General features: G+C 39.1%; 2 protein-coding genes across 3 annotated transcripts; both read left to right on the top strand.

The window, feature by feature from the left end:
• Positions 1 to 29775: 29775 nt before the first annotated feature.
• On the top strand, positions 29776 to 131434 carry PTPRR (protein tyrosine phosphatase receptor type R; the record flags this gene model as incomplete). 2 transcript variants are annotated; one of them, XM_081330352.1, is made up of 14 exons in its annotated part: positions 29776 to 29857; positions 52321 to 52625; positions 79767 to 79880; positions 84597 to 84749; positions 86225 to 86341; positions 89229 to 89491; positions 109702 to 109888; positions 111137 to 111221; positions 112663 to 112742; positions 113061 to 113198; positions 123307 to 123417; positions 124786 to 124943; positions 127535 to 127648; positions 130156 to 131434. In XM_081330352.1, 14 exons carry the CDS (start codon positions 29776 to 29778, stop codon positions 130247 to 130249), a joined length of 2001 nt encoding a protein of 666 aa, XP_081186478.1. In that variant the 3' UTR covers positions 130250 to 131434. The 2 variants fall into 2 exon arrangements, with proteins under 2 accessions (XP_081186478.1, XP_081186479.1); XM_081330353.1 differs by having other exon boundaries at positions 29803 to 29857; positions 86231 to 86341.
• Positions 131435 to 133448: 2014 nt separating this feature from the next.
• Positions 133449 to 217896, top strand: PTPRB (protein tyrosine phosphatase receptor type B; the record flags this gene model as incomplete). The annotated part of the gene is made up of 34 exons (XM_081330186.1): positions 133449 to 133528; positions 134497 to 134891; positions 150667 to 150908; positions 159211 to 159487; positions 162945 to 163220; positions 164495 to 164752; positions 165928 to 166191; positions 167386 to 167655; positions 169918 to 170178; positions 172569 to 172835; positions 175728 to 175991; positions 184370 to 184633; positions 186224 to 186487; positions 187706 to 187969; positions 189663 to 189932; positions 191445 to 191708; positions 192473 to 192736; positions 194554 to 194835; positions 196851 to 197129; positions 201052 to 201201; positions 201419 to 201662; positions 203993 to 204099; positions 205828 to 205927; positions 206257 to 206337; positions 206437 to 206454; positions 206554 to 206635; positions 206800 to 206890; positions 207246 to 207322; positions 209596 to 209730; positions 211810 to 211932; positions 212624 to 212787; positions 213424 to 213559; positions 216467 to 216587; positions 217752 to 217896. The coding sequence occupies 34 exons, from the start codon at positions 133449 to 133451 to the stop codon at positions 217772 to 217774; spliced, it is 6657 nt and encodes a 2218-aa protein (XP_081186312.1). The 3' UTR covers positions 217775 to 217896.
• Positions 217897 to 244473: the final 26577 nt, after the last annotated feature.

Genomic DNA, 244473 nt, shown 5'->3' with positions numbered 1-244473 from the left:
GGGTTCGATTAATGTAGTGTTTGGGCCATGGTGGTGCAGTGGTTAGAACGTAATATTGCAGGCTAACTCTGCTCACTGCCAGTAGTTTGATTCCTTTGATCCTGGCCAGCTCAAGGTTGACTCAGCCTCTGATCCTTTCAAGGTCAGTAAACTGAAGGCCCAGATTGTTGGGGGCAATATGCTGACTCTGTAAACCACTTAGAGAGGGCTATAAAGCACCATGAAGCAATATATAAATCTAAGTGCTATTGCTAATGCTAGTGCTGTTAAGGCATCATACTGGAAACTAGGAGATTGTGAGTTCTAGTACCATTTTGGCATTAAGCCAACTTGGGCCAGTCACTCGCTCTCAGCTCTAGACAAGGAGGCAATGAAAATCCACTTTTGAAATCTTGCCAGAAAGTCTGCAGGTATTTGTCCAAGCAGTCTGCCACGAGTCAACACTGACTTAAAGTTGACAAAAAATATATCTGTTATGTATGCAGGACCCACTACATTACAATATCAAACTCTAGATTATGCTATTGACAGTTTATACATTTTGGGTAAGCAATAGAAACTCTGTTATAAGTTATCTCAGACAATATACCTATTTTGCATCCTCAACATTCTTAATAATATTTAGGAGTTTGTGTTATTATTAAAACAGAGTGCTATCCCATTAGAGATGTTTAACAATCATACTGATGTTTTGATATTACCATAAGAAATTATATAGGAGAAAACATGGGAATACTTTGCTCTATGAAAGATATAAATGGGGGCTTCCGGATGGCAAGGCGACGCCGGAGGCAGCCATTTCTTGGCTGTCAGCCTCGCAGCTCCGTAGAGCCGCCGAAAACAGCGCCGATCAGCTGTTCGGCGGCTTGGAAGCCCCCACCTCGGGAGAAGAGGAGGGGGTGAGCGTCCAGGTAGGGGTAGAGCTCTCCGGGGCCGCCAGAACTTAGAGTTTTGGTGGCGGAAGGATTGAGCCCCCCCCCCGAAGCCTGGGCATGCTCCGGACTGCGAGGCGTCTCTGCTCCGGGTTTTTTGGAGCAGAACAGGGTGTTCGCAACCATCCCTGCTAGCAAGGAAGAGCTTATGAGAACGAGGACGCAGGCAGAGCGATGCAGGAGATTTTGGTGAAGATGATGTTTTGATCTTTAACTCAATGGACTTTGCTGAATCTGCATGTGAAAGTGAGTAGTTAACAATAGAGGGTGAAAATGGTGACTATATCTTCTAAAGTTCCTGCCCTGAGGCAGCAGTCTTCGGTGAAAACTTTATTGTCCTCTGCATCTGAATCTGTATCAGCTTTTACAGTAAAAGATTTGCAGAGTTTGCTCCAAGAAACTATGGAAAAGCAAATGCAACAATTTGTTGAGATAATGGAGAAAAAGTTGGAGGAGAAGTTTACAGAGAAATTAGCAGAAATGAGAGCAGACATCACATCTGCAACGTTAAATATGGCTAAAAGCATTGAGATTTTGGATGAAAAAGTGGAAGATCTTGTTCAAAATGATACTAGAATGGAAGCCAAAATGACAGAAACTGAAAATATGATAGCGAAAATGGATTATGATTTGATTTCGACACAGTATTTTCAGATGGAGCTTGCTTTGAGAATCAGAGGCCTAAAAGAAAATCCTAAGGAAAATTTGATGAAAATGGTTTCTGAGGTTTTGGAAGGGGTGTTGGAGCGACCAGCAGATGAAATAATGGAAGATATAGATAAAATCTTCCGTGTTAATTCGTGGATTGCAAGACAAAGGAAATTACCCAGAGATGTGGTGGTTTATTTCACAAAGAGAAAGATTAGAAATGAAGTTATCCAGGCCTCCTATAATATTGAATTTGTAATGGATGAGCAAAAAGTTTTGATTTTAAAAGAGATTCCTGCAAGAATTTTAAGAAAAAGGAAGGAATTTGCTTTTTTGACACAAGAATTGAGACGACGTGATATTAAGTTTAGATGGCAAATACCAGAGGGTATGGTGGTGACTTATGAAGGTACGAGGCATTGTCTTACTACGGTGGTTCAGGCACGTGACTTTTACAGTAATGTTTTAAAAGCAGTCCCCATATCGTCTTTGGAGTCTACAAAGAAAAAAGGTGACAGAGAGCCTCAACGTTCTAGAGAGAATCCACAAGATGTTGAAGGGTTAACGCAGACAGATGTGAAAGTTACAGGAGTGGGTCAAATTTTATCACCACGGGAGAAGGCCAGAAATTGGAAGAGGTGTGCTGCTTCTGGAAGAATGAAGCAAACCTGAGGATTTAGTTGCATAATTGCAAGAGATAATAATGTAATAAGGATGCTAGAAGGATTAAGTATGTGGGGATTCATTTTTCACCCTTTTAAAATAATTATAATATTTTGTGTTGCTTTAGTTTGAAGATGATTATGAAAATTTAATTGGGAAGATTTGTAGTAGTGTTTATTGATATTCTGTAGGTTATGCTTTGTTATTTGGATGGAAAGTTTTAAGCCTGGAAGGTAGTGTATGGTATTTTAAGTTGTATAATATATTAGGAGAAGGAAAGGTTGTATTAATTTGGTTTTAGTATGTTAAAGTCTAGTTGGATAGAAGAATAGTTTTATAAAACTGATATAAATTGTTTTATGTGTGATTGAAATTAATTTGTAATACTTTTATGGGCAATATTGGAGTAGGTAATAGAATATAAGAATATAAGAATGATGTGAAGGTATTATTTTGTATTTGAATAATCATTGATATGATATATATATATGTATGTTTGGAATTTACCTATATGAGTTAAAGTTTGATAGTTTGAATAGCTTAGGATTGTTTGTGTAAGTTAGATCATGATTGTTTGTTTGTATTTTTATACCCTGTGTTTTGGTATTAGATTGGAAAGTATTATTTTGTATTTGTATAATTATTGATATGATATATATATATATATATATGTTTGGAGTTTTCTTATATGAGTTAAAGTTCGGTAGTTTAAATAGTTTAGGATTGTTTGCGTAAGTTAGATTATGATTGTTTGTACTTTTATACCCTGTATTTTGCTCTGGGAAGCCGGGGGGGGGGGAGGGGAAAGGGAGGGAGGGGTTGGGGAGGGTTGGGGAGGGGGAAGAGGGTGGGGGGGAGGGGGTTGGGAGGTTTTTTTTTCTTTTTTTGGTTTGCTAAAGATAAAATGTATTGTAAAACTTTTTAATAAAAAAAAAGAAAGATATAAATGGGGAACAATCCTGGATGCATTATATATTTATGGATTTACCTAGAATTTGCTGTATGCTTTTTCGTATACATGCAGTGAGGATGGAAATAAGGTTTTTTAAAGGAACAGATGAGCTGAATAAATAACATTTTTAAAATTACTCTTGTATATATGCTAATAATTCAAAGAAATTCACCTAGATAGCAAAGCATTCCTCAAAAATACTAGTTTTGCTGTTTATTTGGATCTCCTTATAGTAAATGTATGTCCGGCACCTGCTTATATTATAACATTAGCATAAAGCAGTCTTTCCAGTTTACTTGACAAACTTTCTCTCCTACATGTTTTGAAACAACACTCAAGTTGCTAAAAAGCTTTATTTTGCTACAAACAAAGCTATTTGCATCTTAATATAAATAAATAAATAAAGTGAAATATGGTTATGAAAGCTAGTAATTTACTAGGATCTAGTATATATAACAATCATTGTATAACAACATATTGTTTCCTTTTTCCCCCTTACCCTACCTGGAAGAAGCAGTGTTGTGTATAAACTCTTTGTGGTTTTAACACATGGAAGATGTTTAAGAAGAAAGTCCATGTTAGCTTAAATTGATCTGAAGCACTGAACTTTCCAGTATTTGTTTTGAGTCTCTTCATTATTCTTTGGAGCTTTCATTTAACAGCACAAGAAGCCTGAATCAGCATTTCAGCTGTGCTTATTCCAAGAATCTGAGAGATAAACAAGGTTGTTGTTATGTACAGGGCTTTTTGAGGGAATACAACGTGGGTTGCTGGAGCAGCTAACGGCTCTCCAGCAACCCAGACTACAAGTCTCCTGTGCTGCAATTGCCTATCTCCAGGTGGCAATGGTTGATTCAAACCTATTGGCTGCCGCCTAGGGGCTACACTATATATTACGGCTGGTTGCAGCCATTTCCCCCAGTACAGTTACATCACAAAATAAACGATGAGTTACCCTGTACTCCATTTCGCGTCTTCATTCCTGCGTCAAAGAACCCACTATTTAACAGTTGTGAACTGACAGGGTTTTTGTTTTTTCAAATGAAATATGTCACAAGGCTGGCTAAGCTTTGGCATATTACAAAACTACCTGCCAATTGTCAGCTTTTTGCAAACTAAAAAGGTTGGCAACTGGCATTTTTAAAATACATATTTGCTATCTCTAAAGTTGCTATTTGCACACCTGCCAGAAAATGTCAGCATGTTTGCCAAGAATAAAAAAGTGACCTTATATATTGTTTTCTAAAAAAAAAACTTTATGGATTTTCCAAATTCATTTACTCCCTAAAGTTGTTCATGCAAATCAGAATTTTGGAGAACATAAGATAGGATTACTTTCTGATCAGATCTAAGGCCTATTTCACCAGCACCTCCCCAAGGAGAAGTTACATATTAGTGAAGTTTAGCTTTGCACTGAGGATTAATTTGTAAAGGACTAGCAGGTATCAGGTGCCTAGTTTAGGAAAAAGTGTAAATATTATCTAATTGGAATAATCAAATTGGAAAAGACTAGCTTGTCTAAGCCAATCTTTGGTTGCTAATTAAATACAGTTCAGTCACAGGATACTTGTCATCTCCTGCCAAACTCTTCCTTCTAGTACAGTACAAGACATGGTTATCAGTCATGTTTCAAAGGAACTATGTGTGTGAAAGGAGGAGGAGGAGGAGAAGGAGGAGGAGGAGGAGGAGAAGGACAAGGACAAGGAGAAGGAGAAGTAGCAGCCAAGGTAAGCAGATGAGACTGCAGAGGAAGCATTGGTAGAACTTGCAGCTCTCTCTCCTCCATATTTTAACCTGGGATAGAATTTCAATATGGGTTGAAATGTGAGGACCATTAAAAATGTATTTATTAAATGCTTTCTAAAAACACTTAAAAGATAAAGCAGTGAACACAGACTATTTATTGATAAAAATATCAGCCACTGAGGAAGGGAAGAACAAAGCATCTACAGAAGGACTAAAACACATAAAACTATAAATATCACTAAAATCAAACAAACTTAGGAATCCTGTCAATTATCAAAGGCCCTCTGGAGTAGCTTAGATTTCAAATAAAAATAAAATAAATTACAGAAGGCAAGAACAGTGTTAGCCAACTTAATTTCTAAAAAGGAAATTATTTCACACTGGAGGAGAAATAGGACTTATGAGCTTCCGATATATACAACTAAGAAGTCACCAGTTGTTTTTCCTGTGGTGTCCAGACAAAGTAGGTTGATTCTGGTTGGAGGAGAGATTCCTGCAAATATCTAAAATAATCTTACATTGTATATTAGGGAAAAGTCATAGCTAAGGATTAAACGTATTGTTGTTTCATGCTTATTTTATATACAAATAGGAAAAACACATAAGAATTGCAAAAGCTTGATGAAATGGGTAGATATCGACAATTAGAACTGCAGCCCAATATATAGTAGTATTTTTGTGTTTTTTAACATTAGATGCATGAAAAATGTACATGACATCCTTCTTAAAAAAATAATATTTTTAAGAAAAAGAAAAGGAAAAAAGACACAGGGAAAATGGAGAAAGTAAAAAAGTACAATATAGCAGGGAGCTTAAAGCATCACAGAATTGGGTTAATTTTTTTCAATACATGATTAGTTTTACATAACTATTATTTTAAAAAGTACAAATCATTGTTAAAATCCAAGTAATATTTGAAAATCAACTATAGTTAGCATAGTACACACTATAAAATGGGATATAAACAATAATTTCTGTCTGAGCAATGAAAGACTTTATGTTAAAAGAAACACGATTTTCAGATGTGATATAAATCTACATATAGAAGTACAAACTAAAAATGAATTCCAAATTGAATTAAATTCCATATCAGATTTATTTTGGAAACATGAAATTATTTTCACATGGTAATCTTATGTTGATAAACTTTTAAATTAGAATTGGATGTTTGGATTTGGCATTGTTTTGCTGTGCTACTTTAATTTATATGCTTCCGGTTTTGATGTTGCGACTAAACAGGCAAATGAAGATGGGGCTCCATCTTTTGCATTTGGTTTCGCCCTGCTGGGAGACTCTGGAAAGGATTGAAAGTCACCCCATAGAGGTGGCAAGCAAGGAGGGGACTCTTGTTGATCATGGAGGGGCGGGTTTGTCAGCCCTCCCATTTGATCCAAGGAAGCCCTCCAAACTGGTGGGGGAAAGACTGGCTGCATTCATGTAGCTCAGGAGTGTCAAACTGCTGGCCTGAGAGTTGGATGTGTCAAGCCAAAACCACACCCACCTCATTGCCAGCAATGGGGGAAAAATCACAATACATCACAACACGTCACGCAACATTGCGGGTTTGACATCCCTGATGTAGCCAGTCCGAGGCTGCTGACAACAGAAATCAACAAGCGCTACTAAGCAGCTTTACAGCAATGTGGATGAAACTGGGTGAGACCTAATCCTTTCTTTATGATTTTAAGATCTCTTCCTGAAAATGTGCCCAAAGCACTCCCCCCAATGAAAGAGGGAAAAGGAATTTCCACCCCATTCCCTCAGAAAAGAAAATCGGCAAATTAATTACTTGGGGGAAATGGCAAAATCCATAAGACCTATTTGGAATTAATATATACATACAGGTTAAAAATTTGGGGACTAAAAATGTTTTTAACACTACAACTTATTTATGCCTAAAAGAAACCTGGCTTGAAGCCCAGGATTAGATAAGACTTAGGCTGGTCTTGGAAGCTTTTAGTACTGAGAATTTCAGCTGAGAAAAATTGAACAGGCTTGGGGGCTGCTTATCTGTGTGGCAGAGATGATAAATATGGTAAATTTGGCCTGTCTGAATTTTGAACATGAATACTGACTTTCAGAATTGTATTGTGCAATTATTTTCTTGTAGAAGAAACATATGGAACACTTTGGATTATAAATCTTGATTGTTGAACAACCTTCAATGGTTCTTTTTTCTTCCTGGACAGAAAGGATATATTTCTTACTGGACAGAAAAGAAATGAATTTTACCTATATCTGCTTAGGGGAGACTCAAGAACAGACATTTGGTTGGATAAATCTATAAAGACTACTAATTTAAAAAAATGGATGTTCCATACTGAGCGCTAAATAGTAAAACATCATCTGTAACATCTGTTTCCTGTAACCTTAACTTGCCACATCACCAAGAAAATACTGATGAAACACAGAAAGAAATTCTCTCCATGATGAAATTAATACAAAAAACAATTACTTTAGCTTGTGAGCAGGTTAATAATAACACAAAGGAGATAAAAGAACAATTTTCTAACCTAAATCTACAAACTCAGAAAACAACTACAAAGAAGGAACCAGCAACCCAGAAAATAGAAGGAAAACTCTAGAATGCTGACACAAACATTGACGATCTAAAGGAAGAAACTAATGACCAGACTCAGATAAATGAAAACTCGGAAGACACAACGATAATATTGGAAACTGAAAAGACATTTTATAAACCAAGGTTTCAGAACATACTGGATGACAAGGAAGGAGAGCTGATGGAATGGAAGATAAAGTCATTAACAGAACTGTGGGGAACTGGAGAAGGAGGGAGGTGATTTAATGAACATCAATGGGCTAATTTAATTTAATAATTTAATTTAATATTTGCATTTGTATACCGCCCTTTCCCTGAGGACTCAGGGCGGTTTACAGGGAATTAAAAATCAAAACATACAAAAGTTAAAACCAATTAAAAAGCATTAAATTCACCCTGTACATTAAAACCCCAGTTAAAATTTTCTCCTCAGCCTGGGCCCGAGAGCTCAAAGAGCCAGGTCTTCAGGCCCCGGCGGAATGATCGGAGGTCGGGAGCAGTCCTCAACTCTACCGGCAGCTGGTTCCAGAGGGCAGGCGCTCCCACTGAGAAGGCCCTATCCCTGGGTGTCACCCGCCGGCAATCTCTCACCGGCGGAACCCTGAGCAGACCCTCCCTGTGAGAGCGCACTGGGCGAAGGGCGTTTGATGCCGGCAGCAGGTGTTCCCTCAAATAACCCGGACCCAGGCCATGTAGGGCTTTATAGGTGATAACCAGCACCTTGAATTTCACCCGGAGGGCAACCGGAAGCCAATGCAGCTCGCGGAGTAGAGGTGTTACATGGGAGTATCGGGAGACCCCCATTACAACTCGCGCGGCCGCATTCTGCACCAGTTGAAGCCTCCGAGTGGTCTTCAAGGGCAGCCCCATGTAGAGAGCGTTACAGTAGTCCAAACGGGAGGTCACAAGCGCATGAGTGACTGTGCGTAGGGCGTCTCGGTCCAGATAGGGACGCAACTGGCGCACCAGGCGAACCTGTGCAAAAGCCCCCCTGGTCACGGCTCCTATGTGATCTTCAAAATTGAGCCGTGAATCCAGGAGGACGCCCAAGTTGCGAGCCCTATCAACGGGGGGTAACACCTCACCCCCCATCGTTAAAGGTGGAATAACTTGGTTAACCCGAGACGCCGATATGCACAGCCACTCAGTCTTGGCGGGATTGAGACGAAGCCTGTTTCTCCCCATCCAGACCTGAACCGCCTCCAGGCACCGGGACATCACGGAGAGGGCATCACTGGGTTGGTTCGGGGTGGAAAGAAAAAGTTGGGTATCATCAGCGTACTGGTGATACCCCACCCCAAAACCACGAATGATCTCGCCCAGCGGCTTCATGTAGATGTTGAACAGGAGGGGCGAGAGAACCGACCCCTGAGGGACTCCACAAATGAGAGACCTCGGGGCGGATCTCTGCCCTCCTGTCAACACCGACTGCGAGCGGCCCTGGAGGTAGGAGGAGAACCACCGTAGGACGGTGCCTCCCACTCCCAACCCCCTGAGACGCCGCAGCAGGACACCATGGTCGATGGTATCGAAGGCCGCTGAGAGATCTAATAGGACCAGGACAGAGGAGCAACCCCTGTCCCTAGCCCTCCAGAGATCATTCACCAGCGCGACCAATGCCGTCTCCGTGCTGTGTCCGGGCCTGAAGCCCGATTGGTACGGGTCCAGATAATCAGTTTCCTCCAGGAACAGAGGGAGCTGATGCGCCACCACACTCTCAACAACCTTCGCCAGGAAGCGAAGGTTGGAGACTGGACGATAGTTGTTTAAAACAGCCGGGTCCAAAGCAGGCTTCTTGAGGAGGGGTCTCACCACCGCCTCCTTCAAGGCGGCAGGGAAGACACCCTCCTTCAAAGAAGCAGTTATTACTGCATGGAACCAGCCTCGTGTTCCCTCCCGAGCCGCATAAGCTAGCCAGGAGGGGCACGGATCCAACAAACAGGTGGTGGAGCTCAGTCTCCCCATGATCCTGTCCACATCATCAGTGGAAACAGGGTCAAACTCAGTCCAGATAACGTGCTCAAGACCGCCTGATTCCTCCACATCAGACTCTGCCCAGTCAGAGTCCAAGCCGGTCCGGATCCGAGCGATTTTGTCCGTCAGATGATGACTAAACTCCTCGGCTCGTCCCTGCAAGGGATCCTCCCTCACCTCCTGGTTAAGGAGGGAGCGAGTCACCCTAAACAGGGCGGCCGGGCGATTATCTGCGGACGCGATAAGGGCGGCAAAGTAGTTAGACTTCGCCGTCCTTATCGCCGCAAGATAAGACCTTATGAAGGTTCTTAACTGCAATCGGTCGGATTCGGATCGGCTGGATCTCCAACCGCTCTCTAGACCTCGTCTCCGACGCTTCATCTCCCGGAGCTCCACAGAGAACCATGGAGCCCAACGGGATCTGCGCCGAGTCAGAGGTCGCATGGGTACAACACAGTCGAGTGCCCTGGTGGCAGCCGTTTCCCAGGCCTCCACCAGAGCATCGACTGGGCTGTGGGTAAGGGTGATAGGTATCGGCCCAAGCGCCCTCTGGAACCGGTCCGGGTCCATTAGGCGCCTGGGGCGGAACCACCTGGTCGGTTCCGCCGCCCAGCGGCGGGGGATGGCATGACGGAAAACCAGCCTCAGGAGGTGATGATCTGACCAAGACAGAGGGGTGATGGACGGAGAACCCCCTCCCAGATCATCCAACCACTGTCCAGACAGGAACACCAGGTCGAGAGTATGATCCCCCTCGTGAGTAGGGCCCTCAATAACCTGGGTCAGGCCCATGGCTGTCATGGAAGCCATGAACTCCCGAGCTAACTCCGACGACCCCCCCAGTGATGGCAGGTTGAAGTCACCCAGGACAATCAGCCTGGGGAACTCCACCGCCAACCCTGAGAGGGTGTCGAGCAGCTCAGGCAGGGCTGTTGCCACACAGCTGGGCACCAGGTATGTGAGCAACAAGCCCAACTGAACCCGAGGACCACATCTCAAGAGGAGGGATTCACTCCCGGCCATCTGGACAATGGTGGCCTCCCGGGGACACAAAGTCTCCCGAATAACCACTGCCACCCCACCACCCCTGCCCTGAGCCCGTGGCTGGTGCAGCACCCGGAAACCTGGCGGGCATAACTCGGTGAGAGGCACCCCTCCCTCCGAACCCAACCAAGTTTCCGTGATGCACGCTAGATCCGCACATTCCTCCTCGATCAGATCACGGATGAGGGGAGCTTTGTTAACTACGGATCTAGCGTTAAAATAGACCAACCTGAGCTCAGGGGCCTGATCACCCTCATCCCCGGGTAGGAGGGTGCTAACCGGAGGGTCGGAGCGCGCCACCGCTCGGAGAAAGCGGGGGCGCGATCCCAGATGTTGATATGGCCCTCCGCGCAAACACCTGCTGCCATACCCTATCGCCGTGGGGATTCGATGCCCCACCCCCACATTCCCAGCGCCAGCAGCCACCTCCCCCGGCCCCGTCCCGTCGGGACCTCTAACAGGTCCAGACTGAGTGCCGGTTACAAATTCCTTCCCCACCCTCCCCTTCCTCCCCCTCCCTAACCTCTTAAAATAACCGGCTAAGAATCTTATCAGGGGCCTCTTAGCGCGTCTTAACTCGAGGCCCCTGTCCAAGCCCAACCACCTCTCGGAGTCCCAAAGCTTGGACCCGTCATTAAGGGGAGTATGGAAACAGGCGACAGGTCGCGCCCATGAGGCAGGAACCGCCCTAAGGGCATACAAGTCCGCTTCGGAATAACGATAGATCATATTGCGCTCGAATAGTCTCTCAGGGCCGATGTTGCAAATATATCCAGAGGATCGCTCGTTGATGGTACATAGATGGAGAAAGAAAAAGTCCAGTGGGCGTATCTCTCAATCTGCAAAGCCAAAGCCATCTCAGCTCTCACCTGAGATGGAAATCCAAAAGACAACCTCAGCCGTCCTCTCACTCCGGCTGAGGCATCTGACTGGAGCAGAGAGAGAAAAAGGGGATCCTGAGCCAGGCCCACCCCAACTGGTCTCTCACACCAGTGAGGTGGACGCTGACCGGTCCAAAACCGTCCTCCCACCACGGTTCGGTCCCGTCCACACTGGACTATCAATAGGGAGATCTTAATTCCCATCAGGTACGGAGCCAGTCATAACGCCTGCCTGGCAACAAAAAAGTAAAGGACAGGGAGGCCAGGCCTCTGTTGATCCTCACACCGCCCATCAGCGCCGTCAGTCAATGCCCGTCCGCCGGGCTAGTTCTTCTAAAAACACTTTAACCAAATTGTTTCTCTTGTTACAAATAATATATACAAAAATAGAGGAAGAATTATTTGATGATCCAAATGCACTGACTTGGAAAGTTACTTGGCAAAGAAAGAAAGCTAGAGTAAGATTGAAGGAAATAGAAGCTTTGACTTATTAGAGGGGATGCCATATTATTAATTAGAGGTTTGAATATGGTTAAGAATAGATTGTTAGAAATAGAAGTATTATTATAACTAGATAGTTAGGAGTTATAATCAGAATATTATATCTTGATATGAAAAGAGAAATAAGAATATGTTAAGAATTTTGAATAAGGGATGCTTTTGGTTGCCCAAATACAACTTGTTTCAAAATTATAAATGATTGGGATACTTTGAACATGGATTGGAAATTAAAATTGTAAAAAGTGAAAATAGGATATGGATTAAATAAGTGGAAATTGAATACAAATGCAATTAAGATATGCTTTGGCTAGAAAAGATATTTTAAACTGATATTATTGATATTATTAGAAAAATGTAACATATTGATATGCAATTGTATGTTTACTAACTAATAAGAATTGTATTTGCTTGATGCGGAAAAATGATTATTGCTAGAAGAAGAGAAGATGTACTGGTGGGTGTAATAGTGGACTTAGTTGGAAGAAGCTTATATGGTACCACAGAATTACTAATGGACTCAGTCATCACATTGTCTATTGATCACTTGCATGGGAAAATAGAAAATTAATAAAACTTTTATTTAAAAAAATGCTTTAATTGTAAAGCATACTTTGAACCTAACTCTATTCATAAATTGTTTTCTATTTTTGCTAATTGATAAGAAAGGGAAATATGCAAATGGCTGAAAACATGCATAAAAGATAAGCTCAGAAAACAAATGATGATGAGACCAGTTTAGGGGCATAAAACTGAAAGTTTCCTGATTTGGGGAAATGTCTTGATTGCCTATAGTGAACACACAAACTGACATATTCCTGAGATGCAGGTTGCAAAATGACCATTCTGGAGAAAAAGTTTCTGTTGGGGTGGGGGAGAGATACATTAAATTGCTAAACAAAAGCCTAAAACAGAAAAGGTTGGATTGGCAGCTTGGATAGTAAACATCTTTTTTAAAACGATCCAAGAGTCTAAAGGGCATTTTATCATCAGTGCACTCTAGATATGCATGTCCTAGCCCTTCTTGCAGTCCAACCTCTTTGTGTCCTTACCGGCATCTGTAACCTCTCTGGTTAGGATCCTACTTGAGACTAAGCTCCTAACTGGGACCTGGATGTTGGTAATTTGCCTTAACTTGGAAAGATGAAATTCTCTTTCTGTTGATTGTTTTATTTATCTAATGCCCATAACGCTAGTTCATTTTATCAGTGTAACTTGCTTCTTTACTATCTAGTAAAAATAGCTTGACTTCATTTTGATCTTCTATCTTTAGCTACTACTCTGCCATAAAAAAGGAGTTTGTAGTTAGGAGACAATCTGGTGTCTGTAGGTACATCTGGTTTTGTTTGCAGGTATGAGAATGGATGCATCTGAAGAACAGTTATTAAATCAGATACCAACAGTTTATTTGAAGTGGTCTTAGTCAAACACATGAGTAATTGAACACTATAAACTAAGATTTTTCCTAATGGTAAATTGTGTTTGCCAAGCCCTCTATAATAAACAAACTTAACAGCTTGTTAGACAATCCAGAGATCAAGAGTGGAGTGTAGGAGCACCACATCAATCTTAACAAGATCTTATACAAATAAATATTTCAGAATGTAAGGCACATTACATAATTTTACTATGTAACTCATTGCTATGAAAAATGTTGGGATCATTTTCTTAAAATTCAGAATAGGGATTGTTACAAAATCTTTGTCCTCTGGTTGTTAAACTGTCATTTTGGGTCATTTTTACTGTAATTCAAATCTGTACTTTCCAAGAATGTATCTTGTGGAAGTGTCTGCTAAATTTGCTTAGACTGACCAGAGAAAAATATTAGAAGCACTTCGGGCTATTTTTCAGTGGCAAAATAAAAAGGTTCATTGGATCTAGTCAAAGGAATGGATGAAATGATGACTGATTTCAGCATTATACCTATAGAATGACTAGAAGCATTTCTTCATATCAAGTGAAAGCACTTCCCACATTTACCGCCTGAAGGAGATGTGAGAGTGAAGTCAGCAGAAAACTAAACCAGCCTAACATTTAGAATGCCTATTGACAATTCCTGTCTTGTAATAGGTAAGATGGGGATGATGTCTTTATTTATGGTACATAGGACACATCAAGGATAGGTATTTGTGGATTTAGTGTGCTCCTCTTTCATCAATTTCAGCAGCTGATAGGAAAACATCCACCAGTTGCTCTCTTTAACTGGGTTGGAACTTGGAAGGATGCAACTTTAGACAAAAAATCCATCCTCAAGTTTTGTGCAAGTATTATCTGCAGATTCTTTAAAGGAAATCCAACTGTTAGTTGATGTGTTCAGCAATATTCCAGAAGAACATTAAACCAATGATCTAAAATAGCTTTACAACAGGAAATCACAGCTCACTAGCAGAATATTGGCAAGATATATACAGCCCCTGGTTGTACTGATTCAATTTTAAAAAATGTTTGGTTACTTATATTATGAAAAATCCCTGACTTAGTCTTTATTAATAGTTGCCCATTGAACAGTATAGAAAATATTGTGCTATGTAGGCAGATAGGTTGGAATTCTGTAGTTCTGTGAAATAATAGTGAAATCATAACAGAGTTGCCACTGTTTCTAACATCATAATTCAAAAATATCTACTGAGTTTTAAATACTAGCGTGGCAAACTTGCCTTCCTGCAGCTGAATAAAGGTAAAGGTAAAGGTTCCCCCGCACATGCATGCTAGTCGTTTCCGACTCTAGGGGCCGGTGCTCATCTCCGTTTCAAAGCCGAAGAGCCAGCGCTTGTCCGAGGACGTCTCCGTGGTCATGTGGCCGGCATGACTAGACGCCAAAGGCGCACAGAACGCTGTTACCTTCCCACCGGAGTGGCAGCTGAATACATGTTGCTAAAAAGTGCAGCTACCCAGAGAGCATCCTTGCAGAGTCTACAAGAGAAATGGATCCATTTTTCTTGGATCCTATTCCGTCCAGTGACACCACCACTATACCTCTGCCAATTTTGTAAAAATAAATAAATAAATAAATAAACACTCTAATTTTAACTCAAAGTTCAAACCTGAAGATGGTGGAAATTTCCTTATTTACAAGAATGCCATACATTCTTGATTTTAGAAAAACTATTAAACACAGTGTCACGAGACTGATTTCTTACTCCCAACTTCTATGTTATTTTTTTTCCCTTTAGTTTTCTTGGGATGTTCTAACAGCCTAGTCATGAATCTTTTACTGCCACCAGCTGGGTGCAGACTTCATTGCAATTGCTTTCAAGGCTGCCCCATGATTGTTATCTTTCAGGAGTCCTGGGAATTTAGGACCAAGATATCTGTATCAAACCAATTTTTATTGCAAGACTTCAGATGCTATTGCTTTTTTATTCCCCTTTTCTAATGGTAGTCAACTGACTATTTTTGCATGCATAAAAGATTGTGAATCCTCAGTTTGCCCCAGTAAATCATATAAGGAAAATGACATAATATGGTGGTTATCTTGTTATTTCCTACTGCATTCCTGTCTTGAGAGCAAAAAGATTCAAAATAATAAAATGACAATACTGTCATGATTTTGGAACACAAATGTAGGGTTCTGTATTGCAGCATGAGATAGAATGCTCAAAAGTAACAAGGTGAATTTACCACATTTTTGAAACATTTAATGTTTCTATGCACATTGCAATTTAGATAGCACCTGAGTAGCATTTATGTAGCCAGGAAGTTCCCCACAGAAACCCTGCTAGGTGTGTGACTCTCAGACAACAGCTTACAAATGTATTGCTTATCCCAAAGATGCTTTTTCACGAGGCAACTGGACTTTCTTGTTTTTCTTTGAAGATGTTTCACTTCTCATCCAAGAAGCTACTTCAGCTCTGATTGGATGGTGGGGAATGGAAGGAGTCATACTAATTGCAGACGGCTGAATGTCTCTTAGTCATCCAGGTCATAGTTGTACCAAAGATGCTTTTTTCACAAGGAAACTGGACTTTCTTGTTTTCCTTTGAAGATGTGTCACTTCTCATCCAAGAAATGTCTTCGGCTCAGAACCTCATGAAAAAGCATCTTTTGGATGCAGACAGCTGTTCATTTGCATTCTTTTAGAGAGTCATTGAGGCTACCTGGAGGCTTATTTGCATTGTTAGAGTCACCTGAGTAGTGCAAATGGGTGTGGAGCCTTCCTGGAACTGTTAAAGGACTGTGTTGTAGACTGGAAATAGATGATGTCATATCCCTCCCCCTCTGTTGAGAGAGGGCTGTTCAATTTTGACATAGATGGCCTCTTTGACCATCTAATAGTGTATTCTTGGGTTTGAAGTGTGCACTGTAGTTCTGTGAAATAATAGTGAAATCATAACAGAGTTGCCACTGTTTCTAACATCATAATTCAAAAATATCTACTGAGTTTTAAATACTAGCGTGGCAAACTTGCCTTCCTGCAGCTGAATACATGTTGCTAAAAAGTGCAGCTACCCAGAGAGCATCCTTGCAGAGTCTACAAGAGAAATGGATCCATTTTTCTTGGATCCTATTCCGTCCAGTGACACCACCACTATACCTCTGCCAATTTTGTAAAAATAAATAAATAAATAAATAAACACTCTAATTTTAACTCAAAGTTCAAACCTGAAGATGGTGGAAATTTCCTTATTTACAAGAATGCCATACATTCTTGATTTTAGAAAAACTATTAAACACAGTGTCACGAGACTGATTTCTTACTCCCAACTTCTATGTTATTTTTTTTTCCCTTTAGTTTTCTTGGGATGTTCTAACAGCCTAGTCATGAATCTTTTACTGCCATCAGCTGGGTGCAGACTTCATTGCAATTGCTTTCAAGGCTGCCCCATGATTGTTATCTTTCAGGAGTCCTGGGAATTTAGGACCAAGATATCTGTATCAAACCAATTTTTATTGCAAGACTTCAGATGCTATTGCTTTTTTATTCCCCTTTTCTAATGGTAGTCAACTGACTATTTTTGCATGCATAAAAGATTGTGAATCCTCAGTTTGCCCCAGTAAATCATATAAGGAAAATGACATAATATGGTGGTTATCTTGTTATTTCCTACTGCATTCCTGTCTTGAGAGCAAAAAGATTCAAAATAATAAAATGACAATACTGTCATGATTTTGGAACACAAATGTAGGGTTCTGTATTGCAGCATGAGATAGAATGCTCAAAAGTAACAAGGTGAATTTACCACATTTTTGAAACATTTAATGTTTCTATGCACATTGCAATTTAGATAGCACCTGAGTAGCATTTATGTAGCCAGGAAGTTCCCCACAGAAACCCTGCTAGGTGTGTGACTCTCAGACAACAGCTTACAAATGTATTGCTTATCCCAAAGATGCTTTTTCACGAGGCAACTGGACTTTCTTGTTTTTCTTTGAAGATGTTTCACTTCTCATCCAAGAAGCTACTTCAGCTCTGATTGGATGGTGGGGAATGGAAGGAGTCATACTAATTGCAGACGGCTGAATGTCTCTTAGTCATCCAGGTCATAGTTGTACCAAAGATGCTTTTTTCACAAGGAAACTGGACTTTCTTGTTTTCCTTTGAAGATGTGTCACTTCTCATCCAAGAAATGTCTTCGGCTCAGAACCTCATGAAAAAGCATCTTTTGGATGCAGACAGCTGTTCATTTGCATTCTTTTAGAGAGTCATTGAGGCTACCTGGAGGCTTATTTGCATTGTTAGAGTCACCTGAGTAGTGCAAATGGGTGTGGAGCCTTCCTGGAACTGTTAAAGGACTGTGTTGTAGACTGGAAATAGATGATGTCATATCCCTCCCCCTCTGTTGAGAGAGGGCTGTTCAATTTTGACATAGATGGCCTCTTTGACCATCTAATAGTGTATTCTTGGGTTTGAAGTGTGCACTTATGTTGTGTTGGCTGAAGATCCTCCTGAGCTTTTCTGATATTCCTGCAATGTATGAAATGACTGCATTGCTTTGTTTATTGCTTTCTTCTTTGTTTGTTGTGCAAGAGCTCCTACTCGGTCTTTTCTGGGATTTGATTAAAGCCCACTTGGGATAGCCACATGTTCTGAAGGATTCCTTGATATGTTTTAGTTCTTTTTCTTACTCATCTTTGCTGGTAGGCAGGCCTTCAGCTTGGTGGTGTAGGGTTCTGATGACTCCCATTTTGTCCTCCAGTGGGTGGTGAGAATCAAAATGTAAATATTGATCTCTGTGTGGGGGTCTTCTATAAACTTCATTGTTAAGACTTCTGCCTTTCTTAATGTATACTGCACAGTCTAGGAAAGCTAGACTGTGGCCATCTATGTCAAAATTGGCCATCTATGTCAAAATTGAATAGCTCTCAACAGAGGAGGAGGGATACGACATGATCTATCTTCAGTCTACAACCCAGTCCTTTCAACAGTTTCAAGAAGGCTCCACACCCATTTGCACTACTCAGGTGACCATGGTCACACAGATAAACTTTCAGGTGGCATCAATGACTCTTTAAAAGAATGCAAATGACCAGCTGTCTGCAAGCAGTATAGGTCCTTCCACTCCCCACCATTCAGTCATAGCTGAACAAGCTTCTTGGATGAGAAGCGAAAGGTCTTCAAAGAAAAGCAAGAAAGTCCATTTGCCTCATGAAAAATCACCTTTGGGATAACTATGATCTGGATGACTGAGAATGTCCACAGACAAATGTATTGCTTCCAATTATCTTTATGTTTCTGTATATCCAACACAATTTCAATACAATACTCAGCTATACTATAACAGGCTTTAAATATTGGAGAGGAATTAGATACATCCATGTGTGTATGTGTAAACTGCAATAAACTGCAACAATCGGTTGTCAAGAAATGTTGATTCCTGAATTTAATCAATATTCTGTAATTGGATGGATTACCTTTCTTTTTCTATCAAGATATACTTTCCTATAGGAATCAGTCAACTGAGATCAGTAGACTGTGATTGTACAGTGGACAGAACTGAAACAAGTTGCAGCAATGACCAAAGCCCAAAAAGAGTGTGAGGTCCATCATTTTTTGTAGTTTAAACTTCATCTTTTTTTTTGCCTTTTTCTGGCATCCTTTTCACTCTCAACACCTCCCCTCTTTCATTAGATAGTAGGCTATCCAAAAAAGAGAGACAACCCTTTTGCCTGATGCCTGAAATTACTGGATGCCAAAATCTTTTGATTTTAGGCTGAAGATTGCATCAAATTAGACCATATGGTCCCAAGTTCCTGATTTAAGATACTTTGTCAAATTGAAGAATAATGTTATCTATGTCATAATTCACACCTAAGTTCAGTGAGGAGAAATTCTGCATGCAGAAAATCCAGGGGCCTTGTTGTGATTCAGGGTCAGCCTGTGGGTTCGGCAGTTGGGTCGGACGACTCAGAGGAGGAGGAGGGGGGTGTTGAAGACCTTGCTGAGGGGGTTGAAGATCTTGCTGATGAGAGCCCTCAGCCAGGCCCCTCCCACTTGGTCACCACGGAGACCCAGCTGTGTGAGCCTGACAGCATGGATGAAGATGACCCACAGCTGGCCCTGTTCAAGGACCAGTGAATTAGGAGTAAACAGAGGAAGGCAATGGGGCTTCTCGGAAGGAGGCAGAGAGAAGCCACGCCCTGAACTCTATATAAGGGGAATGTGTGGGGAGGGCTGGTTTGCTGAAGGCAACCGCTTGGATAGTTCATGTTTCTTTAAGCTCCTGTTTCTTGGTTTGTCTTGTTCCGTTTGTTTTTGTGGCAATAAATTTGGCAGGCATAATTCCAGCCTCTTGCCTTCTTGTAAAAGGGGTTGTCCCTGCCTTTTCTGCAGGGCCGGTAGCAGGCTGGTACAGAACAGGCCTCTTCTTAGCACTATCTTACCTGGGTCTAGGACAACTCAGTGTAGCCAACTTGTCACGGCCACCTTGCTGCGACACAGCTCACCACAGGACAAGAGTTACTGTAATATTGAAGAAATGGTAGAATAGAATAATTAAAGAAAGGAGGCCAAAGGGGGGATAAAATGAAATGTGAATGACAAAAATTAAAATAATTTTTAAATTACTTTAAATACTTAAATTGAATTGGTGAATTGTCCTGCAGCAAGTTGTCCCGTACTGAGTTGGCCACAGAGAGTGTCCCAGTGTGAGTTGGCCGTGATGAATTGGCTGTGGCGAGTTGGCCACACCAAGTTGTCCCATTCTGATCTTACCTAGCCTGTTGCCCTTCAGATCATTTGGATTATTCCATTATATATTGCCAGTGGTCAGAGATAATGGAAATTGAAAGATTGAATAACATTGAAAAATCAGAGGTTGTTAGACCTTGAAGGTTTTGAACTGGATTTGGGTGGCATGTTTATTTATGGTACAACAAAGTAAAGGTTAATCCAAGTTTTAAGAATCATTTTATTAGGCTATTGCTAAGCACATTTAATTTGTGCTTAGATTGTAAGCCGCCCTGAGTCTTCGGAGAAGGGAGGGATATAAATGGGATTTAAAAAAAATAATAAAATAAAATAAATTAGGTGTATCCACTGTGGATATCACTTCATGAAGCACCGAACAGAAAAGAGATACTAATCAAAGCTAAATGGATAACATATTGTGATTTACTGACATTTGAAGAAGAGGAAATTAAGATAAAAACAAAGGTATAAATAGTAAGTGGAGGATTTAAATGTGACCAGTTTAATTATTATAGAATATTTGAAAAATTTAAACTTGATAAAAAACTTTGTTTTTGCAGGAGATAAATCTGAATTGGAATCCAATTTATATTTTTAGGATGACCATTTGATTTCTAAAGTTTATCAAATGCTGCTTACAATGAACTTGGAAGATGAATATGCTAAGGATTCTATGATAAAATGGGCAGAAAAATTGGTTATAACATAATGCTAGATCAATGGGGAAAATATGGGGACTAATGGTTTGAAGTTTATTCTGAGTTACATTCTGAAAAAAAAACTTTTATAAAATGATATAGAAATGGTATTTGACCCCAGACAGATTGGCAAGAATGTTTAACGGAACCTCCAACAAATATTGGAAAAGTAATCAAATTCTAGATACATTTTGTCACATGTGGTGGTCTTGTAAACATGCTAGATCATACTGGATAAATATAATAATTGTTATGCAGAAAATAGTTAAAATGCAAATATTAATGAAACCCTTCTTGGTATTATGGATAAACTGATAAAAAAAACAATTTGGGACTTTATTTTGGTACAGGGTGACTACCACAAGGATTGTATATGCCAAATACTGGAGAGAAAAGGAATACCACAAGAATAGATCCTGAAACTGACACAGCTGGCAAATTAACTATATTGATTAGAGACAATGGTTTGGGCAAGTTTATAAGAGACTGGAGGAGTTTTGGAATGTTAAATACAACAACAGACTATTAACAGAGGATTTTGAAGATTAGTTTAACTTTTTGGGTTACTAATTAACAGCTTTTTTTACAGTGAACAGAGATTGGATCCATCTGATTGATAGACAATAACATTCTACATTTGGGATATTTGTTAAGAGATTGTGATTTAAAATAGTAATTTAGTTTAGTATAGATGAGAAAATTTATAACCATTTGTAAACCCCTCGAGCAAGAGAGGGTATTTATTAGATTTGTTTGAGTTATATTTATCAACATTCAACCAGGGTGTTAATTGTATATCTGTTATATAAATATGTTTGTTTGTTTGTTTTTTTATCCAGTGTTAATTTTTTTTCCTATTTTGTCTATAGTGTTTGTTGTTTTTTGTTGTTTTTATTTTTTATTTGTATTTTATCTTTTGAAATCAACGTTTTAAATAAAATTGTACTCTATAATATCTACAGACTGGGGCAATGTGTTTGGCATGTCCAATTAAGAGCATCAGTTGAAAGACCCTTGAAAGTTTCTATGGATCAGAACAGATAATACTGTGTTAGATGAACCAGGAATATGACGTGGTAATACAAGCAGTCCTCGACTTACAGCCACAACTGAGCCCAAAATTCCTGTTGCTAAGTGAAAGGTTTGTTAAGTGAATTTTGCCCCATTTTATGACATTTCTTGCCACAGATGTTAAATTAATCACTGCAGTTGTTAATAACATGGTTGGTAAGTGAATTTTGATCAGCTGATCATGGGGGTGCCACAATGGTCCTAAGTATGCAAAATGATCATAAGTCACTTTTTTCAGTGCTGTTGTGACTTTGAATTATTATGAAACAAACCGTTGTAAGTTGAGGACTACCTGTAATTTGAGAATTTCCTCTACCAAAAGTGAAGTGATATAATATTAAGTAAACGGGTATGCTGTCTATAGTACAAGCCTTCCTTTCCTTAGGAACTCTATGTGTGCCTCTTTCTCCTGGAGTAACTCAGGCCTATCTTATGAGTGATTGGATAGCAGCATTGCTATATTAATTAGCTAGTTTGGGCTGCAAACTTGTCATATGAATTACAAATCCTTTGTTCAAATTCTAAAGAAACTCTATTCTGCTCCCTTACTTTGCTGAAACTGCATGATTTATTGTGAATGACATGATCAGATTAGTTACTTAACCAAGGGAAATAGGAACCATTTAAGCTGTGTTTTCCCCTTATATTAGACTTGGGTACCCTTTTATGTAATTTATTCTGACTTCTGCTCCATCTTCTTAGCATTGCCTGCATGCTTTAATATATAAGAAGACAGGGATAGATTAATCCGTCCATTTTACTTCCTAAAGGTTTTGATTCTTTATGAATGGAGAGCTGATTCTGGTCTGTGTCAATCTGCAAGTGCATTGTTTAAATATTTGCGAGAAAATCTGCACGCATTTCACCTAATATATGCATTTTAATGGATTGTTTCTGATCATTCTTTTCAAACAAATGTTCTCAATATATCGGGTTTTGTACTGATTTTTCCCTAAGATATAATTTTAATACAAATGTTCCCAAATGTATAACTTTTTATCTTTCCTTTCCTTAATATACACATTACATTTGTGTTAAAAAGAAGCAGGGAATGCAGAGAAGCACAATCTAGATTGCATATTAGTTCAGAAAGCACAAATTACAATGGGCACATTAAAATGTGAGAGATTGTATATATTTATGTCTGTAATAAAGGGACTAAACCAAATGTTTTGCAATAGGAAGAACAAAAACAACTTATCTGAACAATCAACTGAAACTGTGATCTATCAATTTCTTCCCAAATCCCAACAGGATGAGGGACACATGTAAGAGGTATTTACTATAAATCAGGGGTGATCAACCTGCAACTTTAAGATTTGTGGACTGCAACTCCCAGAATTCCCCTTACAGATATAAATATAAACATAGTTCTGGGAGCTGAAATCTACAAGTCTTAAAGTTGCCAAGATTGGACACCCCTGATTCAAACAATACAAAATGGTGGTCAATATATCTTTCAATCGGTGTTCATTTATTCTTGAATATGAAAGGAAGAGACTGGTTGTATCAAGATCTTCTATTTTCAAAGTCCTTCAAAGTGTATTGGAATTCAACTTTGCATCAATTGTTTATCTCCCTTTAAAATCTTCTTAACCAATAGGGACAAGAGATAGTTAGAAGAGGGACTCTGCAGTTTTATATCCTTTCCTTGGGTAAATGACTTTCTCTGCATGTCATTATATAACATATTTTCTTTTGATTCCACTGGTCCTGTCAGAATGTCATCACTTTGACTTCCTTCTCCTTCTCAGATCTAATTTATGTTTCTATCCCGTTCAGTTCAGCTTAACTCCTGATTCCTCTTCTCTCCAGTAATGAAAACAAAATGGAACAATAATCTTTAAATAGCTTCAGATACACTAAATTATTCAGGTTTTTGTGTATTTCTCAAATAAAGGTAACATTTTAATTTAATTCATCCAAGTTCTACAGGTCCCTTAGCTAGCCATGATGACGAAATAAGATGAGTGATGTCACATTGCAAAGTCACAGGCTTTGCAACACAGTGTCTGGATAAACATTCTATCATTTGCCCCAATTCAATTGTCTATAATGGACAATTTTATAGCAATCTTCTCAGGCTACTTGGGAGGGGGACATCCAAGTCATGTAACTGCATATATACAAGGATATTAAATGCTTTTATTACAAACTATAAAATATATTTTATATATAAAAATAAATAAGATAAATGTAAATATACATATGAATAAATATAAATAAGATGCATATAAAAGACAAATTCCTTATGTGTCCAATTCACTTGCCCAATAAAAATATTTTTATTCTATTCTATTCTATTCTATTCTATTCTATTCTATTCTATTCTATTCTATTCTATTCTATTCTATTCTATTCTATTCTATTCTATTCTATTCTATTCTACTCTACTCTACTCTATTCTACTCTACTCTACTCTACTCTACTCTACTCTATTCTATTCTATTCTGTTCTGTTCTGTTCCATTCTATTCATGAATTTATTGAATATCTTTGGCATGTGATGAAGAAATCCTGGGATGTCATTAATATAATAACTGAACAACATCACAGCCAGGATAAACTCTACCTTGAAAAGTAGATATATTTCATATGAGAGAACCACTGGTATGGACCTTCAGATGGGTATTTGTATAAAAAAACCTTAACTAAATAATGTATTTAACCCAGATAGCTTTTTTTACAATGCATCTCTATTTATAAAGTGGCTCAGTGGGTTAGGATGCTGAGCTTGTCGATCAGAAGGTTGGCAGTTTGGCGGGTCGAATCCCGAGTGCCGTGTAACAGAGTGAGTGCCTGTTACTCGTCCCAGCTTCTGCCAACCTAGCAGTTCGAAAGCACGTAAAAATGTAAGTAGAAAAATAGGGACCACTACGGTGGGAAGGTAACAGCATTCCGTGCGCCTTTGGCGTCCAGTCATGCCGGCCACATGACCATGGAGATGTCCTCAGACAAGCGCTGGCTCTTCGGCTTTGAAACGGAGATGAGCACCGGCCCCTAGAGTCGGAAACGACTAGCATGCATGTGTGGGGGAACCTTTACCTTTTACCTTACATATGCTACACTAAAATACTACCATAAAATGTAAACAGTTGTTTATTTTGGCTATATATTTCACTATGAGATGATATAGTAGGAAGGAATCATGGTGGAGAGTCCAAATCTAAATCTAGTCTGTTCTTCCAAGTTGTCATTCTTGCCAGTGCTCAATTCTAATGAAAAGATGTTTAGTATACATCTTGGCCAGTATTATCTACAAAGCTTGTAAGCCCATGAATTCGAGATTCTCTTATTACCTTTTTTATAAACAGGTCTATGATGAAAAGTTCCCATCCTACTAGCATGCATGGAACTCTGGTTGCAATTTGCAAACAAATAGCTTAAAGACCTTCTCACACAAAGACTGGAATAACGACACCAAAGAATACTTTACATTTCTTCAGTATACCATATGCAAAATTTCAGAATATTGCCAAATTAGACCTTTTCATAGACATTTCAAACCGTATAATTTGCTTTGTTAGCGATTATGAATTTCTTATATTTGGTTCTGAGCTTAAACATATTGACAGATTTCACATAATGTAACATATATCTCTCTCTTCTCTGAATGCTTAGGAAAAATTTACTATATGCATCATTTAAGAATCTCTATGGTTACAGCACAGTTCATATTTAGCCCAAATAAACACTATATATTTTATTATATGTGGAATGAAAAATTAATTTGCTAATATTATAATCCTTACTATTATACAAAAAGTTTGTGTTTTTCCAGAATAGTTATTTATTATTTCAGTTAGTTACTGGTTTGATTGTACTCTCTGTTCAGTACCAGTAGTATATCCATAAGTGATCTGTTACAACCTACAAAACAGTTTAATTTAAGAAGCTAGTAAAGTACACCTATGAAACAACCTGAGTGGGACACGAGTCTGGAATTTAAAAAAGCAATCTAATGTAGGCTATAAATGAGTTAATATCTAAAGTTACATAAAATATGTTCATACCTAAAGTTAGATACAATGGAGCAGGAACCTGAGCTCTCAAGGTTTGGTAGATCTTTTTTTCCTTCCATTCAGTTGTGCACGATTCTCAGAGACTGTCTGAACAAGTCCCTGCAATTTTCTTGGAAAAGTTTTTGAGAAGTGGTTTTGCCATTGTCCCTTTCCAGAGCTGAGACAAAGTGACTGGCCCAAGGTCACCCAGCTGACTTAGAATTAGAATTCATTTCTGGCTTGATGCCTTAACCAGTACACCAAATAGGCTCTCAAAACTTACATTTTGTTGTTGTTGTTGTTAGCTGCAAAGTCGTATCCGACCCATCGCGACCCTATGGACAAGGTTCTTTCAGGCCTTCCTGTCTTCTACCATCTTCTGGAGTCCATTTAAGCTCACACCTACTGCTTCAGTGACTCCATCCAGCCACCTCATTCTCTGTCGTCCCCTTCTTCTCTTGCCCTCAATCTTTCCCAGCATTAGGCTCTTCTCCAGTGAGTCCGTCCTTCCTCATTAGGTGGCCAAAGTATTTGAGTTTTAGCTTCAGGATCTGGCCTTCTAAAGAGCAGTCAGGGTTGATCTCCTCTAGGACTGACTGGTTTGATCGCCTGGCAGTCCAAGGGACTCGCAGGAGTCTTATCCAGCACCATAGTTCAAAGACCTCAATTCTTTTGTGCTCAGCCTTTTTTATGGTCCAACTTTCACTGCCATACATTGCAACTGGGAAGACCATAGCCTTGACTATACGCACTTTTGTTGACAGGGTAATGTCTGCTTTTTAGTGTGCTGTCTAGATTTGCCATGGCTTTCCTCCCCAGGAGCAAGCGTCTTTTAATTTCTTGGCTACAGTCCCCATCTGCAGTGATGTTGGAGCCCAGGAAAATAAAATCTGTCACTACCTCCATTTCTTCCCCATTTTTTGCCAGGAATTGAGAGGGCCGGATGCCATGATCTTGGTTTTCTTAATGTTAAGTTTCAACCCAGGTTTTGCACTCTCCTTCTTCACCTGCAACAAGAGGCTCTTTAGTTCTTCTTCACTTTCTGCCATTAGAGTGGTATCATCTGCATATCTTAGGTTGTTGATATTTCTTCCAGCAATCTTAATTCCAACTTTTGATTCATCTAGCCCTGCCTTTCTCATGATGTGCTCTGCATATAAGTTAAATAGGCAGAGCGACAGTATACAGCCTTGCCGGACTCCTTTCCCAATTTTGAACCAATCAGTGGTTCTGTGTCCAGTTCTCACTGTTGCTTCTTGGCCCACATATAGGTTTCTCAAGAGACAAATAAGATGGTCTGGTACACCCATCTCTTTAAGAACTTGCCACAGTTTGTTATGATCCACACAATCAAAGGCTTTAGCATAGTCAATGAAGCAGAAGTAGATGTTTTTTCTGGAACTCTCTAGCTTTCTCCATGATCCAGCGTGCGTTGGCAATTTTATCTCTAGTTCCTCTGCCTTTTTGAAATCCTGCCTGTACTTCTGGTAGTTCTCAATCCACATACTGCTGGAGTCTAGCTTGTAGGATTTTAAGCATAACTTTACTAGCATGAGAAATAAGTGCAATGGTGCGATAGTTTGAACATTCTTTGGCACTGCCTTTCTTTGGAATTGGAATGTAAACTGATCTTTTCCAATCCTGTGGCCACTGTTGAGTTTTCCAAATTTGCTGGCAAACTGAGTGTAGCACTTTTACTGCATTGTCTTTTAAGATTTTGAATAGCTCAGCTGGAATACTGTCACCTCCACTAGCTTTGTTGTTGCTCAGCTTTTCTAAGGCCCACTTCACTTCACATTCTAGGATGTCTGGCTCGAGGTCAGTGACCACCTCATTGTGATTATCAGGGACGTTAAGCTCATTCTTGTATAGTTCTTCTGTGTAATTTTGCCACCTCTTCTTAATCTCTTCTGCCTCTGTTAGGTCCCTGCCATTTTGGTCCTTTATCATGCCCATCTTTGTATGAAATGTTCCCTTCATATCTCCAATTTTCTTGAAAAGATCTCTGGTCCTCCCTATTCTATTGTTTTCTTCTATTTCTTTGCACTGTTCATTTAAGAAGGCATTCTTATCTCTTCTAGCTATTCTCTGGAATTCTGCATTCAATTGGGCGCATCTTTCTTTTTCTCCCTTGCCTTTCGCTTCCCTCCTTTCCTCAGCTATTTGCAAAGCTTCCTCAGACAGCCATTTTGCTTTCTTGCATTTCTTTTTCTTTGGGATGGTTTTGGTTGCTACCTGTTGTACAAGGTTGCGAACCTCTGTCCATAGTTCTTCAGGCACTCTGTCTATCAGATCTAATTCCTTAAATCTATTTGTCACCTCTACTGTATATTCAACAGGGATATGATTTAATTCATACCTGAGTGGCCTAGTGCTTTTCCCTACTTTCTTCAGTTAAAGCCTAAACTTTGCAACGAGAAGCTCATGGTCTGAGCCACAGTCAGCTCTTGTCATTTTGAGGATTGTATCCCAGAATTGCTTTTCCTACTCTTTTTTTGACTATGAAGGCTACTCCATTTCTTCTGAGGGATTCTTGCCCGCAGTAGTATACCTGATGGTCATCTGAATTAAATTCACCCATTCCTGTCCATTTTAGTTCGCTGATACCTAAGATGTCGATGTTCAGGCTTGTCATCTCTTGTTTGACCACGTCCAGCTTGCCTTGATTCATGGATCTTACATTCCAGGTTCCTATGGAGAAAAAATCTTTACAGCATCGGACTTTCCTTTCACCACCAGACACATCCACAGCTGAGCGTCCTTTCGGCTTTGGCCCAGTCGCTTCATTCTTTCTGGCGCTACTAGTACTAGCCCTCTGCTCTTCCCCAGTAGCATATTGGATGCCTTCCGACCTGAGGGGCTCATCTTCCAGCGTCATATCGTTTTGCCTTTTGGTACTGTCCATGGGGTTTTCATGGCAAAGATACTGGAGTGGGTTGCCATTTCCTTCTCCAGTGGATCACGTTTTATCAGAACTCTCTGCTATGACCTTTCCGTCTTGGGTGGCCCTGCATGGCATAGCTCATAGCTTCATTGAATTACGCAAGCCCCTTCGCCACGACAAGGCAGTAATCCATGAAGGGGCAAAACTTACATACGACTGCACAAAACCTATCAAATTGTGTGATGTCGTAAATGGTCGTTTATTTGTAAAAAAAGCATTTGGATATAGACAAAGTCTAAACTAGCAAGATATCTGCCGGAGATGGAGGATGAATTTGGTTTGAACATCTCCATAAAAGGAGCAAAGAAGAAAAATGTTTTCCATGGTTTCTGTCTCTCCAGAATCATGAGGCAGAGCCTTTTAGCCAATCCTCCTTGTTTTATATTTGACATCCAAAACTGCAGAAGGAAGAACATGACACTGGGTGAAGATAAAAGCTTTCCTGTGACTGGAGCTTTCTAGCTGTGGGAGTCAGCCGGCAGAATTGACTATCTTGTATTTGCTGACGATAGGAAGGCTGGGACTTTCCTTAGGTCTGCTTGACTCTCAGTCTGCTTTATGGAAGTTGTTCCGGCTGATTATAGTCTCTTGAAAACAGAGAGAAAAATCCAGATATGGGGGTTAGATCTAACAGCTTTAATTCAGGTATATCAATAGTCATCCTGGAGAAATAAGGAGGGATTCTTGCCCGCAGTAGTATACCTGATGGTCATCTGAATTAAATTCACCCATTCCTGTCCATTTTAGTTCGCTGATACCTCTCTGCTACTTCCTTTCTTCTACCAATTTCCTTTCAAGATCTCCTGGACTTCTTCCTGACCCCAATTCAGCGGCCCAGCACCCGTTCCTTCGGGATGATCTCTGGCTGCTTTCCCGGAGCCTGCATCGCAAATTCCTGAGCCAGGAGAGGGCAGCAGCCTCGCGGTCCTTACTGCATCTGCGTGGACTTCTCAAGCATGCTCATTCACCAGGAAGGAGGAAAGCCTTGATGAGAAGCCAAGCCTGGCATCGCTGACGGCCAGCGGGAGCTGGGGCGATGCTCTCCCAGCTGCACGAAAGCACCATGTGGAGGACGGCAGCCTCCCTTGTCTTCCTCTGGCTTCATCTCCAGGCGGCAGGTAAGGGTGTGTGTGTGTGTGGGGGGGGGAATCAGCCGGGCTGACGACGGCAGGGAGCAACGGGTGGGGATAGCTCTCTTCAAGCCCTGGCGAGAATGGAAGGAAAGAGGATTGCCCTGCTCGCTTACCAGAGAAGCCAACTTCACACGACCCTGTTCAAGCACTTGTTGTTACTAATGGCCAATATGGGGTGGGGTTCTGCAGGCGGGATGGTCGTCGTGGTGGTAGATGAACATGTTGCGGACAGTTGGGGAGGGAGGTACGCAAATAGGTGCTGATTCCGCTCGAAACGCGCGAGCCCCCCCTTTTATCTGCCCCTTCGCCGCCTTTCAAGGGTGGCTCAGAAGAGGCAAATCTGACTCCTCCGGCGGCGTTGTTGGTGGGCTGCGGGGGGTCACTGCTGCTCTACCGTCTCGATCCCGTCGCGCTTCCTTAATCAAATCGATGCTCCTTTTCTGCAAGGGTGGATTTCTCCCTGGCGAAAGCTCGAATTCCCGCTTTGTTCGGAGTGCGCGGCGGAGTCTCGGTCGTTCCTCCGTCTGTTTCTAAGGTTTCAGCACCAGGGTCAGGAGCAGCCCGAACCCGTGAAAATGCCCAGCAGCTGGCCCGGGCGGCGCGTGGGCGGCGGGGAGAGAGGCTGGCGAAGACTTCCCATTGCCAATCTGTCCGAAAGAGCGCGGTTCCCGTGAAATCAGGCCATTCCTCAAAATGCCACTTGCAAGTTCAGGTCCCGCAGCTTTCCAAAGAGAGAAGATGCGCTGGAGGGCTGGTCCAAGGAATCGCACGGATGAGGCTGTTCCTGTGCTGTTTCCTGTGAAAATAGCAGTTTAGGAAGACCAAGGAATAAGCGGTCAGTGGCCACCTGGTCACCCCACCTGATATGTTGCTCCTCTTGCTGTTAGGTTCAACCAAGCCATAACTTGTTGTACAGGTAGCCTTGGACTTATAACTGGGACCAGAATTTCTATTGCTAAGCAAGGCAGTTGTTAAGTGAATCACCCCCGATTGTATGGCCTTTTTTCCTCCATGAATCCGTTAGTGAATCATGGCTGTTAACTGTATCATGTGGTCAGTGAGCAAATCCAGCTTCCCTCATTGAATTTACTCGTTGGACATCAGCTGCCAAGGTTGCAAATGGCAATTGCACAACCCTTGGATGCTTGCAACCATCATGAACACAGGTCAGTTACCAAGTCAGCCCAAATTTTGATCACATTGTCATGGGATCAATGGTGCAATGGCTGCAAGAATGAGAACTGGTTGTAAATCACTTTTTTTCAGGGCTGTTGCAGCTTCAAACCGTCCCTAAATGAATGGTTGTAAGTCAAGGACTACCCATACGGTACTGCTTCTCCAAACAGAATCCTAGGCCTCTGCTAATTCTTTTAGCAACTCCAGTGAAAGGGCAACAGACAACTTTGCTAAGGCTGTCTTGAATTCTAGCCATTTGAATGGTGCGAATTCTTCCTTGATATTGCCTTTTGAAAACCACACTGTGAAGTTCTTCCTCCACTGCAACCTGACTGTTACCATTTTAAATTTATCTTCTTCGGATATTGAATCTGAAAGGCCATCTGTGGGTTTAGCCAGAAGCAGTGAAAGCCAAAGTTGTAAAATTGAAGGCAGAGAAATCTTAAGGGATCACACGGACATCGGACCCAAGAGTGGAACAATACCATTTGCCAATAATATATATATATATTAAGCTTTTGTTTCAAAAGACTCAGATGTTAAAATGGTCTTTGTTCTGTAATGTTAGTTAAATTCTTTCCAAATAAGAACTGTATTAGTTTAAATATGAGATAGTAGATATTAAGAGAAAAACAAAAGAAGTATTGGATGTTGAAATAAGGGAAATTTTGGTAATTAAATTATAGTATATAGTATAGCTAGTCTTTTAAATACACACACACACACACACACACACACACACACATAGCGAGCAAGAGAGAGAGAGAGTATAAATATACTAAATATGGTTATGTCATTTTACTGCATGCACTAATAGTCCAGTAAAAGCAAAATGCTTGGTTGCTATGGGGAAAATTAATTTTTCATGGGGAGATCTGGCTTGCTTGCCCCCAAGGGCCCAGTGACCTATTAACCCAAATTCAGTGCCATTCCTTTCAGCCCATCTCCCCTTTACATTGCATTCATTCAGGTTATTCTTTAATCCTCACCCTTCAAAGCAACTTACCTCTAATTGTTTTTCTGTCAAAAAGATTTATATTCATCTGCAACTGTGGTTTTGTATTGCTGATAAAGGTAAATACAGTTCTTCCTCAAGTCAAGCTCAATTCCTAGAGATTTCATGTACATTTCCATATAGTTTTTGGCAACAGTATGGTAGGGAGTTGCCATGTTGTTATTTAAGTCAGGCTTTTGGATGACAATCTTCATGTATTTTTTGTCATGTTTTGTTTTGTGGAAGAAAGTTTGTTTCTGGAAACTGAAGGTGATGGTTAATGCATGAATAATTTCTTCCTATGATTTAAACACAGTGTTTTCTGCAATTAATAAAGTATGTAAGTATCAAAAAAGGTCCTAGCCTTGCAATTTCCAAAACTAATTTATTTTCCAAATGAGCAGATTTCTCTTTCTTTCTCTCTGAGTAATATACAGTCATAAGACTCACTGTATGCTACATAACCTACATGAATATTTTTCTTCTCAGTGAGCATTAGAGTTCTAGCTTGTATAAAATATGCACACAGTTTTTTATAGGTCATATAATGTTGCTATTGAGAAAACACTATCAGTATGATTCCTGGATCATGTAGCAGAGGGGAACCAGTCTGTTGGCAAACAGAACTGGGAAATTTATCTAATTATATCCTATGGTTATGAATTATAAATTATGATTTAATGTTATGTATCTATCTATCTATCTATCTATCTATCTATCTATCTATCTATATATATATATCTATATCTATATCTATATCTATATCTATATCTATATCTATATCTATATCTATATCTATATCTATATCTATATCTATATCTATATCTATATCTATATCTATATATCTATATATCTATATATCTATATCTATATCTATATCTATATCTATATCTATATCTATATCTATATCTATATCTATATCTATATCTATATCTATATCTATATCTATATCTATATATATATATATATCATATATATATATATATATATATATATATATATATATATATATATATATATATATATATATATATATATATATATTAGAAATATACTGTACATAATGTTGCTGCAGATCTTCTTGAAATATATCATCTATTAAACCTTGGTTGAAACAACTCAATTTAAAAATGTCTTTCATGCAGAATTCATAGTAGAAAAAACATTTCATTGTGAGATAATTCTATTTCCACTTATGTGAAATCTACAATATTATGTCAGTAGGATGCTAGGTAAAATACATTTGTAGAGGTGATTAATAAACTATGCAATGTCACAGCCACATCCTTGATTTGTCTTAAAGATGAGTTAATAGGCATTCAAAACCTGTGGTAATGTCACTAAGATTTTACACACGTGAATGACACCAGTTCACACATGTGAATAATTCACATTATTTGAATAATGACATGTAATGTATGTAACATCACTAATTCCCTTTTAATCTGGATGCCTATGGATAAGATCAAAGGATCATATTGTTTGGTCTATTACAATAACAGTAATAGGAAGCTCTCCAGAACAAAGTGAATATGTCTTGAATAATGCTTTAGATTAATTTTTAAACCAAAAGTTCTCAAGCTTTGCCATACTATCATTGACTAAAATGATAAATGAATTTGTGTGATACCCCTGTGAATAAAACTAATGATTTTGTTAGAGTTAGGATTGGACATGAAGTGAATATGCTTCTTAATCTTAATAATTAAACTTTAATCTATTTATTAAATAGAATTCCCTGTGACCCCTGGCATATAGAAACAACAGAGCATGTGTTCCTCCAGTACCTATGCCTCATAGACATTTGTACTAATCACCCTCTCACAATACTGTATACTGTACATTACCCATGGCACACAGGATAATTTAATGTCTCCCTTCTCCCTGCAGATACAAATCCTGCTATAACATATAATGTTGCCATCTTCTGTGCAGCAGCAATTAATGTACAGATAATACCACCAGAAATTATTTTAGCCTTTTTAATAAATGTTATTGATGTTAAGCTCACCATGGAAAACATCATATATTGTTATGTATATACTAGGTTAATTATTTAAAGACTGAACAGTGCAAACAGTAAAAATAAAGTCCAAATTAAGAACATTTCATTCTTAAGAACTGTTTAATTTAAAGTGGTTTAGTTGTAATAGATGGTTATAGATTCAAAATAGTTTTCAAGAGTGTACAAAAGATACTATTTTTTTCTAGCATCAGCTAAATTAGACATATTACATTGAGAAAAATGTTTCTCATTTCTTTCCTGTTACCTTTATTGATTTCATTGCAGAGATGTTAACATAGGAAATAGATTATTTTGTTATCTAATTTTACCTTCCAAAAGACAGAAGCAGATGAAAAATGTGAGATTCTTTCCTGTTGACTTTTTTGAATTAGCTGTTTTAGATTCTAAAAGTTTACTTCCTAAAGAAGTAACCTTGTAAATAATTTTAATGTCCTCCTCTAGTGCAGGGTAGGCAACCTTGGCTCTTTTATGACTCAAGGACTTCAACTCCCAGAATTCCTGAGCCAGCATGGCTCAGCTTGGAAACCTCTCTCTTTCCCCTCAGCGTGGCTGGCTCAGGATTTCTGAGAGTTGAAGTCCACGAGGCATAAAAAATAGCCAAGATTGCCTACTCCTAAAGCCAATAGAGGGAGCTTTTTTTGCAAAAAAAAGGTGCCGGAACGCCATTCTGAGTGTTCTATGAGGAAAAAAAACTGGTATTGTGGTAGATTTAGTTAGCCACATACTAATTTTTATGTTTCCCTGTAATTAATGTTTTTTAATTACTGTTACTTTTAAAATTACTATTATACTCTTCTTATGCTGGTCTATGACCATAATACAGATTTGATTGCTATTAAATAGAAATGATAGCACTGTATAAAAACATTAAAATTGCTGAACTTTATCATCCTATGCATTTCTATAAAGTGAGTATGCAACATCATGCCATTCAGGAAAGATATCAGAGGTATGTGAATATTTTTGAGAGAAGGTAAACCCAATTATGGGTAGCTTTGTGAAAGCATCTAATAATAGTTGTCATTTGGTATATTCTGCAGAAATTAGGGTTTGTCTGTTTCAATTGTATATTAAACTCCTATCCATGAAATACCTTAGGCTTTAATCAAACATATTGCCAAAAATTGTATCCCTCTTTTGGATTTAATAATAAATGCGACATAAAATTTTAAACATCCCGTAAAATAAATAGGTAGGCAAGTATTAAAATGTACATTTCAAAATAACATCAATAATAATTTAAACAATACGTTATGGTTGGCTGGTTGGTTATTCATAATGTCTTCAAGTCTCAGTTAAGAAGCAGCACCAAAAAAATCAAATATCATCAGTGATACCATTAGTCTAAATTTAACATACTTGAGGCAACATTTTTAAAATACTTGCAATCTCCCTCCATATTATGGAACTTGGTCAAGTTTATGCTTTTGTAGATAAATTTTACTGAGAATCCTAAAGAGTCAAACTATTCAGTCACATCTGAATATTTATGTATTTATTTACTAAATTTATGTGCAGCCCATCTCACTGTCAAGTGACTCTAGGTGGTGTACCAACATCATAAAAACCAAAGGTACAAAGTATTAAAATATTAACATGAACAGAGATTAAAACCAGAATATTATGGGATGGCATGGCATGGCAAGATGGAATGCCCAAATTGAGACCAAGGCCAATTGGCAGGGCCAGTTTTCTTGTGAACGGCCAAGAGGATGGAGGCTGATCTCATCTCAAGGGCACGATGTTTCAGAGGGCAGCAGCCAGGAAAAAAAGGCCCTTTTCCTGGACCTCTGAATATTGTTACCAATAACTGATTAGCAAGCAAATGTCTGAAAGCTATCCAATGATCTTTAAGTTAAGTTTTAATTGAAAAATAGGAAGTCATAAAGGTAAAGGTAAAGGTTCCCCCACACATGCGTGCTAGTCGTTTCCGACTCTAGGGGCCGGTGCTCATCTCCGTTTCAAAGCCTAGGAGCCAGGGCTTGTCCGAGGATGTCTCTGTGGTCATGTGGCCAGCATGACTAGACACCAAAGGTGCACGGAACGCTGTTACCTTCCCACCGTAGTGGTCCCTATTTTTCTACTTGCATTTTTACGTGCTTTCGAACTGCTAGGTTGGCAGAAGCTGGGACGAGTAACAGGCGCTCACTCTGTTACGCGGCACTCGGGATTCGACCCGCCAAACTGCCGACCTTCTGATCGACAAGCTTAGCGTCCTAACCCACTGAGCCACCAAGTCCCTATTGGAAGTCATAGAAAACACATATATTATTGACAAGCTACCAACACCTCAGAAATTCAGCCTAAAATGAAAAGAAAATAATAACATGTATTGCTTTGAATGAAAGGTTGGTGAAAGGTTGGTGGAAATAGACACCTCAAGATAATCCAGTTGTGTTCACAAACAAGGGAATTTCATATTGCACAAGTGTTTACATGACAAAGAAAATAAATTACGTGGCTATGTAGTATGTGGATCTGCACTGCTTCTAGATAGGATATTTAGAACGAGCAACCCAGATTTGAATTTGAAAAACATAAAATTCTATTTCATTGCATGAAATTGATCAACCAGTTTCAATAGTTGCCCTTTTATTTTGGGGTTACAACAAAAGAATAATGTTGAAATTTTATAGCTTTTAAATAAGTGAGGGGGATGTAGGCTATAATCTTTTATTTTTCTTCATAGAATACAGAAGATGTGGCCCAACATTCAGTTTTGTTTCATAAAAGAAATAACTGGGGGGAAATGGCAGTTCTACTAAAAATACTAAAAATGGCTTTTTAGTATTTAACAAAATTTCTAACATACTCACCCCTATCCTAATAGACTCTTGACTGCAAAGAGAAACATTTATTTATTTATTTATTTATTTAATACTATTTCTATACCGCCCTTCTCCCGAAGGACTCAGGGCGGTTCACAGGGCAAGAATAAAAATACAAATTACAAAAGTTAAAACAAAATTAAATAAATGCCCAAATACTAAAATACATCTTTAAAACCAATAAAATAACAATAACAACCCCCCCCCCAATCCCCTCATCAGGCCAGGCCAGCTTGTTCAAAAAAGTATGTTTTTAGCTCGCGGCGAAAGGAGCGAAGGTCGGGCGCCGTCCGGAGCTCAACCGGTAGCTGGTTCTATAGCTCCGGAGCGCCCACAGAGAAGGATCTCCCCCTGGGGGCCACCAGCCGACATTCTCTGACCGGTGGCACCCTGAGGAGGCCCTCTCTGTGGGAACGCACAGGGCGGAGGGAAGTCGATGCCGGAAGCAGGTGTTCCCTCAGGTACTCCGGACCCCTGCCATGTAGGGCTTTGAATACCATTACTAGTACCTTGAATCTCACCCGGAAGACAACTGGCAACCAATGCAGCTCACGGAGCAGAGGTGTAACGAGGGAGTATCGGGAGACTCCCAACACAACTCTCGCGGCTGCATTCTGTACCAGTTGGAGCTTCCGGGTGGTCCTCAAGGGCAGTCCCATGTAGAGAGCGTTGCAGTAGTCTAGTCGAGAGGTCACGACCGCATGCGTGACCGTGCATAGATCATCCCGGCTTAGATAGGGCCGCAACTGGCGCACCAGGCGAACCTGGGCGAAAGCCCCCCTAGTCACAGCTCCTATATGATCTTCCAGGGTGAGCCGTGAATCTAGGAGGACTCCCAAGTTGCGAGCCCTATCTACGGGGGGTAATAATTCACCCCCCATAGCGAGAGGTGGAATGTCCGAATAAACCCGGGATGAAGGTATGCAAAGCCACTCGGTCTTGTCGGGGTTGAGTTGAAGTCTGTTCCTCCCCATCCAGACCCGAACTGCCTCCAGGCAACGGGACATCACGTTGAGGGCATCACTGGGGTGGTTTGGGGTCGAAAGGAAAAGCTGGGTATCATCAGCATACTGATGATACCCAACTCCAAAACCACGAATGATCTCACCCAGCGGTTTCATATAGATGTTGAACAGGAGAGGCGAGAGGACCGACCCCTGAGGAACTCCACAAATGAGAGACCTCGCGGTCGACCTCTGCCCCCCTGCCAACACCGACTGCGAACGTCCCTGGAGATAGGAGGAGAACCACTGTAAGACCGTGCCTCCCACTCCCAATCCCCTGAGACGCCGCAGCAAGATACCATGGTCGATGGTATCGAAAGCCACTGAGAGGTCTAATTCCCCCTGTCCCGAGCCCTCCAGAGATCATTCACCAGCGCGACCAATGCTGTCTCCGTGCTGTACCTGGGCCTGAAACCTGATTGGTACGGGTCTAGATAATCCGCTTCATCCAGGACCAGAGGGAGCTGATGTGCCACCACACTCTCAACAACCTTCGCAAGAAAGCGAAGGTTGGAGACAGGACGAAAGTTGTTCAATACAGCTGGGTCCAAGGCAGGCTTCTTGAGGAGAGGCCTCACCACCGCCTCTTTCAAGACGGCGGGGAAGCTACCCTCGCTCAGAGAAGCTGATATAACTGCCTGGAACCAGCTGCGTGTCCTCTCCCGGGCTGCATAAACCAGCCAGGAAGGGCACGGGTCCAATAAACATGTGGTGGTGCTCAGCCTCCCCATGATCCTGTCCACTTCCTCCGGACAAACTCCTCCCAGGTGATATCGACAAGACCGCCCGCGTCCTGCTCGACAGACTCTGCCCAGTCAGAGTCCAGACCGGTCCGAATCCGAGCGATTTTGTCCGACAGATGCTGGTTAAACTCCTCGGCACGACCCTGCAAGGGTTCCTCCCTCACCTCCTGATTCAGGAGGGAGCGAGTCACCCTAAACAGGGCGGCCAGGCGATTATCTGCGGACGCGATAAGGGTGGCAAAGTGGTTGGACCTCGCCTCCCTTATCGCAGCGAGATAAGACCTAGTATAGGTTCTTAGTCGCAATCGGTCGGATTCGGATCGGCTGGATCTCCAACTGCTCTCTAGGCCCCGTCTCCAACGCTTCATCTCCCGAAGCTCCGCGGAGAACCATGGAGCTCGATGGGATCTGCACCGGGTCAGGGGCCGCAGGGGTACAACTCGGTCAAGAGCCTCAGTGGCTGCCCTTTCCCAGGCTTCCACTAAGGCGTCTGCCGAGCTGTGAGCAAGGGAGGCAGGTGGGGACCCCAGCGCCGCCTGGAACCTCTGGGGATCCATTAAGCGTCTGGGGCGGTACCATTTAATTGGTTCCACACGCCCACGGCAGGGGGTGGCAAAATGGAAGACCAGCCGCAGGAGATGATGATCGGTCCATGACAGGGGCATAACAATTGGGGAGCCCCCACAAAGATCATCTAACCACCGTCCAGATAAGAAAACTAAGTCAAGAGTGTGGCCTCCCTCATGAGTCGGTCCCGAAATTACTTGCGTCAGGTCCATGGCCGTCATGGAAGCCATGAACTCCCGAGCCAACTCAGATGATCCTCCCAGCAATGGTAGATTGAAGTCCCCCAAAACTATAAGTTTAGGGAACTCAATCACCAACCCAGAGAGGACATCGAGGAGCTCGGGCAGGGCTGCTGCTATGTGACTAGGCGAAAGGTACACCAGCAGCAAGCCCAACTGCGCACCAGGGCCGCATCTCAAAAAGAGAGACTCACACCAGACTATCTGGGGAACGGTGGCCTCCCGTGGACACAAGGTCTCCCTCATAACAACAGCCACACCCCCACCCCTACCCTGAGCCCGAGGCCGGTGCAGCACCCGGAAACCTGGTGGGCAAAGGTCAACCAGAGGAATCCCTCCCTCTGGGCCCAACCAAGTCTCCGTGATGCAAGCCAGGTCCGCCTGCTCACCCTCGACCAAGTCACGGACGAGGGGAGCTTTATTAGCGACAGACCTGGCATTCAAGTACACCAGCCGGAGCTCAGGAGGCTGCACATCCTCACTCCCAGAGCCCCGGGGCGGAGCCAGAGGGTCGGAATGCCCCACCACTTTTAAGCAGCGGAGAGGCCTTCCCTGAGTACGATACGGCCCTCTGCTCCTACACCTGCTGCCATTCCCTAACGTCGTGGGAATAGGTATTCCCACGACCAGCCCTGGAGCCCCGGAGGCAACCGGCCCCCGCTCCTCCCCCCGCGAACCACCTTGGCACTGGCCTGAACAGAGGTTGTTGGACTGCCCCCCTTGTCCAAACAACCAAAAAGAGTACCCTCCCCCCTCCCTAGCCCCCTAAAAAATTTAGAAAGAAAACTAATCAGGGGCCTCCTATTGGGTTTCCGTCGAAGGCCCCTACCCGTGCCCAGCCATTTCTCGGGGTCCCAATAAATGGGCCCTTCCTCGAGATCATAAACGGCTAGAAAGGCGGGTCGCACCCAGGAAGGGGGAGCACCCGTGAGGGCGAGCAAGTCCGTGCAAGAATATTTAAGGAAAGGCATGAGGGGTAGTCCACGTAGAGGGCAGTCCATAGTAAGGAGGATCTAAGAGAGGGTAAATAGGTGTCCCAGACCTCCGCCCAGCTGCTGCCACTCAGCTGGGTAAACCCCCCGAGCAGGCCGACCCCCGTCCTCTCACGACGGCTGCCGAGCCAATTCCTGGGGAGGAGGTGGTGGTCATTGGATAATAAATAAACTTAGTACAATCAGTTTCTAGTATTAACAATGTCATTAAAATATATTTTACAATTCTTGTTAGAAAAGATGCTGATGTAGATCAAAGCTGGTAATAGGTAGATTAGATTCAGGTGGTTTTAGAAATCTGTTGACCTGGTTTCTTTCTTTTTTCAAGAATGATGTATAACTCTGTGTGCCTCATGTACAGACAGTTGAATTGATGGGCACTTTCCCCAGCTATACATTTGTATTATTGCAATCCAGTGGTAGAGAGACTTGGTTCAGTTGTGCAAGAGAACATTCCAAGGCCTCAGGAAAATTATCCACTAAATAGAAAATTGTGATGAAAGCTGAACTTTTGAGAATCTCACCACTTTTGTGGCAAGAGTACTGCGTTCCATATTTTTAAGATGGGCACATGATGATGGAAACAAAGCAGGCTCCCTCAGCTGAGAAATGGAGTTGAGCACTGCTCCCTTGAGTTGGTCACAACTGGACAGGGGAAACCTTTAAACCTTTATAGGTTTAATCTTTTCAAAGGAATAGAATAATTTATAGATTTAATTGATGTACAAGTATCTCTATGATACTGTAGACTATAAATTTGTGTGGACTACGACACATTGTATTTTGTGCATGAAAACATATGCCCATAGATTTCTGTCATTTTAGTACAGTTGGGAAATATTTCTAACATCTTGAAGAATTGGGCAAGATGAATTGAAATATCATCCTCAGATATATTATCCTAAAGCAGCAGCAGTAGCAGCAGCAGCAGCAGCAACAACAACAACAACAATAATAATATAAACTTATTTGCTGCCTATCACATGGTTCAGGGTGTAAACCATACTCCATTATGGATTGGTTGACTGTATGAATCCAGCTAAATTTACAAACCACAGTTAAACTATAAACTATAGTGTGATGTCTGGATGCTGAAGAGAGCTTCTGCCACTGACTGTAATATTTGGACAAGTTTACATTGTGATATGTGATCCCTTTGTTAGTAAGGATCCTAATTATTAGGGATTTAAATTTAAGCCCAGGACTTTAAATCATGGAAAGAGAGGGAGAGGGAGAGGGAGAGGGAGAGGGAGAGGGAGAGAGAGAGAGAGGGAGGGAGGGAGGGAGGGAGGGAGGGAGGGAGGGAGGGAGGGAGAGGGAGAGGGAGAGGGAGAGGGAGAGGGAGAGGGAGAGGGAGAGGGAGAGATCCATAAAAACATAAACATCTGGTAAAAACCATGAAAATGTGAGAATGGGGACAAACCTATGCATCATGTTGTTAGCTTTGTTGTTTCATGCTTATCTTCTAATGTTTTGTATATGTGTGTGTGTTTGTGTATGTGTGTGCACGTGTACATTCCCTCCACCCATCTCTGTAGACCCCTGTGTTTAAGGATAACCTTATGTTGAATGTCTTGCCAGAATAAATCATGTGAGCATGAATTACAGATATTAGGTGGCTGGTTCAGGAATTGTGGCTAGTGCTCTGCCAAACATATTTCTGGCACATTTCTAGATTTGCCATTTTAGCTAATAGCTACATAACAATCACTTAATAAATTTGCTTTTGATTGGAATATATATTTATCTATGGCTGCCTCAGCTACAGGTATTTCCAAAAACAAAATACAGATGATATTTTTAAAATGTGGTATTGAAATAAAGGAAACGAAATAATAGCCTAAAGACTTATCCTTGTACTAACTTTGTCAGATTGTGTTTAGTTTTTTTGAGATCAGCCATTGTTAGCTAGGTATCACCATCTTGTTGATCAGAATGGATATACAGTTTAAAATAATGCCAGTAAAACAATAGTAAAAATATTAACAAAGCCTTCTGAAGAATTAGTTTATACTGTCTAATCTGAAGCGTACTCCTTTGAGATAATTGGAATTTCCTGCCAAATTTAAGAATAATTTCTAAATATAATTTTGTTTTGTGTTGCTTTTAAATAAATATAGAATGCTGAGGGCACATATAGCACAATCTCTCAAGATGAGCACTGAGTGAATGGGAGATTCAAATAGATAAGACAATCAAAGCTTCAAGGCATCTATGAACAACTTCTGGAGGAAGGAATGCAGGACTGAAGATGGCTGTATGAAAACCAGAACCAATGACTGTGGCAGAATGAAGAGCTGACCAGAAAAGGAGAGGCTTGAGATTACAATCCTCAACTACTCTAGACAGTTGCTCCTCATGAGGAGACCACAAGATAGCAATCTCCAGTAGGTTTAGAGCTCTGGGAGATGAGGAAATAGTGCTTTTGCTTAAACCATAGTCAGCACCTTTGAAAAGATACTAAGTTTGAGTACTTCTTTTTCTAATCACTTTCAAAAATTGCATGTTAATTAAATTTTGCAGGACTGGGTGAGTTTCCTTCAATCTTTTATGAAAATTAGTTTTAACTACAAGGTTAAGAAATTAATTTTTTTAAATAAACAACAAAAGGGTTATTAAAAGTTTGATTTTAGAAAGGGTTGAATGGTTCAGTTCAAGCCGGGAATAAACAACATGTTGTTGTTGTTGTTGTTGTTGTTAGTTACGAAGTCGTGTCCGACCCATCGCGACCCTATGGACAATGTTCCTAAACATAAACAACATAGCAACTGCTTTAGAAAGAAGATTGCAGTTTATTGAAGAGGAGAGCCAGACAGAAAGATGGCTCTGGAAGAAAAGAGAGAGAGCACATGTAGGGAGTGGGTTTTTATACCCTCTGGGGCTTTTGAGGTTGTTTCCTGTTCCTGTTTGAGGCTTTGTACTTCCTGTGTGATGTATTTTGACCTGAGTCTCAGTGTGTCCCTTTGGCATCTGTGGGTTAATCCTATTATGTCCTGTTTTAGATTTTGGGTGTGATATGTAGGTTTTAGGTGTCTTTGTCTTCCTAAGCTTCTAGCTGGGGGCCTCCAACCCTCCTGGATTATTTACATCTACATTTCTATAGAGCTGGTTTCTGCTTGGGGGAGGGAGACTTGGGGCTTTAAGAAAACTACCATTGCCTGCATTGCCGCCGCCATTCCTGCCATCGCTGCCTCCACCACTGCCATTGCCAGCATCTCCACTGCCATTACCACCATCACTTCTGCCGCCCCACAAGGCTGGGCAGCCAGTGAGTGAACACTGCCTCATTGGGCCCCGCTAAGGCAGCTCCAGACACCCGGCTGCCCCCTCCTCCACTAGGTGGCTTTGTCACCACTGCCACCATTACCGCTGCTGCCCCATGAGGCTGGGCAGCCGGTGAGTGAATGCTGCCTCTTTGGGCCCTGCTGAGGCCAGCAAGCAGCCAAGGCAGCTCCAGACACCCAGCCACCCCTCGTCCTCTTCCTCTGTGCGTGGCTGGCTGGCCTGATGATGAGGGTGTGCTCCCACAAACAGAATGTCAAGACTTGGGCACAGTTGGGTTTTAACAGTTATGGGACCAGGTGCTCAGCTCAGCCTGGGACCCCTCCACTCCGGAGGCCCCGTGGTTGCCGGGGGGGACATGGGGAGTTGAGGAGGTCTCTGGTCCCCAGCCTGGCCATGTGAAGCAGCTAGAGTCTTTGAACCACCGCCCCGGAGAACAGCTTGGGTACCTGGCCCACATGTTGGGGAGGGAAACTGGTGGCACAGAAAGAGGCCAACCCTCAGGCATGCAACCACGATGATGCTGGCCCTGGCCTCAGCCGGGTGGCATGCTGGCTGCACTCAGGATGCCCAGAGTGAAGAATGGCCACAGTGGTAACCTATCTTTCACCTTCATGGCTGCAGATTTTCCCTCTGATCTGTCTGACACACCTGAAAAGGAGAGGGGTGGGAGCCTCTGGGTGGAGACCGCAAAAGGAGGAGAGGACCCTGGAGTGGGCAGCGTGGGGCCACGCAGTGGGATGATCAGCCGATTCCCCACCCGGCAGGTGGGATCACAGACTGGCCAAGGGCAGGGAAGCTGTTGTCCCTGGCTTTGGCTAGGTGGCATGCCGGCTGCTGGGCAGAGGCCGTGAAAGGAGAGGACCCTGGAGTGGGCAGCGTGGGGCCACACAGCAGGACAATTCACCGAATTTCCACCTGGCAGGTGGGATCACAGACCGGTTGAGGGCAGGAAAGCCATTGTCCCTAGCTTTGGCCAGGCAGCATGCTGGCCACCAAGCAAAGGTTGTGAAAGGAGAGGACCCCGGAGCAGGGAAGCTGTCATCATAGCACCAGGGGTCGTGTGTCTTCACTGAGGAGAATGGAGGAGGAGGGCTGGCCAGGGATGGGCTGGCATCAGGTGCAGTGCTGCTTGCAAGGGGAATCTGACCAGCCCCAGCCTGGAGGGGGAGAGAGGCCAAGGGAGCCTGAAGGGAGGCAGGCACAGTGCTTGGGGGTAACCATTCTCCCCACTTTCCCCGTGCTCCTGCAGAAGGGCTGGCTAGCTTCGGCGTCACCTAGGCAGGCCTATCTGTGCATCTGATGGGCCCGGCCTTCCTTCCTTCCTTCCTTCCTTCCTTCCTTCCTTCCTTCCTTCCTTCCTTCCTTCCTTCCTTCCTTCCTTCCTTCCTTCCTTTCTTCTCCCTCCCCTCCTTCCTTCCTCTCTCTTTCTCTCTGCCTTTCTCCAAAGTGCAAACTTACATTTCCTTCCCCTGCTAGCCTTCTGCAAAGCGCACAAATGGACGCCACATCCAACTTGTCTTCTCCAAACTCACGCCCACCATTGCTTCCAAAGGCCATCTGCTCGCTCACTCGCTCTGTCACTGCACTCCTACCGAAACCTGCTTTTATACTGGTTCCCCTCCTCCCACCCAGCTCTCACAGCTGTTACCACAAGAGCACTGCTGAATTCAGTTTTCCTGCCCTCTCCAGTTCCCACTACTCAGGTGCACATGGAGAGGGGGAGGGGCCATCCCTCTGGCCCGTGTGCCAACAGAAAAGGCCATAGGTTCACCACCACAGTTCTAGTGGCTTCAGTCGCGGGATTCAAATATGTGAACAACCGGTTCTCTGTGTGGATGCCACTTCCAGAAGTCCATTCTGGGCCTGGGCAACAAAAAATTAGCTACCGGTTCTGACGAAGTGGTGTGAACCAACTGAATCCCAACACTGAGTGGCTTGCCCTGTCAGTGTGGGTAGGAGTGGTCTTCTTGGAGGTTTTTTAGTTGGGGTGTTTATTGTTAGCTTGCTTGGCAGTTCTTTGATTGGGATATTGTTTGCTTCTTGATTGTTGGTCTGATGTTATTCTTGTATGTCAATCAATGCTCATCTGCATATTGATTCTGGTAGGGAGGTGTTTTGGGTTTTTTTGGATTATTGATTGTCTCTTTTGCACAGTATGTAGATGTTGTTTATCTCTGTGTCTATTGATGGCCATAATTTCTCTAAGCATTACATCGTAATTACACTTATTTTCCACAGAAATATTACTTTTTGGTTACTGCTGAGGTATGTGCAGCATTACAGTCAAAGGAAGCTGAAATGACCTGCATATGTTTTTCAAGGTTAACAATATTTGTTATGCTTGTGTTTGATCATCATGATATATGTCAGATCTGATTACTTTGATGAAAATACTTGGCCTTTTGCTGCCTCAACTGGAAGTATCACCATATTCTGTAATGGCTAATGCAATATGTAGAATTATCAATCATTGTTGAATTGGTTAGAATTTTATTTTTAAAAAGTTATAGAACTTTTTTAAGGTAATGTATGTCAACAAGTAATGGAAAACCACTATCTGTTTCCCTATGTATAATATTTCCTTATAGACTAGAATACTAATTTGCAACATCTAAGTTCTATGATTTTGAAACTATTTGAACATCTCATAAACATAATGAAATAGTCAAAATGATTTTTTTTCTTCTCTATTGATCCTTTCATTCCATAAATTAATATGTAACCTAATGTTTGGAGACTGTTACTTTTTCAGTCAATCAATTAGTTCTCTTTGTTTTCCCAAGATTGATGCTTTATTCCATAGTTACTCATTTCTGCCTTATTGGGCCTGATCCATTATTTAGCAGCAGGATGTTCCAGAGTTCAGGAGAGTCTAATTTTCGGGAAGAATTATTGTTATGATAGCATCATCTATCTATGGGTCACGTTTTTACTTCAATGAATGGAAATTCATAGTGTGGCTGAATGTTTAATAATATCTAGTTCTGTCTTGTTTATTTCAGAATCTAGATGTAATTCCAAAGCCTAAAATCATGTGTGTTCAAGAGTACAAAAATTTCCATCTGAATTTGTCATTTCTTAATTTTCTCCTGGAATGTCATTTTCAGAATCAGAAGAGGTAGCATTGCTGAGATTTATTTCAAAACACTGTTTTAGAGTATAGAAATGTGTTTAGTACATTCCACTTGTAAGATATATCATATAGTAGTAATATTTAAAATAGGTCATAAACACAAACAAACAAACGCCGTTCAAGCCTCAATCGATCCCCGCTGCCTTACATACGGACTAGAACAACTTCACCCGACGCACATACTTGGAGGGGGAGAGCAAAAACAACTGACTGGCAAAACAACTGACTGTGTAGCCTTGCCTCCCCCCTCCGGAGCTCGGTGGCAACGGCAACAATGGCAGCAATTGACCGGGTCTAATACCTATTACCTAATCAATACCTAATTTTAATTAATATTGAGTCCCTTATTACTTTAACATCTTACTAACATCTTCCCCATTTGTAAATAATGGCTTACACGGACATGTTTATTAGCTACGAAGTCACTCTTTAATCAATGACTCGTCTCAAGTACTCCATCACTGCCTTATTCGCCCTTAGGGGTTCCCCCTCCTCCTGGATGCAACCCGCCTCACTTACCAATCTACCTCTTGATGAAGGGCCCAATTGTTGGGACCCAGAGAGATGGCTGGGCAGGGATAGGGGCCTCGGTTACAAACCTAATAAGAGGCCCCTGGTTAATTTTCTAGCTAAATTTTTTATGGGGTTAGGGAGAGGGGAGGGTTTAGAGTTTCGGTCAGATACCGGGAGGTGTCCACCAACCACTACTCAGGCAAGGCCTGAGATTGATCACGCTGAGAGGGAGCTTAGACTAGCTACACTCGGGGCCCCAAAGCGGAGTTTGGGATTACCTATTCCAACAACGGTAGGGAATGGCAGTAGGTGTCCGAACAGAGGACCGCATCAACATCCGGGAGTGCGTCCCCGCTATCTTCAAGCGGTGATGCACTCCGACCCTCTGGTTTCGCCCCGTGGTACCGGGAGCGAAGATAATCAACCACCTGAGCTCAGGTTTGTATATCTTAATGCCAGATCCATAGTCAATAAAGCTCCTCTCATCCGAGATTTAGTTGAGAGTGAACATGCGGATCTGGCCTGCATTACGGAAACCTGGTTAGGACCTGAGGGTGGTGTCCCTTTGGTAGATCTTTGCCCACTAGGTTTCTGGGTGCTACACAGGTCTCGGGCTCTGGGAAGAGGCGGGGGAGTGGCGGTAGCGGTGAGGGAGAACCTGTATCCGCGAGAGGCCACTGTTGTCCAAATAGCCGGGTGTGAGTCTCTCCACCTTAGATGTGGCCCTAAGGCTCAGTTGGGCTTGCTGCTAGTGTACCTTTCACCTAGTCGCGTAGCAGCAGCCCTGCCCGAGCTTCTTGTCATCCTCTCGGGACTGATGGTTGAGTTCCCCAAAATTATGATCTTGGGTGACTTCAACTTACCATCCCTGGGGAGATCATCTGAGTTGGCTCAGGAGTTCATGGCTTCCATGATGGCCATGGACCTGACGCAGATAATCCAGGGCCCAACTCATGTAGGAGGACACATGCTCGATTTGATTTTCCTATCTGGACAGTGGTTAGATTATCTGGGTGGGGGCTCTCCAATTGTTACGCCCCTGTCATGGACAGATCATCATCTCCTGCGGCTGACCTTCCGCTTTGCCACTCCCCATCGTGGGGTTACTGAACCAATGAAATGGTACCGCCCCAGGCGGCTTATGGACCCTGGGCGGTTCCAAACAGCGCTTGGCCCCCCACCTGCCTCCTTTGCTCATAGCTCGGCCAGTGCCATGGTGGAAGCCTGGGAAAAGGCAGCCACAGAAGCACTCGACCGAGTTGTACCCATGCGGCCCCTGACCCGTTGCAGATCCCAGTGGGCTCCATGGTTTTCTATGGAGCTCCGGGAGATGAAACGGCAGAGACGGGACCTAGAGAGCTGTTGGAGATCCAGCCGATCCGAATCCGACCGATCGCGACTAAGGTCCTTTACGAGGTCTTATCTCACAGCGCTAAGGAGGGCAAGGTCTAATTACTTTGCTGCCCTTATCGCGTCCGCAGATAATCGCCCGACCGCCCTGTTTAGGGTTACCCGCTCCCTCCTTAATCTAGAGGTGAAGGAGGATCCCTTGCAGGGTCGTGCTGAGGAATTTAGCCAACATCTGCTGGACAAAATCGCTCAGATCCGGACCAGTCTGGATTCCAACTGGGCAGAGTCTGACGATGAGAACATGGACAGTCTTGTTGATGTTATCTGGGAAGAGTTCGATCCTGTGACTCTGGACGAGGTAGAAAGGATCATGAGGAAGCTAAGCTCCACTACATCCTTATTGGACCCGTGCCCCTCCTGGCTGGTTTATTCGGCTCTGGATGGGACACGAGGCTGGATCCATGCAGTGGTAACTGCTTCATTGAAGGAGGGCAGTTTCCCCGCAGCCTTGAAAGAAGCAGTGGTGAGACCCCTCCTCAAAAAGCCTTCCCTGGACCCAGCTGTTTTAAACAACTTTCGCCCGGTCTCCAACCTTCGCTTTCTTGCGAAGGTTGTTGAGAGCGTAGTGGCGCATCAGCTTCCTCTGTTCCTAGAAGATACTGATTATCTAGACCCGTACCAATCGGGTTTCAGGCCCGGACACAGCACGGAGATGGCATTGGTCGCTCTGATGAATGATCTCTGGCGGGCTCGGGACAGGGGTCATTCCTCTGTCCTGGTCCTATTAGACCTCTCTGCGGCTTTTGATACCATCGACCATGGTATCTTACTTCGGCATCTCAAGAGATTGGGAGTGGGAGGCACTGTTCTTCAGTGGTTCTCCTCCTACCTTCTGGAACGTTCACAGTGGGTGTTGGCGGGTGACCAGAGATCGACCCCGAGGCCTCTCATTTATGGAGTTCCTCAGGGGTCGGTCCTCTCACCTCTCCTGTTTAACATCTATATGAAGCCGCTAGGTGAGATCATCTGTGGTTTTGGAGTGGGTTATCATCAGTATGCTGATGACACCCAGCTTTTCATCTCGACCCCAAACCACATCAGTGATGCCCTTGACGTGATGTCCCGTTGCCTGGAAGCGGTCCGGGAATGGATGGGGAGGAACAGGCTTCAACTCAACCCGGACAAGACTGAATGGCTGTACATACCGGCATGTCAGGATATTCAGAGTATTCCATCCCTTAATATTGGGGGCGAGTTACTGCCCCCCGTAGATAGAGCTCGCAACCTGGGTGTCCTCCTAGATTCACAGCTCTCCTTAGAAGATCACATAGGAGCTGTGACTAGGGGGGCTTTCACTCAGGTTCGTCTGGTGCGCCAGCTACGACCCTATCTGGACCTGGATGCCTTACGTACAGTCACCCATGCACTTGTGACCTCTCGTCTTGACTACTGCAACGCTCTTTACATGGGGATGCCCTTGAGAATCACTCGGAAGCTTCAGCTGGTACAGAGTGCAGCTGCACGGACGCTTTTGGGGGCTCCCCGATACTCCCATATTACACCTCTGCTTCGTGAGCTGCACTGGCTTCCAGTTGCCTTCCGGGTGAAATTCAAGGTGCTAGTGATGACATACAAAGCCCTACATGGCATGGGTCCGGATTACCTACAGGAGCACCTACTGCCAGCATCAACACCCCTCCGTCCTGTGCGCTCCCACAGAGAGGGCCTCCTCAGGGTGCCACCGGTCAGAGAATGCCGGCTGGTGACCCCCAGGGGGAGAGCATTCTCGGTGGGTGCGCCAATCCTCTGGAACTGCTTACCAGCCGAAATCCAGATGGCCCCCGACCTTCGCACCTTTCGGCGAGATTTAAAAACCTATCTATTCCAGCAAGCCGGCCTGGCCTGATAGATTTGGGGTTTTATTTGTAGATCTGGGGTTTTATTTGTTTTATTGTTGGTTTATTGTATACTTACTTTGCTCTGTACACCGCCCTGAGTCCTCCGGGAGAAGGGCGGTATATAAAACGAATAAATAAATAAATAAATAAATAAAAGAAAATTAGCAGATAGAAAAATTAAAAAATGTAGACATAGGGATGCAGATAGATCAGAGAGGTAGCACATCTATATATCTGCAAAGAGACATATATAAGTAGTTGCTCTCCCAGAACACACACATACTCACACAGACATAATTTACATACACACAACTTCTTCTCTGTCTTATACTCCATATGCACAAAAGTCTTCAGATTTAGTGACGAAAGTGCTGTGTTCTTTGTAGCATTGGTGGTGGCAGCACAGTGGTTTACAACCCCTTGAAGAAAGAATGATTTACTAGGGCTTTTCTTTGCCATCTAAGATGTGATCACACTTCAGCCATAGCCACACCATGGCTTCATTTTTGTTTTTTTTATTTTAATTCCATTTATATCCCGCCCTTCTCCGAAGACTCAGGGTGGCTTACAAGCTTAGCAGTAGCCTTCATTCTACGTATATGCCTGCTTATTAGGGCTTTCACACACACCCCCCAAGCGGCATTATTACAAAGTCAGCTTAATTGCTCCCAACAATCTGGGTCCTCATTTTACCTACCTCGGAAGGATGGAAGGCTGAGTCAACCTTGAGCCTGGTGGGATGCGAACCTGCACTAATTGCAGGCAGCTGGTGTTACTTAAGGAGGCATTAGCCCACTGCTCCACCAAGCAGAAAGAACGAGTCTTGGAGGCTCTTGCTTCTTTTTTCTCCCACCCAAGCACAGCACAATTGAAGGTGGTACCACAAGAATGATGGGAAGATCCCCTTGGTCTTCCTCACTGCCTAGCTTTCTCCACCATGTATTTACAGATAGCAATCAATTACAGTGATTGTTACTGCTGCTGCCCATTTCTCACTTCTTCTATCACGGCTTTGTTGGCCATGCCCACATCCTTCTGCTAAAGTGTGAAGCAAGTCCTGTATCTCTGTGGAGGAAAAGAAATGTGGCTGAACAAAGAGTAAGAAGTCAAATTTATTACAGCATTGGTTTTTCTAGTTTACTTAGGAGAAATTTAGATAATGGTACCTAGTTTGTACCCTTTGCACATTTACACGACCTAGAATGAAATTGTTTATTGAAATACCCACTTGGTAGAATTTTGCAATCTCCTTTGTATGTTTAAAAGAAATGTACGGGAAATCATACATTACGTACAGTTGTGCGTTATCTGCATATAACTAAGGATATGGTGCACAAAACTGCACAAGGCACTTGGCAAAATATGAATATTATAAAATGTGCACATAAAAATGTTTACATAAAATTGGCATTTAAATGCATGAAAATATACTTTTAATAAAAAATATAAAACTGAAAAGTTAAGTATCACTAAATTGACCACCAATTGGTCATATGCATTCATTCCTAATTTTAGGCTACATTATGTCTGAGACCTGACTTATTAAACATTAACCAATGTTGCTTATATCTCATAATGGTAATGTTGTAGTAATTGAATGACCACATATTTTTCTTCCTTTCTATGAAGAATAATTTAATATCATAGCCTGAAGTGTTTTTGCTCAATTTTAAGGGGTTTTCTTCTTTTTTCTTAAATAGGATGTTTTTCAGGAGACAGTGGACATTTTTTGGCAGTTCATCAGAGGAAGAATTGGAAGCCAATGTTCATTTATCATCATGTGCAAAGTATTGAGAAAAGTTTGGACACCAGTGATCAGAAGAATTATGGGAAAAAATTCCACTTGCCTTCCCATGTAAAAATAGGCAAATTGCACCCTGCAATTATAGTTAAATCAGCATTCTCCAGACCAGCATTTGACCCAAGTCTCAATCTCCTAGCTATGACCGGAGAACACCAGGAAGTGGAAAACCTGCCCATCCCAGCAGCTAATGTGATCACTATGGTAAGATCCTTTACTCTTCTAAGGCACTTTAGTTTCTTAATCATAGCTCAGCTTAGGAATGTTTAGTCCCAACTTTCTGAGACAGCTACTCAGCAGATGTACAAGAATAGGTATTCCTGGAATTCTCAAGCAGTGTAGGAAACATTGTCTGAACATGTATGAATAGTAACAAGTTGAGAAAGCCAACTTTACTGTGCTATTGGTTTCCAGAATTCTAATGGAAACTTGCTGTGAGGAATATTTTTGAGGAAAGCTAGTCCTGAATTTTCTGCCCCCCACCCCACATAATTCAGGAACTGGCAACTGATTTATTCTGAAGTCAAAAAAACCTCTCCAAAGTATATAGTGGACATGGTCAAAGATAAAGTGAATGAAATCCAAATTTGGCCCTTTTTATTATTACATATTTTGGTTGTTAAGGAAACTCATTCCCTACTACAAAAAGAAAGAAAGAAAGAAAGAAAGAAAGAAAGAAAGAAAGAAAGAAAGAAAGAAAGAAAGAAAGAAAGAAAGAAAGAAAGAAAGAAAGAAAGAAAGAAAAGGGAGATGGATGCATTAGGTCCCCAATAAGTTTAATGTTTAAAAGAAAAAGTAAATTAATTTGGCTCCATTTTGGTGGTGTATTCGTGGAGGTTCTCAACTGCTGTATTAAATATTTCAATAAAATAATGTAGAACTCTTGTTAGTATAGTCCTTGATGAATTGCTTGAAGAGACCATTTGTGAATGTGAACTAAGGCTTTGCTTGTAGGCTAGAGATGAGATCCTATCTACCCCATCTTATCCTATCCTAAACAATATCCATTTAGCTTAATATATTTGCATTAATTATACCAATCTCTGTGTCTTGAGAGTAGTGTGAAAGTCCCTTGCCATGGTTTTAATGTTTCCCAGGTGAATTATTTTATATAATTACTACCTGAAGCCCAAAGTCAGCATATCTCCATTAAATACTTAGCAGGAAACCTGAATTTCTCTTTTTAATGCTTTTGCAAAAAACAGTGACTGTGATTAAAACAACTCCAACCGAGAATCATATCAGCAATGTGTCTGGGCACAAGACTGTGAATTAGGAACCCAGAGAGGATCATTTATAGTAGTGTACACAGCCTTCTATCAGTATGTATCTGTGGGCCACTGTTCTTTTTGCCTTGCTTCCCTTGGATGGAGATAAAGCTTAATTATAGGGAGGTCAGCTGCGATCTGGCTAAAAGTGCCTCTGGGAAGTCTTAAGATAACTTTTATCAATGGGGTTTCTCCCATATTCAGGAGAAGCTTCCAACCTTCAGGCACTTTTAATAAATTTGGTTTGAGAGCTGAATTTTTTTCTGTGCATCGAAAATAACCTCTGTTTAAAGCTTTTATAGAATCAATACACCATTATTCCTGCAAAAGGAAAGCTCTACTATTCACTTCTTTCTCATTCTGGTTTGGTATTTTTGGGAGAATGGAAATAACTGTTTTTCCTTTCACCGTTTGTTTTACAGGAACTGTTCATGAAAGAGCTCTTTCCTCCAAGATCTTTTGGAGGATTATATTGTTTTCTATCATTGTCAATGTAGGACAAGGCAGGGAGTGTGCAACCTTGTGATGTCTCACACCCATAGTGGGCAAAGCAAGGTCATAGAGCAAGCAGGGCTGCAACATACTTATCAGGGGCTAGAATGTTGTCCCTTCTTCTGTTTGGTGGAGATATACATGAGGCATATTTTTTTTATGTCTTGCTTTTTCAGCCTCTCGGGGGAATGGGAAACTTAAATTCATTATGGTTAGATAAGAGCGTGGGTTGAAAGCTTTTCATTGATCTCTGAGGTTGCCTATTGTTCAACTGTATCCATAGAATTGGTTATCCTGTATTTCATAGAAAGATTTGTTCAAACATACGTATTTGCGTGTGCTTGTATGCATATGTGTAATAGATATTTTGTGTAATATATATATATATATATATATATATATATATATATATATATATATAACGTATGCGTGTGTATAAAGATAGTGAGGTTAGAAGATAGGTAGGTAGGTAGACAGATAGACAGACAGACAGACATTTTTTTAAAAAATTCCCTTCTCATCCTTATGTGTGGTGTGCCTTCCTCAATCCTGAGTCCTCTATCAGAGCCCTGGGAGTTTGAGAGTTCTGCACAGGATCTTAGTTGTTCATAGCACTGAACCCTTCTAGGCAGAGAGGTCGGATGTAATTCCTGAGATCTGTTGGAGCTACTCTCCTGGCTTAGGAGTCACAACCCTGATTGCTCCTACCACCATTGGGACCACTTTGGCCTTTACTTTCTACAACATCTCCAGTTCCTCCTTCAGGCCTGGAACTTCTTCAGTTTCTCATACTCCTTCCTGATATTGCTGTCATTTGGCTCTGCTACATCTATCACCACTGCTGGTTTTGGGGTTTTGTCTACTACATTGATATCTGGTTAATTGGCTAGCACCTGCCTGTCTATCTGGATCTGGAAATCCTATAGGTTCTTAGCCCTCTTATTTTCTATAACTTTTTGTGGGATCACACATTTCCAGATAGTTCACCTTAAGGCTTAAGCAGACTTCTGTGGCACTGCATGTTGGGGAATATATGCATCTATTATCCAGGGATTGAAGCATAGCCATTCCTTTTATATGTCGGCAAATTTTAACACTCTGGCTAGGGACCCCTCAAACAACAAAGTACAAAACAAGAAGCTGGGTCAACCGATCAGCATGCAGAGTGCACACCTCTGCAGTTGGAATTTGGGAGATGTTTGAGTCAGCCTGACTGCATCCCTCTACAACCTCCACTTGCCCATCAACCCCTTCACAGTGTAAGTATGTGGCGATGGCTATGGGCAGTTGTGGGCACCTCTAAATCAGCCTTCCCCTGAAAAGTTTGCTATGAGAATAAAATGAGAGGTTTGGTGGGATGGATAACGTACATATTGTTCTGAACCCATTGAGGAGAAGGATGGGATGATAAAAGAACAACCAGAGCAACCATAATATATTGGGAGCTTGTGCTTTGGGCCCAAAGGATTTTCAGTTGCTTTGCCTACTCAGAACAAAGTGTGGGGATTCCAAGGCTGATTAGAACCACAGGGCATGCTCGTGCTATCAAACTGAAGTGGGCAAGGGACAGGGGGAAGGTCTCAGATGAAGTGAAAGCCTTGGTTTTTGTCTTGAGACTTATTTCAACAAGGTCAGCATCAACCCAAGAAAACAATTAGAAAAGATGATGGTTGCTAAAGAATTACATTTCTTGAATATCTTATGACAGAATAGGGTTGCCTAAAAAATATTGTTCTTCTCTCTCGCATAGCCTTTTTTTAGAGAACATGATCCTGAATTCAGTTTAGGTTTTGATTTTTGAACAGGAGAAGTGGAGATGGAGGGCAATTGCTGTGAGTAAGAGTGAATTTTTTTGTTTTCAAAATAAAGCTTACAGGAGGCAGATCTTCTGTGCACTACACTTTCAAAGGCTAAGAGTTCCGTGGGTGTAATTAAGAAAATGAAATTGATTTGTGACTCTAGGAATAAAGGTTTTCTGCAAATGAACAGTCTCAGGATTTAGCCTGAGGGGTTTGTTTAGAGACAAATCCTCTTTCAAAGATTTTTATGGACCCTTGAAAGGTTTATAATTCAATAACACTTTTATCTACTATGTCTTATTTATTTATTTTCCTACTAAATAGCAACCACTAATGCAATTTCCCCCTTCATGGATTACTGCCTTGTCATGGCAAAGGGGCTTGCATAATTCAATGAAGCTATGAGCTATGCCGTGCAGGGCCACCCAAGACGGACAGGTCATAGCAGAAAGTTCTGACAAAACGTGATCCACTGGAGAAGGAAATGGCAACCCACTCCAGTATCTTTGCCATGAAAACCCTATGGACAGTACCAAAAGGCAAAATGATATGACGCTGGAAGATGAGCCCCTCAGGTCGGAAGGCGTCCAATATGCTACTGGGGAAGAGCAGAGGGCTAGTACTAGTAGCACCAGAAAGAATGAAGCGACTGGGCCAAAGCCAAAAGGACGCTCAGCTGTGGATGTGTCTGGTGGTGAAAGGAAAGTCCGATGCTGTAAAGATTTTTTCTCCATAGGAACCTGGAATGTAAGATCCATGAATCAAGGAAAGCTGGACGTGGTCAAACAAGAGATGACAAGACTAAACATCGACATCTTAGGTATCAGCAAACTAAAATGGACAGGAATGGGTGAATTTAATTCAGATGACCATCAGGTATACTACTGCGGGCAAGAATCCCTCAGAAGAAATGGAGTAGCCTTCATAGTCAATAAAAGAATAGGAAAAGCAATACTGGGATACAATCCTCAAAATGACAGAATGATCTCAGTTCGAATGCAAGGCAAACCATTCAATGATGTCCTTATCATCATGGGGGATTGGAATGCTAAAGTAGGAAGCCAAAAGATAACCGGAATAACAGGCAAGTTTGGCCTTGGAGTACAAAATGAAGCAGGGCACAGGCTGATAGAATTTTGTCAAGAGAATATGATGGTGATAGCAAACACTCTTTTCCAACAACCCAAGAGACGGCTCTACACATGGACATCACCAGACGGTCAACACAGAAATCAGATTGACTATGTGCTCTGTAGCCAAAGATGGAGAAGCTCTATACAGTCAGTAAAAACAAGACCAAAAGCTGACTGTGGCTCAGATCATGAGCTTCTCGTTGCAAAGTTTAGGCTTAAACTGAAGAAAGTAGGGAAAAGCACTAGGCCAGTCAGGTATGAATTAAATCATATCCCTGTTAAATATACAGTAGAGGTGACAAATAGATTTAAGGAATTAGATCTGATAGACAGAGTGCCTGAAGAACTATGGACAGAGGTTCGCAACATTGTACAACAGGTAGCAACCAAAACCATCCCAAAGAAAAAGAAATGCAAGAAAGCAAAATGGCTGTCTGAGGAAGCTTTGCAAATAGCTGAGGAAAGGAGGGAAGCGAAAGGCAAGGGAGAAAAAGGAAGATACGCCCAATTGAATGCAGAATTCCAGAGAATAGCTAGAAGAGATAAGAATGCCTTCTTAAATGAACAGTGCAAAGAAATAGAAGAAAACAATAGAATAGGGAGGACCAGAGATCTCTTCAAGAAAATTGGAGATATGAAGGGAACATTTCATGCAAAGATGGGCATGATAAAGGACCAAAAGGGCAGGGACCTAACAGAGGAAAAAGAGATTAAGATGAGATGGCAGAATTACACAAAGAACTATACAAGAATGAGCTTAATGTCCCTGATAATCACAATGAGGTGATCACTGACCTCGAGCCAGACATCCTAGAATGTGAAGTGAAGTGGGCCTTAGAAAAGCTGAGCAACAACAAAGCTAGTGGAGGTGACAGTATTCCAGCTGAGCTTTTCAAAATCTTAAAAGACGATGCAGTAAAAGTGCTACACTCAATTTGCCAGCAAAGTTGGAAAACTCAACAATGGCCACAGGATTGGAAAAGATCAGTTTACATTCCAATTCCAAAGAAAGGCAGTGGCAAAGAATGTTCAAACTATCACACCATTGCACTCATTTCACATGCTAGTAAAGTTATGCTTAAAATCCTACAAGCTAGACTCCAGCAGTATGTGGATCGAGAACTACCAGAAGTACAGGCAGGATTTCGAAGAGGCAGAGGAACTAGAGATCAAATTGCCAATGTACGCTGGATCATGGAGAAAGCTAGAGAGTTCCAGAAAAACATCTACTTCTGCTTCATTGACTATACTAAAGCCTTTGATTGTGTGGATCATAACAAACTGTGGCAAGTTCTTAAAGAGATGGGAGTACCAGACCATCTTATTTGTCTCTTGAGAAACCTATATGCGGGCCAAGAAGCAACAGTGAGAACTGGACATGGAACCACTGATTGGTTCAAAATTGGGAAAGGAGTCCGGCAAGGCTGTATACTGTCACCTTGCCTATTTAACTTATATGCAGAGCACATCATGAGAAAGGCAGGGCTAGATGAATCAAAAGTTGGAATTAAGATTGCCGGAAGAAATATCAACAACCTAAGATATGCAGATGTTACCACTCTAATGGCAGAAAGTGAAGAAGAACTAAAGACCCTCTTGTTGCAGGTAAAGAAGGAGAGTGCAAAACCTGGGTTGAAACTTAACATTAAGAAAACGCCTCCTTAAGTAACACCAACTGCCTGCAATTAGTGCAGGTTCTCATCCCACCAGGCTCAAGGTTGACTCAGCCTTCCATCCTTCCGAGGTAGGTAAAATGAGGACCCAGATTGTTGGGGGCAATAAGCTGACTTTGTAATAATGCCGCTTGGGGTGTGTGTGAAAGCCCTAACAAGCAGGCATATATATAGAATGAAGGCTACTGCTAAGCTTGTAAGCCGCCCTGAGTCTTCGGAGAAGGGCGGGATATAAATGTAATAAAAATAAAATAAATAAATAAAATAAATAGATGGGGAAGAAATGGAGGTAGTGACAGATTTTATTTTCCTGGGCTCCAAGATCACTGCAGATGGGGACTGTAGCCAAGAAATTAAAAGACGCTTGCTCCTGGGGAGGAAAGCCATGGCAAATCTAGATAGTACACTAAAAAGCAGAGACATCACCCTGTCAACAAAAGTGCGTATAGTCAAGACTATGGTCTTCCCAGTTGCAATGTATGGCAGTGAAAGTTGGACCATAAGAAAGGCTGAGCGCCAAAGAATTGAGGCCTTTGAACTATGGTGCTGGAGAAGACTCCTGCGAGTCCCTTGGACTTCAAGGTGATCAAACCGGTCAGTCCTAGAGGAGATCAACCCTGACTGCTCTTTAGAAGGCCAGATCCTGAAGCTAAAACTCAAATACTTTGGCCACCTAATGAGAAGGAAGGACTCATTGGAGAAGAGCCTAATGCTGGGAAAGATTGAGGGCAAGAGAAGAAGGGGACGACAGAGAATGAGGTGGCTGGATGGAGTCACTGAAGCAGTAGGCGTGAGCTTAAATGGACTCCAGAAGAAGGTAGAGGACAGGAAGGCCTGGAGGAACATTGTCCATAGGGTCACGATGGGTCGGTCACGATGGGTCGGACACGACTTCGCAGCTAACAACAACAATGCAATTTCAAATTCTTGAAGCATAATTTGATAATATTGAAATTACACATATTATGTTAATGTTTATATTGTGATTTTTAGATGTTACATTAATTTTAACATAAAACACAATGTGCTTTTTTCTAATTTCCTGTATGACTCAGTGTTTTCAGAAATGACTAAACCTAAGCATATGTACTATATACATTCTGATCACACTATCCCCTCTTAATGTTATAATTTTATGCAACCACAGAAAATGTATAAGTAGTAAATAAATAAAAAGCAAGAATTAAGTCCATTTTAGCTTCTATCAATGGTCTTTATTCCTTGAAACAGATCACATATAAAGTACTTATCAGTATTTGTAGAGTTTAAACTTCTTTTTTTAAGAATTTCTTTGCGTATATATGAGTAAGCGTATGCTTAAGCCATGTATCAAAACAAACACTCTTCTAAGAATATACGTTAGCATTCTTAGATATGTGAATTCCCGCCGCCGCCCCCCCCCCATTTTTAATAAACATTCTACTAGGTATACAAATTCATCTACTTGCTCTTATTATTTGCTGTTTGAGTAAATGTGTAGAAATTTACTTCATTTTCTTATCAAACAAAATTGAGTTGGGTTTTAATATATAATTTTTGATGCATACTTTTTCATCATATTATCTAACATTGCAAATTATTATTGGAGATTATTTAGGTTGAATGCCAGCAACATAGCACCATCAATGTACAACAGTACACCTAAACTAATATCCATTAGTTTTTGCATTCACTTACTGGCTTTTCTTACTTGCTATGAGAATAAATAGGGGAACAGTAATAGCATTGTTACATTCTTCACACACACATAAAGCAAATTTCATCCACAGCCTTTTTCACTTCACCATTCTAGCAAGCATCCTTTTTTCACATCTTGTATTAGCATAATTCCACAGATTCCATAGGCATTTCATAATATATTACTTTCCTTCTATTCCTATCACCTTCCACATTCTCTTTCTTTATGTTCCCTTTCCTTTCTTTCTGTTGGAAGACTCTTTTTTCTAATGTTTTTATACTCATACTTTCTCTTTTGAAGTCCAACTTTCAATGTCACTGTTTCACTTATTTCATTTTATTCCATGTCCATTTATTTTCGAGATCCATTCCAGACACTACCAAAAATGGTCTGTTCCATATTCAGAACTTCTTATAGTATTATAGTATTTACTATTTTAAAAAATACTATAAGGTTAATTTGTAAAAATATAAAGAAAAACAACATATGGTCTTAGGTGCTTTTAGGATAATCCAGAGTGCTTTTGTGTCTTAATGAAATTAAGAAATCTCTGTTCCTCATAAGTATCTTCTGTTGTTGGACAATTTCCATGATTCCAACATATTAAAATGATAAATAATGGCTAAAGCAGACATGTCAAACACAAGGCCCGGGGGCCAGATCCGGCCCGCGAAGTGCTTTCATGTGGCCCGCGAAGCCATCCTGGAAACAGTGAGGGAACGGCCCCCACTGCCTTGACCCTGGCCCAGAGACCCTCCTTCTGCCAGAGACCCTCAGATCTGTCCCAATCCTGCCCAGGCCCCCACAGGTACCCTTGATGTGAACAATGTAGAGCTGGCCACGCCCACCCAATAGGCCGTATGCACTCTAGCCACACCCACCCAGTAGGCCACACCCACCCTGGCCACACCCACCTGGCCCCTTGAGGGCAACCGCAATGCTGATGCGGCCCTCAATGAAATTGAGTTTGACACCCCTGGGCTAAAGTGTTTTAATATTTAAAAATTATACTATTTGGCTTTTCTACATTCAGAAATGGAGAAATTTAGAAATGAATTCACAAGCTCTTCTTTCAGGTTTGCACATATTTTTTGACTGCCATAACTGAACAGATTTTTTGGCTCATGTAACTTATATGTGAGTCACCAAATCATCAGTTATTTTAAGCAAGAAGCTTCATCATTTTCCTGAGATTAAATCAGTGCCCATTTGATATGAAATATCATGGCATTTTTTTTTGTAATATCTGCTGATATTTCTCCCTGCAGATGCACAAACTGCTATTTCTATGACATTTTTGTTTCTCTTTTTATAATTCCTTTTCACATTTTTCACATTCACAATTGTGCTTTTTTCTTAGATGTATCACATTAATGGGAATAACTGAAAAGGCTCCTAAGGCCATTAGCTTTTGATTCATGCTTTCAATACACATGTGTGGAAGAACTGAAAATCCAAGGCATTTTCAAGGATAAATATCAAATTATATGCACCCCATTTTTACCCATAACATAGAGCTATTCAAATGGTGAAAAATAGATATGAGCATACAGAGAAAAATAAAGAAAAAGAAATTGAGTAAAAGTCTCTTCTACCACTCAAGAATTCTTTTGAAAAGGTGGCAGACCTCAAGGCATTTTACTGGTTTTTTAGCTAATCTATATGCTTTCTTTCATATATGCTAGCTTTCCCCTTTTCATCTTTTGTTCTTTTATTCTGATTAAGAAGTTGACTGCTTAATTTTCTGTTCAGTGACTATTGCAGAAGTTACCTACAGGGTCTATCTAGAAAAGATGGTATGCCTTATGAAAGAAATGATAGATTGACACTTTTAAATTTTGTATGGCTCACTGCTGAAAATTTAAATATGTAGATTTATATGTGTTTTTCTGAAATATGACAAAACCAGTGCTGCTGTACTTGCTACATAAGTATGAACTCTGAGAACCACTGTGGGAATATTTGCTATAAATGTTTAGGGCTCAAAGCTTGCATTTGATAATGGGCATGATTTCTTTCAAAATAAGGGATGTTCATTTCAAGGTTTGGGTTCTGTTCTGATTTATTCATTTCAGTTGAGGGTATTTGTAGCAGATTCATATGCATGTGCCTTTTCAAAGCCAAATCATATTATGGAAGATTTCTTGTTTCCCATACCTTCTCTCCAGCAATAAGTCCAACTGCATCCAAAAATCCAACAATGGAATGATAATAATGGCATTCATATAATTATTTCACAAATACACCATTAATTTGTAATCTTTTGCCACCATGAAATGTCATTTCTTTTCCAATTACTGGGATATTGCTTTTATATAATAAAGGGAGCTGGTTAAAATATGTTTTCATTTAGCCGATTCTTACTTCTTGAATTATTTCTTACTTCACTTAACTATAATAAAGAAAATCACAGTGAGACAGCTAGAGGCAATATCTGCTTGTTTGTTAATGAACAGAGCAATGAATCTTAAGTGTAATTGATGTGGTGCATGTTTCTTACAAAAACCAGAACTACCCATTTAGACTTTTCTAGAATCTAAAGTGATGTCACTTCAAAGAGCTGATTTAAATAAATTATTAACAAATGAATGATTAGCATAATGCAAAGTGACAGGCAGCAGAAACTCCTGCTAAAAGACAATTTCTATAAATCTTACATTGATGTCCCTGATTCTTTATTGTATCTGTCAAAATGACTTTGTAAGAAGGCTTAATTTCTTGCAAAACATATAGATCACTAAATAGGAGTCAGTTCACAATATAGTGAGTGGAGTTGCAAAACAGTATCTAAAGATCCTTGTTCCACTGTAGGAAAGAGGAGAATGACTGGCAAGTAGATTCAGCACCATGGAAAGCTCCACACAGAAAAGATGTAGCAGATGACCAGAGGTTTTTCGTTAGATCCACCTCATCTTGCCTGAAGAAAGTTAATCCAGCTCAACGACCTACTGGATGAACATCTATCCTCTTTTTTGTAGTCTCCCACAACACATTTTGTACTTCATTAGGTATATGTGTTGGAACAAAAGGTACCAACTTCTCAGGAGTAATAATCGCAGGAGTTGTTATTTGGCTCACATTCTTTAAATTCAGGACCATCTGCTTCATATTACATATAGGAATATGCTCCAGTTTTTCAGCCAATTGTATACATCCTCAGTCTTACCCATACTATTCTCTCTGATGATGAGTTTGAAGCATTTAAAAGCTAGACTTTGATTAATGGAGACTCCCAAGGAAAATGACTGTTTGCTTTATTATACAGGATGTAGAATTACCACCATTCCCATTAAATACATCATATCGAACATTAGAATAGTAACATCATGGCAGAGCATATTATTTGATCATCAATATATGACATGATCTTGACAGTAACAATACTAAAATGGGTTCTGTAGTGTCAGTATTTGATTAACAATGTATATCCTATTTTTCTATTTTAAACAATACGTAGCACTTACAGGCCATCTATGAACATAATACCAGTTTCATTTAATTAAAGTAACTTTGAAGTGTCATTTAATACCATAAAACTATACACTGCAAAACTGCACTCATCATAAAACTCTTAGCAATAAGAAACAATCACAATTAGTGTATTTGTTATCTATAAAATAGGTATAAATAGGCAAAGAAAAAATAGCAATAAAAATATCTGAAAATTCAGGGTCAGGCTCTTCTATAACTAGATCAGTTATAATGCCATTGCTTTATTAAAGTTGGCATTAGGAACAAAAAGTGTCACATTGAATTTGTTATCCTTATCCTTTTCTGTATCTGCATCACTGACGATTATGAGCTTCGTAAAGTAGAATATCATCAGAAAATAGTTCATCACATTCTACATGTAATTCTGAAATGAATCACACATCATTATATTATTGATTAAAACATTGTAATATGAAATTAGGGAAAACATTCTTAAGCATCAGATAATGAGGGGGCAGGTCCTTTCTTATATCCAAAAGGTCCTTTTGTCTTTTATCTTTTAAAACTATAATAAGTGCAGTTTACAGTTGGGACTTGGTGCCCCCTTTATGCCATGGTATCAGAAGACAATGGTATAGATTCCTCACCCTGGTTTAAACAAAATATATAGAGAATGGTGAATAGTATGAAATTGGCTTGTGATACTTTCAATATTTTCTGATATAAAGACTATCTTTAAATGTTAAATGTCCATGTATTTAACTAGAAACTGCAGAATGCTGTTGTATTTGAGCACATTCATTCTGTGAGATGGGAGAGGGGCCTTCCACAGACTCCAATAAAGGTGAGGAGCAAGTGGACTTCCAACCTCCAGATTTTGCTAAACTATAAAATCATAGTCATAATGAATGGTGAGAGATCGTACACATTAGTTCCGGACATCCTCAAGTTTCTCACCTCCAAACTGCATCTTCCCCTCACAGGCCATCATTTTTAATAATATAATTTTATGCTGATTCAATTTGCAAAAAAAAAAAATGCCTTCTCTTCTCTTTAGATGGTGAAATGCTAAATTTGGTTATTATACAGTATTAGTTCAGAAAGTACCCTTTCATTGAAGCTGTATTTCATATTCTAATTGCCAATGATTCCATTTTACAATATTTAGTCAGTTTGGTCACAAACATTTGGTAGCTTAGGAGGATAATTACACAGCTGTACATTACCAAATGAATACATTCAATATTTCCAATTACTTTTTTTAAAAAAATTAAAAATAGATGTTTATTTTAAATTACAAAAAAATCACATTACAGTATTTTTTGTTCTATCTATTGCTATAAAAACATATGTTTTCAACAGAATAAGAGTGTTCAAAATTTGAAGTAGTCAAGGAACTTGGGACTTTTCCAGGCTTTGAAATAAATATGCAGATTTATCTGATGACCTCTTCTCCAGCAGATGGCAACAGAATACAATTTAGTTAGGTGGGCAAAAGCTACTTTGCTGAGGTTGGGTTGCATTTCCCAAAACCCTGAGCAGAATATCCAAAGGTCATGCTATGCTGTCTGGTAAGTCTGGGAGGTATGGTCTAAAATGACTGGAAGGTAACAGGTTGGGCAAGATGTCTTTAAATAGCTGACAGATTAGAAAATAAGGATAGGCAGAGTATGTTGTTGCATAATTGTTCAAAAATAAAGAGAACAGAGAAAGATGGTATATTCTAACTACTAAATAGAACCCAAATATATCTATGTATTAGATAGAGATATATATAGAGAGAGAGATTCACCATTGTGAAAATTAAGGCATTTGACTTGTTTGTAAGTTTTTAAGACAAAAACTTTTTCCAGCTGCAGAGAACAGGCATCGCAACATGAGGAAAGATGCAGCTACATTAAGGAATTACAGACAAATACGCTGGGAATACCCATGTACACTCAGATGTATCTTTTGCCTTTAAAGCAATGCAAAACATGTTGAAAACAAATGCTGGAGGAGGAAAAAAACTTCATTGCTATTTCCCAAGTTTGCTTTTCTTGGAAAAAGCTATCAGTTTTTCCACATTCAAGGTGCTTGAGAATGTCTTCCAAATTTATCTTTATTGTATATTTAGGCTTACATTATGGTTGGAGATACTTTGAAGTGTTGTTACTATTCTATTATTGTTCGATTACACATCTTTCAATCACTGATTTCAATTCTTTCGATTCTGAAAAGATATGGAAATATTTAAAGGAAGCATGTGAAATAGGGAGACTATAGTGAGCTGGAGAAGTTGTGGCTCATTGAAGCACAGGACATTCATACACCCACATAACTTTGGCCATCTTGGACTCATTAAGGGTTAGGGTACAAATACCACATCATAGCTGTGATAAATTAAATTATCTTCTTATTTGAGTGAAATTTGGAAAGCAGTGAAAAATGGTGGTAATTTTTTCAAACTCGCCACGTCACTTGATGTGTTGTGACGTATCACAACTTTTTTTGCATTGCCGGAGCTGGGGTGGGCACGGCCTCCACATGATGCAACCGGCCCATGGGCTGGCAGTTTGACACCCCTTCTGTATGGCATAATGCAGATAAAATGCTTTTTTGGGTGTGTCTTTGTATTCCATGAATTTAGATGCTGTTTTATTTGAGTATAAGCATGGTGTTCCTTGCTGATGGAGAATAGTCTCTTTGCCAATTTTCTTTAAACCCAGTTAATATTTACAAGAGGGATTCATTTACTGCATCAATGCCTTCACTCTGTTTCAAAGATGTTTTTCTATGCACAGCAATATGCTTTGCCCTTTGCAAAACTAATCAGTAAGCCTGGAACTCTTTAGTGTTAACATGACTCACAGCAACTGAACTGTCACAGTGCATTTAACTTCTGTTTGATTTCCTTACCTATAAGGTCTTAAATGCTAATTTCCCCTGAATGTTGTTGTCCTCCTGTTGCAAAGAAAGACAGGATTGTTTAGAAGGCTGTGAGCAGAAGACATACAAAAGACTGGTGCACATTGGTTGTTACAGAGAAGCACATCTAAAATAATACTGATCATTCCATTGTGTATTTAGGATGGGAATAAGTGAAATACCATTCAACTTCCATTTGCTAAGAGCAGGGTATATCCCTTCCTCCTCTTTGCTATAGACTGAAGACAACATGGAACACAGAACATATCCCAGTGGATACAGATATAGATATAGGCTAATCCACAAGTAACCTGAAGTATCTGTGCATTGCAGGCCCAATCTAGGTCTCATTTTGGTTAGAGCAGCATCTCTATTTGTAGACTTCTAACTATCTCTGACAATAGTAATAAGAATAGATTTTTTAAAAGATAAAAGTGTCCCTTTGAATGCAGATAATGAAAAGTTCAGAATTGTCTTTTCTATTCCTGACCTAATCAAAAGGAACTCATATAAATGGAGACCATAGGATATAATTAGAATTCCTTTGGAATTAAGAGATGTCAATTTTATTCCTAGGTTTATTTTATTTCCCTAGTAACCAGTTCCTTGATTTATTTATAGTCACACCTTATGTTTTTATTTCAATAATCAAGTAATTTTAAACTGAGGTGGGTCATACACTACTGTTAAATTACAGAAATTCTCCAATGCATGGCAATAATTTGCAAACAGGTAAAATAGCAAATTTTCAGAAAGGTGTTAAAAATGGAGATAGGATGAATGCTATCTCTGATTCACTACAATCTTCTCAATTACTTTCCTTGCAATAGTATCATGGATGAATCTGTCAATGTATTACTTGTTTTCCTAAATTCCTTTTGTTTCAAATTTGCTTCAGTTTTCTTTTTTTTAAAAAAACACATTTGAATGCATTCTTAAAACATTTGTCACAAAGTTTTATTAACAGGTGTGCTTTTTGCAAATAATTTAACAATTATAGTATAATTGTGCTGCTTTTGTATTACTTTCTCTAGTGCCTAAGAAACTTCCTTAATGGGCACAATTTTAAACACGTCTTAGACTGTAAAACTATATAGCAAACTCTGGAAAAATTGTAGAAACTATTATTGTATATATTAATATTAATGATAACAATGCCTTTTATTTATGGCCAAAAGACTGGAATAAAAAAATACAGATATCATCTAAAAGTTTGGCATAGATATAATAGTTTAAGCCAGATAATATCCTGTTGAAAACTCTTGTAAAAGTTAGAATGCCCAAAATATTATTCAGTTTCAAGGTCAATAACATTACAGGCACAACATTTTTGAAAAATGAGAAATTTACCTTATAGAATATTTGATGGCAGCATGTTTAATCTGACTTTCAAAAGTCTATTCTGTATTTATGTATCTCTGAAGAGCCCTGGTGGCATAGTGGTTGTAATGCAGTACTGCAGGCAAACTCTGTCCATAGCCTGGAGTTCGATCCTAAGAAGGCTCGAGGTTGACTCAGCTTTCCATTCTTCCAGGATTGGTAAAATAAGGACCCACATTGTTGGGAGCAATATGCTGACATTATAAACTGCCCAGAGAATTCTGGAAAGCACTATGGGATGGTTTATAAGTTCAGGTCATATTGCTATCGCTATTTACTTAAATTTAAACTGCTAAAGTATATATAGACCTGAAAAATGTATTTAGAATTTATTCCAAAAGTCAATCAGTAGAGAATGGAAAGCAGCCAAACAGCATTTAAATTCCTTGCCCCAAGGCTACAGCACAGTACAACAAATGGATAGATTCCTTTGAAGTATTTTAAGAAAGAACTAGACAACTCATGTCTCATTGGGCCATTCATGTTTCCTTACTTAAACAGAGAAACAGAATGCCCACAAAACAACACATAGACTGTGCAATGTCAAACTTTGTTACAAGAAGTTTATAGATGGCCAAAAAAGCAGTGAGAGCAGAAGTGACTTCTGATTTTTTGCTTCTCCATTGAGTTTCCTTGGGAAGGAAGGAAGCCCATTCCTTCTGGGAAGCTATCAGAGAGCACTGGAAATGATCATGTGACTATGACTGACTGCAGGGAGTGCAGAAATAGCCATACCTTTCCCAAATGTCATTCCCATACCACCTCCCCTGATCCCTGAGGGACCTGGGACAGCCTCTCCAAACATGCCAAGGGAGGCATGCCAACCCTGTCAGACAGTCCTGGTTCCAACTCCTCCTCCTCCGAACTGGGCTCCGATGGGGCCATGTGTCATGCCTCCATCAGAGCCTGAATCTGCAGAGGAAAATGAGCTGGAACAGGACCCTATGGAGGTTGAGGGAGAGGTGTCTGTGGCTTCAGAGGAATATGGGGAAGAGCAGGCCAAGGCAGTGTCTCCATGATTGTTAATATATTATAACTTTTTTCTTATGTATACATTTTTGTTGACTGATATAGACTTAAATAGCTAATCTGTGCCCAGAGTGACTGGATATAAATGGAGCATCATTTTCCTGCTCATGTCTCTCAGCATCTGAACACCAATATCAACCAAAACCATAAATAACCATCACTATCAATATTTACCAGCTTTGTTGTCAATAGCCAGTAATGACTGACAGTTTTGCTGTACATGAACTTGTTTATATCCCATTCACAACCATTCAAGTTGAGGATATCCCCATAATTTATGATAGCAAACTTTATAGTATATTTTTATACTATAAAATAATAATAATAATAATATTTTTATGCTCTGAGAAGTTCTTCCATTCATCTGTTCTGCCAACATTCCAACAGCCAGCTTGATTTTGAAAACTTAAAAAAGCACCTTTGTGACAGACAGCTTGATTGGATTACTTTTGGTTCTACAGCTGTAAAAGTGGGAGGAAAACCTCTCTCTCTCTCTATTCACTTTCTCCAACAATGCAGCCTTTATGGGTCCACCTCTAAAAATGGGATATAATGAAAGATGTACAATGGGAAAGGGCAAGTGTATATTCCTATCTCTCTTCCATTCTGCTTGGTGATATCATCACCTTTTCCTTAGAAAAATATTTGGGAACATATAAGATGTGATAAATATTTTGTTTGACAAAGTTATTCATGATAAATAGGTTCTCCTGACTAAATGAGCAATATGGCTAAAGCAGCAGGAACCATTTTAACAGCTATATAATGTAAGAACTCAGCCTTTCTCTTGAAATTCCTAGTTGCATTGTTCTTAGAATAAATACTTAAAAAATAGAAGCTTAAAATAAATCCATAAGGGAATAGAATCCCATGCCAAACAGAATAAGAAACAGCCAGCAACAAGATTTATTTATTTATTTAGTGTATGGCAATGGTATATTAGCCAGAAGACTACAGTGTTAATACAGGGTAGTTGTTTGGCTGCCTAAGACTGCTAGCCCATTTGGTTCATGCTAATGGGCTATCCATAGTACACCGCAGGGGGGCAAACTAGCTCCACACTCAGAATGGTTAACGGCATTCGGCACTGTCATCTAGGGCTTTTCCCTTCACCAGTGTTGCCTCGTGTTCAAGTGTCCCATTCAGACAGCTCTGGCATTATCATCATTATTTTTCCCACCAAAGTGGTACCGGGTAAGGTTCAAGGTTTTGGTTATGATCTTTAAGTCCCTACATGGCATGGGTCCGCGATACCTCGAGGACCACCTGCTGCCGGCGTCGACTCCCCTCCGCCCTGTGCGTGCCCACAGAGAGGGCCTCCTCAGGGTGCCTCCGGTCAAGGAATGTCGACTGGTGGCCCCCAGGGGGAGGGCCTTCTCTGTGGGTGCTCCGGCATTATGGAACCAACTGCCGGTTGAGCTCCGGATGGCATCAGACCTCCGATCCTTCCGTCGCGGGTTGAAGACCCATTTATTTGAACTAGCGGGTCTGGCCTGATGGGGGTATATGGGTTTTTATAGGCTTGTTTTATCATTTTTGTTTTAACTTGGGCATTGATTTAATTGTTTTTTAATTTTTGTATTGTTATTTATATATGCCCTGTGAACCGCCCTGAGTCCCCTAGGGAGAAGGGCGGTATAGAAATCTCAATAAATTAAATTAAATTAAATTATTCATCTACTTGCATGTAACATGCTTTGAAACTGCTAGGTTGAAAGAAGCTGGGGAAAGTGATAGAGTTCTCTCCATTACATGGTGCTAGGACTCGAACTGCCAGAGTGCAGACCTTTTCCAGCATCTTTAAGCCATTGAGCCACTGAGCCTCATTCAGCAACAATAAAGGGATCTGAACAGCAGTGAGAAGAAGCCCAATGGACTTAGAAACAAATGGGAGCCAGGAAAGGATGGGAGCATAAATTAAGAAGGTAAAACAATGGGCTGCTGGGTTTGAGTAGTGAAAATGATTCCACTTAGGCAGGGTTCAACAAGGCCAAGCAGAGCACCTAAGAGGATCCAAATACAGTGATGAGAGCTCAAAAGCAATGACATTCTACCATCTGACCTTTACTCAATTCTTCTTTTTGAGTAGGCTATCAATACATTTATTGAAAATTCTGTTGTAGCTGAAATCATACTTAGTTACAGGAAACTCTGTGGCATGACATTTGGGAATCCATAATTTAAAATGGAGCATAAACTAATCCCAATAATGTCAGAGTCAGTGCTGATTGCTTAAACTGCCAATATTCCTCTCCCAGTAGCTTTTATGCATATTCCCTATCAGTGGACAGTTTTTATTTTCTTAAGCTTCAGAGCTTTAAGCAGAAGGATGATGACAGATGGTGAGGGGGTGAAGATTAATCTGTAGTTACACAGAGGATAGCAGTAGAGACAAATAATGAATGATATGATGAGAAGGTATCAATAGGACACTGGCTGCCAGGAAAAAAAATGAGTCCTGCCAGAAAAAAAAACAGGTGCAGCTGTGAAGTGCTTCAGTCTAGTTCATGGTTATCAAAGCTTTTGATTGGGATTGTGTATATTTTTCTCTTTGTTCCCCAGTATGCACTTTAGCCATTCCCTTCCCGGTGATCTATTTGATACCTTAAAAGAATGGCACAATCTCAGAAGTATTTCTGCAAAAATATTAAATCTCAAAATGTAGACTATTTTTTAAAATTTGTATGGGGCTTTCAGGCCCCTCCTTAGGTTGTAACAAATTCCCTGATGCCTAGATGAGTCAAGTTGCTAATGCTGGAGATAATTTGTTTCCCACAGCTGATCATGTGCTATGCTTCTACTAATAAACTTCCTCTTTGATGTGTTATTGTGGGACATGTATACGCTGTGTCAGCCAAATATTTGATACATCCTGTCTGCATCCACTCATGTAAGATAGCAATTATAGTTGTAGTTATTGATAATTATGCATATGTGAACTGAGTTTGTTTCTCATGATTGCTGGAAATGATCCCATGATTACAAGATCCAACAATATGCCTAAGAGCTATCTATGCTAATATCCAACAGGGAGGGCGGTAACATGATGCAGCAGCTCTAATGTGTGACTGTTGGATACCTCTTTCCATGTAAATTAAATCTAATTTAAAGGTTACATTCATTATGGGGATTTTTAACTTTCTAGCAGTTTTTCTATCCCTTTGCTGTTTTACTTATCAGGCTATATCGCATAGATTCTGTGCATTAATGTGATAAGTACAGTCCATGTCAGTAGTAATCACCAACAAAACTGAAATTCCATGCATAATTTCTTTACTGAAATTAATTTGAATTTAAACAACACAGATTTCCATTGGACATGTGAGCTTAAGGAAAATTCAGGCCAAGTTTTGATGAATTGCTTGTGTTTTCTTTGCCAAGCATATTCAGTGTGTCAAATGGATTTTGTGCTATTTTTTCTAAGCTACTCATCAGTTGCTTTATGTCAATTGGTAACATACAACTCATTATACCTAATAAAGTCAATATGTATTTACAAAACTTAAAACAGCTGAAGTATGTTTTCTTCTTTCAAACCACCCCAGTGTCTTTGCAGTACAACTAATCTTTATAGGGAATGTGAGTTTAAGGATTTAAGAAATAGATGCCAGTTTTCTGAGGCAGCCGACAAATTATTTGCAAACATCAGAAGATGCAGAACACAAAAAATAACATTAATTGATTGTTATCTTTTGTTGATGAGTCATAATAACAGAAGTTCCTTTAAAGTTGTTTAAGAGAAGAAAAGTATTTATAAAATTGGACCTGCTTAGACAGAAGACAAATAATTAGAAAAGAGTAGATTAAAGCTAAAAATTAAACATGTAACATTTCCTAGCCCAAAGTTAAGATAATTGGACATTTTTACCTAAACAGATTCAGAGCCATAGGCATAATTTAGCATTCACTGAATGGGACAGCTAACTATTTGTACATACAGTAGCTAGTGCCATTATTTAATTAAATTTGGATTCAATGATCCTTAATAAACTTGCTCCAACAATATAAATGTGTCCCCAATCAAACAAGCTTTATTTATCATGGAACAAAATGTTTTTATAGTCTAGTTTTATTACTTTCTGTTGTTAAATGTTTTATGGCTATAGATAAAATTTGATCGATTGAATGTAAATGCATCAATGATTTGGCCTATGCCATAAATTTAGTGTGAAAATTGTTGCTGTTAAGCTATTTTGAATCCATATTAGATCAAATCAAAATATTTTGCTTCAAATGTATTATTACTATGTCATCGTTTCCATATCGTAGCAATGAGCTGAGCTGAGTGGATGATGGAATGATGCTACTAATGGGATAAGTGGATTAAATGGCAAGGCAGCCTGTGAAACAAGTGAAGCTCATGTCACCATCTCACTGCTGATCACCAGCACCTGTTACTTAGACTGCCACAACATTTTATCTCATAATAGGTCTGATCATTTATATCGGATACCTTCAAGGACGGCCATTCAGCCAAGAGCTGTTTTCTCCAAGCCTTCCTTTTCCACTGATAGGTCTTTTTCCAGTTTCTTTACTTTCTGGTTCTCCTAAGCTGCAAGAGCAGCAGGCACCTGAGCTGTATCCCAAAGGAGCCAGTCAGTAGTTCTGGGACCAGTTATGCAGGCAATGACTTTACAGGGACTGAATGGGAATTGCTCTCTCTTTCTCTGTTGGCTTAGAAACCAGTGTATGATTAGAATGACTCACACCCTCTTCAGAAAACGAGATAGTCAATGAGATTCATAGACCCGGGAGCATCAGCCGTATCAGAGAAAACTAGCGAACCCTGGATATTATCTAAGGTATAGTGTTCTTCCTTTCTTTCCAACACAGCAGAACAAAACTCCATTAGGCAGGGCTGGGATTTTTTGATGCATACAAACTTAATACTTTACTTCTTTTATATTTAAAAGTATAACCTCAAGGCAAATAATGTCATTAAAGGTACGGTCATAAAAATATGTTTTTGCCCAATTTCTCTTGATTTTATTCAACTGAGGTTACCTGATCTTGAAAATATCATCTTTTGGCTACCTCAGTCTGATACTCCACAGCATTTCCAGGTGAATTTAGTTCAATTTTTTTTCAATTTTGAATTAGAGCTTGTAGGTAAGTTTGATGCAATGGCAGTTACTACTGTTTTAACAGCCACGGACAATATAAATTAGTTTTAAAATGCCCAGTTTTATTTGTCAGTTTAATAAGGGTTGCATTTTTAGGTTTTATTTCATTCAATTAATACAAATTATTTGGTGTGCTTTCTGTAAGTTTCATGACAGGAGAGGAACATTAAATACTTAACATAAAAGTAAATCTTATTCTATCAGGTCCAATGTGGAAAATTGGTAGCCCCTGAACCATATTTGGCTTCCAAAGTTATTTCATTTAGTTTCTAAGTATTCTCTTGCATACTAATCAAATATTTTAATATGTGTACAGTATTCTTAAATATTAATTTATAGTTTCATTCAGATAGGGAAAAACGTGCTGTAAAAACTAGATTGCTCACACTTTAATATTGCATTTTGCGTGCAATTTGTTTCCAAAATATTTTGCACACAATTTGTAAGTTATATCTAAACATATATACTACATAGGTATAGGAGATCAGTTTAGTATAGTTATTACATTGAAGATGATGGAGAGCCCAGTTTGATATAACTTTAGGCCAATCATCTAGGATAAAAACCAAACTTTTAAGGAATAGTTCTAATCCCTAATACAATGCTTGGAAAACAGATCAATCGTACAACACTCCTTTTTTTTAGGAAAAAGTCTAAAAAAAATATTCCTATTCACATCTAGCACATCTTTGTGCTGGCCACAAAGGCCAAAAGGGAAAAGAGACATCCAATGTCATGAAGGGCCAAAAATAGGTTGACTTGCCAGTAAAGAGAACTGTGTAATTAAGCATTTGTTTCCTTCCTTCTACCTCTTCTTCCTTTAGAAAAAAAAATATTAAATATAAGGATAGGTTCATATAACTAATGAAGTTCTAATATTTATGGGAAGGATAGAAAGAATAACATTTGAGGTCTCATTGTTGTTCTTTGGAACAACTGAACTATACCCATACCATACCCAAAAACTATGGAAGTTCTTTTTCCCCATTGAATTATTGAGTAATCTTCCCCCACCCCCACCCCCAAAACTTCAGAATGATCATTATCATTATTATGCTTTCAGCTCAGGCATAATAATCTATGAATCTGCCAGATGTGCAGTCATGAAACATAGTTCGAGCCTTTCCAAGACTGTAGCTAACGTGCTAAAAACCTACTAGGCAGTCATCACAACTTAATATAAAACACAACACACACAAAATATAATAGTATAAGCAGTAATAGCAGCACTTCTTATCCAATTATGTCATTCCACCAGAACCTTCTGGCATTAGATCCTAATTTTAAAATATAAACTACAATGAAAGTCTGCTATGAAAGTCTACAATAAAAGTCTAGGCAAACAGTGAAGTGTCTGCTTCTACAATAGTTGCAACATGAGGAGGCAAATAACTTAAAATATGCACAGTAATTTATGGAGCTAACTATATAACAGAAACTGCTAGAAGAGCAATCCAAAGATGATAGGAATGAAAAACTTTAGGGCAGCATGCTAACTACACCTAGGCACAGTCATATTTTACCTTTTATGACATACAACTTTTTCCTGTCTAGAAAAAAAAAGATATTCCTGGAAAGAACAGTTATATTGTTTTGTAGATAAATAAAATGATTAAATCTTATGGTTGGCTTAAAAATGTTTTAAAATTAAAATGCTTTCTTGGTAAAACTGTTTTTGTTCCATAATTGCAGGCAATTTTAAATTTAAATTTTAAATAGTGCATAAAGAAAATATTGGAGACTAAATAAAATCTACTTCAACATTTACAAATTTATTGACTGAAATATAGTTTCAGGCCAAAATTAGAACACTTATTTAATCTGGTGCTATGTAGAATTCTGGATTCTATAAAAATCTACAATCTCTAAAATAATATATATTATATCAAAACTGAATCCAAGGAATAGAAAGGACGAAACTAGAAATTAGGTAATTGTTCAGGTTTCCTGAAGATCTTTCTTGGGAACCGATGCTTTTAAAATTGTTTTTAATAAATGAGCTGGATCTAGGAGAAACAGTCAAGTTCATTGTTGATCTCAAATGAATGCTGTGTGCAAGACTAAATAAAAATAACAATCATAATAATTGCAAACAGCTCCGCAAAGTTCTCTTCGAACTAGGTCAATAGATTTCAAAGGCAAATGTAATGCAGTGTAAGTAATGTACTGTATAGTGGAATAAAAATATCAAATAACAGTTTCATATGTTCGTTACTGAGATCTGAGCTGGCAGGGACATCTCTATGAAAATCTCAAGCCAGTGTGCAGTCACTGTGACAACAGTCTTAACACCCTACTCCTATCCCTAACACTCGTCCTTCTTGGCCATGTCATATCTGACCCAAAGAGTGTCAAAGCCTGCTATGTGTCATAATCTTTGAGCTGGCCTGACAATAAACTCTTTTCCCAGAGGATTCAGGATTTATTTTTAATAATCAATATAATTTTTTCTCTATGTTAGATAGTATGCTGTTGGTAAGAGATAAGCTCATGGCTTAAAACAGAAGTCTTCATGGGGAGGACAAAAGAGTCAAATTAATACTACCGGTAGCAGTGTCATGGTGTCACAGTGCAAATCTCTTCTCTTTTTTATTTGTGTTGTAATGTCACATCTATGCCCAGAAGGATCAGAGTTTGCAACATGAAATCATTATACTGTTTTCATTATTCTTTGAAAAGCACAAAAGCCTGTGGACACCAAAGCCCCACAGAATCATCCAGTTCTTGTTGCTGCCATTTGAATTCCATGATGCAGCTTTCTTACAAGAGGTCATGAACAGAAATTTGCAACATTTGCTTGGTAACCTGAAGAAATCAAATTTGAATGTTGTAAGCTCCCTTTCAAATATCTCTCGGATTTTACTTTTAAGCAGTCTTCAGCCTTTTACATTGAAGTTATATTCTAATAGATTATCAATCTCAGAGAAAGTGCACATGTAAGTGCACGTGTTACACCAAGCACTGCTTTCCAACTAATGGTTTAAAAAGTATTTTCTCCCTGTTTATGAAGAGTTTATTCTGTCCCAATGAATTGGTTAGGTGTTTAAATATTACTAGGTGTTAGTCTTTTTATTTTTATTGTACATGTATAAATGAGCCAAATTTTAAGGCATAACCTGATATTATAATTTATCATATCTATAGTCCTGAAACCTGCAAACTATCGCCAACAGTTGCAGTGACTAGATTAATAAATTGCTTTGGGAAACTGTGTTCCCTGGAGTGGTTGTCTTCTTCTCCTTTAGGGTTACTAAGTCACGGCTGCCAGCATGTACAGTATATTCAAACATGAACTCGCCTCAAGGAGCAGGTGCCAAAAATGATAAACAGTACAGATCAACAAGTCATAATATGACTAATTAATGTTGCCTGGCTTCAGAAGGTACAGTGCTTCCTTTGTTGAATTAAAGGTGCCAGCAATGTTTGAGGAATTTCTAACCAATTAATCTCTTTCTATTGTTCCATGGAAGATTATTGCCCAAGATATAAGTGGTATGTAAAAGAGATTGATCTTAAAAGTTTGTGGAATGAATCCTATTCACAGAAGCTTTCTCATCATGTAAATTCCCTTGTGGCACCTAACCACAGTCCAAGATGAACTGTGAGATCAGCCTCATTAGGCAGGGATGCTTTGGTGTTAAAAGTTGGCCAAATCACATGGCCCAAGTGATTTGTAGCTGACCTAAACAGAATTTTCACCTGGCTGAAATATATTTCACAAAGTGAAATAGAAACAACTTCACAATTTCTATCTTAAACAAGCCTTCCAATTGGTGAATTTTCAGTCAGGTGAAAATTCTAGGATGGCACCAATTGGAAGACTTGCTTAAGATAGAAATTATGATATTGTTTCTATTTCTAAATTTGGGTTCATATATGGATTCAAAAAGTCATTCACCGAAGTAAAATCTCTCTCCTCTAATAAAATGTTCTTCATCTGTTGCTTCTACAGAATTAATTAGGCCACAGCTTCTCAAACATTGAGTACATTGACCTGCTAAAATGATAACATAATTTTATTAACTCTCACACACCACCACGAATTCATTGGGGCTAAGGGAATAAATCAACACTACTTACATTTACTAGTTACTTTTTAATTGATATATCCCTAGGACAGGGATAGGCAACCTCGGCTCTATTATGACTCATGGACTTCAACTCCCAGAATTCCTGAGTCAGCTATGCTGACTCAGGAATTCTGGGAGTTGAAGTCCATGAGTCATAAAAGAGCCGAGGTTGCCTACCCCTGCCCTAGGATAACCAAACTTTGTAATAGCTCAGCTGCCTACTGCACCCTTGCAAAGAAAAATCAGGAGCAGTGCCTGCAATAAACACTGATGACACTCCCTTTTTGTCCAGGAACCCTAATCAGGTTAAAAAGGTAGGGGACATTTCCCCACTTGCTCGCTAATCACTGGTAAAACTCCTAATTTCAACTATTGATTGATGGGCTTAATCAATGTCATGTGGGGACAGGTTGGAATACCAGTTTTCAGTTCAGGCGCATGTGATACCCCAAACAAGTTGGAATCTGCAGTTGTCTAATTTCCACACTGCAGGAAGCATTGATTAATGCCAAGCTGAGAAAAATGGCATTTCCCCCTTTGAGTTTCAAAGTGTTTAAGAGAAATGTGTGAAATGTGTATCAAGTTCCAATGGCTTCCCATGTTTCAGTCACGAGGGATATCCTCTCACGGGCTTTTTAGTACCAGTACTCAGGATACTCACAAAGGATACAAAGGCAGAATTTGTTGAAGATATTTCTTTTCCCTAGAAGAACTGTTCCCCAACTTATCTGCCCACAAATTTGGTGGAAATTTTGTTACATCATATTTCCTCATCTCTAGCAACAATAACATAAAAGGTAGAGTCTTCCTTCATCTTGGTGACTACACTTGTTTGCTTTTTGCTTCCCAGTCTAGTTTACAGTTTTGAGATTTCCTGGTGGTTACCTATGCAAGCACTAATCATGTCCGATCATGCTTAGCTTTTTGAAAGCAGCTAAGAGTAGTAGTTGCTCCAATCTATCCACTATATTGTTTTATTTCTATGAAGAATGATAACAATCAGAGGTAATTTTTCTGAGTGATACTCTTTCACCTAGTTCTATTGCAAGACCTTGTGATCTGGCATTTTAGCTCCTATAAAAGCTCCAGGAGTGTAGCCAAAGTAATTTCTTTGACCTCATGGTGAACTTAAGGTTATGAAAAGAGGAAATGTTAACATTCTTTAAACTAACAACCATTAATAGTCTGGAATCCTGCACCCCTGACCTCACTCCCCAACTCTTGTTCTCTGTTTGAAATGCAAATTGACTTCACACATTGCCATCCTGGGAAAAACGATTTGCACAATTCACGGAGGTCACTCATTAGCAGGGAACTGTGTGTGCCTTGCAAGATTAGCACTGTTTGGGTTTGTTTTGCAGACTCTGCAAATGGATGTAAACAAGTTGAATATCACATTGCTTCGGATTTTCCGCCAAGGAGTGGCTGCTGCTTTAGGACTCTTGCCGCAGCAAGTGCATATCAACCGACTGATTGTAAGTGGCTTAGTTTCATGCTTACTATTGCATAGTTTCACCTTCTGCAAATTAAACCAACCAGCCTGAACAAATAAATGGTTCTATATACCTGCTAGCTGTAGAAGTAACAATACTGGACAAGAAGATTCTCTGGGATGTCTCATCCATGTATAGTATTAGCCCAAATCCACTGCAGAATGACAGCCTTTTTGCTGAAGGTTATGATGGTCTATAATCTACCACATTGATTCAGTGCAATTCAATGGATATACAACTTTTCGGTTTAAGGGAGAGAGACTGACTGGCGCAAAGTTGCCCACTTAGCTTCTGTTCTGGTTCTCCCTACTTCTAGCGTAGCTTCATAACCAGTACACCATATTAATGATAGATAGCTAGATAGCTAGATAAATAGACAAACAGACATATATATCCCTATCTCTATTTCTGTAACAATATATTATACATATACATATGCCAACTATCTTAATTTTATTTGCTTTTTTAAAATTATTTTTATTTTATTCAAATACAAATAATACAAACATAATACATATAAGTCTAAATAAAAAACAGTATAAAAAATACAAATACTACAGTGCCCCCACCCCCCTGGAGACCATTTTTATTACCTATATTTCTTCTCATATAACAACTAACAATATACAATATATTTCGATTGTGCCCTTATCCCCTCCAAAACAGCATTGAGCAAGTTTATTCCCTTTGCCTTCCACCAAGACTGGTGGGCACCCGTGCAAAAAATGCTCTGGCGCTGGAGCAGAACCCTACTTGGTGTTGCCCCGGGGCCCCGGTACCTTTCCTGAAAGACTCGTCTGGCTGGCAGTCCCTCTGGCGACCTCGACAGATAGTGACAATGTGGCCTGGTTTTCCACACACCCGGCATGTGGCTGTCCTGAAACGGCAATCCACACATTGATGGTGGCCTCTGCAGCCCAAACACCTTGGGAACAGAACTGTCTTGTCAGCTGGCCTCATTCCTCTTTCGTAGTGCCACTGAATTTTGTCGACTTTGTGGTCGGAGTCAGTGTCTTCCACTCGTTCAGTGTCCTAGTGGTGGACGGTTTCTGTAGATGGTGCACTTTTGGAGGGTCACAATGCCTTCACGCCCCCTCTGGTGGCTTCATCTGCCATAACTTCCTTTAAGGCTTCTTGAAGTGAAAGAGTCTCCTTTGCAAACAGTTTTTGTTGGAGCTCTCTGTTCCTGAGTCCACAGACTAAGCAGTCTCTTAGTCGCTCCTCTAGGTCAGAGAAATTGCAGAGTCCCGAAGCTTGACGAAGCACTGCAATGAATTCTGTCACCGACTTGCTGGATTGTTGTTTGCATTGTTCTAAGGCATGCCTCCACGCTATCACTGAAATCTTTGGTTTGAAATGGTCATGCAGCTTCTTCTTTAGGTCTGCATATGTGACGGTCTCCAACGGTGCTGGGGTGACCAAATTCTCTGCAATATTGAAGGTGGCTGGGCCGCACATGCAGAGGAGGGTCACAGCCTTCAGCCCATCTTCGCTGACTTGATTTGCACACAGGTAGTTTTCTATGCGGGAAATGTAGGATGACCACCTCTCCAGGTGCGTCACATCGAATTCTTCGAGCTTTCCGACCTTCGCCATGGTGAGAAGTCTTTGTGGCTCGTGGCTCATGTTGCCTCATGCTGCTGGCTTCTTCGTAGTCCCTGGGACTGATCCTCAGGGCAGGGTGGTCTCCAGCGTGGCTTGCTAGGCAGACCGAGTGGGGGGAACGCTGTTCCCTACCAGGCTCTGTGCTGGTCTCACCGTCAAAACCTCCATCAATAATGCAAATAGAACTGGGGATAAGGGGCAACCCTGTCTCGTTCCCCGGCTTAAGGTTATTGTCGCTGTAACACCATCATTTATAACTATTCTCACCTTATTCTCTGAGTATAGTTGATTTATCACCTTTCTAAAAAATTTTCCAAAGCCTAACTTCTCTATTAATATCTTCAGTGTAGGCCATTCCACACAATCAAAGGCCTTAAATACATCTAATGCTAATAAACCAGCCTTTAATTTTTGATTCTTTATGTAATAACCTATATTTAATACCCTTCTTACTACATCTGACATTTGTCTTATAAATCCATGCTGATCATTTTTAATATAATGCTCTATAAATGTATTCAATCTATTTGTCAATATTGCTGTAAAAATCTTAGCATCCTGATTAATAAGGGATATTGGTCTATATGATCCTGGGTTTGTAAGTTGTTTATTAGGTTTCACTATCAACACTATCAGAGATTGCTTCCAGGAACTTGGAATAATTTCCCCTTCCATTATTTTATTAAACATTGACCTCATCTTCGGCACCAATAATCTTTAAATTTTTTATAATATTCTGTGCCTAGTCCACCGGTTGGCAACCCGTGGCTCTGGAGCCGCATGTGGCTCTTTCAGCCTTCTACTGCAACTCCCAGTTCTCCTCCGCCATTTGCAAAGAGAGAGACATAGACAGAGAGAGGCACTTGCGCTTCCCTTCTCTGTCTATTTCTGTCTGTCTCTGTCTCTCTCTCTGATCTTCTGCCTCACACTGTTCTCCGACAAGCCGACAAGCTTATTGAGCAGGGCTCCTGCCTTTGCTGCGTCTCCACAGGAAGGAGGTAGCAGCAGAAAGCAACATCTCTCTCTCTCTCTCTCTCTCTCTCTCTCTCTCTCTCACACACACACACACACACACACACACACACACACACACAGACACACACACACACACACACACACACACACACACTTTTACTTACTTAGTGGGGGAAGAGGATTGGCAGACCAAGGGCAGGAGAGAGCCAGCCCAATAAGAAATGTGTATCAGCTTGTCACAGAACAGCATGAAGCCAGCTTGCCAGGTGAGCAGAAGATCAGACAGGGAGAGAGGGGAGAGAGAGAGAGGGAGAGAGAGAGAGAAAGAGAGGGAGAGAGAGAGAGAGAGAGAACTCATGCAGAGCAGCCTCTATTTCTTTTTAATTAAACTCTTCAATCAAGCTCCCCCTCTCCTGTGCACGCGCCTGCGAGTTTTGCAGCTCCCAGTGTTTTCTTTTCTCTGGGAAACGGGTCCAAGTGGCTCTTTGAGTGTTTAAGGTTGCTGACCCCTGGCCTAGTCCATCTAACCCTAGTGCTTTACCTATTTTCAATTTATTAATAACTTCCAGTATCTCCCCCTCTTCTATTTGTGATTCCATTATTTCTTTTTCATATTCTCGAATGTTACAGTTTAAATTCTTTTCTGTATATGCCTGACTTTCATTCACATTTATTTTCCCTTTCCCTTATATAACTTTTCAAAAAACTTCTGAAATATCAACAATTTTTCTCTCATCGTGTTACATCTTTCTCCCTTATCGTTCTTTATTACTCCAATCAGGTTTTTTGCCTTTTTTAACTTGTGTGGCTCTAGCCAACGTTCTAAAATTTTTATTACTATTTTCATAAAATTCCCTATTTAAATAAATTAGATTTCTTTGAACCTGTTCTAACTCAATATTTTTCAACTCTTTTCTTTTAGCTGATAACTCTAACATAATCCTATTCTCTCTACTTTCTATATTTTTACTCTCTAGTTCTTTAATTTCCTTCTCCACCCTTTTTATATGTTTCTCTTTTTGTTTTTTATATTATAAGAATATTTTATCCCTAAACCTCTTATCACTGCTTTCATTGCACCCCATATTACACCTATATCACTACCTCCTTCTTCATTTATAGTCCATACAGTATGTCTGTAAAATCTTCCACCGTAAGAAAATCTCAAAAAAACTGGATATCCCCAGCTGTAATTATTATTTTTCTTCAATATTTGACAAACTTGATGCATCTCTCTCCTCCATTGTAAAGTCTCATTACATAAATCTGGGAAAACTTGTATCTGATGCCCCCCAAACATTATAGATGATATGTTTCTTCAATTTATTTATATGTGCTTGCCATTGCTTATGGCAACAAGTTTCATTCATGCTCTGAATGCTACGAATCACAGCAGGCCTTCTAGGATAAGCTTTATTGTGACTGCTGTTGGCTACCTATAATCTGAATAGAAAAAGCAGCCACCCAGCATTATATGAAGCTAGGTGATTGATCTACTGAATTTAATAAGAGCTAATGTGATGGTCAGTCATTCCTATGGGCATGCTTTCTTCCTTGCCTGGCGAGGCCATGAATTGAGTCCAATACCAGAAGTGGACTTTTTTTTTCTTTCTTTCTTTTCCTATGGTACAAATCTGCTGGGAAATAACAACTGAAGTAAAAATAACTGATAATAATGTCAAAAACAGATGAATTTTCTCTGCTGGTACATCACTTTTTAAAATTTTCTAGCAACCCCTTTCTTTCTCTTTCTCTTTCTGATATCCCCTTCTCTTCCTCACCTGTCTGCCAAAAAAATGAGCCAGATCACTCTTACTTGCCAGTTAAGGGGTATTGCAATTAGGCTGAGACAATAGGTTGCCTGCCCAAGTTCATCCCTTCCCAAAGGCTTTCTGCAATAGTGATATTGTCACTAATTAACCAACCTTGAAATATAGCATAAGTAGAAAGGAAATCCATATATTTGAAATGCAGTTTGGGATATTAAAAATATCAATTTGAACTTCTAGATAGCTAATTCTAATTAATCTCAAGAATATAGACTTCATTAATTCATATGTTTATTCCTACAAAGTTTTTTTTGAGCTATTCCTCTCTTATTTTATGTATTATTGCTAGGGCAAGCGGAACTGTGTTGAACTCTTTATATCTCCAGTCAGTAGTAAAGGAGTTTCTGATACTATCCCATCCAAAGAAGTGCTACGATCCCTTAATATCAACGTCCTACGCCAAGGATTAACCCAGTTTGGAATTACAGAGATAACCCCAGAGGTAAGCTATCATTACTATAAAGTGCTAATATTTTATCCATAGGTACTCCCTTTAAGACCTGTTATTATTTTGCAAACTCAGATAATAAACAGTAAATAAATATATTTCTAGTATTTTCTAGATTATAAATTCCTAAATTCATTGTGTATCTAATGTGCCTGAGGGAACCAAGGTGCTCACTAAAACAGTACATTAAAGGTTGTAACCCTTTAAATATGACTAATGCACAGCATATTGGAGCTTTGTTTTCATTCCATGGTTAGAAATCAACCAAGTGAGGGTCCTCTGGTATCAGGGCAGTATCCTGAGGGCTGATTAATAGAGTTCCTTTCCTCAAAAAGTTCAAAAAAGCACATATGGGATTTTTCTTTATTTCGTATAGTAAGGTACAGTGAAGTTAAATTGAGGAAGAGTGACTGAAAGTAAAGCAGTCCACTACCGCTTTATAATGTTGCTCTAGTTTAGTTTGATATTACATAGTATGTGTTTGTGTGTGTGCAAAAAAGAAGTGTAGTTTTAAAGTGACAACAAACATTTACAGTCCCAGTGGCAAGAGTCATGGAATTCAACAGGGTTTAATTTCATATATATAGGATTGCAGTTTGATTCAGGAAAGCATAAACTATGTTCATTCATATGAGAACCTAGTATCAATTTATGTAGACTCTGATGGTTTTTTTTTTTTAAAGGAGCCTGGTTGGTTCTTTCAGGTAAACTAAATCTATCCTGTTTTAAATTATATGCAGGTTAAGAGTTATTGATTTTAATAAATTGCAAATGCAATGAATTCTTTGTTTCATGGATAAAACAGATAAACATACAAAATAATCTATTATTTATTTATTTATTTATTTGTCCTATTAATTCATCTCTTTGCCTCATCTCAAGTCATTTTCAACTCCTAGTGACCACATAGATCTTCCAATGTTGCCACAGTCATTAAGTCCATTCAACAGTAATTGAGTCAATCCATTTGCAGTCCATCCTCTTATTTTACCTTCCACCTTTCCCAGCATTACAGCCTTATCCAGAGAGCTGGATCTTTGCATAACGTATCCAAAGCAGACTAATTTTATCCTAGTCGTTTGTGCCTCAAATTAGAACTTTGGATTTATTTGTTCAATAATCCATTTGTTCATTTTCTTAGCTGTCCACGATAGTTTTAGGACATTTTTTCCCACACCAAAGTTCAAAAGCTGTTGAACTTCCTATTTTCCTTCTTCAAAATCCCATTTTCACTTCTATACAGTGTCACAGGGAAATAGATACGTAATAAAATGTAACACAACTATAGCATATCTATCTGGTAGGGTTATCTTATAATCACTGACGCAAAAAATAAATAATAGAAATGTATTGAATCATTGAAGCATTTTATATTATTGAAGGAAGATAAAGCTTTATATTATACTGATAATGATTCCCAAATGTATATAAACCATATAATTACTTTTTTTCTTTTATGTTTTTATAAGTCAAAGAAAAATGTTTTCCAAGGCAAGCATGAGTCGGATAAACTCTGGAGTAAAGAAGGATTTTATGCTGTCATAATCTTTCTCAGCATCTTTGTTGTTATTGTAACATGTCTGATGGTAAGTCTGTTTGTTTCCATTGTCACTGTTTTTGCCTTTCTGAAAAGCAAAACAAGCTTTACTGGTGCTGAAATTGTTTGCTAAAAACAGTCCAGTCTTTTAATCACAAACAAAATTAATGCAAATTGAGGAATAAGGCGAATCTTAATCATTCATAGACCAAGTAATGTTTTCATTCAGATGACTTCAAAGGGGCGCTTCCCACATTTTTTGAAAGGGTGAGTTCATTTATTGGCCCTCAGACAAACACATGCTTATAATTGGCATTGTAAATATATGGTGCCTTTTTAAAAAAAAATAGTGATTGGAGGAGAGGCAGAGTAAAGCATGGACTGAATCCAGATTTTCCATTCTCCTATTGAACAACAAATTGATTTTTGGTAAACCACAGCAGCTGGATTGGAAGAGGGGGGGGGAAATCATATGCAGAATCCATTTTCACACCCAATTATGGACGTAGCTCAGCATCTCCTGATAAGCTTATTTGGTCCTTAACTGGTTAATTTTTAAAAACACAAAGTGCTACAACATTTGTTTAGGCACCTGCTGCTAATTGCAATATGAAAAAAGACAAGACACCAACCTTGCTCTTTGGCACTTGCTTTCCTATGTCACATACAAGCACATAAGTCATGGCTTTTGCATCAGAATGTAATGATGCATTTTTTTATCAACTGTCCCATCTCCCATGCTGTCCTCCTTGGGGTATCTATGCATACTTTCAGGAAAAAGAATAGTGTGAAAGTCATTGTAAATATGTATAGAATAATGATGATTATGACTAGTGCAAATTTCTGTTGTTTATATGCTGACTAACAGTTATGCTCTGACTGGTAAATCCTAATATATCGAACCAAATAATTGTTTCCCTGTTAGTTGTTCATTTACACAATTTTTATTAGATTCCACATGGTTTTGTTTTTGTCAGCTGTAGTATTCCAGGCTTGTCATCTTATGTTTTCATCTGTTTTTCTGGGCTTAAGTAGTGATGAATCTCCTTTTTAAATTTTCAAACACTACTGCAGTGCCGACCTGTGAATGTCACTTTTTCTCATTGGAATTAGCAGCTTCTTTCTCTTCTATTTCTTTAATGGTTAATATATTGCTTTCTGTTCATTCATGCTTAGCTGTGGCATGTTGGCTTACCTTTATATAATAATTTTCTGTCCAATAGATGGGATGTAGATTATTACTGCTGGTTGCTATTTTGTGCCTCTTCAATTGTTATTATGTTACTATTTATTGTTATTAACATAGTTTTATAATCCAGACAATTAGAAATAAACAGTTGCTCTGTTTATAAAGAGCAACCCAAAAAGTGCATTAGGTTGTACCTGTCACTTTACTTGGACTTCAGTAAAGCATTTGATAAAGTAGATCACAACCTACTACTTGATAAGATAGAAAAAAGTGGGTTAGATAGCATCACCACCAGATGGATTCGTAGCTGGCTGACAGGCCGTACTCAGCGTGTGGTCCTCAATGGAACTGCATCTACATGGAAGGAAGTGTGTAGTGGGGTGCCCCAGGGCTCTGTTCTGGGCCCAGTGCTCTTCAACATCTTCATCAATGATTTGGACAAGGGGATAGATGGGAAACTCATCAAATTTGCAGACGACACCAAGTTGGCAGGAATAGCCAATACTCCAGAAGATAGGCTTAAAATACAGGAGGATCTGGACAGACTTGAACACTGGGCGCTATCTAACAAAATGAAATTCAATGGTGAAAAAAGTAAGGTTCTACATTTAGGCAAGAAAAACCAATTGTACAGGTATAGTATAGGGGGTACCTTGCTTAAAAGTACTAACTGTGAAAGGGACCTTGGAGTCCTAGTGGACAATCACTTAAATACAAGCCAGCAGTGTGCTGCAGCTGCCAAAAAAGCCAACACAGTGCTGGGCTGCATTAACAGAGGGATAGAATCAAGATCACGTGAAATATTAATACTACTTTACAATGCCTTGGTAAGGCCACACCTGGAATACTGCATCCAGTTTTGGTCACCACAATGTAAAAAAGATGTTGAGATTCTAGAAAGAGTACAGAGAAGAGCAACAAAGATGATTAGGGGACTGGAGGCTAAAACATATAAGGAATGGTTGCTGGAATTGGGTATGTCTAGTTTAACAAAGAGAAGGATGAGGGGGGACATGATAGCAGTGTTCCAATATCTCAGGGGTTGCCACAAAGAGGAGGGAGCCAAGCTATTTTCCAAAGCACCTGAAGGCAAGACAAGAAGCAATGGATGGAAACTAATCAAGGAGACAAGCAACCTAGAACTAAGGAGAAACTTCCTGACAGTTAGAACAATTAACCAGTGGAACAACCTGCCTCCAGAAGTGGTGAATGCTCCAACACTGGAAGTTTTTAAGAAGAGACTGGACAGCCATTTCTCCGAAATGGTATAGGGTTCCCTGCCTGAGCAGGGGGTTGGACTAGATGATGATATTATTATTATTATTATTATTATTATTATTATTATTATTATTATTATTATTATTATTATTATTATTATTATTATTATTATTATTATTATTATTATTATCTCTAACCCTAACATTAGTCTATTTGCAATAGTTGCTTATTCAATTATTTCCCAGTACAATTTTGTTATCCTCCTGACAAAAGCAACCCAATAAATTCTATTGTGAAATATTATGCTAGAAACCCAAGATGCAGATAATACATACCAAACTATCTAATGAACAATTTAAGGATTCCATTCGATAAATGTTTTTTTTATTATTGCTGATGCTCTCCTTGCCTATTGGTTAGTTATTATTGCATTAGTATCTAATCCTCTATCCAGTTCATTACTAACCCAATATGTGCTTTTTTTTTCAAAATTTAAGATAAAAACAGCTATTTTCTCTGTTATGAACAGATTTTATACCGAGTGAAAGAGAAAATACAATTTTCTGTGAGACAGGATAAGAACAAAAAACAGGAAATACACCTTTCTTCTGTCCCTCTGCAAAGAACTCCATCTGAATATAAGACAGCAAACAGAATGGTCCAACCTGAACAGACCCATAAAGTACTAAATGTTGTAGTAGATCCCCATGGACAATGTACGACTGAGATCAAGCCTCCATTTTCTGCCAATCCATCACCTTTCAAAATGAAACCAGTGGGGCTACAAGAAAGGTAGGATGAAAGCCTGTTAGACAGGGTTTATTATTCTCTCTTTGTAAGGCAGGGAAAGCAACTTGCCATACTGTACCTATGGGTCTGCAAATACCATCCATCTTCCTGGTAAATCTCTGTGTCCCCTGTAACTTTTATTATTTTTAGGATTACTTTTAGTAAAGAACATGGATTTGGCATGTTGCTGAATCAAAGTGTTAACCTTAAGTGTCATTTTTTCCCCTCTAAGAATGCCTCCAATTTCTGTAGGTGGTTTTAGAAAATAAAAAAGGTACTGGCTATATCCTGGTTTTTTATTTTATTTCCAAGTCTGCCTTTCAATACAGAGAAAGCCAAAGCAAGTTACAGATGGTAAGGATAGTCTCAGAAAGCTAGTCACACCAACCACATGCTTCTGGTAAAGAGAGGTTTGCTGACAAAGGTGGTGTATATGCTTCCTAGGTGACAAAAGCCAAAGAAAGTTGCCTGTGTTATGGATACTGATTCCATGAGTATTTCTTAAAGAATGGCTGAGATTGTTTTATTGCCTTGAAATATTATAGCACCTTAAATGAGTATGAGTATACAAGTAGTGTAAATAGTATGTACACGGTATAAGGGTTTGTGTGTTGTAGGAATTGTTTCCATTGTTTCACTAAAAGGCCCTGGTCTGGATATGTAATGTCAAGGACAGAAAACATTCATATCTAAATCAGTGAATATTGTAAGGCCTAGTGTCCAGTAATGCTTAGCTTTCAAATACATCCGCTTAAAATTTATGCTGTAGCAATGCAAAGTAAGGCAGTGTTATTAAACCATATCTGAGAGAAACTGATGCTGAGATTATCATTGCTTCCCCTGAACTAGCTTGTACCAGAAATATTTTGCTTCCTATGACTCACATTGAATGTTATTTCTTGATGAGCAGTGACATCTAGAGGAGAGAAATTATTGTCATCACATTTCCTCTTTCATTTATGATCTATAAGAATGGAAGATGCAGTTAACTTTCCCTTAAGTTCTCAGACAGAAACGTACGGATGTTGCATTATGTCATTCCCTCACATACAAGGTTTTAGATGATTTCTTCAGAATGGGAATGGGTCTTCGTTCTTTTTTACCACGTATGTCCTCTATGGCCTTTTCAGGTATATTGACCATCAGGAAACAAGAAGTGAGTCTCTCTGAGCTCTGGTGCAGATTTATAAAGAAGAGTTTAAAGTGATAATATGCATCCTGGTGTCAATTTAGCATTCTATTTAGGACAAATCATTCTTTGTGTTCACCTGGGAAAATATGTTTCTACAGTTTTAATTGGTATGCATTCATTTCTTCCTACAGTAGATCAAAATCAGCTTTTCCAGCCTGGTGCTGTCTAGAGCTCTGGAGTGACGGTCTCCAGAATTCCCGATTAACATCTCAACATATTTGGAGAGCACTAGGAGGTCTACAAATGTTCCCTGAATAGTAGCCTATCTATTTATCTTTTAATATTGCAGCGCATGTAAAAGTACTAGCACAGTATTTTCACAAACCAACTTATGGACAAGACCAGTTAGGAAGGTCACTTTCCACTATATTTTTGCAATAAGAGAAATTGACTGTCTCATTATGAAAACCATAGTTAAGTGTTCTCCATTTTCCAAAGAACAAGAATGGACAAGAATGAAAGATGGAAAGTGGAAAGTATAGTTGTGTTTGTCACCTATTATATTTATTGGGAGCCTGTAGTGATCCAGATTAAAAAGACAAAAAGATGGCTAGGAGTGTATACAACTGGATCCATTTCACCTGCCAACACTTGAAATCAAATGGTCTTTTTGGGGGTCTATACAAAAAGGCCCCTCATTGTCTTTCAATCCTCCAAGAGGCAAAAGATATCCACTGATTCCCATGATAGAAACATTTATTATGTGTTGAATTTAGTATGTTTTCTTCACCTTCGTCTGCTTGTAGTTACAAAATTTGCTCATGATTTTCTTATACTCCAACAAAAGGCTGGCTTCCACTCCACTTCCTCAGGGTCTTGCAGAAGAACAGGGTAGAACAACGGCTAATGACCTTCTTTTACCGGTCTCCTTAGAGAGCGTCCTCTCGCATTGTATTGTGGTTTGGTATGCTGGCCCGACAACCGCGGATAGGAAAGTATTACAGAGGGTGGTGAGCATAGCACAAGACATTGTGGGCTGTCCCCTGACACCACTGGATGACATTGACAGGGCTCGCTGCCTTGTTTATCTTATTTCAATTCTCTCTAATTCCTTTGGCTCCATCCCTGTTAGGATTTTTCAGCCACAAACTGACCTGGAAACAAACAGCTAAGATCCATAGGTGGGCCCTGAATATTTAAATTTATCAAGAAAAGTTTCAAGTGACAGTACAACAATTCAGACCAGAGCTTTCCACCTGAGCGATGTTTACAGCATGCTGGTGACAATCTTCCCATTCAATCTGACACTTCATTCTCACAAACCTTCCTGTAAAGGTGTCAAGTTTCAGAAGGTGAAGACCTGTTTAGTCTAAAGTTACAGTATCTATAGAAAAGAGTTTGCTATGCCTGGAAAAGATGTTACTATCTAAAAGAAAAAAAAATCCAGGGAAATTTAACTGCAGCCAGCTTAACAGTCCTTAGGCCTTAGGGGCAGAGAGGCTCATTCCAATTGCTCATCTAATTAAATTTAGATTTAATTTAAATTTAGATCTTTTTATGTGTGTAGTGTTACCCCCTCAGAGGCTGCCAAAGACCAGGCCCTCCCAGCCCCGCTCCCCTCCATAGTGCTCTGCAGCTCCCCTCTCAAGGTGTTAATAAAGTGTCTTTTCCAGCGGGAACTCACGCGAAGTGAGGAGGTGGCAGATTCTTGTCGTCAAGGAGTGGGGGGATTTTAGGAACAAAGATGACCAACCCCTAGCCCCATAGTCAATGCATGGCATTGTTTAACAGCCCCAGGAAGTTGTAGCGGCAATAGTCAATGACTTTACAGCGACCATTTGGAAACAAGGGGGTGGGGAAAACCCTGGCTCCAGGAAGCAATGGAAACACAAATGAAGGTAATCAGTTGGATCTAATCCCGCCCCCCTCTCCACAACCTGATATAATAATCTATTCAGGCACCTTATATATTCAGACAGCTTCTCACCCCTCTTCTGATACATGTTCCAAACGAAACAGTAAGCTAGAGACCATCTTGGCCGATCCAAATTCATCATGCAACAAAGAGAGATAGTCACGCAGAGTAAAATGTCTTCGGCTCAATGTTAGGCTTCTAATAGCTTCTGCAGAAGGGCCCTTTAAACTCTCTCTAACTCGTTGCTTATTCTTCAACTGCTTGTATTGCCTGTTCCATCCAAGCTTCATACTCCTCTTCCCCTTCTGGCACCGGTTGCATCCCCAAAAAAGTACGTAATTTGGTCAAAGGTGTGCCCCATACAGTCAGAAAAATCACCGCTACTCTGACATCTTCTGTCAGTTGCAAACTTTCAACCTGAAAGCACTCCAGAATACTCTTCTTCCATTCTAGCAGTACATAAAAATGGGGGAAATCCTGATCCACCTATCACATACACCCTCTGATCTGGGACAAGAACCCTCAATATCTGTAAAATTCGCTCCTCTGACAAAACATTGCCAGGAATATCAATAACAATGCTTATCCTTCACTATTCTGCTCCTCGCTCCACCTGATAGCTGCATTAGAGTCCCTTTTGTTCACCTGGCTTATATCCCTTGCTAAAGGGGGTGGGGCAGGCAGGGAATCCCGGGACAAGCTCCCACATGTAGCGTTGCCACCTCAGAGGCCGCCAAAGCCCAGGCCCTCCCAGCCCCGCTCCCCTCCATCACACTCTGCAGCTTCCCTACCCTGCAAAGCCTTTCAGCCAGCCCCACTACATGTGCTTGCCATTTATGAGATCACAGTATATAGTCTTTATATCAATCATATTAACTTTTTCTAGCACAGATAGAAGAAATTCAGTCTGGAAAAGTATATATTGCAAGGTTGTGTAAATATACTGTACACTGGACTGCCTACATGTAAATCATTTGTAACAAGCTTCTACAAGGATTAAAATGATCATCATTCAGCTATGGCATTTAAAAAATATATATTTCTAGCAGAAAAAGCAGGGCATTGACTCTTGATATCTACTGCCTTTAGAGTCTTTCCAGAATTCCTTTTTTTAATCAAGTGCAGCAGGATTTCTGGTGTAGGTATTGCCGCTTGTGCTATATATACTATAATAATTATTAAACATTTCCTGTGTTTTAAGTCCAGTATTCTGTTAAAAGCAACTGCTTGACATTAAGCATTGTGTTGCTCTTTGAAAACTAAATAATGAAACTGAGCCAGTGTTTGTGGATGATAGCATAGGCCTGAGACCCTAATACATGTACAGGAAAGGTTTTGGAATTTCCTGACTGAAATATACAGCTTTGCGTGGATTTGGAGGATAAATTTACTCTATTGTGTTGAGATGAATATGCTTTCTTGTGCTTAATATAACTCTTAGCTATTGCTTTCAGGGAAATGCCAATAACAACCCTGTTTTAAGCATAGGGTTGCGATGATCCCTAAAAAGTTTTTCTTGTGTGTTTTTTTGAGAACAGTATTTCAAAGTGTTTGTAGTGATTGTGTTTGCAGCTCCTCTTTTCCCTAACTACCAGACATAATTATTTAACCTAAATTACAGTTAGGTTTATCTGTACCCAGAATAGCCAGCATTTTAGTTTATTCATGGATAAAGATGTTAGGTTGCATGTTGCATAAACCCAAAATGATGGTTGCAAGGGTTCACACAAAACAGAAAGCTTGTAACTGAGGTTAGCGTATTTATTTATTTATTTATTTATTTATTTATTTATTTTTATAAACCGCCCTTCTCCCGGGGGACTCGGGGCGGTGTACAGAGTAAGGTAGGTGTACAGATTGAACAATAGTGAAAAACAATAGTAAAAACAAACTGGGACCCCAATTAAAGCTATCAGGCCAGGCCGGACTGCTGGAACAGGTAGGTTTTTAAGTCGCGCCGGAAGGTGCGGAGGTCGGGGGCCATCCGGATTTCGGTTGGCAAGCAGTTCCAGAGGGCTGGCGCACCCACTGAGAATGCCCTCCCCCTGGGGGCCACCAGCCGACATTCCTTGAGCGGTGGCACCCTGAGGAGGCCCTCTCTGTGGGAGCGCACAGGACGGTGGGGTGCTGACATTGGCAGAAGGTGCTCCCGTAGGTAGTCCGGACCCATGCCATGTAGGGCTTTGTATGTCATTGTTAGCACCTTGAACTTCACACGGAAGGCAACCGGAAGCCAGTGCAGCGCACGGAGGAGAGGTGTGATATGGGAGTATCGGGAGGCTCCCAAGAGTGTCCGTGCCGCTGCACTTTGCACCAGTTGAAGCTTCCGAGTGGATCTCAAGGGCAGCCCCATGTAGAGAGCGTTACAGTAGTCTAGGCGAGAGGTCACAAGGGCATGGGTGACTGTACGTAAGGCATCCAGGTCCAGATAAGGCCGTAGTTGGCGAACTAGTCGAACCCGGGAGAAGGCCCCCTTGGTCACAGCTCCTATGTGATCTTCCAGGGAGAGCTGCGAGTCTAGGAGGACACCCAGGTTGCGGGCCCTATCAACAGGGGGTAGTAACTTGTCCCCGATGTTAAGGGATGGAATGTTCTGAGTATCCTGGCTTGCCGGTACGTACAGCCATTCAGTCTTGTCCGGGTTCAGTTGAAGCCTGTTCCTCCCCATCCATTCCCGGACCGCTTTCAGGCAGCGGGACATCACGTCGAGGGCATCACTGATGTTGTTTGGAGTTGAGATGAAAAGCTGGGTGTCATCAGCATACTGATGGTACCCTACTCCAAAGCTGCGAATGATCTCACCCAGCGGTTTCATGTAGATGTTGAACAGGAGAGGCGAGAGGACCGACCCCTGAGGGACTCCGCAAGCGAGAGGCCTCGGGGTCGACCTCTGTCCCCCTGCCAGCACCGACTGCGAGCGACCCTGGAGAAAGGAGGAGAACCAACGCAGAACCGTGCCTCCCACTCCCAGTCCCCTGAGGCGTCGCAGCAAGATACCATGGTCGATGGTATCGAAAGCCGCCGAGGGGTCTAATAAGACTAGGACAGAGGAATGGCCCCTGTCCCGGGCTCTCCAGAGATCATTCATCAGAGCGACCAATGCCGTCTCCGTGCTGTAGCCCGGCCTGAAACCCGATTGGTACGGGTCTAGATAAACCGCTTCATCCAGGATCTGAGGAAGTTGGTGCGCCACCACGCTCTCAACAACCTTCGCAAGGAAGCGAAGATTGGAGACAGGACGAAAGTTATTCAAAGAGGATGGGTCCAAGGTGGGCTTCTTGAGGAGAGGTCTCACCACCGCCTCCTTCAAGGCGGTGGGGAAGTGACCCTCACTCAGAGAAGCAGAGATGATCGCCAGGAACCAGCCTCGTGTCCCCTCTCGAGCTGCATAGGCCAGCCAGGAAGGGCACGGGTCCAGCAAGCATGTGGAGGCGCTCAACCTCCTCATAATCCTGTCCACTTCCTTAGGAGTTACAGGATCAAATTCCTCCCAGATGACGTCGACAAGACTGTCCATGTCTTGTTCTTCCAGCTCAGCCCAGTTGGAGTCCAGGCCAGTTCGAATCCGAGCAATTTTATCCAGCAGATATTGACCGAATTCCTCGGCTCGACCCTGCAAGGGTTCCTCCCTCACCTCTTGGTTCAGTAGGGAGCGAGTCACCCTGAACAAGGCAGCCGGGCGATTATCTGCGGACGCGATGAGGGTGGAAAAGTAGTTGGATTTTGCCACCCTTATCGCAGCGAGATAAGACCTGGTGAGGATTCTTAATCGCAATCGGTCGGATTCGGATCGACTGGATCTCCAACGGCTCTCTAGGCCCCGTCTCCGATGCTTCATCTCCCGGAGCTCCGCGGTGAACCATGGGGCTCGCTGGGATCTGCGCCGGGTCAGAGGCCGCAAGGGTACAACTCGGTCCAGAGCCTCCGTGGCTGCCTTTTCCCAGGCTTCCACTAAGGCATCCGCCGAGCTGTGAGCAGGGAGTGCATGTGTGTCCCCAAGCGCTGCCTGGAACTTATCAGGGTCCATTAGGCGCCTAGGGCGGTACCATCTGGCTGGCACCGTGCACCCACGGTGGGGGGTGGCAAAGGGGAAGTCTAGCCGCAGGAGGTGGTGATCGGTCCATGACAGGGGCGTAACAGTCATGGCACCCCCACCGATATCATCACGCCACCGTCCAGACAAGAACACCAAGTCTGGGGTGTGGCCTCTCTCATGAGTCGGTCCAGAAATTATTTGCGACAGGTCCATGGCCGCCATGGAAGCCATGAACTCCCGAGCCAGTTCGGACGATCCAGGGACGGTAGGTTAAAGTCGCCCAAGACCATGAGTTTTGGGAATTCAACCACCAACCCTGAGAGGACATTGAGTAGCTCGGGCAGGGCCGCCGCTGCACGATTAGGTGGTAGGTACGCCAGCAGCAGGCCCAACTGCGCCCCTGGGCCGTATCTCAGTAGGAGAGACTCACACCCGACCATCTGAGGGACGGTGGTCTCTCGCGGGCTAAGGGATTCCCTGATGATAACTGCCACTCCCCCGCCCCTCCCATGGGTCCGAGGCTGGTGCAGCACCTGGAAACCTGGCGGGCAGAGGTCAACCAGAGGGACACCACCCTCTGGGCCCAGCCAGGTTTCTGTTATGCAAGCCAGGTCCGCATGCTCGCTCTCCACTAGGTCACGAACGAGGTGAGCTTTGTTAGCTACGGACCTGGCATTCAGGTAGACCAGCCTTAGCATAGGAGGCTGCACACCTTCGCTCCCAGGTCCTCCGGGGAAGTACAGAGGGTCGGAGCGTCTCACCGCTTGTACAGAGCGGAGATGACACTCCCGGTGACGATACGGCCCTCTGTCTGTGCACCTTCTGCCGTTCCCCACCATCCTGGGAATGGGCTGTTTGTCAGTACGCCACTGGGTATTATCGGCGACTGGTCCTCGTTTTACACCGTCGCGAATGGTCGTAGGCCTGGCCTGCGTTATGGTGGCTGGAAGGCGTGCCTTTCCCGAGCAACCATAGTCTTCTCCCACCCCCCTCCCTAACTCCACAAAAAACTTAACTAAGAACTTAATCAGGGGCCTCTTGTTGGGCTTATGCTGGAGGCCCCTGACCCTGCCCGGCCATCTCTCAGAGGCCCAGAGGTCGGGCCCGTCATCGAGATTGGATGTAGTGCAGGCGGGTCGCACCCAGGAGAGGGGGGAACCCCTGAGGGCGTGCAGTACTGTGCTGGAGTATTGAAGGAGCATAGTCACAAGGGGTTCCGGGAAGGCAGTCCCCTGGATGGTGAATTTGCAGGAGGGTCGAGTCGGGTAGGTGGGTTTCTGGATCGTCACCCTGCCACTGCCACTTGGCCGGGCGAACCCCAGAAGCAGGCCACTCCTCATCCTCTCACGATGGGTTGTGTCTCTGCTTCTGGAGGTGGTCCAGAACATACTCTGGGTGAAGCATACCCCATAGAGCTCCCACCTCTATGGGGTTGCAGGTGTAAGGCCAAGCCACTCTGCCACCGTGGCTTGCACCCAGGCCCGTCATGTCCTGTGGGGAGAGAGTGGGCAAGGATGGTTGAGAGTGGGCAGAAGGCAAGGTGGAGGGATTCATTAACTGGCGTCAGCTTTGGTGGTTCAGCCGCCCAAACAGTTTCCTCCCTGATCCTCTGGGCGTTGTTCCCGGTCGCAGCTCCATAGGCCCCTATTGGTTGGGGACCGTCCGGAGCGTGGCCTCCCAGAGGTATGGGAGTCCCTGGTGTCATGTCGCTGCTGTTGCCGTCTCCGTTCAAGGTGCCTCGAAGAGGTGGCTCAGGGTGTGGGCCGTAGATGCCTCACCGCCGCCGCTACCGCCGCTGTCAAAGGCCCCTGGGCAAAAACGGTCGACCGGGGCCCGTAGAGGCTGTCACCGCCGCCCTCGCCTTCGTTGCCGCCGCTTCCGCCGTACAGGGCATAGAGGAGTCGTCGGCACCCATTCGGGGCGGCTGCAAACGGCTCAGGGTGCAGGCCGGAGACGCTACGCCGTGTCCATTTTTTGCCGGCGTCGAAGGTTCCTGGTGAAAGTGGTCAGCCGGGGCCTGGAGAAGCTTTCGCTGCTGCTGTGGCCCACGCCGCCGTCGCCTCCATTGCCCAGCGTCTCCTTTGGTGTGGATCTTTTGGAGGCACCGCCGCCTAGGAGCAGCCCAAGGTGGTCGAGGAGGAACAAGGCACCGGCCCCACTCAAGATGACTGCAGCGGTTCAGGGGGTGGGCTGGAGACGCCACACCGCTGCTGCAAGCGCCTCTGTCAAGGCCCCTCGGAGGACGGTCGACCGGGGCCCAGAGAAGCTGTCTCACCGCCCGCGTCTTCGTTGCTGCCGCTTCCGTCGTACAGCTGGTCTGCGGCGTCTCCTTGATCCCTCGCTATCCGGGAGCAGATTAGGCGGCCGAGGCAGAACAGCAACTCCGGTCCCGCTCAGGGTGGTTGCAACGGCAGCAGCGGCTCAGGGGGCGGGCCGGAGATGCCACGCCGCCAGCGCTACCGCCGCTGTCAAGGCCCCTGGGAGGCGATCGACTGGGCCTGGAGAAGCAGTCCCGGCCGCCGTCGTCTCCGCTGCCGCCACTTCCGCCGCCCAGCTGATCCGCGGCGCCTCCTCTGATCCTCGGAGACGACGACGCTGCCTGGGAGCGGGCCAGGGAACCGAGGTAGAGCGGAGGCGTCGGCCTCACTTCAGCTGGCTGTACAGCCGCAGCGGCTCAGGGGGCGGGCCGGAGATGTCACCGCCACCGCTGTTTCAAGCCCCCTGGGGAAGATGATCGGCCCTGGGCTTGGAGCGCTCTCACCGCCGCTGTCGTCCTCGCTTTCGCCGCCTCCGCCTCACAGATGATCCGCGGCGCCTCCTCTGATCCTCGGAGACGCCGCCGCTGCCCGGGAGCGGGCCAGGGAGCCGAGGCAGAGCGGAGGCGTCGGCCTCACTTCAGCTGGCTGTACAGCCGCAGTGGCCCAGGGGGCGGGCCGAAGATGTCACCGCCACCGCCACCGCTGCTTCAAGCCCCCTGGGGAAGATGATCGGCTTTGGGCTTGGAGCGCTCTCACCGCCGCTGTTGTCCTCGCTTTCGCCGCCTCCGCCTCACAGATGATCTGCGGCGTCTCCTTTGATCCTTCGGAGACGACGACGCCACCCGGAGTAGATCAGGCGGCTGAGGCAGAGCGAAGATGTTGGCCCCATTTAAAACGGCAGCCAACGGCCCAGGCGGTGGGGCGGAGATGTCCCGGCACCCCTACAGCTGATTCGGGGCGGCAGCGGGCGGCACATTGCCCAACTCAGCTGCCCAACTTCTGACCCCACCCCAGGGGTCTGTTGACATCCCTGGGGGGCTCCTGGGGGGACGCCTTACCACTGGGGGTTACAGAGCTCTCCCCAGCACGTCCGCCATCTTTGGAGCCGGCAAAAAAAAAAAAAATATGCTCACGAACCAGACTGCTTAAGCTAACATATATTGCAAAGACAAGCACTGCAAGTGTTTCATTAAACCCAGGCATGCAGAGACAATGTCATCGTGTTGTCCCTTTTAACTACCCACTTTACTCCAAGGCAATGAAATGTTTAATGCCCACAGCCTGCAGATGTAGGATTTTTCAAACAAGGGATAAGGATCCTTTATTATAGTTGCAACCTGTATTTCTGTTAGAAAGGATTACCAGTGATACAGTACCATTAAGAGTTTTCTATCTTTCCAATACATTATCACTTCTTCTTATTATGCTCTATGGCAGTTTTTGCAAATATTTCTATCTTAACAAAAAGTAGCATTAAAAGCAGATGTGTAATTAAATTAATTTTAAAGGAGTCGCCGACTTAAGTAACACCTAGCATAGAATGAGACACAATGTTTCTGCCGGCCGTGCTCATGGTCCCCATTAGTTTTCCTGCCCTCCCTGTCTCTTTTTTAAATATTATTTTAAAATTATTTCAACTATCAAAAATGAAAGTTGGCGTGCTGCGAAGAAAAGCACCAGTCTCTACCATCATCTTTATCTCCAAGAATGTTCCTGGTTTGCAGTTGTTGTGACTGGTTTTAGATTATATACAGGAAACGTACCAATCAATTTCATTTCCAAGATGACAGGAAATCTTTGCTCATTTGTTGATTGTGCATTTGTTGCTGCACCACCCACTGCACTTCCCCCCCCCCTCTTGGCTAAACTTAAAACAAATTAATCAGTGGTCAGCATCTGGCAGACAATTTTGCTAACTTTAAGTAATGTCACAGTGATCTGTTAAAAGGTTTGTTATATTGTAAACAGACTGAAGAAAGGATAACTGTCTGAACATTACACTTTTCTACGTTTTTTCAGCTTTTCATTCCTATACAATTAGTTTGAACTATGTAACTATAATGGCAGAGGCTTGTGTGGTGAAAGTCGACAGTTCCTAAGCTAGAGATGGCCATTGATATAATTTTTTTTCACCTGCACAAGGCCACAAAGCAAACCTGTCATTTATTACTTCAAAAGAAAAAAAATCTGGATTCTAAAGTCCTGAAAGTATATAAAAGTCTTTGAAATCTGACTTACAATGTGTACACAAACAGCACAATGGGTGTGTAAGTGCTGTCAGTTTGAGACAATACCAGGCTGAGCATAGGACCAATAACCAATTATGTTATTTTACTCTTTTATTCTGAGGTATAATGTCCGGTTATTTTTAGATACCGGTAAATAAAAATATCTAAATAAAATATCTCCCCCCCCACCCCATTTAAAATACAGGGATATTTTTTTTATCTTCCTCAACACCAAGTTTCTTTTACAGGTAGTCCTTGACTTACGACACAATGGAGCCGAACATTTCTGCTCTTAAGTGAGAAATGTTGCCCCATTTTACAACTGTTTTGGCACGGTTGTTAAGTGAATCACTGCAGTTAGTAAGTTAGTAATCAAATTGTTAAGTAAATCTGGCTTCCCCATTGACTTTGCTTGTCAGAAGGTTGCAAAAGGGGATCACATGACCCCAGGTTACTACAACCATTATAAATATGAACCAGTTGCCAAGCATCTGAATGTTGATCACATGATCATGGGGACGCTGCAAAAGCCGTGTGAAGAATGGTCATAATTCACATTTTCAGTGCCATTGTAACTTTGAACCAATATATTAGTGTTTTTCAAGACAAGAATCAATGGATGGAAACTATTAAAGGAAAGAAGTATCCTAGAACTAAAGAGAAATTTCCTAATGGTGAGAACAATCAACCAGTGGAATGGCTTGCCTTCAGAAGTTGTAGGTGTCCCATCACTGGAGGCTTTCAAGAAGAGACTGGACAGTCATTTGTCTAAAACTGTATAGGCTCTCCTGATTGAGCAGGTGGTTGGACTAGATAACTTCCAAGATCCCTTCCAACTCTATTTATTATTATTATTATTATTATTATTATTATTATTATTATTATTATCATCATCATCATCATCATCATCATCATCATCACAGTCAGCCAGCTGTTCAGACTGGATTTGGCATTTTTGTCTACCTATTGAGTCCTTACCAGGACCTGGGATAGGCAGATGTGGATGTTTGATGGTATTACAGATATCGTCGCAGTTCCTAGTAAGGCTGCCTTTTGCAATTGACTAATGGTGAATTTGTCAATGCCAATGGTGTTCAAGTGGTGGTATTATTATTGTTGTTGTTGTTGTCGTCGTCATCATTATTATCATTATTACTCCCATTTACATTTCTGTGCTGGCTTCTTATATAATTGTACAAGCTCTGTGATTGCTATCACTTTTCCTTCGTTGTTTCTTTCATCATGACTTTGTTTTAATAATTATAAGATTGTTCAAAGTATTTAGAGCTCAAGATTTTTCCAGTCTATATTAAACCTAGAAAAAAATTATTTGACAATAAAAGGAAATAATCATTAGCTTCCATTGATGAAACATAAATCATATTAGATGATTAACTGACAACCTACTATACAAAGAGGTAGTTGTTGTTTTTTTAAATCCCATTTATATCCCGCCCTTCTCCGAAGACTCAGGGCGGCTTACAATCTAAAGCACAATGTGCTTAGCAATAGCCTTCATTCTATGTATATACCTGCTTATTAGGGCTTTCGGGGGCCCCCAAGCGGCATTATTACAAAGTCAGCTTAATTGCCCCCAACAATCTGGGTCCTCATTTTACCTACCTCGGAAGGATGGAAGGCTGAGTCAACCTTGAGCCTGGTGGGATGCGAACCTGCACTAATTGCAGGCAGCTGGTGTTACTTAAGGAGGCATTAGCCCACTGCTCCACCAAGGCTCTTAGTTGGCCAGGAGCCACAACACTATTTAAGTATTTTTCATTCAGTGACTCAATTAAGCATTTAGTAACAGATAATAACCTCAATAATCATTTTAATACATATTTGGATTAATCTTTTAATAATATTCAAAAGGTTTATACAGTTGAAACACCTGGAAAGTGAAAATGTGTCCTTTTGGAGTCTTTGCAAGACTATTGCAAAACTAATTTTGTTTTGCTGATCTGAGGATCAATTCATGTATTTTTTATTTTTGCTCCAAAATTAATGGGGGGGGAGGGTTGCAGTCTTTGGAGAAAGACTACATGTCATTTTTTTCTACTGATGTTTCCAGCACTTGAGAATCAAATCAGCTTCAATGTTCATAGCCTGTTCTGATTTCTGTTTCATGATCATACCAGACCGTAACTGAGCATTCTTCACCTAGGTTCCTTGTGAATGCTTCTATCCCTTCATCTGAAAATCTGGTTTACATGATAATCTCCATTTGATGGTGGAGTTAATTGAGAGGTATAAACAGGTGTTTATCTTTCAATCAATAGTCTGTTCCTAATTTTTTGGATAAATAGGAGAATTGACAGAATTTTAGAAAGGCTGATTAAGAGAGGGAAAACTGAAATGTTTTTCTTTCAGCACTTTCCTGCACAGGATGTGGAATGATTCCTGTCCCAACCAGATACCAATTGCTTAAAATTTAGTCTAGATGTACTTTTGAAAATCATTTCCTTCATTCCTTTGTGGCATAATGTAATCTGACTAATGCTTGGAAGTGATTTTGAATATGAATCTAAATACTGAAAATGCTGCTCAGTTGATAGTTATTTTTGAAATTATCTCCTAGTGCCTTTAGGTTTCCAGCAATCCAGCAATTACTCTATTTTGTTTGCAGGAGTTTGTATCCATCCAGGGAAGAAGTACTTTAGCTGATTTTATTTAACAAATAAAGCAAGACAATTATACCTACTCAGCCAGATTGCTAAAGAAGAAAATTATGCTTCTCCAAATATCAGACTATAATATCAAATAAAAATCTGATGGGGCACATTTTTATTAAGGAAGAAAGGATTCTCCAAAATAAGGAACAGATTCTGCAATAAGGAACAATGATACCCAACTCTAATTCATTCATTTATGCACTTTTATTTTCACACTTTGGATAGCTCTCTCAAACTGAAAATAAGACAAAGTGGTTGAAATAAGTGCCTCTTGGTTGCACAGGGAGTCAGGTTCTGAATATCTTTGCTATAAGCTTTGATATTTTATAAGAAGTCTTCTTCTTACTGATTACATATCTAAAAGGATGCTAGGTTCTCTTATTAACGATTGCCTGAATAGTCCGAGCACATTATTTGAATACATTGTTCTCCTGTTGCATGTATGTTAATTTTCTCAACATTTTGGGATAATTCTTTATGTATTTTCCTCCAACTAGATATGGTAACATTGACAAAGGATCCCACATTGCCAAAAAGTTTGCATCTTTGGATCTGCTGCTTTAGTGTCTTTTCAGATAGATTTGTACCATAGTTGTTGGCCAAGCAATTTTTTAAACTGTGTATATAGAATATTTAATGTAGCTAAACTACAGTATGTGCATGTACATCCATATTTTGTTCAAAAGATATCTGAGAAGCCTGCACACCATTGCTACATGCAACTTAAAATGCAGACCATTTTTTTCCGTCTGATGTAAAGACAAGTAGTTCTGCTGGTTAATTAATGTCTTCCTCCCATCTCTCTCCTGTTGACACTATACAACAAAGAACTCCAGTCATTGAATCACATTTCAGAAATGCATATAGAGGAATGCAGAAGCCTCTATATCTGCAGTTATAAAGGAAAAAAGGCAGAAATGATGAATGAGGGGAGGGAGAAACTCAATCAGCTATGCATAATTCTTTGCCCTGTCCAGAAAATGAATGAATGAATGCAATCAGGTTGGGTACTGCAATGCTAAACATGACATTCAGAGCCTGGTGTTAAAGATTGCAGAAACTATTGGTTAAAATAATCACAAAAAGTGAAGAGAGAAGTCATTTTAAGGGAAAGGCAGGAAATGACCACTTCAGTGATTTATGGGCTTCATCAGATTGGTTGACATAAAGTGAATAGGTGGAGCTTCCTGAAGAGATTTTTCAGTTAAATTCCATGACACTCTTCATCCTCTAAAAATTGACATCCTCTGAAAATGCCTAAACCTATAGCATGGATTAGGCTGTTTGGAACACAACACCATAAAACCTATTGTTGAAATATGTAAAATTAAGTAAGAGTAACTTAATATTGATTCAAATTACTTCATAAACATGGAATATGACATATAGAAAGAATATATGGCTCTTATGATTCACATTAAAACTTTTCTCAGTGAAATGGGTATTGAAGGTTGATGGTCGTAGTCAAGCCTGTGAATGTGTTGAACCTGGAAAACTATTTGAGCGATTATTAGTCAAGTATTCTTTATGATTATAACAGAAAGGAAATTTATTTACAGGAAATACATTATAAACCTAGAAATAGCTAGCTACCTCTTATCAGACAGAGAGTCCCAAAGCAAACATTCTCTGTGCATTTGAGTCTGTGTCTGCATGCTTTGAAGAAAGGCAGAAAGGACGGCTTCAGAGAAAAGCAATCTCTTACATAAAAAGCAGGCAGAGATATAGACAAAGAGAGTAAATCCATAGTTCTGTATCATCACTCTACTGTCTTCTTGTGTTCAGGAGATACTAATGAATCAGTGCCATGGGATTAGATTGTGCAATCTTCTTTCCTTCACTCTTTTCCTATGTCTAAAATGAACAATTATAATTTAATTATATTACATGAATTTATTTTTCCACTAAAATCTCTCTTTAATTCTATTCCCACTTATTTTAGAATATGAATTCCTGAATTCATGTAGAAGGTTGCCTTTCAGCCATGACATACTATGCAAATTAACCCATAATTAAGGTCAGGTATTTGGGTTTATGGGACAGGAAGGGGGGCTTTGAATAAAAATAGGCATCAGGACTTTGAATAGAGAGGATAACCATAATTATGCAATCTAGTTAACAATCTAATAGTTATATTCTAATCTAAGTATAATTTCCAGATTTTTTGTATAGGAACCTCCATATACACTGAAAACCTGGGCCTGCTGTTGTCCAAGAAACAGTGATAAATGTCAATTATCCATTAGATTCAGTAAATAAATGAATGTATTTATTGGCTACACCTGAACAACTACTTGCTACAATTTGCAGGACCAGATTATCCTCCAAGACTTTCCCTTTCCTTGAAGGATGGAGGCCTTAAAGATCTGGCTCCTTTTAGTCATCTTGTCTAATATTGTCTACTGCAGGGGTGTCAAACTCAATTTCATTGAGGGCCGGATCAGCATTTCGATTGCCCTCAAGGGGCCAGGTGGGTGTGGCCAGGGTGGGCATGGCCTACTGGGTGGGCGTGGCTAGAGTGCGTATGGCCTACGCATCAAGGGTACCTATGGGGGGCCTGGGCAGGAGTGGGACAGATCTGAGGGTCTCTGGCGGAAGGAGGGTCTCTGGGCCAGGGCCAAGGCAGTGGGGGCCGTTCCCTCACTGTTTCCAGGATGGCTTCGCAGGCCACATGAAACCACTTCGCGGGCCGGATCTGCCCCCCGGGCCTTGTGTTTGACATGTCTGGTCTACTGACAGGGTATCACAGTGTGGGGGTGTCTTGATTTCTTTTTCTAGGTCAGTGAGATTCAGTCTCAATCCACCTTATAAAACATTATTGGGAGCTTTAATGCATTAATGTAATCCTTACTTCTTACATGAAATAGCCTTTGGAAGCATTATTTGCTATAATTCTATTTTTATAATTAACCTGTGCAAATAACAGATAATTTTCTGTTTCTTTCCATACTTCTTTCTTTCTTTATATTATTTTAATGTACTGTTATCTTTGGATCAGCTGAGAGGAATCAATTTGCTTCTCAACACCAATTTTCTTTATTAATCACTTGAACTGGAAAAGCCATAAATTCAAAGATATAATTAGTTCTTGCCACATTTTTTGTTGCAGAGGAAATAACCCTTTTGCCATGATTGACTGATAAAACAATGTCAAAGCCAAAGAAAATATCAACATTTCAATTGTGCTTTGTTATAAAACAATATGTATTTATGCTTTTTTATTAGGAAATCCAAAGACACTTTTAGAGAGGTAAGATTGTGTACAGAGTAACGAAGAATTGGTTGGTTTTACTTCATGTTCTCTCCCTCCTTTCTCCCACATAGTTGCTCCATTGTAAACATTTTGAACTGTTTTTAAATAACTGCCAAGAAATTGATGCAGGAATTGGTCTGGGGGTGTAAATGTTCCAAAAATATAGCATTCTATTTTGACTCAACACTAAAATACAATATATTTTGCATTAGCATTTAGTTATAAACTCTGATGTCATACCTACAAAGTAGGAAAAATAAAAAAAAAAATACCTCACTTTAAATTGGCATCACCACAGCTGGTTTGTTATGTTTTAAACTAGTTTCAGTAATGCCCATTTAACAAGAAACAATATCTCCCTTGTGGATAAGTGGATGTAGGGGAGCTTTTAGATCTGTGTCCATTGACTGAGATCAGCCGATCCTTAAAGATCTAGAATCTCCTTTTTAAGAGAGAAATAAAAACTAGCAAGGCCTTCACTATCAGCATTACCATTGAACTCAGGGAAGAAAAAATAATTGAGTCCACAAAGGGTGGAGGCAGAATTGCTCCCTCTCTTCAAATATATTGGAGCATATACAAGTTCAGTCTGATGGAATGATTGTTAGTTCAATAATATACCAAGTGCCTAATGCTCAGTCTTCTGTTTGAAGGTGTCCTGCTGAAGTTTACTTTAAAACTATAGAGTCATAAGAAGGAAAGAGACATGGTCTTGAGGTTGGTCATCAACAATTAACATGTAGGTAGCAGACACATAGGGAACGTGGGTTAGGATGCTGAGCTTGTCGATCAGAAGGTCAGCAGTTTGGCGGGTCGAATCCCGAGTGCCGCGTAACAGAGTGAGTGCCTGTTACTCGTCCCAGCTTCTGCCAACCTAGCAATTTGAAAGCATGTAAAAATGCAAGTAGAAAAATAGGGACCACTACGGTGGGAAGGTAACAGCATTCCATGTGCCTTTGGCGTCTAGTCATGCTGGCCACATGACCATGGAGATGTCCTCGGACAAGTGCTGGCTCTTAGGCTTTGAAACGGAGATGAGCACCGGCCCCTAGAGTCAGAAGCGACTAGCACGCATGTGCGGGGGAACCTTTACCTTTACCTAGCAGACACATAGGTTATCTAACCAATCTCTTTTATTTTGCTATTTTAAATTTAGTCATTTAGTCATTTCTTAATTGGCATATTCCTTCTCCCTTATCACTTTAATAATACTTAAATAGCCATATTTAGAAATCACAGTGTTTCCATGTTGTTCTCCAGCTTTTAGGTGTAAACCTAACACCTTGGCAGCCTCTTCCAATTTGCTACCTTCCACTTGTATTTTAATATTTCAGTGGTTGGCATAATGTTATGCCAGGTGACTTCCTGGCATTTTAAATACAGTTTATTACTTCATGCTTTCACCATGTGATTAATGTGAAGGGGAAATTCATCCAGAAAAGGAACCATCAGATCCCCATCAGATCCTGAATGGGACATGATAAATAGATTGCCTTATATCTGGTGGTGTTAATAAATATTTGTAGCAAGTATCCTTTTACAATAAGTAAAAGTAACAGCCAAATACATGGAGTAATTTCAAATCGGGAAAACTGGCTAGGGAGACCTGTTCAATAAAGCAAATTTTTAGTGAGAAAAGATACTAGACTTTACCTTCCCATTTTTCAAGTGGGGAAGTCCATAAAATAGAAATGTAACTCCTATATATTATCAAGTCTGATTCTGCAAGCAGTCAATGGATGTGAAAAATCTGTGATCCAACTATGGTGGCAATTTATAAGATAACCTGTTTAAGGTCACTGACAAGAATAAATGATTGCATTTTTCTTCTGTACTGTCAGCTTATTCAATATTGCTTTAAATAAAGCCAAAGGTCAATCTGGCTCAAAAACCAGAGTAAGATTTAGCTTCATCAGGACAGGAATGCTTTTGAACTGGAAATGTCTTTATGAATCCTGCCATCATGAAAACGGATATTTATGCTACAAGCAGAGCAAAACATCTTTAGTGATACATTCTGTGTTAATAAAATTTCAGTCCATACTTAGTACTGATAAGACAAAATATTTCAGACCAGTTTTTCTGCCTAATACATACCAAGATTCGAAAAATAAAGCAACCAAATTTCTGAAATAAGAAGAGGAAGATGATGCCCCTTACTATATTTTCATCCGGATTAATAATAACTTTCCAAAACTAAGTAATCCTATTTTGACTTTACATGACTTTTTCCAGCTAGTACAAGTCAAATTGTATTTTGTTAATGGCTATTTAGTTGGGTCTTTCATCTACCTTTTACTAACAATGGTTCTGCAAATTTGGAACAATATTTGGAAGAGGTCTTGAGAAATATATAGATTTTAAGTTTATTATTTTTAAAACACACTAATTTTTCATTCTTCGCAAAGTGCTTTCCCCCAAGTCACATGAGTGCACAAACTTTTAACTTAGATGCGTTGTACAATTTTTTTGAGAAGTGTTTTTATATACTTTTTTCTATACCAATTTTCTTTTCCTTATTTGTGGTGCAAACACCAACATAAAGAAATTCCAAAGACACCCTTTATATAGTAATACGTTTCTCTGTATTCAGTGGCATTTATTTTCCAATAAATATGCTTAATTTCTTATGCAAGTATTACCTATCAAATTTTAATTTATCAGGTAGGTTCACATAAAGAGTTAATTACAAATATATATTATATTTGTTATCACACAGACGGGGATCCAATGTTTCGCTCACATTAGATATGAGCAGCTTAGGATGTGCTGAACCTTTAATAGCTGTACCAACCCCAAGGGAAAAAGTAGCAATGGAGTATCTACAGTCTGCTAGCAGAATGTTGACCAAAGAGCAATTAAAAGATGTAGCTGAAAGTTCTCATTTACTTCAGACAGAATTCATGGTAAGTCTGTAACACTGCTTTGTTGTTTTAAAACTAAAAACTTCTTGTAACTTTCTGTGGTCTTCAGAATGATATACCTCTGGCATTTGTACTGTACAGTGCTTGAGCAAGGGCAATGGCAGAATTGTAAACTGGAGATGCCCAACCAATCTTCTAAAGCTGCACTGCTGTCAACTCTACAAATGAGCATGGCTGCAGCCATTTTCCCTACTCATTTTTGGTTGCCACATAGAACGGAGGGAGGGGGGTTGCCCAGGTGCTTTGCTAGTCTAAATAATCTTTTGTCCCATGGGAACCAAGGTCATTGGCTGCTCCCGAGACTGTATTGGGGAATGTAGTTGCTTGCATAGTTTTATGGGTGGGTTTTTTAAACTTTGTATTGGGGTATTGTTATGAATGTCTCCAGACTTGGTTTCACTTTTGACGTGCCAATACTTTGTAACTAATAAACATGTTACTTGAGGAATTTGCATGCCTTGGAGTTCTGCTTTATTTGTTTCTGTCTGTCGAAAGCATGACATTTTTTAGTATGCATATAAAAAAGTAAGATTTAAGGATATGGAACAAAGATGTCCTGGCATTATTTCATGATTTCACCAAAAACACAATAGAGTAAATAGCTGCTGAATTCTATTCCTTGTTATAAAACAGGATTTTCCATGTAGACCTTCAATTCTCTAGAGGTTTTCATAGCATTGCTAGGTCTCCTGATACAAGCAAAGATAAGGGAATTCTAGAATGTCTTAAGCTCAAATAGTTTTGGATAAGACTGAACACACACTCACTGGTTTATCTGATTTGAGATCATACCAAAACAAAACAAATGTAGTAATTAAACATAAGTCAAACTATGAATCAAGCTTTTCAATGGAAATTGACCAGGATGATACTTTTATTCTGAGATTTTTGGAGAGGTAGTTTTGAAGCTGAACTGTGACCAATAAAAGTGACCACCATATGTATGTATGTGGTTTTATATGTATTATTTATTCTGTTTAACTTTGCAGGCTCCCTAGAGTCTTTTGATGATTATAAATCTAAATTTGTAAATTAATAAATTAGCCATCCCAGACTCTTATTGCTTTTTAATTTAAAATCCCTAAACAGATTATTTCTAAAAAAAACACCCAGAAAAACAATGCTGCGGCTTTGTGATAAACCTTCCTATGAGCTGCAATAAGTAACTTATTAACATTGATACTAAGAATTGCTCATAATGAAAATTGTGTTTTATTTCTTTCTCTTTAGGAAATCCCCATGAATTTTGTCAATCCTAAAGAAATAGACATCCCTAGTCATGGAACCAAAAATCGTTATAAAACCATTCTTCCAAGTAAGTTAGTTTAAAGTGATACTTTTGTCAGTTAATTCTCCTTTTTCCTATTATCAGCTTTTTAATTCTTAATTTATAGGTGCCCTTGAATTAAAGCAACCTGGCTTAATTGCAAAGTAGTTTGCAATAATTTTTTTTAATATGCATTGTTGTTATTGTTGCTATCACAACTCCAGTTGATGAACTGCATTTGACTTCTTAAGCCCAACTTGTAGAGATGTGCTGACTTACATAGGAAACAAAATAAGCATTTATCCTACCATAAACTTTATTAATGTACTTTACTGTTGGAAACTTCTGTTAATGTAATTGGTTCATATCAATAAAGCTTAAGTATTTTCAATTTCTCTACTTCTGTCCTCTGTCAAAGTATGTTTCTGCAGCAATATGATTTTGCTAAAACATATACTAAAGAGCCATAAGATTAATTTTGATTAAGTAGCAATGGGGAGAAGCAAAAAATAGAATAAACCAGAAAGCCAAATACAGTTCACTCCAGTAAAGAGCCATAGTTGTTCTAAGCAGTCATGATTAAAAATGTTTTCCCCATCAAAGTGGTTTGCAGTCTTGCCCACTGCTAGGAAAGTTAGTATAGTAATTAATCTAGCAGGAGAAGGGCCCAGCTTTCACTTCTCTTTAGTTGATGTATTTTAAGCAACAGCAGTAAAGCTGAAACTCAGGTTTCTACATCCCAGAGAGATTTAAAAAATAATATTCTATGTGTCAGAAAAATAGGATTAATTGAATATTTTTAATACAATGAAGTGTATTCCTATTCAGAATGAATTACCACTGAATATGCTCATATAAGTACATGGCTACTCTTTAAATTGGATGGGATCTGTTCGCTCTCAGCTTTGATAGTTAGTTCTGGTGCAGGTAGAAATTCAACAGCAGTGCCTCCCAAAGCAAGTGGTGGCCTTTCTGAAGGAATGGAGGGAGGCAAAATTTATCGCTCCCACTGTCACAATAAGAGAGGTACGCACAAACCTCTGACACCCTTATCTGACATAATAGGAGACTGGGAATTACATTTCTGTGATAAAACTAGGCTTTAATTTCTGGATAGCTATTTCAGATTTTCTCAGAAGGATATAATGTACTTTCTCCCTTCATACTTCTGAGTCTTCAAAAATATTGAAAAAAATTGGGTTATCTATCCTTGCGCATAGATGACATGCATATCGGAAATAGGTTCTCCTCCCCTTTGCACAAAACTCAAAAGCAGACAGAAGACAGTATGAATCCTTCATGTACTGTATCTGTTTCACAGCTTTTCTGGAATGTTTGGAAGGATTTGTAACACTCCCTCATACCTATAGCTGTCAATATCATTGCATAAATCATCAAGCTTCTTTTAAAAAAATCCTTATGCTTTTATGACATTTCCCTTTACTACTTTAGGTTTTCATTTCCATTTCCACCTGTGTTGTCTTTACAGATCCTGTAAGCAGGGTATATTTGAAACCAAGGAACCCAGGGGATGTTTTGAACACCTACATAAATGCTAACTACATCAGAGTAAGTACACTGATGTGCAGTGTGCTGACTTGCCAACATATATTTCATCTTCATGCTTCCTATTCAGTTATTCTCTTATCAGAACACCTAACTTAGTACTCTGCCACCAACTTCCACTGCCTTTTACTATTGACAGTAGACAGTAGACTGTGTATGTACTGTATAGAAATGAGCAATCATTCCATAAAATATTGTACCAAAACGTATTGGCCTTTTAACTGAAGCATTGTACAAGGTATGCTAATTCTCTTCTTGTTTCTTCTCAGCCCTTTATAATCACAAATTTTAATATGACTATTCCATCTCTGTCTAAATTAGGGTTATGCTGGCAAGGAGAAGGCTTTCATTGCAACTCAGGGTCCTATGATTAATACCGTGAATGATTTCTGGCTGATGGTATGGCAAGAAGACAGTCCTGTTATTGTTATGATCACAAAGCTGAAGGAGAAAAATGAGGTAAGACTTCTTAGCTTAATCAATCACGGACACTTTGTCTAGTTCAAAAAAACAAAACCACACACCACCCAATACAACCAACACTACTATCAAATATTCAAGACCCTATTATTTTTTCATAGCACTTTATTAAAACACCTTAACTAATTTAGTGTGGATAACATTATCAAAGTTGCCTATACAATATGAGCAAAACATTCGTTTTTTAAAAAAAATACAAATTACTTTTCAGATTTGAAATGGCAACATAAGAAATAATTTTGTCCTGAGTCAATTTCAATTCAGAATAGAGCTGGAAGGGACTTTGGATGTCTTCTATGGAACCCCTTGCTCAAACTAAAACTAATAGGGCTATCAGTGTATGTAACATAAATGTGTGTGTGGATAAGAATATCGACCTTGCTGTCAAGCAAAATGAAGCTTTTAATAGTGAGTGCCATATCAAATGAACTAATCAAACAGATGATAAGGAAATAGGGGAACTCAGGCACCACACAGGTTCGGGGGAAAGTAAACACATGGTCAGTCATAAAGGACTCAAATGATTATACACCAACGCACAGAGTATGAGCAATAAACAGGGTGAATTAGAAATTGAGGTAAATGAGGGCAGACATGATATTGTTGAGGGCAGACATGATATTGCTGCCATTATGGAAGTTGGGTAGGATGAAACTCACAAATGGAAGACACAGCTAGAGGGATTTAAATTATTTAAAAGAAAAAAAATAAAATAAAAGAGGAGGTGGAGTTGCCCTCTATATAAGAAATAATTACATCTCTACAGAAATAGAGCACAACAATGATGAAAACTGTCTTGAATGCATTTGGGTCAATATAAAAGACATTGCCATAGGTGTATACTATAGGCCACCCAACCAAACAGAGGAAATAGATGGACTTTTTGCTAGTCAGGTAGGTATGTAGGAAGCATATCACAACAGTAATGGGGGACTTTAATTACCCTGACATCAATTGGAATACAAAATCTGCACCATGTGGAAGAACAGATTTCTGACAAACCTAGCAGACAACTATGTCTCCCAAAAAGTAGAGAAAGGAACTAAGGGATCAGCCATATTGGACTGACTAACAGACTGGATTTGGCATTTGGCACCTATCGAGTCCTTACCAAGGACCTGGGATAGGCAGATGTGGATGTTTGATGGTATTACAGATATCATCGCAGGATGGAAGCAGTTCCTAGTAAGGCCTCCTTTTGCAACTGACTAATGGCGAATTTGTCAATGCCAATGGTGTTTAGGTAATGCTCCAGTTGTTTTGGGATTGCACCCAAAGCGCCTATTACTATTGGTACTACCCTTGCTTGCCTTTGCCACAGTCTTTCTATTTCTATTTGTAGGTCTTTGTATTTTGTTATCTTCTCCAGTTCTTTCTCATCTGTTCTGCTGTTTCCAGGCACTGCCACATCCACTATCCAGACTTTTTTGTCTTTCTTATCGACAATTGTTAAGTCTGGGGTGTTATTGCAGGTGCTTGTCTACTTAATTCTGAAGTCCCAGAGCAGTTTAACTTTATCATTTTCTATGACTTTCTCTATTTTATGATCCCACCAGTTCTTGCTTACAGGCAAATGATATTTCTTGCAGATCTTCCAATGCACCATTGTTGCTACTTTGTCATGCCGCTGCTTGTAGTCAGTCTGTGTGATCTTCTTGCAGCAACTTACCAGGTGGTCCACTGTTTCTTCAGCTTCTTTGCATAGGTGGCACTTACTGTCTGTTGCTGTCTTCTCAATTTTGAATTTGTATGCATTTGTCCTTAAGGCTTGGTCTTGTGCATCCAGAATTAGTCCCTCAGTCTCTTTCTTCAACTTTCCTGCTCTTAGCCATTGCCAGGTCTTGCCTTCCCAGCTATTTTTTTAATGCCCTGGCAGCATTCAGATGATGTTTTTCCATACAGCTTCAGATCATCCATGTAAAGGAGGTGGGACAGTCTGGCAGATGTTTTTGATGTTTGATAGCCATGTCCTGAGTTGTTCAGTATTGTTGACAGAGGAAACAGTGCAATAACAAATAGTAATGGTGATAATGAATCTCCTTGGAATATTCCTCTCTTGATATTAACCTCTCCCAGTCTGTCACCATTGACCTGCAACTGTGTCTTGCATTGTGCCATCGATCTTTGCACAAATTTTCTGATGTTTCTACTGACTCCTGTTATTTCTAGGCACTTGATTATCCAGTCATGTGGCAGAGAGTCAAATACCTTTTTGTAGTCAATCCATGCCACATTCAGGTTGCTCTTCCTTTTCTTGCAGTTTTCCAAGATCATTTTATCTATTAAGAGTTGATCTTTTGTTCCTCTGCTATTGCGGCAGTTTCCTTTCTGTTCGGGTAGAAAGACATTGTTTTAAACTAGATGCTGTTGTACTGTATCAGCTACCATACCAGTTAGCAATTTGAAAGTTGGTAAGCAGGTAATTGGCCTGTAGTTGCCTGGTGTTGCCCCTTTTGCTGGATTTTTCATTATTAGGTAGGTTTTCCCAGTTGTTAGCCACTTTTCAATTTCTCCTCCTTGTAGTATATTGTTGAACTACTTGGCAATGAGTGGGTATATAACAGTTAGATGTTTCAACCAAAACCCATGCAGTTCATCTTCACCTGGTACTGACCAATTTTTTATCTTCCTTGCTCTTTTTTCTACCATTTTTTAAAATCCCATTTATATCCCGTTGTTATTACTAGTTCTTTCATTTCAACTTCTGTTTTATTTGCATCCACCTCTTTTAACTAAGCCGCATCCTTGTTGTGTTTCTTTGGGTTATCCCATATCAGCTTCCAGACCTGCACTGTTTCTTCCTTGTCAGGTACTGACTGATTCATTGCAGTTTCTCCATTGATGGATTGGTAGACACATTTCTGATTGGATTGAAATTGGAGGTTCTGCTTATAATTTGCAATTCAAGCTTCGTATCTACTGATTTTTCCTGGCTATAGCTGTTAATGGCTGCTTTATTATTTCCAGTGCTTCCTTGTTCTTCCTTGTTTCTAAGTGCTATTTCTTGATTAGGTATTTTTTGGTCTTCTTGTTCTTCAGCTTCTTTTCTTTCATCTGTTCTAGCTAGCTTGCATGTGATCTTAACTTGCTGATCTTTGTGGTGCACTGTTCGTTTGTTTTTCTTCTTTGTTGATGTTGCATCCCAGGTATTCAGTTATAACTGCAGCTGTGCTGTACATTAGTTGGTTTGTTTCTTGCATTAAATTGGTGCTTTTACTTGATATTGCAGTATTTGCATATTTTAATGCTTGTGCTAGCTGTTTCTTTGGAACAAGCTTCAATGCAGGCAGCCTTATTCCGTTGTTTTTGTGCTGTTCTAGATGCTCAGTTATTCTTTGCTTCAATTCTTTTATTTCTTTAGTTAGAAAGCTTTGTTCTTCCTGAGGAAGAGGTGCCTGGTTTTCAAATGAGAACAGTTGTATATCTCTGCTTGATTCTTTCACTGCCAACTCCCCCTGGCTTGCCTCTACATTCTGAATTACTTCTGGCAAGGCTTTGATTTCTTTGCCATGGGTAAACCTTTGCAGTTCATCCTATTCTGTTTCTGTGAATACTTTATTTCATATTATAAATAGGCGTTGATCTGCTAGTCTCTGTTCTGTTATTTCTGATTCTGGATGTTGTTCTTTCCAGAACTGGTGCATTCATTTTAGATATCCTCTTCTTGTTGGACTTGATCTGTAATAACAGATAATTATTTCTTTGTTTCAATCACTGTGTATTTGTGACAGGTAAACACCTTTTCTTCCAATAGTTCTGCAGCTGCTGGCCCTGGTTTCTCAGCCAACAGTCCTGAGTCCTGTAACCCATTTTTCACCAGATATCCAGGAACTCCAACATCTAGCGTGGACCTTGTTAACCCCAGTGACATCCAAGCCATTATGGTATTCTGAAATTTATGTCTCACCATATTTTTTATGGGAGAGACACTCTTTGTCCAGTAGGGTTGAACCTCTGGCATAGCTCTCATCTTCCTGAGAGTACACAAGCCCCACAACCATGTCAAGGTAGTGCCTCAATGAGGGAATTGTTGTTGTTGTTGTTGTTGTTGTTGTTGTTGTTGTTGTTGTTATTATTATTATTATTATTATTATTATTATTATTATTATTATTATTATTATTATTATTATTATAATACAGGAGACACTATACTGTTTCAGACAAGTGGCTGTCCAGTCTCTTCTTAAAAATCTCCAGTGATGAAGTATCTACAACTTTTGAAGGAAAAGCCATTCTTCTGGTTAATTGTTCTCACTGTTAGGAAATTTGCCCTTACCTATGAAACTTATCTAAGAAACATATCTAAGTTTCTCTTGTCATGCTATGAAAATCCCATTCATCAATAATACTCAATGTATAATAACCAGTTCAGCCATTTATGACCATAAAGTGCTGCTTATATTAGCCATCAGTCTATAGATACAATATTCCTAGCTGTGACTGTGACCTCCCAGCATTACACAAAGTTCTTCAGCTCTTTCTGGATTTGTCAGGGATAGAACTTGATTAAATCTGTATTTAAATATGGAAGCTCTAATACTTTAGGGATAGTTTATTGCCTTAGATGTTTGCTGTATTGTTTGACTGAAATGATCTATTTATCAGAAATTAGTTGAGCTCTACTTTGAAATAATAGTTTAATTTGTTTATTGAAACAAATATTGGTTTCTAACAAGGAAAAGAGCGTAGACAGGTATCTATACAAGGAGTATCCTAACACATGTGTATCTCAAAACATATAAAAGAATAATTTCTAAAGAAATATGCAATATTATAAGTAGTGCATTATCAGGACTGATCGAAATACTTATAAAAACCTATCCTATTATAATATGGTACACAGAACAAATATTTTCCCCAAAGGAAAAGTATTTTTTTAAAAAAACTTCTAACACTGCTTGAAAAGAATGATTTGAAAGAAATACAAAGTAATTTTCAACATATCAGGAAGCCCTGTGTTTACCTGAATTGCTCCCACTCGATACAATACTGTTTCTCTGTATTGTTCTAGACTGACGGTGGCAATTTCCTCATAATAAAAAAGATTGAGACTTCTTAAGGAATTCCCAGGCTACATGGACATTTATGTTTATATGAGCTTCTCATATTTGATCAAATCATTATAAGAATAGTTTATATGGCAGAAATTGTTTCTTCTGTTACATAATTTCTTTTGAGAAACAGAACAGATTACCCAATAAAGAGTTCAGTAAATACTTACAAGAAAGCATAGGTGAAAAATATATATTCAATAGTCACTCTATTTTAAATAAACACATTTTATCTCAATAAGTCATATTTTTGGAATATCTCAATAACTCATATTTTTGACTTTGCAATGTGTTTATCAAACCAGAAGCAGATTTTATATAGCAGTAATATTGTGGAGAAACCTTTCACACATTTTTCCCTTAATCATCCTGAAAGGAAAATAGGAATATTTTTAATGACATTAGTTTAGAACATGTCCTCCCTCCAAAGCATTTGGGGGTGGCTATTTCTTCTGCAACCTTGTATAGCAAAGCAAGAAAATTAGCAGTCTGTGGGAAATAACCAGGTTTTCTTACTCTATCCATCACAGACTTACGGTAGTATAAATTGGTTTGCCTCTCCCCTCATCACAAATCTCAAGAAAGTATGTCCAAGTGACCTATCCAATCTTAATCACACATTGGAAGATGCTTAGAGGTTACCATATCTTAGAATAGGGACGAGAAAAACATTGTTGATTATTCTCTTCACAGTCCTCTACTTTCTCTTCCATTGCATTCCTACAGTCACCAACTGCAACAATCCATTTTATTAGCTAGCCAGAACAACAAAGGGAATTAGGATGGCATATTATGATCCAAGCAAAAGCTAATTCTCGTGATGAGGAAAGGTTCTTATATCGTAACAGCCAGTTCAGAGAATATGTGATAGCATGGTAGATGCATGTGTCGTGTGCCTCTATCTGTCCAGCTACTTATTAGTTGCATTGTGTAGTTAGAATCTGTATCTAAGACAAAATGTTACAAAGCTCTTCCCAACCAGTATTCCATGGTACTGTATTCATTGGATTGTCCTATTTTTTATATAGTTTTAATTTCTGTGAATGCAGGGAATGACCACAATAATCTATAGTACATCAACTCTATTACCTGAAATAGTAAAATGATTTTTATATTAGTCGTCATAATAACATTTCCCTCCATCAGTGTATTTAATCCCCTCTTAAACTATGACATCAAAGAAGAGGACATGATCTTCAAGAAAAGAAGATTTATTTACAAGCAATAAATCAGAATAGATAATAGAAAGAAATCAAGAGATGGATAAATTGAAAGATAGATTAAAAAACCCCTAAGAGCTAGAGTTGCCAATGTCCTTCAGGCTAAAACACAGGTATAATATGTTTCTTATTTTGATTTGAATTGGAGCAAAAGCACCACTCCAACAGAAATTTCTGTATTCTACAGCATGATTAAAAGCCACAAATAGAAAAGAGCTCAAACAAAGTCCAATTCCTCCTTGGGAAGAATTGAGTAGTGACAATAAAGCTTCTGAATATTCTTCTCCCTATGCCTCCATGATAGCAACCCAAATTATCAATGGCAGAACTGGTGTGTTGTTTGAGAATAGCAACATTCTTGTAGTAATCTGAGAGTCTGGAGTCACGTTTATTACAGCAGGCTAGAATAAGATTCAGTTTACTGATAACTGAACTGAATCTCAATTTTCTTAACCAGTTTTGATCAATGAAGTTTGGATCTTTTCCATTTTTCTCTAGGACTTGTGTTGCTCTGTCAAATTTCACAAGAACATGTGATCTAACCTTTGCACACTCTACTCAATATACTATACATCTGCTGCTTTTCCTCTTATCTTTACTAATGGATTTTTTTACTGAAATCCTCCAGATAGATATATACCCAGGGATGGCTCTCAGTGGGTTACTAAACTATCACTTCCAATAATTCTAATCAACATGGCTTTACAGTAAGAACTACTAGGGGTTGGTTATGAGATTCGGAATGTCACAACTTACCATGCTACAAACATTGTGTAAGGTTCCAAAATTCCACTCATTACACTCTTTCCTTTCCATCTCATGGCTTCTTTTTTGTTCTGTCTAGCCTAATAATATCACAATATATTTCTAGCAGTTCGCAACTACATTATTTAATTAAGGTATTGGGTGTTGCTGGATAATTATAATTATAGACTTATAGTTAACCTAAGGATTTTATATTTAGAGTCTGATAAAACACAGTTGGAAACTGTATAATTCAGCAATGAAATTGTAAAAGGGGCATTTTTTGCACAGTCCATTTGCTTGCATATTTACCCATGTTTTAATGAGGGTTTGGGCAATTTCAATGTGTCCAAGAGATTGCTAGTTTAATTTTGTGTTTGATTTATTCCAGGCAATTCATGTGTACCAAAATGCGTTATAACTCTATGTTCAAACTAGTGTAGACAGTATTTTAAGAAATAGCTAACATGTACATTAAAATGTTTTTGTAATTAGCATTTCAGGCTGCCACTTGTAGCAATACAAGATCAGAATAAAATGAAATTTAATGAAAAGAAAAGAAAATTACAAATCATCATGCTTTACATTATATAGTTTTATCTCTTGTGCCTAATCTAGTTCCAGTGTTGACTGTTTTAGTGAAGATGGCTTACATTTTTCTTTTATATAAAACAGCAATATAAAAATAAATTTAATGATAATTTCTGGAATTACAATTCCTGTTTCTGTGCAATTACATAGATTTTGTATCAGTACTGATTGTAGTTAATACTTTTTTGACCTCCACATCTGTTTACCAAACAATGTGACTAATGCCTAAACAATTGTAGAAAATATGAAAATTCATAAAATACACAGTACTGCAAACTGGTACATGTGAATTTGAATTCCAGATTTGCATCTAAATATGGCTTTCATTAGTTGTCTGGCTTGGGTTAACTGGTTTCATGATATAGCATCAATAATATGCTTATAACTGTTTTCCTAATTTTCTGCTGCATATTAGCAGATATAATAACATTTGCATTTGGGATTTACAAACTGTCCTTCATTCCTTCTTCAGTGCCATGTGGATCTTGCTAGAATACTAACAGTAACGTGTTAAAAATAAATCTGTTGGGCCATATTGAAAGTTAGAAGCAGCTGTGAGGTAGATAGTCTAAGAGTGAACAATATATTTCATTGTCCACCCAAAGCTGTCTGCCAGTTATACGTCTGGGAACAAGATAAGAAAAACATTCCTTTAGCTTTTAAGGAGTTGAATATAGTTGATCTATTATCAAGAAATCACAGAAGGATGTTGAATAGGCAGCAATATTTTATGTTGGCTTTCTTAATGTTGGCAAGAACACATCTTCCCAGGGAGGGGAAGGCATATATGATGGCTTTTTGTATCACTGTTAGTCTTTCCATGCAATTAAGGATCCCCTGGGTCACATGGGCTAGGAGCCTGAACATTTGAATACAAGCTTAAAAGGTGGGCAGTGCTTTAACTGGGTTAGTAGCAGGGCTCTTTGATTTCCAGAGGGCAGCTCCAACTTTCTCTTTGAATGGACCCTCTTACATTAGTCAGTGTAATTTGATGTTACAAAGTAGACGAACATCACATAAATGCTGAATATCTATCAGGTAAGAAATTGTTTTTTTTTACAAAAGTGAAAAATATTGATTGTTAAAAAGTAATGTCATGATTATGGTAGTTATTATAAAAGCTTTTTTCCCCATTGCTTAACTGATGGGCTATCATGTAAGGCTTTAAATAATAGGGTTTTTGGGGGGGGGGTTGTTTGTTTGTTTGCAATTGCTTTATTCCAGACATTGGTGTGCAGCAAATTCATTACTTTTGGATAATGATAAGTACAGCCATTTAGCTACTAAAGAATGGTTACATGAATAACATTATTTTCAGTATTTATTATAATCTTCATTTCATTTAGTACATAGATTATTTCTCTTTCTTTGTACAAGAACCTGCTCTCCTATTGCATGGGCCTTGTTTAGGGTACAGGCATCTCTATTTTTAGAACTTTATTTAAACTGGAGTTCAAGACCTTTTGCAATCAGGATGGAACTACTGGGTATAACCAATTATGTCCAATTAATGGCACAGATTTATTTAACATTGTTAAGTATGGATTCAACTCACTGTACATTTAAAATTGAAAATAATTTTAATACATTCAACAGTTGAAAAAAAATATATTATTGATGTTTGTGAAATTAGTATGTCTTAAACTTTGCCAGATATAAAAATAAAATAATTATTTAAAGTAATTAATTAAAACTTGGGAATGTACATATATTTAGCCTTTTTGTTTTTAATTTTTAAAACATTATGTCCTTATTAGATTTCTTAACCACTAAATTGGTTATAGGTAGATATAAGAAAACCATCAAAGTATAAAATAAAATATGTAGTTTTACAAATTAAATGTAGGCCTTCAAATTTTCTAATAATTAGTAACAGCCAAATCATTAAAGTTTGTCAGAGAAACATTCTGAAAGTTGATGAAACATAATTCTGGTTATTTATGGTTGTTCTTTTTATTTCCTTTAGAGGTAAATCTTAGCAGTTCTTTTTGAAAGCTTATAAGGCATTCAGGCATTTGATTCCAGGGAAAGGGTTTATTAAGAAGGCCTTACTGTGTTTAGATCATCATTTAAGCAATTATCTTACTCCTAATGATCAACAGTACATGGTTTTGACAGTAAACACACTGTTTTCTTTATTTAAAAAAACATTTAATGTAAGTTAAATTGGATTGCTGAAATGGTTTATTCTAGGGATCTTGGAACAAAAATTCTCCACAGAGTAACTTTCTGTTGCAATTTTGTTTATTGAAATATTTATATGCCAACCTATAGTCATGTTATTAGGGAAGCTTACAAGATATGGAAACAGGTTTTATGTCAATTCATGTTCTTAGCAATTTACCAAGTAAAATTCTAGGAATATTAATGATGAAGCAGTTACAATGCCTGTCATAATATTTGTGACAATTACTACTTTCAAGAAAAAAATAAACTTGACTTATTTTATTTGATCAAGCATTATTTAATCCTTTTTTCTAGAAATGTGTGCTGTATTGGCCAGAGAAGAGAGGAATATATGGAAAAGTGGAAGTACTTGTTGACAGTGTGCAGGAATGTGAGAATTACACTATCCGCAATCTAACATTAAAGGTACTATTTTTTATATTGTTGTTTTTCAAATCACTGTATGTAGCTATTAGTTCACACCACCTATAGTACTGAACTAAATATAAATAAAGGTTTATATTTATTTATTTATATTTAAATTTATATACCGCCCTATTCCCATAGGACTCAGGGCGGTTTACAGGGAAAATTAAAAGTTAAAATACATCATATACAATTAAAAACGATTAAAACTAAGATTAAATTAATCCCTGAACTTAACTAAAACCCCATTAATTAAAAATTAAAACCCCTCAGTCTGGGCCAGACAACTCAAAAAACCAAGTTTTCAAGTCCCTACGAAATGAGTGAATGAGTCCTAAGTTCCGTGGGAAGCTGGTTCCAAAGGGCTGGCACGCCCACAGAGAACGCCCTTCCCCTGGGGATAACCCGCCAGCATTCCTTAACCAGCGGTACCCTAAGAAGGCCCTCCCTGTGGGAGCGCACAGGACGATGGGAAGTTGATGCCGGCAGCAGGTGTTCCCTTAGATAGGGAACACCTGCTGGTTAAAGTTTCCCTTAACCTAAGGGAACACCCTTAGGTTAAAGGTTCCAAGAAAATAACTTACACAAGAATATGAAAAAACTATATTCAGCTGCTGGTAGCCCAGTCTATGCATTAACATGGTTGCTTAATATGGCAGCATAATATAATATTGTAGAACTATAAGGTATATAGTATCCTAAATTATGAGTAAGATTATCAGCCTTCCTCAACTAAATGCCATCCAAAATTGTAATCTTTAAAGTCTGTTAATATGAATTAGGATAATTACGGTGTATGTCTAGAAGATAGCTTGAGAAATGTTATGTATCAATAATGAAGTAAATTTCTATTTTATACATGATAATAATATTTATGAGACACATTTGGTCTTTATCCCTACCAAGTTGAGCTGATCACAGTTTGATAGCAGATTTTATTTGGCTTATCAAGCTTTTTGCCTGGGAAGATTCAGATGATAGCTAGGTACCAATAAAAATATCCTGCATATGCAGAATTTTCCATTGCCAACTATAAAAACATGTCTACCATTTGAGTTCCAAAGAAGTACTTGCTTACCAATAGAAGAGAATATTTGTAGCTTAGGGTTGAATCTGTGGGCTACTGGGTGCTCTCTGAGTGTGATTGGGTTTTTTTTGCAGATGTTTCATTACCAAACCAGATAACATGATCAGTGATAGCAGCGATGAGGTTACCTAGTTTGGTAATGAAACATCTGCAAGAAAACAACCAAGCTCAGAGAGCTCCAAGCTCCCCAAAGTACTTGCTTCACTGTGTGCAGAAACACATTTTGCCTCATTTTCAATCAATGGTGTTGTTAACATATGTATGTCGTTCATCGTTTTCAGCAAGGAAACCAGTCGAGGAATGTCAAACATTACTGGTACACTTCTTGGCCAGATCACAAAACTCCAGTCAGTGCTCAACCTCTTTTACAACTCATGCTGGATGTAGAAGAGGACAAGAGGGCTTCAACTGATAGAGGTCCTATTATTGTTCATTGCAGGTAATTTTCACCTTAAAAATGATTTAAAATTTTAATGGAGCAGGATAGGAAAAAATACAAATTCAAAATTGATTTTTGCAATGTTGATTGTACATGTCAAGAAAGTAGAAAGCTGGTTCATTTACACAATAAGGAGCTTTTTATTGAACTCATTTCCATCTGTGTAAGAATTATCTTTCGAAGCTTCTGGCAAGAATCTTTCTCAGCCTAATCTGGACTAAAACTCATACTTTTTCATGCAAATTTTATGATCTATCTATATTCTATAATTATCCAAAAGACAACAATCCTTCCCCTTATGATATGACGTCTTCAATTCAGGCAGGTCCCCTATTTGCTGCCTAAAACAGATTGAATGCTCAGTAGTAGCCTTCTAGTAAAGTGCACAGCCACACATTTTGCTTGGCCTGTTCCAGTATGGTCCACTTACCACTGACATTGTCCTCCTCCTCCTTCTAGCCCACCAGAAATGCATCCCCTACCCACCCTTGTTGTCTAGCTTTGGTTCAAAACTACTATCGTCATACCTGAACTGTCACAAACTCTTCAGAATGGATCATCTCCAGCATTTTTTTCTGATATAGCAACAGCTACAACTGTGATTGGTTGTAGGGCTTGGCATATTCGCTCTCTGTAGTGTCTGATCACTGCCCTAGCTTGTAGATCGGCTATGTTCTCTGCATTATTTATAATCTTGCAATTGATTAAAAAAGGCCTATTAAGCCAATGAACTGTGCCAAACCCTAGAGAATTATGCTCCGTTCAACTCTAACATCTTCTAGTGGACACCCTGTTGATTAATGCCCAGTTTGGATGAGATATGGTCCCTAGCTTTCCCGCACCCTGTCTACAATATTGTAAAGCTTTCTTTCACTTCCCTTTATCTGTTTATACACCTGTGTTACAGCTTCAAGATAGAAAGATTAAAGTTTCCTTTTAATAAAGCCAAGTTATCATTTCTTCCTTGTTACAAAGTTTCCATGGCTCTACATAGTAAGGTAGGAACCAAAGAGCAGCCTGTTCCCCTGATGCTTTGATTACCGTAGCATGAGAGTACAGTAATGATGTCACAAAAGTAAGTAGAAAGAAGAATCTACTTCAGTGGCGAGGGAGATAATGTGGGAAGGGATTTGAAGGCATCATGTGTGCAAACCTATAAGAAACCAAGGAATGGGATGGGGACTGGTGAAGAAGGAACAACTCCAAAAAGGTAGGAAAAGGTAGACGTTGTTAGACCAGTCTACACAAGAGTCAGACAATGAGGCTGGCCTTTCCTGTATGAAATGGAAGGCAAGAAGCAAAGCAACATCAGGTCTTTGAAGAACTATAGTCTGGACGGAACACCAGCCTGGCCTCATTGGCAACTGGAATCTGGGCAGGGATTTCTTAAGAAACAAGCAGGAAAGGAGCAGCCTAAGGAAAAAAGCAGTTAGACTGCAATGTGGAATTGCCCAAGTCTCGCCTTTTGGTAAATCTCACATCTGATCTTAATTTACAACAAACAATAGTTGACACTGATCTTGCATCCAAATAGATAGTAATCCAGAACTCTTCTTCAGTGAATGATACTACTTTTAGAAAACATATAGTTTGCTGAATTTCCCTTCCACCACAATTTTAGTAAGATCCCAGGTTATATAGCTTTTGATAATCTTTTACAATGTGAATTATACCATGTGTTGAAAATACCTATTTTCTCACCCAGTGTAAGGGGAGCTTGTTTTTATAGCAGTTCATAGAATAAATTTTCTACTCATCTTCTTTTCTATAATATGGTTTTTTAAAACGGGTGCCTGACCCCCCGGTCTGTGGACCGGTACCGGGCCGTGGCATGCCAGCAACTGGTCTGCACAAACAAGCAAAGCCCCATCCATGGGATGCAGGCAGCACACAAAATCATGCACTCTCTGGTCCATGGAAAAACCTTTCTCCACAGAACTGCTCCCTGGTACCCACAACGTTGGGGACCTCTGTTTTAAAATATCAGAAAAAATGTAGTTCCATGAGTTTATCATACTGTGGCAGGAAATGTACATATTTGTATTAGGATCTCAGTTGTGCAAGGAAAGAGGGAAAATACAAAAGTGTCTGGGAAACTAAAATCTAAGAATATGACATTTTTTATTTTCTCAGATATCAGACATGTGTCTTGTTTTTGCAATATATTACATTGCGATATATTATAAGAATTTAGATATTCTAGAAGTTTATGGAGCTGAAAATTGCTGAATTTTTAAGAAGAGGTTAAATATCATCTTCATCTACTTAATCACATATTTTTGCATGGAACAAAAATCAAAAGTTTCAACTAATTTACATTCATTAAATTGCTAAGCTACTAAACAAATTTAAATTTTTATGCCACTCAGAGTCACCTTGTAGAGGAGATGGGTGCCATAGAAATTTAATACATATGTAGTTCTGCTGAGAAAATAAAATGGTTATCTGAGATTATCCCATCAGTAAATTAGGAACAAAGCCTTTCTCCTTCTTCTATGGAGAATATTTCAACACTTAAATATCCTGTGACAACAGCCATAATCTGTCATTTTAATTCTATTCAGCTTTGGTTTAATTGTTTTCCTTGACAGTGCTGGAATAGGAAGAACAGGGTGTTTCATTGCTACTGCGATTGGTTGCCATCAGCTCAGGGAAGAAGGAGCTGTTGACGCATTGAGTATTGTCTGCCAACTGCGTTTGGACAGGTAGGATGACATAAGATACAAAATCCATTAATATTTGCCACCCAATATTTTTAAGTGTCACTCTCATTCCTGTCATGACCACTATAATTCTGAAGTTTTTGTAGGATCCAGAAGAACCAAACTAATAATAGAAGCAAGCAAAATTAACAGCAAATAGCTCCATTGTATATAAAAGAGCCTTGGTGGAGCAGTGGGCTAATGCCTCCTTAAGTAACACCAGCTGCCTGCAATTAGTGCAGGTTCGAGTCCCACCAGGCTCAAGGTTGACTCAGCCTTCCATCCTTCCGAGGTAGATAAAATGAGGACCCAGATTGTTGGGGGCAATAAGCTGACTTTGTAAGGGAGGGGAAGCCCTAATAAGCAGGCATATACATAGAATGAAGGCTATTGCTAAGCACATTGATTTGTGCTTTAAATTGTAAGCCGTCCTGAGTCTTCGGAGAAGGGCGGGATATAAATGAGATTTTAAAAAAAATCAATTTAAAGTTTTTGCAAACTCAATTTCCTCTTTATCCAACATTTCAGTCCACGCCCTTTGTGCCCATTTACAATAAAGAAGTAACCAGATTAATGGGAATGCATCCATGCAATTCCATCATTGTGTGTGCTTTGGCTCTTTGCTAGGAATTTTAGGGGCAAACTCATAAATGCATTTGGCAAAATGCAAAATACAATTAGACATGAAAAGCAACATTATCAGCAGACAAATGGTGGGAGAAGTAGTTCTTTGATCTTTCCATGATGGCAGTGCCCCCTTTAAATTTGTTCTGTAAATTCTAAGATTATTGTACTTGACATCTCTTAGATGGATTATATTTCCCTATCATCCCCAGCCAGGCTATTTATGTGTTAGCTACAGCCTGTAAGAAGAATGCCTGTGAGAAGAATGACCAGTTTATTCCATAGCTTAGTGGAATTCCACAATGTGTCTTTAAAAGTATCTGAGCTGTGTATTTTACTTTTATGGTCAGATTAAATACAGCTCTGCTGTCAATGCTGAAATGAGTCATGGCTTCAGCATTTCTTCGATGTCAGCTGGTGAGACAGGAAGCCTGTGAGGCGTTAGAAAAAGGACAGGAAAACCTGCAGCCTGTACGTGTGCTCTAGGACCACAACAGGTCATCCATTTAGTGCCAGAATGCAAATTCATGGACATCAGCAGTCACATTCAAATTTTCTTAAACGTTTGAAGATGCACGTTGCTTGTTCTGAATTTTAAATTGGTAAATAGTTCAAGGACTGGAGCAGCATCCTCTGAAGAACAGCAAACAAAATCAAGACATTTGACTGCAGAACTGCATAGCCCAAAATTATAATTGAAAAGCAGCAAATAGTGCCCTTCCAAGTTTGAGTTTTGAATATATTTTAACACTTTAACACATTTAATAAATGCAACATGCAAAGGATTCAGATTGTTATTGGCTTATTATTGGCTTATTATTTAAATAAAACTTAATGATGCTACAGAAAGTTAGTCAACTTTAGCAAAAAAAATCAGCTTTTCTTTCTATATAAAGGAATAATACTCTGTAGTTGGACAATGTCCTTGTGGCAAGATTGTATACATCTGGTGTTACATTCCACAGTGTATTCTTTATCAAGGGAACATAAAGACATGAAAAGGCATTTCAACAGTCATTGTAGTCACAATAGATGGCAGAACTAAGCTGCAAAAGTGTTCATCATTTTTGACAGAAGAGAACCTGGCAACTATTTCATGAAATGTTGGGGTTATCATTTAGCCTAGTTTCCTTCATTTTTCACAGCTGTGTCCATGTGGGCATGTTGGTCTTGCAAGTACAACAGCAGTAATTGTGATGGCACCATTTTGCCATCAATACTTAGGCCCAAACATCTTTTGGGAGTGTGGTGAGGGAAAATGATGGCTACCAAATGCTCAGACATTGTCCAGGGCTGGAGAATATTCAAGGTGGAGACTACTCAGGAAAAAAAAGTATTAGAAACTCTTCTGTAGATAATAAAAATAAGGATAAGGGGGAAAATTCTTTTTGTTATTATTATGGGAAACATTGTTCGTGGGGGGGAGGGGGGATCAACTCAGCTACAACTGTAACACTTGCACTTTGCATCAGCTTGGCTGCAGACATAGCAATGAAAATGGTCCAAGATAGAAACGTCATTTTCCATGGTCACATTTCTATCATTCTGATTCTGGGGAGGGAGGGAGTTGGATGGTATTTGAAATGATGCTATCCCCTGCCAAACTAAAATGGAAATGCAGTATGATTGGGCACAGACACAGATAGATATTCTATCAAATTGTGTTAATTAATTAATTAATTAATATGCTGCACATTTCACTATTGAATTGACCCTGCTTACAACAGGATAAAAAGATAAATATAAAACCAACTACAATTAATAAGAATTAAATACAAACTAAAAACCAAGAGGATAGATGACACAAGGCTTTAGGGAGGGAAATGCATTGTAGCATCAGTGAGATGTTACCTTTTTATTTTGCTCTGCTTTCTTTTGCTTTTCAGAGGTGGAATGGTCCAAACAAGTGAACAGTATGAATTTGTTCATCATGCCTTGAACCTGTATGAAAGCAGGCTCTCCGCTGAAGCTATCCAATGAAACCAAGATGGAAAAAGTAAACAGATCACTCTCTTTTGAGGTAATTTATCTCATTACCTTCCAGCAACTTCTTCAAGGAGTTGACAGCTGTAGAAGGAGAAACAGAGCATTCAACCTGTCAAAGGAATGTGGATCATTTAAAAAAAAAGCATTGAAGATTGATGGACTCTTGTCTTGAATGTATTGTTCCTGAAACAGTTTTAATGAAGGTTAATATGCTGATGTTACATTGAATTTTTCACATATACACACACATGTATACACGTGTGTGGGTGTGCATATATTAAGGAAGATTTATTTCTGTATTAATGGAATATGAAACACTGAATGTATGTATGTACAGTATGTATGTATAACAACTGGATGTGGGAAATTTCACAGAAGAAATGTGTATACATGCTTCAATGTTTGCAAAGTCTGTCTTGTGAATAGCCAGTCAGATGTTCAATTGTACCTGCTAAGTGCTATTCCCTATTATGCGGTAAACTTCATTTGGAGTGCGTTGAATTCTTGGTGGTAAAAGCTGCAAGGGGATGGTTATTAGTAGTAATATCCACATCATCCTACAGAGGAAAAATAAAATAAATTTGTGGGTTTTAAAATGAATAAAAATCAATAACTATTTTATATGATGACTGTAGTAAATGCTCATAAATATTTACTGCAAATAGTGAATTTGGTAAAACATTGGGGAATAAAATGGGTGCAACACAAGGACCATTTCCTGTGCAAATTATATGAAAAAAGATGAAGTTATTTTTTTAAAAAAGGAATGCATTTAATGAAGATTGCTGGATTCTTTTGAACTTCCATCTAATTTCAATGGAGCTAGGTCAAGAGAAATCCCTAACAAATTGCATCCAGTGTCATTTTGCAATAGTTATGCATTTATTCAATACCACTTACTGTGTTAAAAACTTGCTCCAGGGCAGAATTCTGTGCATGTGTAATCATGAGTCATTTTACAAACAAACAGAAAATAATCTTTGTAACATATATTTATATGGCAAATTTTAAAATATTTCCATGTCTTTTAATTTTAAAAAAGTTGTAAACCCTCTACTCACATGTGAAGTTGGATGCTTGGAGAAACAAAATCTTGAAAGCTTTGTTAAACATAAGGCTTATTTATTTTTTCCTAGCTGGCATTCCACCTTCAAAAACTCGAGGGTTTTCAGCACACAATTTATTCATAGGTTTCTAAAGCAAATGATGTTATCTTTGCTTCATGTAGTCAATAAACTGCATATAAAGATGCTTGTAATTTTTAAATTTTTGTTTCAGTCATTATAATCAAATATTGCTACTTTTCTGTTGGAGTATTCAGCGATACAACATTCTGCCTGAGAGTATTTCTCCAAGTATTTCTCTATATATGTCTTCTCACTATTCTATCTGGGTGATCAAAAGTAATGTGTAAGAAACCTTTCTATTCCTATAATTTAATACAGGGGTCCCCACCCCCAGTCCATGAACCGGCACATACAAAATAAGCCCAATTCACGAGATGCAGGCAGCACATGAAACCATGCCCCCTCCAGTCCATGGAAAAACCTCTCTCCATGGAACTGGTCCTTGGTGCCCAAAAAGGGCGGGGGGACCTGATCTAATGAACTAGTACTTGTTATTACTTTCCTTAGTGGCAGCAAGAGAGAAGCAGATTATAAGATTGGAAGGTCAAGGCACGGGCAGACCAAGAGAAGAGCTACTGCTTTTGAACTCTACTACTGCTGCTGCTGATTCCACTACTCTACTACTTTACTACTTTTACAAACTGCTGACTCCAAATTAATCCAGAATAAAGCAATCAGAACCCTACTTTCTGGATGACACCACAGGGACATTTCTAGACAGCAAGAGTAAAAGTAATATATTTGTCTGTAACCCAGTGAGAAATCCATCTGATTTCCAGAGCAACCTATATATTTTAAGAGCAGCGCAGTGGCTCACTGGTTAAGGTGCTGGCTTTTCAGCTGGAAAGCCAGCAGCCCAAGTTCAAGACTTGAGCCCAATCTGTCGAAGTGAGCTCCTGTCCTTGCTGTAGCTCCTGTCAAACTAGCAGTTCGAAAGCATGCAAATATGAGTAGATAAATAGGTACCACTTTGGTGGGAAGGTAATAGCACTCCATGACATCCTGCTGGCCACTTAACCGCATAAATGTCTTTGGACACCGCTGGTGCAATGGCCTTGAAACAGAGATGAGCCCTGATCCCTATTGTTGGCAATGACTAGTGGAGTAAAATCTTCAGGGACTCCTTTATATTTTTTTACCTATGCATTATAAAGCTGAGGCTCTAGACTCTACAGTTCTTGAATTGTGCCACCTTTTTCAGTAATGCCACAATGGCATTAATCAAAATGAGGTATGTATATATATATATATATATATATATATATATATATATATATATATATATATATATATATATATATATATATATATATATATATATATATATATATATATATATATATATATATATATATATATATATATATATATATATATATATATATATATATATATGTAAAGAAAATCATCCTTCAGGGCCATGCTTATTATTTCATGCATCCTTCCTCACTTCAAAAAGATGTGGAGCCAATCCAGGCGAAAGGTGTTAATTTCTTTCACAACCATTGTTATTTGATAGAGAAAAACGGATGAAGTGACAGCAAGGTACAGTGAAAAATGATGTCATGAAGATGCCATGTGAATGTTACAAGTTGGCACTCAGGGCACAAACACTCAATTGAATTCATAATGAAGAGACCCCAGAGAACATGCCCTTCTTCCTTGTAGGATACAGAGAAATCCTATATGACATCTAAATATGTAATGTTCCTAGATGTGTACATAACATATCATTACAAAAAGCTGGTGGTATTTACAGGACAACACAGTATATATTTACACCTGCAGACAGGCAATTAAACCAAATTACAGCTCCTCTTCCTTAGCTGAGATCTGTTTTTAATGCCTTCATGTTTTGCTTATGTTTTCCTAAATATAAGAGATAGGACAATAAAGAACTGTATGAAAATTCAAAGTGATGTAAAACTCCCCCAAAAAACAATTGAATAGAAGGAAATGTTCGTCACAGACTTTTTCCTCTTGTGAAACCACATTTCCTTCCTAGCCTTCACTTCACTTATCTGGACGATGCTTTTTTAAAAAAATTGAAGAGAGAGAAAGAAGCAATGGTTGTTGTTAGAGGGAAAATGGGGGCTTTACTTCGTGTTTTAATTTCTACCTCCCTGGCCTTTGCAATCTCTGGTAAGTATGACTACAATTTTTCTGTTTCTTTTTTTTCTGGCTGTGATTTCCAAGGGTTACTGGGAATTTTCAAAAGGTTTCTGAAATAGAATAATTAATTTCTAAGGTTTGGTGTATACAACAGAAATAGAGGGATGGGCCATGGAAGCCCATAAATATTTAGATTTTATTCAGAAAGAAAATTAAGTTTTGTGTTTAAAAATTACCTTAAATGTGAGACTCTGAGATGCTGTCTGTTTTTCTGATTTCATATTTTCCAAAAGTTATAATATCACATGCTTATGAATATATATTATATAAAATATTCTGTAAAAATGGAAATGAATAGCAGAAACAAATGCTAACTGAGCATATTATTTCAAGTAATTGATCTATATCACTGGGACTTTTTAATGAATATTTGGCAGAAAGAAATATAAGAAGTATTACATCATGGTATTTTATAGTTAGGATTGAATAGTTTTTATCTCAGTGAATTTATTCTTGAATTTACCAGTTGTGTCTTTTAAACATTATAGGAAGAAAAAATGTTTAGGAATTGTATTACAATTAAGAGCATTACACCCAAGTCAGTACTATATATAGATATACATATATATGTAGAAACAAATATGTGATCAATAAGGACTAGCAATATATCTGACTGCCATTGCCACTGAATACTGTGCTACTACAAAATGTGTTAATCTCATCATGTGAATCTATTCTAACTCTGGCTATACTTTTGCAAGGTTTTTTGTTTAAGAAAAAGTAAAGACTGAAATTCAATAAAGCTTTATCGTTATTCATAAGATTGACATTTTGTCCAAACCATTTTGATCTATATATGAATTATTTATACATTAGCATGATGGGAGTGGTGATAAAATGAATGGGTTTGAATTTGTGCTTTTGTTATTGTCCTTATCTTATGAATATTAACAGATGTTCTACTCTGTTACTATGGATTCTTTGTCTCTCTTTTTTAGATAGTTTTCTGATTATCCATGAGCAAAAAGAGCAGTGTATTTATGAAAGTCATAAAATAGCCTATGTGGGAATGTGCAACTTGACCAATATTAATCAGCAGTGGAACTGGTTGCAAGAAGACAAGCTTCTTCATCTTAGAACTGGCCAATGTCTAGCCATTACCAGGTCCAAGGTTGCGCATTCCCGCAAAGTGATTATTGCCAACTGCTCTGAGGCTCCTAGCTGGACTTGTTACAGCAGTGAAGGCCTCCTGGAGGTGAAAAACAGCTCTCTCTTCCTTGAGAAAAGAAGTTCAAGAGTAGTTGTGAAGAAGGGCAGGAAATATCCCCATAGTTGGAAAAAACTTGATGTCAATGAGAAGGGAGAGAACATCCATGAAAATCTTTGTTCAAAGATTGGTAAGCATTTTGTTTGAATATGTTTCCTGTCAACTATAAGCACTGACTGATTTTGCAAGTACAATGACATTTGACTTCTAATCATTTAGAAGCACTTTAAAAGCTCTCCAAAATAGTCCAACTGTAGTTTTAAGGACAGTGATAAGAAATGCCTTCTTAATTATATATGTATGTTTGTTATCTTTCTCCATGCTTCCAGGTAGCTTTTCATGGCCTTTCTTGGGGATGGTGAACAGAAAGATGTATTTCCCTCACAGAAATGAAGAGGCCAAGATTAGCAATCATTTAAATACATGGTCATGCTAGTAGTGTGGAAAAAAGGGGTGTTGTCTGTTTGCCTGTTGAAATTATAGAGCTTAACATTTCTAACATAAAACCAATCATACTAGTAAAAAAAACCAAAGATCAGTATGCATACTACAATATGGTGGATTAAAAAAAGCAATAGATGAGAAACACTATTTGCTTGAATATATGACTGGAATAAAGTTTGAATTACAGAATGATTTATTCATATCTAATTCTGTTAGCCACTATGTTGAATCAGCATATAGCCCAAAGCCAGCAAAAAGTTTGAATGACTGGTATAGGGCTGATATATTTGATATTTTGTTTTTCTTAATGACCTGGATCAAATAGACATTTGAATGCTCTATCCATGACCAATGAATATGGTATAATGCATTTCTTTTCCATCTAATATATTTTAAACTAACATATTTAGGATATGGAGTGCAATGGCCTATGCAATGGTTTAAAGGTGTGAATAATATATGCCAACCAGAAAATGATAATCAGACAGTCACTGTACTCTCATATTAATGAATTTACTATAGTACACAAGATAGAAGAGGCTCCACCATTGAAACCCTTTCTTTTGCTTTCTGTTTGATCATGTTGATGTTTTAAGTTCTATACATTTTAGTACTGTTTGGGCTGGATGGTTCTGAGCATGACAGATTCAAATTTATTATTTACTTTAAAAAGTATATGTTCTTATTTTAATGAAGAAAGCATTAATATATTAAATACATAAGCCTGGATCCAATTGTAACAGGCAAATTGAACATGCAAATCAGGCCATAGCTTGAGTAGACCTCTTTGTGGAAAACTTAATACCTGGAGCATCATTGGGACTGGTTATATACACAGAATATGACTTTCAGTATTCAGGCATTCAGTATTCCTATATTGAAGCAAAAAGGGCACAGAGTTTTATGTATACAATAGAGTTGGTAAGCCTTTAAACAAAAGCATGTAAAATGCTTACTACTTAGCATTTCAGAGATCTGTGCATAGAGGAATGTGATTAAGAACAAATGAGAGATCATGAGTTATTGGATGAATAGTTGTTTAGGGGATTGGATGGAATGATACAAGTAAAATGAAATATGAGCAAAATAGAGGTAGCCTATGTCAGCGACTGTGTTGGCTCTGGTCAGGATTACACTTTTGCCGAAAAAGCATGGATTCTCCTGGATTCACAGTGCCTGCTTGATCTGGGATTCCTCTGCCCAGCTTCAGTTATTGCTTCTTTCTGAGTGAGTGGCCTTAACAAAAGTTACCAATGCCTTCATGACTTTGGGCTACTGTTCAACTTTTTGGAGTACAACTAAAGATCACTTGGAAACTACAGTTGGTATGGAATGTGGCTGTCCATTTCCTGATGGGGTGATTAGAGTTCTTTTGGCTAGGTGCCACTATTTCTGTAGGTACTACATAGCCTGCCAATAACTTTCCAAGTAAAAAATAATGTGCGAATGTTAATCTATAAAACCCAGCATGGTTTGTCTACCTGTTATCTTTTCCCAACAGAGTATAAAACCATCTTGATGAATTGTTCCATTTGGAAATGGGAATATTATTATAGTATCTTCTGTTCAACCATTTATATTTACTCATAAATAAGTTCCTTTGAATTTTATTGGATTTTAGTGGAAGTTCAGTGATATTTGCTGAAAGGATAAAGTAAAAGCCTTATACCTGAGAATAAATTTTATTTCTTGGAGTAGATTGCATTGAATTTACCAAGTATACATGCATTTGCCTGCACTGTAAATCTTATCGATATCACTCAAATATTGAAATAAAACAATTATGGCAGTTTCTTTAAAAATGTTACTTGACACATTTATTTCAAATTTCTCCCTTACAACTGCTAGATGTTTGAATTAGGACTGTAGCTGTTTCAGAAAGTAAGGGTACTGAAAATGCAATCAATTTTTAATGTTAAAAAACTAATGATATTAAAATATATCTTTGTATTTTAAGAGGTTTGACCAGGAGCCTACTAACATTAATAATTATTTTTATAACTTGAAAAAATTCTTTGGCTCCTATGAGAAAAAAGTTTTAGACATTAAGCTTGACATGAGTAATACCCATACGTTATATCCTCCTTTTGTTTTGTCTGCAAACTTAAGCAGACAAAACAGAGGATAAGAGAAAAGAATATAGCATTTGAACAGAATGACTGATATGGGTTAAGAAGAACTGGCAATAAGAAAGCAAACAAAATGTCTCCCAATTATTCACCTCTTGATCCAATCAGTTCCATTTAGCAGCTGAAATACATGAGCATAATTGCATTTGGTATTCTTTGTGCATTCTGACTTTTTCCTAACATTAATATACTATAGTAATATATTATTAGTATAAATAATATTTCTATATAATTACATTATGTAATCATTATATTCAGTGCTTTTTTGTGAAAGAAAAAGGTGCCGGAACTCACACATATCATACAACCCGCCTTGCCTACCCTACAAGGTTCCATCCAAAAAAGGTGCCGGAACTCCGTTCTGAGCGTTCTATGAGAAAAAAAGCCCTGATTATATTAGTGTAAGAATAGTATTTGTGCTGGTTTTCTCCCATTATCTTGCCTTCAGAGTAGCATTCAGTCAGCAGAAAATAAAGGCCCTAAAACAATAAGTTGACAAGTCAATTTTACCCATATTTGAAGTTTACTTTTAAGCCATATGAACAGTTCCTTATACAGATTTCAAATCTAATTTGGAACACACAATTTTGAAAGTAGTTTTGCAAAATGAAACTGTGGGAAGACAGGTTCCATCACCCTTCTTCCATGGCTAGTGAAATTAGTTATGATCTTAGAGTTTAGCCATCACTTTCATTCTATGAATTTCTTCTGGTCCTTTTCATTTTTTACATCTAGCTTCTGTTTTTAACTGTGTTTAGTCCAAGGCTTTTTTTTGTCATAGAACACCCAGAACAGAGTTCCGGCACCTTTTTTGGATGGAACCTTGTAGGTTAGGCAAGACAGGTTGTATGACATGTGAGAGTTCCGGCACCTTTTTTTTTTACAAAAAAAGCACTGGTTTAGTCAATCCAATCAAAGTTCACAATAAATAAAATGATAAAACAAATATTCAAATTAATTGTAATCTAGGAAAATTTGGCTTTTAAATAAGGAAATGTAGCTATATTACCCTTTGGAGAAAGACTGAAAGATTGAAAACCTGACTAAAAAACTTCTTAAATAAAGCTGAGATATGGATTTTAAAAGACATAATATATTAACAATTTTAGATCAGACCCTTTAAAGTTGCATCAGTAGTCTGGGAACAGAGGTAAACATTACATTTATGAAAATATGTCAAAAATATTTAATTTGTTTAGCTAATCAACATAAAAGACGCATTGTGGGGTACTACAGTTAGCATCAGCTTATTCTGATTTCATTAAAAAGGCCGGGCCAGGCAATCTTCCATTACTAAGAGCCATCATTTTCAGAGCACCACCAAAGGCCCATGGAGCATAACAGCCATGTGGCCAGAAATTTTCTGTCCATTTTTGGTTAATGTGCTTATTTATTAAATACATATGCTGCCCATTTTAGTATTGAAGCAACTCTTTGTTTTTGTATTGAAGTAGTTGTTAAACTAGTTACTTAATTTGTTTAATTAGATTTTAAAAAGGTGCAATGGCTCAGTGGTTAAAAAGATGCCATAGAAGGTCTATACTTCGGCAGTTCAAATCCTACCACTGTGTGACGGACTGAGCTCCCACAACTTGGCTCAGCTCCTACCAACATAACAGTTCGAAATTGTGTAAATGCAAGTAGATAAATAGGTTCACTTCAATGGGAAGGTAACAGCGCTTCGTGTTTCACCATAGACCCTGAGCTGCGGCCTAATGTTATGCTGGCCACATGACCACAGAAAAATCTTTGGGCAGCACTGGCTCAATGGCCTAGAAATGGAGATGAGCACCGCCCCTAAAGTTGACTAGTTTAGCAGAGCAAAACCCATAGGGATTCTTTTTTTTTACCTTTTTAAGATTTTACACTGTTTTGTCCATACATTAAAAAAAACCTGAAGGCAATTGAATGTTTAAAGGAGCTATTATGGCACAGCAATATATATTTTTCTACAGCACTGCAAAGAATGAAAGATTAGAAGTTGAACCTTAAATATATTCATGAACAAAGCATAAAAAAATAATGTGTGGCAAAGCCCCTTGTAGACAGAGAGGTAGGCATCCGACTGGTGAGTAACAGAAAACAAACAATATAGTCCAAATATATATACAACCTGCTGCAGGATGCTGGAGTTTCCCCCTTACCACAGTGTGAAATAGTTAAGAGTGCTGATATGGCAGGAAAAAAACAGCTATCAAGACTTTTGAACTATATGTTAGGCTAAGTAACATGCAAGAGGTTTACAACAAGGAATAATTGTCACTGAAAAGGACCTCACAAGAATAAATATCTTAAATAAAAGATAAGTTTTATTTTATTGGAAACATTAAACATGCCTGACAATGTTTTTCAAAGAAATTTATTTCAGGATGAAAGTCTGCCGACTGCTTCTTTTAAAAGAGTAGAAATCATAGGTTGGCATTCTAAACCTTCATAATTACCGTATATACTTGAGTATAAGCCGAATTTTTCAGCCCACTTTTTGGGCTGAAAAATTCCACTTCGGCTTATACTCCAGTCAACAAAAAAAACTTACCGAGGACTTGTGCGCGGCCGAGGCTTTGGTGCTTCCGGGATCGCCCGCACCTCTCCCAAGCCACCGCCGTCCGAGACCTGCCGAAGTTTGGGGAGGTTTGGGGAGGTGCGCGCGCACCTCCCCAAACTCCGCGCCTTGCCTGCCTGCTTCTTTCCGCAGCGGAAAGAAGCAGGCAGGCAGGGCGCGGAGGAACGGAGACTTGCCGACGTTTGGGGAGGTTTGGGCGCCTCCCCAAACCTCGGCAGGTCTCCGTTCCTCCGCGCAGACCTGCCGACGTTTGGGGAGGTTTGGGCGCCTCCCCAAACCTCCCCAAACCTCGGCAGGTCTCCGTTCCTCCTGCCGACCTTTGGGGAGGTTTGGGCGCCTCCCCAAACCTCGGCAGGTCTCCGTTCCTCCTGCCGACCTTTGGGGAGGTTTGGGCGCCTCCCCAAACCTCCCCAGGTCTCCGTTCCTCCTGCCGACCTTTGGGGAGGTTTGGGCGCCTCCCCAAACCTCGGCAGGTCTCCGTTCCTCCTGCCGACCTTTGGGGAGGTTTGGGCGCCTCCCCAAACCTCCCCAGGTCTCCGTTCCTCCTGCCGACCTTTGGGGAGGTTTGGGCGCCTCCCCAAACCTCGGCAGGTCTCCGTTCCTCCTGCCGACCTTTGGGGAGGTTTGGGCGCCTCCCCAAACCTCCCCAAACCTCGGCAGGTCTCCGTTCCTGTTTGGGGAGGTTTGGGCGCCTCCCCAAACCTCCCCAAACCTCGGCAGGTCTCCGTTCCTCCGCGCAGACCTGCCGACCTTTGGGGAGGTTTGGGCGCCTCCCCAAACCTCCCCAAACCTCGGCAGGTCTCCGTTCCTCCGCGCAGACCTGCCGACCTTTGGGGAGGTTTGGGCGCCTCCCCAAACCTTGGCAGGTCTCCGTTCCTCCGCGCAGACCTGCCGACCTTTGGGGAGGTTTGGGCGCCTCCCCAAACCTCGGCAGGTCTCCGTTCCTCCGCGCAGACCTGCCGACCTTTGGGGAGGTTTGGGCGCCTCCCCAAACGTCCCCAAACCTCGGCAGGTCTCCGTTCCTGTTTGGGGAGGTTTGGGCGCCTCCCCAAACCTCCCCAAACCTCGGCAGGTCTCCGTTCCTCCGCGCAGACCTGCCGACCTTTGGGGAGGTTTGGGCGCCTCCCCAAACGTCCCCAAACCTCGGCAGGTCTCCGTTCCTGTTTGGGGAGGTTTGGGCGCCTCCCCAAACCTCCCCAAACCTCGGCAGGTCTGCGCGGAGGAACGGAGACCTGCCGAGGTTTGGGGAGGTTTGGGGAGGCGCCCAAACCTCCCCAAACAGGAACGGAGACCTGCCGAGGTTTGGGGAGGTTTGGGGAGGCGCCCAAACCTCCCCAAAGGTCGGCAGGTCTGCGCGGAGGAACGGAGACCTGCCGAGGTTTGGGGAGGTTTGGGGAGGCGCCCAAACCTCCCCAAACAGGAACGGAGACCTGCCGAGGTTTGGGGACGTTTGGGGAGGCGCCCAAACCTCCCCAAAGGTCGGCAGGTTTGCGCGGAGGAACGGAGACCTGCCGAGGTTTGGGGAGGTTTGGGGAGGCGCCCAAACCTCCCCAAACAGGAACGGAGACCTGCCGAGGTTTGGGGACGTTTGGGGAGGCGCCCAAACCTCCCCAAAGGTCGGCAGGTCTGCGCGGAGGAACGGAGACCTGCCGAGGTTTGGGGAGGCGCCCAAACCTCCCCAAACAGGAACGGAGACCTGCCGAGGTTTGGGGAGGTTTGGGGAGGCGCCCAAACCTCCCCAAAGGTCGGCAGGTCTGCGCGGAGGAACGGAGACCTGCCGAGGTTTGGGGAGGTTTGGGGAGGCGCCCAAACCTCCCCAAACAGGAACGGAGACCTGCCGAGGTTTGGGGACGTTTGGGGAGGCGCCCAAACCTCCCCAAAGGTCGGCAGGTCTGCGCGGAGGAACGGAGACCTGCCGAGGTTTGGGGAGGTTTGGGGAGGCGCCCAAACCTCCCCAAACAGGAACGGAGACCTGCCGAGGTTTGGGGAGGTTTGGGGAGGCGCCCAAACCTCCCCAAAGGTCGGCAGGTCTGCGCGGAGGAACGGAGACCTGCCGAGGTTTGGGGAGGTTTGGGGAGGCGCCCAAACCTCCCCAAACAGGAACGGAGACCTGCCGAGGTTTGGGGACGTTTGGGGAGGCGCCCAAACCTCCCCAAAGGTCGGCAGGTCTGCGCGGAGGAACGGAGACCTGCCGAGGTTTGGGGAGGCGTCCAAACCTCCCCAAAGGTCGGCAGGAGGAACGGAGACCTGCCGAGGTTTGGGGAGGTTTGGGGAGGCGCCCAAACCTCCCCAAAGGTCGGCAGGAGGAACGGAGACCTGCCGAGGTTTGGGGAGGTTTGGGGAGGCGCCCAAACCTCCCCAAAGGTCGGCAGGAGGAACGGAGACCTGCCGACGAGCCGCGGCCACACAGGGTATTCCTGTGTATTCAGGCTTGCAGAACGGCGGATCGGCTTATACTCGAGTCAATAACTTTTTCCAGTTTTTGGGGGTGAAATTGGGGGTCTCGGCTTATACTCGAGTCGGCTTATACTCAAGTATATACGGTATATGCCAAATGATCATATTTGGAAACACCGGCTCTTTATAACCCACTAATTACATTTTTAAAGGGAATCTTCAAGCTAAAATTGTTATATCTAGTAACCAGGCTAGTGTTGTGGCAGCAAAACAAAGTTTTGTTGTGCCTGAAACTCAGTTTTTAGTAGTCCGGTGTCTCTGACAAAAAAAAGATTCCAAAGTGCTATAGGAAGTGTGATGCAGTTGTAACCAATATTCAGCAATTAAATAGTGGGACCATAAAATGTCACAGATTGATCATTACTCTCCCAACATAAAAATATATATTATTTTACCATGGATGAGGTATGAAGTGTAATCATTGATTTCTGTACTAAATTCTGTCATCTCAAAAAGATAAACTCTTCAAACCATAATCCATTGTCAGACATTTGGCAATCATCTCCACCAAGTTATTTGTTAAACAAGTTGACAGACAATCTGTACACCATTTATTATAATGTAGTTCTTGACCAACCAGATTGACTAAGGAGATTCTCAGTCATCCAATGTCATGGTTGTTCCAAAGATGCTTCTTCAAATCTTCTTGGATAAGAAGCAAAGTCTTCAAGGAAAAACAAAGTCCAGTTGCCTTTTGAAAAGGCACCTTTGGGATGACCAACCTGATTGTGATTATTACCCCAAATGGAGCCTGTTTCTGCTAACACAGAAAGCATCTGCTTGCCAAAATGATACAACTAGTGTCTGGGATGGTTTCCTGTCATGTGCCCTAATAGTGGGTCATGGTTATCATATTTTCATCTACTTAAGCTAAAGAATAAAAATAAGAAATGGATTTTGAAAGATGACAAGCTGACTTTTAGATGATGATGTGATGATATTGATGAAATTTTAGATGGCTGAATCAAAAAATCCATTCAGTTTATGTAACTGTCACGAAGTTATTACTTTTCAACAAATACCCAAGTTAATATGACTGATGATTATGTGCTGCCAAGTCAGTGTCAACTCTTAACTACTACCCAGTAATTTTTTTTCAAGATGATCTATCCCAGGGGTGTCAAACTCAATTTCATTGAGGGCCGCATCAGCATTGCAGTTGCCCTCAGGGGGCCGGGTGGGTGTGGCCTACTGGGTAGGCGTGGCTAGAGTGCGTATGGGGGCCTGGGCAGGAGTGGGACAGATCTGAGGGTCTCTGGCAGAAGGAGGGCCTCTGGGCCAGGGCCAAGGCAGTGGGGGTCATTCCCTCACTGTTTCCAGGATGGCTTTGCGGGCCACATGAAACCACTTCACGGGCCGGATCCAGCCCCTGGGCCTTGTGTTTGACATGTCTGATCTATCCTCAGCCTGATCCTTCAGTTAATGGTGTATACTGCTATCATAACTGAGCAAGTTCACCTTGCTGCTGGTTGCCTTCTTTTTCTCTTTCATCTTTTACAACATCATGGATTTTTCAAGAAAGCTAGGTCTTTTCATTGTATGCCCAAAATCTAATAATTTGAGCCATTTGTGCTTCAAGTGGAAACTCTGGATTTGTTTGTTGTATAATCATTTGCTATATCCTTGACTATCCATAATATTGTTAGGAGTTTTTAGTGTTGATCTAGCTTCTTCTTCTAGTACTAAGAGTTCCTGCAAATAGAAAAATATCTTCTAAGTCATCTTGGATATTGACATCTCAAAATTTCAGTATACTCACATCTTTGATCTTGAATCTTGATCTATGCATCTGTTACCACCTCAGTGTTGGCATCCTTCGGCATATCAGTTCATGGTTGGGTTTTTCTTTTGTGTTCAGATATCTGTTGCGAGACACCTTGTATTTCCATGTCTGTTTCTATCAATGATGTCTTTATAGAAGTCATTGCAATACTGCTTCTTGTCATTTCTCATAGCTCTCTGAAATTCTTTGTTAAGTTTCTTCCTGAGATCTTTTCTTTCTTGTCTTTGGCTTCTTTCTTGGAAAGTTCCACTATTTATTCTGACAATCAGATGGCTTTCTTCTGTTTCTTGTCTTTGGCAGAAATTATCAAGCTGTTTTCCTACTTCATTTTAATTTCCTTAGTCATAGAATCCGATTGTGGTTTCTTCTGTTATTTCCAATTTTGGAATTCCAGTTTCCAATCACAAGTTGCACATCTTGTTTACAGGTTGTAGCAATTTCAGATTGAACTTGACCATAAAGCTCATCAACCTGTATTAATGGCTGGACCATAAACACTCAACATATGAAAGAATTTTTCACTAAGTCTAATTTGTATTATTTGGTTATTGATTGCATTGTATCCAAGCAATTTTTTCTTCTTCCCTGCATGGTATCAGTAGCAAGATAGATTTAAACTTGCATATCATAAATGTCATTGATACTTTGAAAGTATCTTTTTTTTCTGAAGTTGAAAGTCATCCAACCAAAAGGCCCATCATCCAGCACTGCATCATCAGTTAATTTTACATACATGCATGTAATTTTCTTGGTAAAATACAGGTATGCTTTACGGTGATCTTCTACTACACAGTATGAACAGGTTCCTTTGCCATTGTCACTAAAGTATTCATTCACCTTAGTATCTCCATATGTCATACTTGCCCGTTATAGGTGCATGCTTGCTTTATCTAGTAAGATGGGATGATCTTCATACTTTGGGTAACCCTGTCAAAATTATATTTTCTTAACATAAATTCTCCCAGAAATGCACACATGCTATGATGAAGCAGTAGAGCCAATTCTGAGGGGGCATATTAGTCTACTACAATAAAAATACTTGTTTTTCAACAATTGTCCCAAAGGTGCTTTTCAAAAGGCAGCTGGATTTTCTTGATTAAAAAAAAAGCTGAAGAGGTTTCTGGGATGAGAAGTAAATGTTTTCAAAGAAAAAGAAACCAAGAAAGTCCAGGTGCATTTTTAAAAGGATCTTTGAGACAACCCTGACCTAGATAATTGAGAATCTCCATAGACATTTTTCCAACAAGTTATTTACATATCACCTGTTATGATTTCCCTAAACATGATACACTTCAAATGTGATAGGACTATGATGTCCAGAATTCCCAGTCAATTGAAAATGGGCTGGACATAATACTTCAAATTGTAAAAGGCTGAAGTAGAATCGTACAGGACCATATTCTTCAGAGCAGAAAAAATATATGTGTATATTGAAGGGACGCGGTGGCTCAGTGGGTTAGGACGCTGAACTTGTCGATCAGAAGGTCGGCAATTTGGCGGGTCGAATCCCGAGTGCCGCGTAGCAGAGTGAGCACCTGTTACTCGTCCCAGCTTCTGCCAACCTAGCAGTTTGAAAGCACGTAAAAATGCAAGTAGAAAAATAGGGACCACTATGGTGGGAAGGTAACAGCGTTCCGTGCACCTTTGGCGTCTAGTCATGCCGGCCACATGACCACGGAGACATCCTCGGACAAGCGCTGGCTCTTCGGCTTTGAAACGGAGATGAGCACCGGCCCCTAGAGTTGGAAACGACTAGCACGCATGTGCAGGGGAACCTTTACCTTTACCTTATAGCCTTATGAATAGCAGAGAAAGTCAGGGAGAAATAAGATCTGGTCCAAAACTCCTAGCTGGTGTTAATGGTACTGATGAAGAACTGTGATTTAGATCTGACTTCAAATTTTAAGGCTTGTTATTGATGCATGTGCAACTTGCAAGTTAAATGGGAATCATGTGTTAAATATAATATAAAGTAGAAGATTGGGATTTGCCATGTATTGCTTTAACAAACATTTCCCATTCTCAGCTCTCTTTATAACATATGAAACTGGAAAAATACAGTATATGCTACAGAAGAAAATATCCATTAATTATTAATGTTTCACTTGAGCAATTGCAAATATTACTTGGAAAAAATGCTAAGTGGTACGGTTAACAGAAGAAAATAAGAACTATAAAATGGGAGATTTACCTTAAGGAGAACAACTTATGGAGAACAGCAATAAAGTATCTGAAAGCAAATAATTCCAGGAAAACTTTACAATTTCCTTCCTTTCCTTTTCTCTTCAATATCATCTTTCCTCTTCTTGTCCTTGGCTTTCAGCAATAAAACACATGTTTTGAATGTAGAAAGTAGCAGGTTTGATACTTTGTATATCAAGAAACACCTGGGAAAATCTCTGTAACACTGAAGATAGTCATGATGGATAACACAGACAGACCAAAGAAAATGTTTAGGCTTCCAGGGTCTTTATTTTTCAAATTTAATTGCCTACCATCTCACAGTTCAAGGTGACTTTGAGTGGCCTTGTTTTCATTTTCCCTTGCATCCAAACACTTCAAAAGAAGTCACAGTAATAATAAAATTTAAATAATAGCAATAATAAAACATTTAAAGGAGTAGTTAACAACAAATACGAAATGGAAGCAGATTCAAAACTTGTTTAAGTTTGGGAAGTATGAAATGCCTAAGCGAAGCAGCATTTACAGATTGCCTAAATCAGCATGGAAAAACAACTATCCTGGGACGAATGCTTCTGGTCAGTTTCTCAAAACCATTCCCAAATGGCTGCAGATAATGTGACAAGATCAACTATCTGACATCATGATTGTCATCTTTAAGAGTTTATTTCAAAGACAGTGCTGAGCCATGTTCTAGCCAAATTAATATGAATGCACTTGAAACTTATTAAATGATTGCATTATTTTGAGAAGGCTCTTATAAGCCAGCAGATAACTGGGGCTAAATTTGGTCTTTGAGAGTAATCCTGATACCTAAAATTGTTCCCAGGATTGAAGCGGGAACCAAACCTTCTTTTAATACTGGTGCTAAATATTTCATCATAATGATAATATTAACTAATTCACTATATGCATTTTGAATCAATTGTGTTTCTGGTTGTTCTATCTGGGCAACACACTAAAATTACTTTTTCTATTTTTGAGTAAAACAGAATAAAATCACTATGCTATTTTGGGCATCCTGATTGTTTGTCAATATACTGCATGTATTTCCATTTTGTGGGATGCAGACAATGGTATATTCCCTTGCAAGGTATTCTCTATTTTACAAATCCTAGTATTGAGTAAAGTCATGATTTGAGGCAGAGATTAGTATCTATGAACTCAGTTATCACCATGGTGTATGAAAGATTGCATCTTGAAATGTAAAAGGAATAAATGCTAAAAAGCATGAAATCATAAATCAAATTGATTTACTTTATTTATTTCAAATATTAAATATTTATTTTAAGTAAATAAAAGAGACATGAGTCTATGAAATTAAGAGAAAGAAGAAGAATGAAATAGGTATGAATTAAGATACCTGATCTTCTACAGAAGAATTAAATAGTACATAAGAAAGTGAAGGTATATATTTAAATTCTGAAAATAAGGACTAAAAAGTTTCAAAAATAGTGAATTAGTGCAATCTAACTTGTGTCTGCATATCAAAGTAAGAATTCATATGTTGGTGACAGTTGCATGCCATGCTGCAATGAACTGCAGTAATGAAAGAATCAGAAATGAGTGTTGCAGAAAACTATGGGGTATTCTGAATCCATGCAATTGGAAGTAGGGGTGGGAAAAGGGGGGTTATCTGTAACTATGGGAGAACAAGAGAGTGCAGAACAAGTGATTGGGCCATTTGGCAACCCAAAAATGAATCAGCATGGAAACAGTCTGGATTGGAATCCTGATACAGAAATCAGAGAATTAATGAAGTGGGCCATACCATTTTTGATCATATCACAAGACGATTTTGGAAAAGATAAACAAGGAAGATAAGAAAAGAAATGAAAGAAAAAATAAGGATGAGAATAGAATTAATGCAGAAAGAGAAAATATATGTCTCATATATAAATAAATTCAATAAAAAAATATGAAAATAGCTAATTTCTCAGTGGAAAAAAGAAAATATGAGAAAACTGCATGTTACAGAATGCTAAAGAAGGGCATGGAGTTAAGGTAACATTTGAAACATATCTGAAATTTGATTTGATTTGAAACATTTGAACACATGAAAAATGATGCTTGAATGATGTAAAAGACCTACTGTATAAGCTAAAAAAAATAAGAGATTGATTGCTGCAAAACATGAGGATGACAGAAAGATATTGTATAACATGTATAGTGAGGAAAAATATATTTGTAAAGAATGTAAACTAAGAAAGCAAAGAATAATTAAAATTAAAAGTTTAATTATTATTTAAAAAACAGATGTAGAGCATGGATGTCAAATTTGCCATGTCACGTGATGTGTCACGATGTATTGCGACTCTTTTTGCATTGCCGGCAATGAGGTGGGTGTGGCTTCAATATGATGAAACCGGCCTATGGGCAGGCAGTTTGACACCCCTGATGTAGAGCAATTTTGAAGGAAATGTAACAAACCTCCAGCAGGGTAAATGGAATTTAAAATAAAAGAAATGAAATGGTAGGGTGAAACTCAAGTAAGAGAATGCTGACAACAGTATTTTAGAAATTTTCATGGGAAAGATGCTAAATATGTCAAACAAGAATTAAAACAGTGCTATCCAATAAAAATATATATAAAAAGGCACTGTTGCTGTGACAACAGTGTAGATGGTGCGACTGACAATATATTAAAGCAAGGATATGATTTACCTATGATTGTATGCCTCTTTTAAAGGGTGTGAAGACTCCATATGTGCCTAATAATTGGAAGAATGCTACTATTATCCCCCTTTAGAGAACAAATTTGGAACACTGAATTCCAAAACTGAAAAGGGATTCATTTATTAGTTGTGCCTTGGAAGGGTTTGGCAGAATTCTGAATAAAAAAATAATGCAAGAGGTGACAGTGAACAAAACCTGAGAAGCGCAAAGCAACTTTATGGCAGATAGGGCAGATTTTTGATCTTCAGCAGATGGTTGAAAAATGAGTGACACTTGACTCATAGAACATTCTTCATGGATATGGAGATAAAGAATAGTTGCTGAATATAAAAGCAGTATGTGACAGAAGTAAAACATGCAAAAGAATAAATGCAATCCTTAATTAATTGGAATTAAGCAAATGATGCACTGAATGGCTGATGTAATTATGTATAAATGTAGTAGAAATGCATATGATTAGGGTAGTTGGGTTTTGGCAAGGGAGGTAGTTGGGGACACAAGCATGCATGAATAGCTGGGGACCTCTTTTATGCAGATGTTGCTTTGTTGTTAGCAGAGAACCGAACAGATTTGCAGCAAATTTTAAATAGATTGCATGATCCATCATCAAAGAATGTGCATAAAAAGTAATGTCCCAGATACCAAGGGTTGTGGTATCTCACAAGGAAATAAAGTGAATTACTAAAGATCAGTGAAAAATAAATTGTGAAAAATTAATAATTCTGAATGTGTGTGATAGAATTTTTGTTAAAAATAAGAAATTGATGGGAAACATATGAATGCTGGACAGAGGAAGCATGTGATATTAACTGTGTTAAGGATTGAGTGTTTCTTGAAAGAAAGAGAAATGGCTGTGTATAAGATGCTTTTTGGACCACTTTGTTATATGGAAATAAACAATAAATCAGGACAAAACTTCAATATGTTAAATGCGGTAGGAATGTATTATTTTAAAAATGTGTGGCTGAATTAACATGAAATAAATATACTTTGGTAGTTTCACACCAAAGTACACCAGTGTCCCAATTAGTTTTACATAAAACTATCTAGAAATGGAAAAACAAACATAGTTTAAATACTGAAAAGTCACTTTTAAACCTCATATTACTAATCTCAGTTTGATGTCTTATTCACTTCAGCACCCAAGGCAAGATCTGAATTTGCCGATTCTTAGGGCCACTTCTGAAAGTTGCCATTAAATTGGAACAGGACAAGTACAGTTCCTGAGTTCTACAGTGCAGTGTGATTTGGGGTAGTTCTTAGACCTTGATGATTAGCTTATTATATGAAATGATTAAGTTAGTTTCTTCGTGCTATAGGTAGACTGTGGAAACTTTGCTTTGGATTGTCAAAATATGACTGAGCAGTTAAGCACATGTGCATACTAAAGTTATGAATAATCATGGATGCACCTAAAGAAATGGCCATTGTGGATTTCTTTAGAAATCTAACATCAGAGAGCAATGTGGATATCATCTTATCAACCCCAGCTCTAAATATAATTATACTTTCAAAAAGCATTTTTCTCATTTAAAAGACTATGTAGTTAGCTATTATTGTAAAACTGAAAACCATTTAACACTATTCATGTTAACAGTTAAGATGTGATTAATATTTCAAACTATTTCTATGTATGTTGAGCCCTGATTTTATATACATTTATTCCTCCTAGATTTCCAAGTTGCTGAACCATTGGCTCAGAGCACTAAAAACCCATCCTTTCCCTTTAATCCTGTAAGCTATAGTCCACAGAATTTTCTTGACAGTGGCAATACAATGATTTCCATCAGAAATGTTACACAAAGCAACTATAAGACTATGGGCAAATTCAGTCTTAACCAGAATTTATTCGAAGTGACAGAAAAAAACTGGATTCCTACAACTACTCATCATTTCTCTAGCACTACAAATGAGGTAAGATAATTTATTCACTGGAAAAGCTTTCCTTTCCTCAACTATTTTGGAATAAAAAAGGAACAATAAGATCATAATCCAGAATATTGAGTCTGATAACTGATGTTGATGTACATGTTACTTGATTGCAGTACAATGTTATCATCCACAAGTTGTTAGGATTTTCCAGAGGCTCTTGCTCCATAGATAACTGGATGTAAGACTCTCTGATTGAAGTTGGGCTCTAGGGAACAGATTCTATTGTATATCCTTGTTGCTCAACATCATCCCTGCCTGAGCTGCTGGATTTCATTGCTGGGCTGGTGAGTTAGAACCAAGGCTTACGGTTCTTGAGGACTTCGATCTGCCACCCAGAAACATTGAATCTAGGACATCTCAGGACTTCATGGTCATGGCACTGACCCAGATTATCAAAAACGTGATGCATCCTGGAGGCCACACATTAGTTTTTGTCTCAGTGCAGTTAAGATGCAATCTGGTCTTGAAGGATATTTTTATTACTGTGGTCAGATCACTTTCTAATTGCTTTGCAGATTGGTGAAAAGTGGGACAGAGTCTGCTAAATCAGCTAGTAACTGCTGATTCTGGCTGGGAATCAGAGGGAACTTGGAGTCTCCATGAGGGTTTAATGGGTAGTTCAGCTGAGACCCTCTTTGCAGTTTATACCTATAAATTAAATACATAAATGCACAAATATTGTGGGTGTTGATCTGGATCCTTATTTTGCTTATAGCCATCACTGATAGCCCTAGAGCGGTAATAAGGATCATAGAGAATTATTGAGGTAAATTGAATTGTACTGCTCATTTCATTTATCCAGCCAAGATTTGGTCATAGGTTTCTCATGTGTCATATCAAAATCAAACTAGATCTATTTTGAACTGTATGAGAACAATGACAGCTGCTCCATTTGGCAACCCAGAAATGACTACTCAAAATTGGGTAAGCTTGTGATAGAAATCCAGCATTAGCCTATTAGCACTGTTTTGGGGGGAAAGTTTGTGGTAAAGGTACAGTTATAAGTCTCAGGTGTTAATGCAAGACGAGACTTCTACATATACATGGATTTTGGAAAGAAGTGCCGTGGCTGACATAGGCGCTGACATGCAGCACATTCAAAGGCATAACTGGGTGAAGGAGTGGGTGAAATAAGAATCTGTTCCAGCTGTTTGCTTTGTTCTCAGTCTAGATGGCTGTTCTGCATGGTCCAAACCTTTCTAATTCCATTTCAGCCATGTTCCCCTATTGCCATAAGAGCATTAATGATAGACCAGCAAAGGCATTGGGCGTTTGCACATCAGTTAAGAGGTGGTTTGTGAGATGGATCTTCAGCTACAGAATTATCTTTCCAGTGACAGAAAGAACTATGCCATTTTTAGAATTAAAAAGATTGCTAAAAATGTAACCATTGCCATATTGATTTTTAATTATATTTTATCCTTAAACTCGATTACCAATAGAGTGAAAATGTTATTTTTAAAAATGGAATTAAAGAGCAGCCTGGAAGTTGCAAACCACTAGCCAACTATCTCAGCAACATAAAGCTACTGTAATTCTAACTTTTATAATGTTCTTCAGTTAAACTTCTTGAAGAAACTTGATAATACAATTTCATTCACACTTGACCAGAAGCAAACTGAATGGAATTGTGTTGAATTTATTTCTGAATAATCATGAATAAGGGCATTTAAGACTACATTATTACCAATGAAGAATCACTATGGACACTTACTCTCAGCCACTGATTTCACCTCACTAACCTTGTGCTTCCTTCCACTGTGGGAATGTTCTCCTGGCTTCAGTAGAAAAGGAAATGGGACGAAGATTCATCCAGCTGGCCAGTAGAAGAGTGAAAAAATGGTACCCCAGCCATGGTTCCACCCTTCTATTCTCATTTCCTCATTTCCATTTTCTTTCAGTAGGAAAAAAAGTGATTGCATTGGCAGAACAACAAAGCCTTTTTTCTGGATACTCCTGAAGCATTTTGGAGGGCAGGGAAATCAAGACAACAGACCACTTCAGGAAGGAGGGGGGAAAGCCCAGGAGTGATGAGATGGGATGAGGTTTCACCAAGATGAACCTACCCATCCTGCAGCTCTGAATGAAATGCTGCCTGATACTGCCCTCACAATATTTCCTCTGGATTCATAAAAAAAATTGATGAATCCAGCTTCCCAACCTATATTGTATCTTGCAAATGTGGGATCAACCCCTAAAGAATGAGGCCAGTGGGTTCCCCCCTGTGGGAAGTAGTATGTCTTCAGATTTTAGAATGCTATGACAATAGAAAAGGATAGATAGATAGATAGATAGATAGATAGATAGATAGATAGATAGATAGATAGATAGATAGATAGATAGATAGATAGATAGACAGACAGACAGACAGACAGACAGACAGACAGACAGACAGACAGACAGACAGATTATAGATAGATAGATTCCTATAATTGCCCAGCTAAACAAGACACTCTGGGTGGCATATATCATAAAAATATAAACAGTTAAAAAGTGCAAAATAGATATATATGCTCTCCATGCATATATGCCGTTCTCAGCCTACCAGATCTTAATCTAGCTAAGAAATGGGATCCCTAACACACTCATAGCCCCAGGCCCATAACCACCCCTTTACAGCCTCATGAAAGGTCAACAGGTTCAGGGTCATCCTAATCTCTGAAAGGAGAATGTTTTAGCGGGCAGGGCCGATGACAGAAAACACACGCCTCCTAGTCCCCATTAGCCAACATTCCTTGGCTGATGGGACCTGTATCATGCCCAAACTGCTAGACTGAATTGGATGGATGGGGAGGGACGAGCAGAGGTTGAATGGCTAGATAGTGAATTTAATTACTTCATTAAACACTCTTTCACTGATTTCTCAAGGTGCAAAATCAGCTTACATTTAGTCTCGCAGCTCCAACTTCTTTAATGAAGATAATCGCAACCCTAATTATACTCAGGATAGTGTACTTCTGTAATGGTCTTGCCAAGGCAAGTGAGAGTCTGGCTTAGCTAACAACACTAAGCTCACAGATGACTAGTTCAGGATGTACCTTTAGGTCAAACTGGCATGCACCCTTGGGTCAAAACCTATTTTGAAATTCTGTATGATTGAGGCAGATTTAAGTATCTAAACAGTAAATGAATATCTAACTCTTAGAGGCACTGGACAAAATGTTTAATCTCTTTGAACATATTTATTTTAAAGCATTTGTTTTGGGAGGTTTTTCCAGAAGGCTGATATGCTACTGAACCCTACTGAAAGTAGTGCCTTTAAGCCTTGGCCATCTCTCAAAAGTGGGAAACTTCCCCATTCAGTGGTTATCTACTACCGTGACCAGTGCAACCTTATAATATAATGTCCTATGTTGCAGCATTGTTTTAGGAATCCTGTCCATCTCCCAGAAACTTAAATGACCCAACCTTCAACCTACTGCTAATAGGTGGGTTGAGACTTGATGGTGTCTTCATAGCTGGTCCAGGTGAAAGGGGTGTTAGAAGCCAAGATTGGTGGCCATAGCTCCACTGGTTTTGCTGCCATTATGGCCACAGTCTAGCAATCACTACAACCTATCTCCCCAAAAGAACTGTTGTCCCAGCTGCCAGTTCTCTCCAGTTGTCTGACCAATTTGTCACCCAAAATCTGGGTAACTTTCTCCAAAGTTCTCCCAGCGGGTCTTAGTTCACTGGCTAAGAGTCTTGTTCAGCTTTTTTTTTTTGCCTTGTTAACACTAATTCCTACTTGAATTATATTCCCTCTTCCAATCATCCATCTTATACACTGACTACTCTCACTAATGCTATTTTAGAAGTTTCAAGATAAATAGTAAAATAAAAGCCAGGGGAATGATATGAAAATGGTGAATGCTTTTCTCTCTATACCAGCCTCCTTCTCTGTAGACCTTCTCTATACATCAAACATATTGTTTTTCAATTGCCAGCCTGATTATGCCACTATTGCAGGGGTAGGCAACCTCGGCTCTTTTATGACTCATGGACTTCAACTCCCAGAGTTGGCTGGCTCAGGAATTCTGGGAGTTGAAGTCCATGAGTCATAAAAGAGCCGAGGTTGCCTACCCCTGCACTATTGTTACAAAGCCAGGAAGCAAGAAATCTGATAGAATTATAGGTTGTCCAGAAAATGCTAGTTTCATCCATCTGTCCTAGTCAGCCTGGTATTCTATTAAAGACAGAGATGAGGGAGCTCTTCCCAGGAAGGACCAAATTTGCTACTCAAGTCTATCTATTCTCCTAGTATCCACAAAATTGGAAGTAGAAAAGTTACACCAGCTCATAAAAGGAAGCCCATAGGCCTCCTCTAATGTCCTGGGAACTTTAACACCCTCAAAAAGCAAGTGGACAGATATCATTATTATCCAGTTTTTGAGAATTATTTGGTTTGATGCAAAACATCTTCTGCATTGCTCAGTACATGGGCTGTTTGCTGGATAGCCTGAAGATGCTATCTATGTCTTGAAAGGAGGTTCACAGGAATATTTCAAAATAGTATTGTGCTGGAATCCCTGGAAGTGCCAAGCTGAAACATGCTGGGATTAATGATGTGTAAAAGTTCTATTTTCCCTGTTATTTACATTCCATGTTTCCCCTCAATGAAGCAGCCACAGGCATTTTAATTCTTTCCCAGTAATAGCTATGGATAATTTTTAATCTGAGTTTAAAAATATAAACTGTCTTTCATTTAATTTATGTTTACGTCAAATTATAAATTCAGATGGAATTCTGACCTCTTCAAATCTCAGGGCTCCAATTCAAACTGAATCAGCACTAATGCACAAAGGTTATTTGGGAGGTGAGAATTCAAGCAAAGAACCCCAAAAGAATGGCTCAGACTTAATAATAATAATAATAATAATAATAATAATAATAATAATAATAATAATAATAATAATAATAATAATAATAATAATATAAAGTTGGAAGGGACCTTGGAGGTCATCTAGTCCAACCCCCTGCTCAGGCAGGAAACCCTATACCATTTCAGGCAAATGGCTGTCCAGTCTCTTCTTAAAAACCTCCAGTGTTGGAGCATTCACCACTTCTGGAGGCAGGTTGTTCCACTGGTTAATTGTTCTAACTGTCAGGAAGTTTCTCCTTAGTTCTAGGTTGCTTCTCTCCTTGACTAGTTTCCATCCATTGCTCCTTTTCCTGCTTTCAGGTGCTTTGGAGAATAGCTTGACTCCCTCTTCTTTGTGGCAGCCCCTGAGATATTGGAACACTGCTATCATGTCACCCCTCACCCTTCTCTTCATTAAACTACACATACCCAATTCCAGCAACTGTTCCCTATATGTTTTAGCCTCCAGCCCCCTAATCATCTTGGTTGCTCTTCTCTGTACCCTTTCTAGAGTCTCGACATCTTTTTTACATCGTGGTGACCAAAACTGGATGCAGTATTCCAGGTGTGGCCTTACCAAAGCATTGTAAAGTGGTATTAGTACTTCACTTGATCTTGATTCTATCCCTCTGTTAATGCAGCCTAGCACTGTGTTGGCTTTTTTGGCAGCTGCAGCACACTTGGAGAACGTATCTTAAAAATAAGCAATTAGGTACAATAGGATGAAAAATTATTGAAGCAAGGCATTTATACCTTGATGAGATTTGACTTGCTGATAACTCACAGGAAAATAGATGTTGCTATCATGTAAATTAATTTAAAAAGTATTCAGGGGTTTTTAATTTTTGTAAAAATGAAATTGAGCAATGGTAAATTTAAAGGAAACCTTATATATCAAGACAACAGGAATGATTTCACAACTTTTGAATAAACTTTTTAAGGATTTATATAAATGCTCTATAATGAGAAGGGTTCTCTACAGACCTGTTCTGAATGATTTTATTAGCTGCTGAGGCTTGCTCTAGTGCAGGGGTTTGTCAACCTTGTCAATTTTAAATCAACTTGTGAGCTTCAACTTACAGAATTCCCCGAAAATTGGACACACTTGGAAGTCCCCTGTTTATAAGCTGAAATTGACAATAGTTCCAAGTATACTGCTCAAAAAAATAAAGGGAACACTTAAACAACACAATGTACTGTATTTAATAGTAGGATGTCTTATCTTGTGTTCCCTTTATTTTTCTGAGCAGTATAGAAGTTAGAATGTGAAATCCTGCAGGGATTCCTTCTCTCTTTTTATTTTTACAAACACAAAGTTATTCTTTTTTTTCAGAGTTAAAAATAATTTGTTAATGCTGTTTTCCAAGAACAAAACCATTTATTTCTTTTAATTATCTATATTTCTAATGGAAATATACCTGGGGCAGAATAATGGTCACTTTAAATGCAGATGCTGATGGAAGAAAAAAAGTAAAATAAATTTTCCATGTTTTTTTTTCTTTTTCCACAGAACTGATTATTGCTGAACATAAGGTTCTGCTTGATATGATATTCAAAATGAGAATGGCTATATTGATTGTGAGGAAGAAAAGTAACTGCTCTAGGCTGATTACTGATTTACTCAGCTTAGATAACAAAAAGGAAATTTGCGATTCCTGTCTTTTTTAAAAGAACAACAAAAAAAAGCTACAAGGCTTTGTTAGGGGAAAAAATGGCTATTATCTCAGCTCTGAAGGGCATTATATACTTACAGCCAAGTTTTGCCAAGGCTGTTGTTAGGGGGTTAACTACCACCTTTGCCTCGGCACCCATAATTTGGAGTTGCGATCTTATGTTAGGAAATTATTCTGAGCACATTTCTGGATGTGCTCAAAATGAGACGTCGAAGGCTGGGGAAGCGGAGAGGCCAAGTGACTCGGACAAGCCGAGCTAAAACCGAGTTAAGAGTCTGGAAGTTGAAAGATGGCAACTGGACTTTTTTCTTTTTGGTCTGAAAGGTTTCGCCGCTTAGCCAAGTAGCTTCTCCAGTCTGTGAAACCAAGAGGTTTACATAGGACATTCCAAGGGGAGGAGAAACGCCTGAAGGAAGTCATCTCCCTTCCATCCAGTGTCAGAAATAGCCCTGGGAAAGAAGTCCCAGACGAGGGAGGGAAGGAGGAAGGAAGGAAAAAGGGAGGGGTGGAATTGCTTGCGGCGGCGAAGGAGGAGGAGGAGGAAAGGGGGGCGGTGATAGGATGGGTAGGTAAGAGCGAGGGCGAGCGCCCCGGGCTCCGGGAGCAACGGAGAGGCAGGGTGGGAAGGGAAATTTCGGGCGCGGAGGCAGAGCTCTCCGCCCGTGGACGACGGAGGGAGAGCAGCTAGGCTTTCCGAAGCAGACGCCGAGGTCCAAGGCGCCTGGCGAGGGCCGGGTGAGAATGGCACCTTCCACGCCGCGCCTGCAATCCGCCGCGGGGTACAGTCCTCGCCCGGCCGGCGGGAAACTTCCCCGGAGCCTGCGGAGAGCCTGCAAGAGTCAAGCTGGCCACTAGAGGGCCGCCGTGGGCCGCTGCGTCTGTCGACCCCGCGGGCACTGGGGAAGCCACCAGCCGCCGCCGCCGGCGGGGCAAAAGGAGGTTCCTCGCCGCCAGCCTTGCAGATCCAAACGGATGGCAAGGCTGAGATGCGGAGCGGGAGGCTCTTGGTGGATTCTTGCGCTGGCCCTTCTCAAGGTGGGTGACAGGCACTCGCGCGGGGGACGGGGGGGGGCTCGCCAGGTAGGGCGCGCATCCCCCTTGCCTCCTTGCTCCCCTCCTCCCACTCCGGCTCTTTCTTCTCCTATCAGTTCTCGCTAACTCTCCCACGACTTTGCCCTCCGCATCAGCCTTACCTTAACCGGCGAGCTGAAGTTTCCCGCTTGGAAACTCTTCGGACCGAAGACGACCTTTCAAAATCTAGTGACTGAGTACTGAGTCATTATTTCGCCAAGACCAGGGCTCCCGCAGAATAACAGAGTTGGAAGGGGCCTTGGAAGTCTTCCAGTCTACTCTCTGCTCACCTTCCCCTTCGTCTGCAGCATCAGGGAGCCTAGAGTGAGAAGTGAGATTTTTGTCCGGAGGGCAAAAATCTGGGAAATTGGGAAGATGTAACAACTCCTCTTAGGTCCGGCTGTATTTTACAGCTCTTGTGTTACAAGTTACTCACACCTGCCTGCACACACACACACGTGTGTGCTCTCACACACCAAGGAGAAGTGACAGTTTTGTTCCATAGTTTGAATCTTAGCTTTTTGTGGGTTTTTCTGGATTAATTAAGGTACAGGTATCCTGAAAAATATTTCAGGATGATTGTGTTGAAAATGCAACAACCTTTAGAATTTGCCCACTTCTCATAAGTAAGAGTAAATAAAAAAAGAAGAAGAAAGCATTTACTCCTAAATGGCCTTTGCTGTTTTTGATTGTTCTCCAGAGTGGTCTAGCTGCTCCAGTCAAATGCACCATCAACCAGACAGAATGGAAGGTGTTCAGCCAGTCGGTTTATCTCAGATGGAACAGTATGGGCAACCTCTGTAATTTCAGCGTAATCTGCAGCTCCGGCAAGGTTTTATCCAGGGATTGCCAAGCCATCCAGAAGGACAATGGTTCCTATGAATGCAACTTCAGTGGCTTGGAAGCTGGGACTTTGTACTCCATCAGGATTGTTTCTCTCTCTGATGGAGAAACTAGCAATATCACCCTGCAAACAGGTACAGCTTGGCTGATCATTGGGGGGGGGGGATAATTAGAAACTGAGGGAGGATCTTCCCTGCTCTATTTTCATCCTGATGCTAATCCTGAATTTGTAGAGATTGTTATGTAACATGAAATTAATGTGAAAGGTTCCTAAACACCATCATGAGGTAGATGACATAAAATGATATTATTTGAAATCTCTAAACACAAATCTCTTGTATAAGTAGATGATACTTTAACTGTGTATCTCTATTCTTATTTACAAATTACAAGTTCCTAATTGCTAGAGCTGTTAACTTTTTGCTAAGCATATTTCCTTTCCTCACACTTTAGGAATCTTTTCAATTATATTAGTCTTGCCCAGTGCTTATCAGCTTTCCCCCAAATTGTTGCCCGCTAGATATGTTTAGCTATAATTACCAGCATCTCCAGCAAGGATGGTCATTCTGGATTGGGGATTAGTGAGATATCAAGTTGGGGAATGGCTATCTGGTCATGGATTTGCACAGGAAATGATGATGATGTTTGTTCATGAGTATATCTGATTTCAGAGGGACACGGTGGCTCAGTGGGTTAGGATGCTGAGCTTGTCAATCAGAAGGTCGGCAGTTTAGTGGGTCGAATCCTGAGTGCCCCATAACAGAGTGAGCACCTGTTACTCGTCCCAGCTGCTGCCAACCTAGCAGTTCGAAAGCACGTAAAAATGCAAGTAGAAAAATAGGGACCACTACGGTGGGAAGGCAACAGCGTTCCGTGCGCCTCTGGCGTCTAGTCATGCCGGCCACATGACCACGGAGACGTCCTCGGACAAGCGCTGGCTCTTCAGCTTTGAAATGGAGATGAGCACCGGCCCCTAGAGTTGGAAACGACTAGCATGCATGTGTGGGGGAACCTTTACCTTTACATCTGATTTCACCCTAATAACCATATTAAAATAATATTGCCTCCTTGCCTAAAGTACTTAATTCAAATCACTTATAAAATTCATGTAGCCATGTAAAGTAGCAAAAAGGGATAAGTGATCTAAATCTATTTTTTAAAGTCTGCAATGGTAATGTCTATTAATTTTAATATGGGCACAAAACAATTTACAATGCTTTTATAAAGGGATTTTATATATTCCACTATATCTGTATATTATACAATGTCATATATATATTAAGCTCACAATGTAAGCATTAAAATAGCATTCTGTATATGTGTAGACAGATTGATAACATAAATATTGCATATATGTCTCAAACTATAAGTAACAAATTGTACATTTCTTCTGATTCTAATTTGACTACAAGATCAATAGGAGAGCTGTCTCTATCCATAGAGAACATTTCTTCTTTATTTATTATCAGGAAATCTTTGTTCCTTTTCTGATGAAGAGAGAGAGAGAGAGAGAAGGGCAATGAGAGATAGAGAAAAAGATGGTGAGGTAGAAGATCAGCAGAAAAAAAAACAATACAGTAGTAAAAGATAGGAACTTTCACTACCTGAACACAGTGTTTGTGTGTGTGTGTGTAGCAAAGTTTTCATCTCCTGTCTCTCCTTTACAAAATTATTTACATCTAAATTAATATTTCAATTTGCCTTTTTTCCATCTGATAGTAATATTAGAAATTATTTTAATACACTTGTATTTATAGTTTCGCCACATGACAAAAAAGTTTTTAAAAACTAAGCTCTATATTATAGATTCAGAGCCATCTGACTGTGCATGTACAATAGCATTAATCAACATGTTTTTCTTTCACGTCAGTTATGTGAAAAATAAAGATTCTGTACTGAATAAATTCTGCATTGCAATAGTGGCAAATATCTGTATTATTAAATTTTAAACAAACAGATACCAAATACAAGATAAAAATTGAACTAAGAGAAATGTCATGGAAGCCTAGTGAATTTCTTTAAAAGTTATTGAACGAAAGTGAAAATTAAAAGTTAACCAAGCTCATTTCTTGTATACATCTTCTTTTTCTTGCTAGAATATGTGTAGCAAACTGTAAAATATCTTTATAGAAATATTTGATTTCCATGATATATCGCTTTTGGGCACTTGCCAGTCAAGAAGTTTGCAACAATGCAAATGGTTTTTAAGTGTTTGCTTCCAGACCAGAGTTTCAGGCCAGGCACTTCCCAAACTCATTGTTCCTTTGTTCTAGCGGATGTCCAAAGGACTGAGTGTTTTGTGTTCTGAGCTAGATAGATTAGATAAAGACTGAATTTCTGAACTTCGCCTTCTAGGCACGCAATCTTTTAATTTGCTTTAGGAACTGTAACCCACCTCTAATTTGTCATTTCCAGACCTGTTTATATTAAGAGCAATCCAGACTAAGAAGCCCTTTAAAATTCTCTACCTTCCATTGAGAGATGAAACCTAGGAAAGCACTTTCTTTTGATTAGACCAGTTTTTCTCAACCTTGGCAACTTTAAGCTGTGTGGATTTCAGCTCCCAGAATTCCCCAGCCAACACATGGTTGTCCCAAATTGGCAGCATTGGTCAGAATCTTGGGCAGGCAATCTTGAATCCTTATTCAGAGTAGCAGAGATAAAACTCGGAGCTTTTCTGCATTCTGCTGTTGACTTGAATATGTGGCTTAAAGTGGGCATAAATCCTGAAAAGGTTGACTCTGAACAGGTTGACTTTTCCATCATGAAAGTTCAGAGCTGGTAGCAAATAATTAAAAACATTTTTTATCAACTGTTTCTTCCATATCTCACTACTATCTGATAACTACCATATTCCTCTAGTCAAGGTCATATTTTTTTCAACTAAGATATTTCAGAAACCATTTAAATAAGTTTGGTAAGTGTTTGGTCCCTAACCAAACCAGTACCTGACAGTTTTCTGTAACAGCATAGAATGTTATTTAGGCTATGATAATCTTGTCGCCTTTATATTGTAGTGACTCCCAAAACAATGCCTTCTTCCTCCTTTCCCTGGATTGTGTGTCTTCCTTTCACTGTGCAACCTAGCTGAAGAACATGCTCAGGCATAATCCCATCATCTGTATATTATATAGATGATCCTTGATACTGAATAATTATTGTATTGTTTGTGCCATCCTTTATTCCTAGCAGTTAAAGAAGGAAGGCAGGAACAAAATTTTCTTCATTTAACATTTTAATTTAGTTTATAATTAAAATGTTGATTTAATTGTAAGTATTTAGATCTATAAATGCACAAGCAAAAAGAAATGTCTATTATAGATAAGTTCGCAGCCTTTTAATTTTCTTAGGCTGGACAATTTAGCCTTTGTTGCAACTTCCTTCTTCTAGTTCCCAAATATCTAATTCCTGATGGTCTACCTTCTTTATTTGATATGTGGTTGAGCTCAGTTTAGGTCTTGAATAACAGCTATTCGTACATTTATCTTACATATAAAAAGTATTCAGACAGTTGATGTGCTTTGAATTATTGGCTTTGCTCGTTTGGTTACCACCTTGTTTGCCTTGTTTTTGTTTGTTGGAAACTCATAGATCCATTGCCCCCTGCAAGATTTGAAATTAAGAAGGACAAAGTTACAACCACCTCTTTACAGGTTTGGTGGAGCCCATCCTTAGGGAAAGTGGATTGGTATGAGCTACAATTACTTAATGGCAGCAAAAAAGTGGAGGAAATACTAGTTCCTGGAGGCATTTCTAGAAGTGATCAGATATTTGCCAATCTCATCCCTGGCAATAAATACACCATCACCATAAGAGCAGTTGCTGGAAATAAAAAAAGCTCATCAGTTGACATCAGTGGGTCTACTGGTAAGAATGCTGTTGATAGCAATATTATATTCACCAATATTATTTCACTTATGTTCTTAATTTCTCTTTCCCCAAAGAAAAGAAAACAAATGAGAATTCCTTAAATATAAAAGAATTTTGAGATGGTTTGTGAATAGCCATAGACATTTGTGGGGTCCATGGGATGGCAAATGACAAAACATGCATACTGACATCATTTTGTAAATAAGGTGACTTATGTACTCACTTCATACATCAGGATGCAAGCATATGATTTAATTTAAATTATATATTAGCAATAGCACTTAGACTTATATGTCGCTTCATATCTTACAGCCCTCCCTAAGTGGTTTACAAATGTCAGCCTATTGCCCACACAACAGTCTGGGTCCACATTTTATCAACCTTGGAAGGATGGAAGGCTGAGTCAACCTTGTAATATAATAATATCATAAAATAAACTTATAATAATTGAAATTAACATGTAATTTACCTGTTCATGCCACTCTGGTTTGCTGAGGACATTGCAGGCAATTAAAATAGACAGAAACCCAACATTTAGCAAAAAAGTTGGCATAGTTATTTAAGAAGAAGCAGTAAATTGAGCTTTCTCACCTTATTTATAGCAATAAATATACTGTACCATTCAGATGCCATTTGCCATAATTATATATAATCTGTGTCCCACACTATACAGCATTGGGGGGGGATTGAAACTTGTCAGATCCACTGAACCTGCAATTACCAGAATTCATAGTCAAATGTTGACCAAGGTAGCCAGAAATTCTGGGATGTTAGGCCTAAATGTAAATGAAGGGCCTATAATGGTTTTGGTTTTGGTTTTGGTCTTGGAACGTAAATTAGAAGAAGTCTATGGCAGTGATTTCTCTACTATCACAATCCTGCCTGAACACGTATCAATGACAGATGCAATAACAACATAAAAAGAAAGAAAAAATGAACTGATATTGCGCCTAATAATTCAGACAATGTCCTGACTGATGTTCCTTTCCCAAGGAGTATGAAATCAAGTGATATAAAAAGCCCAAAAAGTTTAGAAAATCATAGTTAATACTGCGAGCATAATTTGATTGGAACAAAAGTGAGGTTTCATTAATGGGCATAGTACGTACATTTTAATCTAAAAAATTTGGATGTCTCTTCAGAATACAAGTAAATGTTTTACTGAAATCTAGTTAACTTTATTAAGTAAAATGTATATTTTAAGAGGTGTACTTAAGGCAGATACTTGCAGTATTATTTATATAACCTTCTCTCTTTCCTTTTTTTAATAGTTCCTTCAGCAGTCAGAATTATCGAGATCTTGAGTAAAACGCAGTCACTGCATATTTCTTGGCTGCCAGGGGCTGGTCATGTGGATCAATACAGACTGGTTTTGCTGGAGAAAGATGTTCTAATTCAACAGATGAATCTAGAGAAAGATATTTTGTCATACAATTTTTCAGGATTAACACCAGGATGTCTATATAATTTGACAATAATTTCCAAGGCTCAGGGCATGGAGAACTATAATGTAAGACTAGTAAGAACTGGTAAGATTTGTCAAATCTTTTCCTAATAAGTTACATAATTAAAGGGTAAAGTAAAACCACTTTTTTTCAAAATAAAACACAGGTTTATTCATATAATGTAAGACTAGTAAGAACTGGTAAGATTTGTCAAATCTTTTCCTAATAAGTTACATAATTAAAGGGTAAAGTAAAACCACTTTTTTTCAAAATAAAACACAGGTTTATTCATATAAATGTCCTTAAAATTAACTGCAATAGAATGTGGCATATTGTAAGAAGTACTTATGACTTTAATAGAAAAAAGTGGTTTAAATCTTGAACTATTTCAAAATAAGACTTTAACTGAGAATATTTTTTGCTTCCACTGAGGATTGTCCCATTCATCTCAGTTAAAGAACTCTTAGCTCTCAACAGGTATTTGTCAGAGTTTCAGTCTCATCAGACAGTGACTAGATGAGGGTTAAAAAAATAAAACATAGTCAGCACTTGCCATTTTATATATAAAAGTAGATAACCAAGTGTATCCTGTCATCAATGTTACCATTTCCGGTTTAGAAACTTACAACTACACAAAAAACGCCAGATAATTTTGAGAGCAGTTAAATATTGAACATTTGTATTTTACTCAAAATTCAATTCTATATGCAATATAAAATCCAAAGTTTACAATATTCAAAAGTGATCAGGCAAAGTTAAAAGTGTGATTGGACTATGTGAGATACTTTATGAATTGTTACATGATTCACAATACTTTGATCAAAACAGATAAATCTATGTCTAATCCTAAGCACTACATTGATGCCAAGCCAATGGAGCCTATAGACTATACTCCTTCTTACTCTGTTAGTATTGATAATTAAATTATTTCCAGCTCAAAATATTTTTAATGTAGAACTGTAAAGACGTGTAAAACTTACTGATTTGTAAATGGATCAGTCCAAAAAAAAATCCACAATAGTTCATTCTCACTGTGATCATGCCAGATCTCCACCCATGCTATTTGTGGGATGGTTCAGTGAGGTCCAAAAGGAAATCCTTCAATTTGGAAGCAAGAATTGAAGTTACACCAGGAAATAACTGAACCACCCCAGAATAATATGTGGAAAAGTGAGTTTTGTGCTTGCCTACAACACTGGTGCAAATATTTGGTGTACTGTGTGCTTGGTAACTAATTTTTTAAACTCTTTTTTTAATAGCTCCAGCCAAAGTCTTAGATTTGATGGTAGCTAATGATGACAGTCTGGATACACTGAAAGTGTCGTGGAAGAGGCCTTCAGGAAACCTTGATTTCTACAATGTCACCTTATTTCATCATGGATCTTTTAAGGAAAGTAAAATTTTACAAGCACAAGTCACGGAGACTTATTTTGACAAGCTAATTTCTGGAAGTCTGTATGAAGTGAATGTCAATGCAATCAGTGGTGAATTATTCACCAAAGTGACAGCTCATGAAAGGACAAGTATGTTTCTCATTTTTCTAAGCATCTTCTAATCCGATCAGTATTTTGATCTTTTTGTGCCAATTGTTCTTGGGCAGTAAATACTATGGGTTGGATTTAGATTACAGTTCATTGGTCATACTGATTTCAAAAGAAAATATTAATTAGTAAATCTTGAACTATATGTATGTAAAAGATTGCAATAATAATAATAATAATAATAATAATAATAATAATAATAATAATAATAATAATACAGTAAATACTATGGGTTGGATTTAGATTACAGTTCATTGGTCATACCGATTTCAAAAGAAAATATTAATTAGTAAATCTTGAACTATATGTATGTAAAAGATTGCAATAATAATAATAATAATAATAATAATAATAATACAGTAAATACTATGGGTTGGATTTAGATTACAGTTCATTGGTCATACCGATTTCAAAAGAAAATATTAATTAGTAAATCTTGAACTATATGTATGTAAAATATTGCAATAATAATAATAATAATAATAATAATAATAATAATAATAATACAGTAAATACTATGGGTTGGATTTAGATTACAGTTCATTGGTCATACTGATTTCAAAAGAAAATATTAATTAGTAAATCTTGAACTATATGTATGTAAAAGATTGCAATAATAATAATAATAATAATAATAATAATAATAATAATACAGTAAATACTATGGGTTGGATTTAGATTACAGTTCATTGTTATCAAAATTATTGTATATCTGCTTACAGTCTTTATAATAATTTGTTCACCCTTCAGCATAAAAATATTATAACTGGAATAGAGCACAGTTAAAAAAATGAAATTAAATGATGCTTAAAATTCTCCCTATAAATCCTATGCCCAGCCATTCTCCCCTAGCTACGTGCCCAGTCCCAAATGGAGAAATAAAATATATCTGTCAGGAAGAATCTGTATTGTAGATAGGAAAAAGAGTTACTAACTCCTTCTCAGGTGGTGATTGTATCCTGCCAATGTGTTGCAAATCTTGCATTATATATAGACACAGGATTTTAAGTCACAAACTGGGATTTTGTAAACATTTTCAAAAGCATTCAGATGTTTATCAGTAGGAAGCTACCGAATTAATGAATGCTAATAGAATAACAATTTAAGGAAGAATTATTTATTCTGTGATAAACCACTTTCCTTTTATCTGGTATCATTTTGCATTCTGTGTTTCAGTTCCCCAAAAAGTTTCAGAATTGAAAGTAGACAGCATGGGTTGGTTGAGATGTCTGAAAGTAAGTTGGCTTCCCCCCACGGGAGACTGGGACAAATACCGTATTTTACTGTTTGACCGCTCTACATTACTGCTGAATATTACACTGGAGAAAGATAAAAGAGAATACATCATCAAGGATTTAGCACTCATTCCTGGAAGAAAATATGAGGTGGTCATTGCTGTAGAAAGTGGAGGATTACAGAATAAAGCCCACTGCAAAGGCAGAACAGGTGAGAAAACAGTTTGTTTGGGTTGGGTTTTTTTCCTATTATAGCCAGCAGAAATGTTGAAAAAATTACAAGAGTTTGTCTGAAATGAGATTATGGAATACAAATACTACTTTGGGGGAAGGGACTGTGAAGTACATAAAAAAAATATTTGAGACCTATTTCTTTCAGTCAATTAAAGAAGGGCAGTTGACTCTGAAATAAGCAATTGCTGTGGGTAGAAAGTTAAGAACTTCAGTTTTACAGAAAGGAAGGGAGTTGTCTGGAAAACAAAAGATAGGGTGTATAAGAAGACCGGGGTCAGAAACCCTGCCTTATCTTACACCTCATGTTGGTTGTTTTTCCTGCTACACCCTCACTTTTAATCCTTTATACACATTTTGACTTTTTGACATTGTACTTTTTATAATTATAAAGTGCAGGTTATTGTGGGCTACAGAAATGTACTATTCCTAAGCAAAAGTGGAGTGTTGCAGTAGAAACAGGCATATTTGTGATCATACCTTTTATTGTTTTTCTTTAAATCTGACCACATGAAAACTTGATTCACCTGATTTTAGTTGAGTCCGTCATTAATATACCTTACCACTGTTTCTAATTACACAGCCACACCAAATGTACCAAAAAGCACAGAGGTACTTCTTGCCATAGGAGTACTAGAAGGGTTCCATGATATCGTAACACAGGGGTAACTTTGTGTTCATTAAGAGAGGTTCCATAACCATGTGTAACAATATGGGAAAGACCTTGAAAGACTTGGCGAAAAGACACTACCAAGAGAATGGTCAGATAAGAGACAACCTAGTCTGCATGTGGATGGTAGATGGCAGTGCTTTTTTTGTTAAAAAAAAAAGTGCCGGAACTTACACACGTCATATAACCCGCCTTGCCTACCCTACAAGGTTCCATTCAAAAAAGGTGCTGGAACTCCGTTCTGGGCGTTCTATGGGGAAAAAAAGCCCTGGTAGGCGGGGCAAGAAGTTCAGAAGAAATGCTCCATAGTTTCTCTCACTTTTAAGGGGAAAATGGGGAGGATTTTATTTTCAGACTTGCATGATCAATGTTGGCCTTGTGGGCTAAACCAGATAGAAATCACAACTAGGTGAGTTAATTCTACTTTACTGTAAAGCCAGACTCACAGAATCTTGCAAGCTTGAAAGTGCAATCCTCTTTCCTGTCTGCTTTTCATTGCCAGAAGCAGGGGGAGGTGTGTGTGTGTCTTTTCACAACCTCATGCCCCAACCATGATCCAGTTGCTGGCTATGCTGTCTCTTACTGACCATTCTCTTGGCAGCAGCTCTTTAGCCAATCCCCCAAGGTCTTTCCCACATACAATTACACCATGAGTTCAAAGCATTATCTCTATTCTATATGAATGGGAAAATGCATGGTTTTGATCATATAGTCATAGCTGATTATTTTTTTATTTCCCCTGTGGATGCTCCCTGTTATAATGGTTTGGCTTGGCTCTCTATGGCTTGGCTACTGCAACTAATCAGTCTTTAAGAAAGGTATTGTTAAGTCATGAATTCTGGCTGTTTTTCTTTTTTTTTTGTTTTGGTGTTTAAAATAGATCACTTGGTTATATATCTCCACAGCATGGCTGATTAGGTAGAGTTGGTGTACTCATAACTAAGTCTTTTGAGGGCTAATTTACCTTCTCCTCTCCAGGATTAGTTGAATGGGGTCATTTACTTTTACTGGGGTTTCCACAATATCCTAATTATCCTTCCCCATTGATTTGAGTTTTTGTAGGAATAAAGCCACTGTGGTTTCAAGAATAAATGCTCAATTTGTTCAATAGTGTCATCAGAATAAAGGCAACTCCCATAAACCTTCTCCTCAGTTTGAAGTCTCTCATTAAATGTCAAATCCTAAATAATATAGCTCAGTGCCAGATGGAATGGAACTGTGCTCAGCACTTAAGGCATACCTCTTCTAACACCAACTCAGTAGCTTGCAGATACAAACAGAGAAAAGTAAAAAAATAAAATAAAATAACCCATTGGCTTGAAAAACTAGCACTACAAGCTGTGAAGCCAGGCTCACTCAGGAAAGAAATACTTTTTACTTATGAGTAGTGTCATAGCTCAGTTGGTAGACCACACACATAAGGTCTTTTTCAACCATAGCACTACAACTAGCCATACCTGTGATGTGTTTCTTCATAATTTTTATCAAAACAATATTACTAACTCCTTTTCAAAATGCAGCTCCTCATAAAACCTCAATATTGTGACGGTATTTCTTTTTTTCCCCTCACAGCTCCACAGCCAGTTCTTCAGCTCCGCGTGAAGCAGGCTAATGAATCGTCTCTAACAATCATGTGGGTGACCCCTCACTCTGACTGGGATCACTATGTGGTTTCACTAGGACACCGGTCCCTCACAATTGTCAACAGGGCTCTGGCTAAGGAAGCCAAGGAGTTTACTTACTGTGATCTGACTCCTGGACGAAAGTACACTGCTAATGTCACCACCATAAGTGGGGATTTGAGTAATTGGACTTCAATTGTGGGTCATACAGGTACCATACTATCAACATATTATTGGTCCTAACTACCTTGTGTGGTTTTCTTAGTTAATGCTTTTGAAAACTTCATGTCTTCTATAAATCAGAAATTATGTCTCCTCAGAATATACAAATCATGAAGAGCTCTGCAAGATTTGATCCAAAGTCATGTATAGACTAGAACTGGGACTGGCAACTTGGTGATTAAATGAAATGGTCATTAAGTGAAACCATGATTGTGTTTTTTCTTCAGTTTTCTTGGTCTATACTTTATAGACTAAAAAGATCTCATAAATGTGAAAATTTACAAGATGTGTAAACTTTTTCATCACCACTGCAACTCTGAACAGTTGTTAAATGAAGCAGTCTCTAAATAAGGACTACTAGCATTCTGTTCCCATTGTAGTCAACCAGATGTTTGCAGAATGCTCACAAGCAGAGCAGGAGCCAAAGCACTTTCAATTTTGTATATCAGCCTAGTGCTTTTGATGCTGGAGATAAATGTCTAGCCATCACAACAAGTATCTCCTGATAAGCTGATGCTTTAGGAATTTATCATTTTAAAGCAATTTAGTTGGCAGCTATCATGACATCTTGTGGCAGTGAATCAAATCTATCATGTCATCTTATTCACTTTTTTGCCTCTAAAGCAGACATGTCAAACTTGCTACGTCACATGACGTTGTGCAATGTATCAAAGCCTTTTTGCCATTGCTGGCAATGGGGTTGGCGCAGCTTCCGGATGATGTGTCCGGCCTGTGGGCTGGCAGTTTGACATCCCTGCTCTAAAGACATACCAATATGGTAACATTTCCTCAGAGAGGAATTATTTTAGGACCAATCATTTTCCTTGCCTTTTTCTGCATATTTTCTACCTGTCCAATAGTTAGTTTCTGTATCTAGCATTCCGAGAATTGCAATACCTGGGATCTATATAAATGCTTTACAATATTAGCAGCTTGGTTTTGCTCATGGGATGTGCTTTTTATAGTATTTGTTTGATATGTTGATATTTTCATTGAACTGTGACAACTGCAATATCTCTGTCTTGGTCAATTTTTCCCAGTAAGATATAAACACATATATGCAACACTAAGAGGTTTTGCCCCAGTCCACATCACGGTTTGCTTATTTACACAGAACTCTGATTGCATGCCATTACATATTCCTCCATTTTGAAGAGATCTTTTTGCAAATTTTCACCACCACTTTTCTTTAAACATCCTTAATCACTGGTTTTGTGTACAAATACAATCACCTCACTCTTCACCCATGACTTCACATTCCTTATTTATTAAATTACAAATTCATAATCATAATAGTAAAGTTGGAAGGGACCTTGGAGGTCATCCAGTCCAACCCCCTGCTCAGGCAGGAAACCCTTTACCATTTCAGACAAATGGCTGTCCAGTCTCTTTTTAAAAACCTCCAGTGTTGGAGAATTCACAGCTTCTGGAGGCAGGTTGTTCCACTGGTTAATTTTTCTATTGCAAACCCCAGTATTTACATATTCCACTGTAATAACTTTATATTTATTTTTACATCTGCTCCTTTAACTAAGAGTTTAGTTTAACTAATAAGCAGATCTGTCCTCTTATGCTGTGACCTTTATTTAAGGATTCTTGGTGAAAAACTTCATTGAAAGGCTTTTGGAGCTGTAAACTATATTCATTGGATCACGCTATTCATCTGACTTGGGAATTTTTTACAGGATGCCTTGCATCAAGATCTCTTTCGGATGGTATTTTTCATTGGTACATGTAGGCTTCTGTAAGGAAGAAAAACGTTGTAACAAGTGTCCTTGGCAAAAATACGTTTTGTTCCACCCTCCAGTATTAAAACTGATTCTAAGAGCTTTTGTTCCCAAGAGACCAATAATTTTCAAATTTCAGAAATGTTCAAGACATTTGAACATTTGACCATGTACAGGTAGTCCTTGACTTACAACAGTTCTTTTAGTGACCATTCAAAGTTACAACACTGAAAAAAGTGACTTATGACCATTTTTCACACAATCGTTGCAGCATCCCCATTGTCATGTGATCAAAATTCAGACGCTTGGCAACTGACTCTTATGTATGACGGTTGCAGTGTCCCAGGGTCACGTGATCCCCTTTTGTGACCTTCTGACAAGCAATGGGAAAGCCAGATTTACTTAAGAACCATGCCACTAACTTAACAATTGCAGTGATTCACTTAACAGCTGTGGCAAGAAAGGTCATAAAATGGGACAAAATTCACTTAACAAATATCTCACTTAGCAACAACTTTTGGGCTCAATTGTGGCCGTAAGTCAAGGACTACCTGTATTATGGATTTTACTGGTATGATTTTGAATTTTTATGCAAGTGTTATGTAAATATAAACCGTAATTTCATGCATTAACCCTCATGCTAATCTTCTAGTTCCAGCACAAGTGATGAGCTTAAATGTAGCAAACCAAGGAACAATCAACAGTCTATTCACCAACTGGATAAGGCCAAAAGGAGATGTAGATTCATACCAAGTGTTGGTCATTCATGAAAATGTTGTCATAAAAAATGAGACTGTTCCCAGTGATACCGTTCAGTACCACTTCCAGTCCTTAAAGCCTGGAGGACTCTATTCAGTAGTTGTTACCACTATTAGTGGAGGAATATCTTCCAGACAAGTGATTGCTGAAGGAAGAACAGGTAGGTAGATAATGTATACATTTATTCATGAGTGAATATGTTAACATGACTGTATCACGTCTGTCCTTCAGAGAGGAAACCAAATCAGCAATACTTTAAAATAGTGGTCAGGTGGCTTCTGACTGACTTGTCTTGGTAGAAGACTAGATTGGTTGGATGGACCTGGGTAGGAGACTAGCAAGTCAAACAATGGCTGGAAAAGTCTAGTGACTGAACCAGCAAATAAAAAAAACTGGAAAAAAGGCAATGGGAATTGATTCCATATTGCTCCACGTTTGGATCCATTAAATCATCAGGAATAAATCTCAGCTGGGATAGTAGTTCTTGGGGATTAAAATGTCCAATGGTGGTTGTGGAGAAAGCGATGATGATAACTGAAAATGCCTGCTTCTTAAAGAACTTGGTGTTTTTGTTTTAATGTTGCCCAAATACCTCTGTTTTTAAAATATTCCTTAATTCTGGAATGTGCTAGAATAGCCATTCCTAACTTAGTGCCCAATAATCATGCTGGCTGGGGTATAGGAACTGGCCAACATGTCTGGTGACGGTTGAATAACATTTGAGAGGTTGTGGCTTGCTTTACAAGGCTAAGAAATCTGAAGCATTCTTCAAATGGAGCATATAGTGAGGTAAGAAAAAGAAAGCTTTACTTTTTTCTTGAAAGATAAAATAAAATGTGAGTATAATTACAGGTTGATAGCCAATTTAGCGTAGCAGTTAAGGCACTGAAGTAAGAACTGATAGACCCTGAGTTCCATTTCTGCCTTAGGCACGAAGCCAGCTGGGTGACCTTCATCTAGTCACCTCTCAACTCTAAGAAAGGGGCAATAGCAAATGTCTTCTGAAATCTTGCCTTGAGCACTGCAGGGACTTATCCTGCCACTCCCCAGATTTAAAGGCACTATCTCTCCCCACCCCCCATCCCAAAAAACCCAGATTAAATTATTTTTTCAGGTCTTCTGAAAATTCACTCGACCACACAAATTGAAATTGTTTTCTTGGGACTGACATTTTTCAGTATTTTCAAAAGAAAATAATGAAAGATTTATTCATTGAGCTGTGTTCATATTTGTATCATGGATTTTCCATTCTTCAGCTTATGTGAAAAGCTGTGATCATATACACACTCTTTCCTTTTAAGAATAAAGTTGCTCACAAACATTTGATAGGAGTATGGTGAATTTCTTAAGTGATAGGTAAAATGCTTGAGTTAATGCTTTTCAGTTACAGAATTTATATATTTTAAAAGCCTAAATTAATAGAGTCAGATATTTTGAGGATATATCATTTTATAATATGATTCAGATAATTATTGAAAGAAACTTGAAAAACAAATGTGGAAAAAATTAAAATTCATTCTCAGATAAATTGTTCATAAATCTTTCCACTAGAGGGCAGGCAACTTCAAAATTTGTGAAAGTAAGGTATTCTGTTGCAGCACCTCCAAGTTTGGCTGATCATTTTGCTTTTTTTTTTTAAGACGAACAACTGTAAATAAGATTCCTTGTACTTATTTGTGTGTGTATGTGTTGTTTTAATTAATGTTTGGTGTCTAAGCTCTATATCATTTCCTTTTAACTGCAAGAATTGCTGATTCAATAAACTATATTGTACTAGCAACATAAGTACAGAGTAACTTTTTTTTGCTGGGTGTCCAAAACATTTAATTAAATTCGTAGAAGAGAGTATTGTGAATGCCATAGTCAGCACCAAGGTTACATGACTATTTTAGCCCCCATCCCAGGATTGTTTTAGGCTGAACTAATTTCCGCCAGTCAGCAATCAATGAATGTTACTTATAGGAAGAATGGAGGTTTAACCCTTCATTTCTACTGTATAGTAGAAACAATATTTAGAACAGAATAACTCATCCCTGCTTTTTTATGCTTTATTTTTCATTTCCTTGTGGCCACAAAGCAAACTCTAGTGGGGCAGGAGGAATAAGCAGCTCCTTTCTCTTCCTGCAGTAACAATGATCCCAATCAGCTGATTGCATTTTAAATTTATTTTTTACTGCAGCACTTTAGGGGGGGGGGAAAGCTCTGTGGTGGCCAGAATTGTCATCTGATTGGAGGTAAAATGAAGTAGAGAGAAAAGCCACCACTTTTTGTTTTGATTTTTTCCACTCAGGTTTTGCTTCAGTTTCACCCTGAATTCTAATGTCCCTCCCCCCAATAAATTATCCTAAGGGAATTGATTCTCAGTAGAAAAAGAGATGATCCCACTGCCTTGGTCTTCTAGATGAAGGAAGCTCTAAGCTTCCAGAAGAACAAGTGTGCAGGTAGTCCTCAGCTTACGACAGTTGGGACCAAAATTTCAGTTGCTAAGCAAGGCAAAATTTTACAACCTTTTTTCCACTGTTGTTAAGCAAATAACTACAGTTGTTAAATGAATCATGAGGTTATTAAGTGAATTTGGCTTCCCTCATTGACTTTGTCAGAAACCAGCTGAGAAGGTTAGAAATGGTGATCACGTGATCTTGGGACACTGCAACAGTCAAAAATAGGTGCCAGTTGCCAGCACCCAAATTTTGATCATGTGACTGTGAAGTATGCTACGACAGTTGTAAGTGTGAGGACTAATTACTCACTTTTTTCAGTGCCACTATAGTCACTAAATGAACTATTGTAATTCAAGGACTACCAGTAGTCTTCTGCACCAAAAGAATGAAGAATCTCATGGAAACTTAAAAACTAACAATTAGCATTGCATAAACTTTCTCGAATCAGAGTTCCACTTCAGGACTGAGATCTAAAATGCTTATGCAATAACACATTTTTGTCATTTTTTTAGGTGTCACAAAATTCTCTGTTGTTATAAATGTGGACCTTATTGGGAAACTTTCTCTGAACACCTGGTAAACTGAAAACTTTCTGTTGCTTTGATGTGCAGTTCCTTCCAGCGTAAGTGGAGTCACTGTGAACAATTCAGGGCGGAGTGATTATTTGAGTGTTTCCTGGCTGCCAGCTGCGGGGGATGTGGATAGCTACATGGTGACACTCTCCCATGGAGGTCAGACTGTTCATATCCTCACCATTGCAAAATCCACCAGCGAGTGCTCCTTCAACACTCTCACACCGGGTCGTCTTTATGATGTGACGATAACAACCAAGAGTGGGAAATATGAAAACAAGTCTTTCAGTCAAGAGAGAACAGGTAAAAAAAAAAGCTGAAAGAAGACGTTTGAATGTATTCAGCTAACTATGGATCTACCATAGCTCTATTGGGAAAGCTTGTAGGTATGTCTGAGATACACAGACACACGCAGGCACACACACACACATGTATTGTGTCTCCCTGAGCTGTATGCTATATAACACAGGTGTCAAACTTGCAATGTCACGTGACATGTCACGATGTATCACGACTTTTTTCCCATTGCCGGCAATGGGGTGGACGCAGTTTTGGCGTGACGCATCTGGCCCGTGGGCCAGCAGTTTGACACCCCTGCTATATAATGTCAAGAAAGGAACAAGCACCAAGCTTTGCTCTTAAGTGAATGGCAAAATATTGTTTGAACGGGTCTGCCTGCTAAATGGTTGCATTAAAGAAAAATGTTGTGAATAAAAAATTGTTAAAGATCATTAGGAATTGAGAATAAATATGTATTTTCATTCAGATAAAAACAAGAGCATTGCTTTTGATTGTTCAGTGTTATCATACTTTACACTTAGAATACATTTAATATTTTTCTCATAAAAAAATATAAAAACAATGAGTTGCACTATGAACCAAAAAGTATTTGCTATTATAAAAGGGAATATTAGTTTCTAACAGAACAAATACAAAAAGGCCAAAAATATACAATCACTTATCCTCCCATTTAGATCAGTGTGATATTGTAAAATAAATGTTTGTAACTATATATTATTGTATGTTTTCCTGAAAGACTAGGCTCCAACTAACAGTTTACAGAAACAAGTTCTAACCCTTAGTAAATAAAGTAAATATTTAAGAACCTTGTAGTATTTAAAGTGTACTCTAAAACTGACTATGTATTTACTATTTGAGTCAGGGGACAAGTAGTGTGTAACTGTGTTCTGGGAATATATATATATATATATATATATATATATATATATATATATATATATATATATATATATATATATATATATATATATACAGTGTATATATATATATATATATATATATATATATATGTTTAAGTATTTGTCAAGGCTTTTTGAATGGACCTTGCTAATTAACTCTTTCATTCCTGTTTTGGCCCGGCTCAGGGCTTATCCACAGGAACTAGTCAACTTATGACAGCTCATTATTTGTGCAAATTATTCAAATTGCTAATAAAGAATTTGGGAGGCTAAGATGATCATTTCGAACTCATTTATGTTCTCATCAGTTAGTCATACCCTTTATCTGAGATTCGAACCCGGGCTGATTGTATATCAGGCAGTGTTTTAACCTCCTGAGCCACGGGGTTCTTTCTCTCTTATATTAGCTGGAAGGCAAGGCAAATGTATGTTTAAGTATTTGTCAAGGCTTTTTGAATGGACCTTGCTAATTAACTCTTTCATTCCTGTTTTGGCCCGGCTCAGGGCTTATCCACAGGAACTAGTCAACTTATGACAGCTCATTATTTGTGCAAATTATTCAAATTGCTAATAAAGAATTTGGGAGGCTAAGATGATCATTTCGAACTCATTTATGTTCTCATCAGTTAGTCATACCCTTTATCTGAGATTCGAACCCGGGCTGATTGTATATCAGGCAGTGTTTTAACCTCCTGAGCCACGGGGTTCTTTCTCTCTTATATTAGCTGGAAGGCAAGGCAAATGTATGTTTAAGTATTTGTCAAGGCTTTTTGAATGGACCTTGCTAATTAACTCTTTCATTCCTGTTTTGGCCCGGCTCAGGGCTTATCCACAGGAACTAGTCAACTTATGACAGCTCATTATTTGTGCAAATTATTCAAATTGCTAATAAAGAATTTGGGAGGCTAAGATGATCATTTCGAACTCATTTATGTTCTCATCAGTTAGTCATACCCTTTATCTGAGATTCGAACCCGGGCTGATTGTATATCAGGCAGTGTTTTAACCTCCTGAGCCACGGGGTTCTTTCTCTCTTATATTAGCTGGAAGGCAAGGCAAATGTATGTTTAAGTATTTGTCAAGGCTTTTTGAATGGACCTTGCTAATTAACTCTTTCATTCCTGTTTTGGCCCGGCTCAGGGCTTATCCACAGGAACTAGTCAACTTATGACAGCTCATTATTTGTGCAAATTATTCAAATTGCTAATAAAGAATTTGGGAGGCTAAGATGATCATTTCGAACTCATTTATGTTCTCATCAGTTAGTCATACCCTTTATCTGAGATTCGAACCCGGGCTGATTGTATATCAGGCAGTGTTTTAACCTCCTGAGCCACGGGGTTCTTTCTCTCTTATATTAGCTGGAAGGCAAGGCAAATGTATGTTTAAGTATTTGTCAAGGCTTTTTGAATGGACCTTGCTAATTAACTCTTTCATTCCTGTTTTGGCCCGGCTCAGGGCTTATCCACAGGAACTAGTCAACTTATGACAGCTCATTATTTGTGCAAATTATTCAAATTGCTAATAAAGAATTTGGGAGGCTAAGATGATCATTTCGAACTCATTTATGTTCTCATCAGTTAGTCATACCCTTTATCTGAGATTCGAACCCGGGCTGATTGTATATCAGGCAGTGTTTTAACCTCCTGAGCCACGGGGTTCTTTCTCTCTTATATTAGCTGGAAGGCAAGGCAAATGTATGTTTAAGTATTTGTCAAGGCTTTTTGAATGGACCTTGCTAATTAACTCTTTCATTCCTGTTTTGGCCCGGCTCAGGGCTTATCCACAGGAACTAGTCAACTTATGACAGCTCATTATTTGTGCAAATTATTCAAATTGCTAATAAAGAATTTGGGAGGCTAAGATGATCATTTCGAACTCATTTATGTTCTCATCAGTTAGTCATACCCTTTATCTGAGATTCGAACCCGGGCTGATTGTATATCAGGCAGTGTTTTAACCTCCTGAGCCACGGGGTTCTTTCTCTCTTATATTAGCTGGAAGGCAAGGCAAATGTATGTTTAAGTATTTGTCAAGGCTTTTTGAATGGACCTTGCTAATTAACTCTTTCATTCCTGTTTTGGCCCGGCTCAGGGCTTATCCACAGGAACTAGTCAACTTATGACAGCTCATTATTTGTGCAAATTATTCAAATTGCTAATAAAGAATTTGGGAGGCTAAGATGATCATTTCGAACTCATTTATGTTCTCATCAGTTAGTCATACCCTTTATCTGAGATTCGAACCCGGGCTGATTGTATATCAGGCAGTGTTTTAACCTCCTGAGCCACGGGGTTCTTTCTCTCTTATATTAGCTGGAAGGCAAGGCAAATGTATGTTTAAGTATTTGTCAAGGCTTTTTGAATGGACCTTGCTAATTAACTCTTTCATTCCTGTTTTGGCCCGGCTCAGGGCTTATCCACAGGAACTAGTCAACTTATGACAGCTCATTATTTGTGCAAATTATTCAAATTGCTAATAAAGAATTTGGGAGGCTAAGATGATCATTTCGAACTCATTTATGTTCTCATCAGTTAGTCATACCCTTTATCTGAGATTCGAACCCGGGCTGATTGTATATCAGGCAGTGTTTTAACCTCCTGAGCCACGGGGTTCTTTCTCTCTTATATTAGCTGGAAGGCAAGGCAAATGTATGTTTAAGTATTTGTCAAGGCTTTTTGAATGGACCTTGCTAATTAACTCTTTCATTCCTGTTTTGGCCCGGCTCAGGGCTTATCCACAGGAACTAGTCAACTTATGACAGCTCATTATTTGTGCAAATTATTCAAATTGCTAATAAAGAATTTGGGAGGCTAAGATGATCATTTCGAACTCATTTATGTTCTCATCAGTTAGTCATACCCTTTATCTGAGATTCGAACCCGGGCTGATTGTATATCAGGCAGTGTTTTAACCTCCTGAGCCACGGGGTTCTTTCTCTCTTATATTAGCTGGAAGGCAAGGCAAATGTATGTTTAAGTATTTGTCAAGGCTTTTTGAATGGACCTTGCTAATTAACTCTTTCATTCCTGTTTTGGCCCGGCTCAGGGCTTATCCACAGGAACTAGTCAACTTATGACAGCTCATTATTTGTGCAAATTATTCAAATTGCTAATAAAGAATTTGGGAGGCTAAGATGATCATTTCGAACTCATTTATGTTCTCATCAGTTAGTCATACCCTTTATCTGAGATTCGAACCCGGGCTGATTGTATATCAGGCAGTGTTTTAACCTCCTGAGCCACGGGGTTCTTTCTCTCTTATATTAGCTGGAAGGCAAGGCAAATGTATGTTTAAGTATTTGTCAAGGCTTTTTGAATGGACCTTGCTAATTAACTCTTTCATTCCTGTTTTGGCCCGGCTCAGGGCTTATCCACAGGAACTAGTCAACTTATGACAGCTCATTATTTGTGCAAATTATTCAAATTGCTAATAAAGAATTTGGGAGGCTAAGATGATCATTTCGAACTCATTTATGTTCTCATCAGTTAGTCATACCCTTTATCTGAGATTCGAACCCGGGCTGATTGTATATCAGGCAGTGTTTTAACCTCCTGAGCCACGGGGTTCTTTCTCTCTTATATTAGCTGGAAGGCAAGGCAAATGTATGTTTAAGTATTTGTCAAGGCTTTTTGAATGGACCTTGCTAATTAACTCTTTCATTCCTGTTTTGGCCCGGCTCAGGGCTTATCCACAGGAACTAGTCAACTTATGACAGCTCATTATTTGTGCAAATTATTCAAATTGCTAATAAAGAATTTGGGAGGCTAAGATGATCATTTCGAACTCATTTATGTTCTCATCAGTTAGTCATACCCTTTATCTGAGATTCGAACCCGGGCTGATTGTATATCAGGCAGTGTTTTAACCTCCTGAGCCACGGGGTTCTTTCTCTCTTATATTAGCTGGAAGGCAAGGCAAATGTATGTTTAAGTATTTGTCAAGGCTTTTTGAATGGACCTTGCTAATTAACTCATTCATTCCAACATAAATGAGTTCGAAATGATCATCTTAGCCTCCCAAATTCTTTATTAGCAATTTGAATAATTTGCACAAATAATGAGCTGTCATAAGTTGACTAGTTCCTGTGGATAAGCCCTGAGCCGGGCCAAAACAGGAATGAAAGAGTTAATTAGCAAGGTCCATTCAAAAAGCCTTGACAAATACTTAAACATACATTTGCCTTGCCTTCCAGCTAATATAAGAGAGAAAGAACCCCGTGGCTCAGGAGGTTAAAACACTGCCTGATATACAATCAGCCCGGGTTCGAATCTCAGATAAAGGGTATGACTAACTGATGAGAACATAAATGAGTTCGAAATGATCATCTTAGCCTCCCAAATTCTTTATTAGCAATTTGAATAATTTGCACAAATAATGAGCTGTCATAAGTTGACTAGTTCCTGTGGATAAGCCCTGAGCCGGGCCAAAACAGGAATGAAAGAGTTAATTAGCAAGGTCCATTCAAAAAGCCTTGACAAATACTTAAACATACATTTGCCTTGCCTTCCAGCTAATATAAGAGAGAAAGAACCCCGTGGCTCAGGAGGTTAAAACACTGCCTGATATACAATCAGCCCGGGTTCGAATCTCAGATAAAGGGTATGACTAACTGATGAGAACATAAATGAGTTCGAAATGATCATCTTAGCCTCCCAAATTCTTTATTAGCAATTTGAATAATTTGCACAAATAATGAGCTGTCATAAGTTGACTAGTTCCTGTGGATAAGCCCTGAGCCGGGCCAAAACAGGAATGAAAGAGTTAATTAGCAAGGTCCATTCAAAAAGCCTTGACAAATACTTAAACATACATTTGCCTTGCCTTCCAGCTAATATAAGAGAGAAAGAACCCCGTGGCTCAGGAGGTTAAAACACTGCCTGATATACAATCAGCCCGGGTTCGAATCTCAGATAAAGGGTATGACTAACTGATGAGAACATAAATGAGTTCGAAATGATCATCTTAGCCTCCCAAATTCTTTATTAGCAATTTGAATAATTTGCACAAATAATGAGCTGTCATAAGTTGACTAGTTCCTGTGGATAAGCCCTGAGCCGGGCCAAAACAGGAATGAAAGAGTTAATTAGCAAGGTCCATTCAAAAAGCCTTGACAAATACTTAAACATACATTTGCCTTGCCTTCCAGCTAATATAAGAGAGAAAGAACCCCGTGGCTCAGGAGGTTAAAACACTGCCTGATATACAATCAGCCCGGGTTCGAATCTCAGATAAAGGGTATGACTAACTGATGAGAACATAAATGAGTTCGAAATGATCATCTTAGCCTCCCAAATTCTTTATTAGCAATTTGAATAATTTGCACAAATAATGAGCTGTCATAAGTTGACTAGTTCCTGTGGATAAGCCCTGAGCCGGGCCAAAACAGGAATGAAAGAGTTAATTAGCAAGGTCCATTCAAAAAGCCTTGACAAATACTTAAACATACATTTGCCTTGCCTTCCAGCTAATATAAGAGAGAAAGAACCCCGTGGCTCAGGAGGTTAAAACACTGCCTGATATACAATCAGCCCGGGTTCGAATCTCAGATAAAGGGTATGACTAACTGATGAGAACATAAATGAGTTCGAAATGATCATCTTAGCCTCCCAAATTCTTTATTAGCAATTTGAATAATTTGCACAAATAATGAGCTGTCATAAGTTGACTAGTTCCTGTGGATAAGCCCTGAGCCGGGCCAAAACAGGAATGAAAGAGTTAATTAGCAAGGTCCATTCAAAAAGCCTTGACAAATACTTAAACATACATTTGCCTTGCCTTCCAGCTAATATAAGAGAGAAAGAACCCCGTGGCTCAGGAGGTTAAAACACTGCCTGATATACAATCAGCCCGGGTTCGAATCTCAGATAAAGGGTATGACTAACTGATGAGAACATAAATGAGTTCGAAATGATCATCTTAGCCTCCCAAATTCTTTATTAGCAATTTGAATAATTTGCACAAATAATGAGCTGTCATAAGTTGACTAGTTCCTGTGGATAAGCCCTGAGCCGGGCCAAAACAGGAATGAAAGAGTTAATTAGCAAGGTCCATTCAAAAAGCCTTGACAAATACTTAAACATACATTTGCCTTGCCTTCCAGCTAATATAAGAGAGAAAGAACCCCGTGGCTCAGGAGGTTAAAACACTGCCTGATATACAATCAGCCCGGGTTCGAATCTCAGATAAAGGGTATGACTAACTGATGAGAACATAAATGAGTTCGAAATGATCATCTTAGCCTCCCAAATTCTTTATTAGCAATTTGAATAATTTGCACAAATAATGAGCTGTCATAAGTTGACTAGTTCCTGTGGATAAGCCCTGAGCCGGGCCAAAACAGGAATGAAAGAGTTAATTAGCAAGGTCCATTCAAAAAGCCTTGACAAATACTTAAACATACATTTGCCTTGCCTTCCAGCTAATATAAGAGAGAAAGAACCCCGTGGCTCAGGAGGTTAAAACACTGCCTGATATACAATCAGCCCGGGTTCGAATCTCAGATAAAGGGTATGACTAACTGATGAGAACATAAATGAGTTCGAAATGATCATCTTAGCCTCCCAAATTCTTTATTAGCAATTTGAATAATTTGCACATATATATATATATATATATATATATATATATATATATATATATGTATATATATGTATATATATATATATATATATATATATATATATATATATATATATATATATATATATATATATATATATATATATATATATATATATATATATATATATATATATATATATACCTATATATATATATATGGATCTTCGGTCATTCGGGGTTTTCCCCGCGTAGAACTAAAGATGTAGGTGCAACGTTTCGATATATATGCATAAATGTTTTGGATTGCTAACAAAGAATGAAAGGGAGACTGATATAGCCATTTCAAACTTATTTGTTCTCATCAGTCAGCCACACCCTTCTGAGATTTGAACGTGGGCTGATTGCACATTAGGCAGTTGTTGTTTTTTTAAAAAAAAAGATTTGGCCCTTATTTGGGCTGGCAAGGTGTTCAAAACACTCATATATATAGAAATTATACAGTGATTAATATATTGGTCACAATCCCATTATTTTATTTTAGGCAACAACATACTATATAATTCTTATTTTATTCATGCATACTGTAGCCCTGGGAAATAAGTCATTTATATAGAGGAGAACAGAGAAGGACAATAAAAACAGGGTTTTGCTCAATTTTTACATATCCAAACAAATCATTTTGGCCTAGATAGGAAGACTCATTTGTAATGTTAGTAGCTCGATAATTACTGGCCTGAAATCAGATATTCATCACAATACTATGTTTATCAGGATAAATTTTACTACATACTACTACAGCTAGGTCAGAATGATTATCCTTTCCTTAGAGTTGACATGTAACAATTCCTTTCTCAAATTACTTTGTGTATCGACTGTATCAGGTATAATGGCACATTGGAGTATGTTTTATCTTTTCAGTTCCTTCAAATGTCCAGGGACTCACGGTGAGCAATTCTGCAAGAAGTGACTATTTAAAGGTATCCTGGCTACATGCCACTGGAGACTATGACAATTATGAAGTGATCATCAAGCACAACAATGATTTCATTCAAACAAAAACTGTCCCCAAGGATGTCAATGAATGTATATTCACTAACCTGATTCCAGGAAGGCTTTATAGTGTAACTGTTTGCACAAGGAGTGGAAAATACGAAACCAGTGAAAGGGCCAACGGAAGGACAGGTAAGTGAATGTTCAAGAGTGGTTCAAATAAGCTATACTTTAAAATTAAAAATCCAGTTTAAATATTACACATCTGAACTGAGGATCTTATTAATTGAACTGATTGTTAAGGACTGTTTTCCTATGTAAAGAAAGATCAAGTGCCTGTCTTATAATTTGATGTTTATGACCAGCTAATAAATTAAAACAAATCAACAAATTCAAATCAAGATGAACAGTTGTATGACTGTTAGCAACTAAGAGAATAGGCATTAACTTTCAGTCTCCTGAAGAAACACTATTTTGTCCAGTGAGTAACATTCTTCATTTCAAGAATGCCCTGGATCAGGCTTTCCCAAGCTGCTATATTTATTAAAGAACATAGAAGTGAAAAATGTGCCCAAATTAAATATAATATGTGTGTGCATGCTTGCATATGTACATTTATGACAAATAAGTTCTGGAAAGAAAGAGATAATGTCTCCCATCATACAGCATTTCCTGTAAAAATATCTCTGTACATTCCTAAGAAACAAATTGAATCATAGCATGCTAGCTATCACCAGAATAGTGTTTAACCTCATTCCTCAAAAAGAATATGTAGAATCTTTTAACATGTTTAAAGGATATGTTAAATATTTTCCCTAAGTAAAGGAACCTAGGTTATATCATCTCATATATGGATGCCATGTCAAAAACACTACTGAGTTATAAAAGATGTATCAGTTGGTTTAGGTTACATAAATATTTCTATAAAGGTAGAATGCAAATAATTAAAATTCATGCTCACTCAAAAATATATGTATTTCAAAATGATTAAAATCATTTCTGAATGTATGTACAGGTAGTCCTCAATTTATGACCACAATTGAGCCCACAATTTTAGTTGCTAAGTGAGATGGTTGTTAAGTGAGTTTTGCCTGATTTTTTACGACCTTTCCTGCCATAGTTGTTAAGTGAATCAAAGTAGTTGTTAGTAACACAATTGCTAAGTGAATCTGGCTTCCCCATTGACTTAGCTTGTCGGAAGGTTGCAAAAGGTGATCACATGACACTGAGATGCTGCAACCGTAATAAATAGGAGTCATTTGCCAAGCATCTGAATTTTGATCATGTAACCATGGGGATGCTGCAATGTTCGAAAGTGTGAAAAATAGTGATTACTCACTTTTTCCATTCCTCTTGTAACTTTGAACAGTCATTAAACAAAGCTGAGGACTATCTGCTCAGTTATCCTAGGCAACAAGAATGCATGCAGCTCTCCATAGGTAAATGAATAGGTTGGTGAAGAAAGGTCTATGGGCCCTCTTCTGTACCAGTCACATAAATCAAGTGGACTAAAGAAATGGCAATCCTCCCCTTTGCAAGAGCTTTCTTCCTCTTTCAGTTTAATGCTTTTAGGCTTTTAGTTCAGTTCAGTAAAAATATCCTTAATTATCACACAGTAAGCTAATTATAGGATTTTTTTATAATAACTTTCTTGATGGCTAATAATATTTGTGGTCTTATTTAAAAGCTGATCAAAATGAGTAAACTGTTCCTCAAGGCTGTGTGTGTGTTTGTGTATATGTATATTTGTTACCTCACACTGTCCTTTCCCTCATTCTTCAGTTCCAGAATCCGTAAAAGAGTTGACTCTTAGTGACAGAAGTACTGAAGATTTATATATTACTTGGTCCAAAGCTGATGGAGATGTTGATCAGTATGAGATCCAGCTTCTGTTCAATGACATGAAAGTTTTTCCACCTCATCACCTTGAAAATACTGTCGAATCATTCAAGTTTACATCCCTCACTCCAGGCCGCCTCTACAAAATTGTTGTCATGACAATAAGTGGCGAAGCACAGCGCTCTACTTTCATAGAAGGATTGACAGGTTAGAAAAAAAAATATCAAAAGACTTCTGAACTTGCCTTTGTTGGGTTACAAATGCATGAGAGCAGTAATTTTTCACAAATTTGGGACAATGCAATATGATCCAGCACAGAGGTCCCCAACCATTTGGGCACCAGGGACCGGTTCTGTGGAGAAAGTTTTTTCCACAGACCAGAATGTGTACGGTTTTGTGTGCTGCCTGCATCCCATGGATGGGGCTTTGCTTGTTTGTGCAAACTGGTTGCTGGCATGCTGCGGCCCAGTACCGGTTGGGGACCCCTGATCTAGCAGATTGCAAGAAGGGAAATGCATTTTTAATTCTGTACCTTTGAATTTGGGTTTTCCTCCACATGCAACATGACTTAACATACAAAAACAGCATGCAAGAAGGGGCTGTGTATGGTCACAAACTTGAATGGCTTTACAGTGAGGGACGGCACTGCTTGGGGATTTACATTAGGAGTATGTCTCCATCTTCTACATGTAGGTATCTAGAAGTATTTGCTTGAACAATTTGAAAAAAACAATTCTAGGCTAAGTAGGCCCCAGCCTAGTCCATTCCAACATGGTAACATAAACATTATCATAAAATATTTCATGACATATTACAAAATGTCATAGAACATTTCCTGTGGTCAATTGCTAATGTTTGACAGTGCTGTAGAGTTCAATATGGGCTACTTTCAAAGCAGATATATTACTGAATATATCTCTGAATTTTTAAGAACTTTTCCAATACTTTAGAAGCTTTGCCTTCATAGAAAGCATTGAGGAATCTGTAAGGAAATATGTCTGAAACAATGATCCAATAGGCACAGGTTGTCTAGTAGAATCTAAAAGTGAAAAGACATTCTTATCACAGAATTGTGTTTGGAGTGGCAGGATTTAAAGTTCACAGCACTGAATCCTCCTTCCCATCCCATTTCCATCACATCTACAAATTTCATTTGCTAGCCTATTCAGTAGCCAGGTTTTGAGTATTTATTCCTGGCATTTGCTCATCAATTTACTTTCTGTAATTTCACATTGAAGCATCTGCAATTTTTCTCCAAAATCTTTGGGTCCCTGCCTGCCTCCTATTATAACATCTCTTAAAGTTTGTTTACAAAATTATAAAACAGATGACTGTCTTTCACGTTTTCTGCAATTTTGAAAATATATGCTATATTAAGGAAATGTAAAGTAACTTTCCTTCCCATGTTGCTTTTTGTCTCTTTAGTTCCAAGTGCAGTTAAAAATATTCATATTTCACCTGCCGGAATGATGAACAGCTTGAAAGTGAATTGGAACCCTGGAGGGGGAGATGTTGATTCTTATACTGTCACAATACTTCATCACAACCATCCCCTTGGTGTCCAGACGGTTTCCAAACATGTGTATGAGCACACTTTTAATAAACTAGATGCAGGGGAGCAGTATATCATTGTTGTACAGACCAAGAGCGGCTTCCTGCATAACAATTCAACTGCTGTTGGACGAACAAGTAAGTCTCTTCCTGAAACCACATGTCAAACACAAGGCCCGGGGCCCGGATCCGGCCCGCGAAGTGGTTTCATGTGGCCCCCGAAGCCACCCTGGAAACAGTGAGGGAACGGTCCCCGCTGCCTTGGCCCTGGCCCAGAGACCCTCCTTCTGCCAGAGACCCCCAGATCTGTCCCACTCCTGCCCAGTCCCCCATAGGCACCCTTGATGCCAATGATGTAGAGCTGGCCATGGCCACCCAGTAGGCCATACGCACTCCAGCTGTGCCCACCCAGTAGGCCGCGCCCACCCTGGCCATACCCACCTGGCCCCCCGAGGGCAACCACAATGCTGATGTGGCCCTCAATGAAATTGAGTTTGACACCCCTGCCATAGGAGCAAACAGTTAAGAAATCTTCACAATCCGCTCCTTGTCTCTCCAGTCCAGCACACAAATTCTGCCCTCCTTTGTCAGGCACCTCTTTCGCCCCATCCATTCAATGACCTACATGGTTGCTTAATAACCATAACTGCCAGAGCCAAGATTGCAGTCACTGAGGAAAGCAGTCATGTGGGCATCTGACATAATGACCGCTTTGCTCAGTGATCAAAATTCCTGTCTCAACTATGGCAGTAAGTCAAGGACTACCTGTAACAATTGAAAATTGAGTAAAATGGAGAAAATAATTAAAGAACTTTGCTAAGTTATAATAATCAATTTCATAAGTGGTGTCAGAAGCCACTTCAGCCCACATCTTAAGAAAGTAGGACTCTTGGAGGCAAGATTTTCCAAGCAGGAACTTTTACTAAGAAATAGGAGATAGAAGGCATTAATAGACAGGATCTGAGGAATTCCCTCACAGATAGATATTTTTAAAGTGTTCCCAAGCAAACCCCACCCCACAGTTCATTAGGTCAGTTCCGGATCAGCCAAGCTCCAGGTGATAAGGCCATCATGGGAGAAGAGAAATAACAGTCCATTTGCAGCAGGATTATTTCCACCCTCCTCACACATCATTCGGAGAAACAAACCAGATTCCGGAGGGTTGTATTTCTCCCTTTCCCACCCCCTTTTCTAGTTTCCCCGTAGGTTGAGAGGGAATGCCTAGTGAGAAAGCAATTTGGTTTACATTGTAAAGGATAGCAGGCAGGCGGAATAAACGAAGGTTACATTTAAGGGAGGAAGTGAAAGCCATAAAGTTCCATGCCTGTTCCCTCTCCCCCTTGGCAATGGCAGAATCCAGGGGAAGATGAGATTTGGGTTTTGCTCAGAGGAGATAGTTAGAAATGAAATATAAATGGGTTCTGACAAGTGGCTTGTTAAAACTCTGCATAAAGAGAGTTTCATTTATATTGGAAGCTAGAAATGAATAGGGCAGGGGGGAGGTGCAACTATATAAAACAGCTGTCATAAAAGTAGTTGAGATTCTGATTAATATGTGTGCTGCAGGGAGATGTTGTTTTTCTTGGCACCAAAACATAGGGGGAACAACTTACCTAAGAGTTTTACCAGATATGATTTATCCAATTCTCTTCATTTTACATTCCATTGTTTTGATCTCACCTCACCTCAACAGACAGACTCAATAGCAGTTCAATAGCAAACATCAATTATTGCAAATATGGTCCAAAATTACCAAAAATAGAACTTGGAATTTTCAAATGTATAGAAAAATTACTCATTTGAAATATTACCATTCAACTATTATTTCTAGTTCCTGCTCCTGTTCAGCAGTTGCATACAGACAATGAATACAGCAGTTATTCATTGATGGTGACATGGAATGGTGCTCCTGGGGTAGCTGAACGTTATGACATCCTCCTGTTGACTGAGCATGGTGTCCTTCTACACAACAAATCAGAACCAGCCACTGCTAAACAGCATAAATTTGAAGATTTAACACCAGGCAAAAAGTATAAAATACAGATGTTCACTGTCAGCGGTGGTCTCTTCAGCAGCCGGGCAGAAACTGAAGGCCAAGCAGGTACTTCAATGCGTCTAATACGAAACAACAACAATCTGTTGCTGAAAATCTGTTCAACTTTAATAAATTTTAAATTGCATCATGAATATTTGCATTGTTTTTTGCTAATTGAATTATTATTTTAGCTAATTTCTTAGCTATGGAAACAATACATAAATAAAATATGCCAGCAAATCTGCAAGTATTTCAACTGTCCAAATAATTTCTTATATGAAAATTTCAGTTAATTTTGACTGGTCTACATACACTGGTAAATATCCATAATAGGTTTACTCTTGTTTATTTTTCTTTATTATGAGAAGCCTCCATATAAATAAAGGTGTGTGAATATTTCAAGTTAAAAGTATTTTGAATTCAAAATGTTAAATATCTTCTACTACAAGTGGGATTTGAGTTCTTCTGGGGACATAAAATTTACATATATCAAGTTCCTGGAAATTTTTCTTTTAATTTGGAACATAGGTCATTTTTTTTCTTTGCTGGCTTTCTTATTGATTGGGGACACTGCTGTTTTTATAGTGTAGACTTTATATATCAGTCTCAATAATTAGCCCTTCCAGGAGAAAAAGCCCAGCACCATTATATAGTAAATAACAGTAAATTATCCCAACTTCTTATTTTATTTCTTTCAATGACAAAAGAAAAAGGAAATTCATTTCATCTTAAAAAGAAAGAATTTCAATAGTTTAAAAATGCCTGTTTCTAAACTGCCATTATCAAAGCCAACCTAAAAGAGTCCACACCTCTTTAACATTTTGACTTCATATCCATCAAATTTCATGAAAATGAATTGGCCATTTTAATTTTATGAGTAGCTGAATGTTCAGAATATAAATGATGGAATATGCAAAATTAGGTCCCTCTTATATGTAAAAACTTACCTGTCCACATATAAAAAGCTGCAGTAGACAGAACCTATATTCACTTTAAACACATTTTTTATGTTAAAGAATGTTTGGATCTGTTGTATTTAAAAAATGACTTAAGCAGGTATGTGTTGAAATTACTGATAGAAAACCCATTGATTTTTTTATTGTGAGGTCGTTTGTGCTCTCTGACCTTGATTGTTTTCTTGCAGATGTTTCATTAGCCAAACTAGATAACATTATTAGTGCAGATATTACCTAGTTTCAGTAATGAAACATCTACAAGAAAACAACCAAGCTCCGAGAGCAACAAGGACTCCTCATTTCAACTAGGAGCTATAAAAATTATCCTCTATCAGTATTTTTAATTATACTATGGTAGTACACTATATTAACTGTTCTTTTTAGGTTTTATAAGCCAGCTTGATTATGACTTAAGAATTACTATGGTGAATAATGGATAAATAAATGCATCTGGGGACTATTTTCTAGTTTATGCAGTGATTAATTTTTTTTAGTTTGTAGCCAGGAGTAGATCAAATTATAATGGCATTTATTTCCAGTTAATTTTATAGAAGGCAACACTGTGGATATTTAGTGTGTCGGTATAGTTTTTTAGATTATTCACTCTCTTTTCCGATTTCAGCTCCTGCAGCTGTCACAAATTTGAAAGTTACAGAGCGTACCACTGGACGCTTATCATTCAACTGGACTACTTCTCTGGGAGAATTTGATAAATACGACATTTTTTTGTATAATCCAGACACCTCTCTTCAGGACAGAAATTCAGGAAACCAAAATCTCCAAAAGTATTCCTTCCAGAATTTGGTGCAAGGCAGATTGTACAAAATTGTGATTGTTACTCACAGTGGCAAGCTTACTAAAGAAGCATTCATCTTTGCGAGAACAGGTAAAGCTCTTCATGAGCTGATCCATCTACAGAAAAATGGACTCTGAAAACATAGTGGGTTAGTTGAACTGTGAAAAGCTATTATTTATAGACTTGCTAGTAAACCATATCACAGTTGCTGTAGTTCTTCCTGCCTGCTTGCAACCTTATAGAGATTGAGAAAGTTCAGGTATCATAGTTAAACTATAGTTTAGTGAGGTATAAACAAGCCTAGGCTCTACTTAAGCTCTCACATTTCTTGTTTATACCTCACTATAACATTTCTCATGTTTCTTTTTACAGCCCATCTAGAAGTTGTTTGGAAGCTTTATTCTTTGCTTTTGATTAATCGAAGTTTTCTTTATCAAGTATGAGTAAATTAACTGTTGTTAATTTAAACTAGCATGGTCTATAAAACACAACTGAACATCAGGTTGTTGCAACAAAGGATAACTTACCTTTGTCAGTCAAAATCCACAATCCAAAATTAATTACAATTGAAACAAAACCTATGAATACTTCTTTGTCATCAGATTGTCATCAGATCATCAAAATAAGCACTCCCCAAGCTTAGATTAAAATGCCTTGCTATATCATATATTTGTGTGACAATCCAGTAGGAAAGTAAGATTCCACTTGATGTTAAATTTTGAACCTCCTTAAGGCAGCCAATCAGAAGTAATAATCCTAAGGATTTTGTGAATTCAGCAGATATTTATATTTGATGTACAGATGTACAAACATCTGGTATAAATGTTGAGCATTCTCTATTGTCTTCTGTTTAGACCCAGCTCCAGTTAGCAATCTCAAAGGGGGTAATAGGAATATGACTAACAGCCTGTGGTTTACTTGGAATCCAGCACCAGGAGATGTTGATTATTATGAATTTCATCTTTATAATACAAATGGCACACAGAAGGAAGCACAACGTGGAAAAGATCTGACAGAGTGGCATTTCCAGGGTTTAGTTCCTGGTAGAAAATATACTCTTGTTGTGGTTACCTATAGTGGTGAGCTTTTTAATTCAGCTAATACAGAGGGACGAACAGGTAAATAACAATCCCATCTTTCTTTTATGTTATTGGAGGCATAATTTGGCAAGTAAACTTTTTTGCTTAACGTCTGCACCATGAAAATATTTTTATAAGTGCTTTATAATCCAATTCTAACCATCTGTTTTCCTGAGAAGAATTTTTTATTGCATTCAGTGGAGCTTTCCTCCAAGTAAATAATGTATGGATTGCTAGATCATAGATACAACTTTGAACAAGCATTTATGATTTTAAAACAAATTAATACAAGTTTCACCGATATTTCCACAGTGAACTGTATCTGGTTCAAATGCATAAGAAACTGAAAGATAGCTCTAATAAAAATGTATATAATTCATTTCACCAGTTCAGATAATCAGAGAAGTGTGTAATCTGCACTTCCACACAAAATCAAAGGAATTGGAATGGGGCATGGAAATCAGCAGAGAATCCTATATTGTGAAATTGAAAAGCAAAATACTAATGGTGGTACCTTGCTCGATAGTAGTAACTGTGAGAGGGATCTCGGAGTCCTAGTGGACAATCACTTAAATATGAGCCAGCAGTGTGCTGCAGCTGCCAAAAAAGCCAACACAGTGCTAGGCTGCATTAACAGAGGGATAGAATCAAGATCACATGAAGTACTAATACCACTTTACAATGCCTTGGTAAGGCCACACCTGGAATACTGCATCCAGTTTTGGTCACCACGATGTAAAAAAGATGTCGAGACTCTAGAAAGAGTACAGAGAAGAGCAACAAAGATGATTGGGGGACTGGAGGCTAAAACATATAGAGAACGGTTGCTGGAATTGGGTATGTGTAGTTTAATGAAGAGAAGGGTGAGGGGTGACATGATAGCAGTGTTCCAATATCTCAGGGGTTGCCACAAAGAAAAGGGAACCAAGCTATTCTCCAAAGCACCTGAAAGCAGGACAAGAAGCAATGGATGGAAACTAGTCAAGGAGAGAAGTAACCTAGAACTAAGGAGAAACTTCCTGACAGTTAGAACAACTAACCAGTGGAACAACCTGCCTCCAGAAGTGGTGAATGCTCCAACACTGGAAGTTTTTAAGAAGAGACTGGACAGCCATTTGTCTGAAATGGTATAGGGTTTCCTGCCTTAGCAGGGGGTTGGACTAGATGACCTCCAAGGTCCCTTCCAACTTTTTATTATTATTATTATATTTAGGTAACATTGAAAGTGAAATAGATAAAATCTGATTACATGTTTCAACTTTGAACCAAACTCAAGCCAGTGATTTTGCTTAATATTCAGGATGCTATCAGCCTATTCTTCAGTAGGATAACTCCTGATCACTATAAAGAAACATGTCAAATTTGGTACGGCAGGAAGAAAAGAAAGACCAGATTAAACATGGTCTGAATTTGGTTAGGGACTGCAGATATAAAAAAGTCCAGATGAAATTGGACGGTGCCTTTTCATGTTGGTGGCAGCTCCATTCTCATTGCTTCCTCCATTTTCATTCACATAATTTACATTATTAAGGAATTAAAAAGAATTCAAAAGGAAGTTCTCTGCTTGTTTTCTCTGATTCGTTTTAATTTAAATTTTGTGATTTGTTATTTCCTAAATAGAATTCTATTAATGGGTTTCCTTCAGTCAGATTTCTAGAACAGGGGTCTCCAAACTTGGCTACTTTAAGACTTAAGGACTTCAATTCCCAGAATTCCTCAGTTAGCATGGGAGGACTTCTGGGAGTTGAAGTCCACAAGTCTTAAAGTAGCCAAGTTTGGAGACCCCTGATCTTGAACTATGGTCTTAAGTGTACTACCTACTCAAGTGAAATATGGTTGTGTTTTTCTATCTTTAGTGCCAATCCCTCCCAGTACTGTGTCATTTGCTGATGTGACCAACACCTCTTTATCCATCACATGGCTGGGCCCTCCTGACTGGACAGACTATGATGACTTTGAGTTGCAATGGACTCCAAAAGATGCCCTCACAGTCTTCAATCCTTATAGCAGCAGCAGATCAAAAGGCCGCATCTTGAATGGCCTCCATCCAGGGAGACTCTATCACTTCAGTATCAAGACGGTTAGTGGTCCAGTTCGGAAGACTTACAGTAAACCACTTCTTGGAACTGTGAGGACAAGTAAGAACTGGCAAGATCTTTTTTGAATTGAATCTGGACACTGCTAAGAAAGCTTGATAGATGCATTGATTACTTTATATCGAAAAGCAGCTTAAACCATTGTTGCAAATTCAAAACCTTCACTTCTCTTCTGGCTATGCCCTGCATCCCCATGTAAATCCAGACAGGGACTGGTGAATTTGAATAATTTTGGTAACTGCTCTGTCATACCTTCTATATCTGATTGGAAGACAACACATTTCTCACATCACTGTGTCTCAAAATAGTCACTTTAGTTTCCTTGGGGAGGAACTACCCACCATCTCAGTGTATCGTTTGCTTGTCATTGTTCTGATTTCCACAATCTGTGGGAAATATCTACAATGTTCTGTGATATCGTTTGTTCATGAGACTGTCAGCCTTTACTAAAGGGTGGTTTGGGGACCATTTCTTGACACCAAGTACCTCCTGATCCTCTTGCATCTTTAGGTTACACTTTTTTGTGGGTTTGCCTCTATAGAGAGTTTCTTTCTCTCTCTCTCTCTCTCTCTCTCTCTCTCTCTCTCTCTCTCTCTCTCTCTCTCTCTCTCTCTCTCTCTCACTCTCTCTCTCTCTCTCTCTCTCTCTCTCTCTTCTTTATGTTTTCTTCAGTTCTCTGTCCTTCCTGGAGATCTTTAATTCCCCTGTTCAGAAACATCTCATCTTCCCAAAGCATTTCATTGTAGTCACAACTATCCTTAAGTCCCTTCACCCCTTCAGTAAGGAAACAAGCTTGAATTGGCTATAGATATAGTTAAGATCCACAGCAGTGTAGACTGGCTTTATGTGAGTTCAGAAACATCAGTGATGCCATGAAGTCACTAGCAGAGAAATAATACCAAATATTTTTAATGAATTCTTGTGCTTTCAAGTAAGTCCGGGCAAGCTGAAAATGTTTTATTTGCTGCAGTTGAACAGTAAATAATGTCTTTCTTTTTTCAAATCTAAGTGTCTAGTACCCACATTCCTCAGGTGAAGAAAATCCTGGGAGAATCTCTCCCATATTCTAGCACAGTGGTGGCGAACCTATGGCATGTGTGCCAGAGGCGGCACTCAGAGCCCTCTCTGTAGGCACGCACGCCATCGCCCCAGCCCCGCCTCCTCTGTGGCCCCCTCCTCACCAGCAGTCCCCCGGAGAAGAGTTGCCCCCGTGCACGGCCCGCACAGAGCAGTGCAGCCAAGGACATGGCAACTGGGCAACAGGGACAAGACTCCGCTCTTCCGCCCCATTGTACGCAGATGATGTTGCGGGGGCAGGGTGGGGCGGGTTTGGGGCACTCAGTCTCTAAAAGGTTCACCATCACTGTTCTAGCAGCATATTGACTGCATTGAAACTAAGTATATCCATTTAGGCATCAGTCTCATTTCATCTTATCCTTTGCAGCAATTTTATGATGCTCGGTAGGTGTCCTCTCCCTCCACCCCCTGCCTCAAATTTGTAGTAATCATTTTTCCAGCTGGTCAAAGGAAGACAGCATCCAGCTCCTGTTCTTGTTCTCCCCTTGCTGTATTTGTTTTTAGTGGCAAAGGGGAAAGCGTCTGAAAAAAACAATCCTGGGAACTGGGCAAGGTGAGAGTTCCCAGCAGTAGGAAACTTCCCCTTCTCTTAGCAGCACTCAGAACTCAACTTCACAACCCCCACAGAAGCCATCCAACAACACGTTAAATCATCAAGACCCTTCGGAGTAAAGTTGCAAACTGAGTCTTAGGACATTTATTGTACTTTTCCTGTAAACTTCTAATATTTAAGGTTATCACAAATAAGTTACTGCAATTTTAAACAATTTATTTAAATTATGGTTAAGTCTGGAAACTTAGCAATAATGAATTAATAATCTTGAGTTTGCTATTCCTCCAACATTAAAATTGTGGCAGCCTCATTCTCTTTGATAGTGCAATATGCCAAATCAATATAAATCTCTTTGATATGACCAGTACTTGATGTAAGTATAAATATCAATGCATAATCTTGATTTTGTTTCTGCTTCTTTTCAAAGGACCGGATAAGATACAAAATTTACATTGTCGGCCACAGAATTCAACTGCCATTGCGTGCTCCTGGATCCCTCCTGACTCTGACTTTGATGGATATAGCATTGAGTGCAAAAAAATGGACACGGAGGAAATAGAATTCTCTAGGATCATAGAGAAAGAAAGATCTGTATACAACATCATGACCCTTGTTCCCCACACAAAATACTCAGTGTCTATCAAAGTGCAATCAGCTGACATGACCAGTGAGATGGTATCAGACAATAGCATCACTATGATAGATCGTAAGTCACTTCTGAATGTACACACAAAGCTTAATGAAGAAGAAAGTATAGCAGGGATGGGGCAGGAAGGCCTCTAGTGTGTGATAAAAGACTTGAAATGAATGCCAAAATGTGTTTCTTTGCTGTCTTTCATGCATTTTCCAGTGGTTTTTCTAATTTTAAAAGTAAATGGATGCATTTCTTTTTTAAAAAAAATAAATCTTTATTTACTTTTCGTGTTAAAAACACACACCATACACCAACAAAGACAAAAAAACATTTACAATATACAGAAAATGAAGAAATCAAAAAATTGGAAACCATTTCAAAAAAAATCAAATTATATCTACTTCTAAGCTGACAATTATATTCCACTCACTAAATCTCTTATAACTAACCAACTCCAAAGCTTATTCATTAACAAAAACTATATCACTTCATTTTTGACCAACCTCCAAGCCACCCTCATTTCTTTAATCTTTTATCCATCCAAATATACCATTTATTCCATGATAGAAATGCTGATGTCTCTTCTTTACCCTTCAACCTCTTGGTCAATGTGTCTGCTTCTGCACAATCAAATATTCTCCTAATTATAGCTTCATCCAGCGGGGTATGATTTGCCTTCCAAAATTGAGCATACCCCATCTTCGCCACCATTAAGATATGTAAAACCAAATACCATATTCCCCTCTTAATATTTCCAGGTCTGAAGCCAAGCAGATAGATCTCTGGTTTAAGATCAACTAAACACCCTGTAATTTCCTCTATCCATTTTTGGATCCTCATCCAATATCTAACCACTTCCGGACATGTCCACCATAAGTGATAATACGTGCCAGTCCCTTTACCACACTTCCAACAATCAGCCGACAATCCAGGGAACATTTTGGAAAGTCTAGCCGGAGGAAGATGCCATCTATAAAGCATTTTGTATATGTTCTCCTTATATGACGTGGAAACCACCAGCCTCATATTAATCCACCAAATCTCTTCCCATTTCTCAAGTGGAAGTGCATAACCAAAATTCTTCCCCCAGGTAATCATCACGTCTTTTACCACCTCCTCCCCTACTACCCTGATTAGCAACAATTTATAGCACTTAGATATCATCCCTTTCTCCGGACCAAGCAGAATCTTATCTAATTCCTGCAGATTCAGATAAATACCCCTTCCTTCCTTCCTTCCTTATCCTTCCTATACCCTGACTGAATCTGCAGGTAAGCCCACCACTCCAATTGAAACCCTTGCTGAGCCAGATCTTGTCGCGTTTTGAGTTCTCCCCTGCTATCTAAAAGTTGGTCTTCTTCCCTTCTTGAGTAGGGTCGGATGGGTCAAGGCTTCCAAGGTTGATAACCAACTCGGAATTTGCACATAGTACTTGGCCCTTATCTTATCTCAATTCCGAATCAGTATATCCCTTATGTAATGATGAGTAAACTGTTTGCTTGGAGGAGTACCTTCCCGCCAAAGAGCAGCATGCCATAATGGATGTATTTCTTATTGTTACTTTTTAAAACAATTAATCTGATGAGCTTTTGTAACTAACAGAGCAAAGTAAATGGCCTAGTAAATGCTATTACATTGGTTTTAGAGGGAAAAAAGACTTATGGGATGGAAGATACTGCCACAATATCTGACTCTCTATAGGTAAAATCTGTATTTGAGCCAGGGATGTTGAAGATTTCATTTGGTTCTCATGTTGTGGTATGCTGGTTCTACTGTACACCCCTTCAGCTAATAGGCAAACTGGATTGTAATTACCGTATATACTTGAGTATAAGCCGACTCGAGTATAAGCCGAGACCCCCAATTTCACCCCCCAAAACTGGGAAAAGTTGTTGACTCGAGTATAAGCCGATCTGCCGTTCTGCAAGCCTCTGCCGCCAGCAGAGGCTCGATCCGCCATTTTGCAAGCCTGAATACACAGGAATACCCTGTGTGGCCGCGGCTCTCGGGGAAGCCCTGGCTGTCCGCTTCCTCGCTCCACGCTGCCATTCGGGGCCCGCGCGTTCCCCGGGCAAATCGCGGCGCCCAGCAGGCGAGGAAACACGCCCGCTCGTCGCCCCCCCTTCCCTCAGGAGACGCGAAGCAAGTGACCGCCCGGAGCTTACCGAGGACTTGCGCGCGGCCGAGGCTTCGGTGCTTCCAGGATCGCGCGCACCTCTCCCAAGCCGCCGCCGTCCGGAGACCTGCCGAAGTTTGGGGAGGTTTGGGGAGGTGCGCGCGCACCTCCCCAAACCTCCCCAAACGTTGGCAGGTCTCCGGACCTCCGCGCCCTGCCTGCCTGCTTCTTTCCGCTGCGGAAAGAAGCAGGCAGGCAGGGCGCGGAGGAACGGAGACCTGCCAACGTTTGGGGAGGTTTGGGCACCTCCCCAAACCTCCCCAAACGTCGGCAGGTCTCCGTTCCTCCTGCCGACGTTTGGGGAGGTTTGGGCGCCTCCCCAAACCTCCCCAGGTCTCCGTTCCTCCGCGCAGACCTGCCGACGTTTGGGGAGGTTTGGGCGCCTCCCCAAACCTCCCCAAACGTCGGCAGGTCTCCGTTCCTCCTGCCGACGTTTGGGGAGGTTTGGGCGCCTCCCCAAACCTCCCCAAGTCTCCGTTCCTCCACGCAGACCTGCCGACGTTTGGGGAGGTTTGGGCGCCTCCCCAAACGTCGGCAGGTCTGCGCGAGGTTTGGGGAGGTGCCCAAACCTCCCCAAACGTCGGCAGGTCTGCGCGGAGGAACGGAGACCTGGGGAGGTTTGGGGAGGTGCCCAAACCTCCCCAAACGTCGGCAGGAGGAACGGAGACCTGCCGACGTTTGGGGAGGTTTGGGGAGGCGCCCAAACCTCCCCAAACGTCGGCAGGTCTGCGCGGAGGAACGGAGACCTGGGGAGGTTTGGGGAGGTGCCCAAACCTCCCCAAACGTCGGCAGGAGGAACGGAGACCTGCCGACGTTTGGGGAGGTTTGGGGAGGCGCCCAAACCTCCCCAAACGTCGGCAGGTCTGTGCGGAGGAACGGAGACCTGGGGAGGTTTGGGGAGGCGCCCAAACCTCCCCAAACGTCGGCAGGTCTGTGCGGAGGAATGGAGACCTGGGGAGGTTTGGGGAGGCGCCCAAACCTCCCCAAACATCGGCAGGAGGAACGGAGACCTGCCGACGTTTGGGGAGGTTTGGGGAGGCGCCCAAACCTCCCCAAACGTCGGCAGGTCTGCGCGGAGGAACGGAGACCTGGGGAGGTTTGGGGAGGCGCCCAAACCTCCCCAAACGTCGGCAGGTCTCCGTTCCTCCGCGCCCTGCCTGCCTGCTTCTTTCCGCTGCGGAAAGAAGCAGGCAGGCAGGGCGCGGAGGAACGGAGACCTGCCGTTTGGGGAGGTTTGGGGAGGTGCGCGCGCACCTCCCCAAACCTCCCCAAACTTCGGCAGGTCTCGGACGGCGGTGGCTTGGGAGAGGTGCGCGCGATCCCGGAAGCACCAAAGCCTCGGCCGCGCACAAGTCCTCGGTAAGTTTTTTTGTTGACTGGAGTATAAGCCGAAGTGGAATTTTTCAGCCCAAAAAGTGGGCTGAAAAATTCGGCTTATACTCAAGTATATACGGTATTCCAATTACACTTCCTCCAATTTGCAATGAAATTCTCAGCTCGAAATATATGCCAAAGTATATTTTGCTTAATATATTTCATTACAATGAAAAGCATTTCTAAACATAAATATTTTATAGATACTTTTCTTTAGGATAAATTTAGCAATAGTTATTTTGTATGAAAGGTTGCATTCAAGGCACACACACACACACACTTACACTGATGCAATTTCACATAAAAACAAACAGATGAGATAATAGGCTAAACACATTAGTTTATAAAATGAAAACTTAGAAAATTAATTTAGTTAATTTCCATTTGTAATTTTGGCACAATACAGCAGATGGCATTTGTAACAGTACTCTCATTTCCATTTAGGTCCTCCTCAACCAGCTGCATATATTCGAGTGAATAAAACGGATGCCATTATTACCAAATCCACTATCCACTTCACCTTCAATTGCAGCTGGTTCAGTGATACCAATGGAGCTGTGAAGTATTTTACAGTGGTTGTGAGAGAGACTGACGGTATGTTTTCATAGAAAATAGCCTGCAATTAATATGCTGCCTTTGACACTGTCTTCTACCACAGATTAGTAAAATATCATTATGACTTCATGAGTGACTAAAATTTAAGCTACTATTCAAATTCCAAAGCGAAATCCCAGACTTATTCTTTAGAAGTCATATTATATAATATTTAGCCTCTTTCTTTCTGCCTCTCCCAACCCCCATCCTTTTCTAGGCAGTGAAAGAACGAAGCCGGAAGAGCTTCACCCTTTACCCTCTTACTTGGAATATAAACACAATAATTCCATCCAAATCTATCAAACAGATTACTTTGCAAGTAAATGTTCAGAAAGCCCAGAGAGCATTTCAAAGAGTTTTGATATTAAGCTTGGAGCAGAAATGGAAAATCTGGGAGGAAAGTGTGATACAAATCAGCAAAAATATTGTGATGGACCATTAAAGCCCAGGACTGCCTATAGGTGAGAATCGTTGTAGTAATTAGGTTACAAAATACAGTGTTGTTTTATCTGCATTATGCTTTCTAGATATACTTTCATTGCTGTAAATAAACCAAATCTTTTGCACCACATGATATTATTTTTATAATAGCTTTCCCTTGGTCTGTCACATGGATAATGCTAAATCAAAGCTATATCATGTTTGAGAATTTTGCAGTTAATAAACAAAGAAACTATATGAACTAAGAAGGTAACTAAACATCATCAACAATATATCAGTGTTCAAAATAACTAAATGTCATATTAATTCATCAGTAATCTCCTATATGTTCAGTGGGACTAAATCTTTGAAGTTAACAAACCATTTAGGAATTGAGAGTAGATGTATATATGAAAAGTCTTCAGGAGTTCAGATTTAGTTCTGCACAAGAGCAGTGTGCTAAAAAAAATTAATAAAGGTAAAGGTAAAGGTTCCCCCGCACATGCGTGCTAGTCGTTTCCGACTCTAGGGGCCGTTGCGCATCTCCGTTTCAAAGCCGAAGAGCCAGCACTTGTCCGAGGATGTCTCCGTGATCATGTGGCCAGCATGACTAGACGCCAAAGGCGCACGGAACACTGTTACCTTCCCACTGTAGTGGTCCCTATTTTTCTACTTGCATTTTTACGTGCTTTTGAACTTCTAGGTTGGCAGAAGCTGGGACGAGTAACAGGCACTCACTCTGTTACACGGCACTCGGGATTTGACCTGCCAAACTACTGACCATCTGATTGACAAGCTCAGCGTCCTAACCCACTGAGCCACCGTGTCTCTATCTAAAAAAATTACTGAGTGCTTAATTAAATGTATATATGACAGCCTTCTGGAATAATATTTTGCACTTGGCCTTAGATGATCAGTCCTGATCAATATGAAACCACTCTTAGAATTCCAGTTACCGGTATATATTTTATAACTAAAAATGGTTTTAAAAGGTTTGTTTGTGTGGTTAGTGTTTTTATCCAACTAAACTGCTATCCTATGAGGTTTTTTTCTCTTAAATACTCAGGCAATTACATCAATTGCATAAAGGCATTGTGCGGTTTGGTCATATTTTAACTTAAGATGTAGGCATAATTTATTAAAAAAACATGTATTTTATGTTTTATGTCCTAACACTTGACTGAGTGTGCATATCAAACAAAAGGCTATTAGCTAGGGTCTATTTAACATTATGATGCTTTGCAAAATCTGATACACTCTTGCTATGCCAACACACAGGAAATTAGGGCAAGTGTGCCAATTCCTTTGCCAGTATAATAGTAATCCATATTGAGTGTTTTAGAAACAGAAGCCAGCAAAAATTGTTCTCTGTCTCTGTCTCTGTCTCTGTCTCTGTCTCTCTCTGTCTCTCTCTCTCTCTGTCTCTCTCTGTCTCTGTCTCTCTCTCTCTCTCTCTGTCTCTCTTTGTCTCTCTCTCTCTCTCCACGTGTGTCTATATAGGTATGTATGTATGCATGTTTGTGTGTGTGTGTGTGTGTGTGTGTGTGTGCATGTGAATGTGTGTCTGTGTTATAGAACCAACTATGAGTAATAGTGAAAATAATTAGACAAAATAAGAAAACTGCTGAATAATAAAATATTTTAGATGCTATTTTGTTATATCTTAATTATTTTCATAACTGTAAATTGATGGATATATTTCTATTCTACAGATCTTTATATAACACAATAGATGCTTCTGGCCACATTTAAAGGTCTTTTCGACCTTCCTATCTGAGTATCCTGCAAAATAAACAGGGAATATTCTTGGAATTGTACAAAGAAAGAGCAGAACATTCTAATTCTGAAAAATCATTTTTTTTAGTTTACACTAACTGAAATGCAAAGCAACTTGTAGCCTGCTTTATAAATGCACAAGTGCCTAATTTAAGCCCTACAATAAACAAACCACCTGACACAATACTTGAAGCAAAAACAGAAAGCAATATGGGTTGAGTTGAGTTCCATATTCATAAAAGTTAGGGAAGAGAGAGAGAGAGAGAGAGAGAGAGAGAGAGAGAGAGAGAGAGAGAGAGAGAGAGAGAGAGAGAGAGAGAGAGAGAGAGAGAGAGAGAGAATGTTAAACTCCTGTAGTCTTCAGAACAGTGCTAGGGTATGAAAACTGTGGTCCTCCAAATGTTGCTCAACTGCAGCTTCTAGTAATAGCCATGCTAACTAGGAACTGTGGTCCAACACTAACAACCTTCCTTCTTCTATTCTAATACAGTGGTGGTTTCTGTGATAACATCTGCACCTCTAGCTATTAGTCCTGTGATTGTAAAGCATAACTACCTCGGAGTTTCAGTACTAAAACTTTTGGTTTTCCTTCTAGAATCAGTATTCGAGCTTTTACCCAACTTTTTCAAGAAGATCTGAAGGAAGTCCAGAAGCCCTTGTTCACAGATACATATTTTTCTTTGCCAATTGTGACTGAGTCAGGTTAGTTTCCTTCCTATCTTTAAAATTTTGACTATAACTGAAAATGATATAATTAATATAGTAATCTTATTACTATATTATATATTGTCTAGAGGAGGTAGTGTTTAGATCCTCCTTAAGGGCCACTCTTGCTTCCTTTAAGGATGATTATAAGCCAATCCCTAACTTCATTTGGTTGAGAAAAATGAGATAGAAGAAGGTGGATTTTTAGATGAGATTAGCTACTCCAAAGTATTAGTAGTTTGACATTGACATTCCTGAATGTTTTTAGAGGAAGCATTCCATAAAGCCACCTTGTGATCACTGGATATATTCTGTGTTTGCCAGGAAGAAGCAACTGAACTTGTGTTCGATGGTTTACACGCATTGTAAGATGTGGAGTGAATAGTTCAGATATAATTTTAACATCTACATCCTTTACAGAATAGAATATATTTGAGATTCAATTCTGCTCCCAACCAAGATGCATTTGTCATTTAGAGTAAATCTCAATATTTTAATCTATATTCAGTCCACAAGTCGAAAACTTCCTAATTATTGTCATTAGAGAAAAAAGAAAGATTGGTGTATAATATGTCCAGCTCCAAGTCCCTAGATATTTTTTTCCAAAATTTGCATATAGATTACTGAAATTATATGAACAATAGGATATAGCTGTTAAAGACCTGAATGGCCAATTTAAAAAATCATACGCATAAACACATTACTATCTGACAGATTTCTTAAAAGGATACAATGATTGATTGTATCAAAAGTCAGTGTAATATCAACAGAACTAACACATAAAGTAATGGAGAAGGAGAATACATCTGAATGTGCCTTGCCAATTTAAGAATTGTAACTTTCAGTCCAAAAGACAGAAAAAATACTGTTGTATACTTATTATATAACAGGGTGAAATAATGAAAATACGATACTTTTCTACATTTAATTGAAGTTTTGAGAACAAAATAATACAATAAAATATTGTTTTGTTAATTGTTCTCCTTGTAAATAATACTTATGTACGTGTATAGTGGGAAACTGATAAAATAGTTATTTTATTATTTATATATAATTATGTGAACTATTGTGGCTTAGAAAAATGGTAAACAAAGCCTCTTTAGCTTATTTAACAAATAATGTTCTTTAAAAACTTGGATTTAGTAATTTGTATGAATTAAATCAAAAGACCTTACCAGTACAGGTAGTCTCATTTAATGACCATCCAAAGTTATAACAGACGTCACTAAATCCACTTATAGCCCATCCTCAAAGTTACAAGAGCTGCATCCCCCCACCCTTCCATGGTCACATGATTGTATTTTGGGGGCTTAGCAACCCATTTGCATTTACAATTGATTTTAACCCTCGTTGGTCACATGACCACAATTTGCAATTTTTTTGCCATTTTCTGGCAGAAAACAAAAAACCCTGCCCATTGGATATGATTGATTTGTTTAATGACCATATGACTCATGTAACAACCATATGATTTGCTGAATGGACACAATTACTCACTTAATGACCATCATAAAAATAGTTGAAAATTTGAGTCAGCTGACGTGATGATCCATTTAACAATGGCAACAACCTATAACCCAAATTCCATGCTCGCAAGTCGAGCATTACCTGTAACTGTGTAAATATATGTAGATTGATTGTTGTTGTTCATTACATCATAAGACAAAGGACAATGAATAGATTCTATATGTTATTTCTCTTTTTTATCTCATACAATTATTTCAGAGTCTTCATTTGGAGTTGTAGAAGGCATGAGCACTGGTTTATTCTTAATAATTATGGTTATGGCTATCACTGCATTGCTTGTTTGCAGACGAAAAATAAAGTGAGTTGAAGTTTATATTTAATTCTTTCCTGTGTCAAAGGGTAGTTTTACTTTCCTAATTATTATACAATAATTCCCAAACTCTACATGTATTTAAATCAGGATATATGGATAGATATTCACTTAATAATTTGGTGGCATAAGTCAGAGCCAGTTTCATGGTGTGAAGATGAGATGAATCGTGCAAAGCTGCAACGAAACAAAGTCCCATTTGTTTTCATTGTTCTTGCAACAGAGATTACAAAAGAAAGCCCCTTTCCTGGTCAAACAAAATAATATTGTTTCTTTTAAGCATTAGATACAAACCTGATCAAATTCTTGTATTGCAGAAGTGGCCATGAAAGAGCAACAGCAAAACTAAGCATTCGTAAACAAGCCACATCAGTTCATTTGAACTTGGGACAAAAAGGGTAAGGTCGACTGCTTTGCATTTGCATACCCTATGGATGGTGTCTTCTATTTAATCAACAGCTGACCTATTATTTTTTTCTTCCCCGAACATCTTAAAGGAACCAGAAAACATCCAGGTAAGAGCTGATCCCAAGTCGCATAAGATAAGAACATTTTTTCACTGGTTGTTGTTTCCTACCTTGCTAACAGATTTTTCTCCTCCTTGAATATTTTAGCCTAATAAAAGTAAATCAGTTTGAAATGCACTTCACCAAACTTCAGGCAGATTCAAACTACCTCCTATCTAAAGAATATGAGGTAAGCTCCATGTAGACTGGGAAAAAAACCTGCAATCATGTTCTATTACCATTTAATCTTGGCTAGCAAATGTTGTATTATAGAAGGTGCATATTAATACATATTATTTATTTATTCAATCTGTGTATAATCTATTTTCATCTCCTTTATTTGGTTTTCTATAGGATCTAAAGGATGTGGGTCGAAATCAATCATGTGACATAGCACTTCTTCCAGAGAATCGAGGGAAGAACCGGTATAATAATATATTACCCTGTAAGTTATAATGTTGAATGTGAGCCATTTATTTTTTTTCTATTCATGTGTCTTTTTAGCAAGAACAAGCTTCATCCTACTACTAGAATTCAGTCATAATTGAAAATAGTATTTTATTTTGTATATTTTAAAAAATATTATATGTGGATCGTTCAATATCTCGGGTGGAAAGTATGGTTTCACTTCTAGTTAATGCAATCTCGACCTGATTTTTAATGTGTCTAGATGGAGGATATTAATGCTGACTGGAAAAATAGTAAATATTTATTTCTATTTCTGTAGCTCATGAAAGTAAAGGAAATTAATAACTGTATATAATGGTTCATATTTTTATTATAATAAATCCTTCTTATAGATGACACAACAAGAGTGAAACTTTCAAATGTAGATGATGACCCATGTTCTGACTATATCAACGCAAGCTACATCCCAGTAAGTGATCCATATTTCCTTTATATGGACTCTTTAAAAAGTTATTTGACAGTTATCCAAAGAGAAGTTCTTATATCTTCCTGCCCATTTTTTTAACCAATCAAATTCTTAACACTGTGCCAAACTAGTTTCCATAAAACTGAAATTCCATTATCACTAAAGACCACAAATTGATTTTTAAGCAGCATTAGAACCTACAGATGATAATTTGTCAGATATAGGTACCTTAAATCCTTTAGAAATAGATACAGCAGATTATTACAGACAGCACCACTATTTGAAGATATATTTGATTCAGAAAGCATATAGATCTATGAATTAAAAGAAAATGGTAATGATGCCATGATGCTATTTTCAATATAGGACAACAAATCATCATGTGGGTATTCTTTTTTTTTTATTGAAAAGTTTTATCATACATTTTATCTTTAACAATCCCCCCTAGCCCTCCCCTATCCCTCCCTCCCTACCCCTCCCCCCCCTCCCCCCCCCGACTTCCCAGAGCTAAGTACAAGGTATAAAAAACCAAAAAAAACCAATCGTAGACATTCATATGCTAACAACCATAAACTCTAAAATCCATCTCTCTCTAGCTCATATAGGGTAATTACAAACACTATTAATATAAGATATATAAAAAAAAGGAAAAGAGAAAAAAAGAGGAGAAAAAAAAGGAAGACTTATTCAAATGCTACATGAAACTTCTTAGTCCCATATTTGTTCTGGATATACTCAATCCATTTTCTCCACTCCATAACATAACGTTCTTGCGAGTGATCTTTCAAATAAGCCGAGATCTTTGCCATCTCTGCCAGGTCAGAAACCTTTAAAGTCCATTCTTCTACAGTCGGCAGTTCCTCCTTCTTCCAATATTGGCCTATTAAGAGTCTTGCTGCCGTAATTAAATTCAACATCAGCTTAGTGTCCACAACCGTAGCATCTGTAATTATACAAAAAAAGTTGCGGACAAAACTTTATCCTTTGCTTGAAAATCTTCTGCATGTTCCACCAAATTTTTATCCAAAAGGCCTTAACCTTTTTACAAGTCCACCATATATGAAAATATGTTGCATCTTCTTCACCACACCTCCAGCATTTAGGCTGATAGTTCGGATACATACTTGCCAGCTTTTTAGGATCTAAATGCCATCTGTAAAACATTTTATAAAAATTTTCTCTTACATTTTGAGCTTGTGTGAATTTTACGTTCCTCACCCAAACCCTTTCCCATGTGTCCATTGTAATAACTTCTTGGATATTTTGGGCCCATTTAATCATACAATCCTTAACGATTTCTGTTTCTGAGTCAATTTCTATCAAGGCAAGATATATCCGTTTAATATGTGCTGGACCCTGATTTCTGATTTGCTTTATCAGATTTTCATCAGTCATTGTAAAACCATTTTTCTGATCTTCTTTCCACCTGGCCCGTAGCTGAGTATATTGAAACCAAGTCTGAACAATCTTCTCATCTCACAAGAGACTATATGGTTTCAAACACCAGATATTTCTTTCCAAGCTTAGAATCTCCTTGTACGTAGTCACATCGTGTTTGAAACCAGCATGTATATTTTCTATTGCGTGTTTTGGGATTGCCCACAATGGTATCTTACAATCTAATTTATGTCTGTACTTCTTCCAAACCCTCAACAATGCCTGTCTTAAAATATGCACTCTAAAGACATTATCTACCTTCTTATCATACAACAAATATGCATGCCAGCCAAACAACAAGTCATGGCCCTCAAGATGTAATAATCTCTCTTGTGTCAAATTGATCCAATCATGTGGGTATTCTTATATAGCTTCTATAATCTATAGTTAACTCAATCATGATAAGTGTTGGAAGTAATAGTGGGAATTAGACTCCAAATGTATCAGAAGGTACCAGCTTTAAAATGATATATACAGAATAGGAGCACTTTAGGAACCCATGAAATTGGAAGAAGAGAGACTTAGCCTAGCAGGAACATTTTCCTCTGGAAAATTGAATCCATTGCTTTGCTCATAATTTTGGCCAGGTTTTTTGGTTGTTGTTACTTTAGTTTTTGGATGTTATTGTATGTTGATCCTGACTGATAGAAAGATGAAGTTGCTTCTTTAGACAAAGTAATCTTCATATGTGACATTTTAGTTCTTTTCAGCCTGATGACATCATGGACAATCCCTCTTCTTATTTTAAGTATGAATACTGTGCTTTAAAACCAAGAATAGGGAGTTATCTCCGGTTACTATGGCACTATCTGAACTAATCATAGGCTTTGAATCAACAGGGCAATAATTTCCGTAGGGAATACATTGCAACTCAAGGACCTTTGCCTGGCACAAAGGATGATTTCTGGAAAATGGCATGGGAACAGAATGTTCATAATGTTGTCATGGTAACCCAGTGTGTCGAGAAGGGCCGGGTGAGTGGTTTTCTTATTTGTTAATTACCTCACAAAAAGATTATATCATCTAGCACTGATAAAATGCCGATAATAGCATCCATGACAGAACTTGTTGCATATCACAGTGTAGTAGAAGCTTTATGATTTATGCAGAAAAGACACACGTGTTTGCCTTGGGATCATTATTTATAGCCTTTTCACAAGCTTTTAGACCATCACCCAAACACATGCTCCATGTGAAAAGAAGGGAAACCTTTGATGGGGGGGGTAGTATTCAGTGGTACCAAACATTCATATGTCGCTAATGCACAGAATCCTTGTTTCCATAAAGTTCTGTATACACACAGTGGATTACACCCAAATATTGCATGAGTGAATTTTCTCACAGAAACATCCAACTATGGGATGGGACAAAGAAATAGCTTGCATTTTGTCCTTTCTTTCTGAGCCCCAGTTGAATTGGTGTTGGATTGTTGGATGATCCAGTAAAAACCAGAGTGATGAAGGCAGCTGTAGAAAGTTGATTATGCTCAGTTCTTGTTTTTTGTAGACAATTCTAGTCTTGACAAATAAAAGGAGCAAATCTGAATCTTAACTATAATATTGTGCAGAGTTGTTACCCACTCACAAAAATATTGACAGAAAAATGAAGGTTCATTAAGATTTGTCTATTTATTTACTTCAGTTTTTAAATGGCTTTTCATTCATATGGTTATTAGTTGGTATTCAAGAATATGATCATTTTATCCATGTGGACATTAAGCTGGAAAGTATAATAAAAGTTAATTCAATTAAAATGTGCAGATGTAAAACAGACTATATTCTCAAATGTTAAATTATAAACAAGCAAAAGTTATTTAAAATGATAAAGATACACTAGCACCTTCTATTGAGTTCAGAAAAGACCAGTGTAGAATGATGTTTCTTGTGTATCAATTTCACTTGTGGTTAACATATTTTATTCTAGCTGAAGCTTCTTGGTTATTGTCAAAGCCAGCCTACACAAATCATATATGGCAGTAATGAAAAATTTAATAGAACATTAATTGTATTAGGTAAACATCATACAGAAGATGTTACATTTTTAACTAGTCAAAGCTGATAAAGATCAGAATGTTCCAGAAGCTTCCAAACATCAAAAGACAAGACTTGATTAAGAGACTTTCAGGCTATATATATCCATTCCTTCATTTAGAACAAGCTGTACAGATATAGAACCCACCTATCACAAGATCTCCATCTGACTAGAATCAAGGCATGGTTTCTTGAGCTAGTTCAATATCTGCACCACTTCATCTGACCCAAATAAGGACAAGTGGAGCTGAGTGTTACTAATATATTAATGATCTTGGTTTATCACATTACCTCTTATAGGACCTTAAAAACAAAAAAATGAGATGATCAAGCAATGTTCCTTGCTTGTTTATCCCGATTTAAAAAGCAACTTGATTTGGCCAAGGAGTTGATGTGATTCTCTCCATAGAAGTGAAGTGGTGCCACAATTCACCTTAGCAAAACCATTTGCATTGCCTCTAACTTCTTCAGTTCAGTGCTATGGGTGAAAGCTTCTTCCCCATTTCTACAATTAGGCCCTGAACTTTCTCATTCAGCTTTGGCCATATACAGTACTTCCCTGATGGCCTGAAGTATGCAGCAAAACAGTCCAGCATGAAGTATCTTTGAGACTTTGATGTATGTTGTGATCACTCCAAACTGAGTGATTTTAACATGAGCTATGGCATAGTTCCACAGTATTTGCTAAAGATTCCCAAAAAACTTTGACAGGCTTCAGAAAGTTCAAAGCCAGATAGCAGTCGGCAAACCCACTACATCTGCTGAAGTGACTCAACCTAGAAGTACCATAGCCAACTCTGAATGAGAAGGCTGAAGGAGCACTAAAGCATAATAATACAAAGTAACATGGTTGCTTCGACTTGCTGTTAAAAATGAGAAGAATATAGCACTGCTTTGAGAGGATGTTTTGCTCTAATCTCCTACAAAGTGGAGCATTCCTTTGAAGAATGGCACAGCTATTCAGCTGTACAGTGATAAATACAGCTTTGTAATTTTAAAAGCAAACTTTTTTCAAATTTCTAGGTAAAATGTGATCATTACTGGCCCTTTGACCAGGATTCTTTATATTATGGTGACTTAATAGTCCAGATGCTATCTGAATCAGTCCTCCCAGAATGGACAATAAGAGAATTTAAGATTTCCAGCGTAAGTATTTCCAACTATTTAATCAAATGGTTCAAAGAAGATACGCTATTTCATTTTATTGTTAAATGTGAAAGAAATAATGTATTAAGGGTGCAGCTCCATGCCTATTTAAGATAACACCTTCTTTGAATTGAGCTCAATTCCCAATATGTAGTCCTTATAGATTTATGACACCAATATGGTATGAAGTGGTCCATCACCGCATTTTTCCCCTTTTTTTTCTTCCCACTCTGACCAATATCCCTGACATTTCCTAAAAGTGTCCACTCAACCTGCTTCTAAACCTGCTTAACCAGCCAGCCAGATATATCCTTTAATCTAAAAATGGATCTCCAGTAAATCCATTTGAGTTTCCTTCTAAGGAGACTTATTGAATAGTGTTCTGCTAATCTATTCTTATATACAATTCAGTGATGTGAATTGATGTTTGTGAATTGAAAAAATATTTCGATGCCTTACTGTAGTGATAGCATGGATATTTCAAGAGATCTATCTGTCACTTATTTCTCAACATCTTTATACTTTATTATGCCTTAGAAATAATTGGAGGTTTTCATTTTATACCAATAAAGCAGCCATTATGTACTTATACTTTATGAAAAACTTTTCTCCAAAATGTAGCACATATTCATGTGGTATATAATGTCTGTTTCCCAGGCTAATTATTATGTTTGTTCCATTGACTTGATAGGAAGAGCAGCTTGATTCCTCCAAACTTATTCGTCAATTCCATTACACTGTATGGCCAGACCATGGTGTACCAGAAACCACCCAGTCGCTCATTCAGTTTGTGAGGACTGTAAGAGATTATATCAATCGGACCCCTCAGGCTGGACCAACCATAGTTCATTGCAGGTATGAGCTGCAGAACAGTATTTTCAAAAATACACAGACCTTCATTTTAAAAAGTTATTTTGCTTCTTTCCAAAGGGTAACAGCAAACCTTGAATCATTCAATTTGATCTCTGAAATTGAAAAAATGAAAAGGAATATCAATCCTAGTTTATCTTGAATTAATAATCCATAAGACATTGGCAAAAAAAAGGCATGAGATATAGAATAGAATAGAGCTGGAATGGACCTTGGAAGCCTTCAAATCCAGCCCCCTGCTCAAGCAGGAGAACCTATTGACTGTCTAGCCTTTAAAAAAAATATCTCCAGTGATGGAGCGCCCACGATTTCTGGCGGCAAGCTATTCCACTGGTTAATTGTCCTCACTGTCAAGAAGTTTCTCCTTAATTCCAGGTTGCTTCTCTCTTTGATCAGTTTCCAACCATTGTTTCTTGTCCTGCCCTCTGGTGCTTTGGTGAATAATGTGACCCCCCTCTTCTTGGTGGCAGCCCCTCAAATACTGGAATACTGCTATCATGTCTCCCCTATTTCTTCTTTTCTTTAGACTAGCCAAACCCAAGTCCCTTTGATCATCTTAGTTGCTCTTCTCTGAATTTCTTCCATAATCTGGAGTGGCATTGTTCTTGTTTTCTCTTTCAGTGCCGGTGTTGGTCGAACCGGGACATTCATTGCACTGGACCGACTTCTTCAACAGTTAGACTCAAAGGATTCTGTGGATATTTATGGGGCAGTGTATGATCTCAGGCTTCACAGGGTTCACATGGTTCAAACAGAGGTAAACTTTAAAAACAGAATGGTAATATAGTATTATCAAGATAGCTAAAGATGTCCAACCAGTGGCCTAGCGTGGGGGGTGCAGGGGGGGCCGGCCGCACCGGGGTGTGACATCTGGGGGGCGTGCTCGCACTCGCAGCTCTCTGCCCCTGCCTGGCTCACTCACTCTCTCTCACTGCAGTGCTGGCTGTGCGAATCTGATCCGAGCCGCCGGGTCGCCGCCCACTGTGGAGGGGGGGTACCAGGCGTGCGGTGCGGTGCGGAGAGAGAGCGAGGGACTATCTGGGGGAGGGACAGTGCAGCGGCCGCCCAGCGCAAATTACTTGCCTTGCCCCGGGTGCTGACAACCCACGCTACGCCACTGTGTCCAACTAACTATACCATTCAAATCTATAGTAGAAAAACAGTGTCCCCTTTCCTCCTTGATCCACAATCCCTAAGTCTCCACTTCTTTCCTATCGTCATCTCACTATCTATCTTGTCCTAAATTTTATGACCTACGTTCTCTCCAGTCTTTCATTTCATGACTCTTCTTCTTCTGTTATCTTCAGACTTCTGTCTCCTCTGCTCATACTTTTTTTGCCCCTTCCATCATCACCTCTGCTCCCAGGCTTTTGTCCAATCACCCTCTTCACAATAAATCATAATCCTTCCCCATTTTCCATCAACAGCATCCTTTTATTAATGCATATATTTATTGTGTTTAAATCCTATCTTTCTGGACCACCGCCTACTAAAAGCAGTTTACAATATAATGTGCACAATTCTAGCTGAATAAAACTCTAGTATGGGGCTTGGCTGAAGGTTTCCAACCTTCACCGTCTCCCATTCTTCCTCAAATCTGCATTTTCTTTTTAACTAGTGCCTCCTTCACCTGTTAGCCTCGCAAATTGCTTTTTTTCTCTCTCTTCTAATAGAAACAATCCATACTTTCCTTGTCAAATATCTTTCCTCCGTTCTCTCTGACTCTGGGATCCTGCCTCTCTCCCAGCATTGACAAATCCTGAGATTTCCTGTAACAGATGAAAGGGCATTCTAGGATCCAAAGCTGCATGTGAACCCCAATTCCTTTTTTCCAGTGTGCTGCTAACTTTGAAGTTGCAATTGCCAAAAACTGGCCATACAGTTTCCTACAATTTTGAGGGTTAAGATATAGTGTTACAAAAAAACCCAGCAGTGATATAGGGTCAACACGGTTGAGGAGTAGAAGAAAAGAAATCTGATCCCCAGCCTTAATGGAAAATTCTACCCTTATTTCATCATTAGCTCACAAAAGATTGTCCTGAATGCTTGGATTTCAAACCTACAAAACCTGTGACTTTATAATCAGCCCTGATACCAATCAGATGAGAGTTTATATAATAATGGCAATACTCTTCATGTTCCGCATCTTCTATGCCACGAGCCTCACTTAGAGTTATGATTTACAATTTTTTTTTAATCCCATTTATATCCCGCCCTTCTCCGAAGACTCAGGGCGGCTTACAATTTAAGCACAAACCAATGTGCTTAGCAATAGCCTTCATTCTATGTATATGCCTGCTTATTAGGGCTTTCGCCCCCCCCCCAAGCGGCATTATTACAAAGTCAGCTTATTGCCCCCAACAATCTGGGTCCTCATTTTACCTACCTCGGAAGGATGGAAGGCTGAGTCAACCTTGAGCCTGGTGGGATGCCTATATCTTCATTATTACAGATATGAATGCTTAATTACTTAACTTAAGGAGTATGGCACCAATTTCATGCAAAATACAGTTCTTTATAATGGGTGGAAGGATGCTAAAACCATTTTCACCAATTCTGGCATAAAGCCAAACTCACTACCATTTGTATGATAATTTATAAGCCCTCTAGAAATATTTCAGATAAATAAGCTGGGATTCTTTTGCCAATGAGCGAAATAGCATTGCTGTTTCGGGGTGTTGGTCTTAGTAAAAGGAAGAGAGGCAATATTTTCAAAGATGACATTCAAGATGCTTTGAATGTGAGTGTTAAAAATGTTAACTGATAACAAGAAGCTCATAGGTTTGAGCTTAGTGCTTTGAAGCTGGGAGGTCATAATTCCACTTTAATGTGCTTGCTTGCTTATTTATTTATTTATTTATTTATTTATTTATTTATTTATTTATTTATTTATTTATTTATTTATTTATGAAGTCTGGCCATAATTCATTTTTTCATTTAAAAGAGGAGATCAATACACTTAGCAAGTTAAGCATGAATGGAAAACAAATGAGAAAGGAGATTGTTGTTTTAGTGTAACTTATTCTTAATTTATATATTAATGGAGATGGTATAGTAACAACTTAGGTTTTTATTATTTTTTAAAACTATATTGAGAATTAAACATTAAATGTGTTAGTACTAGAAAAATAATTTATTATTATCAAAGTGGAATAAGGAAATACAACTAGGGCCTTCCCACTTCTACTGTACATTTCTGAAGCAAGAGACCAGACTGTATTTTCTCCAATATACTAGGTTTTAAGTGGAGGGGATGATGGCTCAGCAGTTAAAGACCCTGAACTTGTCAGCTGGATAGCTGACAGCCTGTATTCAAGACTCGAGTGCCTGTACAGTAGGGTGAGCTACCATTACTTGGCCGAGCTCCAATCCACCTAGAAGTTCATAAGCATGCAAATGCAAGTAGATTAATAGGTAGCACTTCAGTGAGAAGGTAACAGTGTCCTTTACAACTTTGGCATATAGCTTTGCTGACCACCTGACCATGGAAACCCTCAGCCAAGAAACAGAAATGAGCACCAGGTCCTAAAGTAGGGCACGACTGGCGGGGAAACCTCTACCTTTTTACTGTGTTTTAAATATGTTGGAGATGAGCTTGCTAACAGTTAAAAGATTTATAGGGGGGGAAGTCTAGTTTTTAATATGTATTTCCTCTTCATTGTAGTGTCAATATGTGTATTTACATCAATGTGTGAGAGATGTCTTAAGAGCAAGAAAGCTACGCAGTGAACAAGAAAATCCCTTGTTTCCAATATATGAAAATGTGAATCCAGAGTATCCCAGAGGTAAGAATACATTTAATGAGCATCACACAATTATTCTTAATAAATAATTTCCATCAATACTTTGTTTTAGTTATTTTGTCCCTTTGTCACTTTTCTTCCTGGTATCATTAATATTATTAGACTGATAACACCACATTTCTGTTTGTATAAACATTCAACAGCAATCAACAATACAACAGTAAAATCAATTAAAACCAGTAACAGTGAAAAGGTTGGTTAAAGACATGTGTTGATACCATTTTCTTAAATACTGGTTGAGTGGAAATCTGGTCCACAAGCCTGGGTAGAGCTGAGAGTTTGTTCATTGTAAATTACAGGAATGTTCATTTCTCATGTAAAACAATTGCCATAGACTGAGGAGGAAAGCTAGGCTTCTTGTGTTCTGTTTTTAATGCAGTGATATTCCACATTTTTGTACCTTACAAGTCCTCCTTTTTTGGAAATTATGTTGTATAAACAAAATCTGACATATTTACTTATGCAAACATATCATCTCAACGGAAAACACTGATTTGCTTTTCTCTCTTTTCACACTTAAAATTTTGCTCCAGTGGGAAGGCATAAACAAAAGAATTAAAATTATTTCATTTTACACCTTGCACGCAAGACCTAGATAATAATCAGCCCTGTAGTGTATTCACAATCTGTTTGATTAACAACCCGTACATCATCCAGGAACTTCTATTATTTTAGCCTTGTTGAGTTATATTGAGTTGTACTGAAGAGATTAATGAACTTTACAGAGAAAGAAACTGCTGTAAATTTGGTATTACTTTGTATTAAATCTCGTAATATATATTACTCACAAATACACAGACATGTTTAACTCTCATGATTTTTCATTCTTTTTGTAATTTAAAGTTTTTCAAAATTCTGTTACAGTTGCAATGCTCTATACTGTGATACAGTTCCAGGGAAATCTGCAAAAGAATTCCTTTTGCTGACTCCCTGCTTTTCTTGTAGTAGGAAAAAAAAGTTGAACATTTTGTCTATTATTCTAAGATTACTTCCTTATATACACATACAGTTCTATATTATTTATGTCATATTATTTATATTTTATTATATGCAATCATTACTGTACTTTCATAAGATTATATTCCCTGGGTTACATTGAAAACCAATCTCTGTACTTTTCTAATTACAGTTTTCTTTTGGTTTCAGATGCTGTTTATTCAAGGCACTAAAGCTCAAACAGATTCCTGCTTTTTTTGCAGCTCTATCTGTTAGGTTTTTTTAAATTAAGTTTAAAAATATTTTATGCACTACAAGTGCCAGATGTGTTTGAAGCTGTGTATAATTTATTAGTCTGGTGATATTTTAAAATACATAATTTAAATATAATAGATATTGTTGTAGATAAATATTTTTGATATGTAAATATGTTTTATCTATATTGTTTATATTATTCTTCAGATAATGCTATTTTTCTATGTTAAAATTATTTTAATGAAATATTCCTTATAAACTATCTTATGTGAAAAAATGTATCAAGACTTATCAATGTGATTATTTTTTTCAAATTATCCATTAAGCCTAAGGTATGATTCATATCTTGATCTATCCACCTTTGTACACATGAGAAATACAAACTGCATATCCCAAGCTCTCCAACAAAGTCAGGTGTCCTAGACTTCTGAAAATAACAGGTTTTGCCTTAATAACCTTACTGAGAGCCCACATAGTTGCAGAGCTAAGTATACTATTTTCTTCAAGGCCCATTGTGAACCCTACCTTGATGAAAGACCTTCTAGTATTGAGAGAGGGTTTCTTCAACCGAAGGAAAATTTAAAAGCTGTTGTTCATCATCTCTAAGTATTCTGACAACAGTTTTGTAGGCAGAAAAAAAAATTAACAATAGCCATTTTATGATTTTAAAGCATTCATTGCAAATTGGGTGTTCTTTCCCCAGAAAGATTTGTTGGATTTACTTGCATACAAATGGGTGGATTTATTCACATTTCTCCCATGATGTGATCTTTCTGAATAACATCCAAAATTTCTGATGAATTTTATTTCTTTACTTGCTTCATTTGTATGCCATCTTTCCAGCAACGTGTCTGAGGTTCTCATTTATAATAAAAAAATAATACAAGAGAAAAAACAGATTTAAATAACTGAATAGCAATAGAAAAAGTATATAAATAAATATAGCCAAGACTAGCAGAAAATAAAAGATAATATCACTGTAAAAGCATTCTAGCCTAAACCTTCATCTATTTATTCAGAAATAAGTCTCACCAAGTTATTTTCTCCTAGGTAAATAAATAAATGACTGAATGAACAAAACCTTCAAATCAAATAATAGAAGGAAAGCTGCAAAGTTACCTTAAGGATATTTTGCAACAAATTAGATACAGTGGTTAAAGATGCTGAGCTTGACAGCCCAGGTTCGAGACCCGAGTGCCATGCGACGGGGTGAGCTCCTGTTACTTGCCCCAGCTCCTGCCAATCTAGCAATTTGAAAGCAACCAAGTGCAACTAGATTAATATGTATGACTTTGGTGGGAAGGTAATAGCATTTTATGGGCCTCAGCCTTTAGTCATGTTGACAACATGACCACAGAAGTATCTTTGGACAACCCTGGCTCCCTCACCTAAGAAATGTAGATGAGTACTGCCCCATATAGTCAGACACAACTGGAGATGGGAAACCTTTACCTTTATTACAACAAATGATATATATTTCCTTGATGATGATTATCTTATTTATCTTACAATCCAGGTAATTTAACGGCGATGAGAATGTCATGTATCATCACCACACAATGATGTTTGATTATTTTCATGAAATTTCAAATATGCTAGAGTTGATTTCTGAAGTGTTCATCTGATGCTTTCATAATAAGTTCTGTTTAAAGAGGAAAACATTTTTCCCTAATAACACAAATTGTACAAAAAAATTGATTAGGTGGAAGATTACAATTATTAACCTGAAGTAATTAATATACTTCACAGGTTTTCAAACAGTTTTTCTCTAAACTTTTTATGAAAGCATAATGAACACAGATATTCTACTTAGTATTCCAAGAACAGTAAAATTGCATAAAGCTGACCTCAAATTATTTGGCTGACTCAGCCTTCCATCCTTCTGAGGTCGGTAAAATGAGGACCCAGATTGTTGGGGGCAATATGCTGATTCTGTAAACTGCTTAGAGAGAGCTATAAAAGAGGGCTTTTCAACCAGTGGTACGGGTACCACCTGTGGTACATTGGCACCTGGCAGGTGGTACGCAACCATCCTAGAAAAGTGGTAGCGGGGGAGGGGAATGAGCTGAACTGGTGGCAGCACCGCACAAGCCCGAGAGAGAGATGGCTGGAGCTGCAGGGCTGTCAGGGCTCAGCGGATGCGCCAGGATCAGCAGCAGGCTCCAGCTGATCGGCACTTCCTTGGGACTGTCAGGGCTCAGTGGAAGCACCAGGATCAGCGCCAGGCTCCAGCTGAAGCTCGGTGCAGATCCTGGTGCTTCTGCTGAGCCCTGAAGAAGCACCAATCAGCTGGAAAGCAGCACTGATCCTGGTGCTACTGCTGAGCCCAGAAGAAGCACTGATCAGCTGGAATGTTGCAGCATCTCCAGGGTCTTGTGATTTACATTCCGATGCTTGGCAAAACCTGCTGCAACCACCCAGCAGATGGAGGGAATAAAAACCAAACACCCCCCCACCCCACCCCTACTGCCAATCCTCAACAGAAATGTTCACAACAATGAAAACCTCGGACAGGAGGAAGAGTGCTGCCGGGTCAGCAGGCAGTTGTCTTGCTCGGCTGTAGCTTGAGGGACACTTTTTTCAGTGCCATTGTAAGTTTGAACAGTCACTAAGTGAACTGTTGTAAGTCGAGGACTACTTTATCACTTTTTTCCTTTTTTTTTGGTCATCAAGTTTTTGACATCTTGCTAGGCGACTGGTGGTACTCGGATATTGTCATATCCTAAAAGTGGTACAATGGGTGAAAAGGTTGAAAAGCCCTGCTGTAAAGCACTGTGAAGTGGTATATAAGTCTAAGTGCCATTGCTATTGCTATTTGGCTGGAACATGGAACAGATGAATGGAAGTACTGAATCGGTCTTTGAATGGAAAATGTTAGAAACTGAATACCGTATTTTCCGGCGTATAAGACGACTGGGCGTATAAGACGACCCCCAACTTTTGAGATGATTTTCATCGGTTAAAGTCTTATACGCCAGAAAATATGGGTAAGTAGGAAGTCAGGGCTGCTTCTCAATTAGGTAAAGGTTTATCAAGAGCTTTTGGCCTCGAGATCAGCTTTGCTCTGCCTCGCCTAAACCTCGTCTCCTCTCACGTTGGCGCCCCCTTCTACTTCAGCCACACACACTGGCTGTTTCGGCCAGGAGCGACGAGCATTGTGGCCCAACACTTCGGGAAGGCACCAGGTCTGAAAGAAGGAGGTTCTTTCCGCAGGTTAGTTAATGAAAAGGGCGGCGGAGGGCGGGGGGTGGTGGTGAAAGAAACGGGCTCAGCCCTGCGCCGCAAGTTTGAGATTCCCTCAAAGAAAGCCCCGAGTTTCCAAGTAACTAGAAACCAGAAGGAGCCCTGCATGGCACTGAGATCGAGAAGCCCGTTTACCCTCCCCTGCATTTTGCTGTGCTTTTCTAAAGTTTTCCAAGAAAATGCAAACTCGGGGTTTTTCCTCCTTTCACTTGCATAAGTTATCACTGGAGTATACAGAAAGGGGAAAAAGAAATAAAGGGGAAAAACCCCGCACATATTATAATATTTATTTTTCAAAAGGCCGTCTTCTACTTCAGGGCGGAGGGGCGACCCCGGGTTGCTGAAGCTCCAGTGCCAGCTTTCCGCTGCAGTCTGCCTGTCGCAATTCCCGAGCTGCGCCTTCCCCAGCGGGTGTTGCTGTAGGTCTAGCCACGGCACCACGCCCTGAAGTCGAACTCCCAGGGTCGGGTGAAGCTCAGCTCCGCGCAAACATGTCAGGTCAGCCTCCGCCTGGCTTCCTGTGCTCCCTTGAGCTCTCGTGCTCGCCGAGTGCTGGCGGCTCGGCACGCACTTGACTCCCGCTCCCTTCCAAAAAAAGGGGGGGTCTGCTGCCCTAGGACGCCGGTAAGCTGGAGCCTCAGCCTCGGTTGGGCTGGTCGGTTTATTTATGAGGAGGCCGTCTTTCGCCATTCTTGAGCGCTGGATTTGTCCATTTCCACTAACGTCTCTGCTCCCGAGGATTTACTATTTTCCGGCGTATAAGGCGACTGGGCATATAAGACGACCCCCAACTTTTGAGAAGATTTTCATGTGTTAAAAAGTCGTCTTATACGCCGGAAAATACGGTAGGTTTCTATAATATTTTGTTAGTTTTCTAATTTTACAATTAAGTATTTAAAAAGCAATATGGTGACTGGGTTAATCAATAGTTCAATAACATATATAAATCTTTAGTATAAATCTCAAGTTACAACATCAGATATTTCCTCTCTTTTCCCCTTAATATCTACTATCTCATATTAGGCTAATATGTTTCTTATTATTAACTAAATTTAAAAAAATCTTTGGTACATTTATCAATATTTTTTAGTTTATACATATCTTAATTGTGTTTGCACTCAATTCTTAAATGCAATCAATGTCCTGTTATTGCTTTGTTTCCCAAGCTTTAATTTCCCATCAATATTCAAATTAACATTTGTTATGTATAATTTCCAAGCTTTAGGTAACCAAAGTTTACCTTATCTCAACTTCTTCCTTTTTCCCTTTTCATAACAAAATCTAATATTCTAAATACACATCTTATCTATTTGAATATAGTCTTGTTCTGTTTTCTAAAAGTTATCAATTTTCCACCATATTAAACCAGCTAATTAATAATACAGTATCCCCTCTACTAAGTCAAAACCATTACATGTATTGTCTGGGTTAACCAATAAATCAGTAATATACATATTTTTTTCCATTTAGGTCTAATTTTTAAAAGCTCAAATAGTCCCTCTCTTTTTCTGGTAATATCTATTATCTCATAATGGGCAAACAGAATTCTTATTTTCAACTGATTTCCAAGTATTTTACATTAAAGGTAAAGGTAAAGGTTCCCCCGCACACGCGTGCTAGTCGTTTCCGACTCTAGGGGCCGGTGCTCATCTCCGTTTCAAAGCCGAAGAGCCAGCGCTTGTCCGAGGACGTCTCCGTGGTCATGTAGCCGGCATGACTAGACGCCAAAGGCGCACGGAACGCTGTTACCTTCCCACCGTAGTGGTCCCTATTTTTCTACTCGCATTTTTACGTGCTTTCGAACTGATAGGTTGGCAGAAGCTGGGACGAGTAACAGGCGCTCACTCTGTTACGCGGCACTCGGGATTCGACCCGCCAAACTGCCGACCTTCTGATCGACAAGCTCAGCGTCCTAACCCACTGAGCCACCGCGTCCCTTTATTTTACATTAGGTGACCAAAATTTCCCTTATCTCAACTTCTCCCTTTTTCCCTTTTCAAACCAAAGTCTATTAGTCTTGTTACACATCTTACCTATTTAATTATAATGTTACTTTATTTTCTAAAAATTATCTATTTTCCACCAAATTCAACCCTCTGCTTAGTAATATGAAATCCCCTCTAATAAATCAAAACCCTTATTTTCTTCAGCCTTACTCTGGCTTTTTTTCCTTTGCTAACTAACCTTCCATGTTAGTGCTTTTGAATTATCAAATAGTTCTCCCTTGATTATTATATATATTATTTGGAATAAGAAAGGCCATTTGGTTGCATTTTTTTGAAGAGCTAGCCCATTTGTATTCATTAAATCACCTCCCTATTACTCCAATTTCCCATAATTCTCCTGATAGGTTTATCTTTGCTTCAATCTGTTCTTCCTTTCCCTCAATTTTCTTCTGATTTTTGTAAAAAGTCTTTTCCATTTTCAATTTTGTCACTCCCTGTTCTGATTTTTCCATTGTTGGTCAATTGAGTCCTCCTCTTCCACCTCTCCTGTTATTTTCTGCATTGTTAGTTCTTTGGTTGTAGTCAAGATCTGGGTTTGTATATTTAAGCTGGCATCTTGTTGCTTTATGTTGCATCTTATTTTGTCACAAGCTGAAAGAATGGTTTTGTGTATTGATTTCAACATGGAAAGGATTTTTTCCTGACCTTCATCCATATTCTCTTGTTAGTATGTTAAGTTGAAGACTTTAGAATCAAACGTTAAAAATAGTTTCTTGTTTTTTATAGCTAGGTATGGGGCATCTATTTCATGTGTTATAGGTGGTCTTTATAGTAGAAATTGTTTGTCAAGTAAGAGTTTATAGTCCAAGGTATCCCATCATCTCATATAATAACATATGCTTCTCAGGTAAAGAAATAGGGAAGCAATTCCCCACATGTAGCTCTGAAAGTCAGTAAAAGTTTACATTCATAGTTCAAACAGGCCAGACATGCTGCCCAGAAGTTCCTTCTTTGCAGTTGAGTTTTTCACAGATGGTAGCTGTCAAGGTCAAAGAGGTTTTTTTCTGGAGTCTGGGCTTCAAGCCAAGTCCCTTTTAGGCAATAACAAGTTGTAATATCATACTTTGCCACAAGATGTCACCAATGCCATTTAAAGCTTTTTAAGTCCAAAGTTTTTATGATAGTTTTTCAAGTCTTATTTCTTTTTTTAGATAAAAACAAATGTCTCCAGTAAGAATAGGAACACTTTTAGTTACCAAGTTTCAAAAGCATATACATCCAATTAGATTAAAATTCTTCTTATAGTTGCTCTGTTTCCCCTGGGTAGTTAGTCACCGCTTTTCTTAGAGGGTGGGGTAGAAATTCCCTTCCCTTTCTCCTCACAGGGGAAAAAATACTTTGGGCAGCTTGTACAGGAAAAATAATTAAAAGTCTTAAAGAGAAGATCAGATCTCACCCAGTTTTATCCGTGTTGCTTTAAAGGTGCTTGCTGGTGATTTTGACTTTGGCTGTCAGCAACTTAGTGATGAGCCATATTGCTATGGCCGGTCTTTCCCCTGCCAGTTTGGAGGGCTTCCCTGGATCCAATGGAAGGGCCGCTGCCCTCCCGCAATCAAGCGGGGGTCCCCTCTTTGCTCGTTGCCCCGACAGGGCGACTTTCGACTTTCAACCAGGATCCCCCAGTGGGACAAAATCGGATGTGAAGGATGGAGCTCATCTTCCAGCGTCCGCAGCACTGCAATGGCAAACTGGAAGCCAGAAACTGAATAGGTTTCTCTTATGGATTTGTGCCATAAGAGATAGCCATAATATATTTTTATATCAGCTAGGTGATATAAATATATCAATTAATGTTATCTCCTATAAGCAAAAAAAAATCAAAGTTAAATTTAGAATAAGTATCTATCATTGGAGAAGGAATTCAGAAGCAGCACGATCCCCTTGTCACCAAGGAGACAGATGGAGCAGACGCTGTTTCATTTTTAGTATTTTGCAGACCAGGTGCATTGTCACAACAAAACGCGGCTGAAGGAAAACTCCCACAATACATCTGTAAAATGTAAAAAATTGAAGTGGAATTTACTTTACAGAATCCCCAAACTGTACATTTTCTTCTATATACTGAATGTTTCCACGGTGTTTTAATAGTTCTCAAATGCTTCAGTCCCCATATAAACCTGCTTTTAATTCATAGGTTGCTTGAATGTTTGCCTGAATATTTATTCTTTAATCATTTATTACAGTCTGACATCGTTGATATAGGATGTATGTGTTATAATTTTGAATGGTGGGCTGTATAATGTAATTCCTGCCACAGATTACCAAAGGCAATCCTCATTTCTAATTTTTCTCCTTTATATGTGCAGCCCATACAAATAAGACTACATCAGCCTCTGGCTCCCAGCATGATGTCCTTATGATTTCAATAAGAGAGAATATCTATAACTCAGGGTTCAACTGTGGAGTGTTTGGTACTCTCTGATTTTGGTTGTTTGCTTGAAGATGCTTCATTGCCCATCCAACATCATCAGTGCTGGTGAGTGTGTACCTTGTGCTCTGTTAATAAACAGACATTTGTGATTGCATAAATCACAACTGTATCACTATTGTAATAAATCACACTTGTGACTGCATAAATATGAACATCCTTAGGGTAATAGAGTCGCCGCTAGACAAGATGGGCAGCATATAAATCTAATAAATAAACAAACAGAATATTCCACTTATGCAGTACAGATGAATGAAAGGATGGGTGGCATTTAGAAAGCTTTTGCATGCAAAAGTATCACTAGAATTAAATTCCATACATCAGCAGCATTCTAGGAGTAATAGATAACATAATAAGAGATTGAAAGCATGTAAATGTTACATCAAAATCCAGCATCCTATTATGCTGTGCAAATAAGCTATGTGTATGTAGAATACTATGCAAGGGTTACTGAAGATTGCTTTACAACCACTAAAATAGGATTTTTATAATTGTTTAATAAAGCATTTCACAAAAAATTAGATGTTTAACAAGGCCACAGCTTTGTGGGAAAAATTTAGTCCAACAGATTCTCCAATTATATTAGTAGATTATTTTTTTAAAATATATATACATTCTGAAGAAACCACCGCCACACATCAGGCTATACATATGTCCCAATATATAAAACTAATTTGCCAAGCTTCATTTAGCAATCCAAAACTATAGAAGCTATACTTAATCAGTACATATCACATTGCTATTTATAAATTGGTATGGGATTATAACCTACAAAATGAATAAGAATCAGTATGATCTAGGATGCCTACTCCTAGATGTGTGTTTCTGAGTCTGTAACTATAATTTTAATTGTATGAGTTTTTAAAAATTATGTTCAATACAAATATAAAGTCCATCATAGATTTAAAGAATTCATTCAATTTTAATCAGCTATGCCTTTAATTCAGAGGAAGGGTACTCTTTACAAGAAGCATTTCTGTTTTATAGAAAATATAAAGAGAGAAAATAATCTTTTACACAGCAAAAACAGCAATGACTTATTTTTTGTGCATGATTATAACCCAGTCCTGCAAAATTTAAAGAACTTTGTTAATAAATAAATTCTGTCTATAAAAGATTTTTTTTAAAAAAAAAAATTCAGTAGGTAAATAAGTTTGGATTATAAATGAAATTATGGATATTTAGAGAAACATTTTATTACTAACATCTTCCACTAATCAGTGAGTTTTAATCATAGTTGTTACTGTGATTGACACACATAAAAATCTTAAATATGTTTGTGTGACTGTGTCTGTGTGCTTGTGTGTTTCTCAGTCTGTAACTATAATTTTAATTGTATGGGTTTTTGAAAATTCTGTTCAATACAAATATAAAGTCCACCATAGATTTAAAGAATTCATTCAATTTTAATCACCCATGCAAATCCATAAACGTTCCATCAATTAAAACTGGTATAAAAGCAAAAATTGAAACTGTCAGACAGTAGGAAATTACAAAGGACAATTTGAACTGTTTGTAAATCTATTTGCTGTAACCAGTTTTGCACTGATTAAAAGGTTTTTGGAGCAGCCTTGATTAACCTATTTGATTGTTTCATCATTAAAAACGTAGTTATGGAAGCAATTAGAGATAATGCTGCACTACTATTTGCTCTGAAGACAATTTTACAGCATATAAATTATGGTTTCCAAGGAGATAATGCCCACAGTGGCCACTCATTTCAGTATCTGAGATATTAAGAATGCCTTTACTTAGCATGGGTTTAACCAAGAACAATTTAATACTGACAAAAAATAATTTAGTGCTTTAGTAACAATGTACAGATTATCCTTGAAGGGCAGCATCTCTAGTATAAAAAGTGGTATGTAGTGCAAGATACTTAAGCAAAAATAATAACACATTAGGCTATGGGCTTTATGGAATTTGCAATATCTATCAACCTTACATTTCTTGAAACCAAATCCATTAAGAGTAATGATATTTGTTAAGAGAGACCTCACCATCAGAACATGCTTGGGATCTAGGAAGAGAGCTTTTTCTGTTGTGGTGCCTGTTCTTTGGAGCCTAATACCCCTAGAAATTAGATAGACCCAAGGCTGGAGGCCCTTAAGACAACTCTGAGGACCTGGTTATTCCATCAGACATGAGAGTCAGAATATATGGGAGGCCCATGGGATAGTTGTGTTGATGGCTGTGATGGTTTTTATGTTGCCTACTGATTTGTATTTAATAGGATGTTATGTTTTTAACTGTTATTGCACCCAAAGTCATAAGACTTTGAGACAGACAGAAAGAAAGAAAAAAATTCATAAACCAACAAAAGCAGAGAAGTGTTTATTGCTTCTACATGTAAAGCAAATTTGTGTGTGTGTGTGTATACACAAATATAAACACAAGACATTCTATTTTCTCTGTTGAAAAACTGGAAATAATGGGAATATATTACATTTTTCTTGTGCCAATGAGCCCAATAACAGAAGGCTATTGTTTATGATAGAAGATAGATAGATAGATAGATAGATAGATAGATAGATAGATAGATAGATAGATAGATAGATAGATAGATAGATAGACAGACAGATAGATAAAAGAGAGAGAGAGATGCAATATATCTGAGCACTTCTCACACATTTTCTGAATAAAATATAAATAAAACAATTGATTCTTAAAAACAACATCTTTGTGGTTTATTTGGCTGCTTTAGCATTAAAATTTTTATACCAGATAAAACATCAATGTCTGAAGAATGTAAAATCAATCAGTTCCATTTTTTAAATTTCAGATAGAGAAACAACTGTTAAAAGTACACTATACCTATGAATTTCCATCAAAGCATGATTATTCTTACAATTGTTAATCAATAGAACAGTAGAGTCGAATCTTAAATAACTAACTTGTAAATAAATTGCAATTATTTTATTGGAATTGCTTCCAAACAAATTTTTTATTATTATTGTATTATATTGGGCATAATTATTTAATTCTTTTTAACTCTTTTTTAACTTTTGTATTTACATTTTGATATTTATTGCCCTGTACACCGCCCTGAGTCCTTCGGGAGAAGGGTGGTATAAAAATTTAATAAATAAATAAATAAATAAATATCTTAAGTCTTAGACTTCACATTTATCAACGAATAGTTTTACTTGACCATAGTAGGACTGTTGGAAAAATAAGCAGCCAAAGAACTGATTTAAAGGCACCAATTGCAAGATATATGCATTCTTTTAAACTACAGTTGCTTTCAACCATAGTCTATTAAACAAGACTTAATGATCTAGCCCATACATAACATTTCTGCCCCAAGCCATTCATTTACAAATCATACTGCCTGAGTTTAAATTTGACGTACTAAGCCAGAATCAAATAAAATACATTCTCACTAGAGAAAAATATAGACAGAGCTCTACTTGTGAATGGGTTATATTTTAAGAGACTATTATAAGTCTATTTTGTTTGCAAGTCCAACAAGCATTAAAAAAACCTATACAGTATAATTCTTGCCTTGTAGTGTATGTGTGTGGGAGAAGGCAGGAAATGAAGGCAAGAGAAGGCAGGAAAAAGTTTCTTTCTGGTGTACTATGTACATAAGCAATGTGCCAGAAACTAACCTTTTCCTATGTTCTCTCAACTTCTAGGACCTTCTAGGTTGGAGTTGCAGACAGGTTTGTTTATACTGGTGAACTTTTGCAACTTGCAAGTTCATAGATAAAGTAATATCTCTATGAATCTACTTCAGAATTTACATTTCCAATCATAACTCCACTCACAATCAAAGTAATACCTTTGTACAGCTGGGAAGGCCCTCTGTCCCAGGTCCAGTAGCAAAATATTGGTTCTGTTATATCTGAAAGGAAAAGAGAATCTATTCTCCTTGCATTGCTTTTCCAATTATACTTCACTTTCTCTTTCAAATCATAGTTTTTATGCCTGATGTATTTCATGGGGCATACATTAGTTTTACAGGGATGAAGCCATATAAATGCTGTTTTCTTCCTCCCTCCTCCCTCCTCCCTATAGTTCCTTTCTTTCTTTCTTTCTTTCTCTTTCTTTCTTTCTTTCTTTCTTTCTTTCTTTCTTTCTTTCTTTCTTTCTTTCTTTCTTTCTTTCTTTCTTTCGTATATATCCATAAGAGCCCTGGTTGTCCAGTGGTTAAAGTGCAGCATTGCAGACAAACTCTGTCCACAGTCTGGAGTTTGATCCTGATGGGACTCAAAGTTGACTCAGCCTTCCATCATTCTGAGGTTGGATTGTGGAGGCAATATGCAAATAATGCTTCTACATTGTAAACTGCCCAGAGTGTGCTGCAAAGCACTATGAGGTGGTATATAAGCCTAAATGCTATTGCTATAAGGACTGTCAATCCCCATGCAGCTGGACAAGAACTACAGTGAGTTCAGCAAATAGGCTGAACCCTTGTTTAGGGTTAATACAGAATCTTGGAAATGGGCAGAAAAAATTCCCATCCTTGTTTATGGTAGGTTATTTAAGGCTGAGTCTGTGAATGGTTGGAAATGCTTCTTCTCAGGTTTCTTGCTTACCTAGATGAAGTAGCCATTTGTGAGATAGGATGCTAAAATATTCTGCTCAAAAAATAAAGGGAACACAAAATAAGACATCCTACTGTTAAATACAGTACATTGTGTTGTTTAAGTGTTCCCTTTATTTTTTTGAGCAGTATATTTGCCCTCTGTCTCTTCTCTATGGTGTCTCTTCTATTCCTGTTCCAACCTCAATCTGAATCTCTCTGAAGAATTTACACAACTCTTCTGTGGTGTCTACTTTCATGAATAGTCAGAGCAATGAAATAAAGTACCGTATTTTCCGGCGTATAAGACGACTTTTGAACCCCTGAAAATCTTCTCAAAAGTTGGGGGGTCGTCTTATACGCCCAGTCGCCTTATACGCCGGAAAATCAGTGGGTGGCGTCTGGCGGGAGCCAGCAGGGCAGTCCTGCGCACGCGCGCACTCCTCGGCTGCTCCTTAGCAGCCGGGGAGTGCGCGCGTGTGCAGGACTGCCCTGCCGACTCCTGTCCGACACTCTTCGCTCTTGAGGCAGCTGCTGCCTCAAGAGCAAAGAGCGTGGAGCTGGCAGGGAAGTCCTGCGTGCGCGTGCGTTTGCAGGACTTCCCTGCCGGCTCGCTCTTCCCTCGCGTCGGACGGGAGCTGGCAGGGCAGTCCCGGCTGCTCCTTAGCAGCTGGGGAGTGCGCGTGTGTGCAGGACTGCCCTGCCGACTCCTGTCCGACGCTCTTCGCTCTTGAGGCAGCTGCTGCCTCAAGAGGGAAGAGCCGGCTCGCTCTTCCCTCTCGAGGCAGCAGCTGCCTCAAGAGCGAAGAGCGTGGAGCTGGCAGGGAAGTCCTGCGTGCGCGTGCGTTTGCAGGACTTCCCTGCCGGCTCGCTCTTCCCTAAGAGCGTCGGACGGGAGCCGGCAGGGAAGTCCTGCTCCTGTCCGATGCTGCGCTTCCGCCGGGCGGTGCTGGCCGAGACGAGCCAGCAGGCAGCCGCCGTGAGCGCGGCGCTGAGGGGCAGCAGCCCCACGCGCAGCAGCCGCCGCCGGCTCAGCAACAGGTCCGAGCGCAGGAGCCGTACTGCCAGGCTGCCCAGGAAAAGCAGCCACACCAAGAGGCTGCACGCCCAGTCCAGCTCCATGAGGGGCAGGGCGGGAAGCCGGTCGGGAAGAGGGACCGGGAGCCCGGGCCGAGCGCACCTCGGCCGACGGTGAGAGGGAAGCGGCACATGAAAAAGATGCTGCGGGCGGAGCTGCCCCGCCCTGCGCCGAATGGGAGAAGTTCAAGGCCTGGGAGGGGGAAAGCAGGAGGGGTGCCGGCCGTGGCAGGTGGCAGCTGCCCTCCGGCGCTGCCTGCCGCCCGGGGAAACGCTGCGTCTCGGGGTCCAGCAGAAGCGCGGGAGCAGTGGGAGGGCCGGCGGGGCCAGTCGGGCCTTCGCCTCCTCTGCGACGGACAGGGAGGGCAGGGCATGTAAGTATTTTCCGGCGTATAAGACAAAAAACCTTGAAAAACATCTTTAAAGTAGGGGGTCGTCTTATACGCCGGGTCGTCTTATACGCCGGAAAATACGGTATGTGGTTTTAATATTCAGACCACTCATATTCAGAACAAAACATCAAGGGGCATTGGTAAATAATTTGTCTTTATGAATTATTATTTCTGAGGGAGTGGTGTGGAAGCAGTTTTTGCTTGCCATTCTGCAAATAACTGGAATCACTGCTGAGAAGGAACATTTGAATGCTGTCCCCGCTGATAAAGGAAAAAAAAACCAAGTTAATTTGCTATATCTGATCTTTAAACAGCAATTGCTCAGCAATTACAGTAGCAGCAACCTTTCCATATCTAAAAATAAGAAAAAGAAAAGAAATTGTGAGGATGATGGTTATGAATATTCTGAATTATTTCCAGTTGTAGTGATTTACACATCAGTCTTTTCAGAAAGGAATTTATTTTTAAAATGACCTTTTCTCTTTCAGTTCTATTCATCCCAGTCTGAAAAATACTTTGCCAGCCAGACATTATAAATGTAGTAGGATGTGTGAAGCTGATTGTGAACAATGTATTTTCACATGCCTGATTTACTTTTTGTTGAAATAAAAATGACTAACTGAAATTCTATTAGAAATTAAGAAACTATAATGTACAGCTCTACTTTATTTTAGAAAAGAGACTTCTGTTTGAATGCATGGACTATTTGAAAAAGCATTCAAGCCAAGTTTATTGTGAATTCTATATTTCTATAGGCTTTATAATAAAGGAGGATATGGAAGGTTGAAAACAAATGCATCCATAGAAAATCTATCCAAGTGATCTCTAAGGTATAATTAACCAATTCATAGAAAGTTTCGCTTAGTGACTGCAATGATCCATATTCTTTTTGGATCTAATATATCAATTGGGATATTAAAAGCAATTTGAAATATATCAGTTTCTAAATCTATTACAAACAATTGTAAACAGAAGCACACATTTGAATCTGCATTAATCTTCATAGATGACAACTTGAGTAGTGGTGGCATAACCATCCTCATCTTACAGCTTTTGATATTATCAATCCTTCAAGACTGTCTACTAGAGTTGGGAGCTGGAGGCACTACTTTTCTTTGTCCCCATTCCTTCCTAAATGGGAGATTTCAATCATCTTACATCTTTGACTGTTCTTTAGAAATGCAAGTTCCAATCATGATAAATCTAAGAATTATCCAAATAATGTTTTAAATTATTTGATTAGCAAGATAAATCCACAGTTGATTAAGTGCCTGGCAGCTCTACAAATGAGCATGGCTGTAGGCATTTTTCCTACTCATTTTCGATTGCCATATAGAATGGAGGGACGGGGGGTTGCCCAGATGCTTCGCTAGTCAAAATAACCTTTTGTCCTGCGGGAACCAAGGTCATCAGCTGCTCCCGAGACTGCAGGCTGGGCATAAAAAGTCCGCCAAGAAGATGTATTGGGGAACATATTTCCTTGCCTAGTTCTATGGGTGGGATTTTTTAACTTTGTATTGGGGAAATGTTATGTATATCTCCAGACTTGGTTTTACCTTTGACATGCCAATACTTTGTAACTAATAAACATGTTCTTTGAGGAATTTGCAAGCCTTGGAGTTCTGCTTTATTTGTCTCTGTCTGTCGGAACCATGACTCATGCCTGGTTTAAAGACAACAAATCTATTTTAACCCTAAGGGGGAGGACTAGCTTGGAAGGGCTCCAAGTTATACCTCCCAGATGGCCTTAGACTCCAAGCACTGCAACGGAGTCATGACGCTAAGCAGGTGGGTCACTTTGGATTTTTGAAGACATTGCATCTGGTGTGGAGGCAATTTTGGTGGCCAGGAACGAAAAAAGATATTGAGAGTTAAGTTAAGAGTTGTGCCACCTGTACTGCCATTAAGAGGTGTCCTGGAAAAGCCCCAAGATTGTTTTCAAGTCATTTTTTATTTCTAATGAACACCCAGATTTTTCTCTGTAATGATCTATTCCTAACCTGTTCTTTCAAGACACCCAAGGCTGCGCTCAGTGCCACTGTTACAGAGTTCAATCACCTGTCTGCTGATTGCCCTCTTCAATTTCCTTGATTGCATTAGATCCTTCTCCAGAGAGCTAGGTCTTTACATAATGTGTCTGAACTGGGATATTTAGTTTGCATAAAAAAATTGTTCAAATTGTTTGTTACTCTGCTAATGTGCTAATAACTATAGGGATGAAGATCTTTTCCATAATTATTCTTTTTTCATGATTATTCATTTTGATCTTTATATCTTTTCCTTAATTCTGCTGTCCCTCAATACTACACATTTACAAAAATTACTGCCTTCCACAATGAACCAGTGGAACAACTTGCCTAGAATAGAATAGAATAGAATAGAATAGAATAGAATAGAATAGAATAGAATAGAATAGAATAGAATAGAATAGAATAGAATAGAATAGAATAGAATAGAATAGAATAGAATAGAATAGAATAGAATAGAATAGGAAGGGACCTTGGAGGTCTTCTAGTCCAGCCCCTTGCTCAAGCAGGAGAATCTATACCATCCCAGACAAGTGACTGTCTAACCTCTTCTTAAAAATCTCCAGTGATGAAGTGCCCACGATTTCTGGAGACAAGCATTGGTTAATTGTCCTCACTGTCAGGAAGTTTCTCCTTAATTCCTGGTTGCTTCTCTCTTTGATCAGTTTCCAACCGTTGTTTCTTGTCTTGCCCTCTGGTGCTTTGGTGAATAACGTGACCCCCTCTTCTTTGTGGCAGCCCCTCAAATACTGGAATATTGCTATCATATCTCCCCTATTTATTCTTTTCTTTAGATTAGCCAGACCCAAGTCCTACAGCTATTCTTTGTATGTTTTAGTTTCCAGGCCTTTGATCATCTTAGTAGTTCTTCTCTGATTTTTTCCCGAACTCTCAACATCTTTTTTGTGATATGGTGACCAAAATTGGTTGCAGTATTCCAGGTGTGGTCTTGCTAGTGTTTTATAAAACAGTACTAATACTTTGCCTGATCTTGATTCTATGCCTGTTTATACAATTCAAGATTGTATTAGCTTTTTTGGTTGCTGCTGCACACTGCTGGCTCATGGTCAAGTGATCATCCACTAGGACTCCAAGGTCCCTCTCACAGTTACTGTTTTTAAGCCAGGTCTCACCCAATCTGTACTTCTACCTTTAATTTTTCCTGCCTAAATGTAAAACTTTGCTTTTCTTCACACTGAAACTCATTTTGTTGGATAGGGCCCATTGTTCAAGTTTGTCAAGATCTTTTTGGATCCTGAGTTTGTCTTCTGGGATGTTGGCTACTCCTGCCAGTTTCGTGTCCTCTGCAAATTTGATGAGTTCCCCTTCAATTGCCTTTGTCTTTAGTTATCATATTGCACTTCTGACATATATTTAGTTTATGAGCAATGACAATCTTGAAATCCCTTATACACATTATCAGGCATCCCAGATCCTCTGCCTATGCATTTAACTTTTTTTTCTAAAAGGAGAACTTTGCATTTGTCTCTATATTCAATTGTATTCAATTGCTTCCATTCAATTCTCAACCTATGTGGACCATTTTTAATTTTATTTCTCTATTCTAGCTATGCCTCCAAATTTTGTGTCATCTGCCATTTTTCGATAAACATTCCCACTACATCCTTTTGTGCAATCATATTACCTTAGCCTGCTAATTGTTATATAGTTTCATTTGGCACTATTTCCACTCCCCAGTCCCTCCAAAGCTTTTTTTTTATAAAAAAAACAAGTTTTATTAGTTTTTTCAGTTAAAATCTACATATTTAGAAAGCATCATGATGACTGGGTAATCAGAGATTCAGTAACAGAGTTTTCAGTACATAATTCAGGTTACATTATCAAAACATCCTTCTCAATTTCCCTTAACATTTCATACAACCAGTTTAAAATAATAAATTTCTAGAAATAGCATGGTCAGTTGAAAAATTTGTCAATTCAATTTCATTGAAATACATCTATGTCCTGTTATTAAAGTTTACCTAATTTTAATTTTAATTATATTATTTAAATTTAGCCTTTAACATCCCAAATAATATTCACAACCCAAATTTCCCTTATTTCATTACAGCAAAAACTATAGCATCTAACATGTACACAGTGGCTGAGTAGCTATGTTCTACCTAATAAATATTGTCTGTTTCACATCCTAATACATCACACGTTACTGACAGGACCACAGCCTATGTTTATCAATCTACAACTATTTATACACAACCAGATTCTGTTTTAAATTTTAGCTAATTCTTAATTCTTAAATAGAATAATCAAACGTCTTTTAACATCAAACGTGGGATCTATAAACCAAATTTCCATTATGTCAGTGCACAAATTATAATGTCTAAAATAAGCCTAATAGATACATAAACACATTCTAGTTCTATCTCATAAACATTTTCTAATTTTAGATCCTGATAGGTCACTGATTACTAAAAGGATAGCCTTTACTAAAAGGATAGCCTTTAATAGTTCTCTAAGAACTCACTTTTTAAATCTAACTCTGACTTTTTTTTTTGCCAATCAGGTTTCCAGACCAAGGCCTTTGAATTGCCAGATAGGTCTCCCTTCGCTTCAATGCATATTATTTGAATCAAAGTAGGCCATCTAGCCATCAGTGGTCCACAAAAACCAAACCATTTGTAATCATTATGTTGTTGCCCTGTTAGTTCTAGTCTCTGTATTTGCTCTAAAAACTTTATCTTCAGTTCGGTCTGGATTCCTCTTCCGGCTGGGTTCATCTGCTTTAAATAGAGAGTCTTATCCAATTTTGTAATTAATACTTGGCTATCCAGGCTTTCAGGAAACTGTCTTTGTTGATCTTCCATGTCCTCCATGTTAGCATCACTACCTTGCACATTAAGTTTTCCCATAGTATGTTGTTGGTCCTTAAGGTTATTTGCCATAGTGATAGTTCCTTGTACTTTTAAAGTTGTCAGTTCTTTGGATAGTTGTTGCTTATGTTCCTCTGTCTCAATAGTAATATCTTCCAATTTTGTTATATTGTGAAATGTAAATTCTTTAGTTGAAGTCTGGATTTTAGTTTGTGATTTAAGGTTGGCATGTAAATTATTAAATCTAGAGATAGACATCTCAGTGACTCTGTAGATTGTTTCATGTATAAGGTTATAGTCAAGCTAAGTTTGTGGCTGATCCTTCTCCATTTTGTAATAATTATAAATAGTCCTTGGTGGAGGCTATGTTTCAAACAAAAATCAGTAAGAGTCCACCTCCACAAGTGTAAGCCAAATTCATCTCCAGCTGTTTCAGGTTTTTATCTTAATGCCAAAGTCAGTCCAAAATGTAAGCAAGCTTGTTTGCCAATAGTATTCACTAGATATCCCCAGAGTACTTCAAAACCTTTTCAGACAGTATTTTTTATCTATTTCTTTTTTTTTGTCCCCTTTTTAGACTAATAAGTAGAATAGTCCATTTCTGTAAATATAGGAATTTTGCACCAAAAGTAGAAAGGCAGTAAGTCCAATAAATCAGTATAATTTAATACAAGCCTTTTTCTTTTCTCTCCCAATGTAGACAAAGGCCACTCTTAAGGAGGGTGGGGAGAAGAAATCCCTTCCCTCTCTCCTCACAGGGGGAAGCAAATTGGAGAAGCTTTTGGCAGGGAAAGTAGACAATTAGGAAAACAAGAAGACAATTCTCACCCAGTTTTCAAGTGCTTTCAAGTGCTTTGTTGTGCTTTTGGCTTCGGCAGAAAATGGCTAAATGATGGGCCATGGGAGTGGACGATCCTTTCTTCTTCAGTTCGGAGAGTAGCTCCAACAAGCTGATGGGAGGGCGGCCACCCTTCTACCACCGACTGGAGAGACCTCTCCCTCACACATCGCCCCTCCTGGGTGACTTTTGACCCCTTTACAGGGCCCCCCCGATGAAGAAATCCAGGCGACACAAGGAGCAATTCCCTCGCGCATCTGGGAGCACTGGAAGTCCAGAACCGGAAGCCCCTCCAAAGCTTTTTGATGCCAGCTGTTCATCTACTCTGTACTCCTGTTAATCTCAAAACATTGATAACAGGCTGGGAACAATCATGCTCATCCAGCCAACCAAAAGGAAAGTGCAGGGGGAAAAAATCAGACTTCAACCAGTGCCCTACCACCTGAGTTACAGTTCCTGGGTAACAAAAATATATCTCTGTTGCAAGCAGCAAAAGGGAAAATAGCTAGTACTATCCTGTGCTTTAAAACACATATGTGCATTTGTTTCTTTGAATTACAAAAGGAGGAGGAGGATGGAATGATGTCATGACATGAGGTTCAATCAATCATGAGAATAGGGGGCTTTTCAAAAGCGTCTACATCTTTTCTATGGTTGGATGATTAGATCAGCAGTGGACTCCAAATACTGTGCCATTTTTATTTCTTGTTCCACTTATTTTAAAATAGATAGTCTCAATAAAGATAGTCCTCAACTTACAACCACAGTTGAGCCTAAAATTTCTGTTACTGAGATGACAGATGGCTGTGCTTAACTTTTCTTTCAGTATTGTCTGTTTAAAACTAATGTGAGAATTCAGCTTCAGATTTGTACATTATCTTTTCAAAATCAAATGTTTCAACTGAATCTTAGTTTGAAGGAATTGATAGTTCTTCTCCCCTCTTTTAGCATCATTACTATAACTCAGTATGTTTTTCAAAAACATTGCTTGTTTGCTACTACCCATGCCTGTTTTTGAGTAAATATTTTCTTCATTCTATTATTATGGACATCTCTCTGAATGGAATAAAACTGAAGTAAATTGCTGTTAATGGAATCAAATGAATTGGTGTACACTGAAGAGATGTCCTTAGTTCACAAATTATGTGCACATGTTTATGTGCTAGCTCTGCTACTGCAGAGGGCAACAGTTTGGTTATCAGGCATCTGGTAAGGACTTAACGACTTAGGCATCTGGAACAAGTGGGGATGACAAAAAAATGGAATATGCATTACATTATATAGATGAAATATATATTGCATCTATATAGCCTTCTGTTATAATCTGTTATTATATTTAGCACGTACAGTTTCCAGTCTTTTATAAAGCTGTCTAGTCCATTATCTCTAATCAAAGCAATTTTGCCATCTCTGCTAATTCAGTCAATTTTTTTTTAATTCCATTTATATCCCGCCCTTCTCCGAAGACTCAGGGCGGCTTACAAGCTTAGCAGTAGCCTTCATTCTATGTATATGCCTGCTTATTAGGGCTTTCACACACACCCCAAGCGGCATTATTACAAAGTCAGCTTAATTGCCCCCAACAATCTGGGTCCTCATTTTACCTACCTCGGAAGGATGGAAGGCTGAGTCAACCTTGAGCCTGGTGGGATGCGAACCTGCACTAATTGCAGGCAGCTGGTGTTACTTAAGGAGGCATTAGCCCACTGCTCCACCAACAACAGTTGCCATCCCTTTTTCTTTCCAGTGTTTGGAAGTACAATCCTCACAGCATTCACTGATGGCTTTCTGACTTAAGGTGGCACTAGAACTCACAGTCTTTCAGTTTCTGGTATGATGCCTTAACCATTACACTGCAGTCGTTAAGGCATTACACTTTCCAAACATTGCTTTGTGATAAAAGGAACTTCCTTACTTTTGACTGCAATTATTCACCTAGCTTTCAAAAAAATTTGAATATGTAATAATAATAATATATTAAATTTGTAGGCCAACCAACTCTCAGCAACTCTGGAAGATTATTGATGTCAGGGTCATCCACAGACTCATAAATGTCAGGATGGTGGTTGTGTATGCAATTAAAAACCCATCCCTTTTTTATATACAATTCATATGTGATACAAATTTATGCAGTTATGCTCAAACATATTATTATTTGCTTCTTTTCCAGTCATTTTGTCTGGCCTGATAATGAAGAAAAAAGAAACAATAACTTTTCTATATCAATTTCATAAAGCATTAATATAATAAAAATTGTATTTCCTTATATTGAGCTTAGTATTTAATGTCATTTTAGCACACAGTGCCAGAATTATGATAAATTTAAGAGATAATAACTGATTATCAGAACTTTCTGTAAAACTACCTTGAGAACTTCATTGGGCAGTGAAGTGCCTCAGAATAAACATTGTATTCTTGCAGAATAACAGAATAACAGAGTTGGGAGGGACCTTGAAGGTCTTCTAGTCCAACTCAAGCAGGAGACCCTACACTATTTCAGACAATCTCTTCTTAAAAACCTCCAGTGATGGATCACCTGCAATTAGTTGCCTTATCCATTTCTGCAACAAATAGCAGAAAAGGAAGGAAGTGCTATTAACTAAATTCAACCCTATTAATTTACAAGCGTCTGCATCAGCTCCATAGACATTTCTGAGAGGCAGCTCCAATGGCAACCCCTTCAGAATCCTTGCAATTGAATGTCTTTAGATTTACCAACTGAAAGCTCTTCCTCTTATTTGACCTACAAGGGCAGTGATGAAGTCAGAAAAGTATTTTCTCCTAATTTTTTAAAAAGTAAATTAAGAAAAATCTTGCTGTCATAATTCAGATGTATTTTCTGCTGCTTCAATAATAATCCTTCAGCTGTAAATGCTTCAATTTTCAACATGTATTGATTGCACTCTATGATACTTTGAAGAATAATGAAGCTATTGCCAAAGTGAATTTTGTGAAGTCCATTTAATTTCTTGAAACATAGCTCAAGTGGGTATTTCAGGAACTTCAGTGACTATTTTATTTTTATTTTTATTTGTAGAACTTGTCATTATAAAAGTGACAGTCTTTTTTCTTCTTCTCTTTTGTTAGCTGGTATGAGAAATAACCAACTAATACAAGCTGTTGGTTCTATAAATATAAAAAAAATCTTTAATGTTCTTAACAGTTGGTATTTAAGCACTGTTGAAAAGCTGATTGGATCAAAGACAAAAATATTCAACAAAATAAAAGAATTGTGAAGAATGGAAAGCTGCATTAATCTCTACAAAGACAGAAACAAAGATTTGTCAATAGCTTCAGGCCAACCAGTAGCTTTGCTCCAGATGTATTACCCACACAGGAACAGTCAATCCTTTCATTTGAGAATGCATCAATGATACTTGTTGTTCTGCTGTGAAATACTTTTTAAGAATTTATATCTCTCAAATGTATTGGAGTATCTCCATATACTCTGTTTGGACAGTGGGGAGAGGAAGGCAGAAAATAGAAAAGGATGGTAATTTGCATGAAGTTATTTGTTGCACTTTAAAAATGCATACATCTGAAATCTCCCTCTGGGGTAACACACCCTAACTGCAATTCTTTCCATGGTGTGTGGTAGCTGGTTGTCCTGTATAGCAGAAGTCCCCAACCCCTGGTCCACGGACCGGTACTGGGCCACAGCATGCCAGCAACTGGTCCACACAAACAAGTAAAGCCCCATCCGTGGGATGCAGGCAGCACACAAAACCACACACTTTCCAGTCCGTGGAAAAACCTTTCTCCAGGGAACCAGTCTCTGGTGCCCAAAAGGTTGGGGACCTCTGCTATATAGGAATGTGGTAAAGCCTTGAAGAAGATCTACAAGAGATGTAACAAAAATATTACCTTAACCCAGAAAAGCAGGAGGAAGTGAGGAAGAAATTCAAGATTTCCCACCTTCATTGTTCTTGTCATAAGAAGAGAGGACAAGAGAAATTGTCAGGCTTTCAAGATTCTGTTGCAATATTCTGTACCAAAAAAAGTGGAATTCCTGTAGTGCTGGTGGTTTTTGTTTCCTTACTGGACTAATCTTGAACGGTTGACAGCTCCCTGCATCACCATGAATTTCTTATCCCTGCCCTAAAGAAAATCTTTTTAGATCTTTTATTGCCTGTTTTTTCATTATGATTTGCAGGGAAACTTGTGGAATGCCTTTTTCCACCTGCGGTAGAAAAATAAAATGGAAATGGAAAATGAAGATTTTGATCAGGCTGTAAATAGTGTTGGTTTATTATCTAAGACACTGCTGTTGATGGCCCTGCGTGGAGAAAATAAATGTCAGAGAATCAGAATGAAAATAATCTCGTGTTATCTTTATAACTAAACTATCTGCACTATCCTTTCAGAGCTAAGTGGAGATCCTAAAGCAAAAGCCTGCTCCTTGTTACATGGATACTGTACACACATATATTATAGTGTATACTGTACACACATATATTATAGATTGCAATCCTTTATAAGAGGCTCAGGGGGATTCTACACAAATTCTGCCTTTCTTTTAAATGAAACAAAATGTTCTCACAATAATGAAAAGGGAAGTATTGGCTATGTGATCTTCAGCCATGCCTTTGCTAGACTAAGCTTTCATTGAGCATCTGAGTCTGGGATGGGATGGGAAGGGGCTGCCCTCTTATCATATTTTGTCAAAGCTTTCCCTTTTAAGCACAATAACCAATCATTCTAGTACGTTAAAGTTAATATCTTAAGAAATATTCATGAATATGCCCCCCTAGTTTACCAAACTTTTTTTGTTCCACAATGCCACTATCACTTTTCAACAAAATATGGCAACTGCCAGACTTGCTTCTCATTTCTACACTTATTTTTTCTCTGTGTGTCATAATTGTTCTCACCCCAGCTCCTAAAACTGGTATAAGCAGGCTCATCTTTTCAGATATCATTAAGATCAACTGATTGATTTGCGATCAAGTCACAATGATTTTAGCTTTACTTAAGTAGAAGTAAAGTGTTTCCACATAAACTTTTATTTTATTTCTGCCTCCTGCATGGACTTTTCCTAGCAGTGAAAAAGATCCGGGATCACCATCTTTCATTTATAGCTTTCTTCCATTTTCACAGCTTTTTTATTTAATACAAATACTTTATGCTTTTAAATATATATATATATATTTAAAAATGTTACTCAATGTGATAGAAAGAATGTGCTTTTGAGCTTTATTTTAAAGAGAATTTCAGTTCTCATTGGTAGAAAAATTGTTTTCCCTGTTTTTCCACTTCTTCAATAAATCTAATGGGAAAGCATGATTTTTCTTCTTGCTCTTCTAACTGTGAAGTTTGGGCAGGCAGGCAGAAACCAAGAATAGCAGTAGTAGCACCTTCTCTCACTTAAAAAAAATAAAATAAAAGCTAACAAATATCGCCAACAGAAATATAAAATAAACCCTCAAAAACCCTGAGACTTAAGCTGAAAAATAAAAGCCTGTTTTTCAGAGGAAATAAATATTTGAGAAATCACAAGGCAGATTGCAGATTCACTCCTAGTTAGACTTAATAGAATATAAGTTCACATTCTTGATGCAATCTCAACTCCACCCTCTGGTTTTCTTTTTGGGCTGAGAAAGTTTAGAAAATATAACTGTAGCCTTTCAAACACTACGGAAAACATATCCACTACATCTTAATTTTGATCCATCTTCTAAAGTGGGATCTTTTATAAATGATAAACTCGCTATTTGAATTACAGGCCTCTGGCAGCTAGACTCAGAATATCATTAACAGAATTTAAAGAAAGATATGTATGTACATATTGTAACAATTCCCTGTGTCAAATTTATTGAATAAAGCAAAGAGGAAGCAGATTCCTTAACAAATAAAAATCTAATTGCCACACATGAAAGGGAATTCATATCCTTTAATAAAACTGAGTATGACAGAGTTTAGTGAAGCAAAATTCTTCAAAGTAATGGCAGTATAAATATTGAATAAAATCAGAACAGTGTGCTGTGCCTAAGATGAGATACATGCTCAGCAGGTTGTTTGAAAAAAATATGCAATAAAAGCACCTTTCAAAAGATATTATCTTTTACTTAGGAACCCAGAAATAAAAGATTCAAAGAGAAATTATGTAATAGGTGTGTCATCAATAATGGATTCAACAAACAATCCAATCAATAGCATTGCTTTTAGGCACTTTGCAATAATTCTGCAGGATCCAATCTTGGTCGGTCACCGGGCAGAGATTTTGTCTTCCAAGTCCAAAAGCTTGGAAGACAAAAACCTCTGGTCCTAGTGACCGACCCAGATTGGATCCTATTTCAACATCCATTTCACTCCTCACAGAGAAATGGCCTTCTTGGCTGTAGTGAGGCCATGTGTTCTTGGTATGTGGTGAAGGGCCACAGACTTTTCCACTGGTAGTATGCTGCACCTATGGGCAAAGCCATATCCCACCAACTCAGGAAAGAAATGTGCTAAATCCAATTCTATAGGTCTCTTAGCCTCCAAAAATTAAGTTGAATTTCCAAATGGAACTCCTGCCTTCCAGAAAATCATCATAGCAAGTAGGAAATGAACTCAAAAGAAACAGCAGTTGGTTTGACTCTATTTTCCAGGAGAGAATTCCAGTAGAATTGAAATAAATCAGGACCATTTGTGGTCTATTTTTTGGTCATTATTTTTTATATTAGTATATATCTTACAGTGTGTTTCTGTACAATTCTTACAAAATATTAGATGATGAGGATGAAGATGATGACCGTATAAGGCAGTAGGAACAATAATATTTGACTTTGCAATTGAGTGAGGCTTGGCAGAAAATGTTCCTCTTGGGAGTATGACAAGGGTAACTTGACAAATGAAATGAACTTGAACCATTTAGGATGATATAAACTGGTGGGGGGAAAACACATGAGAATTCACTGTACTGTCTCTTGAACATTAGTGTTACCTCTGTTTTGTGATGGAACTTCTAATAGCCATATGAAGAACTGAAAGACCAAAGTTAGAAGTAAAAGAGTAAAGGGATCAGACACCTTCATTAGAATAATAATGTACCGATGTTAACCACTCTTTCCATATATGGCTGGAAGCTTCTAGTTGCCAGCTGCTCATTTTCTGCTCTACCTATGCCATTTCTAGTAGTTGCAAAAATAAAAAATAGTTGTCCTAGAATTTTCTGTTAATTTTTGAGTAACATTCAGGAAAAGGCCTGATAAGAAATATGAATTCACAATAGACAAAGTGTTAATCATACAGAGAAATACATATGAAGGAAAATGTGGCTTCCCAAAAGTCAATTTTCAATTCCCAAAATAATTGTACTGTATACT

This window comes from Vipera berus (genome assembly GCF_964194415.1).
Source record: "Vipera berus genome assembly, chromosome: 6".
Taxonomy (NCBI): domain Eukaryota; kingdom Metazoa; phylum Chordata; class Lepidosauria; order Squamata; family Viperidae; genus Vipera; species Vipera berus.
Note: the sequence above shows the minus strand (reverse complement) of the source record. Positions and strands in the feature narration are given on the sequence as shown.